Consider the following 283591-nt stretch of genomic DNA (forward strand, 5'->3'; position numbering starts at 1 on the left):
GCTCTAACCACTAGGCTACATGCCGCCCCAAATGGCATTGAAGCTCGTCTGGAGGTTAGTCAACACAGTGTCCAAAGAAGGGCCAGAAGTATACAGAATGGTATCGTTTGCGTAGAGGTGGATCAGAGAATCACCAGCAGCAATAACGACATCATTGACGTATACAGAGAAAAGAGTTGGCCCGATAATTTAACCCTGTGGCAAACCCATAGAGACTGCCAGAGATCCTGACAACAGGCCCTCTGATTTGACACACAGAACTCTGTCTGAGAAGTAGTTGGTGAACCAGGCGAGGCAAGTTAAGAAAATACCAAAAAAGGAAGAGGTAAGAATAACAAATAATTAAAGAGCAGCAGTAAATAACAACAGCGGGGCTATATACAGGGGGTACTGGTACAGAGTCAATGTGCGCGAGCACTGGTACGAGGTAATATGAAGGTAGAGTTATTAAAGTCACTATGCATAGATAGCAGTAGCAGCTGGGGGGCAATGCAAAATAGTCTTATGGCTTGGGGGTAGAAGCTGTTGAGAAGCCCCTTGGACCTAGACTTGGCGCTCCGGTACCACCAGTCTATGACTAGGGTGGCTGGAGTCTTTGACAATTTTTAGGGCCTTCCTCTGACACCACCTGGTTTAGAGGTCCTGGATGGCAGGAAGCTTGGCCCCGGTGATGTACTGGGCCGTACGCACTACCCTCTGTAGTGCCTTGCGGTCGGAGGCCGAGCTGTTGCCATACCAGGTAGTGATGCAACCTGTCAGGATGCTCTCGATGGTGCAGCTGTAAAACCTTTTGAGGATCTGAGAACCCATGCCAGTCTCCTGAGGGGGAATAGGTTTTGTCGAGCCCTCTTCACAACTGTCTTGGTGTGCTAGGACCATGTTAGTTTGTTGGTGATGTGGACGCCAAGGAACTTGAAGCTCTCAACCTGCTCCACTACAGCCCCGTCGATGAGATTGAGTGCGTGCTCGATCCTCCTTTTCCTGTACTCCACAATCATCTTTTTTGTCTTGATCACGTTGAGGGAGAGGTTGTTGTCCTTGCACCACACGGTCAGTTCTCTGACCTCCCTATAGGCTGTCTGATCGTTGTCGGTGATCAGGCCTACCACTGCTGTGTCATCAGCAAACTTAATGATGGTGTTGGAGTCGTGCCTGGCCGTGCAGTCATGAGTGAACAGGGAGTACAGGAGGGGACTGAGCACGCACCCCTGAAGGGCCCCTATGTTGTGGATCATCATGGTGGATGTGTTGTTACCTACCATTTACCACCTGGGGGTGGCCCATCAGGAAGTTCAGGATCCAGTTGCAGAGGGAGGTGTTTAGTCCCAGGGTCCTTAGTTTAGTGATGAGCTTTGAGGGCACTATGGTGTTGAATGCTGAGCTGTAGTCAATGAATAGCATTCTCACATAAGTGTTCCTTTTGTCCAGGTGTGAAAGGGCAGTGTGGAGTGCAATAAAGATTGCATCATCTGTGGATCTGTTGGTGCTGTATGCAAATTGTAGTGGGTCTAGGGTTTCTGGGATAATGGTGTTGATGTGAGCCATGACCTGCCTTTCAAAGCATTTCATGGCTACAGATGTGAGTGCTATTGTCACGTTCCTGACCTATTTCTGTTAGTTTGTTGTATGTGTTAGTTGGTCAGGACGTGAGTTTGGGTGGGCATTCTATGTTGTCTCTTTCTATGTTGGTTTAAGGGTTGCCTGGTATGGCTCTTAATTAGAGGTAGGTGTTTGGCGTTCCTCTAATTGAGAGTCATATTTAGGTAGGTTGTTTCACAGTGTTAGTTGTGGGTGGTTGTCTCCTGTGTCAGTGTTTGTCGCACCATACGGGACTGTTCGGTTTGTTTTGTACATCGTTCTTTTTGTGTAGTCTATTTTCCCTGTTCATGCGTTCTTCGTGTTTTTGTAAGTTCATATTGTTCAGGTCTGTCTATACATTTCGGTTTTGTTATTTTGTAGTTTATTCAAGTATAGGTCGTTTTCTGTCTTTATTGTTTTGTCGTGTCTTTATTAAATTATGTATTCACAACCCGCTGTGCCTTTGTTCAATCACTACTACTCCTTTTCGGTTGAAGAGGAGGAGGACTACCGTTACAGAACCACCCACCAAATAACCAGAACCAAGCAGCGGTGTAATCGGAGGAAGGGACAGCGCAAGAAGGAGGAATGGACTTGGGAGGATGTTTTAGACGGTAAAGGTTGCTACACATGGGAGGAGATCCTGGCTGGAAGGGATCGCCTCCCATGGGAACAGCTGGAGGCACTGAGGAGAGCAGAGGCAACCGGAGAAGGGAACCAGCGTTATGAGGGGACGTGTCTAGCACGGAAGCCCGAAAAGCCAGTGAGTACTACCCAAAAATTTATTGGGGGGGGTAAGAGGTAGTGGGCCAAGGGCAGGTAGGAGACCTGGTCCACTTCCCAGGCTAACCGTGGAGAGCGGGAGTACGGGCAGACACCGTGTTACGCAGTAGAGCGCACGGTGTCTCCTGTACGTGTGCATAGCCCAGTGCGGGTTATTCCACCTCCCCGCACTGGTAGGGCTGGATTGAGCATTGAGCCAAGTGCCATGAAGCCGGCTCTACATATCTGGCCATCAGTACGTCTCCTTGGGCCGGCTTACATGGCACCAGCTTTACGCATGGTGTCCCCGGTTCGCCTACATAGCCCGGTGCGGGTTATTCCACCTCTCCGCACTGGGCGGGCGATGGGGAGCATTCAACCAGGTAAGGTTGGGCAGGCCCGGTGCTCAAGGGAGCCAATATGCTTGCACGGTCCGGTATTTCCGGCACTACCTCCCCGCCCAGTACCACCAGTGCCTACACCACGCACCAGGCTTCCAGTGCGTTTCCAGAGCCCTGTTCCTCCTCATCGCACTCTCTCTATGGTGTGTGTCTTCAGTCCGGTGCCTCCAGTTCGGTACCACGCACTAAGCCACCTGTGCGTCTCCAGAGCCCTGTACACACTGTTCCTTCTCCCCGTACTCCTCCTTATGTGCGTGCACTCAGGCCGGTGCCCCCAGTGCCGGTACCACGCACCAGGCAAATAGTACGCTTTAAGAGTCCAGTGTGCCCTGTCCCTGCTCCCCGCACTAGGCTTGAAGTGCGTGTCTCCAGTCCGGTGCCTCCAGTTCCGGCACCACGCACCAGGCCTACAGTGCGTCTCAGCCGGCCAGAGTCTGCCGTCTGCCCAACGGCGCCTGAACTGTCCGTCTGCCAAGCGCCGCATGAACTGCTCGTCTGTATTGAGCCTTCAAAGCCGCCCGTCTGCCATGAGCCTGCAAAGCCGCCCGTCTGCCATGAGCCTACAGAGCCTTCCGCCAGACTGGAGCCGCTAGAGCCTTCCGCCAGACAGGAGCCGCTTGAGCCTTCCATCAGACAGGAGCAGCCAAAGCCTTCCGCTAGACAGGATCAGTCTGAGCCATCCGTCTCCGCAGCGCCATCTGAGCCATCCGTCTCCTCAGCGCCATCTGAGCCATCCGTCTCCTCAGCGCCGTCTGAGCCATCCGTCTCCCCAGCGCCGTCTGAGCCATCCGTCTCCCCAGCGCCGTCTGAGCCATCCGTCTCCCCAGCGCCGTCTGAGCCATCCGTCTCCCCAGCGCCGTCTGAGCCATCCGTCTGTCCCGAGCCATTAGAGCCGCCCGTCTGTCCCGAGCCGTCAGAGCCGTTAGTCAGTCAGGAGCCGCTAGAGCCATTCGTCAGTCAGGATCTGCCAGAGCCGCCAACCAGACAGGATCTGCCAGAGCCGCCAACCAGACAGGATCTGCCAGAGCCGCAAACCAGACAGGATCTGCCAGAGCCGCCAACCAGACAGGATCTGCCAGAGCCGCCAACCAGACAGGATCTGCCAGAGCCATCAGCCAGCCATGAGCGTCCGGAGCCGTCAGCCAGCCATGAGCGTCCGGATCCGTCAGCCAGCCATGAGCGTCCGGAGCCGTCAGCCAGCCATGAGCGTCCAGAGCCGTCAGCCAGCCATGAGCTGCTTCTCAGCCCAGAGCTGCCAATAATCCTGAACTGCCCCTCAGTCCAGAGCTGTCTCTCTGTCCGGTGCTGCCCTTCAGTCCGGAGTTGCCCCTCTATCCTGAGCTACCTCTCTATTTTGACCTACCTCTCTGTCTTGAGCTATCTCTCTGTCCTGCGCTACCTTATCCTGGTGCTGCCCCTTATCTTGATGGTACCATGTATATTAAGTGGGTGTAATAGGAGGGTGGTCATTCTAAGGGGAAGACGTAAACTGGGATTGACTATGGTGGGGTGGGGAACTCGCCCAGAGCCTGAGCCACCACAGTGGTCAGATGCCCACCCCGACCCTCCCCTATACTTTGTGCTGGTGCGCACGGAGTTTTCACCTTAGGGGGGGGGTTATGTCACGTTCCTGATCTATTTCTGTTAGTTTGTTGTATGTGTTAGTTGGTCAGGACGTGAGTTTGGTTGGGCATTCTATGTTGTCTGTTTCTATGTTGGTTTAAGGGTTGCCTGGTATGGCTCTCAATTAGAGGCAGGTGTTTGGCGTTCCTCTAATTGAGAGTCATATTTAGGTAGGTTGTTTCACAGTGTTCGTTGTGGGTGGTTGTCTCCTGTGTCAGTGTTTGTCGCACCATACGGGACTGTTCGGTTTGTTTTGTACATCGTTCTTTTTGTGTAGTCTATTTTCCCTGTTCGTGCGTTCTTCGTGTTTTTGTAAGTTCGTATTGTTTAGGTCTGTCTATACATTTCGGTTTTGTTATTTTGTAGTTTATTCAAGTATAGGTCGTTTTCTGTCTTCATTGTTTTGTCGTGTCTTTATTAAATTATGTATTCACAACCCGCTGCGCCTTGGTTCAATCACTACTCCTCCTTTTCGGTTGAAGAGGAGGAGGACTACCGTTACAGCTATGGGTCGGTAGTCATTTAGGCAGTGTTCTTGGTCTGCTTGAAACATGTTGGTATTACAGACTCAGACAGGGAGATGTTGAAAATGTCAGTGAAGACACTTGCCAGTTGGTCAGCGCATGCTCGGAGTACACATCCTGGTAATCCGTCTGGGCCTGCGGCCTTGTGAATATTGACCTGTTTAAAGGTCTTACTCACATCGGTTGCGGAGAGCATGATCACACAGTCAACCGGAACAGCTGATGCTCTCATGCATGTTTCAGTGTTACTTGCCTCGAAGCGAGCATAGAAGTTATTTAGCTTGTCTGGTAGGCTCATGTCACTGCGCAGCTCTCGGCTGTGCTTCCCTTTGTAGTCTGTAATAGTTTGCAAGCCCTGCCACATCCGGTGTAGTACGATTCGATCTTAGTCCTGTATTGACGCCTTGCTTGTTTGATGGTTCATTGGAGGGCATAGCGGGATTTCTTATAAGCTTCCGGGTTAGAGTCCCGCTCCTTGAAAGAGGCAGCTCTACCCTTTAGCTCAGTGCGAATGTTGCCTGTAATCCATGGCTTCTGGTTGGGGTATGTACGTACAGTCACTGTGGGGATAACGTCCTCGATGCACTTATTGATAAAGCCAGCGATGTGGTGTACTCCTCAATGCCATTGGAAGAATCCTGCAACATATTCCAGTCTGTGCTAGAAAATAGTCCTGTAGTTTAGCATCTGCTTCATCTGACCACTTTTTTATAGACCCGAGTCACTGGTACTTCCTGCTTTAATTTTTGCTTGTAAGCAGGAGTCAGGAGGATAGAATTATGGTCAGATTTGCCAAATGGAGGGTGAGGGACAGCTTTGTACGCGTCTCTGTGTGTGGAGTAAAGGTGGAATGATGACTTTTCCTAGATTGACCCAAACATTAGAAAAAGTGAAACATCGCCTTTGTTCATATTTCCATGAAAGCTGTACACCACCAGGGTACAAAGATTGTCTTATGGTCATTTTTGACCCGACAGTTATAAAATCATTTACACACCGCAAAAAATACAAAGACATACACACACACAATGAGAAATTGAGATTGTGTGCTCCTGATTGAACTCAGACAAACTAAAACTTTCTTGTGCATGTGCAGCATCTCCCCTCCATGACCCCACACATGACTCAAGTTCACAGACAAAATAAAAACAATTTTAGACAAAATAAACTAAATTTCAGACAACATTGTTGAAAGCATTGTTTATTAATGGGGAATGCAGTCAGAGGCTATAAAGGTTTTGCAGATGACAGTCGCCCCAGTTCTCTCTTTGCTGAAGCCCTGAGTGCACATTTCAGTGCCCAACAGGTCATAGGTCTGATTTTTTCAGATGTCCAGGACAAACAAGAGAACAGTGATTTAGAAGAGGAGTAGGTATCTGAAGAAGAATATGGGGTAGAATAGAACCCAGAGCACAATGCATCATCTTCAGATGAAATCCCCCAAGCTGAAAGAGAGAATTTTTGTCAAAGAACAGCAAAATAGCATGGTCCTTGTCACCATATGACAACCAGGGCAGGATGGCAGCACAAAATGTCATAAGAATGACACCAGGGCCTACAAGACATGCAGTTGCCCATGCCCAGGACATTGCCTCAACATTCTACATGTTCATCACATCAGCCATCGAAAAACATCATCCTGGAGATGACAAACTTAGAGGGTTTCCATAAATATGGAGACAACTGGAAAAGGATGGATGACATTGACCTACGTGTCTACATAGGGCGGCTAATCTTAGCGGGTGTGTATAGGTCCCGAGGCGAGGCTACATGTAGTCTCTGGGATGCAGAGAGTGGAAGGGCGATTTTCCGTGCCACGATTCCACTGAAAGTCTTTCACACTTTTTCAAGAATGCTACGATTTGATAACCGTAAGTCAAGACCTGCAAGACGTTTGAGAGACAAACTGGCAGCCATAAGAGAGGTCTGGGAGAAGTGGGTGGAGCGTCTGCCATACCTCTACAACCCTGGACCTGAAGTAACAGTGGATGAGCAACTGGTTCCATTCAGAGGTACATTTTTATTTTCATATCTGTAATGCAAGTGATTTTCACTGTTAATTGTATTATGTAATGCGTAATGTCATTGATTTATGTGATTGTTTTCTGTGACACTGATACTAATTACTGATAGCAATCTCTTTTGTCAAAAGGTCGCTGTCCTTTCCGGCAGTATATGCCCAGCAAGCCATCAAAGTATGCCATCAAGATATGGGTGGCCTGTGACGCACAATCTAGCTACGCTTGTAAGATGCACGTCTACACAGGGAAGCCGACCAGTGGAGGCCCGGAGAAGAACCAGGGGATGCGGGTTATGCTTGATGTAACAGATGGACTGAGGGAGCACAATGTCACGTGTGACAATTTCTTCACCTCTTATGAACTCGGCCAGCAACTCCTGAAGAGGAAGATCACCATGGCACAGTTAGAAAGAACAAGCCTGAGCTCCCCCCTGCACTCATCGCAACAAGGGGAGAGAGGCCTTCTCATCAAAGTTTGCCTTCACCCCCACCACCACTCTAGTTTCTTACCTCCCAAAGAGGAACAAGAATGTGGTCCTCCTGAGCACACTGCACAAAATGGCTGAGATCGGTGATCGTGAGGAAAGGAAGCCAGCCATCATCCTGGACTACAACCACAACAAAGGAGGTGTGGACAACCTGGACAAGGTGATTGGAACTTACAGCTGCAGGAGGATGACTGCTCGCTGGCCCCTGGTCATCTTTCATAACATCATTGATGTGTCCTCAAACAATGCCTTTGTGATATGGAACAAGATCAACCTTACCTGGATGCCTGATAAGCGGAACAAGAGGAGGGTGTTCCTGGAGCAGCTGGGAAAGGCATTTGTAACCCCACACATTCAAAGCAGAGGGCACCTCCCCCGCACAGCAGCTTCTTCAGCGCTTGTGAAAGCTGTTCAGGAGGCTGAATCTTGTCCTGATCCACCCGAGGCTGCAGCTGTGCCAGGCAAGAGGAGGAGATGCCAATTCTGCCCCCCAAAGAAGGACTGTAAAACAAATGCTATGTGCTGCACATGTGAGAAATACATCTGCAAAGTCCATGCACACACACTTACATACTGTCCTACATGTGCTAATTAGAGTTGATTGATTTATGTTCTTCACGTTTTTGTTTTGTATCTATTATCTTATTTTATTCTTATTTATTGTTGTTGTTTATACACCTTGTGGGTGGGGGCAATGGTTAAGAAAATGGGAGAAGACTAGTATTTTGTAGTTGAATTCCTCATTGTACAGTAGATAAGAATATATCACTATGTTGCCAAAAACGTTCAAGACTATTATTGTTTCCCTTCAATAAAATGCATTCAAACTACTTTCTGCACATTTATGCTACTTTCTTAGGCTATACAAGTGCTATCTCTTGCTAGAAAAAATATGTTAACAGCTATGCAGTACCTTTAACAATAATAATAATAAACCTCTACTTTAGTAAAGAAAACAATTATGACAGGTGTTTTTTAATAAAAACAAGTGGTGTCCACTGATGAAATGCAGTCTTTCTGCATTGTGAGGGAAGACCCAGTTATTCACAAAGTTTGTGATGAATGACTAGTTGTTTCTTCATGCAAAACAGATTTGGGGTTTAAAATTCAATTAAGCTGCTATATTTTAGGGGTTTAGTGAAGGCAGGTCATTTTTTACCATTAGGACAAGGGGAGTATATAGAATGTTAGACTACACAAGGGTTAAGTTTCCCTGTATTAAAGTCCCTGGCCACTAGGAGCGCCGCTTCTGGATGAGCATTTTCCTGTTTGCTTATGGCGGTATACCGCTCATTAAGTGCAGTTTTAGTGCCAGCATCGGTCTGTAGTGGTATGTAGACAGCTACGAAAAATACAGATGAACACTCTCTAGGTAGATAGTGTGGTCTACAGCTTATCATGAGATACTCTACCTCAGGCGAGCAAAACCTTGAGACTTCCTTAGATATCGTGCACCAGCTGTTGTTTGCATATATGTATAGGCACATTTGTGGCCTGCTGGAGGTCATTTTGCAGGGCTCTGGCAGTGCTCCTCCTTGCACAAAGGCGGAGGTAGTGGTCCTGCTTCTGGGTTGTTGCCCTCCTTCGGCCTCCTCCACGTCTCCTGATGTACTGGCCTGTCTCCTGGTAGCGCCTCCATGCTCTGGACACTACGCTGACAGACACAGCAAACCTTCTTGCCACAGCTCGCATTGATGTGCCATCCTGGATGAGCTGCACTACCTGAGCCACTTGTGTGGGTTGTAGACTCCGTCTCATGCTACCACTAGAGTGAGAGCACCGCCAGCATTCAAAAGTGACCAAAACATCAGCCAGCAAGCATAGGAACTGAGAAGTGGTCTGTGGTCACCACCTGCAAAATCACTCCTTTATTGGGGGTGTCTTGCTAATTGCCTATAATTTCCACCTTTTGTCTATTCCATTTGCACAACAGCATGTGAAATTTATTGTCAATCAGTGTTGCTTCCTAAGTGGACAGTTTGATTTCACAGAAGTGTGATTGACTTGGAGTTACATTGTGTTGTTAAAGTGTTCCCTTTATTTTTTTGAGCAGTGTATATATACAGTACCAGTCAAAAGTTTGAATACACTTAGTCATTGAAGGGTTTTTCTCAATTTTTTACTATTTTCTAAATTGTAGATTAATAGTGAAGACATACCAAATCTTCTGGTATTTTACCAAATAGGGCTATCTTCTGTACACCACCCCTACCTTGTCACAACTGATTGAGTCAAACGCATTACAAAGGAAAGAAATTCCACAAATTAACCTTTTAACAAGGCACACCTGTTAATTGAAATACCTTCCAGGTGACTACCTCATGAAGCTGGTTGAGAGAATGCCTAGAGTGTGCAAAGCTGTCATCGAGGCAAAGGGTGGCTACTTTGAAGAATCTAAAATATATTTGTTTAACACTTTTTTGGTTACTACATGATTCCAAATTTGTTATTTCATAGTTGATGTCTCACTATTATTTTTCAATGTAGAAAATAGTAAAAATAAAGAAAAACCCATGAATGAGTAGGTGTGTCCAAACTTTTGACTGGTACTGTATATATATTTAAATATATTGGGGAAATGTGTTTATCAACCTGCCACTTATGAAACAGGGTAAAAATAAATGAGGTGTTTATTTAAAAAATACACATACACAAATTGAACATAGAACATATCTGTAAATATATTTTTAAATATATTTTTTCCTGAGCTGTCAAACACAAGGTGAAATGTTCCCAAACCTCACTTCCAGCCCGGTCTCCAACTGACAGAGCAGAGTTAGAATTTAGAAATTTCTTCAGAAGGAGAAGAGCAATTGTCACTACCAAAAAGCTTTCTCATGGATAATGGAATTTATTTGTTTCATACATTCATAAAATTGAATTCAAATATGTTTTAACTTGTGGGTGACAGAGGATGAAGATCATTTCTTGACTGCAAGCAAGAGTTTATCGAACTTGCTAACACAGATAGCTACCTAGCTAGCTCCTTCTTTTGCTTGCCACCGACATGCAGTGTGACTAAAAATTCAAGTTTAGTAGATCAGTAGAGTTGATGTCATGTATGTATTAGATACAATATTATTGCCATAGCTATTGTTAAATGTCTTTGGCTAGCCAAGCAATGTGTTGCTTGCTAGATAACGGACTTAGTTAGCTTAGCTAACGCCGCCCAAACAAGGAGAGGACTTCGGCGGAAGTCGTGACAGTAGTGTACATCTTGAGGAAACATTGGGGCAGTTGAAGGTACTTCAGGTGACTCAGCTGTATACCTGCAACAGGTATTCAGCATCACAGTTGTCTGATGAAGTACTTAGGATGGAAACAGGACTTCCAGACAAAGACATGTTCAACACTTTGCCAAGTGGAGGGTCGCGATGGTGTCATTTAAGGATCAAGTGTTTATGTCACTTATGAAGTTACGTCACAGCTACACCAACTTGCACCTGGCTCAACTACTCCTTTGTAGTGCAAGCACTGTCAGCAATGTTACAATCACTTTCATTCATGTGATCCACAACCTTTTTTTCATTAGCATCATGAAGACTTTTCCAAGACGGGAGAAACTGCAGGATGGTCATTGACTGTACCGACATAGAAGTTGCTACTCCAAGTCAGATGGATCTATTCTGTGTACCATTCAATGCACTCCTTAAAGCTACTCCTGTGAGTTGCACCTAATGTGGTGAAAGTGATTTTTCCTAGCCACCGTGCTTCTACACCTGCATTGCTTGCTGTTTGGGGTTTTAGGCTGGGTTTCTGTACAGCACTTCGAGATATTAGCTGATGTACGAAGGGCTATATAAAATAAACTTGATTTGATTTGATAACATATTGCAGTAATCTGTATCCAGGATCTGAGTCAGACAAAGCCATTGTCAAGAAGTCAGGATTTTAGAAGATCTTCACACCTGGAGACATGATTTTGGCAAACAAAGGCTTCTTGACCCACAGCTTGATGCTTGCAGGAGTCACTATGAACATTCCTCCATTCCTGAACCATGAAAGGTTCGCAGAGAGTGATATACATGTCACAAAAGACATAGCGAGAAACATGATCCATGTTGAGAGGGTAAATGCTCGACTAAAAGATAGAAAAATCCTGAGATTCATCCCACCTTATCTGAGTTGGTATAGTAATGTGCTGGTGCAGACGTGCTGTGCACTTGTAAACCTCCAAGACCCACTCATCAGAGAAGTAGCTGTTGACTGGGAAACAAGAACAAACAATGAGGCTTGAGGATTGGGTGTTGACGGAACACTTGTCACATTGTCCAAGGTGGGTTTGTGTTATAATAAACAATGTATTTTCTGTCCAGATAAAGATGTTGTCACCGCATTGAAAAAGACCCACCGCTGACCAAATGTCTCTTTGTTTTTCAGTCCAACAGGAGTGTGCCCATCCTGTGCCAGTGTAATCTGGTTGTGGAGACTACAGAACATTGAGCCTGTGGACAAACAGGTCAGTAACTCATCAAATATGATCCTGAATATACAAATCCTTCGACTTCACTGCCTCTTCAATGGTAAGGTCCCTTGCACCATATGGGCTCCTGAGTGGCGCAGCTGTCTAAGGCAATGCATCTCAGTGCTAGAAGCGTCCCTATAGACTCTGGTTCGATTCCAGGCTGTATCACAACGGGCAATGATTAGGAGTGACTTGCCTAGTTAAATAAAGGTTAAATATAAAAATAAATATGGACACTTGACCTCCACCACTGCTGTGGTGCCCACCAGGCCATCCGGTGAGGCACCCAGGATCCCAGACCGCATGACCCAAAGCCCTGACTCCTGCACATCCATCCCTGTAGCCATTTTGAATTCCTTGATGTCCTCCTCTTTGTTATCTGTGCTCCACTTTACAGACAACACTCCATCCAACGACTGTGAACACCTTGAAATGCATTCTTTGTAAGAAATGCATTCTTTGTAATTCTTTGTAAGAAATGTACTATATAAATAAAGTTTGATTTGATTGATGACATTACAGCTGTAGAATATTTGTAGAATATTTAATAAACTGTGCAGTTTTTCCATGAAGTTCAAATTGATAACTTGGGATTTTATCACTTGACATACAATATCAATCATATAGTGGGAAGGATCCTATAAATCAAAACTGTGTGAATGCATGTACCACTCCAAATAAATATATACTGTGCCTTTGAAGATTGGTCTCTGGTCATGAAACTACAATACAGGCTGGATGTTTAAACAAAGTCAACTTTGAATGTCAATAGATTTTTAGGGTGCGTTCGTAAATTCACTCTGGCTGTCTACTCCGATTTCAGAGCACTATCTTCTGAGTGTGCCAGAGAGCAGAATAACTGCTAAATTTACTAACGCTCAACACCAGTTGAATATGGCCGGTGTCAGTAAAATTCGGCAACAAAAACGTAACTAAATTGCCACCAGCAGCACAGTTGCAGTCACCAACTCTCTAAATAACATGAACAGACTAACCAGCTCTGCTAGGGGAGTAAATTGGTAAGTGAGGTGCTCTATCATTTGTGTCTGGAAGTAGCTTGCAAGCTCTGAGGGCACTCCAGATTGAATTTACGAGCACACCCTTAGATTCATTCTCATCAATGACAACATTCTAGAACTGGGTTATCACTCATCGAAGTCTGGTATCTGGAGTAATCTGGTTCATGATTATAAAATTGATTAAGCGGCTCTTTCCTTGTAGAATGTTGACAGCTGTAGAGAACACATTGAATTGCTAAGATGCTCAGACTGAACTTAATAGCTACGTTTACCGACATAGGATAAATGTTATCCCTCATGCTGGCTCTGCACAAACTGATAAATTGCAACTCACTATAGATGCACTTCTACACATGGCAGACGTATAGTGGTCTTCTCCACTTTTAATGCTCTTATGCTCATCCTTGAAAAATGCCATAAGGTCTGAAATAGACACCAAAGTTGACATACTGTACAAACAATTATCGAGGCTAAGTAAAACAAAAAAAGTATGTAGTGTAGTCAGTGGCTAGCTAAGACAGAGAAAGGGGACATAAGTTCATGGATTGGGCACAGAAGGTCTCTGGGCACAAAGGTCTCTAATTGCGATTGTGAACTGTAGCTGACAGTGTCCACTAGAGATGGCGTGCAGGAGCTTCCTGCAGGAATTTGTAGTCTTGCTGAGGTCTTCTCTGTTGTTAATTAGCATTTCAAATGTTTTAGACTAAATTGAGGCGAATATATGGAGAAAACTCACCTTATCTGAGAGAGAATTACATGGCTATCAAAACGTCACGCTAGGGTAAGCCTACACAAAACACAGACCTTGTAGAAGTAGTTCTAAAATTCCAGACGCAAAACTGTATGGGGAAAAAACGATTGGAACCATTACCAGGTTTTACCGCTAGGTTTTATGGGTATTATGACACGTCCACTGTGCCAGACTATAGAGGGTGCAACAGGTCAGCACCTCAGGAGTAAATGTCAGTTGGCTTTTCATAACTGAGCATTCAGCGGTCGAGACAGCAGGTGTGAGAGAGAGAGACAAACAGCAGATCCGGGACAAGGTAGCACGTCCGGTGAACAGGTCAGGATTCCATAGCCGCAGGCAGAACAGAAACTGGATCAGCAGCACAACCAGGTGGACTGGAGACAGGGACAGCCAGGAGTCGTCATGCCAGGTAGTCCTGAGGCATGGTCCTAGTGCTCAAGTCCTCTGGAGGGAGACAGAGAGAGAGGTGGGAGAATTAGAGGGAGCATACGTAAGTTCACACAGGACACCAGATAAGATAGGTGGGACACACTGACCCTTACACGAGATGGGACACACTGACCCTCGTCCCCATGGCACAGACTATTGCAGCATAGATACTGGAGACTGAGACGGTGGGGTTGGGGGAAACTGTGGCCCCGGACAGGGCCAACCAGGCAGAATATAACCCCACCCACCTTCCCAAAGCACAGCCCCCACACCACCAAAGGGTTATCAACAGACCACTAACTTACTACCTCGAGACAAGGCCGAGTATAGCCCACAAAGATCTCCCCCACCACACAAGCCTGAGGGGGCGCAAAATCGGACAGGAAGATCACGTAAGTGACTCAACCCACTCAAGTTGAGTAAAAATCCTGGCACAACCTGATGCACCCCTCCTAGGGACGGCATGGGAGAGTACGAGCAAGCCAGTGACTAAGCCCCCGTAATAGGGTTAGAGGCAGAGAAGGGGAGTGAGGGGAGCCGGTCAGGCAGAGGCAGCAAGAGTGGTTTGTTACTCCAGTTCCTTCCCGTTCACCTTTTGCACCCCTGGGCTAGACTACACTCAATCATAGGACCTACTGAAGGGAAAAGTATTCAGTAAAGACTTAAAGGTTAAGATCAAGTCTGTCTCTCTCACATGGATCGGCAGACCATTTCATAAAAATGGAGCCTCCAGCTGTTTGCGTTGAAATTCTAAGAACAATAAGGAGGCCTGCGTCTTGTGACCGTAGCATACGTGTAGGTATGTACGGCAACACCCAATCGGAGAGACAGCAAGTCCATTTAATGCTTTGTAGATAGCAGTAAAACCTTGACTAGCCTTAACAGGAAGCCAGTGTAGAGAGGCTAGCACTGGATGCTATGATACATTTTTTGGTTCTAGTCAAGATTCTAGCAGACGTATTTAGCACTAACTGTCACGTTCGTCGTATGAATCGGACCAAGGCGCAGCGTAGTATGCGTACATTCTTTAATACATTTAGAATGAACACTGAACAAACTAACCAAAATAACAAAACGACACGTGAAGCTATACAAATGAGTGCTGACAGGCAACTACACATAGACAAGAACCCACGAACACAAAAGGGAAAATGGCTACCTAAATATGATCCCCAATCAGAGACAACGATAAACAGCTGCCTCTGATTGGGAACCATATCAGGCCACCATAGACATACAAATGACCTAGATCTACAAAACCCCTAGAACTATAAAAACCGTAGACAATACAAAAACTAGCATACCCACCCTCGTCACACCCTGACCTAACCAAATTATAAAAAAAACATAGATATCTAAGGTCAGAGCGTGAGAGTACCCCCAAAGGTGCTGACTCCCGACCGCAAACCTGAACCTATAGGGGAGGGTCCGGGTGGGCATCTACCCTCGGTGGCGGCTCCGGTTCTGGACGCAGCCCCCCCCTCCTTACGCTGATCCCTCCGCCTTTGTAGAAACGGACCGTTGATCATCGCCGGAGGCTCTGGACTGCGGATCATCGCCGGAGGCCACGGACTGGGAACCGTCGCTGGAGACCCCAGGCTGGGAACCGTCGCTGGAGACCCCGGGCTGGGGACCGTCGCTGGAGACCCCGGGCAGGGGACCGTCACTGGAGACCCCGGACTGTGGACCGTCTGTGGAGGTTCCGGACTGTGGACCGTCTGTGGAGGTTCCGGACTGTGGACCGTCTGTGGAGGTTCCGGACTGTGGACCGTCTGTGGAGGTTCCGGACTGTGGCCTGTTGTCGGAGGTTCCGGACTGTGGCCAGTCGCCGGAGGTTCCGGACTGTGGCCCGTCGCCGGAGGTTCCGGACTGTGGACCGTCTGTGGAGGTTCCGGACTGTGGACCGTCTGTGGAGGTTCCGGACTGTGGCCCGTTGTCGGAGGTTCTGGACTGTGGCCCGTCGCCGGAGGTTCCGGACTGTGGCCCGTCGCCGGAAGCTCCGGACTGGGAACTGTCACCGGAAGCTCCGGACTGGGATCTGTCACCGGAAGCTCCGGACTGGGAACTGTCCCCGGAAGCTCAGGACTGGGAACTGTCGCCGGAAGCTCTGGACTGGGAACTGTCGCCGGAAGCTCTGGACTGTGAAAGCGCACTGGAAGCCTGATGCGTGGTGCCGGAACTGGTGGTACCGGGCTGAGGACATGCAGCTCAGGGCGAGTGCGGGGAGGAGGCACAGGCTGTACTGGACTGTGGAAGCGCACTGGAGGCCTGATGCGCGGTGCCGGAACTGGTGGTACCGGGCTGAGGACACGCACCTCAGGGCGAGTGCGGGGAAGAGGCACAGGCCGTACTGGACTGTGGAGGCGCACTGGAGGTCTGATGCGTGGTGCCTGCACTGGTGGTACCGGGCTGGGGACACGCACCTCAGGGCGAGTGCGGAGAGCAGGAACAGGACGTACTGGACTGTGGAGGCGCACTGGAGATCTGGAGCGTAGAGCTGGCACAATGCGTCCTGGCTGGATGCTCACTTGAGCCCAGCAAGTGTGGGGCGCTAGCACAGGACGCACTGGACTGTGCAGATGCACCGAAGACACAGTACGCAGAGCCGGCACAGGGTATCCTGGTCCAATGAGGTGTACTGGAGGCCAGGAGCGCTGAGCCGGCACCATCCGTCCTGGCTGGATGCCCATTCTAGCCCGGCAAATGCGAGGAGCTGGAATAGAGCACACAGGGCTATGAATGCGAACTGGAGACACCGTGCGCATGTCTGCGTAACACGGTGTCTGACCAGTCACACGCTCCCAACGGTAAGCACGAGGAGTTGTGGTCCCGTGTGGCTCAGTTGGTTGAGCATGGCGCTTGCAACGCCAGGGTTGTGGGTTCAATTCCCACGGGGGGACCAGGGTTCAATTCCCATGGGGGGACCAGGATGAATATGTATGAACTTTCCAATTTGTACGTCGCTCTGGATAAGAGCGTCTGCTAAATGACTTAAATGTAAATGAGTTGGCTCAGGTCTCCAACCTGACTCAGCCAATCTCCTTGTGTGCCCACCCCCAAATAATTATTGGGGCTGCCTCTCGGGCTTCCGTGCTAACCGAGTCGTGTCGTATCGTCTCTGTTCCTCCTGCACTATCTCCACCTGCTTCCATAGTAGGTGATCCTCTCCTACCAATATCTCCTCCCATGTCCAGGATCCTTTACCTTCCAAAATCTCATCCCATGTCCATGATGTCTGCTCCTCCTGAACACGCTGATTGGTCCTTTTATGGTGGGTTCTTCTGTCACGTTCGTCGTATGAATCGGACCAAGGCGCAGCGTGGTATGCGTACATTCTTTAATATATTAAGAATGAACATTGAACAAACTAACCAAAATAACAAAACGACACGTGAAGCTATACAAATGAGTGCTGACAGGCAACTTCACATAGACAAGAACCCACGAACACAAAAGGGAAAATGACTACCTAAATATGATCCCCAATCAGAGACAACGATAAACAGCTGCCTCTGATTGGGAACCATATCAGGCCACCATAGACATACAAATTACCTAGACCTACAAAACCACTAGAACTACAAAAACAATACAATACAAAAACTAGCATACCCACCCTCGTCACACCCTGACCTAACCAAAATATAAAGAAAACATAGATATCTAAGGTCAGAGCGTGACACTAACTGAAGTCTATTTCGTGCCTTATCCGTGTAGCCAGGAGTAGAGCATTGCAGTAGCAGTGACAAAGCATGGATGAGCTTTTCTGCATCATTTTTTAACAAAAGATTATGATTTTTTCAATGTTATGAAGAGGAAAAAAGCTGCTCTTAAAATATTTTTATACATTTGTATAAAGACAGATCAGGGTCCAGAATAACAACAAAGTGCTTCATAATTTTAATTGAGAAGACTGTACAACCATCAAGATTAATTGTCAGATCCGACAGCAGATCTCTTTGTTTCTTGGGACCTAGAACTAGCATCTCTGTTTTATCAGAGTTTAAAAGTAAACCATTTGCCACCATCCACTTCCTTATGTCTGAAACACAGGCTTCCAGGGTAGGCAATTTTGGGGCTTCACAAGGTTTCATCTAAATGTACAACTGTGTGTCGTCTGCATAGCAGTGAAAGTTTACATTGTGTTTCTGAATGACATCACCAAGAGGTAGCCTATATAGTGAAAACATTAGTGGTCCTAGAACGGAGGAACTTGAAACATACCATTGATTTGTCAGAGGACACACCACCAACAGAGACAAACTGATATCTTTCTGACAGATAAGGTCTTAACCAGGCAAGAACTTGTCCGAGTAGACCAATTAGTGTTTCCAATCTCTCCAAAATAATGTGTTGATTGATGGTGTCGAAAGCGCCACTAAGGTCTAGGAGCACGAGGACAATTGCGTTGGTCAGACGCCATTAAAAAGTAATTTAAAACCTTGACGAGTGTGTTCTCAGTACTATGATGGGGTCCAAAACCAGACTGGAGCGTTTCATATACATTATTTGTCTTCGGAAGCCAGTGAGTTGCTGAGCAACAGCTTTTTCAACAACAAAGAATTTGAGGAAAGGGAGATTCGATTTAGGCCAATAGTTCTTCAAATTTTCCCTGTCAAGTTTTGACTTTTTCAAGAGAGGCTTTATTACTGCCACTTTGAGTGAGTTTGGTACACATCCGCAGGATAGGGAGATATTTATTATGTTCAACATAGGAGGGTCAAGACAGGAAGTAGCTCTTTCAGTAGTTTAGTTGGAATAGGGTCCAGTAGACAGCTGGAAGGTTTAGAGGCCATTACTATTTTAGTGAATGTGTCAAGAGATACAGGATTAAAAAACTTGAGTGTCTCCATTGATCCTATTCATTTGATGAGAATTGACATTCCAACCTGTCTCTTTTGCAGTCAAGTTGCACATGACAAGATATAGGCTATATCATAAGGATGTGGTAGTGGTGATGTTAAACACTTCTCCAATTGTTGTTGAGATCTGATATTCTGCATAGCGTAAGACTAGACATAGGCCAATGTCATATCATCAACCAGTCACATTTGTGAAATCCTTTCGGCCTAAATTCCAGCTGAACTTGGAGAGGACAGTTATAGCCTAACAGTTATAGCTTAACTACACTGAACAAAAATACAAATGCAACATGCAACATGTGGTCCCGTGTGGCTCAGTTGGTAGAGAAAGCGCTTGCAACGCCAGGGTTGTGGGTTCAATTCCCACGGTGGGACCAGGGTTCAATTCCCACGGGGGGACCAGGATGAATATGTATGAACTTTCCAATTTGTAAGTCGCTCTGGATAAGAGCATTTGCTAAATGTAATGCAACAGTTTAAAAGATTTTACTGAATTACAGTTCATATAAGTAGATCAGTCAATTTAAATAAATAAATTAGGCCCTAATCTATGGATTTCACATGACTTGGAATACAGATATACATCTGTTGTTCACAGATGCCTTAAAAAAAAGGTAGGGGTGTGGATCAGAAAACCAGTCAGTATCTGGTGTGACCACAATTTGCCTCATGCAGTGCTGCACATCTTCGCATAGAGTTGATCAAGCTGTTGATTGTGGCCTGTGGAATGTTGTCCTACTCCCCTTCAATGCCTGTGCAAAGTTGCTTGATATTTATTTATTTTCATTTATTTTATTTAACCTTTATTTAACTAGGCAAGTCAGTTAAGAACAAATTCTTACTTACAATGACGGCCTACCCCGGCCAAAACCTGGACAACGCTGGGCCAATTTTACGCCGCCCTACGGGACTCCCAATCACGGCCGGATGTGATGCAGCCTGGATATTGGCGGGAACTGGAAAATGCTGTTATACACGTCGATCCAGAGCATCCCAAACATGCTCAATGGATGACATGTCTGGTAAGTATGCAGGCCATGGAAGAACTGGGACATTTTCAGCTTCCAGGAATTGTGTACAGATCTTTGTGAAATGGGGCTGTGCATTATCATGCTGAAACATAAGGTGATGGCGGCAGATGAATTGCATGATACTGGGCCTTAGGATCTCATCACGGTATCTCTGCACATTCAAATTGCAATCAATGAAATGCAATTGTGTTCGTAGCTTATGACTACCCATACCATAACCCAACTACCACCATGGGGCACTCTGTTCACAACGTTGACATCACCAAACCGCTCGCACACACAACGCCATACACGATGTCTGCCATCTGTCCGGTGCTGAAACCGGGATCCATCTGTGATGAGGACACTTTTTGTCAGGCCAAGACCCTGGTGAGGACGACGAGCATGCAGATGAGCTTCCCTGGGACGGTTTCTGACAGTTTGTGCAGAAATTCTTCGGTTGTGCAAACCCACAGTTTTATTAGCTGTCCGGGTGGCTCGTCTCAGACCATTCCACGGGTGAATAAGCCTTATGTGGATGTCCTGGGCTGGTGTGGTTACACAAGGTTTGCGGTTGTGAGGCCAGTTGGACGTACTGCCAAAGTCTCTAAAACGACCTTGGAGGCGGCGTATGGTAGAGAAATGAACATCAATTCTCTGGCAATAGCTCTGGTGGACATTCCTGCAGTTAGCATACCAACTGCACGCTCCCTCAAAACTTGAGACATCTGTGGCATTGTGATGTGTGACCAAATTGCACATTTTAGAGTGGCCTTTTATTGTCCCCAGCACAAGGTGTACCTGTGTAATGCTCATGCTGTTTAATCAGCTTCTTGATATGCCAAACCTGTCAGGTGGATGGATTATCTTGGCAAAAGAGAAATGCTTACTAGCAGGGATGTAAACACATTTGTGCACAACATTAGAGAGAAATAAGCTTTTTTGTGTAAAGAACATGGGATCTTTATTTTCAACTCATAAAACATAGGACCAACACTTTACATGCTGCGTTCATATTTTTTTTCAGTACACTTACAAAAAGTGTGCTTCTAATGAAGAGCTACAAAGGTAAATAGCCATATTAGACTGAAAGATATAAGGTCATTTCGGCAAATGTGTGATGCTCTCCATGCTCATTAGTTGCTCATTCAACATATTTGCTGCTACTTCACTCAATCCCATATTAAGTCTCCCTTCTTAACTGTTTTACATTCTAGACCAACCAGAAATGTTTCCTTGGCTAAATATTCCAAGATTTTCCCAGATTCCCAGATATTCATAAAACAGCCACAAATGTGTCTTAATTTAAGGTTGGGTATAAGGTTATCCGTGTGGTTAAGATTGGGGATAAGGTTAGGTTTTAAATATTGGCGAAATAAGCGGGGTTTAGCCATAGTTATGACCTTGCCCTAGAGAAAGAGGTAGGTGAAGGGAAATTAGCTTGGTTAATTGGAAATGGTAGATTGTTCATATTTTGTGGTCGCCAGGCTCAGCAAGAGAAGATTCTGAAAATGGAAAAGCTTAATGGGAAGAAGATTAAAATCCCTGGTGCTTATGCTAGATTGGGGGGAGTCATCGCTGGGGTCCAAATATCTACGTAAATAGATGATATTAAAGAAAATTTGAAGGGAGGAAGAGGGATTGAGGCCAAAAGGTTGATCAGTCGAAAATAAGGTCAAAGAAGTGAAAGCGTATCAGTGCTTCTGAGGTTTGAGAAGGTTATGCCTGGGAAAGTACATATAGGAATCCTTAGTTTCAATGTCAGAGAATTTGTCCCATCCTCATTGCAGGGTTTTAAATGCCAAAGCATGGGACATGTAGCTGTTCAATGTAAAGGAAGGAAAATATGTACCAAGTGTGGAGGGGAACATGATTACCGTGAATGTGGGAGCAATGTGGAGGTTAAGTGTTGTAAGTGTGGGGGGGAACACAGTGCATCATTTGGTGGATGCCAGGTGCAGAGGGAGGCTCAGCGATATAGAATTAGTCATGATGTATCTATCTTGAGGCTGTAAGACAGATCGGTGGAACTACAGTGTGGAATGATGGTGCTTCTATGGCTACTCCTGTGGTAAGTGGGCCTAATGTCTGGGATGATGTTTCTAATGGTCCTGGCATGGTTTGGAGACCTGCTCAGAAATCTTGAACTCATGAATGTGTGGTGTCAAAGGACACTTAATAAAGTGGACTTCATAGCTTTTATTGGTAAGGTTATCAATACTACTCGGGTTGTGGAAAGCAGAAATGCCAGGTTGAAGGTTATTGTAGATACGGCAAAAGAGATATTGGGGGTATCAGATGCTACTGTTGAAATGAAAATTTTATTTTAATGATAGTACAGAATTGGGCAGATCATGATTGATCGTACATTCCAGCACAGTATGTGACGGCATGCACTTAAACGATTGTTTGCCGACCGCCATGATATCATAGAAGAAGAAGACGATAGTAATGACTTTGTGGCTGTGGTAACTAGTGACGACTGAACGCAAGACGCCTTTGTTGTTCCTTCGATTAAACAGAAGTCGGGGAAATCATGTCTACTTGGTAGCTAGCGATTTATTGTTGTAAATTAGCTAGAACACTATGGACGATCCAAAGCCGTTTGATACGATGTAACATTAACTTGATCCGTGGAAACATCGACGGTCTTGGTTACTTGACGAAAGCTAGCTAGGAGTTGTGTTGAGATTGGAAGCAGAAGGAAATTCGAAGGGGAAAATCCGTGGAGGACGTGGGATGCATTGCGCAAGTTGGAAGAAAGACTTTCCCGATGTTATGCGACAAATGGGTTTCCCAACTCGTTTAAGTGGGGGGTTATTTTATTAATATCAAGTTATAGGAATCGGTTGGTACTGTTGGTTGAGACATATTTCATAACTGTCAGAAGCGAGCGACGTAAAGTAGCTAGCTACAGTACTGTAGGTATTGATAGTTAGCTAGCTAGACTTTTAAAATGGCGGAAGCCTGGCCCAGACCCCCGGCCCTCATTTTGTTGTTGAGTTTGAGTGCCTGCTGGGAAGTGGATTCCTGCCCTGCTCGGTGCTCTTGTATGAGGGGATCAGACGAAATCCAAATCCTGGATTGCAATAGGAAAAGGTTGTCCTCGGCCCCTCTGGATCCACCTCACGGGATTACTCATCTGTAAGTAGCTAGCCTAGTTCGTTTGTTGACAAGCAACAGTGGGTTTCCCATGTTCTCTGTAGTGGCTCCTTAGCAAGCCACCTGGCCTTGTTAGCTTGCGAGCTAAGTCTATATCAGTTGTTTAACAAAATAGATATTAGCATCTGGATGTGATCATTTTAGTTTTTCTTGTAAAGATGCAAAGACAAATGCTACATCCACTGTAGTGGACTACCTGAAAGGTGTCAATGGAATTCTCCTGTAACTTTATGTAATAAATAATGCTATCTCCTTTTCAGCACTATGAATCACAATGATCTGACAACTGTCCCATACCTTGGAGAAGTTACCTCAAACATCACAACACTCTTATTGTAAGTCAAAACAAATGTATCCTCTAAGTCTTGCAATAACCAATGTGATTCCTAGATGCCATGTAGTATGATAGAGAAGTGTTAAAGAAAGGAATCACTTGTCTTCCCAGCCTTAGTTATAGCTAAGGTTTATTTGGGTCATCACATGTTCACATTGATGGTGTCATCATGTAGATCCATGTTGATAATTATGTACATTACTGATCATTGTGCACAGGGTCCACAACCTGATCTCAGAACTGTGGATGCATCATCTGCAGCTGTACATCTCCTTGGAGACACTTGATCTGTCATCTAACTCTATCTCAGAGATCAAGGCTGGAGCCTTCCCACCAATGCAGCTGAAATACTTGTGGGTCCTGCCTGTAGCATTGTTTTCCAACTATAGTAAACTACTTCTAATGAGGGAAGAGCTGGTCATTTAAGTCATACCCCAGTCTTTGGCCATTACTCAGAAGGGCATTCTACTGTACTTGTTGTCATTGGGTTGTTAATTTTGTGTTTCTGCATCTCCCAGGAATTTAAGCAATAACAAGATCAGTGTCCTTGAACCTGGCTGCTTTGACAACATCTCTAGTTCCCTGCTGGTCCTGAAGCTGAACAGGAACAGAATAACACTGCTGCCATGTAAAGTATTCAGGCTTCCCCAGCTGCAGTTTCTGTACGTTAATTTTCATCTTTAGTCAATCCATTACCGTAGTAATTATGAGCAGTTAAATATGAATTATTTTTTTTCAAAAGTTTGCATTCATGACTGAATTTTTAGATTTCACAGATTCGATGATGCACTATTTTCAAGTAGTTAAAATAAATGGTTCTAAACTGCCTGTCTGACTACCCTAGGGAATTAAAGCGCAACAAGATCAAGATAGTGGACAGTCTGACCTTCAAAGGGATGGACTTACTGAAATCACTGAAGATGCAGCGGAATGGCATAACTAAGCTGATGGATGGTGCTTTCTTTGGGCTCAACAACATGGAGGAGCTGTGAGTTATTTTTCCTTATTGTCTTCTATTAGAACGATCATTACAGTATGTGCTTATATGCATGTAGGACTAAGAGTTGTGATACCCTGTCTTTTTAATACCCCATCCTTTGTTTTCTAATGTATTCAGAGAGCTGGAGCACAACAACTTGACGGAGGTCAACAAAGGCTGGCTGTATGGCCTGCACATGCTGCGTGTGCTGCGGTTCAGCCAGAACGCCATCGGCATCATCCGACCAGACGCCTGGGAGTTCTGCCAAAAGCTGGAGGAACTGTGAGTGTTCTCTACCTAACCCCATCCCCATGGGAGTGAATCTGCAAATTTTATGCATAAGAGCCATTTTGACCCCTTTTTATGAAGCTGAAGGACCAATATCTAGTTGGGACTTGGGGAGAGTGTATTGCAGATTATTTTATGTTTTACATGTATTCATGCTGATTCTTAAGGGGCCAGGATGTTTTAGTAAAGTGTGATTGCACAAGACCATTGTCCAAGCTTGTCTCCTGTGGATGTCCTCCTTAGAGATCTGTCCTTCAACCACCTGACCCGGCTGGAGGAGACAGCGTTCAGTGGACTGGGTCTTCTGGAGAACCTGAATCTGGGAAATAACTCAGTCAGCCACCTGGGAGAGGGAGTCTTCAGCAGCCTGGCCAATCTGCGCTCACTGTAAGGATGTCACACCTCACTCTTAAAAACCTGTGCCATTCATTCACTCATTATGCATTCACATAACACAATAAACACTGACATGTTTTTGGCACCTCTGCATTCTGATGAAGGCTGCAAACAACAGTAGGTTTGTGTATTATTTTTTTTTGTTGTTGATTTGTCCTGGCTTTGGTTTTGTTTATTAGTCTATTAGACTGTTGAATGGTAGACCACTAAACTGTAGTATAGTAACTAGCACCTTCATGTTCTCATCGTCATGTCTTTGCCTGTAGTATAGAACCACTCTTTCCATTGCTTAGTTGGACTGTGTAGTGTTTAATGCAATAATGACAAACATAGACAACTCATAATTGTTTTTAAAGACCTCTGAGACAGGAAGAATAATGTTGAGTACAAAATAAATAGTGAATGCTGCCTCCAGCCAGTAGATTGGCTCAATTAACCAAATACTTTGCAAAATCGCTCTGGGAAGAGAAGGGGCACTAACACAATTGATGTGCTGAGTTCCAAGAAGACATTGAGCTGCAAAGAGAGGGAGGTCAGGGCTCGGGTTCAGCACACCTCCCTGGGCCCTATGTGGCAGGGGGAATTAGAGGGTTAAGGCCCTTTTGAGAGCCACCCAGGCATGAGGAAGGAGAAACAAAAGCGCCCATGACCCGTCCTGTGAACACAAGCCCTCTGCGGGTTTTAGAAGGACCCGTGAACCGTTAAATGCTAAACGCAGCCAATTAATCCCCTCATCAGAACTGCAGGAGCACTGAGCTATGACACTCTGTAAAGTAGGCCGCTTCACATTTGCCAAATTAATCAAATTGGTTTAGACAATTCTCTCATCAAGCAAAGAGGCTCAGAGTGAGCTTTGTGCTTCTGATTCTGGGGAAAGTATTTTTTTCTTACATACTGTATTTCTGTTTGCATTTCAGAGACATGCGGGATAATGAAATCTCTTGGGCCATTGAGGACTCCATTGGTGTGTTTGTTGGAATGAAGAAACTGAACACCTTGTAAGGGCATTCTGCATAATATATATTAATTTTGTTGCTATGGATACTGATATCAGCAGAATATTTGTAGGCATATTTCATCTGAGACTGTTTATCCCCCAGGATTCTCCAGCAGAACAAGATCAAATCTATCACAAAGAAGGCCTTTGAGGGTCTGGAGGAGCTTGAGCACCTGTAAGTACCACTACAGCAAACCCACTCCGAGATGGTTGGTCTCCATTAACAGACGATTCAGCAGCTATCACTTCAAGACCGAGACAGGAGATGGTTCTGATTACCCCAGTGCAGCTGTTTTATTGCGCTAGTATCATAGGAAACCAATGATAATGTCATGACGCTAGCGCAGCACTTCATTCATATTTATTTTTGCCAACAGAGACCTGAGCAAGAATGGGATCATGTCCATCCACCCTGATTCTTTGTCTCACATGAAGCTGAAAGTGTTGTAAGTAGGACCTACTAATGTCTGAGGTGGTGGTCTTGAGTCCTTGTAGCAGAGGCTACAATATTTACAAATTAAAGAACGCTTGAATCATTTCATAATATTGTGGCTGTATGTCCTGTCCTCAGTGTCCTGAACACTAGCAGCCTGCTTTGTGACTGCCAGCTGCATTGGCTGGGCCCGTGGTTGACTGACAACCACTTCCTGCAGTCTGTCTCAGTCATGTGTGCCCACCCTGCCAGCCTGCTGGGCCGCAACGTTGTGTCTGTCAGCCTGGAGGAGCTCGTCTGTGGTTAGTCACCTAGCTACCTAGCCTGCTGTATTTAGTCTGGACCAGATCTCACTAACCAGGTTTCCATCCAACCTTTCTATGTGAGTAAAGTACATGTCAGATAAAACATTTCACAACAGGCCTGATGGAAACAGCAAATTAGTGGGATCTTTTTGTCGGTAAAATTAATCATGCGAGAAATGGTGGTGGAAACGCTTTTATGCGCAAATATTGTTATAATAACCATCATATGGAAGTAAACTTGGAGTTACGTGATGACATTTTGTGTGGTCCTCCCACTATGACTCAGGAAAGCAGGCAGTTTATTAGGCTACAGAATAAACAAGTTATGATTGACTTCACCGGGTGGTGAAAGTGCATGGTGACGAGCTTGATGCTCCTTTCCAGTAAATACTGACGGTTTTATTCTGGTGACGATTCTGGTGATGATGATCGATGCTTGGCTCCCGTTTGACAAATAGAAATGATCACACTCTTTTGTCGTTAATAATCACATGTAGGCTATAACCACACCGTGTCTGCAAGCTTTTGGCTAGAGCGCACGTGCCAAAACCAGTGTGGGCACATTTGCTTTATAAAACCATCAGGAGAGTTTACATTTACATTTTACATTTAAGTCATTTAGCAGACGCTCTTATCCAGAGCGACTTACAAATTGGTGCATTCACCTAATGACATCCAGTGGAACAGCCACTTTACAATAGTGCATCTACATCTTTTAAGGGGGGGGGGGGGGGGCAGAAGGATTGCTTTATCCTATCCTAGGTATTCCTTGAAGAGGTGGGGTTTCAGGTGTCTCCGGAAGGTGGTGATTGACTCCGCTGTCCTGGCGTCGTGAGGGAGTTTGTTCCACCATTGGGGTGCCAGAGCAGCGAACAGTTTTGATTGGGCTGAGCGGGAACTGTACTTCCTCAGTGGTAGGGAGGCGAGCAGGCCAGAGGTGGATGAACGCAGTGCCCTTGTTTGGGTGTAGGGCCTGATCAGAGCCTGAAGGTACTGAGGTGCCGTTCCCCTCACAGCTCCGTAGGCAAGCACCATGGTCTTGTAGCGGATGCGAGCTTCAACTGGAAGCCAGTGGAGAGAGCGGAGGAGTTTAAACGTTATTGTATGTGCACTACGTTATCACGCACAGCCTTTTATCTTCAATTTGAAGAAAACACATTGTCTTTTGGGAGAATGCACGTATAGTCTTTAATCAGGCGAATATTCAAAATTCAACAATCTGTCGCCAATTGGATGGAAACCTAGCTACTGACTGGGACAATTATCACACAACGTGTCTCAGAACCTTTAAGTTTTTTAATTAACTCATCATCCCACAGATGACTTCCCGAAGCCCCGGATCACAGAGCACCCTGAGACTGCCACCGCCCTGCGTGGGACCAATGTGACTCTGAGCTGCCTGGCGTCCAGCAGCAGTGACTCCCCCATGACCACGGCCTGGAGGAAGGACGGGGAGGTGCTGTATGATGCAGAGGTGCAGAACTACGCCCGCTACCAGGAGGGAGAGTTGGTCTACACCACCGTGCTGCACCTGCTCAACGTCAACTTCACAGACGAGGGACGCTACCAGTGTATAGTTTCCAACCATTTTGGTGCCAACTACTCCAACCGGGCCAAGCTCACAGTCAATGGTGAGGCTTTAAAGTTTTCTCCCAAAAAGTTGTTTTTATACGTTTACAAACTGTTATCATGACTTGTTCCTTGGTTGGCATTGAGCTGTTAATCTAAGTTTGAGCTGGCATGGTTGGGCTTCCATATCAAGGCATTACAATCTTCAATCTTTTTTTCTTACTTTCCTCTCTCAGAGCTACCATCCTTCCTGAAGACTCCCATGGATCTGACCATCCGTACAGGCACCATGGCCAGACTGGAATGTGCCGCCGAGGGTCACCCCTCACCCCAGATTGCCTGGCAGAAAGACGGGGGCACAGACTTCCCTGCTGCCCGGGAGAGAAGGATACACGTCATGCCTGACGATGACATCTTCTTCATTGCCAATGTAAAGACGGAGGACATGGGTGTGTACAGCTGCACAGCCCAGAATGTTGCAGGAAGCCTGTCAGCCAACGCTACACTCACTGTGCTAGGTAAACTGCCATCTCATGATCAATTATCTGGTCAATACATACAGTTTTATATCATGTGTTCATAATCTGATTGGTAATTGTTAAATGTAAATCTCTCTCCTCCCAGAAATTCCGTTCTTAGTGCGTCTCATGGAGGACAGGACAGTAGCTCGCGGGGAGACGGCGGTGCTCCAGTGTATCGCAGGGGGCAGCCCTGCGCCCCGTCTCAACTGGACCAAGGACGACGGGCCCCTGGTCCTTACCGAGCGCCACTTCTTTGCTGCTGCCAACCAGTTGCTCATCATTGTGGACACGGGGCCGGCGGACACCGGGAAGTACACATGTATCATGTCCAACACGGTGGGCACGAAGCGCGGCCACATCTACCTCAGCGTGTCGCCATCGCCCAACTGTGACACGGCCGGCGGCTACGACCAGGACGGCTGGACCACGGTGGGCATCGTGGTGATCGTAGTGGTCTGCTGCGTGGTGGGCACCTCGCTGGTCTGGGTCATCGTCATCTACCACATGCGTCGGAAGAGCGAGGACTACAGCATCACCAACACAGATGAGCTGAACCTGCCGGCAGACATCCCCAGCTACCTGTCCTCTCAGCGCACACTGTCAGAGCCTCAAGAGGGATACAGCAACTCTGAAGCAGGGAGCCACCAACAGCTCATGCCACCATTGTCCAACGGCTACGTCCACAAGGGCACTGACGGTAACCTTACTATACTGACTTCCTAGATTCAGTCTCATTTATCTGAGGCCCGTTGACATTACAATGTTTTTACTGTTTTTGCACTCTGTCACTAAAGACAGTTTGCTCAAATTTTGATTGACTGGTAAACTGACTGGCCCCTGACTGGTGAGCAGAAAGATGAGTTCCCCATCATGTTTGTGTGTTGTCCAGGTGTGTGTTATGGTGACACAGGCAGCGAGGTGGACACCGAGGCCAACGGGATGCCACACTGCCGCGTGGGCTCTCTGTTTACGGGACGGAGCAGCTTCCATCCTGGGGAGCCTCGCGAGGGACTGGCTGGGGTGCCTACAGGTGGGTTTAGTCATTAGAACCAACCAACCAACAAAACTTGATCTCCTAAACAACACTTTTACAGCACAGTTTGTTGAAAGGTCTGTCTGTCACAATCAGATTGTGTGGATTTGTTTCAGAGTAAGAGTTTATAGTTGACTGTCCTCAACAGGTGGTGCAGGGCCGCTGGTCATCTGCTCGGACTGCTACGACAACGCTAACATCTACTCTCGAACCCAGGAGTACTGCCCCTATGCCTACCTGGCTGAGGATGACTCCCTTGACAAGAGTCTGTCAGGCATCATGGCCCACTTTCCCAAGGAGTCCTACAGGGAGCAGCACACTCAGCATGAGGACACAGCCCTGGAGAGCCTCATCAACAACCAGGACTCCTCAGTCTTCCTCACCAGCCACGACCTCACCAAGAGGCTGAGCACAGCCCTCAGCCCCCCAGAACAACACTACAGCACCGGTGAGAGACCAGCTACAGACAGGCTATCTGACCTCAGTGGCATGCATGTCAACAATGAGCTCACAGAGATGTGTTTAGACAGTGATTTCACAGATGGGTTATCTAACAGTGACCTCAGACATACTGTGAACTGACAGACATTAATTTTAAGTCAGTTTTCTGGCACAGTCTAATCTATGAGCTCCTATGGATGCAAACCCTTTTTGTTGAGTAATAATGTATGTTTGGTCTCTGCAGATGTTCCCTCCAGGTTGTTTTGGGGCAAAGGAGAGGACCTGTCTACAGTGCCCCAACCAGGTCTGTCTCAGCAGCCAGTGAATGCGCACAAGACTCCCCACGTGTCCTCAGTTGGCGTGGGGGGAGAGGAGAGGAGTGGAAAGGGGGATGCCTCACTTTCCCAGAGCACACAGGACCACATAAGTGCCTCTTATAGGACTAAGCCTCAAGAGCACACCCACTCCCCCACATAAAGCCTCTTCCCTATACACCCGGCCATCCTCTCTCACTTGGTCCTCTGCTCCAGCCACTACCTCCAAAGAGACGTATCACTTTCTGCCAAAAATGCTTTCTTGTATGTTTACATTACTTTCAATCACGCAGAGAAAATTTGTTCCTATGAATTTGAAAAAGGACTGAACAGGTGACTAACCACCTCCCTTTCCTCCCACTCCCTCTTTCTAGAGGAAACTGAATGTATCCATCAAAGAGCCTTTTTGGATGCTTCCTTTTTGATTTTTAAGACATCAGAAGTTTGAAACGTGCTAACACTGTCCTCTGTACAGAAGTAGGGAATGGCAGCAGTGTTGGTGGATCTCCTGAGCGTTGTGCTTTACACTTGCAGTTGCCACATTATTTCTACAGTCACTTGTTGGAGCAGCCTTCATGATTTAAGGTACAAGTCCAGGACCACCTCTGCTCTCTCGTCCAGGACTAGAGGGGCCAGAGACCCCAGTCGTTGCTTGTTCAGCAGTGAGTGGTACGTACCTAACAGGGCCTATAGGTCAAGAAGGACCCTCACTGAATGGATCCCACCTCTAGCCATCTGTATCGACTAACAGTCTGCTATTATACAAACTCAGAGACTGACATCAGACATGGTGTGTCTATATGCAATATTATTTTCCCCTATTCTCATCAATGTATCTTAAGCTCAGATTGTTTTCCCGTGTGTCAAATGGAGGCAGTCGTACCAACAATTTTTTTGTTGTTTTTGTATGAAAGCGCACTGTCAAAACAAAGAAAATATTCGGTATTGCACATTTGACAATCATGGTTTCGGTGGCCTCTTTATGATGGTTCTATCAGAGGGTTTTCAACAGGCATTCTCAGTAACACTCCATCAGGTATGGTTTCTCGTCACCTATATGCACTGATCATATTTTCCTCAAAATATTATTTTACAGGCACTTACCTCTCATGGTGGTATGTTTTATTATGCAGTGTACATGCCAATTTAGAATCCTAGAAGGATAATATGCCTTTACCCCCAATTTCATCAACCTTAGATACTGACCAGATTTTACCTTTGGACTGTGAAGAATGTATTATATGTATGTGTACATATGGTCATTCATCTATTCAATACTATGTCCCCTCAAGACCTAAGCAGAATCATTTTATTCCTAAACTGCAGTAAGTTTTTATTTTATTTGTTGCATGTATATATGTCTGTCAGTATTATTTTTGTAGTTACTCCTGGGTGAATCCAAACTTGATATGGGAGGTTTCCACAACATTGCTGAAAGATTTGGCCATAAATGTTGGTACTAATTTCAACAAGCTTAAACAAAGGCTTTTAATACTAGTTCTCTTTATATCAAGTCTGCAGTGTTTATGTAGAAACAAACCTGTTTCCTTGCCTCAAATAAAATCACTGATTCATTTTGGCAATGGAGCATGGATACTTCAGAATAAAATGTAGATTTGGGTAGGCTATAAAAACACATTGCGTAAACATAAGTGTTTCTTGTCACATGCTCTTTATTTTACATAACGCATTCCTGCTTGAATGAAAAAATTTATTGAGACATTCCATGTGGCATTGCTTGAAGAAGCATCTGGTACAAAACCATTCCAAGCCCATGCCACTGCATTCAATATTAGCTTAAATAGGGGTCACAGATTACGCTCTCTGCTGGATAATTAAGGCAGGTAGTTATTGTAGCTGATCGCTTAACCATCACACATTTATGACTCACTTTTTACCAACACGTTTTCGTGTCTGTTTTGTGTTGCTCTCAGAACATCTTGTTTTTGTCATTCTACCAAAGTTCAGCAGTAATGCTCTGGCAATATTTACAATGCTGCTTGTTTTCTGACTTGTTGAAGTTTTGCATTTTGCCAAGTGTATTTTTGAATCTTGACTTACTTGTACATTCTGTAAAGCATGTATAAAGAACATTTTGTTTCTTGAAATGTAGCTGTAATTAAAATAATAATTCTGATAATTCTGACCAGATGTGGTTTAAAATGTATTTTGTGTAAATAGGCTTTAAAGAAGTTTTGATCACACGGACTGGGACATGTTCCAGGTTGCCTCTGAGAAAAACATTGACATATACATGGACACGGTGACTGAGTTCATCAGAAAGTGTATAGGGAATGTTGTTCCCACTCTGACAATTTTAAAGCCTAACAAAACCAAAAAACGTGGATGGATGGCAGCCGAACCACCGCATTTAACCACGGCAAGGTGACTGGGAATATGATCGAATACAAGCAATTCATTTATGCTCTCCGTAAGGCAATCAAACAGGCAAAACATCAGTATAGAGAAAGTTGTCGCAATTCAGTGGCTCAGACACAAGACGTATGTGGCAGGGACTCCAGACAATCACGGATTATAAAGGGAAAACCAACCACGTCGCGGACACCGTCTTGCTCCCAGACAAGCTAAACCTCACCTTCGCCCACTATGAGGATCACACAGTGCCGCCAACACGGGCTGCTCCCGAGGTCTGTTAGCTTCCGTTCTCCTTTGCCGACTTGAGTAAGACATTAAAGCGTGTTAACCCTCGCAAGTTAGCCACGTCCTCAGAGCTAGCGCAGACCAGCTGGCTGGAGTGTTTATGGACATTTATGGACATATTCAATCTCTCCCTATCCCAGTCTGCTGTCCCCACTTGCTTAAAGATGTCCACCATTGTTCCTGTACCCAAGAAAGCAAAGGTAACTGAACTAAATTACTATTGCCCTGTAGCACCCACTTCTGTCATGAAGTGCTTTGAGGCTAGTTAAGGATAATTTCACCTTACCCAACACCCTAGACCCATTGCAATTTTCATACCGCCCCAGTATATCCACGGATGATGCCATCGCATTGCACACTGCCCTATCCCAACTGGACAAGAGAAATAACTAAGAATGCTGTTCATTGATTACAGCTCAGCCTTCAACACCATAGTACCCTCCAAGCTCATCATTAAGCTCTGTGCAACTAAGTCATGGACTTCCTGACAGGGCGCCCCCAGGTAGTGAAGGTAGGCAACAACACCACTACGCTGATCCTCAACACGTGCCCCAAAAGGGTGTGTGCTCAGCCCCATCCTGTACTCCATGATTACCCATGACTGTGGCCATGCACGCCTCCAACTCAAACATCAAATTTGCAGTCGACAACAGTGGTAGGCCTGATTACCAACAATGACGAGAGCCTACAGGGAGGAGGTGAGGGCCCTGGTGGAGTGGTGCCAGGAAAATAACCTCAACATCAACAAAACTAAGGAGCTTCAGGAGACAGCAGAGGGAGCAAGCCCCCATTTACATCAACGGGGTCGCAGTGGAGAAGGTGTAAAACTTCAAGTTCCACTGCATACACATCACTGACAATCTGAAATGGTCCACCCACACAGACAGTGTGGTGAAGGGGCGACAGCGCCTCGTCAACCTCAGGAGGCTGAAGAAATGTGGCTTGGCCTCTAAGACCCTCAAACTTTTACAGATGAACCATTGAGAGCCTCCTGTCAGGCTGTATCACCGTCTGATATGGCAACCAAGAGCACACTGCCTGACCTTCAGGATGTCGACAGCACCCGGTGTCAAAGGACGGCCAAGAAGATCATCAAGGACCTCAACCACTCGAGCCACGGACTGTTCACCCCCCTATAATGCAGAAGGTGAGGTCAGTACAGGTGCATCAAAGCTGGGACCGAGACACTGAAAAACAGCTTCAATCTCAAGGCAGTCAGACTGCTAAATAGCCATCACTAGCCGGCCTCCACCCAGTTGAAGTCCGAAGTTTACATACACTTAGGTTGGAGTCATTAAAACTTGTTTTTTTTATTTTTTATTATTTTTTACATTTTTTTATTTTATTTTATTTTTTTAAAATAATTTTATCCCCTTTTCTCCCCAATTTTCGTGGTATCCAATCGCTAGTAATTACTATCTTGTCTCATCGCTACAACTCCCGTACGGGCTCGGGAGAGACGAAGGTCGAAAGCTATGCGTCCTCCGAAGCACAACCCAACCAAGCAGCACTGCTTCTTTAACACAGCGCGCCTCCAACCCGGAAGCCAGCCGCACCAATGTGTCGGAGGAAACACCGTGCACCTGGTCCCCCTTGGTTAGCGCGCACTGCGCCCAGCCCGCCACAGGAGTCGCTGGAGCGCAATGAGACAAGGAAATCCCTACCGGCCAAACCCTCCCTAACCCGGACGACGCTGGCCCAATTGTGCGTCGCCCCACGGACCTCCCGGTCGCGGCCGGCTGCGACAGAGCCTGGGGGCGAACCCAGAGACTCTGGTGGCGCAGACCTAGACCACTGCGCCACCCGGGAGGCCTAAAACTTGTTTTTCAACAAGAAATTTGTGGAGTAGTTAACAGACTATAGTTTTGGAAAGTCGGTTAGGACATCTACTTTGTGCATGACACAAGTCATTTTTCCAACAATTTTTTACAGACAGATTATGTCACTTATAATTTACTGTATCACAATTCCAGTGCGTCAGAAGTTTAAATACACTAAGTTGACTGTGCCTTTAAACAGCTTGGAAAATTCCAGGAAGTGATGTCATGGCTTTAGAAGCTTCTGATAGGCTAATTTACATAATTTGAGTCAATTGGCGGTGCACCTGTGGATGTATTTCAAGGCCTACCTTCAAACTCAGTGCCTCTTTGCTTGGCATCATGGGAAAATCAAAAGAAATCAGCCAAGACCTCAGAAAATTGTAGTCTGGTTCATCCTTGGGAGCAATTTCCAAACGCCTGAAGGTACCACGTTCATTTGTACAAACAATAGTACGCAAGTATAAACACCATGGGACCACGTAGCCAACATATTGCTCAGGAAGGAGATGCGTTCTGTCTCCTAGAGATGAATGTACTTCGGTGCGAAAAGTGCAAATCAATCCCAGAAAAACAGCAAAGGACCTTGTGAAGATGCTGGAGGAAACAGGTACAAAAAGTATCTAGTAGTATCACAGTAAAACGAGTCCTATATCGACATAACCTGAAAGGCCGCTTAGCAAGGAAGAAGCCACTGCTCCAAAACCACAATAAAAAAGCCAGACTACGGTTTGCAACTGCACATGGGTACAAAGATCGTACTTTTTGGAGAAATGTCCTCTGGTCTGATGAAACAAAAATAGAACAGTTTGGTCATAATGACCATTGTTATGTTTGGAGGAAAAGGGGGGATTCTTACAAGCCGAAGAAAACCATCCCAACCGTGAAGCACGGGGCTGGCAGCATCATATTGTGGAGGTGCTTTGCTGCAGGAAGTGCACTTCATAAAATAGATGGCATCATGAGGCAGGATAATTATGTGGATATATTGAAGCAACATCTTGCTTCATATTTCTTGCACTTCGCAGAGCTGTTGTGAAGGAAGTTGTCAAGGAAGTCCGTTTGTGTTTATACAGGACTTATCGCCCCCACCTACCGTGCGCATGGTGCTGTGCTACGGACACAGATAGAACAAGGAGACAGATATTTCACTGGATGTATAAATGTGAATCATCCGGTTGGCGGTTCCACTCACTACCAAAATATGGCGAGCGGTGGGAGAAGATCGAATGAGATGTATTTTGGCCGACATTCTGCAAATGTTTTAATCAATTAAACATTTGATCTCAATACAGTTTTCTTTTTCCAAAACTAGAATATGTTATGATCAGAGTGGACTAGTTTGGTAGACTTTGCAAAAGTGTTTAAAAAATGACGCTGTTTAGGAGAGCAAAGGCAAATTGAGTTATTGCACATGCGCAATTCACGGAGTAGTGCGTACTAGAAAGCGCCAATAGGATATCGCTTGGCTCTGCCCACCTCGCCTGTTCTGCCCACTATGACTAATTTGTTCCCATTGGAAACGACAAGCTGCTGTCTATCTTGGTTTAGTTATACAAAATCTTTGGGATGGAGCTCAATTTGGCCTCTGCATGCTTCTAGAGGCTCCGTAATTGCGTCAGACGGAGCCTCCGACCACATTGACAGATCAAGCATAAATTGGCTTTAAGCCTGTTTCATCCTTCCCATTCGAAACAGTTCGCACATAATATGACAATTTTGTGACGTTTTTGTTCGTTGGAGTTCGGCAGAGTTTTTGGGGTTTGGTAGCCTTCGTCTGTGATTAGTCAAAAGAACAAGTTGAGTGGGAACGATGGACGGGATACTTCACTGAAGTGTTAGTTGTCATTCAACAAGAGACGATTAGTTTTCATGCACATGTTTTCACTTGAGAAATAATGCACCAAGCATCGTATTCTAAGACCTTGGCAAAAACGTAAATTAATTAGATTTCCTGATTTCTTAGATTAATTCGGAACCGACGTTCGCTTCGCCTAGCTGAGTTGTGCGGCAAACCAAACCTACGTATGCAGACGCTTTTTAGGGCATATCATGCTGATATAGAACAACGTATGTGGAGAAGGTTATCTGATGTTTGACTAATCCTTGAGTCTTAGTGCTTTGAAGTGTGCAGGGTTGTAGAACAGAACTGGGTGTGAATCTTTTCCTCAACCTCATCAAAGGCATCATCAAGGCAGTGCTGCTCACCACCCTCCATCAGTCAATGAATTATTCAATACAATGTCTAGGGTGGCATCATCTCACTAGCCAAACACACATCTGATCTCACCCTTTTATATTTCATACAGATAAATTATGGTATGCAGATGCAAGCTCTTTGGAACATGCCACACAGCATAGTTATGAATTTACCCTCTGCAATGCAGACTATCTGGGTGAGTCTGGAATGTTGGACTATTCTCATCAAATAATAGGTTAATTCGGGATACATTGTAATCCAGCAATTTGATTTCGGCCTATTTCTGTTGAATTGGACTATCCCTGTCAGTTTGGCAAATATCTGTGTATCACAGAGAAGACGGAATAAGTGCAATAAAGTCTCAGATTAAACAGAATTTACTGTATACAAATTATTTTGAATTGAATGAATTTTAATGCCTTACCTCTCCACTTCTGCTGGGTTGAAGTGATATATAATAGTCAGAGGGTGGCACTGTGGAGACGTGTATTAGACAATTTGTAAAGGATTATAAGCAATTTGGTCTCTCAATTTGAATGCGTTTTAACAGCAACCGTGTAGGCTATATTTGGAATTCTAAAGTTCCCTGTTATCTATCACAGGACTCATCTTCACCCATATCATTCTTCCATGCAATAACTACTGAGAGAAAGCATGCAGAAATGTTTTTATATCTATATTGGTAACACTTGATAATAAGATGTATAAAGAGGCTATGTGTAGTTTATACAAACTGTTATAGCAGGGGTATTCAACCAGGGGGGATTTTTTCACATCTATTTTGTACGAATATCGCTAGCAACAACAGAATAAATATTTGAATTACATAACTACAGTAGAAAAGAGGAGCATATCTTCTTTCGAATGATTATACAAATGACACTCATTGAAGCAAATTATACTCACTGAGGTATCTGACATCTGCTTTGAAAAAGATTAGGCTACCAGTGCGGGAAGTGCCGCTGGCTGCTGGTAAGCTTTCTTGACTTGGACATACATTTTTGAAACACATGGCTGACTTTTGTTTAAAGGTAAAATCCACAAATTATTCCACTGTTGATAGAGATGATGATGTGGCAAGTGACACGTTGCTTCTTGACGGTCCTAAATCTTGACTGCTGACATGAAAAACATTTTGGGACTGTATTAACACTAGACTAATGTAAAAAATACTTAAATATGGATTTGAGTTTATTTCCCCTTTTAACCAGCTAAACAGCTACTCAAAATGTGTTTTGAGTCACCTTTCTAGGCTATGTTAGAGTTTACACGTCATCTTCCAATTAGGTAACACTTTATTTGGGTAAAGCTCTACAGACTATTAGTAACATGTCAACTATCTACTAACCCTTATCCTAACCCTAACTATATACTTAGCAAGCATTTGTTTATCAACAGATAGTATAACTACAGATGGACAATCCAGACTATCCAAATAAAGTGTGACCTCCAATTATAATGTGGGGAGGTGAAAATAACGGAAACCTATTTACCAAATCTATTCATTTTAAAATAGTTTGTCATTATGATTCACCTGGTAAGACAAGGCGTGAAAATAATTCTGCTAAAATATGATGGGGGTCCCTGGGTCACCTGTTTGCCAGGGAGGTAGGCAAAAGTGTAAAGACCCCAGGTTTATAGCCTTTATTTTAATATGTTGGATTATGTTTTATGTTTGTGTGTGGTTATTTTGGGTGCAATATGGCAAACTGTGTATTGACCAAAGGTTATACGCTATTATACAGTTGAGTTATGTAGGCTACTATTATATAAGCCTGCTAAAAGTGACCCACTATACTGTGTATGCAAGACTTTTCAGTGTTCATTCTGCTACAATACACCGAAGGATGGAGCCTGTCGAAAAGGTTGAGTTGAACGACGCGCAGTGACATCTGGGCGTTTCGGGATTCGCGCATCTCGCTTGGTGCTACCACGGTGCCAAGTGTGTTTAAACCTGTGGGGAGGGATGGGGTCGCGATTGTCACTACATCAAAATGCGTAGGATCCGAACTACCACCCGGAACGATACTAAATGACCATTAAGTGAATGATGCGATAGAAAACGGCTCGTGTCGTCATCTGTTAGTCTAGTCACAGGTATAAAGTCACTCTCGTTGACGCACTGTACGGTTTACGATTCTAAATCTCCGAGCAGATTTGTCTCTCACGCAGTATGGTGAGGTGAGTGGATACCTTGTTTTGACAACTTCCAGCCAAAGGTTTAGGAAATAAGAAAAAACAACCTTTGATAGGGTGATGGGGAGACTAACACGCATTTATGCATTCATTTAGACATTGTATTGCTTTCTTGTTTATTGTTTTACGCACATAGAACATTCGGAGTTTTGCAACGGACATACTTTCAGTAGCACAGCCAGCTACTGGGGTGCTCGTACTGATTTTTATTGACAGTGGTGCTACTCCAGGATTACTGTGGTTATTCCTGGACAATATTACATTTATTTACACATTACCGGGAATACCTCATCCATGACGCAGGCTGGCTCCCAAAAGTGAATGATCAATTATAACAGAGAAATGAAACTCCGACCAGAGCCAGGGAATAACTCCAGATTAGAAGTCTTTGTTCGACCATATTTGCTCCTGCTTCAGTGCTTGTGAAACAAAGCAAAACCAAACAGACAATTTCAGATCAGTGACAGACAACATCAAAAGGATACAGTATGTCCAGAACGCTTAAAAAGAAGAAACATTGGTCCAGCAAGGTGCAGGAGTGTGCTGTGTCATGGGGAAGCCTCGGAGAATTCGGCAATGTGGTGGAGGTGCTGGGGGGTGCCGAACACGGAGAGTTCCCTTACTTGGGCCAGATGAAGTTGGATGTGATGGTGTGCCACGTCGGGAGAATGCCCTATTTTGGGGATGTTTTGTTGGAGATCAACGGAACCCCCATCAGTGGACTTACAAACCGCGACACGCATGCAGTCATTCGCCACTTTCGGGAGCCCATTCGTTTGAAGACTGTCAAACCAGGTGCGCCCTCGTTTTCCTCTAACTTTTGTGCCATTTTACATCAAGTATTTGATATGCAAATTTGGCCTCGCTTGACATTAACATACGCTCAATGCCAGAGTAGTCTACCAACTACCAGTTGTAGAGTAGTCTACCAATACCCTCTGTAGATGTCCTGTAGTAAGTACATATATTTTATGGGGGTATTTACCATTTATTCTAACCCTGTTTCTCTCAGAGAATTAATGTGCATACTTATAGTGCAAGGTTATTATACAGCTTATTCTAGCTACCCTGCAATAACACAATGTAGTGCCCTTTGTTGAATGTGTTGTAGTGTATTTGTTGAATGACTACACAAGAATTGTGTGGAGGAGTCAGTGTCCATCACTTGCTGGGGCTCATCACATACCTCATTCGGCTTTGGGCGTTGGTCAAGTCTGACTTAATGTTCTTATGCCCTCAGAGAAATCCCCTTTGCATTGTGTTATTGATAAATGCCAATGCCACTCACATTGCTGGTTGTGATGGGAGTGGCATGGCAAGTAATTTGACAGATGCACATCTGCCATTGATATGACATGACCTCAAACAGTGATGTCTGTCATTTAACCCCCTCCACGGACATGGTCCTTACCTCTGCCTCTTAAAACCTCTCTGGACCACCCATCCCGGATCCGGGATAACTGTCATCAGAAACACTGACTAGCCTAGCGCCACAGGGATATAATATAATTTCATGAAATCACAAGTCCAATACAGCAAATGAAAGATAAACAACTTGTGAATCCAGCCAACATGTTTGATTTTTAAAATGTTTTACAGCGAAAACACAACATATTTATGTTAGCTCACCACCATATCCCAAAAAACACAGCCATTTTTTCCCAGCAAAGATAGCTTTCACAAAACCCACAAATAGAGATAAAATTAATCACTAACCTTTGAACAACTTCACCAGATGACAGTCATATGACATCATGTTATACAATACATTTATGTTTTGTTCGATTATGTGCATATTTATAGCCACAAATCGTGGTTTTACATTGGCGCCATGTTCAGAAATGGCTCCAAAATAGCGAAAGTAATTACAGATAGCCACGTGAAATACAGAAATACTCATCATAAACTTTGATGAAAGATGCATGTTTAACATATAATTAAAGATACACTGGTTCTTAATGCAACCGCTGTGTTAGATTTAAAAAATTACTTTAGTAAAAGGCACAGCATGTAATAATCTGAGACAGCGCTCAGCCATTCTCCCCCATGTTGTAGTCAACAGAAATACGAAATTACATCATAAATATTCCCTTACCTTTGATGATCTTTCATCAGAATGCAGTGCCAAGAATCCTAGTTCCATAATAAATAGTTTTTTTGTTTTATAATGTCCATTACTTCTGTCAAATTAGCAACTTTGGCTAGCATGTGTAGTTCACGTGTCCTTTAGAACTTTACGCTAATGAACGAAAACTTCAAAAAGTGATATTACAAATCGAATAAACTGGTCAAACTCAGTTGAGAATCAATCTTCAGGATGTTTTTCTCATATCCAATAACGTCCCAGACGGAGCATTTCTTCATGTCTATCTAACGCATTGCAGACAAGGACATCACATGCGTAGTGTGCGTGGCCAAGAACTGGCAATATGCCTGACCTGTCACTCCAAAGGCTCTCATTCGGTCCCGCATCAGGCTAGATGCTTCATTCCACGTTCTACTGCCTCTTGACATCTAGTGGAAGGCGTATGAAGTGCATACAGAGCCCTAAATATAAGGCAATTGAATAGGCGATGCCTTTCACAGCGACCCATTTCAGAATTTTCACTTCCTGTTTGGAAGTTTGCCTGCCATATGAGTTCTGTTTTACTCACAGATATAATTCAAACAGTTTTAGAAACTTCAGAGTGTTTTCTATCCAATAGTAATAATAATATGCATATCATATGATCTAGGACAGAGTACGAGGCCGTTTAATTTGTGCACCAATTCATCCAAAAGTGAAAATGTCGCCCCCTAGTCTTAAGAAGTTTTAAGGGCTATATGCTGGTTTCACGAGTTCCTTTCTTATGATCCTATTGGAACCCTGGTTTCTGCAGTCTGTATGCACTCTGAGGAGTAGGGCCTCACGGGTCAGCCAGGCTGGAAGGTTGGCTGTCTGTTTATCTGGTATAGGGGAAGGAGATGACTCTCTTGTTGTTGTGTATTTGAACGGGAATATCTAAACAACAACTGAGACTGTGGAAAGGTTGCAGTAGCATCTGAGTCTTAGGCCTCCAGGCCAGTAGCCCTGAAGATCAGTTATGTTTGGGAGAGTGAGTGTGTGTGAGTGTGTGTATGTCCACTGCACGACTTAAAGCTCCTCGCGCCACACTCTATGCCCCACTAACCAAGGAAGATTAATAAAGGGCATGGGAGGGAGAAGGAATCAGCTCAGCCTTTGGATCTAGGCTCAACTCCCACACTATGTTGTTTTTGTTCTTAAGCTTATAGTGATGGCAATATTCCTCATCACCTTCTACTTCAAATTCATCCATCACCAGCAGCAACAACAACGACCTGAGTTAACTCTTTATCAGTCCGTGAATTGTATCAGTCATACATATGACGGGTCACAGTGAGGCCTTAAACTGTCTTGTGGAGGCTCTTCCTTAGAACTGTACTTGCTGCCATAAAGGTCAAAACTCTCATATTAAACAGCTTTTTGTATGATATGTATATGTAATTATATGCTATAATAGTATGTGTGTGTGTACACTCGCGCCGTGCGCCTGTGTGTTTTGTCTTTGCGCACGTAGATGCACACACATGCGCACACAGTGTTTCCTGCACGGTAAGCTCATGTTTAATTCACATCTCTTGCATTATTGAGGCAGTGAGTGTTACTGCCTCCACGCTGATGGGGGGGGGCGGTGCGGTACAGGGTGGTGTGGTGGCGATGGGCCTGGAGGATCAGCTGTTACCAGGAGAGCAGAGGGGAGAGCAGAGGGAGCTGACAGAGATTGGTGCACTAGATGTTCTACTGCTGCTGTTCCCAGGATCCTCTACTCTCTCTCACCTGGAACCTGGAGCTGGTAGACTTCTTTTATCTGCTGACAGCTGAGAGGAAGAGCTAGGAGGAGGAGTTGGGAGTGTAGTATGAATCACTGTTGTGTGGGAACACCTCTGAGTATGAATTAGGCTGTTTGAGAAGGGTTGAATCCTGCCTACATGTTGGTTAAAGTAGCTACTGTAGTAGGGCGACGCTGTGCTGGAAAACATTGGTAGAGCATGGGTGAAGACAGGCCTTGTTAGGCCTTGTGGTGCTCATATGGAGGAGTGTGACTGAGGAGGCATTGTGAGAGAACAGGAGTCTCCATGGAAGTTGTAGTCATGGAGCTAAAGAAGGCTTCAGCCTGCTTCTACTATTTAATGCATCATCTACACCAATGAGCTGCCATTAGGCATCCCTCACACACATATAACCTACTTTGTTATGTAAAAATGCACAGAGAGCCAAAGGCTAGAACCTATGTTAGGTGGCATGTGTGCCAGTGGAGGCTGCTGAGGGGAGGACGGCTTATAATAATGGCTGAAAAGGAGTGAATGGAATGGCATCAAACACATGGAAACCATGGGTGTTTCTAAATATGCATACTACCGTGCTCCACACTCTCATGCTCCAAGTGCATTCTCTGACGACTTTCTCTTGAGGACGTTCTTGTGAGGACAAGAGTGTGAAGAACGCATAAAACATTACATTTGAGAAGGACTCGCACTCCCCCTACTGTATTATCTCACCCTTCACCTCCCCATTCACTGAACCTTCTTCTAGCCAGGACAATAGAAACAATAGACAAAACAAGAGATACACAAAGCAAACATTTTACTTCATAATTATCAGCTAGATATGTTAATTGTAATAATCTAGCTCTCCAGCTAGTTAAACAGACAAAAATGACCTAAAACTAATGTGATGCAAGGTAGATGTACATTTTTCGTGGCTAGCTAGCCAGTTAGCCCTATTGACATATGGACTTACCCATTCTCTGAACCATCTTCCAGGACAATGGCAATAGAGATATACAGTGGCAAGAAAAAGTATGTGAACCCTTTGGAATTACCTGGATTTCTGCATAAATTGGTCATCAAATTTGATCTGATCTTCAACTAAGTCACAACAATAGACAAACACAGTGTGCTTAAACTAATAACACACAAATTATTGTATTTTTCTTGTCTATATTGAATACATCATTTAAACATTCACAGTGTAGGTTGGAAAAAGTATGTGAACCCCGAGGCTAATGACTTCTCCAAAAGCTAATTGGAGTCAGGAGTCAGCTAATCTGGAGTCCAGTCAATGAGACAAGATTGGAGATGTTGGTTAAAGCTGCCTTGCCCTATAAAAAACACCCACAAAATTTAAGTTTGCTATTCACAAGAGGCATTGCCTGATGTGAACCATGCCTCGAACAAAAGAGATCTCAGAAGACCTAAGATTAAGAATTGTTGACTTGCATAAAGCTGGAAAGGGTTACAAAAGTATCTCTAAAAGCCTTTATGTTCATCAGTCCACGGTAAGACAAATTGTCCATAAATGGAGAAAGTTCAGTACTGTTGCTATTCTCCATAGGAGTGGCCATCCTACAAAGATGACTGCAAGAGCACAGCGCAGAATGCTCAATGAGGTTAAGAAGAATCGTAGTGTCAGATAAAGAATTACCAAAATCTCTGGAATCAAATCAAATGTATTTATAAAGCCCTTCTTACATCAGCTGATGTCACAGTGCTGTACAGAAACCCAGCCAAAACCCCCAAACAGCAAGCAATGCAGGTGTAGAAGCACGGTGGCCAGGAAATACTCACTAGAAAGGCCAGAACCTAGGAAGAAACCTAGAGAGGAACCAGGCTATGAGGGGTGGCCAGTCCTCTTCTGGCTGTGCCAGGTGGAGATTATAACAGAACATGGCCAAGATGTTCAAATGTTCATAGATGACCAGCAGGGTCAAATAATAATAATCACAGTGGTTGTCGAGGGTGCAACAGGTCAGCACCTCAGGAGTAAATGTCAGTTGGCTTTTCATAGCCAATCATTCAGGGTATCTCTACCGCTCCTGCTGTCTAGAGAGTTGAAAACAGCAGGTCTGGGACAGGTAGCACGTCCGGTGAACATGTCAGGTTTCCATGGCCGCAGGCAGAACAGTTGAAACTGGAGCAGCAGCACGGCCAGGTGGACTGGGGACAGCAAGGAGTCATCAGGCCAGGTAGTCCTGATGGAACATGCTAACATCTCTGTTGACGAGTCTACGATACGTAAAACACTAAACAAGAATGGTTCATGGGAGGACACCACGGAAGAAGCCCCTGCTGTACAAAAAAAACATTGTTGAACGTCGCAAAAGTGCATCTGGATGTTTTACAGTGCTACTGGCAAAATATTCTGTGGACAGATGAAACTACAGTTGAGTTGTTTGGAAGGAACACACAACACTATGTGTGGAGAAAAAAAGGCACAGCACACCAACAACAAAACCTCATCCCTACTTTAAAGTATGGTAGAGGGAGCATCATGGTGTGGTGCTGCTTTGCTATCATCGACGGGAAAATGAATTCCCAAGTTTATCAAGTCATTGCAGGATAATGTTAGGCTATCTGTCTGCCAATTGAAGCTCAACAGAAGTTGGGTGATGCAACAGGACAACGACCCAAAACACAGAAGTAAATCAACAACAGAATAGCTTCAACAGAAGAAAATACGCCTTCTGGAGTGGCCCAGTCAGAGTCCTGACCTCAACCCGATTGAGATGCTGTGGCATGACCTCAAGAGAGCAGTTCACACCAGGCATCCCAAGAATATTGCTGAACTGAAACAGTTTTGTAAAGAGGAATGGTCCAAAATTCCTCCTGACCGTTGTGCAGGTCTGATCCGCAACTACAGAAAACGTTTGGTTGAGGTTATTTCTGCCAAAGGAGGGTCAACCAGTTATTAAATCCAAGGGTTCACATACTTTTCCCACCCTGCACTGTGAATGTTTAGACGGTATGTTCAATAAAGACATGAAAATGTAAAATTGTTTGGTGTTATTAGTTTAAGCAGACCGTGTTTGTCTATTGTTGTGACCTAGATGAAGATCAGATTACATTTTATGACCAATTTATGCAGAAATACAGGTAATTCCAAAGGGTTCACATACTTTTTCTTTGCCACTGTACACAAAGCAACCGTTTTAGTTCATAACTATCAGCTAGCTATACGTGAATCGTAATAATGTAGCTATCCATATAGTGACCAAAAACTATGACCTAAAACTAATATTATGCAAGATAGATGTAAATTCTTTGTGGGTATGCTAGCTAACAATTCTTTGTGGCTAGCTAACAGTAGGATCTAGCCAGTTAGCCCAATTAACTAGTTATGGGCCTACGATCTACAGTACGTAGGCAGATTAACATGCCAATATTAACACAGCATGTATTTATTAACGTATCAAGATAAAATATTGTAGTCAGCCAACATATGAGATGTGAATAGGCAACATTTCATTCCGAATTCGGAGTTTATTTTCTCTCACTTCAACTAGAATAATGGCTGCCATTGATTTCAAGAAATGTTGCATCATTTTTTATGTGGTTGAGTCATATTTCTTTGCATACTTTCCATTGAAGCTTGCATCGATGAATGCTTCAAAATATGTACAAATGGAGTACGCATTGAAGAAGTGCCCTCCGTGCTCCGTTTCACATAATTTGACCCTCACATGCTTAAATTTTACCTGCTCGGAGCACGGTAGTATCCATTTTGAAAAACATCTCATGTTTTTGATGTACACTGCTCAAAAAAATTAAGGGAACACTAAAATAACACATCCTAGATCTGAATGAATGAAATATTCTTATTAAATACTTTTTTCTTTACACAGTTGAATGTTCTGACAATAAAATCACACAAAAATTATTATTATCAAATTTATCAACCCATGGAGGTCTGGATTTGGAGTCACACTCAAAATTAAAGTGGAAAACCACACTACAGGCTGATCCAACTTTGATGTAATGTCCTTAAAACAAGTCAAAATGAGGCTCAGTGGTGTGTGTGGCCTCCACGTGCCTGTATGACCTCCCTACAACGCCTGGGCATGCTCCTGATGAGGTGGCGGATGGTCTCCTGAGGGATCTCCTCCCAGACCTGGACTAAAGCATCCGCCAACTCCTGGACAGTCTGTGGTGGAACGTGGCGTTGGTGGATGGAGCGAGACATGATGTCCCAGATGTGCTCAATTGGATTCAGGTCTGGGGAACGGGCGGGCCAGTCCATAGCATCAATGCCTTCCTCTTGCAGGAACTGCTGACACACTCCAGCCACATGAGGTCTAGTATTGTCTTGCATTAGGAGGAACCCAGGGCCAACCGCACCAGCATATGGTCTCACAAGGGGTCTGAGGATCTCATCTCGGTACCTAATGGCAGTCAGGCTACCTCTGGCGAGCACATGGAGGGCTGTGCGGCCCCACAAAGAAATGCCACCCCACACCATGACTGACCCACCGCCAAACCGGTCATGTTGGAGGATGTTGCAGGCAGCAGAACGTTCTCCACGTCGTCTCCAGACTCTGTCACGTCTGTCACATGTGCTCAGTGTGAACCTGCTTTCATCTGTGAAGAGCACAGGGCGCCAGTGGTGTTCTTGGTGTTCTCTGGCAAATGCCAAACGTCCTGCACGGTGTTGGGCTGTAAGCACAACCCCCACCTGTGGACGTCGGGGCCTCATACCACCCTCATGGAGTCTGTTTCTGACCGTTTGAGCAGACACATGCACATTTGTGGCCTGCTGGAAGTCATTTTGCAGGGCTCTGGTAGTGCTCCTCCTGCTCCTCCTTGCACAAAGGCGGAGGTAGCGGTCCTGCTGCTGGGTTGTTGCCCTCCTACGGCCTCCTCCACGTCTCCTGATGTACTGGCCTGTCTCCTTGTAGCGCCTCCATGTTCTGGACACTACGCTGACAGACACAGCAAACCTTCTTGCCACAGCTCGCATTGATGTGCCATCCTGGATGAGCTGCACTACCTGAGCCACTTGTGTGGGTTGTAGACTCCGTCTCATGCTACCACTAGAGTGAAAGCACCGCCAGCATTCAAAAGTGACCAAAACATCAGCCAGGAAGCATAGGAACTGAGAAGTGGTCTGTGGTCACCACCTGCAGAACCACGCCTTTATTGGGGGTGTCTTGCTAATTGCCTATAATTTCCACCTTTTGTCTATTCCATTTGCACAACAGCATGTGAAATTTATTGTCAATCAGTGTTGCTTCCTAAGTGGACAGTTTGATTTCACAGAAGTGTGATTGACTTGGAGTTACATTGTGTTGTTTAAGTGTTCCCTTTATTTTTTTGAGCAGTGTATTTGATACCATTCTACTGATTCCTCTCCAGCCATTACCAGGAGCCCGTTCTCCCCAATTAATGTGCCACCAACCTCCTGTGATGTGTGCTCTTATTCAATAGAGAATCTATGTAATGATGTGCATGCTGTGTCTGTCTACAGTGGGTCCCTCTAATGAGTGTGCTGAAGGCAGTGGAGCTGCCTGGCTCTCTGTCTTTTACACACGTAACCATATTTCACATTACCTGCAGAATACACCAGTATAGAGGAACGTGAGTGTATCCAATCCTTATTTGTATTTTTTTTTACCCCTTTTTCTCCCCAATTTCATGGTATCCAATTGGTAGTTACAGTCTTGTCTCATCGCTGCAACTCCCGTACAGGCTCGGGAGAGACGAATGCCGAGAGCCGTGCGTCCTCCGAAACACAACTCAACCAAGCCGCAATGCTTCTTGACACAATGCCCACTTAACCCGGAAGCCAGCCGCACCGATGTGTCGGAGGAAACACCACACACCTGGCGACCGTGTCATTGTGCACTGTGCCCGGCCCGCCACAGGAGTCGCTAGTGCGCGATGGGACAAGGACATCCCTGCTGTTCAAACCTTCCCCTAACCTGAACGACGCTGGGCCAATTGTGTGCTGTCCCATGGGTCTCCCGGTCGCAGCCGGCTACGACAGAGCCTGGAATCAAAACCCAGAATCTCTAGTGGCACAGCTAGCACTGCGCTGCAGTGCCTTAGACCACTGCGCCACTCAGCAGGCCCAAGTGGATCCAATCCTGCACCCTGTAATGGTATGCAATGGAGATGGTGGGCGTGGGTTAATCGCGCTAATGCACAACTCATATCTGGGAAGTGGCTCTCCAGTCTCGATAGAGTCCTCCTCTTGACAGGCCCTGCTTTGTCATCGGAATGAGATTTGTGTGGGTCGGTCGCTTGCCAGAAAACTGGAGAGGGAACACAAGCTGAGAGGCCCTCTGGTTAGGCAGAAACATCTGGCTCCTGCTCTAGTTGGAGAGAGAGTAGAGAGCTGAGCTAGCCAGTCTCCCAAAATATGTCAGCAGTGGCACAGAGAACTCCAGGCAATATTGACATCGGAGAAGTAGAGCTTAGTAGCCTAGATATGTACATCAGTCAACATGATGTGAAAAGTTCCTGCAGGCCCAGTACAGTTATATGCTTCTTGGCATCAGGATTTTGGAATGCTTTACACATATGATAGGGCTTGTGTTGTGTTCCTAGCAGCAGGTGATGGGCCCAGTATGTCAAACTAATCCTTTACAAATAGCATGTTTGTCACATCCTCGTTCAGTCTACCACCAGCAGGCCACTAATACTAATCACCAGCATCCGTGCAACAGAGGGACACGTGAGCCTGTCAGAAACTAAGAAGTGAGCTGCTGCTGTCGCAATGCTAGAGCATGACAATTAGTTTGTGTTTCACCATGCCCAAAGCATCCCACTCTGCTCAACCTTTCCTCATTAATGATTTTCTCTATGTATCTCTCTCATTCTTTTTCAATCTCTCTTTCTTTTCTTCTCTCCCCCCCCCCACACACACCAACACACACACGTCCCCCTCCTATTTGCTTTCATCTTGGTGTTTCTGAGAGAATAAATTGCACGCCAGCAACCAGTTGTTCAGGAAAATAAGTGGTTGCCGTCTCAACGAGGAGAAGGCAAAGTAATAATAATCGCTGAATGCGTGGGATATGTTCTTCTCCAGGAGCACGACAGCCAGTCTTCTGTAGCCTAATACAATCACCATGGACACCGGAACACACAAAATACTATTCTTTTTTTTCTTTTTTCTTTATTTTTTTACAATGTGTTTTCATGACATCACTTCCTGTTTTTGCTTCTGTTTCTGCTTCTTTTACCGTCTGCCATCAGAGCCGTAGGCAGCTGCTCAGCCCTCACTGTTGGCTCACCTAACCTTACACAGCTAGCCTACATCACAGGCCTTCCCATATCATCTAGCTCTCAGGAGAATAAAATAAAATCATCTAAACTTCTCAGTTAAGAACACACCACAGTCTCACATGCAATGGTGTGTGTGTGTGTGTGTGTGTGTGTGTGTGTGTGTGTGTGTGTGTGTGTGTGTGTGTGTGTGTGTGTGTGTGTGTGTGTGTATGTGGGAGCGGTGAGGAAGGAGAGGGGGATGCACAGAACAACTGGAAAACAAACGAGCGTGAAGTCGATCCCAACCCTACTTCTAGTGCTCAATAATTAATTTAGGCAAGGAAGCTACTCTCCGTACTTTCCCCAGTGTGTGTGTGTGCTGCGTGGTGGTAGTATTACAGTAAATCTGTAATGTCTAAAACACATTGTAGTCCCTAGTGCTCTCATTAGTCCCACCATAATTAAATTGGTGCCGCTCTCACTCTCCAGCATTGCCTTGGAATAGAAAACATAAGGGAAAGGGGGCTTATAGTCTGTGAGGATAGGCTGACAGCTACAGCTTCTACTTTAGGAATGGATGATGGCTGGAGCTTCTGAGTGGGGATTGGCTCATGGTTATAGCTTCTGTGTGAAGATTTGACGGTGACTGATGGCTTGATCTACAGTGTGTGTGAATTTACTGGAGCTGCTCCTATATGGGACTGGTTGTATTCTTAGTCACTGAAATGGAACAAAGAAACATTTCACAATGTTACTTACAGGCACAAAGCATCCTCCATAGAAACAAATTATGCCTATGCCAAGTAAAGACTAGATGTAAGATTGAATTGGTTATTTTTTACCAGACCATAGGTGTGATGATTGGCTGATGAACTCCTGTCCATCAGCAGCCTCTGTCAGGCACTGGGGCATAGCTGGGGCTTTTGGGATATCACAGTCCTCCAGTACCTGGGGAATTACGTGCAACAGTGACAACATAGGTCACAATGTCACTGTTAAATGAGCAATAAGAGACAGAGGAGGGAGGGATAAAGGGAGGGAGAGGGGAAAAGGTCACACAGGAATAGGATATACAGTGCATTCGAAAAGTTTTCAGGCGCCTTCATTTTCCCCCACATTTTGTTACGTTACAGCCTTATTCTAAAATGGATTAAATCGTTGTTCATCAATCCACACACAATGCCCCATATTGACAAAGCAAAAACAGGTTTTTAGACATTTTTGCAAATTTCTATTAAAAAAAAAAACTATTTTGTTAGGTTACAGCCTTCATCTAAAATTGATTACAACAACAACTGAAATATCACATTTACATAAGTATTCAGACCCTTTATTCAGTACTTTGTTGAAGCACCTTTGGCAGTGATTACAGCCTCGAGTCTTCTTGGGTATGATGCTACAAGCTTGGCCACCTGTATTTGGGGAGTTTCTCTAATTCTTCTCTGCAGATCCTCTCAAGCTCTGTCAGGTTGTATGGGGAGCGTTGCTGCACAGCTATTTTCAGGGCTCTCAAGAGATTTTAGATCGGGTTCAAGTCTGAGCTCTGGCTGGGCTACTCAAAGACATTCAGAGACTTGTTCCAAAGCCACTCCTGCGTTGTCTGGGCTGTGTGCTTAGGGTCGTTGTCCTGTTGTAAGGTAAACCTTCGCCCCAGTCTGAGATCCTGAGTGCTCTGGAGCAGTTTTTCATCAAGGATCTCTCTGTACTTTGCTCCGTTTATCTTTCCCTCGATCCTGACTAGTCTCCCAGTCCCTCACGCTGAAAACATTCCCACAGCATGATGCTGCCACCACCATGCTTCACCGTAGGGAGAGTGCCATGTTTCCTCCAGATGTGACGCTTGGCATTCAGGCCAAAGAGTTCAATCTTAGTTTCATCAGACCAGGTCATCTTGTTTCACATGGTCTGAGAATCCTTTAGGTGCATTTTGACAAACTCCAAGTTGGCTGTCTTGCATTTTACTGAGAAGTGTCTTCCGTCTGGCCACTGTACCATAAAGGACTGATTGGTGGAGTGCTGCAGAGATGGTTGTCCTTCTGGAAAGTTCTCCTATCTCCACAGAGGAACTCTAGAGCTCTAGAACTCTTGAACCATCAGGTTCTTGGTCACCTCTCTGACCAAGGAGCTTCTCCCCTGATTGCTCAAACTTCTTCCATTTAAGAATGATGGAGGCCACTGTGTTCTTGGGGACCTTCAATGCTGCAGAAATGTTTTGGTACCCTTCCCCAGATCTGTGCCTCGACACAGTCCTGTCTTGGAGCTCTACGGACAATTTCTTCGACCTCATAGCTTGGTTTTTGCTCTGACATGCACTGTCAACTATGGGACCTTCTATAGACAGGTATGTGCCTTTCCAAATCATTTCCAATCAATTGAATTTACCACAGGTGGACTACAATCAAGTTGTAGAAACATCTCAAGGATGATCAATGGAAAAGGATGCACCTGAGCTCAATTTCGAGTCTTGTAGAAATGGGTCTGAATATTTATGTAAGTAAGGTATTTCTGTGTTTGATTTTTTTAGACATTTGTAAACATTTATAAAAACCTGTTTTGCTTTGTCGTTATGGAGTATTGTGTGTAGATTGATGAGGAACTGTTTTTATTTAATCAATTTTAGAATAAGCCTGTAACGTACAAAATGTGGAAAAAGTCAAGGGGTCTGAATACTTTCCGAATGCACAGTACCAACGGCATAATCTCACAAAATGGTTGGTTCACATAATGATTTTGGGATATTGGGAGAGGTTTTTGCCAGATGTCAGTCATATAGAGTCCCTCTCTTTTTCTCCCTCTTTTTTAGTCAGCATGGATGGTAAGGCCAATAGCTATTGCATTTGCCATTTCTTCTTGTCGCGACCTTGATGTATAACCACATTGCTTTGTCCTGAAGCAGTGCATTCACTTCTAATGGAATAATTTACTGAAATATCACAATCATTCATTGTGTATTTTAGAATAAACAACATAATAAAGTGTGCTCACCAGGGCTGGTCCTCATTAGTTGGGTTGAGAGATGTATTGTGTGTGTCATTCTGGAGTGGTGGTTGATCAGTTGAGAGTCATTATCTGACTGGTTGTTTGCATTATTAGGGACTGGTAATACAGTTACTGACCCAAACGCTCCCGTTCATGATGGACACTATCTTTATGCAACAGTGAGCGCTAGCCGCCTTCGGAAAGACAGTCATTGACTCTCCCCTTCAGCATGGGTCAGCGATGTGAGATGCCACTAATAGCCACTACTGACTAACTACCCCAGACCAGAGTGTCACTTTTCATTCAGCAGCATTTATTATTTTGTCCTCATTGGTGTTTATCCACTGGAAGATGAACTCAGGTTACCTTTAAATCGCTCCCAGGTAATGGGCCTGGACATTTGAATTACCGTGCTCTTTTAAAAGGAACATTAGCCACCAGCTTAGGTTTCTGGCTGAAGCAAAATTGATAGGCGGCATAAACATCAGCCATGTTGAGATTGTGTGTGTGTGCAGTTTGATACAGCTCAGTGTTGTAATGATGATGATGATGACGATATGAGGGGGGCAGGGAGTGTAGATGGCTTTCTCAGGGTTTGTGCCAGGGCCATGTTAAAGTTTGTGTGTCTGTGTCTGTGGGTGTGTGTATACATGCAGGCATCACACACATTGAGCACTAAAACAGTGGATCAGGCCAATGCCGGACACTCAAATAGATAGTCTGTCATAGCATGAATGCCAAAGTCAGTCACAGGGAAGGACACAATGAGCATGGTAACATGCACACAACAATGTGATTGTTGTGGATAGTCAGGTTAATATAATAGTTTGTTTAAAACGTTTAAATGTTCTACCACAGTGACCATGTTATTTTTGTGAAGACTATTTAATTCTGAGTTCGGACATGTAACGTTTGTATGTGAAACTATTTTTAAGATGCATGCTTCCAGTTTTTACAAACTCACTTCACTTGCGCATAAGAGGGAAGCTTGCGCTACCCGGTGCTGGCACATGTGTAGTTCAAATACATCACTGGAATGCTGATTAAGCTGTTTACATGTCCTAATCATTTGAAAGATTGCTCAGAAAAGCAGGTGTTTTAATCGACATATGCTTACTTCGATTATGACTTTACACTGATTAAGATAGGCAGAGTGAGGGCCTCCCGAGCGGATCAGCGGTTTAACCTGTCTAGGCTGAGGGTGCCGCTAGCGGCACTCCCCCCCCCACCCCCACTGAAAAGGCAGAGCCGCGAAATTCAAATGTTTTTTTTTTTTTTATATATTTAACTTTCACACATTAAAGTCCAATACAGCTAATGAAATACACAGATCTTGTGAATCCAGCCAACATGTCCGATTTTTAAAATGTTTTACAGGGAAGACACAATATGTAAAGATGTACATCTATTACCTAAAAACACATTAGCATAATCCACCATCTTTTATTTGTCCACCAACACCAGTAGCTATCACCAATTCGGCTAAACTAAGATATTTATAGCCCCTAACCAAGAAAAAAACTCATCAGATGACAGTCTGATAACATATTTATGGTATGGGATAGGTTTTGTTAGAAAAATGTGCATATTTCAGGTAGATGGCATAGGTTACAATTGCACCCACCGTCACAAATGGACTAGAATAACTACATAGAGCAACGTGTTTACCTACTTACTAATCATCAAACATTTCGTAAAAATACACAGCATACACTAATCGAAAGACACAGATCCTGTAAATACAGACAATATTTCAGATTTTCTAAGTGTCTTACAGCGAAAACACAATAAATCGTTATATTAGCATAGCACAGGTGCAAACATTACCCCAGCATTAATTCTAGCCAAAGTGAGCGATAACGTCAACATCGCCAAAATATATTATTTTTTTCACTAACCTTCTCAGAATTCTTCAGATGACACCCCTGTAACATCACATTACAACATGCATATACAGCTTGTTCGAAAATGTGCATATTTAGCCACCAAAATCATGGTTAGACAATGGGGAAAGTAGCCCAGCTGGTGAGAAAATGTCCGTGCGCCATATTAGACAGTGATCTACTCTTATACATAAATACTCATAAACGTGACTAAAAAATATAGGGTGGACATCGATTGATAGACAATTTAATTCTTAATACAATCGCGGAATTACATTTTTTAAATTATCCTTACTTTTCAATACAGTTTGCGCCAAGCGAAGCTACGTCAAAAAACATGGCGTCCTAAGCCACTAACATTTTTCGACAGAAACACGATTTATCATAATAAAAATGTCCTACTTTGAGCTGTTCTTCCATCAGTATCTTGGGCAAAGGATCCTTTCTTGGGTCTAATCGTCTTTTGGTGGAAAGCTGTCCTCTTGCCATGTGGAAATGCCAACTGCGTTCAGCATGAACTGGAAGCGTGCCCGGCGATTCACAGCGTTTCAGAAATAAATGTCCCAAAATCGCACTAAACGGATTTAACCTGTCTAGGATCAGCGTGGCGCTAGCGGCACCCCCCCCCCCCCCACTGAAAAACCAGTGCCGCGAAATTCAAAAAAAATATTTTTTTAAAATATTTAACTTTCACACATTAAAGTCCAATACAGCTAATGAAAGACACAGATCTTGTGAATCCAGTCAACATTTCCGATTTTTAAAATGTTTTACAGGGAAGACACAATATGTAAAGATGTACATCTATTACCTAAAAACACATTAGCATAATCCACCATCTTTTATTTGTCCACCAACACCAGTAGCCATCACCAATTCGGCTAAACTAAGATATTTATAGCCCCTAACCAACAAAAAAACTCATTAGATGACAGTCTGATAACATATTTATGGTATGGGATAGGTTTTGTTAGAAAAAAGTGCATATTTCAGGTAGATGGCATAGTTTACAATTGCACCCACCATCACAAATGGACTAGAATAATTACAATGAGCAACGTGTTTACCTAACTACTAATCATCAAACATTTCGTAAAAATACACAGCATACACGAATCGAAAGACACAGATCCTGTGAATACAGACAATATTTCAGATTTTCTAAGTGTCTTACAGCGAAAACACAATAAATCGTTATATTAGCTTAGCACATAGCAATTAGCAGCCCAGCATTGATTCTAGCCAAAGTGAGCGATAAAAGTCAACATCGCCAAAAGATATTAATTTTTTCACTAACCTTCTCAGAATTCTTCCGATGACACTCCTGTAACATCACATTACAACATGCATATACAGTTTGATCGAAAATGTTTATATTTAGCCACCAAAATCATGGTTAGACAATGTGAAATGTAGACAAGCTGGTAAAGAAAAAGTCCTTGCGCCACTTAGACAGTGATCTACTCTTATACATAAATACTCATAAACGTGACTAAAAAATATAGGGTGGACAGGGATTGATAGACAATTTAATTCTTAATACAATTGCGTTATTACATTTTTTAATTTATCCTTACTTTTCAATACAGTTTGCGCCAAGCGAAGCTACGTCAAAAAACATGGCGTCCTAAGCCACTAAAATGTTTCGACAGAAACACGATTTATCATAATAAAAATGTCCTACCTTGAGCTGTTCTTCCATCAGTATCTTGGGCAAAGGATCCTTTCTTGGGAGAAATCGTCTTTTGGTGGAAAGCTGTCCTCTTGCCATGTGGAAATGTCAACTGCGTTCGGGATGAACTGAAAAGCGTGCCCAACTTTTCACATCGTTGCAAAAATAAATGTCCCAAAATCGCACTAAACGGATATAAATTGCTATAAAACGCTTTAAATTAACTACTTTATGATGTTTGTAACTCCTATAACGAGTGAAAAGATGACCGGAGAAATATAACAGGCTAAACTAACGCTTGGAACAGGAGAGGGTCGGTGTCTTCCACGCGCGTTACGCAGCAAGAAAAGACTTGCTAGCTAAAGGTTTTTTTCATTTGTAGTGCCTGTGAACGCGCAATCGACCCCATTGGAATCGTCATCACGTAAAGGCATCCAGGGGAAGACGTAAGAAGTGTCCATATAGTCATAGCAACGACAGTGCCCTTTTAACTGACTTCAGAAAAGTGGCCAACATTTCTCAAATCTGACTCCATGTCAGGGAAATTGCTGTAGAATGGGCTCTGTTCCACTTAGAGACAAAATTTCAACTCCTATAGAAACTATAGACTGTTTTCTATCCAATAATAATAATAATATGCATATTGTACGATCAAGGATTTTGTGGGAAGCCGTTTAAAAAATTAGCCAAATTAGCATAAATAGTCTAAACAGCGCCCCCATCCCCAACAGGATAAATTGCTATAAAACGCTTTAAATTAACTACCTTATGATGTTTTTAACTCCTATAACGAGTCTTAACATGACCGGAGAAAGATTACTCCCAACACTAATGCTTGTAACAGGTGCGGGTCGGTGTCCTCCACGCGCGTGACGCACCAAGAAAAGACTTGCTAGCTACAGGGTTTTTTAATTTATAGTGCCTGTGAACGCGCAATCGACCCCATTCAAATCGTCATCACGTAAAGGCATCCAGGGGAAGACGTAAGCAGTGTCCGTATACTCATAGCAATAACAGTGGCCTTTTAACTGACTCCAGATCAGGGGCCAAAATTTCTGAAATCTGACTCCATGTCAGGGAAATTGCTGTAGAATGGGTTCTGTTCCACTTAGAGACAAAATTTAAACTCCTATAGAAACTATAGACTGTTTTCTATCCAATAATAATAATAATATGCATATTGTACGATCAAGAATTTTGTGGGAAGCCGTTTCAAAAATTACACGATTAGCATAATTAGTGACAACAGCGCCCCCAGCCTCAACAGGTTAACTTCTACTTCATCACAATCCCGGATCCGGGAGCACCCCCATCAGTAAAAAAGCTGACTAGCATAGCCTAGCATAGCGTCACAAGTAAATACTAGCATCTAAATATCATTAAATCACAAGTCCAAGACACCAGATGAAAGATACACATCTTGTGAATCCAGCCATCATTTCTCATTTTTAAAACGTTTTACAGGGAAGACACAATATGTAAATCTATTAGCTAACCACGATAGCAAAAGACACAACTTTTTTTCCCACCATTTTTTTCCTGCATAGGTAGCTATCACAATTTCGACCAAATAAAGATATAAATAGCCACTAACCAAGAAACAACTTAATCAGATGACAGTCTGATAACATATTTATTGTATAGCATATGTTTTGTTAGAAAAATGTGCATATTTCAGGTATAAATCATAGTTTACCATTGCAGCCACCATCACAACTCTCACCAAAGCAACTAGAATAACTACAGAGACCATTGTGTATTACCTAAATACTCATCATAAAACATTTCTGAAAAATACACAGCGTACAGCAAATGAAAGACAAAGATCTTGTGAATCCAGACAATATTTCAGATTTTTTAAGTGTTTTACAGCGAAAACACAATATAGCATTATATTAGCTTACTACAATAGCCAACCACACAACAGCATTGATTCAGGCCAACAATAGCGATAACGAATAAACCAGCAAAATATATACATTTTTTCACTAACCTTCTCAAACTTCTTCAGATGACAGTCCTATAACATCATATTACACAATACATATAGAGTTTGTTCGAAAATGTGCATATTTAGCGCCACAAATCGTGGTTATACAATGAGAAAAGTAGCCAAGCTGCCAACAATATGTCGGGAGAAATCTTGGGAGAGGCACCTAATCTAATCAGTAACTAATCCTAAACTTGACTAAAAAATACAGGTTGGACAGCAAATGAAAGATACATTAGTTCTTAATGCAATCGCTGTGTTAGATTTTTAAAATTAACGTTACTACGACATACAGCGTGCGTTAAAGCGAGACCGCACCGAGATTAATGGCGGAATATGAGTTTAACATTTTTCAACAGAACAACGAATTAACATCATAAATAGTTCTTACTATTTGATGAGCTTCCATCAGAATCTTGGGCAAGTTGTCCTTTTTCCAAAAGAATCGTTGCTCGGTTGTAGATTGTCGTCTTCAACGTTCGAATTAGCAGTAAACATTAGCAATGTGGCAAAGACGTGTCCAACTCACTAAAACGCAGCACTAATAAATATCCGAAAATCGCAATATACTGATATAAACTGATATAACTCGGTTTAAAATAACAACATTATGATGTCTTTAACACCTATATCGAATAAAAACAGAGCCGGATATATCTAAGGGCTATAACGGGAGCTTTCTAGAACGACATCCAGAGGTCCTTTTTGCGTCATGGCGAAGAGAAGAAAGGACGGACCCCATGTTGCCAGCCCATTTATAAGCTCTCAGATCTGCCTAGCAACACCATTTCAATTCTCACTATTCACTGACATCCAGGGGAAGGCGTATGCAGTGCATATCAACCAATAGAAGACAGGCAAATTAATAAACGGATCTCAGAACAGCCTGCAGATTTCAGCATTCTCACATCCTCATAGGAAAATTGCTCTAACTCCAGTTCTGTTTTACTCACAAATATAATTCAAACGGTTTTAGAAACTAGAGAGTGTTTTCTATCCAATAGTAATAATAATATGCATATTGTACGAGCAAGAATTGAGTACGAGGCAGTTTAATTTGGGAACGAAATTATTACAAAGTGCCAACAGCACCCCCTATTGAGAAAAGGTTTTAAGGCACTACATCGCAGTCCTTGAGGCGTCACTACAGACCGGGGTTTGATCCCAGGCTGTGTCACAACTGGCTGTGACCGGGAATCCCATAGGGCGGTGCACAATTTGCCCAGCATCGTCCGGGTTAGCGGAGGGTTTGGCCGGGTGGGGGGGGGGTTTCGGGGGGGCTTTACATGGCTCATCGAGCTATAGTGACTCGAGCGCCTGCAGGTTGACTTCGGTCGTCAGTTGAACTGTGTTTCCTCCGACACATTGGTGCAGCTGGCTTCCGGATTAAGCAGGTGGGTGTTGAGTGTGGTTTGGTGGGTCATGTTTCGGAGGGACGCATGACTTGACCTTCTTCTCTCCCAACCCGTTTGGGATTTGCAGTGATGAGACAAGATCGTAATTGAAATTGGGCAAAAGAAGGAGGTAAAAAACTAAACACAAAGCATATATAGCAGAATGAGGTGTTTACATGAATAATGCCATACTTGGCATTCTGCCATAATCAGTTAAATATTGAATTATTAGTGTGTATGTAAACGTACTTAATCATCAAATCAAATGTATTTGATATACCAGCAGCTATATCTCTCTGGTCACCCCCAAAACCAATTCTTCCTTTGGCCGCCTCTCCTTCCAGTTCTCTGCTGCCAATGACTGGAACGAACTACAAAAATCTCTGAAACTGGAAACACTTATCTCCCTCACTAGCTTTAAGCACCAGCTGTCAGAGCAGCTCATAGATTACTGCACCCGTACATAGCCCATCTATAATTTAGCCCAAACAACTACCTCTTTACCTACTGTATTTATTTATTTTGCTCCTTTGCACCCCATTATTTCTATCTCTACTTTGCACCTTCTTCCACTGCAAACCAACCATTCCAGTGTTTCTTTTACTTGCTATATTGTATTTACTTTGCCACCATGGCCTTTTTTTATATTTTTATTTATATATATATTTTATTTGCCTTATCTCACCTCACTTGCTCACATTGTATATAGACTTATTTTTCACTGTATTATTGACTGTATGTTTGTTTTACTCCATGTGTAACTATGTGTTGTTGTATGTGTCGAACTGCTTTGCTTTATCTTGGCCAGGTCGCAATTGTAAATGAGAGCGTGTTCTCAATTTGCCTACCTGGTTAACCTCTACAGAGTACCTAACCCGGATCCGGGAGCACCCCCCCCCCCCCACACACTGATTAGCATCGCTAGCATAGCGTCACAATTAAATAGTAGCATCTAAATATCATTAAATCACAAGTCCAAGACACCCAATGAAAGACACAGATCTTGTGAATAAAACCACCATTTCAGATTTTTTAAATGTTTTACAGGGAAGACAAAATATGTAAATCTATTAGCTAAACACGTTAGCAAAAGACACCATTTTCTTACTCCAACAGTTTCTTACTCCATCAGGTGCTATCACCAATTCGGCTAAACTAAGATATTGATAGCCACAAACCAACAAACAAATTTATAAGATGACAGTCTGATAACATATTTATGGTATAGCATAGTTTTTTTTTTTTAAATGTGCATTTTTCAGGTATAAATCACAGTTCTACATTGCAGCTGCAATCTGATATAGTGCTGATGCAGCTAGAACAATTACAGAGACCAACGTTATATAACTAATTACTTGTCTTAAAACATTTCAGAAAAAATACACAGCGTACAGACATTGAAAGCCCAACATCTGGTGAATCCAAACAATATTTCAGATTTTTTAAATGTTTTATAGCGAAAACAAAATGTATCGCTAATTAGCATAACCAGGCCAGCCAAAACCAGCTGGACGCGCGCGACCAGTTCACATGCACGACAGATATATGAAATAACATCGTAAATTGGGTCTTACTATTGCTGGTCTTTCATCAGAATGTTGATCAAGGTGTCCTTAGTCCTGATGAGTCGTTCAATCCATTCACAATGGCAACCTCCCCTCTTCATTCAGCCTGGGTACTGGTCGACTGGCACGGTCAATTCCCAAAGTTAAAAAACTCAAAGAACGGAACACGGCAAAACTCCCGAAAAAATTCTAATAATCTGATTAAACTATATTGAAAAAACATACATTACGGTGATATGGTCACATGTAGCAAACAAACTTCGACACGGAGATAGTTTTCATCCATAACGTCAGCATAACAAAAGACAATGCCACCTCTGAAAACGCGCATCTCAGAAACCGGAAGTTGTCGGTCACGCTAAAGAAATAAGTCTTATTTCACGTCAGTACAAGATAAACAAAAAATTTCTCCTCTGACGTCTTCCAAACACCCATAGGAAGAAGTAGGAAGTGTCATTCGGGTCATAGGTGGCGTGACCATATATAGGCAGAGCTTTGAAGCGAGCATACACATCTTGCAATCTTTTTCAGGCTCAGGGAAAGTGCTGTGAAATGACCTGTGTTTGACTCAGAGACTCAATTGGAACGGTTTTAGAAACCATATCTTGTTTTCTATCCAATGCTATATGGTTATATGCATATAGTAACAGCAATAATTGAATAAGAGGCAGTTTAGTCTGTAGAGGCAATTATGCTAATGCGAAATAGCACCCCCTGTATTCTCAAGAAGTTAAATAAAGGTGAAATAAAATAAATACATTTATATAGCCCTTCTTACATCAGCTGATATCTCAAAGTGCTGTACAGAAACCCAGCCTAAAACCCCAAACAGCAAGCAATGCAGGTGTAGAAGCACGGTGGCTAAGAAAAACTCCCTAGAAAGGCAGGAACCTAGGAAGAAACCTAGAGAGGAACCAGGCTATCAGGGGAGGCCAATCATCTTCTGGCTGTGCCAGGTGGAGATTATAACAGAACATGGCTAAGATGTTCAAATGTTCATAAATGACCAGCATGGTCAAATAATAATAAGAACAGTAGTTGTCGAGGGTGCAACAAGTCAGCACCTCAGGAGTAAATGTCAGTTGGCTTTTCATAGCTGATCATTAAGAGTATCTCTACCGCTCCTGCTGTCTCTAGAGAGTTGAAAACAGCAGGTCTGGGATAGGTAGCACGTCCGGTGAGCAGGTCAGGGTTCCACAGCCGCAGGCAGAACAGTTGAAACTGGAGCTGCAGCACGGCCAGGTGGACTGGGGACAGCAAGGAGTCATCATGCCAGGTAGTCCTGAGGCATGGTCCTAGGGCTCAGGTCCTCCGAGAGAGAGAGAGAAAGAGAGAATTAGAGAGAGCATACTTAAATTCACACAGGGCATCTGTAAAGACAGGAGAAGTACTCAAGATATAACAGACTGACCCTAGCCCCCGACACATAAACTACTGCAGCATTAATACTGGAGGCTGAGACAGAAGGGGTCAGGAGACACTGTGGCCCCATCCGATGATACCCCCGGACAGGGCCAAACAGGCAGGATATAACTCCACCCACTTTGCCAAAGCACAGCCCCCACACCACTAGAGGGATATCTTCAACCACCAACTTACCATCCTGAGACAAGGCCGAGTATAGCCCACAAAGATCTCCACCACGGCACAACCCAAGGGTGGCGCCAACCCAGACAGGAAGATCACGTCAGTGACTCAACCCCCTCAAGTGACGCACCCCTCCTAGGGACGGCATGGAAGAGCACCAGTAAGCCAGTGACTCAGCCCCTGTAATAGGGTTAGAGGCAGAGAATCCCAGTGGAGAGAGGGGAACCCGGCCAGGCAGAGACAGCAAGCGCGGTTCGTTGCTCCAGAGCCTTTCCGTTCACCTTCACACTCCTGGGCCAGACTACACTCAATCATATGACCTACTGAAGAGATGAGTCTTCAGTAAAGACTTAAAGGTTGAGACCGAGTCTGTGTCTCTCACATGGGTAGGCAGACCATTCCATAAAAATGGAGCTCAATAAGAGAAAGCCCTGCCTCCAGCTGTTTGCTTACAAATTCTAGGGACATTTAGGAGTCCTGCGTCTTGTGACCATAGCGTACGTGTAGGTATGTAGGTATGTACTCAATGAATGAGAGCAGTGAAGTTCTTTTTTACAAAAGGATACTGCTAATAAAATGTAGTACCAAACTGTGCCCTCCATAAAGAATATCAACAGCAGAATTTCAACCTACTCTATACAATACCCAGGTGTTTTAATATTCGCCCACTGTCGCCCACTGTGGCGACCGAAGAACAATTGGCTTTCTGGAAACTTAATGCTGGCCAGCACCACGCTATCAGGCCTCTTTTACTGGCTGCATGTCGACGAATGCAAATTAGATATTACATAGCCGAGATAGCAACAGCGGCAGACCCTCAGACTGACTGAAGAGCCCTTTACAGGACGACATGGGTTCCCAGAACCTTACGACCAGGAGCTCTGGGATTTTCTCTAACCCCCATAATCAACAAGATGCTCTTCTCCTCATGCCTCCCTTCAAAGTACAGCATTGGATACTCCAGCTGAATTCGTTCTTTGTACTTTGGGCTTTTCACAGTGTACTTTCGACTGAGCCACCCTAGGCAGGGCTAAGCAAAATGGCAGTCATGATTGTGTGATGGAGCTGAACAAATCCCAGATCAGAGTAGTCCAGCCACATAGTGTTTTCAGAAAGTATTCATACTCCTTGACTTATTCCACATTTGCCCATTGTTCTTTTCAAAATTCTTCAAGCTCTGCCAAATTAGTTGTTGATCATTGCTAGAGAACCATTTTCAGGTCTTGCCATAGATGTTCAAGTATATTTAAGTTAACATGCACTGTCTTCTTGGTGTCATGACTTTGGCCTGTGGGTAAGGTTTATGACCCCCCCCCATAAATACCTTTCTCCCTTCCCTCTCTCTTGATTCTACAGAGGGACTCTTGAATAGCCTTTGTTAAACAGAGTATCTGGGAACATCAAACAAGTGGAGGGAAAGGAACCATATTTTGGTAATAGAACCAGTTAAAAATATGCGTTGGTACTTAATGAATATGATGTCAATTTGGTTGTCATCTGAAACATTATGACTGATGACAGGATGACCTAAACTGTATCTTGGAAAGTCTACACATTATACTTATCAGATTCACATGGAATTGTTGTGCAATTCAAAAGTTTAAATATAAAATTATTGGTGAAAAGATTCAATGTAATTTTAGCTTCCAAATGAGAGATGTGGGTTTTCATAAGGTTAGGGCTCTGCTCAATCAGTGGCCCGCTCCTGTGAAGAGACATGGCTTATAAACTATGAAACACACCCTTCTCCCTCCACTATATCAGCCCTTGACGAAAATTTAACCTCCTGTTCCGGGTACATTAGGACTACAGTCCGATGTCAGAAGGATTCAGATAATAACTACAGAACGAAGCCAACCTCAGCATGAGCTTTGGTGGCGAATGGTATGAACTTTGAACTCTTATTCGCTACAGAAGTGATACCTCCTAGCCGTTGAGTTAGCAGCGGCCGCTGTAAACGTGGGCTAGGAGAGGACAGACAGAGTATCCCGTCTACCACACAACGACGACACTACAACGTTTCCCGTTCACCACCAGAGACACTCTTCAAAGGACTCTGTTGGGCAACACGGCCTTCCATCTACCACCAACCTATTGAAGCGCAGCTCAGAGTAAATATTTATTGCATTTCCCTTTTCCAAATGGGCGGTAATTTAGAATACATAAGATTCTGTATTTATGATAGAGTAGCTGCGTACGGCCCGATAGAGACATCGCTTCTCCCTTTGTTCTTCAGTCTTCCCGCTCTTTCACTCAAACCCAGCCCCCTTTTCTTTGTGTAACCAACTGTCATATCTGTTCCGTCCGCTAGGGATGTTTTCCTGTATGACATCATTTCAAATTAAGGTATGATTAATTCTGTGTATATGTAATTCTGTGCGATTAGTTAGGTATTTAGTAAATAAATAATTATTGTATTGCTGATTCAACTTGTTAGCCAGGGTTCGTGAAGATAACCAAGAATTTACAACTTTCAGATGAGTCTGAAGTAAGGTGACGATTAATATTGACTGCTATTGATGTAAAATATTACTAGGTCTTTAAGAGTTTATTCGGAAGATAACTGCTCTATAAATATTATTTTGCAGTGCCCCGATTTTCTAGTTAATTACATTTACATGATTAGCTCAATCAGGTAATATTAATTGCAGAGAAAGGATTTTATAGAATAGCATGTCATATCACTTAATCCGGCATAGCCAAAGACACGACATTGGTAAGCAACTCCAGTATAGATTTGGCCTTGTGTTTTAGGTTATTGTCCTGCTAATTTAAAATTCTAAAGGTACTCGCACATCTGAGCTATCTTTTTTTGCAGGTGCATGGTAACAGTTGAATAAAATTAGAAAAAAGAAGAAACTTGCACACTGCTCTTTAATAAGCTTTATTTATCGCCTCAAGGCCATAGTCAGAAGAGCAATGATACTATCAAGAGCAGTGTGCGGGTTTCTTCTTTTTCTCAGGTTATTGTCCTGCTGAAAGGTGAATTCATCTCCCAATGTCTGGTAGAAAGTTAACTGAACCAGGTTTTCCTTTAGGATTTTGCCTGTGTTTAGCTCCATTCCATTTCTTTTTTTATCCTGAACGATTACAAGCATACCCATAACTAGGGCTGTGGCAGGTCACAAAATTGTCAAGCAAAGAACTGCCGCTCTCATAGTAATTGATCCTCAATTAACATAAACACATTTAGTATCTCCTGACTTCCACACTGATGCAGACCTTTGGAACATCTACATTTTAAAAAGTCTAATAAATCCATGTAATATAGCCTACACCTTCACAATAAATCCATTATTTATTTTAGACAGGTCTGAAGAAATATGATATGAAGAAAATTTAATTTATTTCAGAAGAACAGAATAGCATACTCTGAGTTGTGTCACGTTGGTAACAATGATTTGGGAGACAAGTGCAGGAATGCGTAATCGTTTTTTAAATTTCTTACCCAAATTACGGCATGCCATGTAAGGGCACGGGACGAATACCAAACAAACACGTAACAAAAACACAGGGTTGAAACCCAAACAAAAGAGCGAAGAGTACCTTGAATAAATACACACACGAACAATGATTAACCAATGGGACAAGAACCGTAATCAACTGCGCAATCCACAAGGGCACGAAAGCCCAAAACACACAGCACAGGTACTCACACGCACCAACGGACATTGTAACAGTAATCAACAAGACCATGGAAACCAAAGTGCACATATATACAAATACTAATCAGTGGGAATAGGGGACAGGTGTGCGTGATTAAAGTTCCGGAGGGATCCGTGACAAGTTGTCCTTATGTTAGATCCTCATCTGGCGCTGCATAATAGCTGTGGGCTACACTAGTTGATTTAGCAGACAAGATTGGCTTAATATTTTATATTATTTATAGTATGAAGAATACAATTGAACAAAGCTGAATAAAATAGAAAGGACATTGTCTCCAAACGATTTGAGGAAGTACGCACATGCATCTATTCTGTGTTGAGCTGTTAACAAAGAAATAGGTACTCCTATATGCTTAATTTAGAGTTATTTATGTAACTTTAGTTGTTCTACAATTGTTGGGCTATATGTTTTGATTTTGATACAAGGCTGCATAATGCGACTTTAATGATGATTTGAAAAAAGTTGCATGAAAGGCACGAGCTCTGCTTTGTTTTTTTGCGCAGGCTGTACACACTTCATCAGTCTCTCATTTACAATTTGGCAAACACTTGATAATGCCTCGAATTTCCTGGCGGCAACCCCTTTGTGTGGCCGTAAGTCAGGATGTGTAAATACTTTCTGAAGGCACTGTATTACCTTTATTACCAAGGTAGCTAGGTTATTGAGAACACATTCTCTCATAACAAGCATCTACATGCAGATCTGCCTTTAGCCAAACCTCCCTCTCCCCTCTAGCTCTATGATCATGGGATTACCAAGAGCAACTAGAAAGCAATGTCCTGAGAGAACATCTGTGTTTAAGAGGTTACATAATTTGTTGTAATCCCCATAGGCTCCCCATAGAGCCACAGACCCCATGGCAGCCATGGGGGAGAAGGGGAGGTGTGTGTGTTTGTGTGAGTGTTTGTGATATCTTCACTGTGGGATCCACTCTGAGCTGTTGATGACAAAGAGCAGCAGTGGCATACCCATAGAGCTGACAAGCAGAGCTCTCTCTCTCCCTCTCTCACACACACACGCACGCACGCACGCACGCACGGACGCACACACACACACACACACACACACACACACACACACACACACACACACACACACACACACACACACACACACACACACACACACACACACACACACACACACACACACACACACACACACACACACACACACACACACACACACACACACACACACACACACAGACGCTAATCAGTCCCCATATTCTTACACATGGGTCTCCACACGACACTATGTTAAACAGTTCAACTACATGAAATAACACAGCAGTGGAGCCACCTCTCTGGCTGTGATCTGAATATAATCCGGTTCATATAGGGGTACTGACTCAGTGATGGAGGAACTTGTAAAGGGTGAGTAGAGGAGATGAGCATGGTTTTATAGCAGTTTTTATTGTGTAATGCGTAGTGATATGCTATAAGTAACCCATAAATGTATTAACGTTAACACACCAGCCCCCCTCTCTCTGTCATAAAACAGGTCATGCCATGTCGGGTTGTGATATTCTTGAGTGAATGGCTATGAATATTCATAAGTGATGCTGCCCCTGGCCTGGCCTGTGAACACATTTGCTCAGAGTGTTCTGAGCTGTGGCTTAGTAAGGATACAGATGTAGGATCTTCATTTGACCTATATTGTCATAGCAAAATAATCCTGCAGCAACAGGATTTTAACATTTAGTCCATAATGTTGCTTGTTCAGTGGTTAGGCTATTAGTTCGCCGAAAGTAAGCTACATGAAAAGGCAATACTGTAACTATAACCATGTGTTAGTGTGGTTTTTCCTGCGTGCAGGAAAATTCTCAGCAACAAAATCATGAACAAATTAAGATCCTGCATCTGTAGTGGTGATTTAGGCCTGACCTGGTTTGACAGGCCCGGTGGATGTGTGTATGTGTGTATGTGCGTGTGTCTCTCTCTTTCTCTGCCGGGGGTTGTGTACAGTAGTTGTGTGGTGCAGGTGGTGCAGCATTATGGTCTCTCTGCACCGTCTCATTACAGATACTCAGTTTTTGTTTTGACATGGTTGCCTCTTGTCCGTTTGTCAGCCTGGTTGTCCTCTTTTCTCCCTGGCTGAACTGCATGACAACTGCTGCTGCTTGGCTCCCATCATGTGAAGGGGACGCTCTGCAGATGGGTGTCTGTTGAGACAACATCCATATCATAAACCACATGCCCAGCCTCGCCATGGCACGGCTGCATTTGATTTACAGTTTACTTGAGGAGAATGTTCATGTTATGTTGGAAATGAATAGTGCCACTCAAACAATGCCTGTAGTACTGGTTATGAGAGGATTATGGAAATGCATTTACTGTCTGTTTGCAAGGTGACATTTGAACAATCAATAAACCTGAAATAACTGTCAATTATAGTTACACGTCTGCTTACATGATGCAGCCTTCATTATTCCTTTAGTATCAGTCCATTGTGAATAATCTTATTTTTTTTGGGCATGTCTAGACCTGTACCGTCCCACCCATGTGAGTCATGGAGTGAGCTTCTTGCCTTTCTCCTGCATTTTAAATGGAGGTGAGAATCAATCAATGGTGTTGCATTGCATGTCGTGCTGAGCGATTTGTGCTTTTTGAAGTCGGTTCGGTTTCGATTCGATTATTAAAAAGAATCACGGTTTTCATTTTTTTTTTAAATTGACACTAAATGCACTCTGCACTATGTGGGATGAATGCTGTAACAACATAGAATCTTTAAAAAAAAGAAAGTCCCATGATGGTGGTGACTTCCCATTACTGCTAATCACTTATTAACCATAAGTTATTCATATTACTTTAATAAATATTTCAGTTATTGTGTATATTGCATATGTTTTATTTCAAGTCATCATCTCATCTCTATAGAGTTGCTGCCTATACTCCCAGTCTGTATTGGATAGAACTTTGTGGCCCCGCCCACCTGTGGGGAAAACAACCTGTGGTTACCTAGGTTACCCCATTGGCTCACAGCAAATACTTGACCTTTGCTTGTTTTAGTCAATTACAAAACTCCATTTAAAAAAAGTGCAACACGTCTAAAGATGACTTTTCAGCATTGCCTGCTCGCATGCGCTCTTACGTAGTATTGTAGGGCTTCCCTCATGCCCCTTTTCATTATGGTGCTAGCAGCCACATGAGCTAGTGCTAGCTAGCTACCGACTGGAACATTAAGCTAGCCAAGACCAACGCAATCAAACCAAAAAATTACCAACATTTCTGTTAATCGCTCAGCACTTAAACCCCAACATACACTTTGAAACCAGAGTATAGTCATTCTCCCATTCTCCCTGTTGCTCAGGTAAAGAGGAACCATCTCAATCTCCCTGTGGTGGAGACCTTATCCCCATGCTGCTGGAAGGCAGGAGTAAGAGGTGTCTGGAAGGCACACTAGGGTAGTGATGAATTAAGGCACTATGGGCCTTGACAGGACCCTTGCTCTGTGTGACAGCCTCAGTGACAGGGCAGGGATTACATGCAGTCGCTGTCACTGGCCCCCGCCGTTGTACGTCTGTGGCATGCAAAGAATCTGATTCTGCATCATGCTTTTGTGTTGTTGACAAGGGAGAATGGTGTTTGATGAAAACCAATTGGATCTGAAACAGAAATCGTATATAACTACTGAACAAGCCTCGTGGTTATAGTGGTATTCATGTTTGAATACTTTTTCATCTACCTGACATGATTCTATTATTGATGCCTGGCATAGACGGATTCCATTCAGCTATCGCTCTTGATCTACTGTTCCCCAGCAAGTTAACCCATTATAGATATAGCGCCTTATAAACCTTGTTTACGTTTTGCTGATGGTATGTTTGGTCATAACCTGTCCCTCCTAAGTGAGTGATGTCAGGCAGCCTTGACAGCCTTTTCCTCTCTGACTTGGAGGACATATTGCCATTCAGTGCATGTGTCTGATGGAGGTGTTAAAGCTGCAATATGTAACTTTTTGGGCAACCCGACCAAATTCACATTGAAATGCGTGTTATAGATGGGTCATTTACATTGAAATGCATGTTATAGATGGGTCATTCACATTGAAATGCATGTTATAGATGGGTCATTCTCATTCAAAGCAAGTCTAAGAGGCAGTACATCTGTTCTATTTCCTTTAGTTGTGGGTTTGTACACCCGCCTCAAACAACTGAAATGTTATATTTTTGGTTATGGAAAATATATTTCACAGCGGTTTAGGTGGTACATTGATTCTCTACACTATACTTGCTTGTTTTGTCACATAAACTGCAATTAGGTAAACTATTGGGATTTTAGCAACCAGGAAGTTGCAGAAATTATTGTGCATTGTGCATCTTCAACAGAACTATATTCATGAGTTAGAGTGCTTCAAATCTTCCCTGTAGACACAAACTCTAACCTGACACTCTACTGTACACTGCATTTGGAAAGTATTCAGACCCTTTTACTTTTTCCACATTTTGTTATGTTACAGCCTTAATCTAAAATCGATTAAATAAATATCTTTCCTCCTAAATCTACACACAAAAACCCATTAAGACAAAGCTAAAACAGGCTTTTAGAAATACCTTATTTACATAAGTATTCAGACTCTTTGCTATGAGACTCGAAATTGAGCTCAGGTACATCCTTTTTCCATTGATCATCCTTGAGATATTTCTACAACTTGATTGGAGTCCACCTGTGGTAAATTCAATTGATTGGACATGATTTGGAAAGGCCTCTCTATATAAGGTCCCATAGTTGACAGCGCATGTCAGAGCAAAAACCAAGCCATGAGGTCAAAGGAATTGTCTGTAAAATTCTGATACAGGATTGTGTCGAGAATCAGATCTGGGGAAGGACACCAAACATTTCTGCAGCATTGAAGGGCCCCAAGAACACAGTGGTCTCCATCAAGTTTGGAACCACCAAAACTCTTTCTAGAGCTGGCCGCCTTGCCAAACTGAGCAATTGGGGGAGAAGGGCCTTGGTCAGGGAGGTGACCAAGAACCTGATGGTCATTCTGAAGGAGCTCTATAGTTCCTCTGTGCAGATGGGAGAATCTTCCAGAAGGACAACCATCTCTGCAGCACTCCACCAATCAGGCCTTTAAGGTAGAGTGGCCAGACGGAAGCCACTCCTCAGTAAAAGGCACATGACAGCCCGCTTGGAGTTTGCCAAAAGTTACCTAAAGGATTCTCAGAACATGAGAAAAAAGATTCTCTGGTCTGATGAAACCAAGATTGAACTCTTTGGCCTGAATCCCAAGTGTCACATCTGGAGGAAACCTGGCACCATCCCTACGGTGAAGCATGGTGGAGGCAGCATCATGCTGTGGCCATTTTTTTCAGCGGCAGGCACTGGGAGACTAGTCAAGATCGAGGGATGGATGAACAGAGCAAAGTACAGAGAGATCCTTGATGAACAACTGCTCCAGAGCTCTCAGGACCTCAGACTGGGGCGAAGCTTCACCTTCCAACAGGACAATGACCCTAAGCACACAGCCAACACAACGCAGGAGTGTCTTCGGGACAAGTCTCAGAATGTCCTTGAGTGGCCCAGCCAGAGCCCGGACTTGAACCTGATCGAACATCTCTGGAGAGCCATTAAAATAGCTGTGCAGCGACGCTCCCCATCCAACCTGACAGAGCTTGAGAGGATCTGCAGAGAAGAATGGGAGAAACTCCCCAAATACAGGTGTGCCAAGCTTGTTGCGTCAGGGTCTGAATACTTATGTAAATGTGATATTTCAGCTTTTTATTTTTAATACCTTGCAAAAAAGTCTAAAAACCTGTTTTTGCTTTGTCATTATGGGGTATTGTGTGTAGATTGATGAGACAAAAAACTTTTTTTATCAATTTTAGAATAAGGCTGTAACGTAACAACATATGAAAAATGTCAAGGGTTCTGAATACTTTCCGAATGCACTGAATGTGAGTATACAGCACCAGTCACAAGTTTGGACACACCTACTCATTCCAGGGTTTTTCTTTATTTCTACTATTTTCTACATTTTAGAATAATAGTGAAGACATCAAAACTATGAAATTACACATATGGAATCATGTAGTAACCAAAAAAGTGTTAAAGAAATTAGATTCTTCAAAGTAGCCACCATTTGCCTTGATAACAGCTTTGCACACTCTTGTAGAAAGCTCATTGCATTACATTCATAGTCTTGAAATCGCAGTCGGATATCTGTACCCGCTTTCTATATTACCATTTAGATCTCAAAATGTACCTGTGAAAGATCAGAGCGAACACCCTCTTTAATTAGCGGGACAGAGGTGTTGTGTTTTTTTCACAAGACTGAATTGCTGAGTGTCTGAACACCAGACGTGTTTGGAACAGAACAAATGTTTTCAGAACAAATCCTTTACTCAATGTGGCTGTCATCTGAGTTTAAACACCACCTCCCTGTTAGGCAGCCAGGGATGGGCATTCACAGTGCCCCGCTTGAGTTGATGATCCTGTTTCCTAGCTTATGATTAAAGCCATTGGTATTCAGATCCACCCAGCCTGATAGAAAACATTCTGTAGCCTTCTCTGAAATCGTATGCCCTGTCTATACCAAATCCATCCACAACTGCTTTTCCAAATATTCTCCCTGTTGTAAAGTCTTACTCTATGACAACTATGAACATAAAATGTCGCCCAAAAAATTATGTTGGTGCGAGTAGAGAGTTCAATTATTTTCTGTAATGCTTATGTTTTTGTCATATTCCTGTATTGGATTTCACAGTGTGTCATGGATGTCTCTGTCTGAAAAGGCATTGTAGGTGGGATAAAGCTGGATAGATTTTTTCCCCAGCTCTGGGTTTTGCTCTCTTATCACTCTTTTCACTCTGACTGTTATTATAGAGTTTTATTGAGACATGGGAGACCTCCCAGCAGCCTTATTATACCCCACCTGAGTTTAATTTCTATTAGCTCAACATGAAAACCCCCACACCACACAATTGTTATTCATAGTCTCATGGCAGAATGGCAAAATATTGTGTGTGGAGGTGGCCACACATCGACCTTAAGTGACAATGACAGATAGTAGTCTAAACCAAACTCTATCCTCGGCGACATTTTAGATGTGAATGAAGGGTGGGGGTTAGTGGAAATGAAGGGAATAGCGAGCAGATGAGCAGGTCACATGGTGTTAGCAATGCTCTGTGAGCCTCCATGGACCCGTTGCCGCAGGAGACGGAGAGGAGGGGAGAGGAGGTCGGAGGGAGGAGAAAGGGAGGCTAAGAGATAATGTAAACCATATGCCATTGTGGGGTTTTCCTTTGTATAGTGTATGGACTCTTAGGAATGTGAAGGAATGTTCTCTCTTTCCCCCAAACCCCAGTGCTGTTTGTAGATGTGTCTGTGCTCCTTTCCTATCCAGGGGTTTATTCCTGGCCAAACGGTTTCTATTATTGGTCCGCTCCTGGATTCATCTGTCAACCTCTGCTCTGTGATGCGAGGTGGCAGGCCGCAGAGGCAGTGAAGCATTTCCGCTCCAAGTGCCCTTTCTCCCCATTTCCCCTTCTACCTCTCCTTTCCTCCTTTCCCTTTCTCTCACTTTCTTTAGTATATTCTCCTCCCAGTACCACACACACATGTATTCAAATCAAATCAAATGTATTTATATAGCCCTTCTTACATCAGCTGATATATCAAAGTGCTGTACAGAAACCCAGCCTAAAACCCCAAACAGCAAGCAATGCAGGTGTAGAAGCACGGTGGCTAGGAAAAACTCCCTAGAAAGGCCAAAACCTAGGAAGAAACCTAGAGAGGAACCAGGCTATGAGGGGTGGCCAGTCCTCTTCTGGCTGTGCCGGGTGGAGATTATAACAGAACATGGCCAAGATGTTCAAATGTTCATAAATGACCAGCATGGTCAAATAATAATAATCACAGTAGTTGTCGAGGGTGCAACAAGTCAGCACCTCAGGAGTAAATGTCAGTTGGCTTTTCATAGCCAATCATTGAGAGTATCTCTACCGCTCCTGCGGTCTCTATTTTCTCCTCCTGTTCAGGCCCTGGGGGGAACGTACCAAGATATGTGTCTGTGTCTTAACCACAAATCCTTGAGTTAAAAGGTTGATCATTCAAGTGTTGCCTGTAAAAAATAAAACTGTATTTCTTCTTATCACTTCTTTTGTAATATGTGCACAGTGTCATTCGCACTGATGGAATGGAATATTCTATGTGTGCGTGTGTGTGTGCGCGTGCGTACGTGCGTGCGTGTGTGTTGGGGTGGCAGTAGGGCAGGCTAATGACGGAGTCCATAGAGCTGGCGGAGAAAGCAATGGCTAGATAAATAGGCCATTATGTACTGTAGAGCTGGACTGATTCAGAGGGCTGAGGAGAACTGTCTATGCTCGTCCCTTTGTGTTGATTTAGTGGGAAGGAGGCTCTAACTTGTCTGGTTTCTGCTATAAGCCTGTCTTTCCAGATTGTAGGTGTGTCGTGGCACGGGACATGTACATTCCTGTATCCATACCTGTGGGAGAACAGGAGAAATTGGACAGCCATTCTGGTACACATGGACTCCAGGAAAGGGCTAGGTGACAGGTCATGGAGATACAGGAGTATAGATAGATTGTGTAGGTTATGCTACAGTCTCAGGAGAATTGTCATGGTCGTTGTAACACCACAGAATAGACAGATACATCAATACTCAAACATAGTACATGAAGGCCAAATGGCAGGAATGCAGACACACATGCACACACTCAAACCACAAATACCTGTTTTCCAACTAAAGATAGCTCTGTCAGCTGAGTTACTTTTCAGATCAATCTCAGAAAGGTTTTAGAGAGAAATCTGATATGTAACCTCGTGTTAAAGAGCTTATATCCAGCTGCTTCTGACTGCTGAGATCCTACTGTAGATTTCCTGTCACGTAAGATCAGTTCTCTTTGCGCTACCGGCTCACATTTCTACTTTGAAGTTGTCTGCTTTTCGCTGCTCCCTTTTCCCATGCTATTACTTTGCTCCACTCAAAGCTGTGTTCCCATATTCCTCCCTGCATAGATCTGGTGCATGGCTGCCATTGTTGCACAGCTTTATACCGAATTGGTTTGTATGGGTTTTATGATAGTAAAAAGATATGCATATCTTATGTATTTTGGAATCTCTGTGTTGCCTATGCTGTCTGTGCACACACGCACTGCCACTGCTGCAAGAAGCCGTTTGTAGAGAACGCGAGTGATGTTCTCCATTTGCACAGTGAGCTTGACTCGGTTGGAGTGTGTGGAGAACAACGTGATTTGTGTTGCAATCTCAAGAGGGCTTTCTCTGCTGAAGTGCTTGAATGCAGAATTGATCTGTTTACTTCTCTATCGACAACATCAAGGTGCTGGTTCAATTCAGTCGATGTCCATTGGGACATCTGGAAGCCAATTTAACCAAACTGGAAATCACTACCGCTTTACAAATGGATGGTAGTCTAACTGCAGTCAAAATGCTTTTGATATGTACCCTGATGAGAAATTTTCTTTGCAGACCATTAACCATTAACAATGTTATTGATGATAAAAACTAAAAATGTATTCTTATTTGGGCTACCAAACATAGGGAATTCAATATGGTATTTGTCATTCTATAAAGCCAAAGGTGTATTTGTGTACTTGCTTTTATTCTTTTAATATGTGCTACCAATTAGCAGTGTCGGTTTTACCAATTAGCAGTGTCTGATCTATTTCAGACCAGAATAGCTGTTGGACCACTGGGACCTTGGTTATATCTTAGGGGGTTCTGCTGTGTGTGAGTTCTGACTTGCATTGGAAATGTGTTAAATTGATTTGCAGGGGATTATTTCCAGCTCAAAGTGAAATAATTAAGTTGACATTCTCTCCCCAATGCAATTAACAATGAGTGCAGTACAATCTTTGACCTGTTAGCAGTTTGATTTCATGGGCTGTGTTTCTTATTAATTTTCCATGATGCATAGCAGTTTTAATGCAGCGAGGCAGCAGTATCTCACACTCACCAGGATATGTTTAGTTTAGTCCAATCTGCCCATGAGACATATCTGGTTCACTAATAAATAAAAATTTCAGGTGTTGTATGCTCGGAGTGCTTGTGTACAAATTAGCGTACTGTCATACTGTTTGTGAGCCGCTCTGAATTGCATTAGCTTGTCTATTCGTGTGTGTGGGAGAAAATATGTTTGGGCCTATTTCTAGGTGTATGCTTATGATTTGCATGATAGCTACCTACGGTGTACCATAGATCTAGCTGCTCTCTACACATCAGACTAAAGACTGAGCAGGATGCTGCCTGCTTGCCTGCCTGCCTGTGAGATCCAGATGCATCATGCGCTGCTAGGGAGCTGCCTCTGATGTATTTTTAGCTGGTCTAAATAATGAATGTCTGAAAGGCCTGCTAGCTAAGACCTCAGCAGTCAGTGTAACTTACCCCCCTTCCCCTGCTCCACTGGAGTGAATTCACATAGATCTACAGTACTATGGTGATGTTGTCACTGGCTGGTTGTCTGACATAAAATCCCTGCGCCATGCTTAGGGACCAAGCACAGGGAGAGGGGTGAGGGGTGTGGAGAGCTGTTCTTGGCTCAGGGGCCTGGAGTGGAAAGGGGAAAGGGGAGAGTGACCCATATGGAGTCGTTGTTGCTGGGCATAGGGCTCTGCAGGAGTGGCCAGGCAACGTGTGCCACAGATGCCATGAGCAGCAGTACAGGGCTCACAGCGATGGAACCCAGCTGAGCTCCTCCACACTTTAAACCAACCCAACACCACTCAGCCAGTGGGCATGGTAAAGGCTAAGTAAACAGCGGCAGAGGTAGGGGGTGTACTTTCATGGGTGAAAATGATACTTTAAGTAACAATTTTAGGGAGAAGAATGTTGAGCCACCTGGGTCCTTACTGATCTACACTCTTGGAAAAAAAGGTGCTATTTAGAACCTAAAAGGGTTCCAAAAGGGTTATTTGGCTGTCCCCATGGGAGAACCCTTTTTGGTTCCAGGTAGAACCCTTTTGGGTTCCAGGTAGAACCCTTTTGGATTCCATGTAAAACCTTTTCAACAGAATGTTCTACATGGAACCCAAAAGGGTTCTACCTGGAACCAAAAAGGGTTCTCCTATGGGAACAACCGAAGAACCCTTTTGGAACCCATCTTTCTAAGAGTGTAGTATTATAGCCAGTGGAGTACAGGCAGTATGAGCAGGGCTTGGTTTGGAAATATCGCTAATAGTTTTGCTAATCGTGTTTTCTACAGAGAGCTTTGGTAAGGGGCCAGAATGCAGATTTTTTTAAAGCCTCAAAGGCAGTGTGAATGTGACTGCTAAGCCCAGGCTCAGACTCACAGTATGGGTTCCACTCTGCTTTTCTATTTTCCATTGAGAACCATGAATCTTGTAAACCAGTCATTAGAAGCTCATGATTAGTAGCCATGCAGCGGAAGGGATCGTAGATGGCTGGTAACTGAGCGCTGTAGGAGATACAGGAGGTGCAGGTGGGAGGTACTCTACGTCTGGCTCAGCCTGCCTGTAATGTTTGTGTCTAGATGGGGCTTCATTGGCCCGTCCTCTACCTGTCCTGAGGTCTCTGTCCATCCCCAGAGCCTCAGCAGTCATAGCTAAACACCTGTCACATCTGCTCGTGTCACCGGCAGCAGGGGGGCTTTTGATAGGCCACGTCCTATCAAGTTAACATCAGCGTGTCTGGAACAGGAGCACATGTGGGAGAGAACCAACCCTCCGTTCCCTGGTTGACGCAGGGAGGAAGAGGAATCACCAGTCTGGAGAGTTAAGCACAGAAGATAAGAGCTGGACTTAAAGACTAGGCCTGATTAATGCTGGGGGTTTAGAAAGTGTGTTTTGAAAATAAGCACCCTCATGCTTGTTGTGCAGCTTTAAGGGAATAAGGATATTTAAGGGTATAATCTTGTAAGCCCTCAATAGCCTGATACCACCCCAGAATGGCTAGTAAGTTACTGCCAAAACGTCACTGGAGGAGAATTGGAAGTCCTCGTTTCAGTGTATCGCTTTAAGTGGAAACGATTGCTCTGCCAGTGTTTCTTACAAGGGGAAAGCAAAATAGTGTGTTGTTAAATAATCTAACTCTCCAGAGAAGAGCGGCAGAATGTTTGCGTCAAAGTGCTTAAAGCCAAGTATGAAGGGAGGAAACAGTGGGAGAAATGGAAAGGAAAGGGTCTACCACATTATTAATGTCCAAGGATGGGGTGTGTGTAAACCACCGAAGAGCAGAGAAACATTAGTCATTTTCTTGTGTGAGGACTGAGATTGTTCCGTTTCTAGTCTGTTCTGCTGCTCTATGGCTGCAGCCATTCTTTACAGGAGTAATTATACGTGCAGAATTGTAAGCAAGGTCTCATTGATTTGTTTGTAGGGAATGACTACTTGCATAGCGTCCTTGGTAATTGATCTAACCAGCCTCTCTTGTGCTGGTACAATGTGGTTGCCATAGAGCCCTGTGCAACCTACAGTGAATCTAGGGCTGAGCGATATGACGATATACATTTGAAGTTGGAAGTTTACATACACTTAGGTTGGAGTCATTAAAACTCGTTTTTTTCAACCATTCCACAAATGTCTTGTTAACAAACTATAGTTTTGGCAAGTCGTTTAGGACATCTACTAATTTTTCCAACAATTGTTTACAGACAGATTATTTCACAATTCCAGTGGGTCAGAAGTTGACATACACTAAGTTGACTGTACCTTTAAACAGCTTGGAAAATTCCAGAACATGATGTCATGGCTTTAGAAGCTTCTGATAGGCTAATTGACATAATTTGAGTCAATTGGAGGTGTAACTATGGATATATTGCAATGCCTTCTTTCAAACTCAGTGCCTCTTTGCTTGACATCATACCGCTGTCATACCGTTCAGGAAGGAGACACGTTCTGTCTCCTAGAGATGAACGTACTTTGGTGCAAAACGTGCAAATCAATCCCAGAACAGCAAAGGACCGTGTAAAGATTCTGGAGGAAACAGGTACAAAAGTATCTATATCCACAGTAAAACGAGTCCTATATCGACATAACCTGAAAGGCCGAAGAAGAAGCCACTGCTCCAAAACCGCCATAAAAAAAGCCAGACTACGGTTTGCAACTGCACATGGGGACAAATATTGTACTTTTTGGAGAAATGTCCTCTGGTCTGATGAAACAAAAATAGAACTGTTTGGCCATAATGGCCATCGTTATGCTTGGAGGAAAAAGGGGGAGGCTTGCAAGCTGAAGAACACCATCCCAACTGTGAAGCACGGGGGTGGCAGCATCATGTTGCGGGGGTGCTTTGCTGCAGGAGGGTCTGGTGCACTTCACAAAATAGATGGCATCATGAGAAAGGAAAAGTATGTGTATATATTGAAGCAACATCTCAAGACATCCGTCAGCAAGTTAATGCTTGGTCGCAAATGGCTCTTCTAAATGGACAATGACCCCTAGCATGCTTCCAAAGTTGTGGCAAAATGGCTTAAGTACAACAAAGTCAAGGTATTGGAGTGGCCATCACAAAGCGCTGACCTCAATCCTATAGAAAATGTGTGGGCAGAACTGAAAAAGCGTGTGCGAGCAAGGAGGCCAACAAACCTGACATTACACCAGCTCTGTCAGGAGGAATGGACCAAAATTCACCCAGCTTATTGTGGGAAGCTTGTGGAAGGCTACCCGAAACGTTGACCCAAGTTAAACAATTTAAAGGCAATGCTACCAAATACTAATTGAGTGTATGTAAACTTCTGACCCCCTGGGAATGTGACGAAAGAAATAAAAGCTGAAATAAATCATTCTCTCTACTATTATTCTGACATTTCACATTCTTAATATAAAGTTGTGATATTAACTGACCTAAGACAGGGATTTTTTACTGGAATTAAATGTCAGGAATTGTGAAAACTGAGTTTAAATGTATTTGGCTAAGGTGTACGTAAACTTACGACTTCAACTGTATACCGTGTGACGATCAAAAACGTCTATCGTTTCATATTATTCTCTATCGTTTATTTCGTTGTTTCGCAAATCACACTCTTTACGGCAATATTATATTTTTTTGTCAATTGGACAAAGCTTTGCATTCTTGGAAGGAAATTTGCAACACAAACAAACATGGAGGAGAGTGAACGTGACACAGAGCACGGAGACACGGAGATCCTACCTTAAAGGGGGGCTACTTCGGTCACATGGACGTGGTTTGGGTATGAAAAGTCTGACACAGACCAGAATATGCCGTTGGCCGGTCCCGACAACAGGCTCAAACACCACTAACCTCTTTTACCACCTACGCAAGAATCATGTGAAACAGTATGGAGAGAGTCTACGGATGAGACCCAAAAAAGTACAGTCGTGCTATAAACAAACCCCCGACTCAGACGTTGCAAGAGACTTCTGCCCGCTGCACACCATATGGCAAAGAATCACGAAGATGGAAGGAGAACAGCTGCCGTTACAACTTACATCTGCAAAGACATGCCCCCAATTTACATGGTCGAGAAACGGGGGTTTGGTGAGTTGGTGTTAACACTCAACCCAAGGTACCAAATGCAAATTGATATGTGACACGTATTAATGCCAAAATAACATGCAAAACAGTTAAGTATACATGTACATATACATGGTGATATGAGACAAACGCCATTGCAGAGGAGAATCCCAGCTAGCACATAACGTTCTGAGAACTATATGTTTCTTAGAACTTGGTGAGAGTGTGGTTGTCCTATGGTTATTTTGCATTCAACCTTCCCACAACGTTCTGGGAATGGTGCAGGATAGTTGCTTGCCTTTGGAACATTCTCAGCATATTTAAGGAACTTGACAAAATAATGACATTTTTTGGTATTTCATCATTTTAACAGAACATTTCCTAAAAGTTAAAATATGCTTACATTTATTAAACATTTTGGCAATGTTCTAGGAACATTCTCCAACTGGTTTGACATTAGGAATGTTCTCAAAATGTTCCAAGGAACATTGAGAAACAGTTGGAATTTCAGTACTTCAGCATAAACATTTCCTACATGTTTCCTAAAGGTTTTATTTACTTTCCATAAAAACCACAAGAAAACATTAGTAACGTTCAAAGAATGTTCTAAGAATCTTAAGTGTGTTCAGGTGTGTTGGCTGTGCCCAATAATTGGCCACACCTGATCTTAATGAGTGTGTGTTTCCTTTTAAACAAGGTCTGTTTGAATAGACTAAAATGAACAGCTTTGTTTGAGTAAAAAAAAAAACATCACGCTAACTCCATCCTGGTGGCGCAATGGACTAATTCCATGGATAGACAACAGGAGATTATAGGTTTGAATCTCACTGACGCTTGGCCACAATAAAAAAGAGATGTTTTTACATGATTAATGCCTAAGCAAATTAATTTCCATGTGTCCTATCTGTGCTTGAAGTTCAGAACAGTTAACATAAGCTAGCCATGTTATTAAAAGTCTTAAAACATTCAGTGAAAGTTTTAACCTCTACTTCCTCACAAACCCGGGTCCGGGAGCACCCCCACCAGTAAAAAAGCTGACTAGCATAGGCTAGCATAGCGTCACAAGTAAATAGTAGCATCTAAATATCATTAAATCACAAGTCCAAGACACCAAATGAAAGATACACATCTTGTGAATCTAGCCATCATTTCTGATTTTTAAAATGTTTTACAGGGAAGACAAAATATTTAAATCTATTAGCTAACCACGTTAGCAAAAGACACAATTTTTTTACTCCACCATTTTTTTATTCCATCAGTAGCTATCACAAATTCAACCAAATAAAGATATAAATAGCCACTAACCAAGAAACAACTTCATCAGATGACAGTCTGATAACATATTTATTGTATAGCATATGTTTTGTTAGAAAAATGTGCATATTTCAGGTATAAATCATAGTTTACCATTGCAGCCACTATCACAACTCTCACCAAAGCGACTAGAGTAACTACAGAGACCATCGTGTATTAGCTAATTACTCATCATAAAACATTTCTTAAAAATACACAGCGTACAGCAGATGAAAGACAAAGATCTTGTGAATCCAGACAATATTTAAGATTTTCTAAGTGTTTTACAGCGAAAACACAATATAGCGTTATATTAGCTTACCACGATAGCAAACATCACACCAGCATGATTCAAGGCAAAAATAGCGATAACGTATAAACCACCAAAATGTATACATTTTTTCACTAACCTTCTCAGAATTCTTCAGATGACAGTCCTATAACATCATATTACACAATGCATATAGAGTTTGTTCGAAAATGTGCATATTTAGAGGCACAAATCGTGCTTATAAAATGAGAATAGTGTTCAAAACCTCAAGCAATCTGTCCGGCGCCATCTTGGAGAGGCACCTATTCTAATCTAAAACTATTCATAAACTTGACTAAAAAAATACAGGTTGGACAGCAATTGAAAGACAAATTAGTTCTTAATACAATCGCTGGGTTACATTTTTAAAATTAACGTTACTTCAAAATACAGCGTGCGATAAAGCAAGGCTGCACTGCAAGTAATGGCGGCTTATGCATTTGACTTTTTTCAATAGAACAACGAATTATCAGCATAAATAGTTCTTACTTTTTGATGAACTCTCATCAGAATCTTGGGAAAGGTGTCCTTTGTCCAAAAGAATCGTTGCTCGCTTGTAGAATGTCGTCTTCAACGTTGCAATTAGCAGTAAACATTAGCAATGTGGGCCAGAGATACCCAACTTCCTACAACGCTACGAAAATAAATACCAGAAAATCGCAATATACTGACATAAACTGATATAGTTCGGTTCAAAATAACAAGATTATGATGTCTTTAAAGCCTATATCGAATAAAAACACAGCCGGAAATGTCTAAGATCTATAACCGATGCTTCCAGTAGAATGTGCCAAGGTCCTCAGTGCGTCAGAGCGAAGGGGAAAAGAACGATACACGTCTTTGCCAGGTGATTTATAACCTTTGGGATCTACGTAGAGACTCCATTTCAAGTCTCCCTATTCGCTAACAACCAGGGGAAGGCGTATGCAGTGCATCTCAACCAATAGAAGACAGGCAGAGTTATACACAGGTCTGAGAGCAGGTTGGAAAATTTGGCATTCTCACATCCACATAGGGAAATTGCTCTAAGTCCAGTTCTGTTTCATTCACAGATATAATTCAAACGGGTTTTAGAAACTAGAGAGTGTTTTCTATCCAATAGTAATAATAATATGCATATTGTACGAGTAAGAATTGAGTACGAGGCTGTTTAATTTGGGAACGTCAAGATTACATAGTGCTAACAGCCCCCCCTATTGACAAGAAGTTGTTTAAGGAAGTTTTTCAAAAACCTCCAAATAACCAATAATTTCCGTTCACAGAACGTTAATTTAACCTCCAGGAAAACTTTTAAGGAACCATAGTAAAACTTTCTCAGAACCTCCCTGCATCCTAAAAATGTACGTTACCAGAAGAGGCCAAATTTTCGCTTCCGTTCTCAGAGCGTTTAAAAAAACGTATGCCTTGTTCCCAGAACCAATGGGAAACCAAAAACTTTTGATCCCACAACCTCCAAGGAACCAAATGTGCTAGCTGGGGTGGCTTTACGCTGATGTCTAGGAGTTAATTGGCCGCATCGGTGAGGCACCAAAACCAAAGCTGCATTCCCATGTTCCTTCATCTATCTAACATCTGCAGTGCCACACATCCTAGCAGGAATCTGTGTAATCTACTAATTTCTCATGCAGGTCACACTGTAGCACCCAGTCAGCCTGCCTGCCTGCTTGTCTGTCCGGCCCAGCCCCCCACTCCGCTCTCAAGTAGCTAGTGCATGCATGGATAAGAGTAGGATAGCCTCTCGTCTCTCGGAAACAGTAAGTGCTGTCTGTGTGTGCAGGGGAGGAAGTGACATAGCCTACTCTACACTGTGAAGTGTGAGTGAGATACAACCCTGCTGTGATACGTTATCACACAGACACCCAGTAAACCCAGAGCTGTTAACACGGGAGAGGCAGGCATTAAATAGACAGATAGTGATGAGGCACAGAGATAGGGATGGTGCTCAGAGCAAAAGACTGACTGCCCAGTCAGTGGGATGCTCCCTCTCTCCCTCACATACACACACCAAAACATTCTTTCCACCCCCCCCGGCTGCGGTTCTTAATTCCAGCGCCAGGGCATAATTTCTTCTTGGAGGCAGGGGGCTTTGGAACACAGGCAATGCTTGTTACCTGGCCCTGCTGGAGTTTACTGCATAACAACTGTGGAGCAATGGACTGCAGATGTCCTGGGGATTGGATAGATTGATTGATCAATTAGGGGAATAAGTAATCCCCTACTAACTCTACGGTTGTTCACTCTACGATCGATTCTCACCGTGATACCCAATACAATGGACGTCTGGTTATTTGAAGAACTACAGCCCCCTTTGTGGTTCATGTGTCTTTTGAGGCTGCTAGAGCAATAAGAATGGATTACAACTGGAGATATCGATCATGATTCTGTAATTTGGTTACCCAGCTAACAATTGTAGGGAGAGAAAACATTTTTGTAATGTTCCCCTAATGTTTAAGGGTGTGAGGATCAATGCTGGAGACAGGAAGCAAGTACAGGGAGAACATTTAATAAATAACGGACATGAAAACAGGACAGGAAAAGCGTCTGGACAGGGGACAAAATAACGACATCAATGCTGACACAGGGATGGAACAGAAGAAACAGACCGATAAAGGGGAGGCAATTAAATAATGATGGAGTTCAGGTGGGTCCAATGAGGCGCAGGTGCGCGTAATGAAGGGGACAGGTGTGTGGCATGATAGGCAGTCTGGCGCCTTCAAGCGCCAGAGGGAAAGCGGGAGCAGGCATGACAAAGGGTCCAGTTTTCCGTTAGTTAGGGGAACATTCAATCTATATTATCAAAACACTTCTGAGAACCTTTTTAGCATGTTTTGGTGTTAAAGTTAGGAGAACATTCCCTTTATGTCAAACAGAACTTATCTAGAACGTGGTTATAATATTCTCTGAATAAACAGCAATATTCTAGACACGCTTTATGAGACGTTGCAAGAACATTCATGTGTCCAGTTTTCTGAGGATTAGCCACCTAAAGTTGATGTCCATAGAAATCGAATTAGCATAATAAAACAGCGCTGTTTGTCAGACCTTGAAACATCCTAATCGGTCTTCTCACGAAAACGTCTGTAGTGTCTGAACAGTTTGGCCTACAAATTAATATGACCCCTCTATGGAAAGGTGAGAATCTCACGAGCATGTCAGTGTTTTGCTCTAGGACGCCCACAGGCCTCACAAGACTCGTCTGAATGTAGCCCTTTGGAAGTATACAGCGTCAAAGGACTTGTCTGAAGTCAGTACTGCGGATCTGGCAATGTACGAACAGTTTGGGCTAGGGCTGGGCAATATGGCCAAAATCTCATATCCCGATATAGGTTATTTCATATCCCGATAACGATACATATCACGATATAGCACATTTTCTGTAAATTCAATGAATAAATAGTTTATATAAAATGACCACATGTAAAGGCCTATTTCTTATTACATGTTGAATTATACTCAACAGATTAAAGGTACTTAATCATATTTGATTATTTATCCTTTTATTTAGAACCTTTGTGCAAATTTTCAATTAAGCATGTAACAAAATATAAAATATTACTGTATAAAATCTAAAAAGGTAAATAGAAAACACTTCAACTATAGTTTCAAACAAAATAAATATTGGCCTAAAATACATTTTTTTGGGGGGGGGGGCTTGCCTGTTTTGCATGTTATTTTGGCATTAATACATGTCACATATAAATTTGCATTTGGTACCTCAGGTTGAGTGTTAACACCAACTCACCAACCCCCCATTTCTCGACCATGTAAATTGGGGGCATGTCTTTGCAGATGTAAGTGGTAACGGCAGCTGTTCTCCTTCCATCTTCGTGATTCTTTGCCATATGGTGTGCAGCGGGCAGAAGTCTCTTGCAACGTCTGAGTCGGGGGTTTGTTTATAGCACGACTGTACTTTTTGGGTCTCATCCATAGACTCTCTCCATACTGTTTCACATGATTCTTGCGTAGGTGGTAAAAATAGCATTTACACTGATATAGGGTCTAGGCCTACTGTAAATTGCATTATGGCTGAGGATGGGCATGCCAAACATTGCCAGTAAGCAAGATTCAATTAATTATTTATAAGGCCTGAAAAGAGAATTAATAATCATAATCAAATCAACAACTTTGTGACGGAGAAGTCAGTCTCTGGCAGTGTTTGGTGCACTACCACCCGCACGCACGCACGCACGCACGCACGCACACACGCACACACGCACACACACACACACACACACACACACACACACACACACACTTCACCCTCCTTGCTCCGTTATCAACTACGATAGCAATGTGGGTCGACACACAAGTTAACTTCGCTATCTTTGTACATACATTACACACTTTATTCTTACCTCCCGTCAGTAACAGTTTATGTTAATAAACTACAGTTTACAGTTTACAGTTTATAAATAATATACAGACAAGCGTTCATGTTTCATTTTAAGCAATGTTTCTTGTACTTATCAATGTTCTGGATGAGCACGCTGTTTGTTTGTTTCTGTTTCTCTCTCCGTGTCTGTAGCTTCCGGGTATGCTGGGATAAGGACCAGAGCTACGGTAATCGGGCTGGCTTTGTAGTGCCTGTCCCGAGTGGGTCGTTTATGTGAATGGGTGTATTGGAAGACACCATGCCGTAGTGATGGGATTTTGTAAAAGTGTTATATCGTTATATATTATCATGAGAAACGGATTGCAAAGGTGTAATGTATATAATTCATGATATGTTTATCTGAGTGAAAAAAGTAGGCTTGGATGTTGGTAATTGTTTTATTAATTAAAGTGTTTGTATGTTCTGATGGGAGGGGCTTCCCCTACAAAAGGAGCCTCTCTTTCAGTTAGGGGAGGGGGGGGGGGGGAGACCATTTTGATTGAGTTGTTGAGTGGGCAGCATTGTTTTTAGCTGTCCCATAATGTACACTTTTGGTGGCAGTACTGTTGTTTTTCTTCTGGAATCACTATGTTAATTAATACCCTTGCACCGAAGTGCTTTTGCAGCTCTGCCATTGTTTTATTTAATAGAGGTTAGGTTTTTCAGTTTAGCCTTCTGACCTACTCTATGCGAAAAACTTGTTTTAAATAGGTTATGTCACACTTACAGGCACATACATTTCTCTATAATATACCTAAACTTTTCACAGTAGTTGGACAAAGATCCAATATAAATAGAAAGGGAAAAAGTCCACTCACCATTCTACTGCTCCCAAATAGGCCTATGTTTTATGAACATAATCGGAACCATCTTACAGATCAGATCACATTCAAACATCTCCAGAAGTTGTATTACAAGCACGCCACGGATGTTGTCACTATAATACCAGGTAGGTGAATCATTCTAATCAGTTTGGTTGTAATAAAATTAAATGAAAAACAAGCAATCAGGGTTTTTTTTAAAATAACAACAATAAATACATGTAAAATGTAATGATATCATAAAATAACGAGGATAAGAAAGACACGCACTGCTGTTGAACCAGCCTTGGTTATAGACGGCCTAAGGGAGGGCTTGGGTTTTGAACATATGAAACAGAAAACAAGCAATTTTACAAGTTACATATAACAAAGGTTACTTATGTATCCACAGTTATGTGAGCTATATGGATCACTCCAATATATTGGCATCACTCCACGGCGGAGGGATACATCAGAGGTGAGGATTTACAGATTTACTCCCGTATACACCTGTGTCACGGTTGGGGTCCGCCCCTATATATAGACCCCGTGGCCGCAACGCACATTCTCTACATCATTTTTGAGGTGCCTCTAGCGCCGTAGAGGATTGGAGTGATCCTTATAGCTCACATAACCGTGGTTACATACTTAACCTTCATTATGTTTCACTACATTGGATCACTCCAATATATTGGTATACCTGTACCAGATTTAGTCGGTGCTAGAGGAACTTGGCCAGCCAGCGGCGAAGTCCCAGCACAGGACGGAGACGCAGGGGCCATCAATGTGGAAGGGGGTCCCGGCACAGTCCCCAGAAGGGGAGGCGACGCCCAGGACCGCTGAACCAACCGCAGCGGGAGGTGCCACATTTACCCGATAGTACCTAGCAAAGGTGAATGAGGAAGCCCAGCTGGCCGCAACATAGATATCAGCGAGGGGCACTCCTCTCAGTAGAGGCCAGGATGCAGCCACACCTCGTGTTGAATGTGCCACCGCAGATCCCAGCACAGGCGGTATGCTGTCGTTATCGTGTCCACAATCCAGTGAGAGAGCCTTTGCTTTGATAACCCAGACCCCAGGACTCTCTCACCATATTAGACAAAGAGCTGTTCTGTTGTTCTCACTGACCGTGTCCGCTCCACATAGGCAGCCAGTGCCCGCGCAGGGCACAGCATGCCGGAGGGAGGCCCAGAGTCCCCTGCCACTCCCGGGGGGTCGTAAGCAGACAGGATAAAAGGGATGTTCACATGCCTGTCTGACAGAACCTTCGGGAGGAATGAAGGGTTGGGGCAGAGATATACTCCTCCCACCAAGGTCCACCCGATAGCACTCAGAACTTACCGAAAGAGTATGGAACTCACCCACTCTCTTCATGGAAATAATCGCTACCAAGAAAGCAACCTTCATAGAGGGGTGTTTCAGGGAGGCAGACTCCAACAGTTTGAAAGTCGGCTTTGCCAAAGCTGCCAAGACCACATCCAGATCCCAGCTCGCCATTGAGCGGGTCCTAGCTGGACGCAGGCGACAAACCCCCTTCATGAACCTGGATACCAAGGGATGGCACCCCACTGGCCTGTCCATCCACCCCACATGGCAGGCAGATATAGCGGTCAAATACCCTCTCAGTGTAGAGGCTGCCAAGCCCTCATCCAAGCGAGACTGCAGGTATTGGAGGACACACAGCACCCCGCATGACTCGGGCACAACCTCAATACGAGTGCACCAAGAACAGAACAACCGCCAGCGCAACTGGTATGCCGCGGTTGTAGCCAGTGCCCTTGCACTTTGGATGGTGTACATTACACCAGGAGGCGTACGTTCAGCGGATGCCATAGAGTTCCCCCCAGCCTGAGACAGCAGGTCAGGTCTCAGGGGCAGTTGCCAAGGTGTCCCAGACAACAGGGACAGGAGAAGGCTGAACCAGGGTTGTCTGGGCCAGCATGGGGCCACCAGCAGCAGATGATGCTCCGCCACCCTGATCCTGTCCAGCAAAGCCTGGATCAGGGGAAAAGGGGGGAATGCGTAAAGCTCCAGCCCTGGCCAATCGTGAGCCAGAGCATCCAAGCCCAGAGGCCCTGGTGGCTCCGACATGGAGTACCACAGGGGGCATTGTACATTGTCCAGGGAGGCAAACAGGTCCACCTGCACCCTGCCAAACTTGTGGAAAATGTGCTCTAGAGAGCATCTGGCAGATGTATTGGGCCAGCCAGAGATGGCCCGTCCGTTGGCAAGGGCCACATTTCTTTGGAGCAGGAGACACCGCCATCGCTTCCCGGAGTAGCTCCTCTGTGCCCTCCTGCAGCTGGGGCAACAGAGTCTGCAGGTAGGCCTGCAGCAGCATGGCCACGTTGGTAAGGCAGTCAAGAGAGCAGAGGGACCCATATGTGGCTTTGAAGTTCGCATCAAAGACTTTGGGGGGGTAATGGCTACAGTCGCGGGTTCCGCCCTATAATCTCCCGGTCCAAGAGGACCATGGCAGCTATCATGGTGTCCATGTTTGGGTACTCCCTGAGGCCGAGTCACTCTGCGCCCACAACATAACTCCATGGTCCAGTCTCTGCTGTGAGTCGGGAGCCTGGCAGTGGCCCAGCTCTCCTGCAAGGTCTCGTGGAACTCAGCAGAGATGGGGGCAGATGGAGAGTCATCACTGTCCACCAGTTTGATGTCCAGTACAGTGGCTGTCCGAGTGAATAGATTCCTCATAGCCCCGAAGGCCGGCTTCTGATGGCCTGTCAGCCTGGTAGCCCCGCTCACGGTGGGGAACAGTGCCAGCATCTTTCCCCAAGAACAGCCTATCACTGGCCAACAGGGTAGCTAATCACTGTAGCTAGTATTAACATTATAATTAAATCACAATGGATTAGCTAGTTTCCATTAAACAGCTGCCTGTGTTAACTGCCAAGTTAGTGCAGTGTCCTTAGCTAGCTATGTTGTGCTAGCTAGAGAATATGCTAACGTTAGCTAATTAGCTAAACATTTGGCAATGGACTGGCACTGGCAGTATGGGATTATGCAGAGTAAATCAAATTGTTTCTTCATCTTGCTAGGTAGTTATCTAGCTGTGGCCATTTGGATAGTATCAACAAGGGCTTTCTACAAAATAGAAACATTAGCACAGATAGCTTGGAATCTAGATCATAAACAATACGCACGGATATGCATTGCGAAACAAGGCTACTGCCACCTTCTGGTTTGGAGTATTTTATCAAGGCTGGATGTCTGACAACTTCCCGGGTCTCTGCGGTGTGAACACAAAACAAATTGACTGCCGACACTCAGTTCAGAGGCGCTAAGTACTGTCGTCAAGCAAATGTTTGAAAATCCTACCGGTGTGTCTGACCTTTAAAAGAGAGAGGGAAAAACTGGAGAGCCAGGTCTTAAGTTTGAGATCATTTATTTAGTTTTATGTTGTATTATTAACAGACTGCTCAATGCACACTTATGTACTTGACAAAGTACACTCACCGGCCAGTTTATTAGCTACACCACCTCGCTCCGACAGACAGTGAGTCACGTAGCAGTGGCTTGCTATATAAAGCAGGCAGACAGGCTTCAAGGCATTCAGTTATTGTTTGATTGAACTTTAGAATGGGCAAAACGAGTGACCTAAGCGACATTGAGCGTGGTATGATCATCGGTGCTAGACACGCCGGATCCAGTATCTCAGAAACGGCCGCTCTCCTGGCATTTTCATACATGACAGTGTCTAGAGTTTCCAGAAAAGGGTGCAACAAACAAAAAACATTCAGTCACCAGGTTCCAATCCTAGAAGAAGTAGCTCCAGTGGGCAAGTGATCACCAACACTGGATAATTGAGGAGTGGAAAAACATCACCTGGTCCGGCGAATCACGGTTCCTGTTGCGTCATGCTGATAGATTGTTCTCTCTGCTGCCGCATGGCAAGCACTATCAAATGCACCTTGTCTGGAACCAACAGGACCCTGAACAGCGTCTACCCCCAAGCTATACCATTGCTATATAGTTAGTTAAACCGTTAATAGTAAATATCTGCATTGACCCTTTTTGCACTAATCTCTTTTTATTCATCACATACACTGCTGTTACTGTTTATTATCTATCCCATTGCTTAGTCACTTTATCCCTTCCTACTGTATATGTGAATGTCCACCTCAATTACTTTGTACCCCTGCACATAGACTCAGTACTGGTACCACGTGTATATCGCCAAGTTATCGTTATTCATTGTGTATTTATTGCTTGTGTTATTATTTTTCTATTTATTCCTTGTGTTATTATTTTCAATTTTTTTCTACTACGGGAAGGGCCCATAAGTAAGCATTTCACTGTTAGTCTACACCTCTTGTTTATGAAGCATGTGACAAATACAATTTTATTTTATTTGAGTCAGGATTTGGTGTAAGCAGCATGAGTCCATGGACCCATCCTGAATGGTGTCAGCTGTACAGGCTGCTGGTGATGGTAGCCTAGCAGTTAACCTTTCACGAGTATCTACCCCGGGTCCGGGAGCACCCCCCACCCCCCCCCCACACTGAGTAGCATCGCTAGCATAGCGTCACAATTAAATAGTAGCATCTAAATATCATTAAATCACAAGTCCAAGACACCTAATGAAAGATACAGATCCTGTGAATAAAGCCACCATTTCAGATTTTCAAAATGTTTTACGGGGAAGACAAAATATGTAAATCTATTAGCTAACCACGTTAGCAAAAGACACCATTTTTCTTTGTCTACCATTTTCTCTCTCCACCAGTAGCTATCACCAATTCGGCCAAATAAAGATATTGATAGCCACTAACCAAGAAAAAACCTAATCAGATAACAGTCTGATAACATATTTATGGTATAGGATAGGTTTTGTTAGAAAAATGTGCATATTTCAGGTATAAATCATAGTTTACAATTGCACCCACCATCACAACTTGACTAGAATAAATACACAGAGCAACGTGTATTACCTAATTACTAATCATAAAACATTTCGTAAAAATACACAGCATACACTAATTGAAAGACACAGATCCTGTGAATACAGACAATATTTCAGATTTTCTAAGTGTCTTACAGCGAAAACACAATAAATCGTTATATTAGCATACCACATGTGCAAACATTACCAGAGCATTGATTCTAGCCAAAGAGAGCGATAACGTAAATATCGCCAAAATATATTAATGTTTTCACTAACCTTCTCAGAATTCTTCAGATGACACTCCTGTAACATCATATTACAACATACATATAGAGTTTGTTCGAAAATGTGCATATTTAGCCACCAAAATCATGGTTAGACAATGACAAAAGTAGCCCAGCTGGTCAGAAAATGTCGTGCGCCATATTAGACAGTGATCTAGTCTTATACATAAATACTCATAAACTTGACTAAAAAATATAGGGTGGATAGCGATTGAAAGACAATTTAATTCTTAATACAATCGCGGAATTACATTTTTTTTTATTATCCTTACTTTTCAATACAGGTTGCGCCAAGCGAAGCTACACCTAACAAAATGGCGGAACATGCGTTTAACATTTTTCTACAGAACAACGATTTATCATCTTAAATATTTCTTACTATGAGGTGATCTTCCATCAGAATCTTGGGCAATGTATCCTTTCTTGGGTCTAATCTTCTTTTGGTCGAAAGATGTCCTCTTGTCTGTCGAAATGCCCACTAACGTTCGACCGGGACCCCGAAACGTGCCCGGCGCTTCAAAGTGCACAACAAATCAATGCCTCAAAATCGCACTAAACGGATATAAATTGCTATAAAACGGTTCAAATTAACTACCTTATGATGCTGTTAACACCTATAACGAGTAAAAACATGACCGGAGAAATATTACTGTCTAAACTAAAGCTTGGAAGGAGGCGAGTCCGATGTCCTTCGCGCGCCAGGCGCAGGCAGCCAAAGGAAGTTACTTCCGGTATTTGGTGATTTATAGAGGCACTGATTGCGCAATCGACTCCATTCAAAGCGTCATCACGTACTGACATCCAGGGGAAGACGTAAGAAGTGTCTGTTTCTCCATAGCATTTACACGGACCTTTAAACTGACTCCAGATCAGGGGCCAAGATGTCTGAAATCTGACTCCCTATCATGAAAAGTGCTGTAGATTGAGTTCTGTTTCACTCAGATACAAAATTCCAACGGCTATAGAAACTAGAGTGTAACGGTAGTCCTCCTCCTCTTCAACCGAAAAGGAGGAGTAGTGATGGAACCAAGGCGCAGCGGGTTGTGAACACATAATTTATTTAAAGACAAGACGAAAAAAAACACGAACTTCACTATAACTAACAAAACAACAAACGGAGTAGACAGACCTGGACGACGAACTTACATAAACACGAAGAACGCACGAACAGGGAAAATAGACTACACAAAATGACGATGTACAAAATAAACCGAACAGTCCCGTATGGTGCGACAAACACTGACACAGGAGACAACCACCCACAACGAACACTGTGAAACAAACTACCTAAATATGACTCTCAATTAGAGGAACGCCAAACACCTGCCTCTAATTAAGAGCCATACCAGGCAACCCTTAAACCAACATAGAAACAGAAAACATAGAATGCCCACCCAAACTCACGTCCTGACCAACTAACACATACAACAAACTAACAGAAATAGGTCAGGAACGTGACATAGAGAGTGTTTTCTATCCAATAATAATAATAATATGCATATTGTACGAGCAAGAATTGAGTACTAGGCAGTTTAATCTGAAGAGCAAATTATGCTAATGCGAAACAGCACCCCCTATAGTTGCAAGAAGTTAATTGGGCCAGTAACTGAAATGTTGCTGGTTCCAACCCCTGAGCTGACTAGATGAAAAATCTGTCGATGTGCCCTTGAGCAAGGCACTTAACCCTAATTGCTCCTGTAAGTCACTATGGATAAGAGTCTAAATTATTAAAAGGGAGAGATTTTCTAAAAAATGTACCGCTGTACAATCTGCGGAAACTGTGATGCCATCCCTGTGGAATGTTTCGGACTTAGGATCTATGCCCCTAGGAATTCAGGCTGTTCTGGAGGCAAAGGGGGGTTCGACCCAGTACTATAAGGGTGTACCTAATAAACTGTCTGACTTATTCACTGACTATATCAAACATTAGCAACAACTTCCTGATAATGAGTTGCACCCCCCCATTCTTGATACACACAGGAAACTGTTGAGTGTGAAAAACCCAGCAGTGTTGCTGTTCTTGACAAAAAATGGTGGGTACTACCATACCCCGTTCAAAGGAACTTAAATCTTTTGTTTTGCCCATTCGCCCTCTTAATGGCACACACACATACAATCCGTGTTTCAATTGTCAAGGCTTAAAATCCTTCTTTAACCGGTCTCCTCCCCTTCATCTACACTGATTTGAAGTGGATTTAACAAGTGACATTAATAAGGGATTATAGCTTTCACCTGGATTCACCTGGTCAGTCTATGTCATGGATGAACAGCTGTTAATGTTTTGTATACTGGTCATTTTGATTGAATAGACCCCTACTTTTTCCAGTGTGACCTCATTCACATCTGCCTATCTTTGATAGGGTTTGTCAAAGTGGAGTCCTGAAAAATGCCGTCATGCGTATCCACCCTCATGTGTGTATATCTCAAATTATTTGAAGTAGATTCTGTATACAACAACATCTGTACCCTGCCTCTTCTTTCAGGAAAAATAGCATATCGTTGTGTCTGTAACCTTGACCACAGTATAAAGCTTTCCCTTCTAATTAACACATAAACAAGCCCTCTCTTTATTTGAGGACTTTTCTTATTGAGTGTGTAGGCTGTACTCTCTCAAGTAATCACTTGAGAGCAGCAGCCGCAGTCTCTCTTTGGGACAGACAACAGACTAATTGGTCTCATCTCCTCCAGAGTAGATTTGCCAGGAGCTGGCCATAATCTCATTACACACAGGCGAGGAGCGATGGCTGGCTGCAGGGGGACCGAGGGAGTCCCCTAGTCCCTGTTGTAATAGCTGGTAAGAGGGATTCCATTGGCCTGGAAGAGACAAAGTCAAGTAAGGAAATGTCATGCATACTGAGGGTGTTGATCAGCTTTCATTGTCTGCATTGTACTGTATTTGAACCCAACGCAATCTGAGCTAATTGTTTTTGAAGACCAATGTTTTGCAAAATAACTAAAGTCATTGCCCTTCATTCATTCAAGCTGCAAACTTTGCCATTGGACACAACTTTGTTCTGAGTGTGGCAGATATACAATGCAGATTCTGGGAAATTAGTTGAGAGAAGAGAAGGCCACCCAAAGGTTACTCCTAATTTTTGCCTCACATACTGTATATCAGTTTGTAATTTATTCTTAAGGTTAAAAGCCCCCAGAGGTCAATTTATTCCAATATGTTTTTAGAGGAACTTTTCACCAGGGTTTCATTATAGATTTTTTAGTTTGTGGATAAGATGTGTGGAGTGATGACACCGATAGACATGGCCATCTCCTAAGCAACTTTGCAGTATTTTTTTTTTTTTAATGTTATTTCTCATTTTATTAGCCCAGAACGTTCTTTAAATTATTACATACAGCCGGTATTAACTTTTGGCTTTCAGATAGGCGATAACTCACCAGCATTTCGACCAGAAATACGACTTTCCTGAATTAGATCCTTTGTTCGTACCTTCCAAGGCTATTGAATTGATCCTAGAGGCTGTTCCAAGACGCCGCCGGCAGACTCAGGAGGTGTTCACACCATCCACTGCTTCCAAGTATATTACTCGCTAATGTTCAGTCCCCGAACATTAAAGTTGACGAGCTCAGTGTGAGGATCCCCTTCCAGAGAGACATCAGGGACTGTAACATACTCTGTTTTTAGGGCTCCCGAGTGGCGCAGCGGTCTAAGGTGCTGCATAGCCGTGCTAAAGGCGTCCCTACAGACCCTGGTTCGATTCCAGGCTGTATCACAAGCGGCCGTGATTGGGAGTCCCATAGGGGGGTGCACAATTGGCCCAGTGTCGTTCCAGTTTGACCGGGGTAGGCCGTCATTTTAACTGACTTGCCTTGTTAAATTAAATAAAAGTCCAATGCAGTTAAAAATGTTATTTTTCTGTGTTTTATATACTGTATATTTCACACCGTGAGGTTGGAATAATACTGTTAAATTGTGAAAATTAGTATAAGGCCCCTTTAGCGTACGAGCTATTTGAGAAGACTGCATGAAATTTCAACTTGTTTTGATGGGATGGAGTTTTGGCCTTCCATGGTGACATCACCAGGCGGTAAATTTGTTAATTGAACAAAAAGGACAATAACAGATAGTTTTATATTTTCCCCTCCCCACTCAGATCATTCTGCAGATAGTCCGAGCAAAATTTTTGCTTGGGAAATTGCTCTCTGATAAGAAGCTCTTTTTTTCCATTTTAATTGAAAACAGTTACAGTAATGTACTTAATTGTTATCTTGAAATTATTTTATATTGAGATTAAAATGGATGCATTGGACCTTTAATGCCAATATCCTGCAGTTCTACACATTTTGCCATAAGGCAGAGAGAACTTAAAGTGCATCTGTTTAAAAAAAAAAAGCATTTTGGGGGTATTGAGTTGAAACTGTATAATTAGTACTGTACTGTGTACTGTGAATACCTGTGAGCCTCCCAGGCCCATGTTGCCCAGGGTTAAGAACATAAATTGTATATAATATTACGTTGTGTTGTATTGTATTGTATTACACCCTCTAAACTTATTCCACACATCCAATGGCCAACATTTGTTTTATCTGTTGTTGTTAGTAATATATAGACTTAGTGTACAAAACATTTAGAACAGCTTCCTAATGTGAGTTGCCCTTACACAGCTGGAGATGTGTTGGGTCATTGTCCTGTTGAAAAACAAATTTGAGTCCCACTAAGAGCAAACCAGATGGGATGGTGTATCGCTGTAGAATACTGTGGTAGCCATGCTTGTAAGTGTGCCTTGAATTTAAAATAAATCACTGCCAGTGTCACAAGCAAAGCACCCCTACACCGTTACACCTCCTCCATGCTTCACGGTGGGAACCACACATGCAGAGATCATCCATTCACCTACTCTGTATCTCACAAAGACATAGCGGTTGGAAGCAAAAATCTCAAATTCTGACTCATCAGACCAAAGGACAGATTTTCACTGGTCTAACATTTACATTTACATTTAAGTCATTTAGCAGACGCTCTTATCCAGAGCGACTTACAAATTGGTGCATTCACCTAATGACATCCAGTGGAACAGCCACTTTACAATAGTGCATCTAGATCTTTTAAGGGGGGGGGGGGGGGCAGAAGGATTGCTTTATCCTATCCTAGGTATTCCTTGAAGAGGTGGGGTTTCAGGTGTCTCCGGAAGGTGGTGATTGACTCCGCTGTCCTGGCGTCGTGAGGGAGTTTGTTCCACCATTGGGGTGCCAGAGCAGCAAACAGTTTTGACTGGGCTGAGCGGGAACTGTACTTCCTCAGTGGTAGGGAGGCGAGCAGGCCAGAGGTGGATGAACGCAGTGCCCTTGTTTGGGTGTAGGGCCTGATCAGAGCCTGAAGGTACTGAGGTGCCGTTCCCCTCACAGCTCCGTAGGCAAGCACCATGGTCTTGTAGCGGATGCGAGCTTCAACTGGAAGCCAGTGGAGAGAGCGGAGGAGCGGGGTGACGTGAGAGAACTTGGGAAGGTTGAACACCAGACGGGCTGCGGCGTTCTGGATGAGTTGTAGGGGTTTAATGGCACAGGCAGGGAGCCCAGCCAACAGCGAGTTGCAGTAATCCAGACGGGAGATGACAAGTGCCTGGATTAGGACCTGCGCCGCTTCCTGTGTGAGGCAGGGTCGTACTCTGCGGATGTTGTAGAGCATGAACCTACAGGAACGGGCCACCGCCTTGATGTTGGTGGAGAACGACAGGGTGTTGTCCAGGATCACGCCAAGGTTCTTAGCGCTCTGGGAGGAGGACACAATGGAGTTGTCAACCGTGATGGCGAGATCATGGAACGGACAGTCCTTCCCCGGGAGGAAGAGCAGCTCCGTCTTGCCGAGGTTCAGCTTGAGGTGGTGATCCGTCATCCACACTGATATGTCTGCCAGACATGCAGAGATGCGATTCGCCACCTGGTCATCAGAAGGGGGAAAGGAGAAGATTAATTGTGTGTCGTCTGCATAGCAATGATAGGAGAGACCATGTGAGGTTATGACAGAGCCAAGTGACTTGGTGTATAGCGAGAATAGGAGAGGGCCTAGAACAGAGCCCTGGGGGACACCAGTGGTGAGAGCGCGTGGTGAGGAGACAGATTCTCGCCACGCCACCTGGTAGGAGCGACCTGTCAGGTAGGACGCAATCCAGGCGTGGGCCGCGCCGGAGATGCCCAACTCGGAGAGGGTGGAGAGGAGGATCTGATGGTTCACAGTATCGAAGGCAGCCGATAGGTCTAGAAGGATGAGAGCAGAGGAGAGAGAGTTAGCTTTAGCAGTGCGGAGCGCCTCCGTGATACAGAGAAGAGCAGTCTCAGTTGAGTGACTAGTCTTGAAACCTGACTGATTTGGATCAAGAAGGTCATTCTGAGAGAGATAGCAGGAGAGCTGGCCAAGGACGGCACGTTCAAGAGTTTTGGAGAGAAAAGAAAGAAGGGATACTGGTCTGTAGTTGTTGACATCGGAGGGATCGAGTGTAGGTTTTTTCAGAAGGGGTGCAACTCTCGCTCTCTTGAAGACGGAAGGGACGTAGCCAGCGGTCAAGGATGAGTTGATGAGCGAGGTGAGGTAAGGTAGAAGGTCTCCGGAAATGGTCTGGAGAAGAGAGGAGGGGATAGGGTCAAGCGGGCAGGTTGTTGGGCGGCCGGCCGTCACAAGACGCGAGATTTCATCTGGAGAGAGAGGGGAGAAAGAGGTCAAAGCACAGGGTTGGGCAGTGTGAGCAGAACCAGCGGTGTCGTTTGACTTAGCAAACGAGGATCGGATGTCGTCGACCTTCTTTTCAAAATGGTTGACGAAGTCGTCTGCAGAGAGGGAGGAGGGGGGGGGAGGGGGAGGAGGATTCAGGAGGGAGGAGAAGGTGGCAAAGAGCTTCCTAGGGTTAGAGGCAGATGCTTGGAATTTAGAGTGGTAGAAAGTGGCTTTAGCAGCAGAGACAGAAGAGGAAAATGTAGAGAGGAGGGAGTGAAAGGATGCCAGGTCCGCAGGGAGGCGAGTTTTCCTCCATTTCCGCTCGGCTGCCCGGAGCCCTGTTCTGTGAGCTCGCAATGAGTCGTCGAGCCACGGAGCGGGAGGGGAGGACCGAGCCGGCCTGGAGGATAGGGGACATAGAGAGTCAAAGGATGCAGAAAGGGAGGAGAGGAGGGTTGAGGAGGCAGAATCAGGAGATAGGTTGGAGAAGGTTTGGGCAGAGGGAAGAGATGATAGGATGGAAGAGGAGAGAGTAGCGGGGGAGAGAGAGCGGAGGAACGTCCATTGCTTGTGTTTCTTGGCCCAAGCAAGTCTCTTCTTATTATTGGTGTCCTTTAGTAGTGGTTTGTTTACAGCAATTCGACCATGAAGGCCTGATTCACGCAGTCTCCTCTGAACAGTTGATGTTGAGATGTGTCTGTTAGTTGAAGTCTGTGAAGCATTTATTTGGGCTGCAATTTCTGAGGCTGGTAACTCTTATGAACTTATCCTCTGCAGCAGAGGTAACACTGGGTCTTCCATTCCTGTGGCGGTCCTCATGAGAGCCAGTTTCATCATAGAGCTTGATGGTTTTTGCGACTGCACTTGAAGAAACTTTCAATTGACTGACCTTCATGTCTTAAAGTATTGATGGACTTTCATTTCTCTTTGCTTTTTTGAGCTGTTCTTGCCATAATATGGACTTGGTCTTATACCAAATAGGGCTATCTTCTGTATACCACCCCTTGTCACAACACAACTGATTGGCTCAAATGCATTAAGAAGGAAAGAAATTGAGAGAATGCCCAGAGTGTTCAAAGCTGTCATCAAGGCAAAGGGTGGCTAATTTGAAGAATCTCAAAAACACTTTTTTGGTTACTACATGATTCCATGTGTTATTTTATAGTTTTGATGTCTTCACTATTATTCTACAATGTAGAAAATATGAAAAATAACGAGAAACCCTGGAATGAATAGGTGTATCCAAACTTTTGACTGGTACTGTATATATATATACTTTTTAATTTGATTTAATCTGTCCGCGGACCCCCTGCAGTATTGCCAGCGGACACCACATTGAGAACCCCTGTCATAGAAAACAAAAATGAATCATCCTCCCAGCCAGCAGGTCTCACAAAGCAGTGATGAAGCTATTTTGATATCTGTCAACACCACTTCCCCAGTGAGATGCCTTTGGCTCCTGATCTAATCACCTTGATAAAGGCTGGGAGACATCTCTCAAAATGAAGCCGCCTCTCACCCCTGCCTCATCATAACAGGGCATTAACCTAACACCGCTTTTATCATCGCCTAACTCCTTCGCCTAACACCTTATAAGGATAAGTATCATTGGAGTTTGTCCCTCATTTAGGGGGAAGTGAGAGGGAAGGTGCTATGAGACAAGTGCCACCTCGCAGGATCAGTGTGATTATTGTGATGGTGGACCTAAAGCCGTGCGTGTCCTCTACAGTCAGCATGCCAGGCACGCCAACATTGAGGTGCTTCATTAACCTTCAATCCACCTGTCGTTCGTGGGATACTTCAGAGACGTGACCCTCGTCTACCTCATCTGAGATGAAGAAGGGGACAGTGTCAGATCAAAGATAAGATCCCCCTATTCCTTTTATTAACCCATGTCTCATCCTCCTATCCCCCGTTAACAACCTCCACGCCATCCCCATGGAAATCCCCCATTGGGCACAGACGTCAGCTCAACGTCTAGTTTTGATTTAAATTTGGTTGAGTTGTCAACTAATGTGAATTCAAAGTGAAATCAATAAAACATTTCACCATGTCATTGGATTTAGGGTAACTGTCACGCCCTGGCCATAGAGAGGCTTTTATTCTCTATTTTGGTTAGGCCAGGGTGTGACTAGAGAGGGCATTCTAGTTTCTTTATTTCTATGTTTTCTGTTTCGTTGTGTTTGGCCGGTTGTGGTTCTCAATCAGAGGCAGCTGTCTATCGTTGTCTCTGATTGAGAACCATACTTAGGTAGCTCTTTTTTCCACCTGTTTTGTGGGAAGTTTACTTTTGTTTAGGGCACATAGCTTGTAGCTTCACGGTTTGTGTTTGTTGTTTTGTTCGGCGTAATTTTTATCAATAAAGAGAAAATGTACGCTTACCATGCTGCACCTTGGTCCTCTTTTTCCAACGGCTGTGACAGTAACATTTGCGGGAAAATAACTCCCTTACATTTATGACTTTTTGCAAATCCAATCATTTTACCACATTGATATAACGTCATCCCATATCATTTTTTGTTGTTGAATGATGTGGAAACAATGTTGAATCAACAATTTTTTGCCCAGTGGTCAAGGCTGTCTACTTCACTAGCAAAATGCAAATGTGAAACAAAGCCAATGATAGAGGCTCAATGTTTTAGCTCTCTGAGGTAATACTTTTCTGTTTGAGACAGAGGTAGAAACAGAGAGACTTTCCCACTGGGCACACCATGTCATATCAACACGGATAATTGGGTAATATTTGGATGAGACCTTGATCAATGAGGTTACAACCTACAGGTAACTGCCAAAATAATGGAAAACACTTCAGAAAATGAGGAATACAAATTGTATTGAAGGCAGGTGCTTCCACACAGGTGTGGTTCCAGAGATAATTAAGGATTTACCATCCCATCATGCTTAGGGTCATGTATAGAAATGCTGTGCAAGCCATTATTTTGGCTACCATGGCTATGGGCACGAGTGGTTTGATGAAAATGAATGAAAACCATATGCCAGCATGAAAATGATGTAAACCATATGCCATGGCCATCTGTCACCAGATCTCAATCCAGTTGAACACTTATGGGAGATTCTGGAGCGGTGCCTGAGACAGCGTTTTCCACCACCATCAACAAAACACCAAAGGATGGAATATGTCATGATGAATGGTGTCGCATCCCTCCAATAGCATTCCAGACACTTGTAGAATCTATGCCAAGGTGCCTTGAAGCTGTTCTGGCTAATGGTGGCCCAACTCCTATTAAAATACTTTATGTTGGTGTTTCCTTTATTTTGTCAGTTACCTGTATATTCCCCCACTCAAAAAGACATCCAAATGTTAGTTGAATTTCCAATGTGTTATCACTATGCTTTGAACCATCTAAAAGCACAACCACATTCCAATGAAAAAAACAATGTCTGATTTTTGGTTTAGTTGTCACCCAAATGTCTATCACTGTGCTTTAAACTATTTAAAAGCACAGCAAAGTACACATGTCAGATATTTATTTTATGTATAGAACAGATTAATGTGTTACTTATCACTGCTTCATCTAAAAGCAGAACCAAATGACCTGTATTGCAGTTGAGATTACATAAAAAATACATGGTACATGTGATGTACCATTCGAGATTGACGTTCGAGATTCAACGCGGAATATTACAGTAATTTTTCTTCTGATAGTGGATATAACGTTGAAGATCTGACGTTGTTTTGAAGGTACAAACTCCACGTATTTCATTCAAGGTTTGTCTATGTTGAAATTTGGTTACCATGCTGACATACTCTTGTGGTTGAAATTTTACCCTCAAAACAAGTTTGATGGCTTTTTTCAAATCCAATGTATTTTCCATGTAGATTCCATGCCACTATACCTTGACAAATTACATTGAAACAACATTGATTCACCCAGTTGGTGCCCGGTGGGTTATGACTTTGGGCAAATCTCTCTTCCAGCTCTCTGGCAGTTCCATCCGTTTTGTCTTTTTTTCGCCCCGCTTTTCCTTCATTTCTGTGATTACGTTATCTTGTCTCTCTTGATCACAGCAATTATCCTGTTATTGCCAGATTCTGAAATTGAATATTTTATTGGGAGGTGCTATGTTAATCACTGTGGAGGTAGGAGCGGAGGCTGTGATGAATGCAGTCTTAGTGACAATAATGAAACAATGTTGGCCAACATTCATGAATATGAGATGGATCAAATTAACCCAGTGCGGAATTGAATGATGCCAGTGGTAATTGGCATAGAACAGCCTAAGCAGTGTAGGAGAGAAAGGTAAGACAAATCTCCCAGTCTTTTTTCTTTCTCCAGCAGTTAGACAGACGTTAGTACTCTTGTGTTCCATGTCAAGCATTATATAAACATACATAAATGCACATTTTCTCTCCTTTTATATGTATGTTTCCAAGTATTTATTTTATGAATATGAAGTAGCAAAACATCACTTTGAGTGTTATTATGTAGTATCATGTAAGTCATTCGAATGAATGTTTATTGAAGGACCGGTCAGAGACCACATCTACACTCTTTGACTCATATTGAATTTCAAAGGAAGATGAAATATTTGATGGACTTGTGGGATCAAAGGAAGGGAAGCCCTTCATCGGCCCTTTACGCGAGTGTGAAGGCCAAAGTCCTGTCTGCTTCAGTGGTTCCAGAGTCACACACCGGACCAGTTATAGGAGCTTGGGGTTCTCTGTGAGATGGTCTCTCTGAGCATGCATCATACCTTAACTATGCAATTTACCTGCTTGGTTGTGGGGCTGGCTCACTCAGGGCTGTATGAGCGCACCGTCAGGCATTTGTTTTAGCCGCTTATTAGACCAATTTGAAGCCTGCATTAGGGTTTCATTACAGGCCTCCCAGCACAGACACACGCCTTGTAATATAGGACTTAATTAAGTTTATGTTTTTCTTGGCAGACCCAGTGGCCACATGGTTTCTGCTGCTAAATGTTGATTTATGTAGAGTCCTCAAGGACAATCTGCTTCCCCTACCATGGAGCAGAGCAGAAAACGAACCATGATTATGGAGCCAGCCAGCTGTTGGCTAACGTTTCACACCCTAAATATTCTCCAGCTTCTGCTTCTTGTGTTAAAAAAGTATTAAACCCAAATAAACAAACTGTGTTTAGTCCAATGGTTGGCATTTAGCAATGCAATTGTTTGTAATGTATTTTTAGTTCTGTGTTGGACCCAAGGAAGATGGGGATTCTAATATATATCTTGTTCAAGTGTTTTTCCAGCGTTCGACAAACAGTATTCACCAACTTCCAAAGGTCCTGGTTCACAGGTATTTACTGAATTCAGGTGAAGTGACCCACCATAACATTGTTTACACAGTATCTTTGTTTACAACTGCTGCCTGTACACACACACACACACACACACACACACACACACACACACACACACACACACACACACACACACACACACACACACACACACACACACACACACACACACACACACACACACACACACACACACACACACACACACACACACACACACACACACACACACACACCTGATTCTGAACAGTGGAAGCTTCTACAGTACCTGTGAGTCTACCTGGTAGTAGGTTTTTCATAGTATTTCACCATGGGACAAAGAGCACCCCTGTAAATAACACAAAGTGAGCCCTCTGTGAGAGCCTGTGTATGCTTCATAACAACTAAACCCTCAAAGAGTGTTGACGTCCCATGAGACCAGTAGCCTGCAGGCCCTCTGCTTTAGACCACAGCTTGTATTGTTTGGAGTAGTGGGGTTAATATCTGGTCCTTTGCAGAGAGTTATTGTGACTCATGGTGGGTTTGTTGTTCCATGAAGCCCCAGACAAATTACATGTTTGGCAGAGATAAAGCAGTGGTTCAGTTTCTATGGCTGAAGAATATACTCCAGAGGTTCTGGAGAAAACCCCAAATAGGAAACGCCTTTCAGACCAGTCAGTCCACCATAATTAGCTTATTAACCACAGTGTATGCAGCTGTGATATTTACACCCACTGAGGAGGAGAGAAATGAAACTGTACCACAGATATTTTTTGATCCTGTCATGTGGCCTGAGAGGTACTGTAGCTTGGGTGGAGCAACAGGTGTTATTGTTAGGTTAGATGTGACTTAAGGCCTTTAGAAAATGCCAAACTAGGAAGTACACAGCTGCTTGCTTGCTTGCACGGATGTAACATCCACATGCTGCCTGGAGCTTTCATTCCTCACCACCTATGAAATTTCAATAGCTGGAGGTGCACAGACCTTTTGCTCAGATGAAGCGGACAGCCTCAGTCTATACAGACCTTTTGCTCAGATGAAGCGGACAGCCTTGGTCTATGCAGACCTTTTGCTCAGATGAAGTACACAGCCTTTTCAACTGCAGTAACGTCACCTTAACAGCTACATTTGTATGAATTGTAGAGTGCAGTCTACATCAGACAAATAATTATGATCGGGCGTACGACCAGCTGGAGCAATCAATCACTATTCAATAATATCTACACATCATTCAACTATATAATTTCCTGGTATTGATGTGATTGATTTCTCTGCTATCAACAGATAAAGGTGTACTACCCTTTGTAAAATGAGATCCCAGGGTGATTTCTCTGTCCCCCATCCCACTTCCTAATCCCACCCCACTAATGGTTTGTCAGTGGGAGGCCTGCTTTATGTGCATACTCCCAGGATAATGGGATGTCTTTGTGTAGGTCGTTCGTTTGCCCTGTTCCCTGGAAGAGACATGTTATCACTGTTAGGTTTCCTGAGGGTAACCTGCCTCTCATTCATTATAAAAGAAAAATACATTTGTCTGTGTGGGACTCGTCTTTGATGTGCTCGTCCCTAGCTGTCAGCCACAATAAATTAGATTCATCTCAGCCGCTGAGCAAGACAAATAAATTCAATAAGGTTTTGTCACTCACTCTGTGTGTCCTTAGCGACATCTATTCTCTCTCTCGCTCTTTCCTCTCTCTCTCGCTCTCTCTCCTCCCTCTTCTACTTCTTCACTATCACTCTCTGTCTCTCTGCTGCTCCCATGTGATGAAGCATAACAACTGTTTACTTCCCCCCTCCATCCCCCCATGGAGGCTTATAGAAAGCCCCACTGCTTAGCATACCCTGTCTCTGTCAGTTTGGTGAGATAGCTATCTGTAGGAGCCGAGCAGAGTGACAGTGGAGCAGTATGTGAGGAGTGCCAGAGACAGCATGGCTGAAACAACAGCACATCAGTCAACTGGCTGGCATGCCAAGGTTTCACTTTGCAGGGCCTGCCTGGCAGGCTGCTAGTACCGGCAGGATGTTAATGTGCCACATGACACTGGTACGGAAGACGGCCCCTGGCTCAGGGTAACTGCATCAGACTCAGCTCCAAGATGCTCACACTGTGTTCAAACACAAGCTTCCTTGGAATCAATCCAAGGAGCACAGGAACATGTAAACACGTATTAACAAATGCCGCAACATGGAGAGAGAGAGAGTTCTTGGATCTCTGCCTAGCATATCTGATCCTACGTTCATGCCATTGTTTGACCACTGGCAGTGGCGGTACATGTGGCGGTCCACACACCGGAGAGAGGGCCCCATTTGGCGGCCAATCAGAGTAATGGTGTGTATCATTCAGGCCCATCTATAATTAAACACCATTTTAACACTAATTAGATGCGCTGCTGATAACATGGCCAGCCAAGAGTAGAGTACAGCGTGGTGGCTCCCGCTGTTTATACAGCCTAGTGGAGTGGATGAATAAGAAAGTAGTGGCAGGTCTTCTTCTCCCGTCTAGCTGCAGCTAGTAGAACCTAAACAGTGTCTCCGGGGGAACTGGCTCTCCTCTAAGCCCCTCATCAGAGAGAGCTGGGGCTGGGGGCCGGTGCTGTGCCTAATGCAGTACTAACCCTGAGCCCTGAGCAAACCCAGACAGGAAGATCACGTCAGTGACTCAACCCACTCAAGTGACGCACCCGTCCTAGGGACGGCATGAAAGAGCACCAGTAAGCCAGTGACTCAGCCCCTGTAATAGGGTTAGAGGCAGAGAATCCCAGAGGAGAGAGGGGAACCGGCCAAGCAGAGACAGTAAGGGCGGTTCGTTGCTCCAGAGCCTTTCCGTTCACCTTCACACTCCTGGGCCAGACTACACTCAATCATATGACCCACTGAAGAGATGAGTCTTCAGTAAAGACTTAAAGGTTGAGACCGAGTCTGCATCTCTCACATAAGTAGGCAGACCATTCCATAAAAATGGAGCTCTATAGGAGAAAGCCCTGCCTCCAGCTGTTTGCTTAGAAATTCTAGGGACAATTAGGAGGCCTGCGTCTTGTGACCGTAGCGTACGTGTAGGTATGTACGGCAGGACCAAATCGGAAAGATAGGTAGGAGCAAGCCCATGTAATGCTTTGTAGGTTAGCAGTAAAACCTTGAAATCAGCCCTTGCCTTAACAGGAAGGGAGAATTAACAGTGTAGGGAGACTAGCACTGGAGTAATATGATCACATTTTTTGGTTCTAGTCAGGATTCAAGCAGCCGTATTTAGCACTAACTGAAGTTTATTTAGTACTTTATCCGGGTAGCCGGAAAGTAGAGCATTGCAGTAGTCAAACCTAGAAGTAACAAAAGCATGGATACATTTTTCTGCATCATTTTTGGACAGAAAGTTTCTGATTTTTGCAATGTTACGTAGATGGAAAAAAGCTGTCCTTGAAACAGTCTTGATATGTTCGTCAAAAGAGAGATCAGGGTCCAGAGTAACGCAGAGGTCCTTCACAGTTTTATTTGAGACGACTTTACAACCATCAAGATTAATTGTCAGATTCAACAGAAGATCTCTTTGTTTCTTGGGACCTAGAACAAGCATGTGGATGCTTTCCTTATGAAGGAAACCAGAGAATGTAGAAATGGTTTTAACATGATCACTCCTCTCCCTTATCTAGTAAGCCCTGCAACAGATCCACATTACAGCTGCTCAGCCTAGTCACAGATTACGACTAGATAGCCATAAGAATATGTCAGACAGACGACTCCTACGAAGTTATATTCCATTAATCAGTCAGTACCACCATAATTTACAAATAAATTCATAAAAAAATCCTACAATGTGATTTTCTGGAATTTTTTTCTCATTTTGTCTGTAGTTGAAGTGTACCTATGATGAAAATTACAGGCCTCTCTCATCTTTTTAAGTGGGAGAACTTGCACAATTGGTGGCTGACTAAATACTTTTTTGCCCAACTGTAAATGGGAGATGGGCTCCTGCCCTATGAGCCGTTCCAGCTCGCACAAGTCTACTTCCTTTACTAATCAGTCAGTAAGAATATTCAGCAGGGCCATTGAGATGTTGCTGCTGTCTGCATCCTAACTAGACATCCAGCAGCATTGTTTTAAAATAGAGATCAGGGCCTCCCGGGTGGCGCAGTGGTCTAAAACACTGCATCGCAGTGCTATCTGCGCCACCAGAGTCTCTGGGTTTGCGCCCAGGCTCTGTCGCAGCCGGCCGCGACCGGGAGGTCCGTGGGGCGACGCACAATTGGGCTAGCGTCGTCCGGGTTAGGGAGGGTTTGGCCGGTAGGGATATCCTTGTCTCATCGCGCTCCAGCGACTCCTGTGGCGGGACGGGCACAGTGCGCGTTAACCAAGGGGGCCAGGTGCACGGTGTTTCCTCCGACACATTGGTGCGGCTGGCTTCTGGGTTGGAGGCGCGCTGTGTTAAAGAAGCAGTGCGGCTTGGTTGGGTTGTGCTTCGGAGGACGCATGGCTTTCGACCTTCGTCTCTCCCGAGCCCGTACGGGAGTTGTAGCGATGAGACAAGATAGTAATTACTAGCGATTGGATACGACGAAAATTGGGGAGAAAAGGGGATAAAATTTAAAAAAGAAAGAAAAAAAAGAAAAAAAATAGAGATCTATCTGTTGCAATGGAGCAGGGGTCGGAACAGCAGGGTTCTCGCTTTGCCTCTTTCTCTTTCTGTCTTTCGCTCGCTCACTCTCTGTCACTGGGCCGCTCTCGCTCTCACTCACTCTCCCTTGGCCATGCTCACTCGGTCTCTTTCGCTCACACACTATCTGCCTCTCTCTGCATTTCTCTCTCCATGCCTCCCGCTAGATCCTTATCAGTGGTGCGAGAGGCGAACGTCAGTGTTTAAGAGCTTTAACATCCTGCTCTGCTCTGTGCTGCGGACGGACAGGGAGTGGAGGCCTTGAGTTGTGCTTTGAACGATTAGCAGTGAGGGATTGAGCCAGGGTGTTCTCTTCTCTTCAAGAACCCACTCATCAATCCACAACCCCCTTTATGAGCCCCTCTGTCTCTCAGAAGAAGCCTATGATGTAACTGATCAGATCTAATTAAGGCATGAATAGACATTGAATGTAGTTGCAACCAGAGCCATGTCTAAATATGTGTCTATAAACATGTCTAAATATGTGTCTATATACATGTCTAAATACATTGCTCTGGTTGCAACAGATGAGCAGCTCGGATCAGATCTCCAGCGCGGAGCACTTCAAGGTGCTAGATGATGTCATTAAGGATGCTTTGCTGTGGTCATGGTGGCCAAAGGTCAAATTTAGTCAGCTGGACTTATTAAAAGACATTCCCCATCAACCACAGCCAATGCAGTTCTACCAAAGCACAGTACAGCTGCCCACAGGCAGCAGAGGGAGATCGCTACTCCCTTGTAAATGTTAGATACCGTTTTAATTGCCACAATCTGTCATGATGAAATGAGCCAGGTTAAGGGGAAAAACACCTTAAGGCTGTGTGGGGGCTTCCCTGTACCTCAGCCAATAACGGCTCAGTCCCCAGGGAGTGCTCAGACTAAGCCTGAAGGCCCTTTATGATTTGAGAACTCCGAACCTGTGTTAGTGAAGAAAGCTCTTATCTTGTCTGGCTCCTGCTGTCCCTGGAGATTGTTGAGTCATTCCCACACACTCATCCTTGGCGTTTCCATCCAAACCTCTGGCGATTCAATGTGAAGTGACATAGAGGGAAGTTGACGATCAATATGCCTGTGTGGCTCACAGCATGGCTTCATAAGTTCAACGTTTCAGTCTTTCTTCACAAACCTGACCTACTTTAAGTTTAGCTACTCAGAATGTTCTCTGATTAGAGACATCAGGGTTGGGAGAAACTACAGTCTTTGTTCATTTATGTTTCATAAGTAATCAGAAACTGGTAACTGGCACAATTTTGTTTTTGTTTGTTCAGCACTAACCTACAATTTTCACGCTTTTTCTCAAATGACGCAAACTGATTCTGATATGAAATAAAGCTTGTTCTCTGAATGCACCCTTACTTTCACTGCAAGGGATCCAGGTTTTCAGCTAACATCTCAATGAAAGTACTCTGAGGAGCTTAACAAAACTGGAGTCTATCGCAGAGGCTCCTGTGACAATACTGATGTGATTTTATATCTATATTCTGAGCCAAAGGCATTTGAATCCACACGTTCCCGATGTCTAAAGTCTCTCCAGATCGCCAGGATTAGTCTTTGTAGACAACCTGGAGGAGAGAGGCATCGACACATAGAGATGGAAACCATCAAAGCCACCAGGAGTTAGATGTAGATTTTTTATTTATTAGGATCCCCATTAGCGACAGCTAGTCTTACTGGGGTTCGACACATAACAAAAAATAAATTACAGACAAAATACTTGACAATTTACATACATTTCTAAACATTAACATGTAGGTCACATGGGGGAAAGGCGTTGTGCCGTGAGATGTTGCTTTATTTGTTTTTTGAAACCAGGTTTGCTGTTCACTTGCGCTATATAAGATGGAAGGGTGTTCCATGCACTCATGGCTCTGTATAATACTGTACATTTCCTTGAATTTGTTCTGGACATGGGGACTGGTGGCATGTCCGGTGGTTTAAGTGTGTGTCAGTGCTATATAGATCATGCTAAACGAGGTTGGAATGTTGTTATATATAACCAACAAAAGACAATAATTTGTTAATTTGACAAAAATTTGTTGAAATCACACTGGATGTATTATACTTTAGAATTGCATTGGGGGCATACTTGTTTCACTGTACCTGGATTGATGGATTGTGGATCAATGACATGGGGTATCAGTCTACTCAGTGACACCCAGAGAACATTAGCGTCGTAGCTCACATTGACGGAATCTGAAACAACTGTGAATTGAGCCACATTTATTGTCAATCCCTGGCCTTAGTATTCTTTGTTTTCTTTATTATTTTAGTTAGGTCAGGGTGTGACATGGGGAATGTTTGTGTTTTGTTGGTTTTGGGTGATTCTATGGAAAAGGGGGTGTTGGGTGTAGTATATGGGTTTGTGTTGAGTACATGTGTCTAGCGTTGTCTATGTATGTTTAGTTGTCTAGGAGAGTCTATGGTTGCCTGAATGAGTTCCCAATTAGAGACAGCTGATTTCTGTTGTCTCTGATTGGGAGCCATATTTAGGGTAGCCATGGGCTTTCATTTGATGTGAGTAGTTGTCTATGTTAAACGTTTGTAGCCTGTGTGTGCACATCGTTTATTTAGCTTCACGATCGTTTTATTGTTTTGGTTAGTTCTTAAGTGTGTTTGTTTCGTTTTGCCTTCTTCATCAATAAAAGGAGATGGCTTATTTTCCTAATGCTGCGTTTTGGTCCGTCAATCCTCCACACGATCGTGACAATCTATGTGTATTGAACACTATTCCCGAGAAAAAACAATACTGCGTGGATATTTTGGAGTCTGATAACTCTGAGGAGGGCGTTGGGAAAATATATCTTGGGTATTGAGTAGACTGATACCCCATTTCATTGATCCCCAATCCTTAGGTAAAGCTGTACAGTGAAATATGAATGCCAATACACACAATAGGCTGACTGGGGAGGTGATTTCACACAGTCACAGTCCCGCGATAAGAGCTAAAATGCTAATATTTGCGTAAACTCTTCACAGTTGTGTTCTGTGGGTGTCACCGAGTAGACTGATACCCCATTTCATTGCTTCACATTCCAAACTTGTTTAACATTATCTAGTCTAAATATGGCATGATTCCACCAATTGTAACCTTCTGTGTCAAAGAGGTATTTTTATTTTGAAGGCAAACTGCAAATTCCACTATTGTGCCTAATCCTTATTGTGGCTAGCTTCACAACACATAACCCGGTCCGGTCGAGCCTCACTAGCCAGATGAAGCTAGCGGTCTGCTTATAACGTTAGCTTTGGGCAACAGACTTAAGTAGCTGGCTAGCTATTTATTTTCATGAACTGAAGTTCAATTTCAATAGGTGAACAACAAGTGGCTACCTAGCTAATACATACTCACAAGGATTCCAAAATCATTGCTAAGAATAATGAAAATGACTGCAGTTTCATTATTATCATTATCATTGTTTTCAGGCTGGTTGTATTGGTGCTAGCTAGGTAACAAGCTAAAGCTAGCTACCCCAGTAGTTGCGGTTAAACAAATAATGCCTTATTACCAAAGCGGTATTGTAAACACATCGATTGTGGCCGGTGTTTGCTTGTTTGCAGACTTTTTTGTACAGCTTTGACAGTGCTACTGATAGTAGTGGTGGCACTTGGCTTGCACGTGCAAATTCAGAACATTCTATAATAGAACTGGGTTATTTGACCTGTCAAATTAAAAGCTTAGTTAACGCGTCAAATAGTGTTATTTGATGTGCATCTTTTTTGACATGCAAAGAACCAAACGGCATTCCATAGGTAAGTGTGTGTGTCAGAGCTGTGTGTAGGTTGACTATGCAAACAATTTGGAATTTTCAACACATTGTTTCTTATAAAAATAAGTACCAGTCAGTATCTCCTCAACTATTAGACAAGAGAGATTCGCATGCATAGTATTTATATTAGCCCTCTGATTACAATGAAGAGCAAACCGCTCTGTTCTAGGCTAGCGGCATCTTAACTAGTTCTCTCCTTGCTGCACTCAACCACAACACTGGACAATATTCAAGATAAGACAAAACTAGAGCCTGCAGGACTTGTATTTTTGAGTGTGTTGTCAAAAAAGCAGAGCATCTCTTTATTAGGGACAGACCTCTCCCCATCTTTACAGCTATTGCATCTATATGTTTTGACCATGTTAGTTTACAATCTAAGGTAACACCAAGTAATTTAGTCTCCTCAACTTGTTCAACAGCCACACCATTCGTTACCAGATTCATCTGAGGTCTAGAACTTAGGAAATGATTTGTACCAAATACAATGCTCTTAGATTTAGAGATGTTCAGGACCAGTTTATTACTGGTCACTCATTCCAAAACAGTCTTCAATTCTTTGTTAAGGATTTCAGTGACTTCATTAGCTGTGATTGCTGATGAGTATATCATTGAATCCAATGATATAGTTTATTTGTCACGTGCGCCGAATACAACAGGTGTACAGTGAAATGCTTACTTACAGGCTCTAACCAATAGTGCAAAAAAGGTGTTAGGTGAACAATAGGTAAGTAAAGAAAACAGTAAAAAGACAGGCTATATACAGTAGCGAGGCTATAAAGGTAGCGAGGCTATATACAGGCACCGGTTAGTCAGGCTGATTGAGGTAGTATGTACATGTAGATATGGTTAAAGTGACTATGCATATATGATGAACAGAGAGTAGGAATACCGTAAAAGAGGAGTTGGTGGGTGGCGGGACACAATGCACATAGCCCAGTTAGCCAATGTGCGGGAGCACTGGTTGGTCGGCCCAATTGAGGTAGTATGTACATGAATGTATAGTTGAAGTGACTATGCATATATGATAAACAGAGAGTAGCAGCAGCATAAAAATCGCTAAATCATCAGCATACCTGGACACACATTCTTTGTTTATTGCCAGTGGCAGGTCATTGGTAAAAATAGAAAAGAGTAGAGGGTCCAGAGAGCTGCCCTGCGGTATACCACACTTTAACATTAACCTTTTCACATGTACTGTACCAACAAATGGGTGTGATCATTCTACAGTGGTCCCTGCATCGTATGCTTAAACCGGTGTGATTAGAACGCTTATTTAAAACGTCCAGTTTCGATTGAGGCAACAGTCAGCATTAGCCACACTGTTTTTTTACAGAAACATTTTGCACAAACACAGTCCTTACAAAGTGTTATGTCCTGAATGTGACCAGTTTATTTTTGGATGCAATGTTCAGATATTCACAGAAGTAGCGACAGCATACACAGTCATCCAAACCAGAAATGTAGGCTACATTAGTTCTAGCGCTAACTGAGGAAAGATTGATGTAACACAAGCAGTCATATTTAGATAACTCTTGGCTGTCAGAAACCACAATATGAATTAGCTAATAGCAATTACTATTTATAATTAATCACATCACGGGTGAGCTAACCATTGATCAAAATAATTGACTAAATGTCACGTTCGTCGTTCCACATATTATATTTTTAATAAACTGAAAACTCACCAAAACAATAAAGCACAAACGAAATGTGAAGCTATACAAAATATTGCTGTCAGGCAACTACACATAGTCAAGATCCAACAAACACAAAAGGGAAATGGCTACCTATATATGATCCCTAATCAGAGACAACGATAAACAGCTGTCTCTGATTGGGAACCATATCAGGCCAACATAGACATACAAAAACCCTAGATGACCCACCCTAGTCACTATCACGCCCCAACCAACACAGAGAAAAACAGCTTACTATGGTCAGGGTGTGACACTAAAACACTTTCTAGAAATCGAACGTAATTAGATGATGGGTGCGCGCCACCATGTTTGTTTTTTCACGTCAACCAAAGATAATTAGAGGAGACAAGAAGAGTTTGGTCTTTTTGCAGTATGCATGTTCAAGGGGGTGTGTTGTCTACAATCATTCACTTCCCTTCATTCACTTACGGAAGTTTACCCATCTCCTCATTATAACATCTTTGGTCTGGCAGACATTTACGTGACACCCAGAATGCATTGTATAATGTCAACAAACATGGTGCCACACATAGTTGGCAAATAGCTTAGCATTAGCTCATTATAATCAGTAGAACCTTCCAAAAAGTATTTTACACTCATCATAGGTGTCCATTACAATCTATGCAATAATTGGAATGCATTATTTGTCACCAGTACTTGAAAACGTGAATAAAACTGTAAATACATTATGCTCCATACATACAAAACATACGTACATAAATACTGTATGCTACAGTAGAAACAACAACACGATATACAGACAATAAGGCACTTACTTTGATAGGAACGCACACATGTCCAAAGTTATTATTTGTAAGGAAAACCAAAAGGAAGGCAATGCGAGCACCAGCCAGAAAATGTTCCAATTCGTGCAGGACTGCGCAAATGTCTGCATACTTGATCTGCGGAAACATTGGTGAAGTGCTTGGGCTCTCCTTGAAGAGAGAGTAAAGCTCAGTAAAGCCTCAAACATAAATTGTCTGCAACACTGAAATGGGCTACTTCTATGTGAATTAGGCGGAACACACCTCAATTAAAACTGTTGTTAGAAAATACAACTGGTTAGAAAATCATTTGAAATTGACAAGTTGAAACATAGCCTATAGATAATTAGCAGGCAGCACATGTTAACTGTCCTGTTGTGTAACAATCCCATTTTCGAACAGTGAGTGCATTCTGACATCACGTGCATAAAACAACTTCCATTAAAGAAAACCCTCTGAGTTCTTTTAGATAGATAGCTCTGAATCATGATATGGCAGAGGATGGAAAGCCATAACACATAAGTTTTCTCAACAACAGGTTATGGTAAATAATATCAAAGGCTGCACTGAAAACAGTACAGTGCCCAAAATCGTCTTATTATCAATTTCTTTCAACCAATCATCAGTAATTTGTGTCAGTGTAGTGCATGTAAAGTGCCCTTCTCCTTAAGCATGCTGAAAGTCTGTTATTAATTTGTTTACAGAGAAATAGCTTTTTATTTGGTCGAACACATTTTTGTCCAACAGCTTGCTTAGCGTTGGCAGCAAGCGTATAGGTCTGCTGTTAGAACCAGTAAAGGCTGCTTTACCACTCTTGGGTAGCGGAATTACTTTGTCTTCCCTCCAGGCTTGAGGACAAAGACTTTCCTCTAGGCTCAGATTAAAGATATGACAGAGAGGGAATGGCTATGGAGTCAGCTACCATCCTAGTAGCTTTCCATCTAAATTGTCAATGCCAGGAGATTTGTCATTACTGATCGATAAAAATAATTTTTACACCTCTTGCACACTAACTTTACAAAATTAAAACTTCCAATGCTTTATTTCATTATTAGTTTTTTATGCATGAGTGTGATGGCTCACTGCCTAAGTTTGCCCACTTTGCCAATGAAGTAATCATTCAAATAATTGGCAACATCAAATGGTTTTGTGATGAATAAGCCATCTGATTCGATGAAAGAGTTTGTCTTTCTGCCCATAATTTAAAGCACTCCGAAGTTGTTTTCTGTCATTCTTTATATCATTGATCTTGGCATCATAAAACAGTTTCTTATTTTAGGTGAGTTTAGTCTATAATTTCTCAATTTGCAGTAAGTCAGCCTGTCAGATGTGCAGCCAGACTTATTAGCCACTTATTTTCCCCCATATCTTTCAACCATACCTTTTTTAAATTCCTCATCAATCCATGGAGCCTTGACAATTCTAACAGTCAATTTCTTAACAGGTGCATGTTTATAAATAATTGGAAGAAGCAATTTCATAAATTCATCAAGTTCAGCGTCTGGATGCTCCTTATTAATCACATCAGACCAACAAATATTTGTAACATCATTCACATAGGAGTCACAGCAAAATATTTTGTATGATCTCTTATACACTATTTTAGGCATAGCTTCTGGAACTTTGGCTTTCCTGGATATAGCCACTATATTGTGATCACTGCATTCAATGAGTACGGATATAGCTTTAGAACAAAGTTCTACAGAATTAGTAAAAATGTGATCCATACATGTGGATGATCTTGTTCCTGTAGTGTTTGTAAACACCCTGGTAGGTTGATTAATAACCTGAACCAGATTACAAACACTGGTTACAGTGAGAAGCTTCCTCTTGAACGGACAGCTTGATGAAAACTAGTAAATTTTCAGGTCCCCAAGAAAGTTGACCTCACTATTTACATCACATACACTATCAAGCATTTCACACATATTATTTAGATACTGACTATTGGCACTTGGTGGCCTATAGCAACACCCCAAAAGAAAAGGCTTTAGATGTGCCAAGCGAACCTGCAACCACAACACTTCAATAACACTTGACATAAGATCTTTCTAAGCATTACAGAGATATGGCTCTGAATTTATACAGCAACACATCCCCCATAAGCATTCCTGTCTCTTCTATATATGTTAAATCCTTGTATCGCTACTGCTGTATCATCAAATTAATTATCTAAGTGAGTCTCAAAAATGGCTAACATATGAATGTTATCTGATGTTAGCAAGTTATTGATTTCATGAACCTTATTTCTAAGGCTACATACAGTATATTAATAACGGCTATTTTCATCCCTTTCCTGGGTAGTTTATCAGAGATAGGCATAATATGGAAAAGAGCAAACAAAGCAAGAGAAAAAATATACATTCAGCAGTCCATTAATCAGTTAGTGTGTGTAAGTGTGTGTGTGTGCACTGCGGGGTTGAAGCTACGAACCCATAGGCTTGGCTATCTCATCCCTTCCAGGCTTTTGGAAGGGAAGGTGGACAATGAACCTGTCATAGCGGATGTAAGCAATGTCCCCACACGTTCTGGCTGCTTTCATGGCTGGGATAAGTTCTTTCCTCTTCTGGCGCACAGCTTCAGGATAGACCTCGTTGAGGAAGATATACATTCCTCTCAAGATCTTGGCTCTTTCCAGAACAGCTACCTTGTCCTTGAACCTCAGGAACTTGACCACTATCAGCCGGGACCTGCCACCTGGGCCAGTGGTGGGTTTTCCAGCCCTGACTATCAGATTTCTCTGTCATTGTTATCATGAATTCACATACAGAACTGATGTCCTCTCTCAATGACTTACAGATGGCTGTCATCTTGCCGTTCTCCTGTTTCAACTCATCTAGCTGACCCTGGGAGAACTGCAAACTGTTCTTCAGGTCCTGGACCACTCTGGTCAAGTCCCCATTATTTTATTAGTTGACTCCACCAGTATTTGGACAAAATACCTGAAGCTATTTTCTTGTTGTTGTAGCAACTGCTTGTAGAAATATTTTTGTTTGTTTGAAAGATCCTTCACCTGTGATGAAGAGACACCACCGTCCTCAAACAGTACTCCTGTTGGCTTTGGTCTTTGTCATGGTAGCAACATAAGTTACACTGTTACTCCTCACTGTTCCAGACAGGGCAGGTCGCAGGGAAGATTGAAAACAACAACAACAAACAGCAGGGATCTAGACAACCACAAGCCCGGGACAATCCGCAGTCCCAGCCACAATGGCTAACCGTGTCACGGGCTGCGTTCAAGCCCTTAAGAAAACCCTGCTAGCTTGATAGGCAGCTAGCTAGCAGCTAGGCTAGCAGTCAAAGCAATCTGGAATTCAAAGGCATCTGCCAAAAAGCTTTGTGATGCTTGAAATTTAACACGTCCCTTATAGCAATGTTGAATCAGACCATCAGACCATTTGAATGCACTGGTCACACCTAAGACAACAGACTCTGACCGCTATCACAGAGTGGACACAGGGGTGAGAGCTACAGCATCGTCACTGTCACCCGATGCGCTCTACATTGGAGATCTGACCAACACTGCTCATATGTCACAACTACACACCGTGTCTATTTATGCTCAGCCTACGGTCATTGGATAACATTATCATAGTGTTGGAATGAGGAGTATTCAATGGAAATTTCCCCCAAAGCAGATGTTTGCTGACCTTCACCTTGTGTTCCTCCTCCCAGTGCTATACAAAGTAAATACATTAGGGCACCATGTTGAAGTTATGGAATCTGCTTTTTTTGTGAGCCTCTGCAATGCTCATATTTACTTTCCCAATTGTCACTTATTGCCTGTCATTTTACCCCTGTCATTCCCTCAGCATGGGAGACATTTGGGTAAATGACCGTTGCATGAAATGGAAGAACGGGTAATGGAGTCCACCGTTCAGAAATGGAGAGGAGAGCAAAGTAGTGGGGGAGAAGAGAGAGGAGAGAAGAGCATATTTCAGTCTCTTCCACACAGACTTGTGCATGTGCACATGCTCACTCACACACCTTCCCGCTGCTAAGGCCCAGTGCTCAGGTGTATGTGAACAGTCAATGTCCACAACATTCACACCAACGTGGCTCACAACTTGCCTCTGCTCCAATCAACACTTAAAAATAGACCCTTTGATTTAGAGTAATAACCAAGGCATTTCAGACCTGATTTGAGGATTCACTTCTTGAAAATGGCTGCTCTAACACTGGGTTTTGAGGAGATGCTATCCCACTGAAAGCGAACGGGAAAACATTTATCATGACATGTTGCAGCATTTTTTGCAGGTTTTTGAAATTGTACTCAGGAAACATTTGTAAGTTGGTTGGTGTTGAGGAGAGTGGGTAGTACACAGATGAGGAGTGTTTCATGGCTGAGAAGAGTGTGCCTATGGCAGCCCAGTGTGAATGTGTCCCAGGAGAGCTCTCTCACAGCCCTCTCTCGGGTACTACGGGGAAACCATGCCACACTGTAGTTTCAGTCGGGTGTATGGCATAAGTAGGTCATGCATCCAGTGTGTGAAATAACGGATTCACATTCAACTTACATCACATAAAAATGAGTTTGGATTTTATCCTCACATCAGAAAATGTGTTTTTCAATAACTACTAAGAGCACAATGCATTCATGGCTTGGTGAGACAGCTTTTAGAGAGAACAATATGTGTGTGTGCTGGTAAAAGTATTTGGTGTTTTTGGACTGTGTATGATGTGTGTTCAGTTAACCAGAGAGTGGTGCGGATTCATTTAGGGCGTTTGGCTATATGGTGCAGATTCCACCCGGGCATTTGGCTATATGGTAATGAAGCTCTGTTTGACATGTACTATATTCACAGAAAAATAGGAGATAGAGATCAGAGAGATACAGGGTTGTTTGTGTGGAGGTATCAGAGGGAGAGAGTGTGTAGTTAGGGCACTTGGGCAGTAATGAGGAACACAGTATAGTGAAGTCTGCAGTCTCCAAAGTGGCTGCCCTTCACTGTGTGTGTGTGTGTGTGTGTGTGTGTGTGTGTGTGTGTGTGCACACACATGTTTATGTGAACAATGGATATGAGGACTTCACGTCTAATGGATAAAATGGCAGACAACTGTATATAGATTTTTTCCATCTGACCCATCTGACACAAAAATGTCTAGTCCTGTAGTTTGAGCCTAACAGAGACAGACAGCTGTTAAGTACCTGTCACTGATTGAGCTGCACAGTGAGCTTGACTGACATCAAATGATGGGCATAGGGAGATTTAGGTCTGCTGCAATTACGGCCTGGTCTTCTGTTGAGTCCAGGGTAGCATAGGCCTTTATGTTTCTGTATGCTAGACACAATGTGGGTTTTATAAATGTAATATTCTTTTTAGAACAGTTAGAAAACACTCTGGAAAATCTGCCCTTCTCTGTTACTTTTAATGAGAATTTCTGTCAATATTTGTGGCTCAAATCTGTACTGAACTATTTACCGCAGTTCATGGCATTTCCCTCTGACATATGAAAAATGTAACAGAATGTAATTTGCTGGTTAAAGTATTGCTTTTTCCTCCATCATCAGAAAACACCCTGCTGGGAATAAGGTGTGATGTGGAAGAGGTGGAAATCAAATTCCACTCATTCCGCTGGCTATTCCATTAGTTAAAACGTTCAGCATCAAGCATTCTGACCCCCCTCCTACCAGTGGTTGTGGTATGTTCCATTCACAGCATGGTGATATATTTAGACCGAGACTTAAGGCAGTTTCAGAGCTGTGTTGAAGATACATATTGTGCAGTCTGGTGGTGAAACACATCCTTAGCTCCATGGCTCTTTCTAATGAGATGCTTCTTAAGCATGCAGCTGGACCTCTCTCAGCTAATACGCGGTATTGCTTGATCCTCCACCTTGGCACAATTTGACCAAGGTGTCATATGTGAAAAGGGATCTCTTCTCAGAATGTACCATAACATCTATTCAGTGTTCCGAAGAAATACACAAGTGTAATTGAGTATACAGTAAGCCAATGTTCTGGGGGAGAAATCACATCCACGCTGAGAAACAATGCTAGTTTTAAAATGAAATGCTGATTGGCTGGTCTAGTCACACCCTCAACTTACATTATTTAGTTTCCCACGTCCCATAATATAATTCACTCTTTGCTTATTTCACTTCCTGAAAATGTGAGTAATGAAATAAGCAATTTTTTCAGAAATGTATCCATTTGATGAATTTCATGCATTTCATATGTTCTGTGATTAGAAGAGGACAATATGTGGATCATCTTACTCCTATCACTCATCCAGTGATCCCCCGCAGCCAGCAGCATTTCAAATGTCACCCCCTTACAAATCTCCTCATCCTCTCCACATTCTCTTCAAGTCTTTCTGCTGAGCAAGGGCTTACGTTTTCTCCCCCCACCTATCTCGTAAGTTGGAGGAATTGAAGCCTCGATTGATATCGTCTGTATTCAGGGATCAGTGGTCTACCAGCTCTAGAGCAGCTGGGCTGCCTGCCTGATGGTGCAGCATGGAGTCTACAGTTGGTACATTTAACATTTACATTTAAGTCATTTAGCAGACACTCTTATCCAGAGCGACTTACAAATTGGTGCATTCACCTTATGACATCCAGTGGAACAGCCACTTTACAACAGTGCATCTAAATCTTTTAAGGGGGGGGGGGGGTCAGAAGGATTACTTTATCCTATCCTAGGTATTCCTTAAAGAGGTGCGGTTTCAGGTGTCTCCGGAAGGTGGTGATTGACTCCGCTGTCCTGGCGTCGTGAGGGAGTTTGTTCCACCATTGGGGGGCCAGAGCAGCGAACAGTTTTGACTGGGCTGAGCGGGAACTGTACTTCCTCAGTGGTAGGGAGGCGAGCAGGCCAGAGGTGGATGAACGCAGTGCCCTTGTTTGGGTGTAGGGCCTGATCAGAGCCTGGAGGTACTGAGGTGCCGTTCCCCTCACAGCTCCGTAGGCAAGCACCATGGTCTTGTAGCGGATGCGAGCTTCAACTGGAAGCCAGTGGAGAGAGCGGAGGAGCGGGGTGACGTGAGAGAACTTGGGAAGGTTGAACACCAGATGGGCTGCGGCGTTCTGGATGAGTTGTAGGGGTTTAATGGCACAGGTGGTAGACCACTGAAGTCGGAAGTTTACACACACCTTAGCCAAATACATTTATAGTCAGTTTTTCACAACTCCTGACATTTAATTCTAGTAACAATTCGTTGTCTTAGATCAGTTAGGATCACTTCTTTATTTTAAGAATGTGAAATGTCAGAATAATAGTAGAGAGAATGATTTATTTCAGCTTTTATTTATTTCATCACATTCCTAGTGGGTCAGAAGTTTACACACACTCAATTACTATTTGGTAGCATTGCCTTTAAATTGTTTAACCTGGGTCAAACGTTTCGGGTAGCCTTTCACAAGCTTCCCACAATAAGCTGGGTGAATTTTGGCCCATTCCTCCTGACAGAGCTGGTGTAACTGAGTCAGGTTTGTAGGCCTCCTTGCTCGCACACGCTTTTTCAGTTCTGCCCACAAATTTTCTATGGGATTGAGGTCAGGGCTTTGTGACGGCCACTCCAATACCTTGACTTTGTTGTTCTTAAGCCATTTTGGTACAACTTTGGAAGTGTGCTTGGGGTCATTGTCCATTTGGAAGACCCATTTCCGACCAAGCTAATTTCCTGACTGATATCTTGAGATGTTGCTTCAATATGTCCACATCAATATATCCATCTATTTTGTGAAGTGCACCCATCCCTCTTGCAGCAAAGCACCCCCACAACATGATGCTGCCACCCCCATGCTTCACAGTTGGGACGGTGTTCTTTGGCTTGCAAGCCTCCCTCTTTTTACTCCAAACATAGTAATAGTCATTATGGCCAAACTGTTCTATTTTTGTTTCATCAGACCAGAGGACATTTCTCCAAAAAGTATGCTCTTTGTCCCCATGTGCAGTTGCAAACCGTAGTCTGTCTTTTTTATGGCGGTTTTGGAGCAGTGGCTTCTTCCTTGCTGAGTGGCCTTACAGGTTATGTCAATATAGGACTCGTTTTACTGTGGATATAGATACTTTTGTACCTGTTTCCTCCAGCATCTTCACAGGGTCCTTTGCTGCTGTTCTGGGATTGATTTGCACTTTTCGCACTAAAGAACGTTCATCTCTAGGAGACAGAACGCGTCTCCTTCCTGAGTGGTATGACGGCTGTGTTGTCCCATGGTGTTTATACTTGCGTACTATTGTTTGTACAGATGAACGTGGTACCTTCAGGCGTTTGGAAATTACTCCCAAAGATGAACCAGACTTGTGGAGGTGTGCAATTTTCTTTCTGAGTTCTTGGCTGATTTCTTTTGATTTTCTCATGATGTTAAGCAAAGAGGCACTGAATTTGAGGGTAGGCCTTGAAATACATCCACAGGTACACCTCCAATTGACTCAAATTATGTAAATTAGCCAGAAGCTTCAGAAGCTTCTAAAGCCATAATTTGCTGGAATTTTCCAAGCTGTTTAAAGGCACAGTTAACTTGGCGTATTTGACCACATTTTTTTTACGCTACTGCTACTCGCTGTTTATTTTCTATGCTTTACCCCTACCTAATATTACCTCAATTTACCTTGACTAACCTGTACCCCCGCACATTGACTCAGTACCGTTGCCCGCTGTATATAGCCTCATTATTGTTATTTTATTGTTACTTTTTTTTCTTACTTTATTTATTTTATTTTGCAAATGTTTTCTTACTTGCTTTAAAAAAAAAACTCCATTGTTGGTTAAAGGCTTGTAAGTAAGCATTTCATGGTAAGCTCTACACCTGTTGTGTTCGGTGCATGTGACAAATAAAACTTGATTTGATTTGATGAGGGTTGGACTACAGGCAGGACTAGAGGTGGGATGTTGGCAGAGTGATCCAGCTTCTCTCTCTGTCCCAACCATTACTTTAACTCTGCAAACTATCCTCTAATTAGCAACCTATTCATTATAAGTGTAAACCTAATGGATCCAATACTTACTGTACTACACACAGTAGTGTGTTGATGTCGCTGGGCGTAAATGCATGTTTATGTGTGCGTGAGTGTGTACACTGAATGTGTCTGTGTGTGTAGCAACAACGCAAAATTGAACTAACTTACTGTGTGTGTGTGTGCGCACCCATGTGTGCGTATACACACATGCTTTTGGACTGGGCTGCAGCATCCTACTCATTAAACTAGGCAAGCTCCACTACATCCACAGGCGAGGAACAGAACAGTGCTGTTGAGAAGCTCATGAAAAATGTATGGAGCAGCCTTATCTCGAGAGCCTTGCAGGGCGGTTTGTATGCAGCTCCAGCCTTTGATGTGGTCCATTGATCTCCCCTCTCTGACATGTTCTCCCAGGCCCAGGGCTGCACCAGCCCGAGGGGTGATTAGCCTTATTAGTGGAATAGAGGGGAGTAAAAGGCTTTAGAGATGGAAGGGGGTGGTGAGGTGGTGGTGGTTGTGGTTGTGGTGCGATTGTGGGGAAAAGATTGAGTGATTGCTATCGTTTTTTCTGTCTGAACAGGAGAGAGGGTGCACGTGAACAGATGTTTTGCAATGGTTAAGTGCAGTGCATTGCATTGCTGCAGTACAGTCCTCTATGTTTGGGTTAGCTGCATGGTGTTTAGACATGATGGATGTTGTGTTATTTACTGGGATGCTGATTAGGGTGTCATATCAAGTCCAGATGCTCCAGTATATCGCTTGGTGGAGCTCCACTAGCCTCTGTGAAACAACACATCGTCCACATCTGCATGCATTACAGTGGGGGGTAGCAGACAGACCATATAGGTTTTATTGGGGAGGGTAGTGGCTTGCAGGAAGGGCGGGGTGATGGAGCCTGATGTGTGTCTGACAGCAGCTGATGAGTGCTGGCATCCCCTCTCCACAGCTCCCCTCCCTAAAATGCCATGCTTTTTGTCAGATGCTAGAGGGGTGTGTGTGTGTGTGTGTGCCTGTGTGTGTGTGTGTGTGTGTGTGTGTGTGTGTGTGTGTGTGTGTGTGTGTGTGTGTGTGTGTGTGTGTGTGTGTGTGTGTGTGTGTGTGTGTGTGTGTGCGCGCCTGTGTGTGTGTGACTGTGTGTGTGCCTGTGTGTGACTGTGTGTGTGCCTGTGTGTGTGACTGTGTGTGTGCCTGTGTGTGCCTGTGTGTGTGTGTGTGTGTGTGTGTGTGTGTGTGTGTGTGTGTGTGTGTGTGTGTGTGTGTGTGTGTGTGTGTGTGTGTGTGACTGTGTGTGCCTGTGTGTGTGCCTGTGTGTGTGCCTGTGTGTGCCTGTTTGTGTGCCTGTGTGTGTGACTGTGTGTGTGCCTGTGTGCTGCTCTCTTTATTTTTTTCAGATTTAAAATCTTAACTCTCTGATTATTTTCTCTTTCATGAGATACAGTGCATTCGGAAAGTATTCAGACCCCTTGACTTTTTCCAAATTATTTTTACGTTACAACTTTATTCTAAAATTGATTGAATAAAAACATTGCCTCATCGATATACACACAATACCCCATAATGACAAAGCTAAAACAGGGTTTTATAAATATTTGCAAATGTATTCAAAATAAAAAACAGAAATACCTTATTTACATAAGTATTCAGACCCTTTGTTATGAGACTCGAAATCGAGATCAGGTGCTTTCTTTTCCATTGATCATCCTTATGATGGTTCCTGTGGTAAATTCAATTGATTGGACATGATTTGGAAAGGCACACACCTCTCTATATAAGGTCCCATAGTTGACAGCGCATGTCAGAGCAAAAACCAAGCCATGAGGTCAAAGAAATTGTCCGTAGAGCTCCAAGGCACAGATTGTCGGAAGGGTTCCCGAAACATTTCTACAGCATTGAAGGTCACCAAGAACATAGTGGCCTCCATCATTCTTAAATGGAAGCAGTTTGGAACCACCAAGACTCTTCCTAGAGCTAGCTGCCCAGCCAAACTGAGCAATTTGGGGTGAAGGAACTTGGTCAGGGAGGTGACCAAGAACCTAATGGTCACTCTGACAGAGCTCCAGAGTTCCTCTGTGAAGATGGGAGAACCTTCCAGATGGACAACCATCTCTACAGCACTCCACTAATCAGGCCTTTATGGTAGAATGGCCAGACGGAAGCCACTCCTCAGTAAAAGGCACACGACAGCCCGCTTGGAGTTTGCCAAAAGGCAAAGTACTCTCATACCATGAGAAACAAGATTCTCTGGTCTGATGAAACCAAGATTGAACTCTTTGGCCTGATTGCCAAGTGTCACATCTGGAGGACAGCTGGCACCCTCCCTACGGTGAAGAATGGTGGTGGCAGGATCATGCTGTGGGCATGTTTTTCATTGGCAGGGACTGGGAGACTAGTCAGGATCGAGGGAAAGATGAACGGAGCAAAGTACAGAGAGATCCTTGATGAAAACCTGCTCCAGAGCGCACAGGACCTTAGACTGGGCGAACGTTCACCTTCCAACAGGACAACGATCCAAAGCATACAGCCAAGACAATTCAGTTGTGGCTTTAGGACAGGTCTTTGAATTTCCTTGAGTGGCCCAGCCAGGGCCCGGACTTGAACCCAATTGAACATCTCTGGAGAGACCTGAAAATAGCCGTGCAGCAACGCTCCCCATCCAACCTGACAGAGCTTAAGAGGATCTGCAGAGAAGATTGGGAGAAACTTTTAGAATAAGGCTGTAATGTAACAAAAAGTTGGAACAAGTCAATGGGTCTGAATACTTTCCGAATGCACTGTACCTCTTGCCTCTCAGTGGCATCTCCTGTGAAGGGCCTTGGCCATGCCAGAGGCACAGGGGTGTGGAGTTGGGGGTCCTGGGAGGGCATTGCCTGTCTGTGTGGATAAAATAGCCCCATTCTCAAACCTTCACCCCCTCCCAGCTCATTCCAGCTCAGCTGTCCAAACATTTAAAGTGGTGCAATGATGCGTAAACCCCCAGGCAGACAGGCAGGCAACCACAGACATATGACTACCCCATATCTTCCTAACCTAGGATGTATTTCTTATAGGTTACACTAATAACACTAATAATTACACTAATAACCATCTAAATTAAACTGATTAATCAGTGGTGGGTAGTGCTCATTTTAAAGCACAGGTGTGAGGTGGGCTCCCAGAATGCAGCTGTCTGGCAAAGACTCCATGGTCAGAGCTAGAGAGCCATAGAGATGCATGCTGCTGTCAGAGATGATAATAAAAAAAGGCGGTTTGAGCTTGCTGTTTGTCTCAGAGTAGGGATGCTGGACGCTGTGTCATGGAACTGTAAAGAATTACACTAATCCTGAGAAGATACATAAATGGGATGTATCACGTACAGTATTGAGATGCATTCTCTCTCTCGCTCTCTCGCTTTCCCCCCTCACCCTGTCTGTCTATTATATTTTGACCCTGCCTCTCATTGTCTTATTGACCAGACAGATCCTTTAAATGAGCTCAGTAAACAATGCCAGAAGGACATTCTCACTGGGCCTTGTTTTTCTCCAGACTGGAGGGTCAAGAGTGTATCGCAGCTCAATTATCATAGGCCAATTGGTTTGACCGCTGCACCTGTCCCCCGGCCAGAGACATTTCTCTTATCATTTCACTAAATCTTCTATCCCAATACACTTTAATTAGATTTCACTTCTGACATGATGCCAGGCTGAATGTCAACCTCTTTAAACATTGAAAACGAACAGATAAGCATGGAGTACCAATGAAAGCTCTAATGTTTTATTCAAATAGGATTGGTGATAGGGCAGAAGGTTGGGTAAATATTTGCTAATCCATAACATGGTTAATTCCCCGGAGGCTGTTTTTCCCAGGGCACTAGGTCCTTGTTCAGACAGGATGTGACAGCCCTCTCCTCTCGCAGGCCATGACTCCCCCAGGTGGACACACACGCACAAATGTACACACACACACATACCCCCTCACACACACACACACACATAATGTACACACAAACGCTCACACACTCCACCATGTCTCCGTGTGACTGGTATACCCCTCGGCCCCAGACTGGCGTCACATTGGTGCCCACAGGCTTTAACAGCAGACGCGAATGGCACCCCATCTGTCTGCCAGTATCACCAACGCAGAGCTGACACGCGCGTGCCCACTCAACACTCATCTACCACTGACCCTCCGCTTGTTTTTTATTTTTCTCGACACACATGTTGCCAGTTGATTTCTTACTTTTTCTTGTTGCCATAAACTGTTGCTCAATGTGTACACATTTCCTCTTGTTTAAAGAGCACTGTTTTGTCTCAAACCCTGCTGGGGAACATGCGTCGGCGGCCAATTTTCCCTTTTATTTATACTTCTGACAAATACACAGGAGGGGTCTGGGATATTTGTTTTAAGCTTTACTTCCTTTGTGTTGAATAATTGCCACCACTTTCCTTCTTATGTTTATATCTGGGACCAGTGGAAGTTTTCTTACAGTGAAATCAATGGTAAGGCAGCCATTGAAAGACTGACCTTGTTTATTTGGCCTCTTTTCAAATGAATAGAGGAGACATTTTTATGGAGTTGAGTCGAGTGTAGACGATGGGTTATTCCAAGGAAAGTCGTTTTCGCAGCCAGCCAGTTACAGTATAGTGAAGGGCTAGTGTACTATAATGCCAACAGCTACTCCTCTTAGCAGAGCATTGTCAGACTAAATACTGGAAGATGGGTTGCAGAGGAACATAATTCCGCAAGTTAAAAAGCTTGCAAGCCCGGCAGAGTTTCAGCCAGTACTGCACAAGGAATGGATTGTGTCACTGTAGTTATTTTTTGTTTGTGCTTAATTGTGTTTTGACACTCTACAGACATGTGGTGTCATGTGTCCATAACTTGGAGAAATTGGTCTCATCATCGGTATCATGCATGCTCAGTAGCATTTTGCTAGGCTTTAGTTAGTTTATTCAATATTTACTGTAAATAGTTCTTTTTGACTTTTTGCACATTTTGTTACATTACAGCCTTATTCCAAGACAGAATACATAGATTTTTTTCCTCATCAATCAATACACAATACCCCATAATGACCAAGTACAAACAGTTTTCAGACCCTTTACTCAGTACTTTGTTGAAGCACCTTTGGCAGCGATTACAGCCTTGAGTCTTCTGGGTATGACGCTACAAGCTTGGCACACCTGCATTTGTGGAGTTTCTTCCATTCTTCTCTGCTTCTCAAGCTCTGTCAGGTTGGATGGACACACTGCACAGCTATTTTCAGATCTCTTCAGAGATGTTCGATCGGGTTCAAGTCTAGGCTCTGGCTGGGCCACTGAAGGACATTCAGAGACTTGTCCCAAAGCCACTCCTGCGTTGTCTTGGCTGTGTGCTTAGGGTAATTGTCCTGTTGTAAGGTAAATATTCGCCCCTGTCTGAGGTCCTGAGTGTTCTGGAGCAGGTTTTCATCAAGGATCTGAACTTTGCTCCGTTCATCCATCCCTCGATCCTGACTAGTCTCCCAGTCCCTGCCACTGAAAAACATTGCAACAGCATGATGTTGCCACCACCATGCTTCACCGTAGGGATGGTGCCAGGTTTCCTCCAGACGTGACGCTTGGCATTCAGTCCAAAGAGTTCAATCTTGGTTTCATCAGAACAGAGAGTCTTGTTTCTCATGGTCTGACAGACCTTTAGGTGACTTTTGGCAAACTCCAAGCAGGCTAACATGTGCCTTTTATTGAGGAGTGTCTTCCGTCTGATTGGTGGAACAGATTCTTTTTTTGGGTGGGGGGGGGGGGGGGGTAGATCAGCTTTAATATTGTAGATTCCATCAATGTAATTGTCTGCATCACTTCCAATTCCCCATATATTTTTTGCAAATATATACATACTACACATACAGTTGAAGTCAGAAGTTTACATACACTTAGGTTGGAGTCATTAAAACTTGTTTTTCAACCACTGCACAAATTTCTTGTTAAAAAACTATAGTTTTGACAAGTCGGTTAGGACATCTACTATGTGCATGACACAAGTAATTTTTCCAACAATTGTTTACAGACAGATTATTTCAGTTATAATTCACTGTATCACAATTCCAGTGGGTCAGAAGTTTAAATACACTAAGTTGACTATGCCTTTAAACAGCTTGGAAAGTTCCAGAAAATTATGTCATGGTTTTAGAAGCTTCTGATAGACATTGTTTGAGTCAATCGGAGGTGTACCTGTGAATGTATTTCAAGGCCTACCTTCAAACTCAGTGCCTCTTTGCTTGACATCATGGCAAAATCAGAAGAAATCAGCCAAGACCTCAGAAAAAAATTGTAGACCTCCAATCAACAGCAACAGCAAAGGACCTTGTGAAGATGCTGGAGGAAACAGGTACAGAAGTATCTATATTCACAGTAAAACGAGTCCTATATCGACATAACCTGAAAGGCCGCTCAGGAAGAAGCCACTGCTCTAAAACCACCATAAAAAGCCAGACTACGGTTTGCAACTGCACATGGGGACAAAGATCGTACTTTTTGGAGAAAAAGTCTGGTCTGATGAAACATAAATAGAACTGTGGAGCACGGGGATGGCAGCATCATGTTGTGGGGGTGCTTTGCTGCAGGAGGGACTGGTGCACTTCACAAAATAGATGGCATCATGAGGGGGGAAAACTATGTGGATATATTGAAGCAACATCTCAAGACATCAGTCAGGAAGTTAAAGCTTGGTCGCAAATGAGTCTTCCAAATGGACCATGACCCCAAGAAAACGTCCAAAGTTGTGGCAAAATGGCTTAAGGACAACAAAGTCAAGGTATTGGAGTGGCCATCACAAAGCCCTGACCTCAATCCCATAGAAAATTTGTGGGCAGAACTGAAAAAGCGTGTGCGAGCAAGGAGGCCTACAAACCTGACTCAGTTACACCAGCTCTGTCAGGAGGAATGGGCCAAAATTCACCCAGCTTATTGTGGGAAGCTTGTGGAAGGCTACCCGAAACGTTTGACCCAGGTTAAACAATTTAAAGGCAATGCTACCAAATAGTAATTGAGTGTATGTAAACTTCTGACCCACTGGGAATGTGATGAAATAAATAATTCTCTATTATTATTCTGACATTTCACATTCTTAAAATAAAGTGGTGATCCTAACTGACCTAAGACAGGGAATTGTTACTAGGATTAAATGTCAGGAATTGTGAAAAACTGAGTTTAAATGTATTTGGCTAAGGTGTATGTAAACTTCAGACTTCAACTGTACATACACATATATATACACATACACACATATAAATACATATACATACATATATACATATCTTTAAGAAAAATATAAATCTCCTTTATTACCCTCCAACCCTACCACCCCTCCCCCAATAGGCGCAAACCAGTGAACAACAACGCTTAGGCCTGTATTTCCAGCTTTTACAGACTATATATACTACTGGTCAAAAGTTTTAGAACACCTACTCATTCAAGGGTTTTTCTTTATTTTTACAATTTTCTACATTGTAGAATAATAGTGAAGACATCAAAACTATGAAATAACACATGGAATAATGTAGTAATCAAAAAAGTGTTAAACAAATGAAAATATATTTTATATTTGAGATTCTTCAAATAGCCACCCTTTGCCTTTATGACAGCTTTGCACACTCTTGACATTCTCTCAACCAGCTTCATGAGGTAGTAACCTGGAATGCATTTAAATTAACAAGCAATGGACATTAGACCGGTGGAAATGTGTCCTTTGGTCTGGAGTCCAAATTGGAGATTTTTGGCTCCAACCGCCGTGTCTTTGTGATACGTGAACGATGATGAACGATGATGGATGATCTCCGCATGGGTTTTTCTCACCGTAAAGCATTGCGGAGGAGGTGTTATGATTTGGGGGTGCTTTGCTGGTGACACTGTCTGTGATTTATTTAGAATTCAAGGCACACTTAACCAGCATGGCTAACACAGCAATCTTCAGCAATACGCCATCCCGTCTGGTATGCGCTTTGTGGGACTATCATTTATTTTTCAACAGGACAATGACCCAACACATCACCAGGCTGTGTAATGGCTATTTGACGTAGAAGGAGAGGGATGGATTGCTGCGTCAGATGACCTGGCCTCCACAATCCCCCGACCTAAACCAAATTGGTTTGGGATGATTCGTACCACAGACTGAAGGAAAAGCAGCCAACAAGTGCTCAACATATGTGGGAACTTTTTCAAGACTGTTGGAAAAGCATTCCAGGTGAAGCTGGTTGAGAGAATGTCAAGAGTGTGCAATGTTGTCATCAAGGCAAAGGGTGGTGTAGTAACGGAGCTTTATGTCGGGAAGCAGGTGCAGGTGAAACGTTTAATAAAACAGCATAACCAGTAACGAGACAATTCCATTTTGGCGACGTCGTACGCTGGAGGGGAGGAGCAGGAGAAGATGTTACAGGTGGTTATTTGAAGAATCTCAAATATATAGTATATTTTGATTTGTTTAACGCTTTTCTGCTTACTACATGATTCCATATGTGTTTTTCATAGTTTTGATGTCTTCACTATTATTCTATAATGTATAAAATTGTAAAAATAAAGAAAAAACAGTATTGTACAGTTTATGGATACAGTCTATTTTACAATAGTTCTATTTTGTTAGTTTTTACTCCTGTCCTTCCTCTACCCTCAACCTCTCCCATCTATTTCTGATGTCCATCTGGTTTGATTTCTATTAGCCATATCTTTTAAACTGTGCTCTTTCACAAAATGTCTTAACCTATATATGTTTTACAGGCACAGTATGTTTTAACTTAGTTATCTTGATGTTATTAGTCCCAACCTTCAGCTCCATTTAACCCCTCCCATCTATCTCTTAACACCATCCATAGTGGATTTCTATTTGCCATATATTTATTTTACCTTTATTTAACTATTTAACTAGTCCGTTAAGAACAAATTCTTATTTTCATTGACGGCCTTGGAACAGTGGATCAACTGCTTTGTTCAAGGGCAGAACGGCAGATTCTTACCTTGTCAGCTTGGGGATTTGATCTTGCAATCTTTCGGTTACTAGTCTAACTCACTAACCACTAGGCTACCTGCCTGTTTCAGCTGTGCTGTGATGTTTAAAAAAAGTTCTGAACCTTTCTATTCTCATTGTTTCTACAGATTGTAAATTGAAAACTCAATTTTTTGCTAAAAGTATTATTGATTGATTGACTATGACTTTTCAGATCGCCCAATAATGCCATCTGCAGGGTTAGCCCCGGGTAAATATTGTAATTATTCAGCCATTCCTGGACCTGTGACCAAAAACATGCTACATATGGACAGTACCAAAATAAATGATCTAATGATTCTGCCTCTTCGCAACAAAATCTTGCAGAGCTGGGAAGGAAGTATCCCCCACATAAATAGCATTCTATTGGTTGCAAGAATTTTGTATAATCATTTAAATTGAAAAATTCTATGTTTTGAATCCGGCGTTGTTTTGCATATCAGTTCACAAACCATGTTCCATGGAATCGGTACTTCAAAAATCTCTTTCTGACTATTTTGCAATCTACATGGCACGGCGGTCAATTTTTGGGTCCTTAAATGAAACTGGTATACTTTATTATTTTTACTTAAAAATAAATTGTACTTTTATTGAACTAGGCAAGTCAGTTAAGAACAAATTCCTATTTACAATGACAATCTACCGGGAGGCAAAAGGCCTCCTGCCGGGATGGGGGATTAATAATAAAAATTAAAATAAAAATATAGCGAAAAACACATCACGACAAGAGAGACACCACAACACTACATAATGAGAGACCTAAGACAACAACATAGCATGGCAGCAACACATGAAAACACAGCATGGCAGCAACACAACATGGCAGCGGCATAACATGGTAGCAGCACAAAACATGGCACAAAAATTATTGGGCACAAACAACAGCACAAAGGGCAAGAAGGTAGAGACAACAAAGCAGCCACAACTGTCAGTAAGAGTGTCCATGATTGAGTCTTTGAATGAGGAGATGTAGATAAAACGGTCCAACTTGAGTGTTTTTTGCAGCTCATTCAAATAGTTAGCTGCAGCGAACTGAAAAGAGGAGCGATCCAGGGATGTGTGTGCTTTGGGGACCTTTAACAGAATGTGACTGGCAGACCGGGTGTTGTATGTGGAGGATGAGGGCTGCAGTAGGTATCTCAGATAGGGGGGAATGAGATCTAAGAGGGTTTTATAAATAAGCATCAACCAGTGGATCTTGCGACGGGTATACAGAGATGACCAGTAGTATAGAGTGCAGTGATGTGTCCTATAAGGACCATTGGTCCTATAAGGAGCACTCACTTTCTATGGCTTGTTTTAAAAATAGCGATATTTGGGAGATGATTTCCTTTTCAAATAACTGAAAGTGAGAGATTGTAATCTGAATAAAGGGAAAAAGGCCTTTCTTGAACATAGGGTGAGACATTCTTACTAATTTGGTAGAGAACCAGTTCGGATTTAAGTATAACTTTTGTATGACTGAAGCCTTTATTGAGAGGTCTAATGCTTTCATATTTAATCATTTCTGCCCTCCAAATTAATATTCATTATATAAATAGGCCCATTTAATTATGTCTGGCTTGCCGTTCCAAATAAAATGGAATACTTTTTTTTCATATAATTTTAAAAACGTTTCGCTAGGTGTAGGCAGGACCATAAGCAAATAGGGATACTGTACTATGACTAAAGAGTTAATCAGGGTGATTTTTCCACAAATAGAAAGGTATTTACCTTTCCATGGTAGCAAGATCTTATCTATTTTTGCTAACTTTCTATAACAATGTATTGGAATGACATCATTGATTTATTTCACGATATGAATACTGAGTATATCCACATGACCATCAGACCAATATTGGTAAACTACATGGTAATGTAAAGGTTGTATTTTTAGTGATCCAATATGTAATATAGTGCACTTATCATAATTTGGTTGTAATCCAGCGAAGTTAGAAAAGGTATCTAGATCCTCTATGAGGCTGTGGAGGGATTATAATTGTGGATTTAAAAGAAAACATGAATCTTCAGCGAACAATGACACCTTTGTTTTTAAGCCCTGGATTTCTAATCCCTTGATATTATTGTTGGATCTGATTTTAATAGCCAACATTTCGATGGCCATAATAAATAGAAATGCCGATAGTGGACAACCCTGTTTTAGTCCTCTTGACAGTTTAAACTTTCTGAGAAGTAGCCAGTATTTACTATTTTACACCTAGGGTTAGTATACATGATTTTAACCCATTTTATAAGAGATTCTCCTAAATATAAATGTTCCAGGCATTTATATATAAACTCCAGTCGTACTTTATCAAAAGCCTTTTCAAAGTCAGCTATGAATACCAGGCCTGGTTTCCCAGATTTTTCATAGTGTTCTATTGTTTCCAGTACTTGCCCTATATTACCTCCAATGTATCGTCCATGTAAAAAACCTGTTTGATTAGAATGAATAATGTACATAAAATGTACCTGTTTTTCACTTTGTCATTACGGTAGATTGATGAGGATTAAAAAAATATATATTTTAGAATAAGGCTGTAATGGCACAGCATATAACACATCTAGGCTTGGAACATCCACCTCCTACATACTGTAGACCCCTCAGGCCCTGCATTCACAGCAACACTGCTTACCGTCTCTCTGGCACCCCGCCAGACTAAATGAATTGCTGATGGAGCTGTTCTACTGGCCGCATATTGATTGGGAGATGTAATGCTCTCCCACCAATTCCATATACCTGTCCAATGCCCTTGGACGTGTCTATGTTTAGTAGTCCTCTAACCTACAGTGATGTCAGTGATGTCTACACAGAAGTGTGAATTCGACTGTGGGAAAGGGAGCCACTGTTGGCTACACTGGGAGGTGAAAAATAAGTTTGTGTGACAGACGGCTCATTTCCTTGATGGGGGGTGGGACAGAGATGCATGCTGCCCGCTGAGATGAGAGTAGGGCTGATTACTGTAGCCTCTGCATGCTATATGGTGAAGAAACTGCTTTGGCCCTGTGCATTTACAGATAGTGGTCATGAGGAAGGCAAGGATGCAGAGGAAGAAAAACAATGCTGACTGACGAGTAGCTGTCCAATGATGTTGCTTTTTAAGCAGTTTGAGGGAGGGAGGGAGGGGTGGGTGGGTGGGTGGAGGGAGAGGTGGATGGAGGGAGGTCGGGTGCGACATGGGAAGCCAATGTTTTGGGCGACATTGCCGTTGAGCTCTCCTGATCCCTGCTCCCATGGCGGGCGGCGGTCCTGGGATCCCATCCATTATGCATGGCTGAGCTTTATTGCATTATGTTTTTAGGCTAACACACTTAGCAGGCGTGTAGCATGCAGTACACACCCCAGCCCACTCCACAAAGCCAGTGAATAATTCAGGGGAAGGCAGGAAAGGCATTAGGCTGGGGATGGAGGCCTTTAATGAAAGACTCCAGCACCCAGCCTAGCCAGCCCAACACACCCCTATTGGCAGTGTCACACCCCTATTGGCAGTGTCACACCCCTATTGGCAGTGTCACACCCCTATTGGCAGTGTCACACTTCTGCCTACCTGCCTCTCTGCTCAGCTTTAAATTTGAAGTTGTGTTATGGGCCAGAGACAGGCCTTCTGGAGCTGAGCTGCAAGCAACAGCCATTTTTGACTGGAATTTAGGAATGCTATGTATACTGCACATAGTCATCACACTTTCTAGTTCTCTATGTAGAAAAACTACTGCGATCTCATACTTTTGGGTGAGCAATGGGTAAAATAACATGTTAATTGTGTAGATAAGCCTCTTAGAAAACCAAACCTCATGTCTCTATCATAAACCGTTAAAAATGTATTGGAGTTTTAACCCTTGTAGGATGGCCCAAATTAAGGTGACTAATATTGATTCTGAGACGTGTAGTATTTTCAGATGTTAGTATACGCTTTTTATATTAATTCAAATTTCCTATTCTTTTTCAAAGATTTCTCACAAAAACAGGCGTATGTCTGTGAAATGTCAACGGAGCACGGAGTGTATACCAAGCTTTTTATTTTCACAGCCTTTTACATTTCATTCAGCTCGTGTGATGCTAATTTCTCTTTTTGCGACCCGTGGAAACAACTTGGAAGACGACGACAAAATGTAAAATCCTCAAAAGTTGTTACGAGAAGCCTGCACCTTAGTTTGAGTTTATTTGTATTTTTCAGGGACAGTGCACATGAATCAATGTTTCAGTAAAAGTGCCGTTTTAGCCAGCCGGCTAATTTTCATCCACAGTCCCTGGGAAGGTTATTAAAAACAATTACAATAATAATAATATAAACAAACAATAAGCAGTGAGCACATGCAGAGCAACATAGAAGACCGCTTGTCTGTCGAAACGTTGGATATTTCTAAGGGCACAAGGCGAGACCCAGATGCAGACACGGGAGGCAGATGGTTCGAGTCTCTGATATTTATTAGTATCCAAGGGGCAGGCAAGAGAATGGTCGTGGACAGGCAAAAAGATCATAACAAGGTCAGAGTCCAGGAGGTACAGAGTGGCAGGCAGGCTCGAGGTCAGGGCAGGCAGTATGGTCAGGCAGGCGAGTTCAGTGTCAGGGTCAAAACTGGGAGGACTAGAAAAAGAGAGATAAGGAAAAGCAGGCATGCCGGGAAAAACACACTGGTTGACTTGACAAGACAAACTGGCAACACAGGGATAAATACACTGGAGGGGGTGGAGACAATCACAAGGACAGGTGAAACAGATCAGGGCGTGACAATATTAGGTTATTCAATTATTGCATCTGAGCTCCTAGAGTGTGCGGCTCTCTTTTTCTTTTCAACGTAGAACAAGCAACACGTAGCACGCAGACAGAGCAATAGCACAGAAAGCAACAAAACTAAATCCAGAAAAGCAACCTCTATGTCAACAGAACCGGTGCTTATTATCGGATGTATTAGGTTACAAAATCCGCCATTTTGGATATTATGTTAATGGAGTGTTGGAGACCCCACTGAACAATTTGGAACATGAATAGTCATATTTGTCTTGGTAAAATATATCATCACCAAAGTGTGTTTTCACCCACTATGGGCAACACCAAGTCTCTAATCCAGATACACAGTATGCTTTATCCTGTATTTGATTAATTTTGTGTGACTCATTTATTCAAGCCTGCAAGTCACCAATGTGAATGTTATCTACACTTAAAGCTGTAAGTTTTGTAAACATTACACAGTGATTTTAACTCCTCTTGTCTCTTCTCCTATCAGATAGTTAGTGCCATGACAGAACAGCCCTCCTTTTCCTTATACTCTCCTCTGACCACTTCCCCACCCAGCACACATACCATCTCTACCGCTCTTCCACTGCATTCCCTTTCTATCTCCCTCTCTGCATCCATCCCTCTTCTCTTTTTACAGCCAGGCTCCCTTGGGTGCTAATCCTGTGTGAAATGTTTCAGGAAAAGAGGATTATGTTGTGGAGCTGCATGGTTTTGGGGAAAGTTCACTCACACTTGATTAAATTAATCATTGTCCTCCAAAACCCCTCCTGGTCAGTCCTTTGGATATTTGTTCAGATAAATACCAGTTCCTAACAGGCTAATACAGCTTTAATTGATTCTGCTTATTGAAGGGATTGTATTGTATGTATGCTCCCCGTGCACACCAGGGGAATACCAAGCTACTTAGAGTGACAGTGTTGTCTATAGTGACAACTGATTTGTAGTTGTAATAAAAAAAACCTGTTGCATGTGTTTGAGGTTCTGGGACACTGACTGACTGCTGTGTTCCATACTCTCATCAGTATTGATCTATAGATGTGTCGAACTGTCTGTCACAGGCTGCTTAGCACGGTGAGGTGTCAGGTAGGGGAGGAGGATGGACGGACTGGGTGTGCTGTAGTGAATGCATTGTGTGGCGAGTGTGGGGTTTATGGGGCTTGAAGAGTGGCCCGTGAAGAGCGGACATGCCAGCTTTGCAGATTGGATACTTAACCTTGAGATGATAAAGATAAACATTGTCCCTCCTCCTCCTCATCCTCCTGCTCTTTCCCTTTCTCTGTCTCTCTCTCTCCCTCCTCCTCTCTCTCTCTCTCTCTCTCTCTCTCTCCCTCCTCTCTCTCTCTCTCTCTCTCTCTCTCTCTCTCTCTCTCTCTCTCTCTCTCACCCTCTCTCTCTCTCCCTCCTCCTCTCTTGCTCTCTCTCTCTCTCCCTCCTCTCTCTCTCTCTCTCTCTCTCTCTCTCTCTCTCTCTCTCTCTCCCTCCTCTCTCTCTCTCTCTCTCCCTCCTCTCTCTCTCTTCTCTCCATCCTCCTCTCCCGTCTCTCTCTCTGTGTCATGGCGGAGTATATGGCTGCAGAGACTGTATTAAATAGTTAATATAATTACAGCTGGTGGTTCTTCTGGGGGCCAAGCATAGCCTGACAACTCACAATAAATGATTCTGCTGCTCTGTCGTTCGCTACATACTTTAGTCTGAGACTACCATCATTGAAGTCGTTTGTGGTTATGAGGGGCACGAGGGGCAAAGTCATCAGCGATTTGATAATCTCTTACCAACCAGAGTATCAACGCCAATGACGAATTATCAAACCGCCGCTTTACCCAAGTGTGTTCTGGCTCTGGCCTAACCCATTCAGTGAAGGGTCTGGGAAGTACTTAAATCCAGACTCATTTGGTGTAGCATTTGGCCGGAGAAAGGAGTCTGGGTAGCCAGGCAAGGCCAAGCAGCCAGCAGGGTGGCGCAGTGGTCTAGGGCACTGCATCGCAGTGCTAGCTGCGCCACCAGAGTCTCTGGGTTCACGCCCAGGCTGGGCTGGGTTCGCGCCCAGGTTCTGTCGCAGCCGGCCGCAACCGGGAGGTCCGTGGGGCGACGCACAATTGGCATAGCGTCGTCCGGGTTAGGGAGGGTTTGGCCGGTAGGGATATCCTTGTCTCAGTATGTAAAATGTAATAAAATGTATGCACTCTACTGTAAGTCACTCTGGATAAGAGCGTCTGATAAATGACTAAAATGTAAAAAATGTACTATGGCGGACCAATTACTCCTTAGCAACAATTGGTACACACCATGAGTATTAGGATTATGGCTGCCAACACTCCTAGTGTCATCCACGGTGTATGGTATTATAAGGTTGTATGCCCTTGTAGTGAGGGAGTGAGGAGAGAGAGACATGTCCTCTGCATCATGCAGAAGACAGAGGAGCCTAAGAGAGATATGTGTGCAGAGTCGCTGCAGTGCAGGTTTAGCATTTTGACAAATGGCCGACTCTCCATCTCATCTCTCACGTCTCCATGGATTCATCACGTTACATCATGAACTTCTTGCTCAGCAGACATTCTGACTGAGATGCCTTTCAAGTCAGACTGCTCTAAGAATACCAGAGCAGAGGTCTATTACATAATGTGTCTACAGAAAGAGGTTGTGTCATCTCCCCTCAATGGCCCGCACCTGAATATGTCTCCATGCATCTATGCATCCATCATGCATCATGCATCATTGATTTCCCCTCTGAATAGAACATGCATTGGGGCCACAGAGAATTAGCAGGCTCTATGAATTTGGCCATGTGAAAAGGGGAGACAGAGTGTTTATTTGTATCTGTGTGTGTGTGTGTGTATATGCATGTGTGAGAGAGAAAGAGTGTATGCATGCGTGTTGTGCATTTGTGTGCATGTGTGTGTGCGTATCTGTGTGTGCCATAGCCCATGTGGAAAGATTTTTAGGCGGGAGGGACTTTTCCATCCCCTGTCTCCCTGGTTACATCTCTCTTTCTCTGTCTCTTTTCCCATTATCATACAACACATCCACTCTTTACTCAGCACCTTTACAGATGTCATGGCAAACACCTGGCCTTCTATTTGAGCCCATAGAGAAAAGATATTTGAGCTCATAGGAAAAGATATTTGAGCCCATAGAGAAAGATATTTGAGCCCATAGAGAAAAGATATTTGAGCCCATAGGAAGATATATTTGAGCCCATAGGAAAAGATATTTGAGCACATAGGAAAAGATATTTGAGCCCATAGGAAAAGATATTTGAGCCCATAGGAAAATATATTTGAGCCCATAGGAAAATATATTTGAGCCCATAGGAAAAGATATTTGAGCCCATAGGAAAAGATATTTGAGTCCATAGGAAAAGATATTTGAGCCCATAGGAAAAGATATTTGAGCCCTTAGAGAAAGATATTTGAGCCCATAGGAAAATACATTTGAGCCCATAGAGACTTCAGAGCATGTGATTGATTTTCTTCAGCTACTCATTGCAAACATGACATATCTCTATTATCACGTGTTGAGTATCAGTTGAGTGCCTCTGAGTCTAACCGAGTGCGGACATGATTACCGCCTTACATTGTACTGTGCCTCAAGGTTAAGGGGCTGCCTGGAGAATCTGCAGGTCTACGGTACATCTCTGAGCTAGGCGGTGTTGGTGAGAAGTGGCTTAGCGGAGCATTTCTCTCATAAAGGGATATCCCAATGTACCATGTCATGTACCACTGCCTTTTTCTGTCTGCCTGCCTGCCAAGCCACACAACCTGTAGGGCAGCCATTTTGTACTCATATCACTGCAATCACCACATCCCAACACTAGGGGATTGAGCACTGCACTAATTTGCTGTGCTGTAGTTACTGAATTAAGTACAGCTACGATACAGTTCTATTATGACTCTATTTACATGTCAAGGTGCTTGGCTAGGCCTGACTGTGTTTTTTAAAATTTTATTTCACCTTTATTTAACCAGGTAGGCTAGTTGAGAACAAGTTCTCATTTGCAACTGCGACCTGGCCAAGATAAAGCATAGCAGTGTGAACAGACAACAACACAGAGTTACACATGGAGTAAACAATAAACAAGTCAATAACATGGTAGAAAAAAAAGAGAATCTATATACAATGTGTGCAAAAGGCATGAGGAGGTAGGCAATAAATCGAATAATTACAATTTAGCAGATTAACACTGGAGTGATAAATCATCAGATGATCATGTGCAAGTAGAGATACTGGTGTGCAAAAGAGCAGAAAAGTAAATAAATAAAAGCAGTATGGGGGGTGAGGTAGGTGTGACTGCCTGTGGTTCACAGAGCTCGTTATCCTGCTCCTGCCGAGCTAAGATGTCTGCAGCAGTGGTGGCTGACCCAGCCAATTAGAGATGAGCACACTCTGTTTCTGGTCCAAGTGTTTCCCTATGGGCTTAGCTAACCAGCTTAGTTACTCACAATAAGGCCTTATGATGGGGATGAGCAGGTAAGAGCCAGGCTGCCACACACATCCCTGGGCTAATCTTCTGCTGTCTTCTTAACCTGGCACACAATGCCAGTCTTGGAGGGAATGAGCTGGCAACTGGAGGGTTGCTGGCACCAATATCTCAGGTGCAACCTACCACCGATGTTCTCTTGAGCAAGGAACGTAACCCCCTACACTGCTCATTGGGCGCTGCACTGTGGCTACCCTCTGCTCCAGCCTCTCCAACCTAATGTGTGTGTGTGTGTGTGTGTGTGTGTGTGTGTGTGTGTGTGTGTGTGTGTGTGTGTGTGTGTGTGTGTGTGTGTGCGTGCGTGCGTGCGTGCGTGCGTGCGTGCGTGCGTGCGTGCGTGCGTGCGTGCGTGTGTGTATTGGGGGGTTGGATAAAAGCAGAAGACAACTTTCCATCTCATGCGGACTAATAAAGTATATGTTATTTAATCTTTCTGCTTCCCTACAGTAACCCCCCACACACAATGCTGAATCCTTCCCCAGCACAGCAGGGTAGGTCGGCTCATATGCCTAATGAATTTTGAAGGATACATTAAAGTCTTGTAAAGTCCTAAACTACTTGATTCACCTAGATTATAATTGTAAAACGTATTTTTGATTAATCTCAGGTAATAGGATTTAGAGAGGGATTAAGATGAGAAGAGAATTAGGAGTGTACACAGCCAGAGAGGAGACATTTTAGGAATGGCCTCATCTGAGGCTTTGGATGACTCAGATTTAATTTCTCACCTCAGTGTTACATCCAAACAAACAAGCAAAGTCTGAAGGAGCTGCACCAAGCAAAACAACATTATGTTGTGAGGAGACTGTGTGTGTGTGGAGGGGGGGGGGGGGGGGTTGAGCTCTCCACACAATCCCTCACTCTCCTGAAGATGTCCGCTGTACACATGCCCTCGGGACGCTTTTTGCTCACTCAGCAATTAAATGCATTGGGGAACGATGGACTGCCATTTTAGTATCTTCGCCAACGATTGCCTTCTCCTGCAACAAGACATAGAAGAGAGAGGAGCAGTGGCCTGTGGTCAAAGAGAGTAGCAGAATACATTTTTGGTTGCTGTACAGATTATTTTCTCTTGTTTGTCTCATCTAAATGATGAGAAGCACGCAGCCATATTCATTTAGAAATGAGCTTTTTCAGTCCAAACATAAAGATAGATCAGTAGACCTGGAAGGGACGTGTTTAGGAACTATAAACACACTGACGCTCACAATGGAAAAGCGTGAGTGAGTGACGCACATACTCCTTCACTCCTTGTGAAATCTCCAAAGGCTGCCTGCCACAAAACAATGACTGGAGCCGATATGGTCATCACAACAACGGCTAACCCTATTTCAGGCTTATCTTGCGCACTGCAGCTACAACGATAATTGGAGTTTCCTCTGTCAGTCAGTCAGTCAGTCAGCCAGTCTGTCAGTCAGTCAGTTAGTCAGTCAGTCAGTCAGTCAGTCAGTCATGCCTAAGAGAGGCTCCAGGATCTGTCTACTCTGATTGCTGTCTTTAGTTCCCCCTTCACAATGGCGCTTGGCTAACGAGCAGGTTGTAGTAAGGCTCATATCTTAGGCCATTGAATATGATGACGGTGATATAATCCCACATTTCCCTCATCATTAACTAGCAGATGACAGCGCTAGAGCTGCGGAATGAATCCAGCTAGCCAGCAGGAGATGGTACTGATTGATTGACTCAACCACATTATTCTTATTATTATCCTAGACTGTTTTGGTCAATCTGTGCCAAGGCTAATGAGATAAGAGATTTATTTGAAATGATTGCAAATAAAGACCTTTTAGTGTTTTGATTAAGGCTGACTGCGGAATGAACAGCGCTGTAAATGCTCTCTAATTCCATCATTTTCTCTTCATGCAGCTGCCTGCTAGGTTGCTAACATCCTGATGTGAATGTTAGGTCATGTTCTCTCTGTTGTGATATGTTTATGTGTTGTGGTTGGAAGCTGAAAGGGGCATGCTTGGAGGGGGAGCGACTCTGTCACTCCGTCTGAAGACGTGTCTCCTGAGGTCAGGGAAAGTGCCAGGGTTTGTGCATCACTGTGGTTCTCTCTCCCCATGTTCCTCACAGCATCTACGCTGGTATGCTTTCCTTTGTTTCTTTTCTCTTTTTTTCCCTTTTCGGTTACTGAGTACATGACCGTGCTCTTGCGCCACACAAACATGACTTCACTTTTACGGAGACATGAGTTGACAACAGGCCTGGGATTAGGAGCCCCTCCCCGAACCATACTGAACAACACAGTCTACTTGAGTCACACTTGTTTTTGGATAGAACTATAAAACAGATCTGTCTCTCGCCAGCAGAGTACTGCAGTAATATGTGTGTGTGTGCGTGCCTGTTTGTCTGTGTGTGAGGAGAGATGGGCCAGTTTTGTTATCGGTATGTTACACTGTAGTGGGTTGGGTGGATAAATGTGCTCCATTCATGTGTGAGTGTAATCATACTGATTCCTTTTGTTGATCTGAGCCAGATGCTAAGCAAGGCTCCTCACTGGGATGGGGTCGGTGTGTGTTTTACTCTCCAGCTGTATCTAACTCCACTGACCCACGAATGACATAACCGAAGGATGGACCGCCTACAGCAGAGAGACACAGAGATGGAGAATGAACAGAGGCAGAATGAGTGAGAGAAAGAAGGAGAGCAAACTAGAACAGATGTTGGAGTTGGAGGGATATAAGTGAGAGAGATAACTGAGAGATAAGGATAGAGAGAGAGAGAGAGAGCGACACCATGAGTCAGCAACCTGAGGGTAACCCTCTCCTCCCTCTTGCCCCTTCACAGATACTGGGATCCTCTGTTCTTTTCTCTCCTCATGTTATCATGGTTGTGGAGCCGCTAAGCCTGTCACTCTTCTGCTGACTGCTGCTAATCATGAACCTGAGAGGAGCAAGGTCGTCCCTCCTCTGCAACTCTCCTGGGCTCTGTGGCACAGCAGGGAGGAGGGATGGGCGTAGCTTATGGTTGGTTAACTTTAATATGGATGCAGCTGTGACCGTGTGAGCCCACTGGCCCTTGACAGCTTTTAAATCAGCAGGCTCTGCAGATGCTGCTATAGGTTGAGGCTCTGGCCTATCCTAGGGCCTCACACTCTATTAGATAATATTGCTGCTGCTGTAGCCTACACCCTGTGCTGTTGATATAAGTGCAGATAATTAATTTACAGGACTGGGGATGTGTGAAGTCCATAGCCTGTCCTACTCCTACACAGGCTCAATTCAGACACCATTTACTATCTGAGTTGCTGCTTGACCCGCATCACACCTACAGTACCACTGTCTGAGAGAGAGAGACACCAGGAGCCCAAGGTGCCCTGAGCCAATTTCTCCAGAAAAAAAAGCATCCAGAGCTGCGAGGTTAGAAGCAGTGGATGGATGACACCTTGGGGGCAGCCTGACACCTCAGTGGAGTGATGGTGGGTGCAGAGGTCATTCAGGTGAATGTGTCCCAGCAGGCCTGGGGAGAAAGAGGCCCCAGGCATTTGACTGAGCACAGGGGATCTGAAGCACTGACACCAACAGCCCGCCATTAATTACATGATGGAGTGCTGTGTTTGTGATTGGACCTCACCGTGGCATGGAGCTAGCATCTGCCTCACAGGGATGAGTACCTGTTTCACAACACACACTGCTAGGTTAGTAAATGCCTTGATTCCAGAAAAGTCCTCAGACATATGGAGGAAAGGAATGTGTGCGTGTATCCTCTGCATTACACATAGGGTTGCAAAATTCCGATTGCTTTCCCAAAATTCCCAAGTTTTTCAGAAATCCTGGTTAGAAAGTTCCCTGTATTGGGAGGGAATAAGCAGGAAATCTGGAATTCTTCATTCAGGATTTCTGGAACACTTGGGAATTTTGGGAAAGTTAACGGAATTTTGCAACCCTAATTACACACATTTGGGACTTTGCCACATTTTAATCTATTGAACAGTAAAAGATTTTCACGGATTCCTCCGGAACATTCATCACTCACACTTGTCCCCTGTTCCCACTGATTAGTACTTGTATAAGTGTGTCCTTTGGTTTCCGTTGTCTGTTGATTATTGTTACCAAGTCCATTGGTGCGTGTGAGTACCTGTGCTGTGTGTTTTGGCTTTTGTGCCATTGTGGATTGCGCAGATGATTACGGGTCTAGTCCCGTGCGATAATCATTGTGAGCGTGTGTTATTTATTTGAGGTACTCCTCACTCTTTTGTTTGGGTTTCAACCCTGTGTTTTGTATGGTGTTTGTTTGGTCTTCGTTCCCGTGCCCTTACATGGCATGCCGTAATTTGGGATTAATTAAAAAACTATTACGCATTCCTGTCAGGACCCGATGCGAGAAACAGTCACTAATAATCGTCAGAACCCAGAAGATGAGGCAGACACAGCAGTACTAGAGATGGTGGTTTAATAAAATAACAAAATCTTCAGGCAAAGAAACTAAATCCACAATGTCCAAAAATAAAGCCAAGAGGCACAAAATGGAAATCCTCCAAAATACAAAAGAAACTCCACAAAGTGGTAAAAAACAGCAGGGAAAAACAAACCTCAAAAGACTACTCAAATAATACACAAGAACTAAACCAGAGAACCTCTGGAAAATCCAACAAGAGAAATATCTGTATAAAACAAGGCTTGGGCTGGGGCTGGGTGCTAACTTACAAACACTGAGCCAGGAACTGAGGAACACACAGGGTTTAAATACTAACAAGGGAATGACCTACAGGTGCAAACAATAATTAGAGCAAGAAAAACAAAAGGTACAAAAAAGGTGCAATGGGGACATCTAGTGACCAAAACCCGAACAGTCTTGGCCAAAACCTGACAGAATCCCCCTCCTAGGAACGGCTCCTGACGTTCCTACCAGCCTTCTCAGGGTGGAGGGTCCTGAACTGACGAATGAGGTCAGGGTCCAGTATGTCCTTGGCAGGAACCCAGGAGCGCTCCTCGGGACCGTAGCCTTCCCAGTCCACCAGATACTGCCAGGACCGCTGCACCCGGCGGGAATCCAGTATCCGGTGGACGGTATAAGCCGACTGGCCACCGATGACACGGGGCGGAGGGGGAGGTCTGCCTGCCGGGATAAGGGGAGAAAAAACAAGAGGTTTTAATAAAGAAATGTGAAATGTTGGATTGATCTTAAGGGATCTGGGTAAGTGCAGGCGAAAAGTAACGGGATTGACTCTCCTGTTAATCTTAAAGGGACTGATGAACCTCTGGGACAGCTTGCGAGACTCCACCCGTAGTGGTAAGTTCTTAGTTGAGAGCCATACTCTCTGGCCGGGGTACAGGGTAGGACCGGGACGGCGACGTCTGTTGGCTTGCCGTTGGTACTGCTGAGAGGAACGCAGAAGATTAAGACGTGCCTTCTTCCACGTAAGCCGACAGCGTCTGATGAACCTCGAGGCTGAAGGCACTCTGACTTCTGCCTCCTGGTCCGGGAACAATAGAGGCGCATAGCCAAACTGACACTCATGCGGGGATATACCAGTGGAGGAGGAGCACAAGGTGTTGTGCGCGTACTCGGCCCAAACAATGAAGGATGACCATGTGGACGGGTTGTTGGAAACCATGCATCTGAGGGTGGTTTCCAGCTCCTGATTCATCCTCTCAGTTTGGCCATTGGACTCCGGATGGTACCCTGAAGATAAACTGGCCGTGGCCCCTATGAGTTGGCAGAAGGCCTTCCAAAACCTTGAGGCGAACTGGGGACCTCTGTCGGAAACCATATCTTGCGGAATCCCAAAGACTCGGAACACATGGTTAATCACCAACTCAGCTATTTCCTTGGCAGAAGGTAATTTGGTCAAGGGAACAAACCTGGCCGCCTTAGAAAACCTGTCGATGATGACTAGGATCGTAGTATTACCATGGGACGGAGGAAGGCCAGTAATAAAGTCCAACGAGATATGGGACCAGGGTCGGTGGGGAATAGATAGAGGGTAAAGGAGTCCTTGAGGGCGGAGGTGAGAAGATTTGCCCTGGCAGCACACGGAACAGGCCTTGACGAAAGTGGCAACGTCTTCTTTTATGGTGGGCCACCAGAACTTACGCTGGATGAACTCCAAGGTGCGACCTACGCCCGGGTGACAGGTGAGGCGAGAGGAGTGCCCCCACAGAAGGACTTGGGACCTTGCTGCCTTGGGAACAAACAACCGATTAGCAGGACCTCCTCCAGGGCCCGGTTCGATGGCTTGAGCTTGTTTCACGGAATCCTCCACTTGCCACGAGACCGGAGCCACGATCTTAGCGGCCGGAAGGACAGTCATGTCAGTATCTTCTCGAATGGCAAGAGAGTAGATTCGTGACAAGGCGTCCGGTTTGAGATTCTTTGACCCGGGTCTATAGGTGAGGATAAACTGAAATCGGCTGAAGAAAAGAGACCATCGAGCTTGTCTGGAGTTCAACCGCTTCGCCTGCTGGATATACTCAAGATTTTTGTGGTCCGTAAGCACTTGAAACGGTTGAGAAGCCCCCTCGAGCCAGTGTCTCCATTCCTTCAATGCCATCTTAACAGCTAGGAGTTCACGATCCCCCACATCATAATTCCTCTCGGCCGGGGTAAGCCGGTGAGAGAAGAAGGCGCAAGGATGAAGCCTCTTGTCTTCACCCCTCTGAGACAGGACAGCTCCAACACCAACCTCTGATGCGTCTACCTCCACCACAAAAGGTTCATCCGCCGTTGGTAGTGTCAGGATGGGAACAGAGAGAATGCGCTGCTTGAGTCCTTGGAAGGCCGTCTCAGCTTCTCTTCCCCACAGAAACCTTGTGTTGCCACCCTTGGTTACAGCTGAGAGAGGGGCTGCCACCGAGCTGAAGTTCTTGATGAACTTGCGGTAAAAGTTGGTGAAGCCCAGGAAGCGCTGAACTTCCTTAACGGACTTGGGGGTGGGCCAATCCGCTACCGCCCCTACCTTCTTGGGGTCCATCTGGACTCGACCGGGTTCCACTATAAATCCCAGGAATTGTACTCGAGAGGAATGGAATTCACACTTTTCCGGCTTAACGTACAAATGGCTGTCTAGGAGGCGTTTGAGCACTTGTCTGACATGCTTAGTGTGTTCTTGAAGGGAGCTCGAAAAGATGAGGATGTCATCCAAGTAAACAAACACGAAGATGTTAAGCATATCCCTAAGCACATCGTTTGAGCGCTTGGAACACAGCCGGGGCGTTGGTCAGGCCGAAGGGCATCACCGAGTATTCGTAGTGACCAGTAGGCGTGTTGAAAGCGGTCTTCCACTCGTCCCCGGGTTTGATCCGCACAAGATGGTATGCGTTCCGCAGGTCAAGCTTAGTGAAGACAACTGCTTCCTGGAGCAGCTCAAAGGCTGTGGCCATAAGGGGTAGCGGGTAGCGGTTACGGACGGTTATTGCATTGAGTCCCCGGTAGTCAATGCAAGGTCGTAATCCACCGTCTTTCTTGGCCACAAAGAAAAACCCTGCTCACGCCGGCGAGGTAGATGGACGCATGAGGCCTGCTGCCAGAGCGTCCTTGATGTAGGTATCCATAGCAGCTCGTTCAGTAGGAGAAAGGGAAAAGATCCGACCCCTGGGAGGGCAGGTCCCCGGAAACAGGTCGATGGTGCAATCGTAAGGTCTATGGGGTGGTAGTTTGGTGGCCCTCTGTTTGCTAAATACCAGTTTGAGGTCATGGTAACACTCGGGAACTCGGGACAGGTCGATGGATTCTAGAGACTCGGAAGGGGAACTCTGGGAACTCGGGAAGATACAAGTGGCTTGGCACGTAGGACCCCACTGCTTGATAGTGCCCACAGACCAGTCGATGTGAGGGTTATGGCTGTGAAGCCAGGGATAACCAAGGACGAGAGGGAACTCGGAACAGGAGATCAGATGAAAGTTCATCACTTCCTGGTGTTGGGAAACTGAAAGTCGCAAGGGGGAAGTGGCACGAGTGACAAGTCCAGATCCCAAAGGGCTTCTATCCAACGTAGTAACCCTTATGGGGTCACTTAGAGGTTCAGAAGGAACGCCATTCTCCTTCGCCCAGACCCCATCCATGAAGTTACCTGCGGCTCCAGAGTCTACCAAAGCTTGAAGAGAAAACTCGTGGTCGTCCCAGGAAAGGGTAACTGGAATGAGCAGGCGGGAGTTGGATGGATGGGAGGAGGTTATGTTTCCCGTTACAGTCCTCCCAGGCCTGCACGGGAGAGTGCGTTTCCCTGGAGCCCGGGACATGTGGAGCGGAAATGGCCCGGTTTGCCGCAATATAGACAGCATCGCTCCCTCATCCGGCGGTCTCTCTCAGCCTGGGAGATGCGTCCAACCTGCATGGGTTCTGGTGGAGCCAGCGAGGATAAAGGTGGAGACTCGGAGCTGGAACCGATAGGAGCTAGGGTGAGCGGTCTACGGTTGAGTTCTCTCTCTCTCAGACGCTGGTCTATGCGTGAAGCCAACTTGATAAGGGACTCGAGGTTGTCCGGTGGTTCCCGAGTGGCCAGTTCATCTTGGATGGTGTCAGAAAGACCCTTCAAAAAACACACTGTGAGCGCCTCGTCGTTCCAGCCACTTGCTGCTGCCACAGTGCGGAACTGGATGGCATAGTCCGTCACGCTGGGCCGACCTTGGCGGAGAGTCAGGAGCTGTTTGGCTGAGTCAGGGCCGTTGGTAGGACCTTGAAACACTCGCTTGAATTCTTCAGCAAAGGTAGAGTAGCTGGCACAGCAGGGACTTTGGGCATCCCACACAGCAGTAGCCCAGGCTAGGGCTTTTTCCGACAGCAGGGTGATGATATATGCTATCTTGGACCGGTCGGTGGGAAACAACGATGGTTGCAGCTCAAAGGAGAGAGAGCATTGGGTGAAAAACCCCTTACAAACACTCGGATCCCCTGAGAACCGTTGAGGAGGCGGCAGACAAGGTTCAGCCAGGGGGTTAACTGCCAGGGGCACTTGAATCGGATGAACTGGAGCAGAAGCGGTTGCCGGGGAAAGTCGATCCGAAATCTGCTTTATGGAAGTCAGCATCTCTGACAGAAGTTGAGAATGTCTAGCCATTAAGGCCTCTTGCTGAACCAGAGCAGCTTCGTGGCGTTGGACAGTCCCCTCGTGGTGGGACAGCATGGAAAAAAAATCCTGGGTACTGGCTGCCTCTGGGTTCATTATAATGGCTCAGTGTTTCTGTCAGGACCCGATGCGAGAAACAGTCACTAATAATCGTCAGAACCCAGAAGATGAGGCAGACACAGCAGTACTAGAGATGGTGGTTTAATAAAATAACAAAATCTTCAGGCAAAGAAACTAAATCCACAATGTCCAAAAATAAAGCCAAGAGGCACAAAATGGAAATCCTCCAAAATACAAAAGAAACTCCACAAAGTGGTAAAAAACAGCAGGGAAAAACAAACCTCAAAAGACTACTCAAATAATACACAAGAACTAAACCAGAAAACCTCTGGAAAATCCAACAAGAGAAATATCTGTATAAAACAAGGCTTGGGCTGGGTGCTAACTTACAAACACTGAGCCAGGAACTGAGGAACACACAGGGTTTAAATACTAACAAGGGAATGACCTACAGGTGAAAACAATAATTAGAGCAAGAAAAACAAAAGGTACAAAAAAGGTGCAATGGGGACATCTAGTGACCAAAACCCGAACAGTCTTGGCCAAAACCTGACAATTCCTGCGCCTGTCTCCCGATCCTTCCTGCCAATTTGACAAAGATGCACACATCTAGGAGAAGGCTTTCGGCCAAATGGAGAAGATTCCTTGCTCACATGACATACTGCATGTAATGGTATATGGCGGTCAGAGACTAAACCTCCGGACACCCTGCCTTGTCAGGGGAATCTTCATTATGTGGCATTTAGATTACAGAATAAATTACCTATATGGAAAATTCCACATGTGTTCGAGAGATGTGGAACCATAAGCTACATACTGTAGGTGTGTCTTGAAAACAGACCAATTAGGGGATTGATATCTGTTACTCTTTTACCCAGAGGCAGATTCCTGAGCCCTTCTCTCAGATGCTTTTGAGTGTGTGCGTGTGTGTGTGTGTTTGCGTGTGTGTTTGTGTGCACGCTTGTGTGTGTGCTTGCATGCGTTTGTGGACACCCGTGTGTGCCTCAACATTGAGGTGTTAGTTAAAGTGTGGAGACTCTGAGTCAACCACCCTCAGTGCTCCTCCTCTCCACTGGTATCTGCACTGAGATGCTACAGGCTCTACAGAGCTGTATTACTGATGCTAAAAATAAGCAGAAAATAAATGTTAAAGAATTCCTGGTGTTAACCTTCCATTTGTGAGTCACTCATTCAACTCCAACCAATATGAGGATGAAAACCTTGTGTAATAAACAGGGATACAAATTGAGAGACGGACTTAAAAGCTGATCATCAAAGGAACCTATCTTTTTAGGAATCATACCCCAATTGATATACCTCAAAATGATTCTGATTCCTTCAGTTACTTCCAATAGTGTGTATGGTAATGGTAACATTCACTGTAGGTAGATGTTAATGGGGATAATGGAAGATACAGATATAGTTGACTGAGAAAGTAGTGGGAAGATGAAACACCACATAGTGAGGAGGACATGTATAGGTACTGTGGCAGTACAGAGAGATGCAGAGAAGGAGGGAGTAGAGAAAAGTACAGAGAAAGAGAGATAGAGAGAGCTGAAAGACCAGGGAATGTGAGGTGAAGTTCAATTATTTTCATTTGTCCTGGCTGGCTGCACTCAATCCAAATACACCAGCATACAGGGCTGACGGGTACTATGGAGGCCATTGAGTGCCCATCTCCGAGTGTACAATGACTCTGTTATCCGTGAAGAGGAGGAATGAGGTTCATCTCTGATGTGACAACCTCACTAACACCATCTGACAGGACCGAGCAGGCCACAAAGACTGCATTGTATAGCCACGGGGTTGGTGTGTGCGTTTTTGTTTGCTTGTGTGTGGCGTGCGTGCATGCCTGCATTTGTGTGTGCATCCGTGCGTGCATGGATTTGTGTGTGTGTGTCCGTGCGTGCGTGCATTTGTGTGTGTGTGTGTATGCGTGCGTGCGTGCGTGCGTGCGTGCGTGTGCATGCAAACAGCAGGAGCCTCTCAATAAAATTACAAAGTAACACATTAATTACATAGTAAGTTGAATCATTCTCAGTCATATTCTAAGTACCGTAAATTATTTGACATTTTGCTGAAGGGAGATTATGCATTGCAAGTCTAGATTGTGGCCTGGTATCAACTTTACCCTTTGAAGTATTTGATGTTATCATTGCCTTGGTCTTCAGAGAGATGTGACATATAGTGTATGGGATTTATTTTAGACTGTTTATATGGCCTGTTTCTTTGGCATTTCTCTGAGGGAAGACTTGCATGGACTACAACCAAATTCTGGGACAGTTTGGGCTGGGGCTGGCAGATTGTGCCTCTGTTCCCCTGTGTCTGTCTGTGTGTCTGTGAGCCTGGACCAGCTGTGATTTGTCCCTCTTTAGAGCTGAAGAGTGGACACGCACAACTTTTATCCTGAAAAGCTGCCCCCATAGGGATAGTAATTCCTAAAACATGCCACATGGCATGCAAAAGAAGGGTTGATTTATGGTAACACCAATCTTTAGGGGCAAAATATAGGTCAAACTGAGTATGATGAGGATATTCCTAACAAGTAATGACTCGTTTTTATGTTATTTTTTGTCACTGGATTTAGATGGTGTTTGTCATGACTTGTTCTGTTATAACAGTTAGTTAGGTAGCCAAACATTACATGACCCATTCCACTACAAGCGTTTTTCTAAGAACACAAAAAAATATTTACCAACAATTTGTAATTTTGGGATATGTTCATTTTGACCATTGTTTGATGAACAAGGAGATAAGGTTGTAGATTATGCAGAAGGTGTCCCATAGCTCATCTTTATTCTATTACTCTACCTATACTACATCTCCATTGCTATCACCAGCTATGTCTACTGTAGAGGGCTGTTTCTTTCTGAAAGGAGGTATTAGTATTCATAGCCATGCATACAGAGTTGTGTTGAGTGGAGTTTGTCTGCCCGGCAGAGAGGAGAGAGAGGGAACATGATGATTACTGAAGCTCAGTGCCAGTCGAGCCATTTCAAAGCCACTTCTCCCCCCACTGCCAGCCTGGAGACGAGGCTCACATCCAAGACACTGAAGATCTGGTCTCTTTTCTCTCTCTCTCCTCTCTTTTTTATCTCTCTACTCGTCATCTTCTCCGACACCCAGCAAACTTTCCTCTGCTTTTACAGGAAGACTCTCAAGTTCCTGTCTCCTTTCAAACGCTGTATGAACTTCCTCTGTTTTTAAAAAGACATTAGGGGGTTGGTTAGAAGAAGCGCTATCTCCTGAGTTTTTGCGTTGAGACCTACAACTTCCTTTGGAAAATGTGTTGTGTTGGCCTATGCTTGGTTGTCATTGAACTTGTGAGTGTCTAACAATTGTATGCATATTATATGAAACCTTGTTGTCAGTTGTATTGTGTAGATGAGGTGCATTCACTGGAGTGACTGATGGAATGGAAAAGCAGCATATTGTTTGTCCTCTAAACTCTTGTTTGTTCTCTAAACTCTTGAAACTGAACCTCTTGTACATTTGTCCTGTAATAACACTTTGTGTCTCTGTCTGCTCAGGGAAGGTTCTGAACACGGACCTGCGCCACTACCTCAGCCTGCAGTTCCAGAAGGGCTCGTTGGACCACAAGCTGCAGCAGGTCATCCGGGACAACCTCTACCTGCGCACCATCCCCTGTAAGTCTCCTCAACCTCTGCTCTGAAATGGCAACCTATGCGGGCCCTGGTGAAATGTAGTGCACAATAGATGACAGACGCACCCCTCAGTGTCTCTCTCACACACTTGAAAATCACCATGACAACACAAGCAAAGACATCCTCAAGAACCCAGATATTCCTCCTAAAAGCTAGTCTGTGATTAAGGTCTTTTATGCGAAAGCTTTTACTTTGAGTGGTTGAAGATATAAGTCAATCTGCAAATGAGATGAACTCTGAATGACCTTTAGAGGCGTCAGTTAAGAGTAGACGTTGAGGTGCTATCCTCTTCTCAATGGTCATAATAGCTGTGTTCTTAGAGCAGGAAAGGATGTTAGGTTCTATTAGAAGAGACGATGAACATGCATGGAGAACAGAGACCTTATCTCCAAATTACTACATTACTATGTAATTACCACACATATTAAGTGACAAAATGAAGAGCATAATATTTACCATGACATTTTTGCAAAGGAGAGTCTCTAATAAGAACAGTAACATGTTTGAGTCCCACACACAGTCCCACTGTTCCTCAGGCTATGAAAGACAGTTCTGCATGGCACTGTCACAAACGCAGGCAGAAGTGTGAAATATTTCCAGGAAGTAAGCAGCTTACCTCTCATGTATATTTACGTTTTTGGAGAGGAGGAATATTTCTCCCACTATCACTCCCTTCTCTCAACCAAATCAAATCGAATCAAATTGTATTTGTCACATGCGCTGAATACAACAGATATAGTATAGCAGTTGCCATACCAGGCGGTGATGCAACCGGTCAGGATGCTCTCGATGATGCAGCTGTATACATTTTTGAGGATCTGGGGACTAATGCCAAGTCTTTTCAGTCTCCTGCGAGGGAAAAGGCGTTGTCGTGCCCTCTTCACAACTTTCTTGGTGTGTTTGGACCATGATAGTTTGTTGGTGACGTGGACACCAAGGAACATGAAACTCTCGACCCGCTCCACTACAGACATATCAATGTGAATGGGGGCCTGTTCGGCCCTCCTTTTCCTGTAGTCCACGATCAGCTCTTTTGTCTTACTCACGTTGAGGGAGAGGTTGTTGTCCTGGCACCACACTGCCAGGTCTCTGACCTCCTCCCTATAGGCTGTCTCGTCATTGTTGGTGAACTTAATGATGGTGTTGGAGTCGTGCTTGGCCACGCAGTCGTGGGTGAACAGGGAGTACAGGAGGGGACTAAGCATGCGCCCCTGAGGGGCCCCCGTATTGAGGATCAGCGTAGCAAATGTGTTGTTGCCTACCCTTACCACCTAGGGGCGGCCCGTCACGAAGTCAATGATCCAGTTGCAGAGGAAGGTGTTTAGTCCCAGGGTCCTTAGCTTAGTGATGAGCTTTGTGTGCACAATGGTGTTGAACGCTGAGCTGTAGTCAATGAACAGCATTCTCACATAGAACCAATATGACATTAGTTTTCTATAGTTTGTCTCTGACAATTCCTCAGGTTCTTATGTTAGAAATAGTGTTCCAGTATTCACTCTTGAGTGTGTTAGAGTTTCGGTGGGAAAACTGTCTGTGAAACAAAGGCACATTCCTATGAGGCAGAAGAGGGAGAGAGAGAGTCTTCTACATTTACGACAGTTTCTGTCTCCGGTTTCTGTCTCCAGTCTATGCTCCTAGTTTGTCTTTCTTAACCTTACTTTACCGGGCAGAGTGAATCGTGTTTCTCTGACTAAATTCTGAGATCTTTGGAAGAGACACGCCATGGTCTTGAATTACACAATCTTCCTGAGTTAGTCAGTCCTGTATTCTAGCAGTGCTGTGCTGCAATTAGGTTCACTGTGTCTCTCTGTTGATATGGTATACTCCAGAGGCTAGTCTGGCTCTGCCAGATCTCACAGGGGACGGACACATATCCGTAGATCTCATATCAAGGTTCTACGGGACACTGGTTGCTAGCAGAATTAAATGACTATTTCAGGGATATACTATTTCCTCTTCACACTTTTACAGTACCCCTTGTTTTATATTCCTCCCAAACCTACATCTTTCCTGCAGTCCATCCTCTATCAGCTAAAGTGGCCTCACTGCATGACTGTGACTCCATAATTCCCTCTCTGAATTATTGTCTTAAAGAGTGACTCAGTAAGAAAGACTGAATGACATCATTCAATCTACCTTACTCTCTCCATCTTTACCCCCTCTCATTCTCTCTGTTTTTAGCATTCTTGCATTCCATTTATCTCTTTCATTCACTCCCTCTCTATCATTCTCTCTCTCTTTTTCCTCTCTCTCTTTCTCTCTCCATATCCCTCCCACATACAGTGCATTCGGAAAGTATTCAGACCCTCTCCCCTTTTCCACATTTTATTACATTATAGCCTTATTTTAAAATGGATTAAATTAATGTTTTTCCTCATCGATCTAAACCCAATACACCAGGTTTTTAGAAATGTTAGCAAATTTATTCAAAGTAAAAAATGTAAATACCTTGTTTACATAAATATTCAGACCCTTTGCTATGCGGCTGGAAATTGAGCTCAGGTGCATCCTGTTTCCATTGATCATCCTTGAGACGTTCCTACAACTTGAGTCCACCTGTGGTAAATCCAATTGATTGGAAATGATTTGGAAAGGCACACACCTGTATATATTAGGTCCCACAGTAGACAGTGCATGTCATAGCAAAAACCAAGGCATGAGGTTGAAGGAATTGTCAGTAGATCACAGAGACAGGTTTGTGTTGAGGCACAGATCTGGGGAAGGGAACCAAGAAGGCTTCTGCAGCATTGAAGGTCCCCAAGAACACAGTGGCCTCCATCATTCTTAAATGGAAGAAGTTTGACTTAGAACCCGATGGTCATTCTAACAGAGCTCCAGAGGTCCTCTGTGGAGATCGGAGAACCTTCCAGGAAGACAACCATCTCTGCAGCACTCCACCAATCAGGCCTTTATGGCAGAGTGGCCAGAAAGAAGCCACTCCTCAGTAAAAGGCACATGACAGCCTGCTTGGAGTTTTCCAAATGGCACCTAATGGACTCTCAGACCATGAGAAACAAGTTTCTCTGGTTTGATGAAACCAAGATTGAACTCTTTGGCCTGAATGCCAAGCGTCTCGTCTGGAGGAAACTTGGCATTTTCCTTACAGTGAAGCATGGTGGTGGCAGCATCATGCTGTGGGGCTGCTTTTCAGCGGGAGGGACTGGGATACTAGTCAGGATTGAGGGAAAGATGAATGGAGCAAAGTACAGAGAGATCCTTGATGAAAATCTGCTCCAGAACGCTCAGGACCTCAGACTGAGGCGAAGGTTCACCTTCCAACAGGAGAAAGACCCTAGCACACAGCCAAGACAATGCAGGGGTGGTTTCGGAACAAGTCTCTGAATGTCCTTGAGTGGCCTAGCCAGAGCCCGGACTTGAAAACGATCGAACATCTCTGAAGAGATCTGAAAATAGCTGTGCAGCGACACTCCCTATCCAACCTGACAGAGCTTGAGAGGATCTGCAGAGAAGAATGGGAGAAACTCCCCAAATACAGGTGTGCCAAGCCTGTAGCATCATACCCCAGAGGATTCGAGGCTGTCTTCGCTGCCAAAGGCCCTTCAGCAAAGTACTCAGTGAAGGGTCTGAATACTTATGTAAATGTGATATTTCAGTTATTTCTTAATAAATGTGCAATTTAGAATTTCCAATTCTAAAATCTTGTTTTTGCTTTGTCATTATGGGTTATTGGGTGTAGATTGATGAGAAAAAAAACAGCTGAATCCATTTTAGAATAAGGCTGTAACATAACAAAATGTGGGGAAAAGTCAAGGGGTCTGAATACTTTCCGAATGCACTGTAAATACTGTATCATGTGTTAGCAATGCATTACTCTGGATCAAAAGTATTCTGTTTATAGCTAATATCACTGAATCAATTTTAAATCAATACACTGAAAATGATCAAAGTCAGAGATAAAAAATGTGGATTTGTCTGTCCTTTGCTTGTGTGTATCACACAGTTCCTGTAAGGCCATGCTGTCCTTGTGCTTTTGAGAGCTTTCTAGCACTTTGGGTTGATAATGCTCCATTACAAAAGCCTAACATCACCCACTCCCCTTGGCGTGACCAGGGCACCGCAGCATTATGGTCTGTGAGTGGGCCATGAAAGATGGGACAATCAAGAGGGAGTGAGGGAGAGAGAGTGCTCGCAGGTCCTTACTGTGTGCCTTGATAATCCCTGAGTCTCCTTCATTGGGTCTCAGACTGCCTCCATGTCCTCTAGATGGTAACACAGGCGCAGCACAGGCTGCTGAATCTGGCTCTCCTGATTGAACTCTTGGTAACATAAAACCATTGAGTTTAGTTTTTGCGTGAATATAGTTCAGTGCCACACTAAAGTAGGCTTGACATTGTATTCTGAGGTCTTTGTAAGAGACATACCATGGCCTTGAATTACATGGTCTTCCTGAATTCTGACTTTAACGTAATACAGTTCTTTAATTAAAAAAATTGACAATCCTACACACTTATACATTTTTTAGCTATAACCCATTTTCTAGCATTAAAGAAAGCTAATGCTTGCAGTCAGGCAGTACTGAGACATCAGAAGTTCAGTGTCTCATCTTCAAAGTAAGTGCTATGGCCACAAAAAGACTGATGCTCCTCGTTTTTGCAATGCTTTCTTCCCTCTGTATTATTTGACAGCGAATCCCAGTGGAATTTTGAAGTGCCAACATGAAACAATGCAAAAAAATGCCATGTTATTTTTCTATCCCTCTTTTTCTGAGTGAAACCGCCTCTGATGTCCCTGCTGTGGCGTGTGTCTTTGTCTGTGGCTGTGGCATCCATGCAAGCCAGGTCTTTAAAAAGTAGGACCGCAGTATTTGAAAGGGAGAGATTATGAAAGACTTGTTGGGGCACCAATTTGGGTCCAAGGTAGACAAATGTTCATGCATTCTCATTGTCGCTCTCACACATACATACAAACACACACACAGAGGCATGCACACACAGACACATGTGCACAAACACACATGCACACACACACAGGCACACACAAACAAACACAAACACACACACACACACATTGCCAAGAGTTCCACTGCTGAGGGAAAAGTGATTGCTTCCGATGAACGTGACCATGTGAATGACTATGCATAATGGCAGGAAATGACTGTTCTCTGTGATAAAGCATTTATACATCTTCCTATTTATCTTGTCTGCTAAATGAACTGCATTTCATTTTCATCAGGGACATTTATTATCTGGGGAATTTGTTTGAAAATTCTGCTCCCACAGCTCATTTGAAAGTAACCGTAAATTAACTATTGACTGTGAGGATACTTTTTTTCAGTGTGCTAAAATACTTTCTGCTTTCAAGTAGATACTTAGCACCCTCAAAGCAAAGCATAGGTCGTTCTCATTGTCTTTCCCTCAACAGGTTGACAATGGAATAATTACAGTAGTGGTAATATTGATGTGACTTCTGGATGATGCTGCAGGCAAGATAGAGGCTTGGCAGGTAGCGGTGCCCTCAGTAATTGGGCCATGGGGGACATTTTCTGGGACCAAAGCTGTCATGGAGAGACAGAAACAGACATCCTGTTAATGAGAGAATGCTGTGAACTCCCTGATGCTCATATCACACAAGCACCATGTCCTTTTCTTTTGGTTACCTCATCTGTGATACCAGTGGCCCTCACTCCATGTTTCCTAAATCAAATCAAATGTTCTACCATTTGTATCAGTGTTCATGGGCTCATTCTGTCTTAGGTTGTCGTTGCATTCTCATATGCTCATAGGTGTGTGTTTGTTTGTGTGATTGACAGGCACCACACGGCTGCCAAGAGAAGGGGAGGTGCCGGGGGTGGACTACAACTTCATCAGCGTGGGAGACTTCCGTATCCTGGAGGAGAGTGGCCTTCTGCTGGAGAGTGGAACCTATGATGGTGAGCGCTCACTTAGGAGGCGTTCAATAATGAATTGATTAATAAGCTTAGTAGTCAATTGCATTGACCAAGGCTAAATTGATTGGTCAGAGAAACATGATTAAGAGGCTTGTTAGAACTGAAACCTTTGATCACAAGGATACTCAAGAGCCCGTGTGCTGCTCTATCCATTAAGAGCTATTTTAATCTGTAGAGCAGCAATGTGCTGGCCCACCTGATCACCTCTCAGTAGATCTTTCGAACTGCTGAACCCACTACTGCAGAGGAGGAGCTATTTACTCGTGATGATGGCCCTCTCTAACTATTTTATTTATTTAACTAGGCAAGTCAGTTAAGAACAAATTCTTATTTACAATGACAGCCTAGGACCAGTGGATTAACTGCCTTTTTTCAGTGGGCAGAATGACAGATTTTTACCTTGTCAGCTCGGGGATTCAATCTAGCAACCTTTCAGTTACTGGCCCAACGCTCTAACCACTAGGCTGCCTGCCACCCCTATGAGGGGAGGCTGTGTTCATGGCATGCTTCCAAAAACTACTGGCAGCTACTGGATATCTTTAAGTGGGTTTCCATCATTGGGGTATCCTCTCAGACAGAAGAGGAGTCCTCTTCTTTACGAGGGAAAATCTGCTTCATTTTTGCCTCAGCGGTGACACACTGAACTTGCCTCGTGTGTGAACTCCTGTACTGTAAGTAACCATAGCAAATGTTGTTATAGCCGGGGATGATAGTTCATATTGTCACTGAGAGGAGAATACAAATATGTTTTATTTGTAGGGTTGTTGACACAAGGAAGGCTGTTTCTGGGTTTTCCTGATACTCTATGTAGTCTATTACAGTTGAACGAGTTCTTATCAGTTGTTTTATGGCACATTAAGTACTTACCCAGTATTATGGGGTTGAATAGTCTCAGAGTATTTATGTCGAGAAGGGATTGGAGCCGGGGATATTTTTCACATTGTTTGATGATTATGGCAATAACATGATAATCTCCTCTCTTTAAGCTCAGTCTTTCATACACCAAATCCCAGCTGTCTACTGTGGAATCAGAATGGAATAGACTCAGTCTTTCATACACCAAATCCCAGCTGTCTACTGTGGAATCAGAATGGAATAGACTCAGTCTTTCATACACCAAATCCCAGCTGTCTACTGTGGAATCAGAATGGAATAGACTCAGTCTTTCATACACCAAATCCCAGCTGTCTACTGTGGAATTAGAATGGAATAGACTCAGTCTTTCATACACCAAATCCCAGCTGTCTACTGTGGAATCAGAATGGAATAGACTCAGTCTTTCATACACCAAATCCCAGCTGTCTACTGTGGAATCAGAATGGAATAGACTCAGTCTTTCATACACCAAATCCCAGCTGTCTACTGTGGAATCAGAATGGAATAGACTCCGTCTTTGAATGTTAGAGGCTCACCTCTGGTCTAGTGGTTGGCCCACATCACTTATCCTTCTCTGCAGTGTCTCTCCTATTGCCTCCCGTTTAGATTCCCTGTGATGGAGAGTTTAAAGATGAAGTCAAATCCTCATCTGGAGTAAGAGTCTTACCAAGCAGCAGCACCGTTTCTATGAAAGGGTTTGGCACTGGCGGGTCCTGGCTGTTGACACTCTTCTGAGCCCTCTGATGTGATGCTCCCTGAGGTTCCCCTTCCTGTCAGTCAACTCACAGCTGACAGACGCAGGTCAACACTGACACCTCCTCACACACACTTTGAGCAAATCGCAGCCCTGTTGGCATGGGGGAAATACAGAATTGAGATCACATACGGTAAGAAAGGAGCTGCAGGTTTCAGGAGCTGCCAAGTCAAGGGACAGCCACCCGCGACTGAGCTTCCCTTCATCTCTCAGCTGCAGCCAGACCTGTGGGTTTTTCTGCACCTTTACAGGCAGCCAGATAACACACGACACAGAATGGCGTTTAGCTGGGCTGTAGTAAAGCACACATTCTGAATGATTTGATTAGTCTAGAGAGAGAGAAGAGGGCCAGGGATAGATTTACAGGACTACAGCCAAGCGCCCAGAGTCAGCTTTTCAACGGCAAGCTCTCAAATCTGTACACTAGCAGTGTTTGGCTGGGTGCATATATGTGTATTGACTTTCCAAGGCTCTAGGCTGCACTTCGCTGTCCATTGAAGAGGCTGATAATGGTAGGTCCTCGACAGAAACATGTTTGGCTGCTGGGCATTTCCATCTAAAAGACCCATGAGCACCAACATGTGAAGTTCATAGGAGCATATCAAATTAGGTGTCAAATGTACATTGTTGTCATTAAACAGACACTTTTATCCAGAGCAACTTTCAATAAGTAGTAAGTGCATACATTTTTGTACTGGTCCCCAGTGGGAATTGAACCCACAACCCTGGCATTGCAAGCACTATGCTCCACCAACTGAGCCACACAGGAAAGCTAAGAGTCTATGTTTTAAGGCATAGATTCATAATTTTTTTTAAATGTTCCATCTTAAAAATTAGGCATAAGTAAAGACTTTGATTTCTGGATAAACAGAATCAAAAGGTGCCTTAGAAAACATCTACCATAAAAAGTCTTAAAAGGTATCAGAAATACGTTCAAACGCAATAATGTTGATGGCAAGACAACTGGCAATGAATATCAACACTTATATTTAGTTTTAGAGAAATTGTTTACCTACTCTAAGTTTAAGAAATATTGCCTTGTGCGTTGTAATTCCGTTAACAAAGACCCACATATCCTCATGAGGAGGGAGGATGATGAAATCTTACAGAAGTAACAGACCTACCAATTGGTTATAGTGATTTTACTGATATCAATTTTGTTTAGGAAGTATTAAGTGATTCAAACTCGCAATTATGTTACCAAATTGATAACGGAATTACTGCAAATGAATTGGCTACAATGGGAAATTATGGTAGCCACAAACCACAGTTGGGTCGCCTGCTACTGTCCTGCCTCCCACTGTCATACTGTTATGTTCAGCTGGTTACTGTTTTCTTTCTCTTTCTGTTATCTGGTGGTCAAACCAAGAGTGTTAAAACAGTCTGCGTCTGGACAACCTCTCCCTCTCTCTCACTCTGCCTCTCGTTCTCACTCTCCAGTTAATGTCACCTCTCCCAGATTTTACTGGCACCCACCCATGACCACCCCTCTCTTTCTATTTACTTTGACCAGCATCATCCCCCACTGAGCATCGACCGACACCGGACATCCATGGACGTTAAAAAGTAGTTGAAATTTGGTCAGTCCACCCTGGCCTTAGTGTTGGACTGGACCAAATCTGAACCTATCACAGACATATGTTTCACAAGTTTGGATAGCACCTTACTGTACAGTGAGTAGAGCACATTAGAGTACAGTACAATACCCTACTGTAGTGACCTGTACTCTACTGTACTTAACTCCACTGCACTGAACTGTATACTAACCTACTCTACGCTACTGTGCTATAGTGTACTGCCCTGTACCGCTTTGGTTACTGTAGCTCAATAACCAAAATAAATGTTTTCTAACTCAAGGTGCCTTGTCATAGCTGACACCCCATTCTTTCTGCAGACATCTTTCAATCTTAATTGTGAACTCACCTAATGGCACAGAGCTGTGGTCTACCTGCACTATGAGTAAACTCAGTACAGCTGTGGAAGTCATTTGATAGTGGAATGGGATTTTTTATATTTATATGTGCTTGAACTGTATCCTATTTTGCCATAAAGAGTATACTGAGTGAGTGTGTGAAAAATGAACAAGACCCAGTTCTGCTGGAATAGCCTGCTGTATTCGAGCCCTCTAGTTTATTTTATGTCCTAATTTTTAGTGCCCATACATTTGACTAGCCCAACTGACTTTTAGAGTATGTTGTAACCATATTACTCTTCAATGTGATCCTTAGCTAATCTTAATGGTGTTTCGAATAGCCCATTAGCCATTAGCTGCTATAGCTTGCATCCCTGCTCTCTGGCTGATTTGTACTGCTGTGCCAGACATCACTATTATCCTCTCTCTCTTCCCTTACTTCCTGTCATCCCTGGCTCTGTTAACCCCCCACCTCCACACAGACCACACAGGCCCACCCAGTGTAGCGCCAGACCTACCCTGCCCAGTGAGCTGAGGCCTCTCCCCTCTCCCAGGCGGTGCTGCCGGGATGCAGTTCGTGCCAGGGTGACCCACAGGGTCCCAGGTTTCATGACACAGCCATCTGTGCCAGGCTTGAGAGGGAGTCTGTCTGGGCTCAGCCCTCACTCCGGCTCTGCTCTTCTGTGTGGTTCAGGTCTGGTCAGGCGGCATAGCACAAGGACAGCTGCCCAGAAATTAACAACGCACATAGTTTGGCGCTGCTGACATCACTGTTACTAGGAAATGGGAAAGTCTGTCTAATTCAAATTATTCTCAAATGTATTTTGGGCAGGGAATTCCACTATGTTCATGATTCTGATTTCTATGAGAACATATGGGCCTAGAGCAGCGGGACGATTATTTCTTGAGTGGATGGTCAGGGGGCCGGAGCATAATTGCAAGTAATTTGTAGATTGCAAATTGACCGCAAGAAGCCGAAACAGATATAATACTAAACATAATCATTTTATATTTGCTTACTTTTGTTTACGATCGCATACACTGAGTGCACAAAATATTAAGAACATCTTCTTAATATTGAGTTGCTCCACCCCCTTTTGCCCTCAGAAGAGCCTCAATTCATCGGGGCATGGACTCTACAAGGTGTCGAAAGCATTCCACAGGGATGCTGGCCCATGTTGACTTCAATGCCTCCCACCGTTGTGTCAAGTTGGCTGTATGTCCTTTGGGTACACATGTGAAACTGTTGAGCGTGAAAAACTCAGCAGTGTTGCAGTTCTTGACACAAACCGGTGCGCCTGGCACCTACTACCATACCCCATTCATAGGCACTTAAATTGTTCGTCTTGCCCATTCACCATCTGAATGGCACACGTACACAATCCATGTCTCAATTGTCTTCTTTAAGCTGTGTCCTCCCCTTCATCTACACTGATTGAAGTGTATTTAAGAAGTGACATCAATAAGGGATCATAGCTTTCACCTGGATTCACCTGGTCAGTCTATGTGATGGAAAGAGGAGGTGTTCCTAATGTTTTGTACACTCTGTGTATATCTCTCTATTATGCTTGTGAATACTTTGGAACAAATCTCCAAAATTAAAATCACTTGGAGCTGATTTGTTGGTGTTTTTACAGTCTTTTATGTCCAACAATAAAAATGTAAAAATAAAAACATATTATAATTGTTTAACTCAGAAAACTTGGCTGGCCGCCAGTTGGGAAACCCTGGCCTAGAGAATTTAGTGGGTTGAGTACATGAAATCAGTGGACTGATGCCCAGCATCTACTGTGGCTGTTTCAGACTCCTGTGCTTTGCCTTGGTGCATTTAGCAAGGAGTACATCAGTGTAAAATACTGTATACATTTAAGTCTGTCCATGTCTATTAGTGTATATTTGTATTTATTTTATTTTAAGAACAGATTTCTACCCCAGGCAAACCCTCCCCTAACCCGGACGACGCTGGGCCAATTGTGCACCGCCCTATGGGACACCCGATCATGGCCTGTTGTGATACAGCCCAGAATTGAACCAGGGTCTGTAGTGATGCCTAGCACTGAGATGCAGTGCCTTAGACCACTGCGCCACTCAGAAGATGAAGCTCATCAACATGACATTTGCAATGTTTATGTCAAACAAGCCACCCCCTCTCCTTGTCAGCTTATAAAACAGTTTAATATGACAAATAATAGCAGAAATCTCCTCTGACTTGTCACTTTCACACACCCTCACTTGTCTGACACACATTTACCAGGGGCCCAGAGATATGTTTGTAATTAATACGTATGCTATAGCGTCTGGCTGATGAATGTCAGGGTGGCAGGAGACAGATGACGATTAGCTAGGTGGCCCCCAATCTCTCCCTGCTATCGCTGTGTCACCAGGGTTAATGAAGCCATCTCTGACAAACTGCTGTGAGGGAGATGAGCACAGCAGCATTAATACCATACAATTTAGGATTACTATCGTAACCCCGGTTCCCTGATAATAGGAGTGAGATGTGTCACATTGGGATTCACTCAGAATCACTAATCAGGGGAAGAACCAATCACACATGTCTGTCGAGACAGACAGGTTCAGTGGCCAATGAGCCCCTCCCACTATTGCCTGTTTTTATTTGTTTTTTATTCGAGAATGTGGAACAATGTGTCTGTCTGATACTTTTCATTAACTCATGCATAGCTGTTCTTTATATGGACTAAAATAAATGTGTTCATATAGACAGACTATTATGTATAGGCTATAGCATACTGAATTTTTATCAGTTATGAAAGAAGGAAGGGGCTCCCGAGTGGCGCAGCAGTCTAAGGCACTGAATTTCAGTGCTAGAGAGATGACACTACAGACCCTGGTTCAATTCCAGGCTGCATCACAACCTGTCGTGATTGGGAGCCCCATAGGGCGGTACACAATTGGCCCAGCCTCGCCAGGATAGGCTGTCATTGTAAATAAGAATTTGTTCTTAACTGACTAAGTTAAAAAAGGTCAAGTGGAAAAAGGCCAAAATGTGGATGTTTCAATTAAGAAAGACTATCACATGACTATGGAAATGTGATTTTAGAGACACAAAGTAACAATAGGTTATGATTAAAGGGTTAGGCTGTAGTGGGCTCTCATCATCATCATGTCTTGATAATATGAATGAGAATGTAGTCAGTAAATCAGCATTTGTCCATTGTTCCCATTTTCAATAAAAATAATTATAATTAAATCAAGTCACAATTATCAGCTTTGGTATTAACATTAGTGAGCAGGCTTTCTGAGTGAGGAGAGACACATGGTTAGGCCTTCCAACGGAAAAAGTCTGGAAAACTTAAATTATTTTGAAATTCGGAACATGGAAAACCAATGTTTATATAAAATGTCTGCCTTTTGCCCTACATTTTATTAAGTTTAATACTTTAATTTAATATAGGACAACATCACAAAATCTATTTATTCTATGTTGTTTCATTTAGTCTCATTATGATACTGTACATTTTGGCTATTTCAAAATAACAGAATACCATATTTCTTGTTGACTGTATAGGCTATTATGCTAAAGATCTAGCTGAGATTCAACTTTTAGGCAAGGGCATCTTTTAAAACTATTTTGATACTCACCTCATGTCTTGATAATATGAATGAGAATGTAGTCAGTAAATCAGCATTTGTCCATCTCTCCCATTGTTCCCATTTTCAATAAAATAAATATGCATGAGTGATTCAAAAGACTATAACATTGGAATGTTGTAAAGCGCTGTCCTACCCTGGCTGGTGAGGACACTCAGGTGAAGCCATTGAATAAAACGAATTACAAGGAAATAAAGTTTTTTAGCTTTTGAACCAGTTTTTTAATGCCACAGTATAGGCCTTCATTTTTAGCCTGTATAGTTTCAACTATACTTTCCATAAAGTATGAGACATCAAAATGTTTTAGAAAAACCTTGTGTGCTGTGTGTATCATAACAGCTGTTCACTTTACTGTTATTCTGAAAATTATTTTCTCAATCAGCTGATGATTGTTGAAACAGGGTTCAAGTTCAATGTCTAATTTCACAGATAAATGCTTATAATATTGACAGGCAATCGACACTGCCATTAATACAAGGAATGATTTCATGTCACACGATTTTGGACTACTAAAATGTTATTAGAATGTATACAAAATACTGTTCTAGTTTTAGGAGGTCATACTTAAATGTAAAATAATAATAGGCAAACAAACTAAGGAATACTATTTTAGTATTCTATTATCTTAAGATTATCACCAAGACAGGCAGACAGTCCAGACAGACAAACAGTACATTGCAAAAGAAGAGTATACGATATTTTAAGAGATTGAAGACAATTAATGCAAATGTATGCTGCTAATGAACAATAACTAGGCCCAATTCATTACCATTGAAACTATCCTCTTTGAACTGCCAGATCTGAATAAATGGATTGGATGGATGGCTTCGATAGTCCAGCAATCGTATTGCAAGTCATGCATATGCTAATAATACAAATATTCTGCTTAAAACGATCTTTCACTGGTACCCTTAGAATTCATTATTCTTAGAGGAGGTCAGAAGAAGCTGCATTGGAACCCAAATGGATCCTCTCTGTGCATGGAAAACATATCCCGGTGCATGAAGGCTACACCGACGGGAAAGACAGTCTGCAAATAAGTCCTTCTGGAAGTGGACTGGATATGATGTTTCCAATGCAGAGGTCACATAACCCTCACTGATAGGGTAATCACAAATTTATCAGGAGAACACAACCATATCCCGGACAATGCTCAGATTTGGATCCGAAAGGTGATGATGAATGGCCTGAAGGTGAAAAGCCTGGAGACCCAGGATGAAACCGACGAAGTTGTGGACCGTGGTAACACGGCTTGCCTGCGTCTATTTGAGAAGAAAATCCATTCTTTCAAACGATTTTGTTTTTAGAAACTAGATATAGGCCTTGTACGATCTTTGTCCCCATGTGCAGTTGCAAACCGTAGTCTGTCTTTTTTATGGTGGTTTTGGAGCAGTGGCTTCTTCCTTGCTGAGCAGCCTTTCAGGTTATGTCGATATAGGACTCGTTTTACTGTGGATATTGATACTTTTGTACCTGTTTCCTCCAGCATCTTCACAAGGTCCTTTGCTGTTGTTCTGGGATTGATTTGCACTTTTCGCGCCAATGTACGTTAATCTCTAAGAGACAGAATGCGTCTCCTTCCTGAGCGGTATGACGGCTGCGTGGTCCCATGGTGTTTATACTTGAGTACTATTGTTTGTACAGATGAACGTGGTACCTTTAGGCGTTTGGAAATTACTCCCAAGGATGAACCAGACTTCCTTGCCTGATTTCTTTTCATTTTCCCCATGATGTCAACCAAAGAGGCACTGAGTTTGAAGGTAGGCCTTGAAATACATCCACAGGTACACCTCCAATTGACTCAAATTATGTCAATTAGCCTATCAGAAGCTTCTAAAGCCATGACATCATTTTCTGGAATTTTCCAAGCTGTTTCAAAGCACAGTCAAGTTTGTGTATGTAAACTTCTGACCCACTGGAATTGTGATACAGTGAATTATAAGTGAAATAATGTGTCTGTAAACAATTGTTGGAAAATTGACTTTTATCATGCACAAAGTAGATGTCCTAACCGACTTGCCAAAACTATAATATTGTTTGTTAACAATAAATTTGTGGAGTGGTTGAAAAACAAGTTTTAATGACTCCAACCTAAGTGTATGTAAACTTCCGACTTCAACTGTATGTTTTTATATAGATTACCAGTCAAACGTTTGGACACACCTACTCATTCAAGTGTATTTCTTTATTTGTACTATTTTCTACATTGTAGAATAATAGTGAAAACATCAAAACAATGAAATAACATATAGAATCATGTAGTAGCCAAAAAAGTGTTAAACAAATCAAAATATATTTCATATTTGAGATTCTTCAAAGTAGCCACCCGTTGCCTTGATGACAGCTTTGCACACTCTTGGCATTCTCTGAGCACTTGTTGGCTGCTTTTCCTTCACTCTGTGGTCTAACAAATCCCAAACCATCTCAATTGGGTTAAGGTCGGGTGATTGTAGAGGCCAGGTCATCTGGCGCAGCACTCCATCTTTCTGCTTCTTGGTCAAGTAGCCCTTACACAGCCTGGAGGTGTGTTTTGGTTCATTGTCCTGTTGAAAATCAAATGTTAGTCCCACTTTGCACAAACAAGATGGGATGGCATATCGCTGCAGAATGCTGTGCTAGCCATGCTTGTTAAGTGTGCCTTGAATTCTAAATAAATCACTGACAGTGTCACCAGAAAAGCATCCCCACACCATCACACCTCCTCCTCCATGCTTCACGGTGGAAACCACACATGTGGAGATCATCCGTTCACCTACTCTGCGTCTCACAAAGACACAGCGGTTGGAAGCAAAAATCTCAAATTTGGACTCACCAGACCAAAGGACAGATTTCCACCGGTCTAACGTTCATTGCTTGTGTTTCTTGGCCCAAGCAAGTCTCTCTTCTTATTGGTGTCCTTTAGTAGTGGTTTCTTTGCAGCAATTCGACCATAAAGGCCTGATTCACGCAGTCTCCTCTGAACAGTTGATGTTGAGATGTGTCTGCTACTTGAAGTCTGTGAAGCGTTTATTTGGGCTGCAATCTGAGGTGCAGTTAACTCTAATGAACTTATCAGCAGCAGATGTAACTCTGGGTCTTCCTTTCCTTTGGTGGTCCTCATGAAAGCCAGTTTCATTATAGAGCTTGATGGTTTTTGCAACTGCACTTGAAGAAACTTTCAAAGTTCTTGAACTTTTCCGCATTGATTGACCTTTATGTCTTAAAGTAATGATGCACTTTGATTTCTCTTTACTTATTTGAGCTGTTCTTGCCATAATATGGACTTGGTATTTTACCAAGTAGGGCTATCTTCTGTATACCACCCCTACCTTGTCACAACACAACTGATTGGCTCAAACTCATTAAGAAGGAAATAAATTCCACAAATTAACTTTTAACAAGGCACATCTGTTAATTGAAATGCATTCCAGGTGACTACCTCATGAAGCTGGTTGAGAGAATGCCAAAAGTGTGCAAAGCTGTCATAGAGACAAAGTGTGGATACTTTTTGGTTACTACATGATTCCATGTGTGTTATTTCATAGTTTTGATGTCTTCACTATTATTCTACTATGTAGAAAAGAGTAAAAATAAAGACAAACCCTTGAATGAGTATGTGTGTCCAAACTTTTAACTGGTACTATATATATATATATATGTATATATTTGTTTTATTTTATTATTCTTTTTTTTAAATCTTTATCTTTAACTCTACATTGTTGGAAAAGGACCCGTAAGTAAGTTTAGTCTACACCTGTTGTTTACGAAGCATGTGACAAATACATGTTATCTGATAAGATTGCTTGATTATCATCCCTAATGTTTTCGTGAACTTTCCAATACTTTTCTGATGGATTTCAATCACTCCAAAGCATACTTCCTTCAGACTGAAATTTTTCATTACCTGATTTTCCTTATAATGTGCTCTACCTTTTAATGGGAATAAGATAATGGCAGTAATGACAAGATAATGACAGTAAGGTCAGATCCTAAAGATGAATCTAAATATTTTACACATTTGTTTCCGATACCGCCAAGTGTCCTAAAATAGAGAACAAGAGATTCAAATAGCTTGATGGTCCATGTTAATAAAATCTTAAATGTATATATCTGTTTCATATCATGTATGAATAAATTTGACTTTGTGACTCCCCACCCCCGTTCTCCGATGGGTATTGCGGCTCGTCCAGTGATTTTTCGTCCAGTGTCTCCCTCAAAAATATTAGTGACTACCACGGCCTTATAAAGAGAAAAAAGCTGTCTTTTGAGCATGTCTTCTATAACAGACCTATTTGTAATGTTTAAATTTTAATAGGTGGAGATCAAAGGTTTGTAAGATGAGAACAAGCACAGTTCAAATGAAAAGAAGATCAAGTTTATAGAGAGTAATACATTTGCTAAAAATCCATATTTCCCAGTGGCATCTTTCCCCGGTTCTTTAATTAAGCTGCTTATGAATTATGAATAGACTCTATCTAATCATACAGTAAATGTTTGACCTTAAAATAAAAAATTGCCAAAACACAATTCCATAACGCTCCCATGAACAGATTCAGATCTGGGAACTGCTTACAAATAAACATAAACATTTTGGGCATCTCGAATCAGTATCGAATCAGTATGTACATAATTCATTATCGTAATGAAGGTTGAATAATTATGTTTTCTGTGCATAAATGTAGTTAGCCAGAGTGTTCAACCGCTAGTCAGAGATTGATCACCCCATGAGCTAAATTAGCCAATGATTTAACAAAGTTAAGCTCCTATACGATACTGTTATCTTCACTGACTATTTATAGGCAGTATCACAAGGTTTTTATTCATCAGGAGAAAAACACTTTTCAGAGATCGTTAATTGCTTTTCAATGATCAGTGTAATTGGTTGCTTGCAAATCCCTAGTGGAGAAATATAATGTTCCATGATTCATGACATGACTGTAGTGCTGTGGTTCCTCGGGGGGGCATGGCACACAGCCAGGACGAAAGGTTCTCCCGTTAAACAGATCACACTGTGCACGGCACGCTCATGTACAATGGAGGAGTCTATAGTGGTCACATGTAGTTTACCATATGTCAATCAGTAAGGCTCGTCTGAATGGCTAGCTCGCGTTAACTTCATACAGTATGCATAATATAATTCACATCGTTTCCTATTCTACAGGCATAGTGGGAATGTATGTGATAGTGTTTACAAACATCATTAGCATATCGTTGTGTCTCTCCTTCTCTTTTCTATTAGCCACGTGCGGAATGTCATTCACCTACTTACCTTATAGCCTATGAGCACAGCCCAATAATACACATTTCTCACGCTTGCTGTTTAACCTATTATCACATTTCTCTCCCTCAACTAATGGACTTTAAAACTTACCCATGTTCTCTTACATGCTGTGTTACAGCAAAATGTACTGACATCCCTTCACCTCCCCACCACCACCAGCTAAGCCCCGTCATTGGGCTTAGCTACCTGCCATCAAAGCATCTGGCTCCGAGGATCTTACTTCGGAGATTCGGAGATGAGGCCATTCCCTAAACAATTTTAATAAACTTTCATATTGCATTTTGCCGCTGTTGTTCATTCAGTTAAGCCTTAAACACGATTGAAATGTAGGGCCGTGATTACAAGATTGTGGTCCCATTACTTTAACAGTTTTTGTTCAGATGGCCTCAATGCACAATAACTGCCAATGTCTTACCAGGGTTGCATAGTAGCTACAGGGATGGTTGAGAAAAGGGAACTTGTCAGACACTCATCTCTCTATCTGACCCCCTCTCTCTCCATCCCTCCCTCCCTCTCTCTCTCTCTCTCTCTCTCTCTCTCCCCTCCCTCCCCCTCTATCTCCAGGTAACTACTATGGGACCCCCAAGCCCCCAGCAGAGCCCACCCTGGTGCAGCCTGACCTGGTGGATCAGGTGCTGTTTGATGAGGACTATGACAACGAGGTCCAGCGTAAACGCACCACCTCCGTCAGCAAAATGGACAGGAAGGACAGTGTGGTCCCTGAGGAGGAGGACGATGATGAGAGGCCACCTCTGGCCAATGGCCTCCCAGGTCAGTACATCTCACACTCAAACCCCCTCTCCTTCCCTTTCTCTCTTTGCTCAGGATAGTCCCCTTTTGTACGTCTCTTAGTCCTAATTCAAATATCTTTCTACTTTTAGATGTACATTATTATGACTATAGACTATATCATATTTCTACTCTATAACATAATTCTGCTCTATACTGTACATATTGACCTATGATCTAGGAGCTGTGCTCACCTTCCCCATTATTCCCAGTTTGTGCTATCTGTCTGTCTGTGTTATCCAACCATGCTCTGTCTATATAACCAGACACTTCCCACACCAAGGCCATGCCTAAAAAGCACATCCAGTATCAGTAACACCTTCTACTGTAGTGCAGGTCACCTTGGAAGGCAGCAGTCTTCTTACCCTAAGACAAGAGACTCCATGTGTGTGATCAATCAGGACTCCTCTCTCAAAGGATCTGGGCTGTCTTTGATGTGCCCAAGGATAGCCTGATTCCAACAGAAATGGGTTACAAGTCTTTTTATGTAAAATACATCACATTTCTGCTGTAATGCAGTCATGTTGGGGTTGTTCTGAACTTTTCATTCCAAACCAACCATATATGGAAACAATTATGAACAGGTCAGAAGGTTTATGGAAAAAGTGAGTGCAATGCCCAAAACTCCTGACTGAACTTCCCTGGTCTCTGTGTTGAAGACAAACCCTGATCCCTGCTTGACTTCCTGAATGTGTCTAGTGCAGTCAGTGTGGTGTGGGCTCTCAGGCTCTCACCCCTCTGTGAACTGTCTCTGATGACCTCAGCTCTCCTCAAGGCGCTGCCCCAAGGCTGGCTATGGTGCATGGTGTTTACATGAGGCCAGTCAGAACATCCGCAGATCCTGTGTGTGTGTGTGTGTGCGCGTTTGTGTGTCTGCGCATGTACATGCGTGGTTGAAGTCAGATTAGCATAACCGGTTGAGGTCAGACTCATATGCCAGTTCCTCCCCATCCTTCAAGCTAACAAGTAAATAAACAATCTGTTGGAAATACCAGCAAGTCCCATGGATGTAGTAGTGTGTTAACTATTTACTCAAATACAGAAGCACATGCACAAACTTGCCATGCTCATGGGCTGCCTGTATTAGCTCTGTGGTATACACTAGAAGAAGCTGTTTGGTGTTGAGCCTCATTGTATCATATGCTTGTGCAGAGGTTAGCATTATACAAAAACAGTCCCTCAGTTAGAAGACCCTTGGGTATAGGTTTCATTTGGCAGCTTTTTGTACCCTGGAGAGCCTTTGTTGTGTCTATGTTTATGTTGATTGTGATGCTTTTATTGCAGTTCTCATTAAATTAATAAATAAAAAGTATAGAAATAACTATAAAGACAGTATTATTGTACCAAATAGCCTCAAGCTAAAATGGCCTTTTTACTGTGAATCCTCAGTTACTACAGTATATCATTGAAACCCAGGGGGTGTACACACATATGCATAAACACACTTACACGTACATGCAAATGCAAAACAGTGCCTTGGTGAACAGAACACACAATCTCTTGCATGCAAATCCTTTACCGACATCAAACCCTCCTTCCTCCCACTGCAGCTGGGAGAACAGGATGAGGCTTGAGGTGTCCATGCAGGACTAACCTTCTGCTGTTTCTCTCGCGCTCTCTCTCTTTCAGAGCATAAAGAGGGGGCATCATGGAGGAAGGCGGTGCCCAGCTACACCCAGTCCAGCAGTGCAATGGACTTCCGTACGTGGAGCTCTCTGCCCCGCGACGACAGCCTGGAACCACTGCCTCTCAACTGGGAGATGGCCTACACTGAGACGGGCATGGTCTACTTCATAGAGTGAGTACTGCAACAACACCCGTATATCCACTCAGGGACAGGACAAAGAGACATCCTTGAGTCGACTGAGTCCTGGTTGTTTAAACTCTGCTACACTGTAGATATAGAGAGTTCAAGGCTCCTCCCAAAAAATGCTGAGTTTCTGCTTAATAGAGTTTCATGCTAAATAATTAAATAAATGTCAGAAATGTAGATAATGTTTTTTTAATGACATGAGACACTTACTTCTGCTCTGGACTGAATGTTGAATGTTACGTTACAGGTTATGCAATAAATGCCTATATCTGATCAGCATCATGCAAAGTATCATACAATTGTTGGTTAGATTAATGAAGCACATAGCACACGTGTTACATAAGCCATGTCGAACAGACTGTGGATTTAAGTTAATTAGTTAAACAAGCCAAGGCCTGGACTGGTGTGGGTCTCTTTAAAATCCACTCATATTGACTCAATGTTTACTCCAAAACTGACAGCCCTAGCCTACATTATTGTTGCAAAAGTGTTTCTAGTCTAAGCTCATTTACTTGGTGGTTTCTCATCAAGAAAACTTCAGCAGTTTTCCTGAACAATCAATAGTGTGTTTTAGGAATGATTCAGTAAATATAGCTCTCCCAGAGGCCCTTGAGTTGTTTGAAAACAGGCTTCCAGCTGATCTTGTCTGAAGTTGCCACATGTCATAATGAATACTGTGTTTCAGTTTTTCCCTAATTTGAATACAAAGCAGGATGAATTAATTGGTCAAGCAGTTATTTGTAACTTGTGTAGCTTTCAAAGAAAGCATACCATGTTGGTGGGTACATGACTGTCTGCCTTTCCACTGATGCAAATACCAGTGTTAGTAGCTGGCTCAGGTTTTTGAATGTGTCTCTTACTGCCCTTCAGTCACAACAGCAAGACCACCACCTGGCTGGACCCCCGCCTGGCCAAGAAAGCCAAGCCCCCAGAGAAGTGTGAGGATGGAGGTAAGGCTTCAGGACCTTAGTGGACCATACAGTACATACGTACATAAAGCTCTTACAGCTACCACTACTACTACTACTACTACTGTACTGCTACTACTACTACTGCTACTTCTACTACTGTACTAGTACACACATGCAGTTTTACGCATGGTTATGCCCCCCAGCCCCTGCCTTACAGCATACTGTGCATTATTTCACACATACGGACAGCTCATCAAATATAAATGACTGCATTTCTATACAGACAAGCCTGTACAGAATAAAAACATGCATCTTGTTTGCAACAAGGCACTAAACTAATCATCTACTAGAAAGTCTATGGCAAGACCTGAAATGGTTGTCTAGCAATGATCAACAACCAGTTTGACAGAGCTTGAAGAATTTTGTTGCACAATCCAGGTGTGGAAAGCTTTTAGAGACTTACCCAGAAAGACTATGCTTGCAAAGGTGCTTCTAAAAAGTAATGAATCAGAGGTGTGAATACTTACAGATGAAGTCGGAAGTTTACATACACTTGGGTTGGAGTCATTAAAACTTGTTTTTCAACAACTCCATACATTTCTTGTTAACAAACTATAGTTTTGGCAAGTCGATTAGGACATCTACTTTGTGTATGACACAAGTCATTTTTCCAACAATTGTTAACAGTCAGATTATTTCACTTATAATTCACTGTATCACAATTCCAGTGGGTCCGAAGTTTACATACACTAAGTTGACTGTGCCTTTAAACAGCTTGGAAAATTCCAGAAAATGATGTCATGGCTTTAGAAGCTTCTGGAGCTTCTGGCTAATTGACATAATTTGAGTCAATTGGAGGGGTATCTGTGGATGTATTTCAAGGCCTACCTTCAAACTCAGTGTCTCTTTGCTTGACATCATGGGAAAATCAAAAGAAATCAGCCAAGACCTCAGAAAATAATTGTAGACCTCCACAAGTCTGGTTCATCCTTGGGAGTAATTTCCAAACGCCTGAAGGTACCACGTTCATCTGTACAAACAATAGTAAGCAAGTATAAACACCATGGGACCACGCAGCTATCTTACCGCTCAGGAAGGAGATGTGTTCTGTCTCCTAGAGATTAACATACTTTGATGCGAAAAGTGCAAATCAATCCCAGAACAACAGCAAAGGACCTTGTGAAGATGCTGGAGGAAACAGGCACAAAAGTATCTATATCCACAGTAAAACGAGTCCTATATTGACATAACCTGAAAGGCCGCTCAGCAAGGAAGAAGCCACTGCTCCAAAACTGCCTTTAAAAAGACAGACTACGGTTTGCAACTGCACATGGGGACAAATCAAATCACATTTATTTATATAGCCCTTCTTACATCAGCTCATATCTCAAAGTGCTGTACAGAAACCCAGCCTAAAACCCCAAACAGCAAGTAATGCAGGTGTAGAAGCACGGTGGCTAGGAAAAACTCCCTAGAAAAGCCAAAACCTAGGAAGAAACCTAGAGAGGAACCAGGCTATGAGGGGTGGCCAGTCCTCTTCTGGTTGTGCCGGGTGGAGATTATAACAGAACATGGCCAAGATGTTCAAATGTTCATAAATAACCAGCATGGTCAAATAATAATAATCACAGTAGTTGTCGAGGGTGCAGCAAGTCAGCACCTCAGGAGTAAATGTCAGTTGGCTTTTCATAGCCGATCATTAAGAGTATCTCTACCGCTCCTGCGGTCTCTAGAGAGTTGAAAACAGCAGGTCTGGGACAGGTAGCATGTCCGGTGAACAGGTCAGGGTTCCATAGCCGCAGGCAGAACAGTTGAAACTGGAGCAGCAGCACGGCCAGGTGGACTGGGGACAGCAAGGAGTCATCATGCCAGGTAGTCCTGAGGCATGGTCCTAGGGCTCAGGTCCTCCAAGAGAGAGAAAGAAAGAGAGAAAGAGAGAATTAGAGAGAGCATACTTAAATTCACACAGGACACCGGATAAGACAGGAGAAGTACTCCAGATATAACAAACTGACCCTAGCCCCCCGACACATAAACTACTGCAGCATAAATACTGGAGGCTGAGACAGGAGGGGTCAGGAGACACTGTGGTCCCAGCCGATGATACCCCCGGACAGGGCCAAACAGGAAGGATATAACCCCACCCACTTTGCCAAGGCACAGCCCCCACACCACTAGAGGGATACCTTCAACCACCAACTTACCATCCTGAGACAAGGTCGAGTATAGCCCACAAAGATCTCTGCCACGGCACAACCCAAGGGGGGGCGCCAACCCAGACAGGAAGATCACGTGAGTAACTCAACCCACTCAAGTGACGCACCCCTCATAGGGGCGGCAAAGATCGTACTTTTTGGAGAAATGTCCTCTGGTCTGATGAAACAAAAATAGAACCGTTTGGCCATAATGACCATCGTTATGTTTGGAGGAAAAAGGGGGAGGCTTGCAAGACGAAGAACACCATCCCAACCGTGAAGCACGGGGGTGGTAGCATCATGTTGTGCGGGTGCTTTGCTGCAGGAGGGACTGGTGTGCGAGCAAGGAGGCCTACTAACCTGACTCAGTTACACCAGCTCTGTCTGGAGGAATGGGCTAAAATTCACCCAACTTATTGTGGGAAGCTTGTGGAAGGCTACCTGAAACGTTTGACCCAAGTTAAACAATTTAAAGGCAATGCTACCAAATACTAATTGAGTGTATGTAAACTTCTGACCCACTGGGAATGTGATGAAGGAAATAAAAGCTGAAATAAATCATTCTCTCTGCTATTATTCTGACATTTCACATTCTTAAAATAAAGTGGTGATCCTAACTGACCTAAAACAGGGAATTTTTACTTGGATTAAATGTCAGGAATAGTGAAAATCGGAGTTTGAATGTATTTGGCTAAGGTGTATGTAAACTGTATTTAAATTTGACATTTCTGTATTTCATTTTCAATACATTTGCAAAGAATTCTAAAAACATGTTTTCACTTTGTCATTATGGGGTATTGTGTGTAGATGGGTGTGAAAAAAATATATTCAGGCTGTAACACAAAAACATGTGGAATAGGTCAAGGGGTATGAATACTTTCTGAAAGAACTGTATGTCTATTTCTTCAACATGGAACGAAGCTTGTTTGCGTCACTTGAATGCCAGGAGTACCAGGAGTGCCAACTTGTTTGCCCATCCATTCCCAGGGTGTGTGGCTGTGATGTGGGCTAAGTGTAGGGAGAGAGTGGGGGGTACGAGGGAGACACAGGACCCTGGTCGGTTGTTTCTAATGGATTTTTAAAGGCAGGCAGAATGCTAGTTGGTGTACTGCCTCTGAAAAGCAACTCCAAAGCTCTCTCTTGCGTGAAGAGTGTTTTTTTGTGGGCTTCATGTGCTCACCAGAGCTTGATGTACAGTACAGCAGCCATTCTAGCCAGTCTGCCTGCGAAAACTGCAAAATGTCAGTGGGGGCTTTTTTCATGCCCATTTTCTCATGCTTAACTTCCCTGGTGGGAAGAAAACAAAGCAAACTTGTTATTCGTCTTATACCTGGAAACTCCAGTATCGCCCAACTGTAATGTGTACATAAGCATTGTATCTCGTGTCTGCTGGTCTCTTCTCATCACTATGCCCTGTTATCCTGCAGTACTGTACATTTGCATGTTTTGTGTGATAGTAGTTGAACACAATGCATCTCTTCCTGTATCCACAGAGCTTCCGTATGGCTGGGAGGAAATAGAGGACCCACAGTATGGAACATATTATGTAGAGTAAGTCTGTTCACTCTGCCACCACATGAATATCTGATATATCCCCCAGCAATACCATATATCATAAACTAACTATAGGTACAGTATACATTCTATATAGATAGCAGGGATACCATGTGTTACTAGACATGTGGTGTACTGCTCGGGAACCATCAATTTGAGAACAATACTATTCCATGATCAAGACTCTTGTATTGGTTTTCCAGTGGGTGGTAAACAGAAGCTCTGTTGGTAACATCACATTCACCCAGGTGAAAACACAGCAATGATTGTGAGTGTGAGTGTCTGTGTACAGAAGGTGTTCTGGCTGCCCCAGCAAGACATCTCTGAAACCCAGCCATTATAGCAGCAGTAGGTATAGGAGGAGGGTTGTGCGAGTTATCAAGGAGGGAAGGAGAAGGAAAGGTGGCTGTTGTGATGACAAGGAAATTAAACGCTTGCTTTGTTTTATTACTGGTATTACATAAGGGTCCCTCCTAGGCAGAGGCTGTGTGTGAGAGAGAGGAACCCATACTGTTTGTTTCAAAGGCAAATGGACGGGGCCGTTTTGCCGCCGGTGTTCCAGTTCAAAATGAACTCTGTGTAAAACAATGGCTTTGTTATGCCAGAGGGACAGACTGTTTACATTGTTAAAGATAAGAAAAAGTAGTCAGGAGTTCATCTCTAGTTTTATTCAACTAACATGGTATCACTGGTCACTTTAATAATGGAACACTAGTCACTTTATAATGTTTACATACTGTTTAACTCATGTCATATGTATAAACTGTATTCCACTCCGACATTGCTCATCCTAATAGTTCTATATTTCTTAATTCCATTCTTTAACTTCTAGATGTGTGTATTGTTGTGAATTGTTAGATACTACTGCACTGTTGGAGCTAGGAACACAAGCATTTCCCTACACCCGCAATAACATCGGCTAAATATGTGTATGTGACCAATACAATGTGATTTGATTGATTTGAACAGTCCAAACATTAGGCATAGACGTGAAGAGGACACTAACGCCCTTGCATCTGTATAAACTTGCTATCAACAGCTCACAGAAGAAACACTGGGAAAGCTATGTAAAAATACCTATTGTTAATGGATTGAGAATTAATGTATAGTGCCTTCTATCACCCCAGTGCATTCTAAGACATGCTATAACCATTCATAACAGTGCTTTCATTATGAATCACACACAGGTGGTCTGCAGAATTACACACAGATGGTTCAAGGGATCTTGTCTGTGTCAGTAAATTGGTGTCTAACTATTTTAATCACATAATAGATTGTTTCTGTTTCAGTCACATCAACCAGAGAACCCAGTTTGAGAACCCAGTCCTTGAGGCTAAGAGGAAGCTGAGCCAGGAGACTACTGCCTCTATCCAGCAGGGGGCACCACCTCCCCCAGGTAAACATTAGTCACCTCACTTTGTCTTCACCTCACTCCTTCAGCTCTGGACATCTTTCTTAAGGCTGTTATATATCTAAACTCAACAATGAGCTTCCATGATTGCATGTTGACTTCCTACATCTCAGTCATTCTGTGTTGTGTTGAATAGGTTTGCAGTGGTGGAAAATGTAGCAGCCATGACCTCGCTCATGGTTGTAGGAGAGTTATCGTGTCAAGTGTTATCATGCATGAATAGCCGTTCAAAAGTAGCCATGTATGATCTACTCTGTCCAAGGGATGGCAAGTTCTCTATACTCATGCCAGAGTTGGCATGTAAGACAAGCCACTCTTCTGCCATAATAAACCATATGAATTAAATATGCTTTCATTACAATGGATGTATAATACATGACAGCGCAGGGAGTACAGCTTGACATTCATGTTCTGCTGCTGAGGAGTTCACAAATGGGTTGGTTGGGAAGGGGAGCGGCTGTGACAGCTGTTGGAACAGCACATCTTAATAAGTGCCAAGCATAACAAGACATCTCTCAACTAGTTAACTTGCTATTTCTAGCCAGGTGGGGAGGGACTGAGACAGCCATCTTCCCTGTGATTGCACCATGGTGTGGGTTGTCAGAAGGTTACTATGAGGTAACCAAAACAATGGCAGTTGCACCTCAGGCTACCGAGAGTTTTCCAAGCTCAGAGATTCCCAGAGCAAGTAATGCAACATAGAGGCCCGTCTGCAGTGTTTACCAAGGATCTGAGTGGAGACCATCAGACCTCAACTTGGATTGACCTTTTAGAAATTCCTAAAGGTCCCTTACCAACAGTCATCTTCAACAACATGTGGGACTACAGATTCCCACAGTGCAATACTACACCTTCTGGACCTACTGACCTTGGTCTATTACTGTATTTTTGGGATTAGAGTTTGCAAGAAAGGCATTTCACTGTACTTTTGCACGTGACAATAAAACTTGAAACTGAAGCTATGTATCAGACCAGACCCTGTCTGTTTAGGTGATATGGTTACTAGTAGGTCTGGCACAATTACCATACTGTATAACCATGTAACCGACAGTTATGGATGAAAACCGCCATGAAAATAAAATAACCGTCATAACTGTGTGTGTGTGTGTGTGTGTGTGTGTGTGTGTGTGTGTGTGTGTGTGTGTGTGTGTGTGTGTGTGTGTGTGTGTGTGTGTGTGTGTGTGTGTGTGTGTGTGTGTGTGTGTGTGTGTGGAACGAACCGCTGACTGAAAACGGGACGGCCGGGCATATGTGCAGTTGAGTCCGTTTTGGCTGTAACACAGGACTCCTAATAACATGATGAAACCTTTTTGCTCCTTGCTGAAACAAGCAAACTAGTCTTCTGTTGCCTAGGCAGCAACAGCACACATAGAATTTCAGCACATGCAGTCAGGAGCGGAAGAGATGAGAAAATTTCCCCCAAAAATATGCTATTTGAACAGTTATTACGGTAACGCTGTCATTTGGCTGGCCAATTACGGTCATACAAAATCCCATGATCGGCACTGCCCTAGTTGCTGGTTTATTTGAACCGAAGGCCTATGAGATGCTCTTTAAGCAGTGTTTTGACAAGGCTCCCCACTCCAGCCTGCCTAGAGAGCCCTAGTAATCCCTCTGCATTTCAACTAGACTGACACTGACAGCCTTATATAGCTATTATTCATCTCCACCCTTTTAACCTCTACCAGCAGCTTCATTTTAATCACATGAACAAGACTGTCTATGGTCATGTTGACTGTTGTCTGTGGTGAATTGTACCAAACATTATACACATCATGGCTGTTGAGAATGATTTGGGTTCCTCTGTTCTGGCCTTCAAATGCTGTCAGCATTTCATCACATAGAGATCTCTGGAGTCTAATACACACACATGCACGCATGCACACACACACAAACACGCACACGCACACATGTTAAATGACAGATTGGTTATCACTGTCACAGTTTGAAAAGCATTCATCATGTGATTATGAATGTGATTATGTAAATAAGATTCTCTTGATCCATTGAACAGGACAGCTAGAGTCCATCCACATTGTATTAAACCCCCCTCAGCTCTGAGCAGCACTATGGGCCATACAGTACCATACAGTCACCACAGGGCTGTTTTGCTCTATCATATAGGACTGGAATGTATCGAAATGCCACCTGAGGCAGTGAAGCGGGGAGAAAAGATGGTATGCTTCTGCTATAAAGTGCTGATAGGACAGTAAAGCCAGCGAGGTAAAAGCTCAGCTGGCCCATTTAATGCTGTATGACCCTGACAGCCTGTTATTTACTGGACTGTGTGTCCACGGTCGTACAAGGGGATATTTATGCTGCCAATGACCTAATGTTGTTCCTTACTAAAGTTATACAAGGCTCCCCTGACAAACCTCTTTTTCTGACTCACTGGCTCTTTTGGGAGAACATGAAAAAGGGCCTCATGCCTAACTGAACAATTTCTGAGGTGTTATGTCACTGTTTGAATCAACAGCATGTTAATGAATTCCACAATTCACATCAAATTACTAAGCTACTAAAGGTGTCATTAAATATTTTGTCTGTTAATGTTTTAGTTATCATACAGGGCAGTGTTTTAGACTGTCGTGTCTTTGCTATCATTAAATTGAAGACTTATAGTTTTTATAAAAGATTCCTGTAATTAGGGATTACGCTATCACTTGAGTAATAACGTAACTAATTAACTATGAATTCGAACGCACCAGGGAAAGTTATTAGATTACAAAGTTATAATTTCCCAATATAACCTTTCAGATATTTTCATATCTGATCAATAGTCTTCTAATTAATGATTTATTTACTCTACCTGTAACGGTAGTCCTCCTCCTCTTCAACCGAAGAGGAGGAATAGTGATTGAACCAAGGCGCAGCGGGTTGTGATGACATATTTATTTACAGAAAAAACGAAAACACAAACTTGACTATAAACTAACAAAACAACAAAACGGAGTAGACAAACCTGGACATGCGAACTTACATAAAACGCAGAACTCACGAACAGGAAAATGACTACACAAAAGACCGAACTTACAAACAAACCGAACAGTCCCGTATGGTGCGACAAACACTGACAAAGGAGACAACCACCCACAACGAACACTGTGAAACAACCTACCTAAATATGACTCTCAATTAGAGGAACGCCAAACACCTGCCTCTAATTGAGAGCCATACCAGGCAACCCTTAAACCAACATAGAAACAGACAACATAGAATGCCCACCCAAACTGACGTCCTGACCAACTAACACATACAACAAACTAACAGAAATAGGTCAGGAACGTGACACTACCTCGTCAGTCTCATTCCAAACGTCGTAAATCGTTGATTATCTGCACGAACCCAGTCTTCACTATGAGTCATCCATACATCAATTGTCTTAAATCATTTATTTATTACTAACTAATTAATTCACAGAAATGCATAAACAAACAAAAAAACTTAAAATAGTTACATGAAATGATGGGAGCAATATGCCCTAGTGGGCTGAACCGGCATGGCGGCTTGTTAGACAAAAGGGATGGATGGGGGGTCGATTCAGAAGTCACTACAGAGTATACTCTTTATAACAATTGACATGCTAATCCTTACACATGAACGCTCACTCATTCGGGAACAATTGCAATCAATATATATATATTTACGCTCATTGTTTGTGTCGTCTTGATCGTCGGAGAGAAGTTTGTTTTGTTGGAGCTCCTTCTGTCGTAGCTATTGTGGATTGTTCAGAGTGACATTCGTTATAGAATGCTTGTTTCGGCGGTTGTCTTTCTTCGCGTTCAATGATACCGAATTCCTAGCTGCAGACTAGTAGTCAATATCAAAGACTTATTCTCATTCGTCTTAAGAGTTTAACCACGTGGTATGGTTAAAGATTCACCAATGGTACTTTAACCTTTCACGGGTACCTACCCTGGGTCCGGGTGCACCCCCCCCCCCCCCCCCCACACTGAGTAGCATCGCTAGCATAGCGTCACAATTAAATAGTAGCATCTAAATATCATTAAATCACAAGTCCAAGACACCTAATGAAAGATACAGATCTTGTGAATAAAGGCACCATTTCAGATTTTTAAAATGTTTTACAGGGAAGACAAAATATGTAAATCTATTAGCTAACCACGTTAGCAAAACACACCATTTTTCTTTGTCCACCATTTTCTCTCCACCAGTAGCTATTCACCAATTCGGCTAAACTAAGATATTGATAGCCACTAACCAAGAAAAAACCTCATCAGATGACAGTCTGATAACATATTTATGGTATAGGATAGGTTTTGTTAGAAAAATGTGCATATTTCAGGTATAAATCATAGTGTACAATTGCACCCAACATCACAACTGACTAGAATAAATACACAGAGCAACGCGTATTACCTAATTACTAATCATAAAACATTTCGTAAAAATACACAGCATACACTAATTGAAAGACACAGATCCTGTGAATACAGACAATATTTCAGATTTTCTAAGTGTCTTACAGTGAAAACACAATAAATCGTTATATTAGCATACCACATGTGCAAACATTACCAGAGCATTGATTCTAGCCAAAGAGAGCGATAACGTAAATATCGCTAAAATATATTAATTTTTTCACTAACCTTCTCAGAATTCTTCCGATGACACTCCTGTAACATCATATTACACAATCCATATAGAGTTTGATCGAAAATGTGCATATTTAGCGGCACAAATCGTGCTTACACAATGGAAATACTGTCCAACTACTCAAGCAATCTGCCCGGCTCCATCTTTAAAATACAACTATTTTTATCGAAAACTATTCATAAACTTGACTAAAAAAATACAGGTTGGACATGAAATGAAAGATGCATTAGTTATTAATGCATAGTTAGATTTAGATTTTTAAAATTAACGTTACTAGACATACAGTGTGCGTTACAGCCAGACTAGTGCCGCAATAACGGCGTCACTATTCACCATTATTGAGTTTACATTTTTCCACATAAAAATGGAATAACATCATAAATAGCTCTTACTTTTCGACGAGCTTCCATCAGAATCTTGGCATGGTGGTCCTTTGTCCAAAAGAATCGTTGCTTGGTTGTAAAACGTTGCATTCAACTTCTGATATAGCAGCTAACAATAGCTAACAATAGCTATTTTGCCCCAACGTGTCCAAATCCTCAAGACACAATACTGAGGAAATTCCGAAAAATAGCAATATACTCGCATAATCTGATATAACTCGGTTTAAAATAGCTTCGTTATGATGTTTCTAACACCTATATCAAATTAAATTACAGACGGATACATCTAACGTTGGTAAATGAGCGTTTGAAAATGGCATCCTGAGGTCCCTCACTGCGTAATGCTCAGCTTCAAAAGGAAGGCGTACCTCACTCCTTGGCCTTTTATAACCTCTGAGAGCTACCTAGGAATCCCATTCCACTTCTCATTGGTTACTGACATCCAGGGGAAGGCGGGTGCAGTTCATGTCGTTCCATAGGATACACACAGACCTTTAAACTGATCTGAGACCAGAGCTTCGCTCTCAGACCTTCGCAGTACCTGTCATGGATTTCGCTGTAGAAAGAGTTCTGGGTCACCCACAGACAAAATTCCAACGGCTATAGAAACTAGAGAGTGTTTTCTATCCAATAATTATAATAATATGCATATTGTACGAGCAAGAATTGAGTAGGAAGCCGTTTAATGTGTAGTGCAAATTATGCTAATGCGAAACAGCACCCCCTATAGTTGCAAGAAGTTAACCTTCGTTCTCCTCCTAATGGAGGAAAGCATGGTCTAAATGGTAATTTCTTAAAGTTGGCTTTTATTCAGATAGCAGAGAGGGGTGGTTCCATGGTCTCTGACCCAACTGGCTCAGGGGCGGTCCTTGGATTTAGTTCAAATACATATTACACAATTATACAAACAGTATCATACTCACTCATTCATTTTATACAACACACAGATGTAAACCTCATATCTGAGGTTATTATATAAACAGCGGTATGGTAATGTGGTCCCACAGTCTCACATGAGTTTCCCACGTGGTGACAAATGGACCGGTTCATAGCTGGACTGTCCACCGGTCTTTCATACTTTTGCAGGAATATGAAATATGTTCGTACCCCAAGTTCTGTGAGGTGGAAGAGAATTCCTTTGTCCTGAAAGTTTACCCTCTCTCTTAATACTGTTTGTGGTGGGGGGGATTCTCAGGAATTTACGACATCTCACTGTGATCACCGCATGGGTTGTGGTGGAAAGGGAGAGGCAGGGAGAGGGGGATGGGGTTTGAAGTACCCAAGCAGGCAACATCATGACAAGTCAAAGGAACTATTGTTTAGGGCAGCTTGCTGTGTTGACCTGGCAGGGAAGTTCTTGTTGCAGTGTGGTTAATTGCTGACAAAAATGCATTTCAGGATGTTCGAAGAGCTTTTAGCTATACTGTAGTGAATAATATTGTACCTTACTTGAGAGAGTTGCTATTTTTGTTAACGTTTGAAACGTTGTCTTGAGGTTGTTACTTTGTTACTATGTTGTTGTTTGTCACACCTTATTTAGCTATGCAACTTGCTCTAACTCTCCCACTCGTACACATTCACGTTTCAGGTGAGCAGGTTGCATCAGGCTTCACCCCGGACCCATCCCAGCTGCAGGGAGAGATGTTCCACACTGCTCTGAGGAAGAGCTCCCAGGGCTTTGGCTTCACCATCATCGGGGGCGACCGCCATGATGAGTTCCTGCAGGTGAAGAATGTCCTCAACGACGGCCCTGCCGCCATCGATAAAAAGATTGCCTCCGGTGAGTAATACACTGCTGTGCTGAGCTGTGGAGAGCCACACACTTTCACCAGCTCAAAAGAAAGCTAGTGAACCTAATGAAAGGCATGTTGGTCCCTATAGAGGGACTGCACTTACCCTAACACTTCCCTAAGAGATGCAATAGAAAGAAAGAGCAAGAATTCTGTCAGTTTCATTTTCAAGGGGATCATTCTGGAGCAGGACAGGTTATGGTGGATTCTGTGTGTAGCCCTGTATCTCTGTTGCACACTCTGATCTTCCTTTAGCTTTGAGGCTATCTGGGGCTCTGCATCCTCAGCAGCTTTGCTTGTGTGAGCTGAGAGACCAACATGCCTTTCCTGTTTGACGACGGTTGCTGTTCTCTGAGCTGGACGTCAGGGTGAGATGTAAAGGAAACATACCCATCTCTCTCCTAATGATCTGCCTGGAAGCACTGCAAGTTGGGTTCTGTTAGAACAATGGAGAGAGGGCGCAGAGGAGGGAGGGAAGGAGGGAGGTGGCAGGAAGAAGTGAGGTAAGAAGGACATGAGATGAAAGGGATGGGGGAGAGATGGGAGGACGAAGGAACGTGGAGAAGAGGGGTGGCACCTGTTTGACAGTCAAGTCGAATAGAGGACTTTCTGATAATGATGATCCATCTGAAAAATAATTTAGTCCGTTACAAATAAGAGAGTCACCTAGCTAACAAGCAACTGTATTGCCATAACAACCATTACATCTCCCATGGGTAAGTCTGTATATGTTTACTGTTTACTAAGGCTAGTTTTCTCTCTCTCCTCTCCTTCTCCCTCTCTGGTCTTCCCCCGCCAGGCGATGTGATCGTGGAGATCAACGGGACATGTGTGCTGGGGAAGACCCACCCTGAAGTGGTGCAGATGTTCCAGTCCATCCCAGTGAGTCAGTACGTTGACATGGTGTTGTGCCGCGGCTACCCGCTGCCCCCAGACGTGGAGCCAGACAGTGAGGACACACATCCCCTACCTTCTCAGCCCCTGCAAGGGGGCGAGGTAGTGACGGCCGTGCCCCTCATCAATGGCCAGCCCCTGCTGGTGAAGGATGACGTGCTGCACGGCTCCTCCCAGGAGCTTCACTACGTCACCACCGACGCCAGCGGACGGCCCGTGGTGGCTGCCCTGCCCAACGGGAGGCGTTCTGAGCAGGGGGGAACAGGCCTGTTGCAGCCCGAACTTGTGAGTGTGCACCTGGTGAAGGGCCCAGGCGGGTTTGGGTTTGCCATCGCAGACTGCCCCCTGGGCCAGAAGGTGAAGATGATCCTGGACGCCCAGTGGTGCCGCGGCCTGCTGAAGGGAGACGTGATCAAGGAGATCAACCGTCAGAACGTCCAGACACTAAGCCACGCCCAGGTGGTGGACATCCTCAAAGACCTGCAGGTGGGGAGTGAGGTCAACGTGCTGGTGCTCAGAGGAGGTGAGTCTTGTTAACGCTGCCTTGTGTTACATAACACTAACACTGTGACTGTACTGCTGCGACATTACTTTTGCAATGGCATTAGTGTGATAGTGATATCACTGTCAATGTGACCTCAACAGTATCCCTGGGGAGAGAGGTCAATGTGCTGATACTGACAGGAGGTGAGAGAGTGGGGCAACTACCACTCACTCACACGCACGCACACACACACACACACACACACAAACTGTGTCTGCTGTAGGTGAACACGAGGGATTGTTGCTTCTTTGGCTTATACGATCTCATAGTAATGACAATTGTAGAGACCCCCTATGCAAACCAACCCACCCTTCACATGTACACTACATGACCAACAGCTCCTACAACCATGATTCTCGTTGAACATCTCATTTCAAAATCATGGGCATTAATATGGAGCTGGTCCCCCTTTGCTGCTATAACAGCCTTCACTCTTCTGGGAAGGCTTTCAACTAGATGTTGGAACATTGCTGCGGAGACTTGCTTCCATTCAGCCACTAGAGCATTATTGCGGTTGGGCACTGATTTTGTAGGATTAGGCCTGGCTCGCAGTCTGCGTTCCAATTCATCCCAAAGGTGTTCGATGGGGTTGAGGTCAGGGCTCTGTGTAGGCCAGTCAAGTTCTTCCACACCAATTTCGACAAACCATTTCTGTAAGGACCTCGCTTTGTGCACAGTGGGCATTGTCATGCTGAAACAGAAAATGGCCAACCCCAAATCGTCTAAAATGTCATTGTATACTGTAGCATTAAGATTTCCCTTCACTGGAACTAAGGGGTCTAGCCCAAACCATGAAAAACAGCCCCAGACCATTATTCCTCCTCCACCAAACGTTACAGTTGGCACTATGCATTGGGGCAGGTAGAGTTCTCATGGAATCCGCCGAACGCAGATTCTTCTGTTGGACAGCCAGATGGTAAAGCGTGATTCATCACTCCAGAGAACAAGTTTCCACTGCTCCAGATCCAATGACGGCGAGCTTTACACAACTCCAGCCGACGCTTGGCATTGCGCATGGGGATCTCAGGCTTGAGTGCTGCTGCTCGGCCATGAAAACCCATTTCATATACAAAAGTCCACATACTTTTATATATACTGTATAATGTACCTTTCAAATATCCCTCTAAACACCTCTCTGTATGCACAGATCTCTACCACATCTCCCTGTACAGGATATGCTGTATCTCTTCAGGCTGTTTCGCAGTTCTGCTGAGACTCTCTCTCCGTCAGGCGTTCATACTGCAGTCTGTTGCAGGCCTAGGAAGAGAAGTTACATAAGCAAGGGGCTCTGCTCTGCCTGCTCTGCTCCTGGGGAGTGAGGGAGGGGAAAGCACCCTTCAAACGTCTCCCACATCCATCTCCCGGCATCCTGGGAAAATCGTACACAAGTCGATGAACGGATTGTCTTTGATCATCATCAGAGGCGCAGAGGATTTCTGCATGCTTCTATATCCGTGGCCCTTAAAGAGCCAGAGCTAATCGCTGTATGGCACTGGGAGTGGGAGGCCCCAGGGGTCTCCTCCTCACGGTCCTCCTCCCTTCCTCTCTCTTCCTCTCTACACTTACACTCCCACCCTCCACCCCCTCAACCCTATCCCTCCCACCCCACACACAAAGAGCATGACCCTGCAGTTGGAGCAGCCTCCACCTTATTCAGGCAGTCCAGCGGAGGAGCTAATGTCAGATTTAACCCTCATTAGAGATAGGCCCTTGGGTGAGAGGCAAAGGCCTGAGAGAGAGAAAGAGAGAGAGAGGGAGAGGGAGAGAGAGACAAAAAACATACTGCATTCATCTTATCATCTTATTTAATGTACGCCATGTCCTTGATTCTCGCAATAGAGCTGGATCTCCCGGTTACACCAGGGTCCATTAACCCTTTTACGCTTAGCAGACGAACAGTCATCCTCTGTAGGCTTCCAGAGAAGTGCATGCTGGTGAATCCATTTAATGCTGGAGCCACATTAAGTGTGGGTACAATCTGAGCGCGAGAGATGAAACGTGTGGGTGTACTGTACAGTTGACAGTAGAAAGCATTATTGGTCATTGCATTTCATGCATGACTTTCTCTCTCTCTCTCTTTCTCTTTCTCTCTCTCTCTCTCTCTCTTTCTCTCTCTCTCTCTCTCTCTCTCTCTCTCTCTCTCTCGCTAACTCTCTATGCTATACTAGTCCTCCTTCATTTAGGTCCCCTCTCTCTCACATGAACATATCTCCAATTTATCTTTAATAACACAGTAATGACATGCTCCTTGATGGAGTATGCAACAGCACTGTTTTATATCTCCTGAGTCTAGACTATTTAAACACAGTTATTCCTTCACCATTCTCGTTCTCTGTTAGGGAGGCAGTGCCATCTACTGGCTGATGTCTCATTGGTGCAAGGTTTTCTAAACATTCTCATGACTCATGCTGGTGTTTCTCACAGGTCATACATCTCCTGTGAAGAGCCTGAAACCTGTGAGTAAAAGCAGACAATGTTCTATAATACTCTGTGTTTTACTATTTTATACCTTGGCACTTATCCCTCATTTTCATATTAAAGCCTTTTGTCCTTTAGCTAACCAGCAAGCCCCGTTGCATCACATTAAATGATAACTACCGGTATAAATTTGAATATTGATTATGTTTCACGCGGCCTCCTTTTGTTTGCTTTCAAAACGGTCTTAATTACTTCCATTCAGCATTCATTTTCTCAGCCTTTTGTCTGGGGATTTCAATGGTAATGAAGCATAGAAGCCTCTTTAGATAAGATTGTATATTCGTATGACAGCTTTAGATGAAGCTGGCCTTTTCCACAGAATAAGCCTGTCAGTGCCATAGGGAAATCTTCTTACTCCTGTGGATGTTAAATTACATTCAAATCCCATTGGCCATTGGTTTACCATCAAGCTAGCGGGGGTAATGTGAAGGTAATGTGTGAGCCAGCAGTGGAATGACCTTTCACTCTTTTAATATTCAGTCACCATTACATCCTGTGCTATGTGTCTGGGTAATGAAGTATATATAGACTGTGTGGTCTTTAATGTGATCTAACTGTGCTGTGGCTGTGTCTGTGGCTCTGTGACCCCGTCAGAGGCAGGAGATGACAGCTAGCACAGAGACTCTGGACTGTGTCACAGACTCTGTCTCCCAGGCCCTCCCATACCATTCCAGCACCTCAACCCTGCGCAACGACTCACCCAAACGGGACGCCACAGAGATGTACCTCAAGTCCAAGGCCCTGCTGGAGAGCAAGCGTGAGTGCACATCCACCGACAGAGTCTGGTTGTAGAGGAGGTCTAGTAACCTTATGCTCAGTTATATTCCATCCATAGCTTTGTAGTAGTAAATGGATGCCAGTGTTTCATTTGTATGTTCATGACCGTCTATTAATGGTCACCCTACATTTGTGGATCCAGTATCAATGTGAGCTATAAGATAAGCCTGTGAGTTCACCCTGCTGACTGGATGATTGAATGGTGTTCACCTCTCTGATACCCTATCTAATCCCTGTAAACTGTCCACAGAGCCTCACACCAAGGACTTGGATGTGTTCATCAAGAGGGACCAGGAGACTGGCTTTGGCTTCCGTGTTCTGGGAGGAGAAGGTCCAGAGCAGCCAGTGAGTACCGAAGTATGAACTTCCTCCCTGTTAGATTATCTTTGTACTTTTTTAACACTATAGACCATGTTTCTTGAGTGTTTCTGACTCAGAGTATGACTCTCTCTTTGACAGGTGTATATTGGTGCCATCGTGCCCCTTGGTGCAGCTGAGAAGGATGGGCGTCTGAGGGCTGGTGATGAACTCATAGGCATAGATGGAATCATGGTCAAGGGCCGTTCCCACAAGCAGGTTCTGGACCTGATGACCAACGCTGCCCGCAACGGTCAGGTCATGTTGACTGTGCGTAGGAAAGTCATCTACAGAGGTGAGCACTCACTGACTGCCTGTAACCTCTACGCCTTGGTCACTAAAACACACACACACGTTTGATACTACTCTTCAGTCTATATTCTCCCTGTGTTTTTCAGATATGACTGAGGAGGAGGCAGGGCTCCACATGGCTCCAGTGTTGGTGAACGGCTCCCCCAGACTCCCTCGAATCCAGATGCCCAGCGTGCTGGACCACGAGTCCTTCGACATCACCCTCCACCGCAAGGACAGTGAGGGCTTCGGCTTCGTCATCCTCACCTCTAAGAGCAAGCCCCCACTAGGAGGTGAGAAGGGATTCGATGCCTAGCACCCCACTGCTCATCCCAGACACAACCAAACACACACCAGTCTCCTACAGTTCAAGCTAGACCAAGCCATTACAAATAATATAGCATCATATCACCCAAAGTATGGGAACAGAGTTTAAAGGAAAAGAGTATTACTCCTTTACTAATGAGTAATTGAGTCCCTCACAGACCTATTGTATATTTCTGACTGAATACATTGGGTGGGATGGGTGTGTTATCATCAGACATCTCTCTCTTTGCAGTGATTCCTCATAAGATCGGACGCATCATCGAAGGCAGCCCTACTGACCGCTGTGGCCTGCTGAACGTGGGCGACCGCATCTCAGCGGTCAACGGGCGGTCCATCGTGGGGCTGTCTCACAATGACATTGTTCAGCTAATCAAGGATGCTGGCAATGCTGTCACCCTCACCGTGGTCCCTGAGGATGGTAAGCGTCACCAGTAGTATCACCCATGAGATGGGACTATGTTGGTCTCCCTGGTATTCCCAGTAATATACCTACTACTGTTTAGGATGGTTGGTTTGTGTTTGTGTCCTCATACGGGTGTGACTTGTATTTGTGCATTCTAGAATACAAGGGTCCTCCCTCTGGAGCCAGCTCAGCCAAGCAGAGCCCTGCCCTTCAGCACAGAGCTATGGGTCAGAGGTCAGCCATGCAGGAAGAGCGGTAAGGCCCTGATCTTACTCATTAGTACACCAAAACATTGAATAAAACCCTGCTTCAGCATTTAGCAGAACAACCCAGAGACTTAAGTCTGAATGATTGATTAAAATTGCTTTGTTCTCTGTGCCCCCCAGCAGAGACACTGCTGTGCATTATTGAAGATATACATATAGTAGTGTGACTGAATGCTGTTGTCTGTTCTAGTTATAACCTAGATCTGGAGGAGAAAAGGGAGGGAGTCACCTGGGCCGACTACAAAACTCTGCCTCTGAGCGAACAGGGAACAATGTGTGTTACAGGCCCCAAACAGGCAAGGCTCATTTCGTTATTTCTGTCATTGTTTGTGTACAGTGTTTAGGGATTTTACATGAATTAAATTGACACGACTCAGAAAAAACATCATTATAACTTACAGCTTAAGTTGTGTGTGTGTGTGTGTATAATGTGTGTGTGTCTGTGTGTGTGTCTATGTGTGTGTGTGGTTATGTGTATGTGTGTTTGTACGCATGCGCCATGCAGGGCTGCATCACGGTGGAGCTGGACCGGGGGTCCCGGGGTTTTGGCTTCAGTCTGAGGGGAGGGACTGAGTACAACATGGGCCTGTACATCCTGAGACTGGCTGAGGAGGGGCCTGCTTTGCTGGACAGGAGAATCCACGTAAGTCTGACCCCCGGTGCCATAGGAAATATCCACACACGTTACTGTTTGTGTTATTCAATATCATTATGTCTTACAACAGACTAATTACATGTGTAATAACATGTCTTGAATAATAACATGGCTTGTTGCCTTTGGGGATTTGATCATCTAAATGTGTTTTGTTTGTGTATGTTTATCGAAATGTAATGTTTGTGTATGTATGTAGGGCGGCAGGTAGCCTAGCGGTTAAGAGTGTTGGGTCAGTCAGTATTCGAAAGGTCGCTGGTTGGAATCCCCGAGCCGGCTAGGTGAAAAATTTATCGATATGCTCGATAACCCGAATGCTCCTGGATAAGAGCATCTGCTAAATGACTACAATGTAAATGTATGTGCAGGTGGGAGATCAGATAGTGGAGATCAATGGAGAGCCGACCCAGGGCATCACCCATACCCGCGCCATCGAGCTGATCCAGGCTGGGGGCAGCAAAGTGCAGCTCCTGTTAAGGCCAGGGCAGGGTCTGGTACAAGACAACAGTAAGTACACAGAAGTCTAGAACTACAAGATAAGATATAACTTTTTGTGGTATGAGATGTAGAATGTTTGAACATGTTTGTTGATGCATGTTATAACATGTTGGTAGCATTTAACAAGGGTGTGCTAATTAACATGAGATGATGCAGCAATGCTTTGTACACACATTACTTAAGGATTTAGCTATCCCTGTTAACTACTTTGTTAATTCATGTTAATTCATGTAACCTCTTAGCTGTTAAGTCCCCCATATGGGGGACATACTTTGAGTGGTACTGGACTGGTTCCGACTGATATTTTGGTGTACAAAGTGCTCTGTGAACAAACAAAGTAGGGTCCCATGCCTTTTAGTGCCTTTTAGTGCCAGAAAGCCCCATCTGTCTGCTCTGCTCTTCCACTCTCTCAACGGAGCTGACTTGAAATGTCAGGTTTCACACCCCCCATTTGCATAGGGACTGACGTGTCACATTTTCTGGCATATCCAGACAAATAATCGATTTACACTTCCTCTGAGCAAGTGAGCCCAGTCTGGGGGCATATGAATGGTGACAGTCTAGCGGATCCAGCAATTGTGGTTTCATCTCACTGTGATATGCAGATCTCTCAACATGGAAAAAATACTAAAACATTTCATAGAATTAAAACAATACCACTTTCTCTTTGTCACAGACAGACTAAACACTTCATGCTTAAAGTTGAAGTTGTAACGAGTCTGCACACATTTTAATGGTGTCTCTGTGACACTCAGTGGACGTGTAGGAGAAACGTATCTTTCGACAATATTGTGCTGACACTAAGTATGATCATATTTATTTTACAGTTAAAAGAAATGTGAAATCTTATAGTAAGTTGTTTATAATTCGATTTGTACTATATTTAGAAAGCATTTCAGTCATTTCAGGCCCTTTTGCCCCATTTTTGTTGAATAGGAAAAAATGTAAGGATTTTTCAGATTTTCATAATATTTGTACTATGTATTTGAGCTTATGTCCTTAAATGTGAGTACATCTCAGCAATTTATAACTATTTTTTACAGAAAGGTGAGTTCTAGACTTTTCTAAAACTATGCAACATGACCAGTTATAATTTATGGCCATCTCATGAAAAATAATTAAGTTTGGGTATGTATATTTAGGCGGAAATCTAAATTAGCCCTATCATAAAGGCCCAGTGCAATGAAAAATGTGATTTTTCTGCATTTTATACATATTTCCACACTATGAGGTTGGAATAATACTGTGAAATTGATAAGTGTAAGGGCTGAAATTTCAGCCTGTTTTGGTGGGATGGAGTTTTAGCCTGCCTTGTGACATTACCCATGTGGTAAATTAGTTAATAGACCAATAATAATAGTTTTCAGTCCCCCCCCCCCCCCCACTCAGACCACTCCCAGACAATCCTAGCAAAATGATTTATTGAGAAATGGCCAAGAAGCTATTTTTGTTCTTTTTTGACCATTTTAATTTAAAAAAATCACGGTAAGGTACTTCATTGTTATCCAGAAATTATTTCATATTGACATAATAATTATTTATTTTTTAAACGCTGCATTGGCCCTTTAAAGGAGAAGTTTGCTTTTTTACAAAGACATTTTTATTTCTCAAGTTTAAAGTTTTATTAGTCGTATGTACGGGATACGCATGGCATACATCATCCAAATAAATTCTTACTTGCAACAATAAGAAATAGTAGGTCTTTAGATGTTGTACACATGAAATTGTGTCATTCCGAACTTTTTCCTGAACTTTATATTCCATTTTGTCCGACTCGAGCTGTTTCCCCTGTCCAGCTGTTCCATTCTCCGTGTAGCCTGCTGCGAGAATGGACAGAGAAGTACGCTCGAGTTGCCACCAAATGGAATAGAACGATCCAGATAAAGTTCGGAATGACACAAATTCATGTTCTAAAGACCTGCATCACTCCACTGAGAGCTTTTCAATTTCTGAAAGGACATATTTAAGTGTTTTTTAGCCTTGTACTGTACAACCAGGATGAGGAAGTGAATCACTGGTTTGGGTAACTTTCTAAAAATCTAGTGAAATCACATTAAAAAAATTGGACCCTCCTATAGCATTCCATTCACTTATTAAAAAAAAGCGAGATTTGGTTGTAAAAAAGCAAAATGCTCGTTTAATGTGAAATGTTATCCAAATTGAGTGCCTGTATTGGGGATGCTTATTTCATGAATTGAGTCCTCTGCTGTCTACTGTATAACTGCTTACTCTTGGCACTTCCTCTCTTCCCCCTGCTGCAGGTGATAACGTTCCCTCTACTATGTGCTACTACTCAAACGAGCACCACCACTAACCACTTCATTGCTTTTACTGGCCTGTTCTCTTTTACCTTGGTAATTCCATTCTCATTTCCTTCTTGCTTCCTCCTTTCATCTGTCTAGACTAGAAAATCCAAATTCTGCTCTTGTACGTTACTTGTTACAATCATGATGATCTGTGAGCCTCTATATATATATATTACATCTGTGTAATAACATATTTTACTTCTAGGTAAGTTGGATCCAACCGTCACTTCACCCACACGTTTTCCTAGAGAGGCGCTTGTCTCCGAAACGTCACTCCTCTCTTCTCCGTTCTCCACCTGCAGCTCCGTCTCAGGTTCCTACCCTTTCATCAGTGAGACCCCCGACTGGAACTTCCTGTCTCCCCTAACACCCCACCCCCAGACCAGCAGGGGCACTGGCTCAGTGAAGTGGAATGGGGAGCGGGCAGACAGGCAGGCAGACAGGCAGGCAGACAGGCTCTCTCCCATCACGCCTGAGCAGATCAACCTCTATAAGGTCAAACCAGGTCATACCAGGTCTAAAGACTCCAAGGAGTCCAGCAGCCCAAAGAAAACAGGTGAAACATTCAAAGAGCGCTCACACAGCCCCAAAAAGGCTGAGAGGAAGACCCGGGAAGCAGTGACAAGCAAGGACAGGAAGGCTTACCCTCAGAAAGGAAGTCGGTCACCCAGCCCCAGAAAGTTCCCTCGAGAAGGACACGAAGTCTTGAGCCAGCCACACATAAAGAAACAGCAGGTACAGCAGAGCACATCAAAGGACCTTTCCAGCAAGGAGTCCTTTGAGAAGATCAAAAACTGCAAAAGGGAGGATTCAAAGAGCAGGAAAAGCATACAGGAGAGAGAGGGGGGAGGGGGAACTACCAAGGCTGCCCATGAGCAGGCCAGTATTCCAAAGAGGGTTGGGACAGAGTCAGGACATCACAGGCCAACTCCTCTAGAGACAGGGGCAAGGAGAGATATTCTGAGAGACGGGGAAAAGGAAAAACGCAAAGAGGAGAAAAGGAAAAAAGACACAGGGGCTTCCTCAAAAGAGGAAAAGACTTTAACAGATTCTGGAGCCTATACAACAGAGGAAAGCAGTAGAAAATACTCTGTGTTATCCCCAACAGAGGAGAGGATCAGAAAAGACACAGGGTCCTCCTCAAATGACTTTAAGGAGGATGCTCAGAGCCAAAAGGGTCATATTAGCCCTGGACCCTGGAAAGTGCCCAGCTCAGCCAGAATCCTCTCCCAGGCTGAGGTGCTGCGTGACCTCACTTGCTGATACATTATGGATAACACTGTGCTGACGCATAATCACACAGACTTGAGCTGTACTACAACATGCTGTATATTGTTGGTCAGTTTTTTTCTCAGATGAGGGATGGACGAGGAATCACAACATTATTGGCCATGTGTCATGTCCAGCTGTATCCCTTAAGAGGTATTTTTTTAACCTCTATTGGCCTTTGACATTGTGAATGGCATGTGTCGCCAACGCTGTCAGCTCACTTCCTCTCTTCCTGCCTTGTGTGCTGCTTCAGACATCTCTGATCTGGGCTGTATGCATGTTTGGTATGTTCAGGGCCCTGCCAGTCAGTGACACTTCAAAAATGTGATCATGTGCCAATTCTGGGACGTCTTGTTGAATGAATAATAACCATGCCTCACCCATCACAATGCAATTAGTATCCCATATGCATCCAAGGTGAAAGGTCTCCAATCCACTCAAAGGGTGGCTGTCAGTAAGAGTTGTATTTTCATGTTGGATATCTACAGCAAGGGCCTTGGGACTGGTCATTTGACATTGCACTCTTTTTCCAGGGGATTTGCTCAACTGCATGCAGTCCATATGTTTGTTTTATTGCACGCCTTTTCCACTCCACTGAGGAGGAGCCTTTCTCCTGATGTGCAAATACCGTTCTGACCTGAACACCATGTAGAGATTTCAGACTTTATTAGCTTTACCAAGGATTCTAGACTGTTCTAAGACATGATTCCTGAATACAAAATATATCATTACAAAAGACCAGAAACTTGTGGTTTGAGATATTGTTCATCATGTGTATGATATTGTTTACCATGTTTATGATAATCTATGTGTAACTTATTGAAATTATATATATATACATACTGTATGTAGCCATACTGAGGCATTCCATGTTTTGATATAGAGTACATAGGTTCATCCTGAATCATCTTGCACCATCCTTTCTAATGCATTTTACTGATAGCAGCTGCCATGGGTCTTCATCGTTCATGAAATATATACAGTACAGTAGCTACTACATGCAGATTGCCATATGTGTCTGAAGTTGCCATTGCTCCAAATGTGTTATATTGTTGAAATACTGTATATGTGAACATCGTAATTTTTTACGGAAACTAACATTGAGGTGTTTACCAATATGAATTCCATTGCACTACACCTTTACTTGTAGGATTACAATATGACCAATTTTGTTTATTTTCGGAGAATCTTGATTCCTTTGAAAATAACCATTTAGGATGCCTAACATTGTTGCCATTTTAATACAGTGCCAATAGCACCGATTTTGATAAATAACTTAAGTTCTACTGTTGATGGCCAATATCATAATTTCAAATAGTTTTTCTGCAATTCATTTTGGCGTGTGATTGTGTTAAACATCAGAGTTGGCTAGGTATGGCTGCATTCAGACAGAAATGTAATATCTGTCAAAAACTGATTGAGTATATTGTTTTTGTATGGGGTTCAAACATTGTCGGACAACGGAGTGGACATAAGTTGTCAAAAGTTGTCCGTCCAGGCGCTACAGCGGTTTTGGATCAAGACATGTTTATAACTGAGCTCAGGGAATGCACTAAAGTAGCAAATGATGACGTGTGATAAAGTTAAGATTTCACAGAGCCAGAATTGACCGGATATCAACAGTGCTCTGAATTTGGTCCAGTGTGTGATGATAGAGTGGAGTTTTCTATACAGTAAGCACAGACTCTGAAGGTCTAGGCCGCTGATAGGACATACTGTGTAAATTATGAGCCAACCAGTGGCGTTTTCTGTGCAATAGATTGTTGGTTGAATGAATGACCACGCTCAACCTCCACTGTTTCTTGAAGCTGCTAGTAGCAAGTACATGTTACAAACCAGAAATAGTTCATTAATGACTCGTTGTACTGACGTATTCTGCACCGTTGTATGCCCCCTCATATTCATTTATACCCAGTCTCATGTCTTGTCTCTGTATCATATTGTGGCCTTGCATTGCTTTAATAGAAAAAGGAATCCTTGTTGTCTTTCTACATTATGTGGGTACGGTAGTTGTAAATGTTTATATATTGTACAGCACCTTTATAAATATTCGCTGAGTGCTCTTTCGGGAAGAAAATAGAGATATATAAATTGCTCCATTATTTTTTTATGTAAGAAAAATAAGATTCTAAGTAGTTTAAAAGAAAATGACCTTGACATGGTGTTCTGTTTATGCACTGAAAAAAATAAAGTTTTACTGAAAACATGTATTGTAATGGACTGGTCCAGCCATAGTACATATTCCAGTTCTCTTTGGCTCTAGAATTGTGACTTTTTAATGTAATTTATCACCCCTGACTAAAACTGTACATCCTACAATTCAGCATACTGCTCCATCATATTTCAAAGGAGGTTTCACAGGCTGCTGTTACCATGGTGGCAGAGCTCCAGTTGTCATGGCAGCCGACAGCCTTGATGCTGGGACTGGAGAAGAGCTAGGCTGCTTACCTGCCTTGTGCTGCTGAGAGAGAGCTCAAAGGAAGCTCACGCAAGGACTGTGTCCAGTTCATCACCAAAGTTCAGTCTGAAAGGGCTAGCTGCATGCTTCAGGAGTCTGATTTTCATGACTATCCGGCCTCACAGAGATTCATACATTAAAGGAGAATGGAGAATCAGGATTATTTGTCTCTCTAAAATATAATATATAATCATATCACATTAAAGATAGAATTCTTAAGTGCTACATACATTTTTGCAACATAAATTAATGATTTATGCCAATTGATTCTTGAAGAATATAACTTATAAAAGCCTTGTGAGCTTAGTTCAACTGTCGAACCCCATCAAAGGGGTATACTACAAAGCAGGATCTATGAGTTAGTCAGATAACTCCAATACAAAAACAGAAAAAACGATTGATTTTATGGTTCATTAAGAAAGCTAAACTTAGTTATGTGTTTTTGAGTAAATTAGACCGTGCCCATTTCAAGCTTATCTTTCTAAAAAATAAAAGGTTTTATCCGAATATTTAGGCAAGTTAGCTGGCTAACTCCTTGATCCTGCTTTGTAGTATACCGCTCAGAACCCAAAATATTAGCTGTTTTACTCCAATGTTTGTAAACATTGTAAATGTAAACAAACACTGTATAGCCTCAAAACATGGTTAAAACTATAATGTTGATATATAATATTAAATTCATAACTCTGAATTTTAGAGTGATTACATTTCTCCGGGCCCTCCCTCAGCTTTTTACCAAAACCCCATTTAATATGACAACTTTGTTATTGTTTCAATTAACCAACATCCACACAGTGGTTCTTTTGGCGGTGTAAAGCGGACATTGCCATTGGCTGCACGTAGTCGCATTAAGAAAAATTCCATGCAGCCATGTTCACAAGTTTGAACACTCGAATGTGATGTAATCTACATCTTGATTAGGCCGCTAAACATTTTTGAGTCATTATTTCTATACAGCCTACACGTTCTCGTTATGAAGTGGGACGGATGTGGCTTTGTGACAATGATCAAGAGGAGCTCCTCACCGATTTGACAGCTCCAATGCAGTTACAGCTTATGACGGCTCAATCGGAAATGATCTTGGAATTTATACAACAGAATCTGTAACGCTTCAGATTTATAGATTGAATAGAGCCCTAGGCTTAAGGATTCTAGCTTTAAAGTGGCAATCCACAGTTTAAACAATAACAAGACTCATCGTCGGAGCAGAAGGAAGATGGCGGATGGCGATATGACGCGAGGCAGAAAGAAGGGCGCGAGGTTCAAACCCAAACCAACATCTGCGAGATACAAGCTGAGTACTTTCTCATTTGAGTCAAGTACAGGAGAAATTATTACATGTTACACTCCTGAAAACCCTGAGAAGTCAACGGATAGTCAGCCCTCAGAATTGAACCTGACAGAAGTGAAGAGGAAGAACCTGCGCTTCCGAGCCTCACCCCAATGATCAGGAAAATGCCCAAGATGATTGACCCAGTGGGAGTACGTTTTGTGGAGAAAGTGTATCCATGCCTTTTGGCCAACCCGTTTGTGGTATCAGGCTGGGTGAGTAAGGAGTTGGGTTCTGTCAATTTAGTCAAAGTATCCAGAAGTGAACTTGTGTTAATCTTTTATGTGTCTGCTGACCAGAGGGTGAAGGCACTACACGTTTCGCGACTCGGGACAAGAGCTATGTCCTTCTTTGCTCTCCGGAACTGAGAGCCGCTGAAAGGAGTGATAACCCGGGTGGCATTGAGTGTTGAGGTGGATCAACTGAAGTTGATGTAACCCTGTGTCTCTGATGCATGCCGTTTGGTGCAAAGCAGACCCGGTGGCAAGCGCGAGACTGAGTAGACCCTGTCTGTCTGTTTTGATGCAAAGTGTTTGCCGGAAAAAGTCATGCTAGGGTACATAAGTTATCCCGTGAGAGCTTTTGTTCTGAACCCACTACAGTGTTTCAGGTGCCAAGTTTATGGTCATGTTGCAGCAGTATGTAGGAGGGAGATTCCGAGGTGTGAGAAATGTGCAGGAGCATGGGACAAAAGAGTGTGTAGTTTCAGTGGAAAATCTTGCTGGAGGTCAGAAAAATCCTGTGCGAGTGAGACAGGTTGGAGTTTTCAGGGTAAGAACAGTGCAGAAAGGGTCATGCTGAGGCAGTGAGGAAAGTAAAGGATGGTGGGCAAAGGGTGAGGGAGCCTGAGAGGATCCCTGTGAATAGTAGGACAGTACAGAGTGACTTGAGTAAGGTTGGCTTCTTGGCATTTATTGCTATGGTCATTCATTTTACTGCACAGATGGAAAGGAAATCCCAAAAGATTGAATTGGTAGTAGCAGCAGAGAAGTTTTGGGTGTCAAGAGATTTTAGTGCAGAAGAACTACAGGGGGTTTTGAGAGAAGGGGTTCCAGCTTCCCAGGGCGATGGCCTGGTGTATGATCAGCTAGAGCCAAAGTAGATGGGAAAGGGTGGTGGGGTGTGCTGGGGGATATTGATATACATACAGTTGAAGTCGAAAGTTTACATACACTTAGGTTGGAGTCATTAAAACTCGTTTTTCAACCACTCCACAAATGTATTGTTAACAAACTATAGTTTTGGAAAGTCGGTTAGGACATTACTGTGTGCATGACAAGTAATTTTTTCAACAATTGTTTACAGACAGATTATTTCACTTAATTTACTGTATCACAATTCCAGTGGGTCAGAAGTTTACATACACTAAGTTGACTGTGCCTTTAAACAGCTTGGAAAGTTCCAGAAATTATGTCATGGCTTTAGAAGCTTCTGATAGGCTAATTGACATCATTTGAGTCAATTGGAGGTGTACCTGTGGATGTATTTCAACGCCTACCTTAAAAACTCAGTGCCTCTTTGCTTGACATCATGGGAAAATCAAAAGAAATCAGCCAAGACCTCAGAAGAAATATTGTAGACCTCCACAAGTCTGGTTCATCCTTGGGAGCAATTTCCAAACGCCTGAAGGTACCACGTTCATCTGTACAAACAATAGTACGCAAGTATAAACACCATGGGACCACGCAGCCATCATACCGCTCTGGAAGAGACGCATTCTGTCTCCTAGAGATTAACGTACTTTGGTGCGAACAGTGCAAATCAATCCCAGAACAACAGCAAAGGACCTTGTGAAGATGCTGGAGGAAACAGGTACAAAAGTATCTATATCCACAGTAAAACAAGTCCTATATGGACATAATCTGAAAGGCCGCTCAGCAAGGAAGAAGCCACTGCTCCAAAACCACCATAAAAAAGACAGACTACGGTTTGCAAGCCGAAGAACGCCTTCCCAACCGTGAAGCACGGGGGTGGGAGCATCATGTTGTGGGGGTGCTTTGCTGCAGGAGGGACTGGTGCACTTCACAAAATAGATGGCATCATGAGGTAGGAAAATGATGTGGATATATTGAAGCAAAATCTCAAGACATCAGCCAGGAAGTTAAAGCTTGGTCGCGAATGGGTCTTCCAAATGGACAACGACCCCAAGCATACTTCCAAAGTTGTGGTAAAATAGCTTAAGGACAACAAAGTCAAGGTATTGGAGTGGCCATCACAAAGCCCTGACCTCAATCCAAAATAAAATTTGTGGGTAGAACTGAAAAAGCATGTGCGAGCAAGGAGGCCTACAAACCTGACTCAGTTACACCAGCTCTGTCAGGAGGAATGGGCCAAAATTCACCCAACGTATTAGGGGAAGCTTGTGGAAGGCCACCCAAAACGTTTGACCCAAGTTAAACAATCTAAAGGCAATGCTATCAAATACTAATTGAGTGTATATAAACTTCTGACCTACTGGGAATGTGATGAAAGAAATAAAACCTTCAATAAATAATTATCTTCTATTATTATGATATTTCACATTCTTAAAATGAAGTGGTGATCCTAACTGACCTAAGACAGGGAATTTTTATTAAACGTCAGGAATTGTGAAAAACTGAGTTTAAATGTATTTGGCTAAGGTGTATGTAAACTTCTGACTTCGACTGTAATTATTCATATATACATACACACAAACCCTTTTTCAGGACCCTGTCTCGAAGATAATTCATTAAAAAAACAAATAACTTCACAGATCTTCATTCAGTAAAAGGTTTAAACACTGTTTCCCATGCTTGTTCAATGAATATAAACAATTAATGACATGGCCAGCGAAGAGCCCAGATCTCAATCTCATTGAGCACCTCTGGGACCTGATGGATCGGAGGGTGAGTGCTAGAGCTATTCCCCCCAGAAATGTCTGGGAACTTGCAGGTGCCTTGGTGGAAGAGTGGGGTAACATCTCACAGCAAGAACTGGCAAATCTGGTGCAGTCCATGAGAAGAAGATGCACTGCAGTTCTTAATGCAGCTGGTGGCCACACCAGATACTGACTATTACTTTGGATTTTGACTCCCCCCCCCCCCCCCCTCCCCCTTTGTTCAGGGACACATTATTCCATGCTGTTAGTCACATGTCTGTGGAACTTGTTAAGTTTATGTCTCAGTTGTTGAATCTTGTTATGTTCATACAAATATTTACACGTTAAGTTTGCTGAAAATAAACGCAATTGACAGTGAGGACGTTTCTTTTTATGCTGAGTTAATATACACACAGTGCATTCGCAAAGTATTCAGACCCCTTCCCTTTTTTTCCCATTTTGTTACGTTACTGCTGTATTCTAAAATTGATTAAATCGTTTTTCCCCCTCATCTACACACTATTGTAATGCACACTCAGGGAGAACAAGGTGTAGATTCACGCGAAGAGCGCGACAAATGTTTATTAAGCCTTCACAAAAGGCAAGAATTGTGTTCACAGGCAGGCAATGGTCAAACACAGGTAGGCAGTCAAAAACAAAGAATACCTCACAACCATACAAACAGAAAGAACTGAACTAAATAGAGAGCTGATGAGACCAGGTGGGAAACGAACACAGGTGAAATCAATGAACAAAAATTTAAGACAGGGCTACGTTCCAGAACACAAAGAAACAGGGCTACGTTCAAGAACAAAGAAAACGAACACAGGGTTGACTAAGAAAAGAAAAGCAGAGCCTTACAACTATACCACATAATGACAAAGAAAAACAGGTTTAAATATTTTTTATAATTTATCAAATAAAAAACTGAAATATCACATTTACAAAAGTATTCAGACCCTTTACTCAGTACTTTGTTGAAGCACCTTTGGCAGCGATTACAGCTTCGAGTCTTCTTGGATATGACACTACAAGCTTGGAACACCTGTATTTGAGGAGTTTCTCCCATTCTTCTCTGCAGATTCTCTCAAACTCTGTCATGTTGGATGGGGAGAGTCGCTGCACAGCTATTTTCAGGTCTCTCCAGAGATGTTCGATTGGGATCAAGTCCGGGCTCTGGCTGGGCCGCTGAAGGACATTCAGAGATTTGTCCCGAAGCCACTGCTCTGTTGTGTTGGCTGTGTGCTTAGGGATGTTGACCTGGTAGAAGGTGAACCTTCACCCCAGTCTGAGGTCCTGAGTGCTCTGGAGCAGGTTTTCGTCAAGGATGTCTTTGTACGTTGCTCCGTTCATGTTGTTACTCCTATGAACAGAGAAAGTGAAATAGTCCTTGATAATAAAAAAGATCCAAGCCGCTAATAATAACAATGCCTATAGATAAACTTTCCCACTCATTCATTACTGCTGCAGTGCTTGTTGTAGCACTTTAGGGCCAGTTACTTTACTTTTCGTACGTATGTCTCTGTACGTTGCTCCGTTCATCTTTCCCTCGATCCTGGCTAGTCTGCCAGTCCCTGCCGCTGAAAAACATCACCACAGCATGATGCTGCCACCACCCTGCTTCACCGTAGGGATGGCGCCAGGTTTCCTCCAGACGTGATTTTTTTTGCATTCAGGCCAAAGAGTTTAATCTTGGTTTCATCAGACCAGAGAACCTTGTTCCTTCAGGCAAACTCTAAGCAGGCTGTCATGTGCCTTTTACTGAGGAGTGGCTTCCGTCTGGCCACTCTACAATTAAGGCCTGATTGGTGGAGTGCTGCATAGATGGTTGTCCTCCTGGAAGGTTCTCCCATCTCCACAGAGGAACTCTGGAGATCTGTCAGAAGGACAAACGTGTTCTTGGTCACCTCCCTGACCAAAGCCTTCTCCCCCGATTGCTCAGTTTGGCCGGGCGGCCAGCTGTAGGAAGAGTGTTGGTGGTTCAAAACTTCTTCCATTTAAGAATGATGGAGGCCACTCTGTTCTTGGGGACCTTCAGTGCTGCAGACATTTTTTAGTACCCTTCCTCAGATCTGTGCCTCTTCACAATCCTGTCTCGGCATTCCTTCGACCTCATGGCTTGGTTTTTTCTCTGACATACACTATCAACTGTGGGACCTTTTATAGCCTTTCCAAATCATGTCCAATCAATTAAATTTACCACAGCTGGACTCCAAGTTGTAGAAACGTCTCAAGGCTGATCAATGGAAACAGGATGCACCTGAGCTCAATTTTGAGTCTCATAGCAACGTCTGAATACTAATGTACATTTCTGTTTTTAATTTTTAATAAATGTGCGAAATTCATAAAAACCTTTTTCGCTTTGTGGGGTATTGTGTGTAGATTGATGAGGATTTTTTTTTTTATCCCTTTTAGAATAAGGCTGTAAAGTAACAAAATGTGGAAAAAGTGAAGGGGTCTGAATACTTTCCGAATACATTGTATATAAAACACAGGAAATATGTTTTTTATTGCACTGGGCCTTTAATGTGTTTCATAACTACTTCTATACTATCTCAATATTTAGACAGTTGGGTTTTTAATTAAGATCCTATTCCCCCGGGAATTAGAAAAATAAGGCTTTGCCCAAGTGCACAGTTTCACAACTGATGAACTCATAGGCAGATGATCTCAATAATTAATATCTAAATTAATTAGTTCAACTTCAGTCTTGTGTTGAGAAAGAGATGAGTTTGCACATTGCTGACACGGGGAGTGACTTCAATGCAAAGTAGTTTGGTTATCAGTTCTCTAGCAGAGGGAACTTAATGTCACAGTGGAAGCATAACACAGATTGACGACATCCTCGCTAACTCATTGACCTATTCATATTTACTGGATATGACAGCATTTGAAAGCAATTCAATCATTCACTTTTTAAGATGCTGGTGGATTGAACAATGTACAATATTATTATGTGTGTTGTACATGACAGAAATTGCTTTCTAATAATATGCACAGGGTATAAGGGCACAAGGCGAGATCAGGGCGTGACACAGGGTGTGTGTTAAGATAAGAGCAGTATGTCAGAGCTCTATAGGGCACAGAATGTCAAGGACTGTTAAAAAAGGACATTAACACAACAATGAATCCTTATAAGCAGATGGGACAATCAGGGTCATGAAAAGGTGAAAAAGGGGCTCTCAGCTAGGTTAAAGTATATGGGGAGGAAAGAGACTTTATGATACAATGGAGAGACTGGTACGATGAATAAGTTATTTCCAATAACAGGTTTGCATGTTATGTGGAAAAATATTTTGTATGCTGAAACATTATCTTGACTGTTAACTGATGAAAATTGGTAACAGTTCCAAATCATACTTCAAGTTTGTCATGTGGCAGCAAGCCTTTGGGGAAGGTTAATCATTGCCCAGATTATTTAGCTATCGAGCCAACACAAATACCTCATGTGACAAATACCTTATTTGGTATACAGCATGTAGTTCTTTATTCCATTTTTGAGCCAGGTTTCTCGGGCAACTATAAATGTGAAGAGGACAGCTGTCACCAATCTACTGAGGTTTTAATGAGTTTGGAGTGAATGCCCTTGAAGTTACCCAAGAGTCTTTGTGCTAGTGAGGGCCAACCCCACTAAGCTGGGCTTGCCCTCGTGTTACTGTAAACCATGGAATGACAATGGAACCCACATCCTCAGAGTGAACCCCCCCCCCCCCCCCCCCCCCCCCCAAAAAAGGAACTCAGTCCAGCATTCAACTTACTCTCCAAAGTTGTGATGGTAGAATGCACAAGGTGGGTAGTACAATTGGGTAGTACATAATCAGTTTTCCTCTTTCCATCTCAGTCATTGCATAGAGCTGTTTAAAACTTGTCAGAAATTACCAGATCAACTAGCCCATGTCACCTAATGTTTTTTAACTATGTTTTTTATCCCATAGATTTTGTAGTAATGTTTGAGTCATGCCTTCCTCCATCAAAATGTATAGAATTGCAAGAAAATTTGCTTTAAAATGGCAACATTTTCCCTGCACCACATGACTAAATGTGTAAAATTGCAGGAAATAAGCATTAAACTTCCAAAATGTTCTGTCCGCCAACAAGAGAGGTGTGAACAGTTTGTGCGCCCATAGAAATAGACCTAGCACAAGTTGTTTATTTTATCTTAACTAGGCAACTCAGTTAAGAACAAATTCTTAATTTCAATGATAGTCTAGGAACAGTGGCTAAACTGCTTTGTTCAGGGGCAGAATGCCAGATTTTTACCATGTCAGCTCAGGGATTTGATCTTGCAACCTTTCAATTACAAGTCCAATGCTCTAACCACTATGCTACCTGCCGCCCCAAGACATGGCACGAGTGCAGGGGAGTGTGAGATGTTCCCCAATGCTGGAAGGGGTCCTGAGTGAAAAAGTTTGATCCTGATCTAGTTAAAGAAGGATCCATATTGTTCAACTTCCTGGTAATGAAATGAATTACACAGTTTTTTGTTAGCCAACCACTTCTTTCAGTTTTCTCATTTTAGAGTGGAGAATGGACAGTGCCAGCCCAATGAGATTTTAAGTGGATGGAAAGGAAATTAAACAAAATTATAGAAGCTACACAATTCCCGCTCTTTTTTATTTTAGAGTGCTATGGAGACACCCATGAGTGTCTCTAATAAATCTGTTTCTGTTTTTAAACACACCCTGTCAGGCAGTGGTGGATTTAGGTATAGGCGACATGGGCAGCCGACCAGGGCTGCATCTTACCAGGGACACCAAAGAATTTGGAATGGTGACATTTGCGTGATCGGTTTTCTATCGCTCATTTGCACGTCACGTCAATGATATCATGTCACCGTGTGGGACTGTGGGTCAATTAACCTTGACGGAGTGGGCACCCTGATTCTAGTTTTGTCATGCCTGCAATTGCTCTTCCCTCCTGGCGCTTGAGGGCGCCAGGCTCCCCAGCATTACGCACTCCTGCCACCATTATTACACACACCTGCCTTCCCCCGTCACGCACATCAGCGATTATTGGACTCACCTGCATTGATTGTCATATGTGTCCTGACGCTGTTCCTGTCTTGGTTCATGTCTGTTCCGATTAAATGTTTGACTCCCCGTACCTGCTTCTCTATTCCAGCGTCGGTCCTTACAGAATGCTGAAGCCACCAAACAAAGTATCGGGGAGTGCTGGCTTTCCGGTTGGTGGTGACGTCGGGTCCAGGGACCGCCACCGATGGTACCGGGTGTGCTTAAGCCAGCTCGTCGGGCTGTCACGCCTTAGCTGGCTCAAGAGGTTTATTGGTTGGCTCGGAAGGAGCACATCCCACGTCATGCCTCATCCGGATTGTCAGGTTTTTACACCCAGTCAGGTCTCGTCAGGCTGCTACGCCTCCGCAGGATCATCGGGCTCCCACACCTTAGCGGGATCGACAGGCCTTCATGCCTCAGCCGGTTCGTCGGGATTTCACGCCAGTCGGCTTATCCAGCACCCTCGGCCGGCCCGTCAGGCTGGCCCAGGTGGGACGCCGGGTGGCGCTCCTAGAGGGGGGTACTGTCATGCCTGCTTCCGCTCTTCCACCCTGGCGCTCGAGGGTGCCAGGCTCCCCAGCAATACGCACTCCTGCCGCCATCATTATGCACAACTGCCTTCCACTGTCACGCGCATCAGCGATTATTGGACTCACCTGGACTCAATCACCCCCGTCATTACCTCCCCTATATCTGTCTTTTTCCACGCTCTGTTCCCCGCTTCAGCATTGATTGTCATATGTCCTTCTATACCCGTGTGCTGACGCTGTTCCTGTCTTGTTTCATGTCAAATCAAATCAAATCGGTCACATACACATGGTTAGCAGATGTTAATGCGAGTGTAGCGAAATGCTTGTGCTTCTAGTTCCGACTATGTAGTAAAATCTAACAAATTCACAACAACTACCTTATACACACACAAATCTGAAGGGATGAATAAGAATATGTACATATAAATATATGGATGAGCGATGGCGTGTGGCATAGGCAAGATTTAGTAGATGGTGTAGAATACAGTATATACAAATGAGATGAGTAATGTAGGATATGTAAACATTATTAAAGTGCCATTATTTAAAGTGACACCACTATGTAAACATTATTAAAGTGACACCTTTATTAAGTCTGTTTATTTAAGTGAACAGAGATTTGAGTCTGTATGTTGGCAGCAGCCTCTCTATGTTAGTCATGGCTGTTTAACAGTCTGATGGCCTTGAGATAGAAGCTGTTTTTCAGTCTCTCGGTCCAACCTTTGATGCACCTGTACTGATCTCGCCTTCTGGATGATAGCAGGGTGAACAGGCAGTGGCTCGGGTGGTTGTTGTCCTTGATGTTCTTTTTGGCCTTCCTGTGACATCAGGTGCTGTAGGTGTCCTGGAGGACAGGTAGTTTGCCCCAGTGATGCGTTGTGCAGACCACACTACCCTCTGTAGGCAAGTCAGTTAAGAACAAATTCTTATTTACAATGATGGCCTAAGAACAGTGTGTTAACTGCCTTGTTCAGGGGCAGAAAAACATATTTTTACCTTGTCAGCTCAGGGATTCGATCTATCAACCTTTCGGTTACTGGCCCAATGCTCTAACCACAAGGCTACCTGCCACGGTTGAGAGCAGTTGAGGGCAGTGCAATTGCTGTACCAGGCGATGATACAGCACGACAGGATGCTCTCAATTGTTCGTGAGTGTTTTAGATGACAAGCCAAATTTCTTCAGCCTCCTGAGGTTGAAGAGGCTCTGTTGCACCTTCTTCACCACGCTGTCTGTGTGGGTGGACCATTTCAGTTTGTCCGTGATGTGTACGCTGAGGAACTTAAAACTTTACACCTTCTCCACTACTGTCCCGTTGATGTGGATGGGGCGGGTGCTCCCTCTGCTGTTTCCTGAAGTCCACGATCATCTCCTTTGTTTGGTTGACGTTGAGTGAGAGGTTATTTTCCTGACACCACACTCCGAGGGCCCTCACTTCCTCCCTGCAGGCTGTCTTGTTGTTGTTGGTAATCAGGCCTACCACTGTAGTGTTGTCTGCAAACTTGATGATTGAGTTGGAAGCGTGCATGGCCATGCAGTCATGTGTGAAAAGGGAGTACAGGAGAAGGCTGAGAACGCACCCTTGTGAGGCCCCAGTGTTGAGGATCAGCGGAGTGGAGATGTTGTTTCCTACCTTCACCACCTGGGGGGCGGCCCGTCAGAAAGTCCAGGACCCAGTTGCACAGGGCGGGGTCGAGTCCCAGGGTCTCGAGCTTAATGATGAGTTTGGAGGGTACTATGGTGTTAAATGCTGAGCTGTAGTCAATGAACAGCATTCTTACATAGGTATTCCTCTTGTCCAGATGGGATAGGGAAGTGTGCAGTGTGATGGCGATTGCATCGTCTGTGGACCTATTGGGGCGGTAAGCAAATTGGAGTGGGTCTAGGGCAGGGGTCGGGAACCTTTTTGACTAAGAGAGCCATGAAAGCAAATAATTTGGAAATTTATTTCAGTGAGAGCCATATAATATATTTTAAAAGTGAATTCAACTAAATGTCAGTATAATAAGCCTCTGAATTTGTCGAAGTGCCGATTTACATTCGACCGTTTCATCGATGTAATTTTGTCATTGCAAATTAGACACACCGCAGAACCTGCTCTCTCCACAAAGGCGAATTCTTCGGTCCATTCGTCCTGAAATGTACGATACTCGTCATCTTTTTTTCTTTTCACCATCTTCTTCGTCGAAGGGTTAGCTTTGAGCTAATGACCGAGCAGACTGATTCAAAAGGAGTCGTTTACCTGTTTTACCTAGCAACGGCCAACGTAGGCCAGTATCATTTAATTAAAATAATGGACAATTGCTCCTGCAGCCCTGAACAGGACATGAGCAGTGAAAAATCGATGGATGGATTAAAACAAGTGAGAATAGGCCTCCCGGGTGGCGCAGTGGTCGGGAGGCCTATTCTCACTTGTTTTAATCCATCCATCGATTTTTCACTGCTCATGTCCTGTTCAGGGTCTGGGTTCGCGCCCAGGCTCTGTCGCAGCCGGCCGCGACCGGGAGGTCCGTGGGGCGATGCACAATTGGCTTAGCGTCGTCCGGGTTAGGGAGGGTTTGGCCGGTAGGGATATCCTTGTCTCATCGCCCTCCAGCGACTCCTGTGGCGGGCCGGGCGCAGTGCGCGCTAACCGAGGGGGGCGGGTGCACGGTGTTTCCTCCGACACATTGGTGCGGCTGGCTTCCGGGTTGGAGGCGCGCTGTGTTAAAAAAAATAAAAAATAAATAAAAAAGAAGCAGTGCGGCTTGGTTGGGTTGTGCTTCGGAGGACGCATGGCTTTCGACCTTCGTCTCTCCTGAGCCCGTACGGGAGTTGTAGCGATGAGACAAGATAGTAATTACTAGCGATTGGATACCACGAAAATTGGGAAGAAAAGGGGATAAAATTTTATTTTTTTTAAACAAATCTCACTTTTTTTTTTTTTTTTTTTTTTTTTTTTTAATCTGTGAGCCAGATGCAATCATCAAAAGAGCCACACCTGGCTCGGGAGCCATAGGTTCCCGACCCCTGGTCTAGGGTATCAGGTAGGGTGGAGGTGATATGGTCCTTGACTAGTCTCTCAAAGCACTTCATGATGACAGAAGTGAGTGCAATTGGGTGATAGTCATTTTATTCAGTTACCTTAGCTTACCTTACCTTAGCTTAGCTTACCTTAACAGGAACAATGGTGGCCATCTTGAAGCATGTGAGGACAACAGACTGGGATAGGGATTGGTTGAATATGTCCGTAAACACACAAGCCAGCTGGTCTGCGCTAGAGGTCGACCGATTATAAACAGTAATGTTAATGAATTACCGTCATGTGTTTTGAAGGACTCTGTTGCTGTATATGACAAAACTGAAATGCTGAATTGTTTCAATTAGTACTTTCTATCATCTGGTAGGCTGTTTGATTCAGTCTCCTCTGTCGCTGTACATTCCTGTGTGGATGAACCAGTGAGAGCTGGTCAAACTTTGAGCTTTTTGCCATTCTCAGTGCAGGTGGTACATAAAGCCCTGAAATCCTTATATCAGAGAAAGCCTGCAGGTCCTGATCTTTTGGATCCCTGCTTTTTAAATCTGGCAGCTGATTTCATGAACCACTTACATATCTGTTCAATCTAACCCTGGAATGTAATGAAATTCCAAAAATCTGGAAATCAGCATTTGTCCTACCACTTTTAAAAGGGGGAGATCCAACTCTTTTAAATAATTATAGGCCAATCTCAAAGCTGTCACGCCTGGTGAAAATACTTGAAACCCTTGTGAGTGAACAGCTAAAAGAGTTTTTATTTACTAACTCTATTTTATCAATGTACCAATCGGGCTTCAGGAAGAAGCATAGCACAATTACAGCAGCCATGAAGGTTTTAAATTATATCACTGAAGCCCTTGACAAAAAACAGCACTGTGTCTCACTTTTTATTGATCTCTCTAAGGCTTTTGATACAGTTGATCATGCTATACTAAGGCAGAGATTGTCGAGTGTAGGTCTTTCAGAGCATGCAGTTGCATTGTTTGCCAACTATCTGTCTGATAGTACTCAGTGCACTCAATTTGATGGGTTTATGTCTGTTAAATTGTATGCCTTTAATGGTGTGCCCCAAGGCTCTGTACTTGGTCCTCTCTCATTCACTATTTATATAAATGATTTAGACAAAAATGTCCAAAATGCGCAACTTCATTTTTATGCTGATGATACTGTTATTTACTGTTGTGGCTCGTCTCTTACAAAAGCTTTCCAGAACTTGCAAACTGCTTTTTATACTGTTCAACAAACCTTGTGTCAATTGAAGCTTATCCTCAATACTGACAAAACTAAACTAATGGGGTTTTCTAAAGCAAGAAATAGACCTCTGAACCTTTCACCTATTACTACCTGTCAGGGCAAGAAGATTGAGGTTGAAACCTCATATAAATATCTTGGAATTTTAATTGATGGCAGCCTCTCTTTTAAATAGCATATTCAACAACTTACAAAAAAATTGAAGCTGAAATTTGGATTTTATTTTAGGAAGGAATTTTATTTCAGGAATAAGGCCTGTTTTTCTTTTGAAGCCAGAAGGAGGCTAGTATCAGCTACATTTATGCCTTTACTAAACTATGGGGATATTTTATATATGAATGTTTCCGCTCAGTGTTTGAGATCAATTGACACCCTTTACCATGGCACTTTGAGATTTATTTTAAACTGCAAAACCCTTACGCACCACTGCACTTTGTATAGCAGGGTTGGCTGGCCTTCTCTAGTCACTCATAGGCTCAGCCACTGGTACACTTTTATTTACAAAGCCATTTTGGGTTGACCACCTTTTTATTTGGGCATTTTTATTGTTCAGAAACGTGGTTGGTACTCTCTTCGTTCGCTGGACTTTATCCTGCTAACTGTTCCAAATGTCCGAACTGAATTTGGTAAAATAGCTTTTATGTACCCTGCGCCATCGTCTTGGAACGCCTTACAAAATACTTTTAGACTGGAAGAACTTGTCCCGATTGGTATTTTTAAATCACTGATGAATGATCTTGAGACTGATTCCCTGACCTGTCAATGTTTTTAATTAGCTGTTTTGATTCTGTTATACTCTTGTGAATTCTATGGTTTTTACTAGATTACTTGTAGTTTTTCATGTTGTTTGTCTGTAATTTTTGTAATGACTTGGTGCTGCCTATCTTGGCCAGGACGCTCTTGATTTTAAATCTCAATGAGCCCTTCCTGTTTAAATAAAGGTAAAATAAAAATAAATAAAATAAAAATAATGATTTTTCAACGCCGATACCGATACCGATTAATGGAGGACCAAAATAAGCCGATACCGATTAATCGAACAATATTTTTTTTTAAATATATGTTTTGTAATAATGAGAACATGAGAACATATGAAAGCTGGTGGTTCCTTTTCACATGAGTCTTCAATATTCCCAGGGAAGAAGTTTTAGGTTGTAGTTATTATAGGAATTATAGGACTATTTCTTTCTATGCCATTTGTATTTCATATACCTTTGACTATTTGATGTTCTTATAGGCATTTTAGTATTGCCAGTGTAACAGTATAGGTTCCGTCCCTCTCCTCGCCCCTACCTGGGATCGAACCAGGAACACATCGACAACAGCCACCCTCGAAGCATCGTTACCCATCGCTCCACAAAAGCCGCAGCCCTTGCAGAGCAAGGGGAACAACTACTTCAAGGTCTCAGAGCGAGTGACATCACCGATTGAAACGCTATTAGCGCGCACCCCACTAACTAGCTAGCCATTTCATATCGGTTACACCAGCCTAATCTCGGGAGTTGATAGGCTTGAAGTCATAAACAGCTCAATGCTTGAAGCACAACGAAGAGCTGCTGGCAAACGCATGAAAGTGCTGTTTGAATGAATGCTTATGAGCCTGCTGCTGCCTACCACCGCTCAGTCAGACTGCTCTATCAATTACCAAATCATAGACATAATTATAACATAATAACACACAGAAATGAATATGGTCAAATCCGGAAACTATAATTTCGAAAACAAAACGCTTATTCTTTCAGTGAAATACGGAACCGTTCCGTATTTTATCTAACGGGTGGCATCCATAAGTCTAAATGTTCCTATTACATTGCACAACCTTCAATGTTATGTCATAATTACATAAAATTCTGGCAAATTAGTTTGCAACGAGCCAGGTGGCCCAAACTGTTGCATATACCCTGACTCTGCGTGCAATGAACGCAAGAGAAGTGACACAATTTCCCTAGTTTAATATTGTCTGCTAACCTGGATTTATTTTAACTAAATATGCAGGTTTTTAAAAAATATACTGCTGTGTATTGTTTTAAGAAAGGCATTGATGTTTATGGTGAGGTACATTTGTGCAACGATTCGCCCCCATTTGGCGAAGTTTCCTGTCTTTGTTAGGAAGAAATAGTCTTCACACAGAACGCAAGAGAAGTGACACAATTTCCCTAGTTAAAAGAAATTCATGTTAGCAGGCAATATTAACTAAATATGCAGGTTTAAAAATATATACTTGTGTATTGGTGCAACGACAGTGCTTTTTTCGCGAATGCGCTTGTTAAATCACTCGTTTGGCGAAGCAGGCTGTGATTCAATGATAAAGTAACAGGCACCACATCGATTATATGCAACCAAGGACAAGCTAGATAGAGTAGTAATTAACCAACCATTAACCATGTGTAGTTAACTAGTGATTATGTTAAGATTTATGATTTTTTATAAGATACGTTTAATGCTAGCTAGCACCTTACCTTGGCCCCTTGCTGCACTCGCATAACAGGTAGTCAGCCTGCCACGCAGTCTCCTCGTGGAGTGCAATGTAATCGGCCATGATCAGTGTCCAAAAATGCCGATTACCGATTGTTATGAAAACTTGAAAGCGGCCCTAATTAATCGGCCATTCTGATTAATCGGTCGACCTCTAGTCTGGGGATGCCATCTGGGCCGGCAGCCTTGCGAGGGTTAGCACGTTTAAATGTTTTACTCACTTTGGCCAAGGAAAAGGAGAGCCCACAGGCTTTGGTAACGGGTCATGTCGGTGGCACTGTATTGTCCTCAAAATGAGCAAAGAAGTTGTTTAATTTGTCTGGGAGCAAGAGATCGGTGTCCGCAACGGGGCTGGTTTTCTTTTTGTAATCCCTGATTGACTGTAGACACTGCCACATACGTTTGAGCCGTTGAATTGCGACTCTACTTTGTCTCTATACTGATGCTTTGCTTGTTTGATTGCCTTGCGGAGGGAATAGCTGCACTGTTTGTGTTCAGTCGTGTTTCCGGTCGCCTTGCCATGATTAAATGTGGTGGTTTGCACTTTCAGATTCGCCCAAATGCTGCCATCAATCCACGGTTTCTGGTTAGGGAAGGTTTTAATGGTCACAGAGTGAACGACATCTCCGATGCACTTGCTAACTAACTCGCTCACCGAGTTAGCGTATACGTCAATGTTATTGTCTGAGGCTATCTGGAACATATCCCAGTCCACGTGATCGAAGCAATCTTGAAGCGTGGAATCCGATTGGTCAGACTAGTGTTGTATTGACCTGAGCACGGGCATTTCCTGTTTGAGTTTCTGTCTATAGGCTGGGAGCAACAAAATGGAGTCATGGTCAGATTTGACGAAGGCAGGGTGGGGGAGGGCTTTGTTTGCGTCGCGGAAGTTCGAGTAGCAATGATCCAGAAAGCTACCAGCTCTTGTCGCACATTCAATATGCTGATAGAATTTAGGAAGTATGGTTCTTAGGTTTGTTTTGTTAAAATCCCCAGCTGCAATAAATGCAGCCTCAGGATGTATGGTTTCCAGTTTACATAGATTCCAGTGAAGTTATTTCAGGGCCTACGACGGATCTGCTTGGGGGGGGGGGGGGGGTATACACGGCTGTGACTATAATCGAAGAGAATTCCCTGGAAGATAATGTGGTCAGCATTTGATTGTAAGGAATTCTAGGTCGGGTGAACAAAAAGACTTGAGTTCCTGTATGTTGTTGTGATTACACCATGAGTCGTTAATCATAAGGCATACACCCCCGCCCTTCTTCTTACCAGACAGATGTTTGTTTCTGTCGGCGCGATGCGTGAAGAAACCGGGTGGCTGTACTGACTGTGACAACATATCCCGAGTGAGCCATGTTTCCGTGAAACAGAGAATCTCTGATGTCTCTCTGGAAGTCTTACTCGTGCCCTAATTTCGTCCACCTTGTTATCTAGAGATTGTACATTGGCGAGTAATATGCTCGGAAGCGGTGGATGGTGTGCTCGCCTTCTGAGTCTGACCAGTAGGCCGCTCCGTCTGCCTCTCCTGCGGCGACCTCGTTGTTTTGCGTCGGCCTCTGGGATAAGATTGCATGTCCAGGGTGGAGGTCCGAACAAAGGATCTGCTTCGGGAAATACGTATTCCTGGTCATAATGATGGTAAGTTGACATCGCTTTTATATGCAATAGTTCTTCCAGGCTGTATGTTATAACACTTGAGATTTTCTGGGATAACAATTTAAAAAATAATACATAGAAAAACAAATAACTGCATAGTTTTCTAAGGACCTGAAGCGAGGCGACCATCTCTGTCGGCGCCATCTTGTTATGCGTCTGTTCCGATTAAATGTTTGACTCCCCGTACCTGTTTCTCGATTCCAGCGTCAGTCCTTACAAGTTTGTGATCTAGGCAGGCTACTACTTGGGAAGGTCAGCCACTCAGAAGTATGAGATGGGGAGGGGTGTGGGGCAGGTTGACCTCAGGTCTCCCCACTGGAAGCCCGAGGTAGGGGGAGCGTGGGAATCTATCAAATAGAGCACCTTTAACTTTGTACGGTACTAATGCAATTAGTTAAACCAGTCACACTACGAAATCCTACCAAATAAACCACAATTCTTCATAATACCGTAAATATATAGTTTCACTGACATATTGTTGCATTTTTTTCTGGTTTGTGCGAAATCGTTAAGAACAGTATAAAACCAGTTTGCACACCACCAAGGTGAATTGGTTTAGTCTTGACCCTTGGTTGACAGTGTTGGGGGATGGGTAATGTATTGATGCTCGAGTGCCAAATCAACACAAATTTGTTTCTATTTGTCTTTGTTACTTCTTTTTGATATTTATGAGTCTTATTTTTGTATATATTTTTATATTTATATAGTTTTAAATGTTATGATTATTTATTTGTGTTGTTCCGAATGTCTGAATAAAAATTACAGTTAGTGCAGAATGGTGCTTTTTTTGTATGGGGGGGGGCTGAAGAGTGGGTTCGCCCAGGGAGCCATACCAGCTAGAACCACCACTGCTGTCAGGGATATTTCTTCTATAGACAATCTACTTACCATGGCAACGGTGCTGTTTTGGAGACATCTCCACCAGTTTAGGGGAGGATACGCCCTAGATTTCTCCAACTGTGGAAAAAAAGCTCAGCTATTCCTATGCAGGAAATGGAAAATACAATATCATTCTCGTTTGATAGATTTCTTCCAATGAATTCCTGTCACTCAGAATAGAAGTCTGTATACTTGTTCCCATGCCCTTATTTTGAATTATACAAGAACCATACCAATGTAGCCTTACGTTCATGCATGAGCAAATGATAAGGAGGACTGTGCGCTCGGATGCTGAAGAGGAAGCAGGAGTCCGTGCTCGAGTCCCTTGAGTTGATGTCCTCTGGATAACCACCGTATAAGATCATTGTCCAGCCAACACATGAACGAACTACCATCAATAAATTATTTTTTTATGTTTTTAAAGCGTTTGAGGTTCTTCATATAATGAAGAGCTCTATATAAAATACATTTATTATTATCAATGACCATTGTAATATGTGAAATATATAACATAGAGCATATGGGGATTTTAACAAAGCCTGCCCAAATCCCTGACCTCTCTCCTGTGCAGTTTCAAGCACATGAAGCACAATAAGTCACGTTGACAGATCAAGTGTACAATTTATCTTCAGTTGAGCCAACCGAAACTCAATCTTGTCCACAGGTCACAAGGCAGGGGAGGATGGAAACTATTCAGTGATGTGGTCAGTTAACTCATAGCTTTCTCCACTTCAGTCAAAATTACATGAACTCCATTTCCCCTTCTATGTATTCCCATCTAGGCCTGCTTCAGAAACATATAATCATTATTTATTCATGATTAATTATAATACTATACTATTAGGCTATCACTTGTAAGTTATTATTGTGGAGTAGCTCTGGGTTACACTGCGCGTGGTGTTACGGGCGTCACAAGTTAACACAGCCAAAAAGTCAGCCACCATATCTTCTTAAAGTGTGATTTATAACATTACCCTAACCATAACCAATATGCTAACCTTATTCCTAATCCTTCCCTTAACTGAAGACCAAAAAGCACATTTTTGTTTTAATGATTTTTTGAACGATATGGTTGTGTATTGACTTTGTGGCTGTGGTAACTACTGGATACCCCGGTTTAGGTGAAGTGCTACAGTGTTGCTATGGTTGCTGGAAAGTGAAAATATCTTCAAGCGACAGTTGAAGTCGTCCATGGACTGGTTGGTACTGATTAGACAGCCAGCTAGATAGTGCCAACAAGATCAGAGAGAATTTGTTAGATCGAGAGACCGACTTGTCTTCACACAAAATCAACTTTTAAAAAGGACAGCCAGTATAATGTTTTATTCAAATTCATGGACTAAGTGCTTGATATGCCTTATCTTTATAACAGGTGGAAATGGTGAGTACGTTTCTAGCCATGGTAACGTTAACATGGTAACGTTTCTGTACAGTAACAGTTTGCTAGCTAACGTTTATAAAAGTTTCAGCTCAATGTTTTGGTTACAAATAAACACTTTGCTAATTTGAGCTGGCCAACGTAACTCTCATTGTGTGTGGAGTTGACATATTCTACTATATCATATCCTCACAGCCGAGTGTCCCAAACCTCAAGTAGAGGGAAATGTTGTTCTAACGAATGATGCGCTATTAATGAACGATTTTCCGGAGGGGAAGGAAGCCACTTTTGAGTGTGCCAACGGCTACTTGAAAGAGCAAGGATCTGAAAGAATCACCTGCACGAGTGGAAAGTGGAGCACGCTCAAATTAACCTGCAAAAGTATGCGGCAAAATAGTAGCACTTTTCTCAGTTATTCTGTCAAGTGCGATTTTTATTGCGTATTTACTGTTTGATTTATTTACTGTTGTTTGATTGTTTGTTGCTGGCGTTAACTTGGCTCGATGATTATTCATGTCAGAGAAGGACTGTGGTGCCCCCAGGAAGATACCACATTTGACATATGAGTTTGAGGAAGGCACGCTTTTTGGTGCAGCAGCAAGAGCAATCTGTGATAAAGGGTGAGTATGCTTCATTATGTATCTAATGTATCAGAGTATGTTAGCATTATTTTGCCAAAAGATTCAATGCCAGACAACCACCCCACCACCTCCAATAATGTATATATAAACTAGATGGCTGCTAAGGGGTGCTGTGTTGAAGCCACCGTGCCTCCATCTTGGCACTCCCCCACCGCTGTAAGACATATTTTGGAAGCTATAGAAATTAATTTATTAAATTATTAATTTATTAATTTATTGAAACATTTTAGTAAGTTAAGGCAATTTTGATAACCAAATGTGATAAAGAAGCATGTTCCTACCCTTAAAACTGAGGATAAACTGTTTTAAAATCACAATTGGCCTCATGGTGAAATCCTTCCTCTCCAGTGACTAAGTTAGGAAGGGTGCCTGTATTTTTGTTGTGACTGTGTGTATTGATACACAATTCTAAGTTTTACTAATCTACCAATAGAAGCCCTTCTTTGTGGTCTTTGTTGTTGAATCTGTGCTTGAAATTCACTGCTCGACTGAGGGACCTTACAGACAATTGTATGTGTGGGTTAGTCATTTAAAAACCATGTTAAACACTGTTATTATGTGACTTGTTAAGCACATTTTTAGTCCTGAACTTATTTAGGATTGCCATAACAAAAGGGTTGCATGCTTATTGTCTCAAGACATTTCAACTTTAATTTCATTTACAAACTGTCACGATCGTCTTGTGGAGAGAGAGAGGACCAAGGCGCAGCGCGTGAAAAATACATCTTCTTTTAATGAAGGAAAAAACACGCAACGAACACAATTACAAAACGAAACAAAAACAACAAGCGATCGTGAAGCTAAAGACGTAAGTGCAAACACAAGCTACAAACGTACAACATAGACAACTACCCACAAAAACCTACTGCCTATGTGTCACGATCGTGTGGAGGATTGATGGACCAAAACGCAGCTTTAGGAAAATATGCCATCTTCTTTTATTTTTAAAAGATGACGAAAATAAACACGACACACTTTAACAAACTATACAAAACAACAAACGACCGTGAAGCTAAATAACGTTGTGCACATACACACACAGGCTACAAACGTTCTACATAGACAATTACTCACAACCAATGAGAGCCTATGGCTACCCTAAATAAGGCTCCCAATCAGAGACAACCGAAATCAGCTGTCTCTAATTGGGAACTCATTCAGGTAACCATAGACTCTCCTAGACAACTAAACATTCATAGACAACACTAGACACATGTACTCCACACAAACCCATATACTATACCCAACAACCCCTTTACCATAAAAACACCCAAAACCAACAAAACACAAACATTCCCCATGTCACACCCTGACCTAACTAAAATAATAAAGAAAACAAAGAATACTAAGGCCAGGGCGTGACATAACCCCCCCCTTAAGGTGCGAACTCCGGGCGCACCATTACACAGTCTAGGGGAGGGTCTGGGTGGGCTTCCATCCACGGTGGCGGCTCCGGCTCTGGTTGTGGTCCCCACGTCACCACAGTCCCTAACCACCTCCTAGGCTTCCTCCAAATGACCCCCCTCCACATTAACCCCATTGCATTAAGGGGCAGTTCCGGACTAAGGGCCAGTACCAGGGTAAGGGCCAGTACCAGGGTAAGGGCCAGTACCAGGGTCAGGGCCAGTACCAGGGTCAGGGGCAGTACCAGGGTCAGGGGCAGTACCAGGGTCAGGGGCAGTACCAGGGTCAGGGGCAGTACCAGGGTCAGGGGCAGTACCAGGGTAAGGGGCAGCACCCGGGTAAGGGGCAGCTCCGGACTGAGGAATGGCAGCTCCGGACTGAGGAATGGCAGCTCCGGACTGAGGAATGGCAGCTCCGGACTGAGGAATGGCAGCTCCGGACTGAGGAATGGCAGCTCCGGACTGAGGGACGGCCCATGGCTGGCTGACAGATCTGGCTGCTCATGGCTGGCTAACGGATCTGGCTGCTCATGGCTGGCTGACGGATCTGGCTGCTCATGGCTGGCTGACGGATCTGGCTGCTCATGGCTGGCTGACGGATCTGGCTGCTCATGGCTGGCTGACGGATCTGGCTGCTCATGGCTGGCTGACGGATCTGGCTGCTCATGGCTGGCTGACGGATCTGGCTGCTCATGGCTGGCTGACGGATCTGGCTGCTCATGGCTGGCTGACGGATCTGGCTGCTCATGGCTGGCTGACGGATCTGGCTGCTCATGGCTGGCTGACGGATCTGGCTGCTCATGGCTGGCTGACGGATCTGGCTGCTCATGGCTGGCTGACGGATCTGGCTGCTCATGGCTGGCTGACGGATCTGGCTGCTCATGGCTGGCTGACGGATCTGGCTGCTCATGGCTGGCTGACGGATCTGGCTGCTCATGGCTGGCTGACGGATCTGGCTGCTCATGGCTGGCTGACGGATCTGGCTGCTCATGGCTGGCTGACGGATCTGGCTGCTCATGGCTGGCTGACGGATCTGGCTGCTCATGGCTGGCTGACTGATCTGGCTGCTCATGGCTGGCTGACTGATCTGGCTGCTCCTGTCTGGTTGGCGGCTCTGGCAGATCCTGTCTGGTTGGCGGCTCTGGCAGATCCTGTCTGGTTGGCGGCTCTGGCAGATCCTGTCTGGTTGGCGGCTCTGGCAGATCCTGTCTGGTTGGCGGCTCTGGCAGATCCTGTCTGGTTGGCGGCTCTGGCAGATCCTGTCTGGTTGGCGGCTCTGGCGGATCCTGTCTGACGGACGGCTCTAGCGGCTCCTGTCTGGCTGGCGGCTCTAGCGGCTCCTGTCTGGCTGGCGGCTCAGTGGGCTCATGGCAGACGGGCGGCTTTGCAGGCTCATGGCAGACGGGCGGCTTTGCAGGCTCATGGCAGACGGATGGCTCAGATGGCGCTGGGGAGACGGATGGCTCAGATGGCGCTGGGGAGACGGATGGCTCAGATGGCGCTGGGGAGACGGATGGCTCAGATGGCGCTTGGCAGACGGGCAGTTCAGTCATCGCTGTGCAGACGGCAGACTCCTGCCGGCTGAGGCGCACTGTAGGCCTGGTGCGTGGTGCCGGGACTGGTGGCACCGGGCTGGGGACACGCATCTCAGGGCTAGTGCGGGGAGCAGCAACAGGACGCACAGGACTCTGGGGACACACAGGAGGCTTGGTGCGTGGTTTAGACACTGGTGGTAAAGGGCTGGAGACACGCACCATATAGCTAGTGCGTGGAGGAGGCACTGGTGGTACTGGGTTGGGGCGGGGAGGTGGCGCCGGAAATACCGGACCGTGCAGGCGTACTGGCTCCCTTGAACGCCGAGCCTGCCCAACCTTACCTGGTTGTATGCTCCCCGTCGCCTGACCAGTGCGGGGAGGTGGAATAACCCGCACCGGCCTATGTAGGCGAACCGGGGACACCATGCGTAAGGCTGGTGCCATGTACGCCGGCCCGAGGAGACGCACTGGTGACCAGATGCGTTGGGCCGGCTTCATGACATACGGCTCAACGCTCAGTCTAGCCCGGCCGATACGTGGAGCTGAAATGTACCGAACCGGGCTATGCACGCGTACAGGAGACACCGTGCGCTCTACTGCGTAACACGGTGTCTGCCCGTACTTTCGCTCTCCACGGTAAGTACAGGGAGTAGGCGCAGGTTTCCTACCTGACTTCGCCACACTCCCTTTAAGGCCCCCCCCAAGAAATTTTTGGGTTGTACTCACGGGTTTCCAGCCTTGTCTCCGTGCTGCCTCCTCATATCGCCTCCTCTCGGCTTTAGCTGCCTCCAGCTCTTCACGAGGAAGGCGATATTCTCCCGGTTGAGCCCACGGCCCCTTACCATCCAGTATCTCCTCCCATGTCCATGAATCCTGTGTAGGTAGGTCCTGTTGCCGCTTTCCATGCCGCTTGGTCCTATAATGGTGAGTAATTCTGTCACGATCGTGTGGAGGATTGATGGACCAAAACGCAGCTTTAGGAAAATATGCCATCTTCTTTTATTTTTAAAAGATGACGAAAATAAACACGACACACTTTAACAAACTATACAAAACAACAAACGACCGTGAAGCTAAATAACGTTGTGCACATACACACACAGGCTACAAACGTTCTACATAGACAATTACTCACAACCAATGAGAGCCTATGGCTACCCTAAATAAGGCTCCCAATCAGAGACAACCGAAATCAGCTGTCTCTAATTGGGAACTCATTCAGGTAACCATAGACTCTCCTAGACAACTAAACATTCATAGACAACACTAGACACATGTACTCCACACAAACCCATATACTATACCCAACAACCCCTTTACCATAAAAACACCCAAAACCAACAAAACACAAACATTCCCCATGTCACACCCTGACCTAACTAAAATAATAAAGAAAACAAAGAATACTAAGGCCAGGGCGTGACACTATGGCTGCCTTAAATATGGCTCCCAATCAGAGACAATGAATGACAGCTGTCTCTGATTGAGAACCAATCTAGGCAGCCATAGACATAACTAGACAACTATACTCTACTCTGCCCCATACACATACAACACCCCTAGACACTACAAAACACATACATTCCCCATGTCACACCCTGACCTAACTAAAAAACATAAAGAAAACAAAGAATACTAAGGCCAGGGCGTGACACAAACATTTCTAAAAACATAATTCCAACTTGACATTATGGGGTATTGTGTGACACAGATCAGTGACACAAAATCAAAATATAATAAATTAAATTCAGGCAGTAGCACAACAAAAATTGGAAAAGGTCAAGGGGTGTGAATAGTTTCTGAAGGCACTGTACTGTAGAATTGCATTCATTCCTATGGAGAACTGCTCCTAATGGGGAGTGCAAATATGGCCGACCGTAGGCTTCAAAACCTCTCAATAGCCAATAGATGGCATAAGCAATCCAGGGTTTATATACATCATTGACCACCTCTCACATGCTCTCTCCCCCTCTTCTAGTTATCAACTTATGGGCTCAAGTTACAGGCAGTGTTATGCCATAGGTTGGAGTGGAAGACCAAGATGTAAAGGTAAATCTTCCATATTTGCCTTTGACACACTTGGACATCTATGCATGACTCCCTGTCAAAGCATAACTCCCTGTCAAAGCATGACTCCTTGTCAAAATAAAGGTTAAATAAAATGAAAATAAGGCATTGAACTTGTTTGAATAAAGACCACAAATATAATGCACCCATGTATGTGTCTTCCTCAGTGGTAACTTGTGATAAACCTCCTGAGATAATGAATGGCACGATCACAGAGAAGCCTGGCGAAGAGTTACCAGAGTATGGTGGTGTCATACAGTACTCCTGTAATGAAGGTTACACCCTCATTGGAAACAAATCAATTGAGTGCAATGAAGATGGTGAATACAACTCATTACCTCCTGAATGTAAAGGTATGCATTCCATTTATGTTTGATCAATTATCTGCCAACTGTTATGGGTTATATGCTTTACAGAGGATACATTATAAACAGTTGAAGTTAATCAATTTGTTGTAGATCCACCTTCACCCTACATCTAGACACTGCAGGCATGCGTCAGACTATGATAAGGAACATTGTCATTGATCTTCCTTCTGTAAATCCCTGTCAGTGTCATATGTAACAGTGGTGTACACATGAAGGTGCAATACTGAATAATCATTGTACATTTCTATTTCATAGATGTCAATGACATTCCTTTGAAACCAACAGCAACTATTTCAATAACAACAACAACAACTGTTCCACCCACAATACGAGGTAGAGGAAATCCAAGTAAATCTATCCCAGTGTAATCAAGGGCTTGATTATTAGTTTAATTTGAAATGTGCAGTTTCAGGGAATAACAGTGGTGTACACTTATTAAAAATGAAAGCACTGCCTGAAGATGCAATACTGAATAATCATTGTACATTTCTATTTCATAGATGTCAATGACATTCCTTTGAAACCAACAGCAACTATTTCAATAACAACAACAACAACAACAACTGTTCCACCCACAATACGAGGTAGAGGAAATCCAAGTAAATCTATCCCAGTGTAATCAAGGGCTTGATTATTAGTTTAATTTGAAATTTGCAGTTTCAGGGAGGAATAATGGCGTTGGGGAACATGACACCAATGCAGCTACTGGTGAGTTAAGTTGATTCAAGTGATTATTATTAGATTATTATTTTGTAGTATATTTTTCTAGCTCATATTTGAACAAATAATACTGAATCTATCTTTTAGGGAATGCAGCAGTTGTGATAAGTGTGATCAGCACTGTCATAGGTAAGAATTCCATCATTTGAAACAATCACAAGTGAGAGGGGGGATATTTGTTTCTAATACACTTTTTGATGAAGTAGCTGTTGAGTTAAAAGATATGTTCTAACTAAACTGGATACTTTGTTTTATACTGTACTGGGGAAACATTCCCTTCTGTAGCCCATCAGGAATTTCCTCCACATTACTTGATTTGTTACACTAGTAAGCCTAGTTAAACTGCCTACTTTCAAATGTTACCATGTTTATCAGATTTGTGTTACACTTTCTCTTCACCATTTGAAGATCATAGAGTGGACTCATGATTGATACCTTATCTTTTGCAGTTGCACTTATCATTGTGCTGTTCAAACTGTATCATTGTTATAAGAGGAAAGGGTGAGAACCTACATTTAAAAATGTATCTTTCTAGAAAATAGTCCATGATTAAGCACGATTTCACCTACAACTAAATCACAGATTATATTTTCCTCTTACTAACTATACTGTATGTGCATTAACCACAGCTTCTGGCAACTGACTTACACCGTCATTAAATCAACAAATTATTTGGATAATCAAGCTATACGGTTGGCCAATTAATTGACCTAAACAATTTATGTTAACAAAACTTTAATTATATAACCCATCAACTAACATTCAGTCTGGGCATGGCACACTTATACTGTATTTATGTATTCCCTACAGTATCTGTGATTTGCATGATCAAACTTTTTGCTGGGAACTTCTCCAACTTGCTCCTGTACATGCGATGGTTACTTTTCCATGTTTTTGCCAATCCGCTAAAGCTTTAAAAATGTTTCCTGCTGTGTGTTGAAAAATCAAGGAAGTAAGGAAATCCTTTGCAAACGCACTCTCGGACAGATATATTGGCTTAGAAAAAGATAATAGAGTATGTTGTTCTAAAGGGAGGTGGGCTAGTAGGCTAGGCCTACCATACACAGTGCTGAGCTGACCAGCTTTCTAACTGCCTACCACACTGGAACACACAAACTACACAACTAAACACTGCTAAAATACTGTGATTGGCATGCAGAATATATTTCTTTACTGCACTATTATATGTAAACATGGTAATCCTGACAAACTGTCATTGTTTGAAAATGATAAATAGCTCGTACCAGATGGGAGAAGACCCAAGTCGAACAGAGGAATCATTACAATTTAAAAATAACTAAGTTGAATGCCTACCCAAGGTACCTAAAGTTCATACATATCATTATATTAAAGCCATTATTAAAAAATATGTTCACCATCTTTTAACCAAAGTCTCACTCATACGACTATACGGTTTGTGTTTGTCTTTGAGCTTGAGTAATCTAAATAGTGACACTATTGTTAAAACTGCTCCGCTAAGTCAATGCTTCGTCTAAAATGTCTAATTTCTTTCCAGGGCTAGGACTGCACCTATCTGCTAGTCTGCATCTGTAGCCTTGAAAAGAAGTGCCAGCGGATTGTTCCTCTGACCATTCCCTGGTTGGACAAAGCCATTTCATTTACAGTGCCCTTATGTATGTGGCATTACTGAATGAAAGTTATAATTACACTTTTTATTAAGTTGTTTTTGAAAGTCAGTTCAGCGGAAATGTTTTAACCCAATGTTCGAAAACCGGTATATATTTTTTTCTATTGATATACAAAACTGAAATATACGTAATTGTCTTTTCAACTACCATATTTGACTACAGGTTGCTAGCTTTCTCTGTTGTGTGGGCAGAAAACCCTGTAATAAAATGAGTGCACTAAACAAAATGTATGATTGAGGAAATCCCCAGGCTGATAATCACTGACAATTTCTAAATGTGTGCTTACTGATCGTGGCTCACAGGAAAATAACAGTAAGAGACAGTTTCCTGGACCCAGGTTAAGGCTACAGCACTGTATTCCTTTTCAAGTAGGCTTAATCTGGGTCCAGGAAACCAGCTCTTCATGTTCATTTCCTGCAGCCCCAAATGTCACAAAATAATGTCAATCTTATTAGAGGTTTTGTACTTTGATTTTATAGTGTGTATTGTGTGATTTAAGAGATCAATTTTTTTTATGATAACTGCCTTTTCTCCTTCTTTGAGACACATTTGTGTAAATATGAAAGTATGTACATTGTCTAATAATCATGGTTGGGTAGGTTCATTTGTAAATGTAATCTGCTACAGTTACTATACTATATCCCAGAAATGTTCCATATGCACAAAAAGCTTATTTCTCTCAAATGTTGTGCATAAATTAGTTTACATCTAGGGTTGACAACTTTTTCACTACCAAATAAGGGACAAAAGGTTGCGTTCCAGTGCACAGTGCCACGCCGGTATGGGTATGGTGTCGTGTGAATGAATATACAGTGTATATTCATATTCTTATTAAATTGTAAAGGCAAACATTTCTATATTCCATTTAGCCTATAGCTTTACTAAAATGGTATCATTATGTAAACTTATGTGAATAAACCTCAAAATAAATGATCAAAGAAATCACAATTTGATTACAGCAACAACAACAAAACTTTTCAAATGCAAGAGGAAAACGAGGGGCATGAGTCACTCACCAAGTCTACATATTTTTTTCTGCTCTTGACTGATTCAAGCAGTCCTTTCTCCTCTTGCATAGCCAGAGAGAAGTCATTACATGACAAGTCACAGTTCCCAGATATTTGAAGTTCCTTTTTGATCAGCTCTGTGCTACATCGGTTTCTTGAGTCTGACCATTTAATGGTCATCAGACAAAAAATCCTCTCTACAATCCTGAACATGTTGATCAAGTTGGCTTTCCCTAGGTTTTTGGAAAACTGCCACCTACTTCGCACTGGTGGATTTTGTGGTATCCTGTCTGGCTTTCTGTATTCCTCCCGGCTAGCACAAAACTCTTCATAGAGTTGGTCCATACTGACTGTCTCTGTCATTTTGAGGGCAACCACCACCTGCTCCAGGTCAGTGAAGGAGAGCTCCTCATAGAGGCCTATCAGCTTCACCATTACATGTTCTGGTGAGAAATCAAACCGCTTGTCAATGTATGTAATGACAGTGTTATAGAACTTCAAAGTCCTGTTGCTGCTTGGACATTTGTGCTGACAACTGTCCATCAGCTGCTTGGTCTACTCAGAAAAAACTGTCCTGTTTCAGCTGAAGCATCTTGAATTTGGAACTTTTGGACTTCCTCGTAAACATATCAAATCAAATCAAATTTTATTTGTCACATACACATGGTTAGCAGATGTTAATGCGAGTGTAGCGAAATGCTTGTGCTTCTAGTTCCGACAATGCAGTAATAACCAACAAGTAATCTAACAATTCCACAACTACTACCTTATACACACAAGTGTAAAGGGATAAAGAATATGTACATAAAGATATATGAATGAGTGATGGTACAGAACGGCAAGATGCAGTAGATGGTATAGTGTACAGTCTATACATATGAGATGAGTAATGTAGGGTATGTAAACATAAAGTGGCATAGTTTAAAGTGGCTAGTGATACATGTATTACATAAAGATGGCAAGATGCAGTAGATGATATAGAGTACAGTATATACATATACATATGAGATGAGTAATGTAGTATATGTAAACATTATATTAAGTGGCATTGTTTAAAGTGGCTAGTGATACAGTTTTACATAATTTCCATCAACTCCCATTATTAAAGTGGCTGGAGTTGAGTCAGTATGTTGGCAGCGGCCACTAAATGTTAGTGGTGGCTGTTTAACAGTCTGATGGCCTTGAGATAGAAGCTGTTTTTCAGTCTCTCGGTCCCCGCTTTGATGCACCTGTACTGACCTTGCCTTCTGGATGATAGCGGGGTGAACAGGCAGTGGCTCGGGTGGTTGTTGTCCTTGATGATCTTTATGGCCTTCCTGTGACATCGGGTGGTGTAGGTGTCCTGGAGGGCAGGTAGTTTGCCCCCGGTGATGCGTTGTGCAGACCTCACTACCCTCTGGAGAGCCTTACGGTTGTGGGCGGAGCAGTTGCCGTACCAGGCGGTGATACAGCCCGACAGGATGCTCTCAATTGTGCATCTGTAGAAGTTTCTGAGTGCTTTTAGTGACAAGCCGAATTTCTTCAGCCTCCTGAGGTTGAAGAGGCGCTGCTGCGCCTTCTTCACAACGCTGTCTATGTGGGTGGACCAATTCAGTTTGTCCGTGATGTGTACACCGAGGAACTTAAAACTTTCCACCTTCTCCACTACTGTCCCGTCGATGTGGATAGGGGGGTGCTCCCTCTGCTGTTTCCTGAAGTCCACAATCATCTCCTTTGTTTTGTTGACGTTGAGTGTGAGGTTATTTTCCTGACACCACACTCCGAGGGCCCTCACCTCCTCCCTGTGGGCCGTCTCGTCGTTGTTGGTAATCAAGCCTACCACTGTAGTGTCGTCCGCAAACTTGATGATTGAGTTGGAGGCGTGCATGGCCACGCAGTCGTGGGTGAACAGGGAGTACAGGAGAGGGCTCAGAACGCACCCTTGTGGGGCACCAATGTTGAGGATCAGCGGGGTGGAGATGTTGTTACCTACCCTCACCACCTGGGGGCGGCCCGTCAGGTAGTCCAGTACCCAGTTGCACAGGGCGGGGTCGAGACCCAGGGTGACGAGTTTGGAGGGTACTATGGTGTTAAATGCTGAGCTGTAGTCGATGAACAGCATTCTCACATAGGTATTCCTCTTGTCCAGATGGGTTAGGGCAGTGTGCAGTGTGGTTGAGATTGCGTCGTCTGTGGACCTATTGGGTCGGTAAGCAAATTGGAGTGGATCTAGGGTGTCAGGTAGGGTGGAGGTGATATGGTCCCTGACTAGTCTCTCAAAGCACTTCATGATGACGGAAGTGAGTGCTACGGGGCGGTAGTCGTTTAGCTCAGTTACCTTAGCTTTCTTGGGAACAGGAACAATGGTGGCCCTCTTGAAGCATGTGGGAACAGCAGACTGGGATAAGGATTGATTGAATATGTCCTTAAACACACCAGCCAGCTGGTCTGCGCATGCTCTGAGGACGCGGCTGGGAATGCCGTCTGGGCCTGCAGCCTTGCGAGGGTTAACACGTTTAAATGTTTTACTCACCTCGGCTGCAGTGAAGGAGAGCCCGCAGGTTTTGGTAGCGGGCCGTGTCAGTGGCACTGTATTGTCCTCAAAGCAAGCAAAAAAGTTATTTAGTCTGTCTGGGAGCAAGACATCCTGGTCCACGACGGGGCTGGTTTTCTTTTTGTAATCCGTGATTGACTGTAGACCCTGCCACATACCTCTTGTGTCTGAGCTGTTGAATTGCGACTCTACTTTGTCTCTATACTGGCACTTAGCTTGTTTGATTGCCTTGCGGAGGGAATAGCTACACTGTTTGTATTCGGTCATGTTTCCGGTCACCTTGCCCTGGTTAAAAGCAGTGGTTCGCGCTTTCAGTTTCACGCGAATGCTGCCATCAATCCACGGTTTCTGGTTTGGGAATGTTTTAATCGTTGCTGTGGGTACGACATCGTCAATGCACTTTCTAATGAACTCGCTCACCGAATCAGCGTATTCGTCAATGTTGTTGTTGGACACAATGCGGAACATATCCCAATCCACGTGATCGAAGCAGTCTTGAAGCGTGGAATCAGATTGGTCAGACCAGCGTTGAACAGACCTGAGCGCGGGAGCTTGCTGTTTTAGTTTCTGTTTGTAGGCTGGAAGCAACAAAATGGAGTCGTGGTCAGCTTTTCCGAAAGGAGGGCGGGGGAGGGCCTTATATGCGTCGTGGAAGTTAATTTAACAATGATCCAAGGTTTTACCAGCCCTGGTAAAATCGATATGCTGATAGAATTTAGGGAGTTTTGTTTTCAGATTAGCCTTGTTAAAATCCCCAGCTACGATGAATGCAGCCTCAGGGTGTGTGGTTTCCAATTTACGGCTGTGATTATAATCCAAGAGAATTCCCTTGGTAGATAATGCGGTCGACATTTGATTGTGAGGAATTCTAGATCAGGTGAACAAAATGACTTGAGTTCCTGTATGTTGTTATGATCACACCACGTCTCGTTAATCATAAGGCATACACCCCCGCACCTCTTCTTACCAGAAAGATGTTTGTTTCTGTCGGCGCGATGCGTGAAGAAACCAGCTGGCTGCACCGACATCGTTAGCGTCTCTTGAGTTAGCCATGTTTCCGTGAAGCAGAGAACGTTGCAGTTTCTGATATCTCTCTGGAAAGCTACCCTTGCTTGGATTTCATCAACCTTATTGTCAAGAGACTGGACATTGGCGAGTAGTATGCTAGGGAGTGGAGCGCAATGTGCCCGTCTCCGAAGCCTGACCAGGAGACCGCTTCGTTTGCCCCTTTTACGGCGTCGTTGTTTAGGGTCGCCGGCTGGGATCAGATCCATTGTATTGGGTGGAAGGCAAAACACAGGATCTGCTTCGGGAGAGTCATATTCCTGGTTGTAACGATGGTGAGTTGACGTTGCTCTTATATTCAGTAGTTCCTCCCGACTGTATGTAATGAAACCTAAGATTACCTGGGGTACCAATGTAAGGAATAACACATAAAAAAACAAAATACTGCATATTTTCCTAGAAACGCGAAGCGAGGCGGCCATCTCGGTCAGCGCTATACTGCTTGTTCAGATTGCAAACATGTAGAGTCCTGCATCTGTGATGTTTCCTCCAGCTTTTTTTTACGAGTTGGTCAAAAACACACCCACTTTGTGTAAAAAGCACAGATAAATCTCAGCATCTTCCGTTTTTTTCTTCATACTCAAAAATACAATTCAGTGCCACAGGACAGGTATCCCTAAGGGACCTGAAGTATGATGTAAGAGCTGGAAAGCTTTGCTGGAGACGATCGACAAGGATGAAGAGCCATCGTGTGCAAACATGTCGCAGAACTTCACGCCACTCAGTGTCAACAAAGGCAAAAAAAAAATGCACGCAGTTCCTCTCTTCGGGAAGCGGATACTGATAAGTGGCTGTAAAACATGGTCTCAATATCCACTGACTGCAGGCGTGCTTGCAGGCGTTATGAGCTATGTGAGCTGGGCAATTGGCTTTCAGAATTAAATTGTTGGCTCTGCTCAATAACTGGTAAATGGAGAGGTGTTTTCCAATTATGTCAGTTTCCGCAGTAGACGTCACGAAGAATGTACCGATATTGCTAGCACCTTTAGCTAGCGTGGCCTTGTGCATTTCTGTGGATGCATGCCGAGTTAGGTCATTCTCCCCTTCATGGCCAATTGAGAATTCCCGACACATAAAGTACAGAAAGCTTTCGTCGAGTCACCACTGACGGGCTTAACCCACGTATTTTTTGCCTCACATTGTTTGTTGTAGCTGCACAGTCTTTTTTGCATGTTTATCCATATTTTCTTGATATGCTAAACCGACCGAACAATAACAGAAATTACTTTGCAGGAATTGGCGCGTTTACACTATACTGTGATTGGATGAATATACGGGACAAGGGAGGTCCCGTATGGGACAAACCAATTTAGCCCAATATAAGGGACATCCCGGCTAATACGGGACAGTTGGCAACCCTATTTACATCCCTGTTAGTGAGCATTTCTCCTTAGCCAGATAATCCATCCACGTGACAGGTGTGGCATATCAAGAAGTTGATTAAACAGCATGATCATTACACAGGTGCACCTTGTGCTGGGATAATAAAAGGCCACTAAAATGTGCAGTTTTGTCACTCAACACAATGCCACAGATGTCTCAAATTTTGAGGGAGCTTGCAATTGGCATGCTGACTGCAGGAATGTCCAACAGAGCTGTTTCCAGATAATTTAATGTTAATTTCTCTACCATAAGTCTCTTCCAACATCGTTTTAGAGAATTTGGCAGTACATCCAACTAGCCTCACAACCGCAGACCACGTGTAACCACGCCAGCCCAGGACCTCCACATACGGCTCCTTCACCTGCGGGATTATCTGATGAGGGGGAGTGGGGAAGCTGGGGAGTATTTCTGTCTGTAATAAAGCCCTTTTGTGGGGGAAGAAATCATTCTGATTGGCTGGGCTTGGCTCCCTAGTGGGTGGACCTGGTTTCTAAGTGGGTGGACCTATGCCCTCCCAGGACCACCCATGGCTGCGCCCCTGGCAAGTCATGTGAAATCAATAGATTAGGGCCTAATGAATTGATTTAAATAGACTGATTTCCTTCTATGAAATGTAACTCAGTAAAGTCTTTGAAATTGTTGTATGTTTTTGTTCAGTATAGTTACCTGTCCTAAATTCTAATCAGTAACTTAACTTTTGAATTATCCAAACTCAGTAACATAATCTGATTACTTTCCCTTTAAGAGGCGCAGGTTAGCATGAATCTTGTTCTGGAAGCAGCTCTGCATAGTCGTCACTATCTGGCACAGCCACAAAGTCATACAATCTGTTGATTTTAAACCTAACTAACCTTAATCACACTAACCTTAAATTAAAGCACATTTTTGTTTTCATAACATAGCCAATTTCGACTTTGCAGCTGGCCTATCTAGCAGAATTCGCTCAGTTCTGCCTCAAGGACAAGACTCATCCCAATAAACATCAACCTGCTCAATAGGCATTAGAAGAAGATAAAATTAATATTACCAGTTGAACGACATGCATTGCAGCTGGCCATAAATAGCTGGCAATAAATGGATGTTGCATTTTACTTTATGGGTTGGTTACGTAGGCTTCTACTACAGATAATAATATGATTAGGCTATATCTTTACATAAAACAAAAAACAGTGTCAGATTTCCAGTTAATGTTATACCCCTTGATCTTCAAGAATAGGACTTGGAAGTATGGAAATATAGATTAGCCAAACTGTTTTAAATGAGCATAACCCAAAATGTAAGGACTTATTAGCCTACTCTGTTGTTTATGATTATGTTGTCATGGAGGGCTGATTGGGCTCATTGCTTCGAGTTGAAAAATAAATGCTGCCTTCGGAATGGCATGCTTTGAGCACAACCGAAAAGTGCTATTTGAAAAATGTATGCCATATTCTGCATTTGCTGTAGGCCTATTTGTTTTACATTTTTGTTGATGACACTTTGATATCTTGATCATTTGCAGCTGTTTTAAGTCTATCAAAAGTGTACGAGTTTTAGCATGTGTCCGTTTGGCCTAGACATTTTAATTAGCATGAATTAGATTGAGCAATAAAAGTCCTACTCGTGGCCTATTCCTGCTCTTTTCCCCGATCCATCAAACGCGTTTGGTATCATAGTGCTCTTTGACTTGTTGTCAGACTCACTTGGGCAGAACAAACTTAAACATGTACCTTTTTTCAATGGTGATTTGAATGTCATTGAGAAGGTGTCAAATGACCTGCTGAAAGGTGAATTTGTCTCCCGTTGTCTGTTGGAAAGCAGACTGAACCAGTTTTACGTTGGTGCCTTATTGCAAACAGGATGCATGTTTCCTTCTTTTCACTCTGCCATTTAGGCATGTATTGTGGAGTAACTACAATCAAATCAAAATCAAGTTTATTTTATATAGCCCTTCTTACATCAGCTAATATCTCGAAGTGCTGTACAGAAACCCAGCCTAAAACCCCAAACAGCAAGCAATGCAGGTGTAGAAGCACGGTGGCTAGGAAAAACTCCCTAGAAAGGCCAAAACCTAGGAAGAAACCTAGAGAGGAACCAGGCTATGAGGGGTGGCCAGTCCTCTTCTGGCTGTGCCGGGTGGAGATTATAACAGAACATGGCCAAGATGTTCAAAATGTTCATAAGTGACAAGCATGGTCAAATAATAATCAGGAATAAATGTAATTTGGCTTTTCATAGCCGATCATTAAGAGTTGAAAACAGCAGGTCTGGGACAGGTAGGAGTTCCATAACCGCAGGCAGAACAGTTGAAACTGGAATAGCAGCAAGGCCAGGTGGACTGGGGACAGCAAGGAGTCATCATGCCCGGTAGTCCTGACGTATGGTCCTAGGGCTCAGGTCCTCCGAGAGAGAGAAAGAAAGAGAGAAGGAGAGAATTAGAGAGCCAAGATTTTCAAAATGTTCATAAATGACAAGCATGGTCAAATAATAATCAGGAATAAATGTCAGTTGGCTTTTCATAGCCGATATTCAACAATGTTGTTGATCCATCCTAAATTTTCTCCTATTACAGCCATTAAACTCTTTAACTCTTTTAAAGTCACCATTGGCCTTATGGTGAAATCCCAGAGCGGCAATTGAGTAAGGAAGGATGCCTATATCTTTGTAGTTACTGGGTGTATTGATACACCAAAGTGTAATTAATAACTTCACCATACTCATAGGGATATTCAATCATAGCCACGGGAAGTAGGGGTGCTGAAGGTCCTTGATAAATAAATACAAATATATATAATATTAAATTCCTCCCAACAAAATGTGTGAACTAGTCCTTTATTGCTCCTGTTTTAGCAGAGAAACAAGGGCAGTGAATACTTTCTTAGAGCACTGTTGGTCACGGTCATTGCCAAATGTCGAAACTCAATAGATACATTCACAACTATGCTTACTGGGAATAACAAGGCCATTATCTCAACGTGCTAAAAAAGCTCTTTGACCTGTGCTTACACTGTACCGTTGTGCGTCCATCCACGGTCTCAGAGTCTTGAACTGTTGCTTTTAGGATTAGAGCTCCCAGGATGAGCCTGCCGGTGTCCCTTTCTGTAGCTCAAAATGTGGATTCTTCCCCCTCACCTTGATGTAGACTGGTCATACAGTATGTGCAGGCTTTCTTGACAGCATTTATAGGGCTAGACACAAGAGGAGATCTAAGGGTACAGATAAACCTGCAACACAACAATAAGGCAACAAGTGACAGTGATAACTATGGCCATGGGTCTTTACTGATATATCTGTGGTGGCCTATTTTTTCATGAAGAAAGATTTCATAATATAAAATTAAAATGTTTTGTCACATGCGCCGAATACAACAGGTGTAGACCTTACCATGAAATGCTTACTTACAAGCCCTTAACCAACAATGCAGGTTTTTTTAGATTACGTAAGTAAATATTTGCTAAAGAAAACAAATAATAATAATAATAACAAAATAACAATATTTAGGGCCTTCCTCTGACACCGCCTGGTTTAGAGGTCCTGGATGGCAGAAAGCTTGGCCCCAGTGATGTACTAGGCCGTAAGCACTACCAATGTTCCTTCAAAAAAAAAATCGGCACTGAGCAAATTTCACATTTGCTGAGCGCAAACTTGAACATTGTGTTAATTCTGTGCAACTTCAATGTAGGCCTACATTCCATGAGACTTTTGAAGAACAAAGAACATGCGGTGCTTGACAATAACCTGTTTATGCACTTGTCCTTCAAAAAAGGAGATGACTGAAAATGTTGCATTGTTAGATTTTTTATTTGACCTTTATTTAACCAGGTAAGCCAGTTGAGAACAAGTTCTCATTTACAACTGCAACCTGGCCAAGATAAAGCAAAGTAGTGCGACAAAAACAACAACACAGAGTTACACATAAACAAACGTACAGTCAATAACAATAGAAACATCTATGTACAGTGTGCAAATGTAGATGAGTAGGGAGGTAAGGCAATAAATAGGCCATAGAGCCGAAATAATTACCATTTAGCATTAACACTGTAGTGATAGATGTGCAGATGATGATGTGCAAGTAGAGATACTAGGGTGCAAAAGCGCAAGAAGATAAATAACATAATGGGGATGAGTTAGTTGGGTGTGCTATTTACAGATTGGCTGTGTACAGGTACAGTGATCGGTAAGCTGCTCTGACAGCTGATGCTTAAAGTTAGGAGGGGGAGATATAAGATTCCAGCTTCAGTGATTTTTGCAATTCATTCCAGTCATTGGTAGCAGAGAACTGGAAGGAAAGGCGGCCAAAGGAAGTGTTGGCTTTGAGGATGACCAGTGAAATATACCTGCTGGAGCGCGTGCTACGTTTGGGTGTTGCTATGGTGACCAGTGAGCTGAGATAAGGCGGGGCTTTACCAAGCAAAGACTTATAGATGACCTGGAGCCAGTGGGTTTGGTGATGAATCTGTAGCGAGGGCCAGCCAACGAGAGCATACAGTTCACAGTAGTGGGTAGTAAATGTGGCTTTGGTGACAGAACGGATGGCACTGTGATAGACTACATCCATTTTGCTGAGTAGAGTGTTGGAGGCTATTTTGTAAATGACATTGCCGAAGTCAAGGATCGGTAGGATAGTCAGTTTTACGAGGGTATGTTTGGCAGCATGAGTGAAGTAGGCTTTGTTGGGAAATAGGAAGCCGATTCTAGATTTCATTTTGGATTGGAGATGCTTAATGTGAGTCTGGAAGGAGAGTTTACAGTCTAACCAGACACCTAGGTATTTGTAGTTGTCCACATATTCTAAGTCAGAACCGTTCAGAGTAGTGATGCTAGTCGGGCAGGAGGGTACGGGCAGCAATCGGTTGAAGAGCATGCACTTAGTTTTACTAGCATTTAAAAGCAGTTGGAGGCCACGGAAGGAGTGTTGTATGGCATTGAAGCTCGTTTGGAGGTTTGTTAACACAGTGTCCAAAAAAAAGGCCAGATGTATACAGAATGGTGTCGTCTGCGTAGAGGTAGATCAAAGAATCACCAGCAGCAAGAGTGACATCGTTGATGTATACAGAGAAAAGAGTCGGCCCGAGAATTGAACCCTGTGGCACCCCCATAGAGACTGCCAGAGGTCTGGACAACTGGTCCTCCGATTTGACACTCTGAACTCGGTCTTAGAAGTAGTTGGTGAACCAGGCGTGGCAGTCATTTGAGAAACCAGGGCTATGGAGTCTGCCGATAAGAATGCGGTGATTGACAGTCAAAAGCCTTGGCCAGGTCGATGAAGACGGCTGCAGTGTACTGTCTTATCAATGGCGGTTATGATATCGTTTAGGACCTTGAGCATGGCTGAGGTGCATCCATGACCAGCTCAGAAACCAGATTGCATAGTGGAGAATGTACGGTGGGATTCGAAATGGTCGGTGATCTGTTTGTTAACTTGGCTTTCGAAGATTTTAGAAAAGCAGGGCAGGATGGATATAGATGTATAACAGTTTGGGTCTAGAGTGTCACCCCCTTTGAGGAGGGGGATGACCGCGGAAGCTTTCCAATCTTTGGGGATCTCAGACGATACGAAAGAGAGTTTGAACAGTCTAGCAATAGGGGTTGCAACAATTTCAGCGGATAATTTTAGAAAGAGAAGGTCCAGATTGTCTAGCCCAGCTGATTTGTAGGGATCCAGATTTTGCAACTCTTTCAGGATATCATTTGGGTGAAGGAGAAGAGGGGGGGGGGGCAAGTTGCTGCAGGGGGTGCAGAGCTGTTGGCCGGGGTAGGGGTAGCCAGGTGGAAAGCATGGCCACCCGTAGAAAAATGCTTATTGAAATGATTGATTATCGTAGATTTATCGGTGGTGACAGTGTTTCCTAGCCACAGCGCAGTGGGCAGCTGGGAGGAGGTGCTCTTATTCTTCATGGACTTTACAGTGTCCCAAAACTTTTTGGAATTAGTGCTACAGGATGCAAATTTCTGTTTGAAAAAGCTAGCCTTAGCTTTCCTAACTAACTGTGTATATTGATTCCTGACTTCCCTGAGAAGTTGAATATCGCGGGGGCTATTCGATGCTAATGCAGAACGCCACAGGATGTTTTTGTGCTGATCAAGGGCAGTCAAGTCTGGGGTGAACCAGGGGCTATATCTGTTCTTAGTTCCACATTTTTGGAATGGGCCATGCTTATTTAAGATGGTGAGGAAAGCACTTTTAAAAGAGCAACCAGGCATCCTCTACTGACAGGATGAGGTCAATATCCTTCCAGGATACCCGGGCCAGGTCGATTAGAAAGGCCTGCTCGCTGAAGTGTTTAGGGAGCGTTTGATAGTGATGAGTGGTGGTCGGTTTACCGCGGACCCATTACGGACACAGGTAATGAGGCAGTGATCGCTGAGATCCTGGTTGAAGACAGCAGAGGTAAATTTAGAGGGCAAGTTGGTCAGGATGATATCTAAAAGGGTGCCCATGGTTATGGATTTAGGGTTGTACCTGGTATGTTCCTTGTAGGAAAATGTTGTAGTTGGGGATGGAAATTTCTGGATTTTTGATGGCCTTCCTAAGCCAAGATTCAGACATGGCTAGGACATCTGGGTTGGCGGAGTGTGCTAAAGCACTGAATAAAACAAACTTAGGGAGGAGGCTTCTAATGTTAACATGCATGAAACCAAGGCTTTTACGGTTTCAGAAGTCAATCAAATTGCAATCAAATTTATTTTTAAAGCCCTTCTTACATCAGCTGATGTCACAAAGTGCTGTACAGAAACCCAACCTTTTTATATTTTCTGGGTCAAGGTTTGGCTTTTTCAAGAGAGACTATATTACTGGCACTTTTAGTGAGTTTGGTACACATCCGGTGGATAGAGAGCCGGTTGTTATGTTCAACATGAGGAGGGCCAAGCACAGGAAGCAGCTCTTTCAGTAGTTTAGTTGGAATAGGGTCCAGTATGCAGCTTGAAGGTTTAGAGGCCATGACTAAGAAATGAGAGTGCCTGGGAATGGGAGTGGTGCTGGGGGCTGCAGGGCCTGGGTTATCCTCTAAATCACCAGAGGAACAGAGGAGGAGTAGGATAAGGGTACGGCTAAAGGCTATAAGAACTGGTCGTCTAGTGCGTTCGGAACAGAAAGTAAAAGGAGAAGATTTCTGGGTGTGGAAGAATATATTCAAGGCATAATGTACAGACAAGGGAATCGTAGAATGTGAGTACAGTGGAGGTAAACCTAGGCATTGAGTGATGATGAGAGGTTTTGTCTCTAGAGGCACCAGTTAAGCCAGGTGAGGTCACCGCATGTGTGGGGGGTGGAACAAAAGGGCTATCGAAGGCATATTGGGCAGGCCTGGGGGCTCTACAGTGAAATAAGACAATCACTAACCAAAACAGCAATAGACAAGGCATATTGACATTAGGGAGAGGCATGTGTAGCCGAGTGATCATAGGGTCCAATGAGTAGCAATAGATGAGTCAGGGAGCCAATTCAGTAGTTGCTACTACGCTAGGCGAGCTGGAGACACGGTGATTCAGATAGCTAGCGGGCCGGGGCTAGCAGATGGGCCTCCGGTGACTTCGCAACGGAAGAGCCTGTTGAAACCACCTCAGACGATTACATTGGCAGACCAGTCGTGAAGGATTGGCGGGGCTCCGTGTCGCCAGTAAGGGTTCCAGGTCAATTGGCAAAAGAGGTATTGTAGACCAAGAATTGGCTGGTGGACCTCTTCGGCTAGCCAGGAGATGGGCTTAGCTCGAGGCCAGCTCAAGACGGGTGCTTGCTTCGGGACAGAGATGTTAGCCAGGAGTAGCCACTCGGATTGCGGCTAGCTAGCTGCGATGATCCGGTGTAAAGGTTCAGAGCTTGCGGTAGAAATCCGGAGATGTGCTCTGGGTTGATATCACGCTGTGCAGACTGGCAGGTATTGACCGAGCTGAGGCTTGCATGTGTCCGAGTTAATGGTGAAGACCGCTAGCAGTGGCTAACTGACTACTAGCTAGTTAGCTGGCTAGCTTCTGATGAGGGTTCCGGTTCTAAAGTATAAAAATAGCAGATCCGTACCACATTCGGTGAGGCGGGTTGCAGGAGAGTATATTCAGTCCGTAGATGGAAAGTGAGATTAAAATATATACAAACAATATACGAAAAAAACTATATTTACAAGGGAAAAGACGGGACAGGACAAAACACACATTCGACTGCTACGCGATCTTGGATTGGCGTATGCAGATGCAAGAAACCACTTTACAAAATACAATTCATTATTATTCCCATACCATTATTACAGAGAATCAGACAAATTATGCTACCCTCTGCCTATTGTCTACTAATAAAATACAACACTGCCCCTTTAAGACATAAAACAAAGCTCTTTACCTGACTAGCTTTTCAAAGATGGCTAGAAAGGCACACATTTTGTGCTTTTGTAGGAGGCAAAAACTCATCCATTGTTGACTAGAAATTAGCTTTAACTGGGCTAATAACTCACTAACTAGCAAAGAACATGAACAAATGTGCACAGGTGGCTACATTCAGCTCTCGTTTTGATCTGGCGGCAGCTCATGCTGTAAATACAGTCCAGTTCAACGTAAATGACACAGATCCATATATTGCAATGACTATTTGCATATAGGTCTACTGCAGCTCTGACTGGTTATAGCGCACCGTTCTGTGTAGAGTACGGGCCTGAGTCATGATTGTCAGTGCAATAGAATCCTACTCCAATGCGCTCTGCCTAGAAGAAAATCTCTTGCACAGCTGTCTTTTATAATGTCTTGTATAGTTCGTTTTGTTTCGGTATGTTACATTGATAGTGGCTAATATTGAGTTGATTCGAGAATAATTCCCAGAGCAGAGCGAAATGTTAATGGTGTTAACTAAAAGGGGAAAACTTTAGAAAGTTCAGTGAAGTTCAATCTCTTGCTTCTCTGAGGGGCTGATATTTCTTCTGCGAGACAGTGCGCAGCTCCCCTCGGGAAAATTGCGCACTACCCTCTGTAGCGCCTTGCAGTTGGATGCCGAGCAGTTGCCATACCAAACAGTGATGCAACCAGTCGGGATGCTCTCGATGGTGCAGCTGTAGAACTTTGAGGATCGGAGGACCCATGCCAAATCACTGTAGATGTGTCCATTTTTTGAAAGCGGAAGGCGTCCATAAGTATTTGCATAGTGCGACTGTCCTCTCTAGGAATGCTGAAGTCATACAGGGAGCCCTGCATTTTGCCACCTAGAAAGCAGCAGGAGAAAAACCAGTCCAAATCACCCCGAAAAACGAATTAAAACAGGCGAGGAAAAAGAACGACTTTGAGATTGTTGGGAAAGAGGTATGTGGGTGCTCCATATAACTCAACCGTGGCCGGAAATGAAGGGTTATTGAATGCGCTTGTACTTTTTGCTCTTGCCATGGCAAGCAATTTGTCCACAAATATGAACAACTCCTTGGCGGCTTGGCTAGTTACAGGCACCCCAATATAAATGGAGTCAAGAGTGTAGAGATTTGTCTCCCACTCTGTAGTCCAGTCATCTAGAACACAAGGCTTACCGTTGGGAACCTACAAGTGTTGATAGTGCTTTCTCTTCCATTCATATTAAATTATGAAAAGTGCTTAATTGGTGGTTGTGCGTAGCTTTTTTTATACATTTCTTCCAAAGAATAATTGCATATGGAAAATGTCCAGCCTCACTGCAATTAAACTTTTTTATATCTGGCTCCTGTAAGAATATAGTTAACTAGCTCTGTAGTAGGCTATACCCACATGGTATCTGTAAGCTGTAGGCTAGAGCACTCATGCCAATACCAGAGTGGGCACATTCGCTATACCTACAGTGGCTTGGGAAAGTATTCATCCCCCTTGGCATTTTTCCTGTTTTGTTGCCTTACAACCTGGAATTAAAATTGATTTTTGGGGGGTTTGTATCATTTGATTTACACAACATGCCTGCCACTTTGAAGATGCAACATATTTTGTATTGTGAAACAAACAAGAAATAATGCATAAAAACTGAAAACTTGAGCATGCGTAACTATTCAACCCCCCAAAGTCAATACTTTGTTGAGCCACCTTTTGCAGCAATTACAGCTGCAAGTCTCTTGGGGTATGTTTCTATAAGCTTGGCACATCTGCCCACTGGGATTTTTACCCATTCTTCAAGGCAAAACTGCTCCAGCTCCTTCAAGTTGGATGGGTTCCGCTGGTGTACAGCAATCTTTAAGTCATACCACAGATTCTCAATTGGATTGAGGTCTGGACTTTGACTAGGCCATTCCAAGACATTTAAATGTTTCCCCTTAAACCCCTCAAGTGTTGCTTGAGCAGTATGCTTAGGGTCATTGTCCTGCTGGAAGGTGAACCTCCATCCCCGTCTCAAATCTCTGGAAGACTGAAACAGGTTTCCCTCAAGTATTTCCCTGTGCCATCCATCATTCCTTCAATTCTGACCAGTTTCCCAGTCCCTGCCGATTAAAAACATCCCCACAGCATGATGCTGCCACCACCATGCTTCACTGTGGGGATGGTTTTCTCGGGGTGATGAGAGGTGTTGGGTTTGCGCCAGACATAGCGTTTTCCTTGATGGCCAAAAAGCTACATTTTAGTCTCAGCTGACCAGAGTACCTTCTTCCATAAGTTTGGGGGAGTCTCTCACATGCCTTTTGGTGAACCTAAAATGTGTTTGCTTATTTTTTTTCTTTAAGCAATGGCTTTTTTTATGGCCACTCTTCCGTAAAGCCCAGCTCTGTGGAGTGTGCGGCTTAAAGTGGTCCTATGGACAGAGACTCCAATCTCCGCTGTGGTGCTTTGCAGCTCCTTCAGGGTTATCTTTGGTCTCTTTGTAGTCTCTCTGATTAATGCCCTCCTTGCTGGTCCATGAGTTTTGGTGGGTGGCCGTCTCTTGGCAGGTTTTTGTGGTGCCATATTCTTTCAATTTTTTAATAATGGAGTTAATGGCGCTCCGTGGGATGTTCAAAGTTTGGGATATAACCCAACCCTGATCTGTACTTCTCCACAACTTTGTCCCTGACCTGTTTGGAGAGATCCTTGGTCTTTAGTGCCGCTTGCTTGGTGGTGCCCCTTGCTTAGTGGTGCTGCAGACTCTGGGGCCTTTCAGAACTGTTACGCGGAGTGGAACAGGGGAACCCAAGAGCAGACAATTTAGACGAGGAGGCTGGGATGAAGTAACCAAGGTATTTATTGAAACACGGGGGAGATGGAGTGCAGGTCAGGGGAAGCTCGGGCAGGTTGCTGGAAACCAGGTTCGGAGGCTGAGGCTGGAGCGAGAGGGGTTGAGACAGGGTAAGCAGGTCCGGAGGGGAATCCAAGGGAGTAGTAGAGTGGGGAATCCAGGACAGAGTAGCAGGATGACGAGACGTGGGACTGGAGACAGAGACCAGAGTCAGAGCAGACAGAACTGTAGCGGAGAGGAAAACAGTGTCAGGCAAGGAAAACAGGCACAACAGGATATGAATACTAACAAATGGCTAGAAACGTAGACTGACTGAGCAGAGATTACGATCTGGCAGCATGGAAGGGCTGAGTATTTGTAGAGGTCTTTATTATGGAACAGGTTGCAGCTGGTGGGGATCTGCTCTGACTCCAGCACACCTGTCTCCGCCCACACACACACAGAGAGGCAGAGAGAGAGACAGAGAGAGAGAGTACTAGGGTGTGGCGGCAGGTCAAGGAGACACAGGATGAGCAGTAGAAGGCGTTGCAGGAGCAGATGTGACACAGAACAGGTGTATATATACTGAGATCATGAGACAGATCATGTGACACTTAGATTGCACACAGGTGAACTTTATTTAACTAATTATGTGACTTCTAAAAGGTAATTGGTTGCACCAGATCTTATTCTAGGGGCTTCATAGCAAAGAGAGTGAACACATATGCATGCACCACTTTTCCGTTTTTTATTTATTTTGGGGATTTCACTTCACCAATTTTGACTATTTTGTGTATGTCCATTACATGAATCAATTTAAATTACAAGTTGTAATGCAACAAAATGGGAAAAATGCCAAGGGGGATGAAAACTTTTGCAAGGCACTGTACGCAACATTTTTTGTGACAAAACCATCAGTAGGCCTAGAGTTGAAAATGCAATGGAAACCCTTTTAACTTTTTATTCGGTACATGAGAATTTAACCACAAAAGTTATTTTTATGTGCACTACATATTTACACACAGGCTTTTATCTGCAACAAGTAATTTGTTGGAAACAACTCTGATGGGAAAATGTGCATATTGTTTTTATGCAGATTTTAGAATATTTGCATGAAAATCTGTCGCCAATTGGATGAAAACCTAGCTATAGACACCATAAAGACTCAGGCAACTGCACTAGTCCAGTGTTACTTTGATTATGCCTGCACATCATGGTTTACCAGCAGCCCCAAACACCTAAAGAATAAGCTACAGACTATAACACGCTTGTAAGATTTAAACTCCCCCTTATAAACTCAGCAAAAAAAGAAACGTCCCCTTTTCAGGACCTTGTCTTTAAAAGATAATTCGTAAAAATCCAAATAACTTCACAGATCTTCATTGTAAAGGGTTTAAACACTGTTTCCAATGCTTGTTCAATGAACCATAAACAATTAATGAACATGCACCTGTGGAACGGTCGTTAAAACACTAACAGTTTACAGACGGTAGGCAATTAAGGTCACAGTTATGAAAACGTAGGACACTAAAGAGGCCTTTCCACTGACTCTGAAAAGCACCAAAATAAAGATGCCCAGGGTCCCTGCTCATCTGTGTGAACGTGCCTTGGGCATGTTGCAAGGAGGCATGAGGACTGCAGATGTGGCCAGGGCAATGAATTGCAATGTCCGTACTGTGAGACATCTAAGACAGCGCTACAGAAAGATAGGACGGACAGCTGATCATCCTCGCAGTGGCAGACCATGTGTAAAAACACCTGCACAGGATCGGTACATCCGAACATCACACCTGCAGGACAGGTACAGGATGGCAACAACAACTGCCCGAGTTACACCAGGAACGCACAATCCCTCCATCAGTCCTCAGACTGACCGCAATGAGGCGGCAGGTAGCCTAGTGGTTAGAGCGTTGGACTAGTAACCGAAAGGTTGCAAGATCGAATCCCCGAGCTGACAAGGTAAAAATCTGTCGTTCTGCCCCTGAGCAAGGCAGTTAACCCACTGTTCCTAGGCCGTCATTGAAAATAAGAATTTGTTCTTAACTGACTTGCCTAGTTAAATAAGCGTTATTTTTTTTTAAATAATAATAAAATGGGCTGAGAGAGCCTGGACTGAGTGCTTGTAGGCCTGTTGTAAGGCAGGTCCTCACTAGACATCACCTGCAACAATGTCGCCTATGAGCACACACCCACCGTCACTGGACCAGACAGGACTGGCAAAAAGTGCTCTTCACTGACGAGTCGTGGTTTTATCTCACCAGGGGTTATGGTCGGATTCGCGTTTATCGTCGAATGAGTGTAACACGAGGCCTGTACACTGGAGCAGGATTGATTTGGAGGTGGAGGGTCCGTCATGGTCTGGGGCGGTGTGTCACAGCATCATCGGACTGAGCTTGTTGTCATTGCAGGAAATGTGTGTGTTACAGGGAAGACATCCTCCTCCCTTATGTGTTACTCTTCCTACAGGCTCATCCTGACATGACCCTCCAGCATGACAATGCCACCAGCTATACTGTTCGTTCTTTGCGTGATTTCCTGCAAGACAGGAATGTTAGTGTTCTGCCATGGCCAGCGAAGAGCCCGGATCTCAATCCTATTGAGCACGTCTGGGACCTGTTGGATCGGAGGGCTAGAGCTCAGAAATTTCCGGGAACTTGCAGGTGCCTTGGTGGAAGAGTTGGGTAACATCTCACAGCAAGAACTGGCAAATCTGGTGCAGTCCATGAGGAGAAGATGCACTGCAGTACTTAATGCAGCTGGTGGCCAGACCAGATACTGACTGTTACTTTTGATTTGGACCCCCCCTTTGTTCAGGGACACATTATTCTATTTCTGTTAGTCACATGTCTGTGGAACTTGTTCAGTTTATGTCTCAGTTGTTGAATCTTGTTATGTTCATACAAATATTTACACATGTTAAGTTTGCTGAAAATAAATACAGTTGACAGTGAGAGGATGTTTCCTTATCCTTTTTGCTGAGCTAAACTTATCTGGAGGTGGAGCATTTCTTGGTCTTTATCTATGTAATTGTATATGTATTTTTTGAAAAAAATAGGGATCACGTAGGAAATAAGTCACTGACTTTATTGTGCAATCCTGCAATCCACTTAAACTTTGTAAAATCAATCAATTGATAAATCCAAACTGCGCAGCGCTCATTTGATGAATGAAAAGAGACATCGGTTATTAAAATAAAAAACGTTTAATGACATTTAGAGATTGTCAAGTCAAGCCTTCGATACTGGGTAGGCCTTCAAGGTAGGGTATGTATTTTCTCTCTGTCGAGATAGACTATGTCACTTTATTGTGGTGCTGAAAACGCGAAATGATAGGTAGGTATGCTTTGTTTATTGGTTATCTGGTGCATTGGCACAGAAACCTGTTGGTGGTATACAGTACCATTCAAAAGTTTTACTACACCTACTCATTCAAGGGTTTTTCTTTATTTTTTCTATTTTCTACATTGTAGAATAATACAGTCGTGGCCAAAAGTTGAGAATGATTAATATATATTCATATTAAATATTAATTTCCACAAAGTTTGCTGCGTCAGTGTCTTTAGATATTTTTGTCAGATGTTACTATGGAATACTGAAGTATAATTACAAGCATTTCATAAGTGTCAAAGGCTTTTATTGACAATTACATGAAGTTGGAAAGAGTCAATATCTGCAGTGTTGACCCTTCTTTTTCAAGACCTCTGCAATCCGCCCTGGCATGCTGTCAATTAACTTCTGGGACATATCCTGACTGATGACAGCCCATTCTTGCATAATCAATGCTTGGAGTTTGTCAGAATTTGTGGGTTTTTGTTTGTCCACCCGCCTCTTGAGTATTGACCACAATTTCTCATTGGGATTAAGGTCTGGGGAGTTTCCTGGCCATGGACCCAAAATATCGATGTTTTGTTCCCCGAGCCACCTAGTTATCACTTTTGCCTAATAGCAAGGTGCTCCATTATGTTGGAAAAGGCATTGTTCGTCACCAAAATGTTCCTGGATGGTTGGGAGAAGTTGCTCTCGGAGGATGTGTTGTTACCATTCTTTATTCATGGCTGTGTTCTTAGGCAAAATTGTGAGTGAGCCCACTCCCTTGGCTGAGAAGCAACCCCACACATGAATGGTCTCAGGATGCTTTACTGTTGGCATGACACAGGACTGATGGTAGCGATCACCTTGTCTTCACCGGACAAGCGCCCCAAACAATCGGAAAGGGGATTCATCAGAGAAAATGACTTTTGCCCAGTCCTCAGCAGTCCAATCCCTGTACCATTTGCAGAATATCAGTCTGTCCCTGATGTTTTTCCTGAAGAGAAGTGGCTTCTTTGCTGCCCTTCTTGACACCAGGCCATCCTCCAAAAGTCTTCACCTCACTGTGCGTACAGATGCACTCACACCTGCCTGCTGCCATTCCTGAGCAAGCTCTGTACTGGTGGTGCCCCGATCCTGCAGCTGGATCAACTTTAGGAGACGGTCCTGGCGCTTGCTGGACTTTCTTGGGCGCCCTGAGGCCTTCTTCACAACAATTGAACCGCTCTCCTTGAAGTTCTTGATGATCTGATAAATGGTTGATTTAGGTGCAATCTTACTGGCAGCAATATCATTGCCTGTGAAGCCCTTTTTGTGCAAAGCAATGATGACAGCACGTGTTTCCTTGCAGGTAACCATGATTGACAGAGGAAGAACAAGGATTCCAAGCACCAACCTCATTTTGAAGTTTCCAGTCTGTTATTCAAACTCAATCAGCATGACAGAGTGATCTCCAGCCTTGTCCTCGTCAACACTCACACCTGTGTTAACAAGAGAGTCACTGACATGATGTCAGCTGGTCCCTTTGTGGCAGGGCTGAAATGTAGTGGAAATGTTTTGGGGGATTTTCAGTTCATTTGCATGGCAGAGAGGGATTTTACAATTAATTGCAATTCATCTGATCACTCTTCATAACATTCTGGAGTATATGCAAATTGCCATCATACAAACTGAGGCAGCAAACTTTGTGAAAATTAATATTTGTGTAATTCTCAACTTTTGGCCACGACTGTAGTGAAGACATCAAAACTATGAAATAACACATCTGGAATAATGTAGTAACCAAAAAAGTGCTAAACAAAATATATTTTATTCTTCAAATAGCCACCCTTTGCCTTGATGACAGCTTTGCATTCTCTCAACCAGCTTCATGAGGTAGTCACCTGGAATGCATTTAAATTAATAGGTGTGCCTTCTTAAAAGTTAATGCATTTGAGCCAACCAGTTGTGTTGTGACAAGGTAGCGGGGGTATACAGAAAATACCAAATAGGGCTAAAAGACTCCAAGCATTTATTTGGGCTGCAATTTCTGAGGCTGGTAACTCTAATGAACTTATCCTCCGCAGCAAAGGTAACTCTGGGTCTTCCATTCCTGTGGCGGTCCTCATGAGAGCCAATTTCATCATAGCGCTTGATGATTTTTGCGACTGCACTTGAAGAAACTTTCAAAGTTCTTGAAATTTTCCGGATTGACTGAACTTCAATGTCTTATAGTAATGATGGACTGTTGTTTCTCAAAAAATGGACTTGGTGTTTTACCAAATAGGGCTATCTTCTGTATACCACCCCTACCATGTCACAACACAACTGATTGGCTCAAACACATTAAGAAGGAAAGAAATTCCACAAACTAACTTTTAACAAGGCACACCTGTTAATTGAAATGCATTCCAGGTGACTTCCTCATGAAGCTGGTTGAGAGAATGCCAAGAGTGTGCAAAGCTGTCATCGAGGCAAAGGGTGGCTACTTTTTGATTACTACATGATTCCATGTGTTATTTCATAGTTTGATGTCTTCACTATTTTTCTACAATGTAGAAAATAGTAAAAATAAAGAAAAACCCTTGAATGAGTAGGTTTAAACTTTTGACTGGTACTGTATATTTTATATAATTATAGATATGGCATCAAAATGTTGAAAATCTGACTACCCCCTAGTTTATCATTGTCTGCATCCGGCTTTGATCGTAGTGTAATGAAACAGGCAGGGAGAGTGAACTCGTCCGTGATGGTTGGCAACCTTCTGGCCTGTAGCCCCCCAGTAAATTTAGAACTGTCCCTAGAAAAACACTACCAGTCAAACAAACTGGATTTGAATTTGATGGCCATTATCCATGATTGATTGTTGTTCATTTGAGCACTGTGTCTTTCTTAGTTGTCTCGTTACATTTTCCTAATAACATTATTTTTAAGATTGCTTGTGCTCAAACAAACTTAAGGCCAGGCACTGCACCCTATCAGAATAAACGTTTATCAGTTGAATGTGGAAACAAATATAATAATTTTTTTGTAATATAATTTCAGAAATATTGTATACAATATGCAAATTAGGTGATCTCATTAAATATGTGCATATTACACAAATAAATGTTTCTATACACTGGATGCAGTCAGTTTAAATACTTTGATTTCATTTTGTTAAGACACTCCAGGACCGGGCTTACACATTGTGGGTGCATACTTTTTTCATCTTTCTAACTGTAAAATACTAAAGAAAAGGTACATCAAATACATTTTTTGCCCTATTTTTCAGAAGAAAATGTAATGTAGAATAAAATTGACAACATATTAACAATTCCCTATGTATAAGTATAGAGAATAATTCTAAGGATGACTATGCAAATGCATTTGATGAATGCAGATGCTTCTGAGGCTTAGAAAAATGTGTTGGCATGTGGGAAAAGTCTGACTTTCGGGAAATAACAGTTAAAGACAGGGACAGTGAATTTAGACAACCAAACGTCAAACACATGTTTAGACCCAATCACCATCTCTTCGAAGTAAGTTAATACATAACATTCTCTATGAAATGGGATTGTAAATTGTGTGATTCATTGTAGTGAGCTTTGAAATTACAGATGTCCATTTAAAAGTGGTTATAATTCATGACATTTTGGTGATGGTAGCAAGATAAACTAATGAAAATGAACATCTATCAACATTTTAACTTAAAAAAACAAACATATTTAAAATAATAATATTAATGGACCAACATACTAAAAAATCTCAAAATAGATAAGAACATGCAAAAAGGTCATTTTAGCCTCTGGCCTTAATCAGTATTTTTAAGGACACCAACTGCTGTGTGAAAAATAACCACAGAACTGCTGGCGCTGTAGTATGTTGGAGTGGATAAGAGACTGCTTTGTCATCTGGTTGGATGGAGGGAGGACAACATGCGATGTGACAGTTGACCCCAACTGCTTCCAAACAGTAGGCTACTGCATAGCAGTTGAAAGAGGGTTAATAAAACAAACAATAATAAATACTTTTGGATTAAACAAATTAACCAAATTATATTCCTGACATTTTACATTAATCTTTGTGTGTCCATGACTCTCAGTTCCATTGCCTTACACATGTCTTTTGTTAAGCAATATGATCATATCGGCGATAAATAATTTTTGTTAAATTGATACTCACCTTTATAGGGGTAGGGCTAGTGTTCCCACACGGCCATGTATCCATGTTACAGCTCGTGTTTATGGAAGACCGAGGCTGCGTTTCAAACTCATAAAAGACACACACTCCTCCAGTTAGCCTCGCCTTATGCACTTGAGGAAATCCCCGCGGCCATCCTGGTCGTTGGTCCAAATGATTAAACAATCAAGGAAAGTTGGCAACGTAAGCCCCTCAGCCCTCATTTTTGATCGAGTTTGCGAGTGTACAATTATGTTCACTCCGGGGCCTGAAAAGCCCCATAATTCAATTTGCGATGAGTGTACATCCGCTAAGAAAAGTCAGCCACAATGTAAAACTATCATTACTATGTAGAAGTCAACATGCAAGTGTAAGTAGAAACGAATGTAAATAAGTTAAAAAATATGCTACTGATGCACATGCCGGCTCAAACACATCATAAAAGTAATGATGTTTTTGTTTGGTTGGCTTTTGGAAACGTTAGCTTGCGCATATAACTTTCCCTGACATCACACTTATACATTGTAATTTTCGATTTACCTGATATACTAGGATGGCTAACATTCGATGTCTGCGGAGGCGTTGTCTTCTAGACAAAATATGAAATGCAATCATAATTGACTGTAGCACATATAAGGCACACATAACAGTTCCATGATGCCTGAAAACACATCCTTTGTATGAACGAGTGACACATTTCCGGGCAATAGTGGTCCATTTAAAATCAATAAATTCTTCCCTTGTCCCTTGCCCTGCAAGTGTCAACTCATCAGACGTCATGTTACGTCATCAGAAGTGTCCACTTAATTTGAGGGCTGAGGGGAGTGGGTGTGTCTGTTTGGAAAGCAGCCAGAGGGACCACCTTTGCTAATTAGCTACCTAGCATGACCCGAACACCGGTGCGTAACGGAAAGCCTTGAGAAAGATGATGTCACTGAAAAATACAGTCTGCTGCAACGGTGTTAAAGCCGGGTAAAACCATGTACAGTAAGTGTATAATTTGCACTTGTGAAATTATTTTCATGTGATATGAAATACTAGAACCGTATCGCAATTGAGGATCGATTCACGCGTAGATGGAGTATTTGGCTGCTTTGGCTGCCAGAGCCAGTCTACCTATGAAAATAACATATAAGGAAGGTCTTTGGACCTTAAACAGTTACGGTACATCTTGGGCTAGACTTTCCCATAGCCCGTCATCGACTACAGTTTGGCCATGATAGAACTAACAAGTTTATTAATTGCCTGTCTTTTCACAGTGAAAGGCTGCCACCTTGTGGTATTTCGTAGTAGCATGAGTTGGTAGTGATACATCTGCAAAATGCACTACATGTTTGCAAAGTGTTCAAACCGATTCATGATTGATCTGGCAATGTGGTTCGGAGGCTCCATACAGAGGGTTTGACTCAATTGCGGAGCCTCCACAGGCTTGCAGAGGCCAAATCAAGCTCCATACCGCATCATTGTGTACGAGCTCATTTCTGCTTGAGCCGAAAATGTAGTCGGAGGCGCCGTATGGATGGTGTGACGCAATCGCGGAGCCTCAAATTGATCTTTGTACGGCATCGCTTTTCGCCTCTCAAATTTTGTAAGAGCCCATTTTTGTTTGATCTGCACATGCTGTCAGAGGTGCCATTTGGATGGTGTGACGCCATTGCATTGCCCCATATCATTCATTTTCAAAGACACAAGTAGGTATATCAGAATTAAAATATGTGGTTACATTGGGAAGAAGTGGAATAATAAAATACGTTTGGGGAATAACAGTAGTGTTCTTGCTGACAAGAAAATAAATGACCCTATATTTTAGCCCAGTGTTAAGAATTAGAATTGTCCCACTGATCAGACTAAATAAAGTACATAGATAATACAATCTCCTGAGGACAAGATTACATAAATCTGCCCCTACACCTAACCAAATTCTACTTCTATTTTTTCCCACTCTAGAAGCAAACGTACGCTTTTGAGTTTACAATCTGTTTGACAAAATGATTTTCATATTTACAAATCAGGCAGAGCCCCACCTGTTTAGCTAATATATATATCTTTTTTTGTGTGTCTATTTTGCATGTTATTTGGGCAATAGTACCTGTCACATCAGTTTGCAAACAATATCATTAAAAAAATAATAATTGAGTTAATAAAGCCACACAAACATGGTCTCTTTTTTGCTTTCTTGAGTAAGGTAGCTCCAAAATGCAGATCTGGCCTCTTAGTAGTGTAACCGGTGTGAAATGGCTAGCTAGTCAGCGTGATACGTGCTAATAGCGTTTCAATCGGTGACGTCACTCACTCTGAGACCTTGAAGTAGTTGTTTCCCTTGCTCTGCAAGGGCCGTGGCTTTTGTGGAGCTATAAGTAACGATACTTCGTAGTGTGTCAGTTGTTGATGTGTACAGTGAGTCCCTGGTTCAAGCCCAGGTAGGGGCGAGGAGAGGGACGGAAGCAAAACTGTTACATTTCTGAATTCAAAAGTGCTGAACTAAGTCCGTTTTAGTTCGCTCATTAATGTCTTAATCGAAATTACGGATTGCCTCTTATCCGCTCATTGTTCCCTTATGCCAGTTTGTACGTCTCAATTGTTAGTAGAAACCACATTTTTTAAAGCAATTCAGCTAAAATTAGGCTGAATGAACTGTTTCGCTGACAGACAAGGCTTCGCTGATAGCCAGGTGTAGTAGTGGTAAATATTCACTCCATGATGCTGAAAATAAATCTCTGCTGTTGGGACAGCTTTATGTAGGCCCTAATAGGTTGTGGGCACCGTTATAGTGCAATTAATGTGTTGTTGTGTAGTGGCTTTGCTGGCATGCATCAAAATAATGTTTTTGAGTTAGCCCCGCCAAATTGAGTTCTGTACAGCATCACCGTGAGCCTCTCAAATTTGTAACAATGTGGAGGGCTCAGTATAGCTCCGCATTGACATGATTGGTTGATGGTAGTTGAGGGCGGGAGGTCCTGTATAAACACAAACTCACTTCCTTGACAACTTCCTTCAACAGCTCTGCGCTCTTCCGTGACGCGCAAGAAGTATGAATGCCCTGACTTCTGCAGAGGCCATATTACCCTAAATGCTGAACGGCCAATGCAGACATTGTATTGATTGACCGACCGCAGTGCCTTTACTCGCAAATCTTGTAACAATGCGGTATCTGCAGTATCTGGTTGATGGTAGGTGGATGCGGTATGTCCTGTATAAACACTCACTCTTCCTTGACTACTTCCTTCACAACAGCTTTGCTCTGCGAAGCGCGTATGAATGCCCTGACTTCTGCAGAGGCCTCCGCTCAGTAAATGCTGTACGGCCAATGCAGATGTCGGAATGACCATAATTCGCATTTTAGTCTATGTGGGGTCGCCAGAAACCCTAACATACAGTTTTTAGGGTTACAGTATTTTCAACCTAACTTCCATTTCAGTGGTGGAAAAAGTACTCGGTTGTCATTTAAGTAAAGATACCTTAATAGAACATGACTCAAGTAAAAGTGAAAGTCATCCAGTAAAATACTACTTGAGTAAAAGTCAAATAGTATCTGCTTTAAATGTACTTAAGTACCCATCAGAGGTGGAATAAGTACTCAGTTGTCATACTTGAGAAAAAGTAAAAGCTAATCAAATTCCTTATATTAAGCAAACCAGATGGCAGGATTTTCTTTTTTTAAATTCTTATTTATGGGCAGCCAGGGGGCACACTGCAACACTCAGCCATAATTTACAAAAGCAGTATTTGTGTTTAGTGAGTCTAACTTATCAGAGGCAGTAGGGATGACAACGCGTTGATTGGACCATAATGCTGTCCTGCCTGAGCATTCGAAATGTAAAGAATACATTTGTGTGTCGGGGGGGGGAAATGTATGGGAGTATAAAGTACATACTTTAATTACAAATGTAATGGAGTAAAAGTCAAAGTTGGCAAAAATATATAAATTGTAAAGTACAGATACCCCCCAAAACTACTTAAACATGCAAAGATAAGTAGTACTTCAAAGTTTTACATCACTGTTCAATTTCCCATCAAAAACATCCCCACAGCATGATGCTGCCACCACCATGCTTCACCGTAGAGATGGTGCCAGGCATTCAGGCCAAAGAGTTCAATCTTGGTTTCATCACACAAGAAAATCTTGTTTCTCAAGGTCAGTCTTTAGATGCCTTTTGGCAAACTCCAAGTGGGCTGTCATGTGGCTTCTGTCTGGCCACTCTACCATAAAGGCCTGCTTGGTGGAGTGCTAAAGAGATGGTTGTCCTTCTGGAAGGTTCTCCCATCTCCACAGAGGATCTCTGGAGCTCTGTCAGAGTGACCATCGGGTTCTTGGTCACCTCCCTGATCCAAGGCCCTTCTCCCCCGATTGCTCAGTTTGGCTGGGCGACCAGCTCTAGTCTTGGTGGTTCCAAACTTCTTCCATTTAAGGCCACTGTGTTCTTGGCAACCTGCTGCAGAAATGTTTCTGTACCCTTCCCCAGATCTTTGCCCCGACACAATCCTGTGTGTGTGCCTTTCCAAACCATGTCCAATCAATTGAATTTACCACAGGTGGACTCCAAGTTGTAGAAATAGCTCAAGGATAATCAATAGAAACAGGATACACTTGAGCTCAATTTTGATTCTCATAGCAAAGCGTCTGAATACTCTATGTAAATCATTTCAGTTTTTATTTTTACTACATTTCTAAAAACCTGTTTTCGCTTTGTCATTATGGGATATTGTGTGTAGATTGCAGATTAAAAAAATATATATACATATTTTTTTTAGATTAAGGCTGTAATGTAACAAAATACGTAAAAAGTCAAGGGGTCTGAACACTTTCCGAAGGTACTGTATAGAAACCCTGCTATGATGCTATGTATTGGCCATTGAGAGGCACTGAAGCCACCGGTTGGCCATATTGGCACTCCCAAGTAGGAGCAGTCCTCCATAGGAATGAATGGAATTCTACAGTATTTCAATTAAATTATTTCCAACAACATGTGAAAAGAGTCATGGGGAGTGAATACTTTCTTAAGGCACTGTATTTGAATGAAATGTCAAAGAAATTACATGTATTTTATATTTTGTTGTAGTTGGGACTGTAATGTTAGTAATCTCCCAAAATGTTACTTTTTAATGTTTTTATATTTTATTTGTATATTTAGCTCACATAATATAATGTAAAAGTATGCATTAAGGTCTGCAATAGAATCAATTCATGAATGCATTTCTATAGCTTACAAAATATTTGTTTACAATGGTGAGGGAGTGCTACGGTGGCTTCAACACAGTGCCCCTTATCAGTCATCGTGTGAATTAATGCATACTGGCCATATTGTTGCTACGGTGTATCGAGGGACAAACAGTGATATTGCCGTTTTTCTTTATTTTTTCAAGCAATGGTCTTTTAAGGGACTATGTGAGGCACATACGTTCACTTCACGTAGGAGAAGGGCGCAACTGCAGCCCGCAATTCGGGGGATTCCTGCATGTGGGCATTCCTGCATCTGCAGGAACCCCACTTTATACTTCTATTGGTCCATTTTTAAGCTATGACTCCATACAGAAATGGTTTGTTGAGATCTGTGTTGAAGAACTTGACTGGCCTGCACAGAGCCCTGACCTCAACCCCATTGAACACCTGGGATGAATTGGAATGCCGACTGTGATTCAGGCCTAATCACCCAACATCATTGCCCGACCTTACTAATGCTCTTGTGGCTGAATAGAAGCAAGTCCCCACATCAATGTTCTAACATCTGGTGGACAACCTTCCCAGAAGAGTGGAGACTGTTATAGCATCAAAGAGGGGACCAACTCCATATTAATGCCCATGATTTTGGAATGAGATGTTTGACGAGCAGGTGTCCACATACTCTTGGTCATGTAGTGTATTTCAGCGCAGTAAAAGTGATAATTAACTACAGTGGCCATGATCAAGTGTACGGCTACTTGTCCGGTCTGTGTTTCCTTTATGCCTGCTACTCGAGACAAAAGAATGTATGATCAAGAGGGGATACAGAGAGAACACTTTCTTTGTGAGATATCTACCTGAAAACATAATCTAAGTGATTGATAGTTGGAATTCAGCAGTCATAAAAGTATGACTTATTTACTTTGAAGAACTACTAAAAAAGTGATTTTGTAGGAAGGTATAGGCAGCAGTGCTAAAGAGAGGAGATGTAGACTTGGAATGAAGTAATAAAGTCATCAAATAATACAAATCTAATAAACACAGCTGAAATCTTTTATGAAAAACGGCAATCAACAGTTGAAACAAAACAAAGCTCCTCCCCGCCTGTTTTTTTTGTAAGAAGCCTAGGGATGGGACAGGGGAAATATAACCTCTCTCAAATGCATAGACAAGCTATGGATGCAAGACTGACCATCCATGATATCAAAATGTATAGTTTTTAACCATGCTTTTAGCCTATATAGTGTTTGTTTACGTATACTTTGTTTACAAGGTTGGAGTAAAACAAGCTTATATTTTGGGTTCTGATGGGGTACGACAGTTGAACTAAGCTCATTATATTCTTCAAGAATCAATGGGTACATTATAATTAATTTATAAGTCCCACAATGGATGTAGCAACTGCTGATTGCTCCTTTAAAATAATGTGAATAACTGATGGTTAATAATTGATAAGCAGTCATGGGCAGTCACGACCATCATTGGACTTGTATTGTTTTTTTCTGTGTTTTTACATCATTCAACCCACATAATGCATAGTGCATTTAATGTAAAAAAATATATATAATCGAAAATGAAAATCATGATTATTTTTCAATAGTCAAACCGAAACCGAACAGACCTCAAAAAGCACTAATTGCTCAGCCATATAATTGGTGCTTGACTTATGTCTATAAATATGGGTGTGGTATACATCTGGTGAAATGACCTGACAAATATCCTTGCAGGATCTAAAGGTTGTTTGTTTATTAATAAAGGTACATGGTGGAGCTTTCGGCCCTGCACCCAGGATGTGCGTTTGATCACATTTGACTACCTATAACAAGCTAGCTCAGGTTACTTGAGATTTGAGCAAAAAGGATGTGACTTGATCAAAGAGAACTTGTTTGGAGGAACCAAGGGTGTTTTTCATCTTCTGTTCAGATGATATTCCCCCTACATTGTAACTGATTTCAAATGGTGCTAGAAATAGAAGAGACTCTAAACACCAAAAGAAAACAGTCAGCCTTGGCAAGAGGGGTCATGATGTAAGGTGTGATCCTGGGATTGCTGTCAGTCCCTGGGGAGGTGTGTTGTGCTGGCGCTGCGATTTCAAGAATAACATATTCCAGTGTGACATTTACATAATTGGACACGGAATATAATGTTTTTATTGTCATGCGATCCCGTCAACAAATAATGTTAACCCCCACCAGTACCACCTAGCCAAATGTGTGTGAAACGATGAGACTGCCGTAGGCTACTGTAGGCATTCATCCATCCTGCTTTAAATGGTGTCCTCCTTACACCAAGAACACTGATTTCAAATGGTGCTAGATATGTTATTGATACTCTAAAACACCGTCTGAAACCAGTTTCCAGGGGAAGTTATGGTCAGGGCTGTGTATGAATCTCCATTGGCCTCCCAAGGCATCCAGCCCTGTAGAAGTTTCAGAATAAAAATGATCAATCAAATGTTGATTAAACAGTAGGTGCTGTCTGTGCCTTGCTTTCAGTACTTATTGAACAGTATCCGCCACAGTAGCATAGGTTTCAAATGCAAGTTCAATACATCACAGCATGATGCCAATCATAAAGGCTAATAAGTGCATATGTGGATAGTGCATAGACAAATGTTTCAGTTACTGCACATCTACCACTCCAATGCTAATTTGTCATTATTTTGCCACTATGGCCTATTTATTGCCTTACCTCCCTAATCTTACTACATTTGCGCACACTGTATATACATTTTTCTATTGTGTTATTGACTGTACGTTTGTTTATCCCATGTGTAGCTCTGTTGTTTGTCGCACTGCTTTGCTTTATCTTGGCCAGGTCACAGTTGTAAATGAGGACTTGTTCTCAATTGACCTACCTGGTTAAATAAAGCTGAAATAAATACATTTTTAAAAACTCAACCATCATCAGGGTCATCAACGTATCACTTTTGGCATATTTGACATATTCTAGCTTTTCTAGTCTCTCCTTTTTGGATATGTCAATTATTACTAGTACTGTCATGTATGAACAGGTTTTGATTTAAGACCTTTTTATTCCTTTGCAGGGTGGGTACCAAAGCTAAAGTACACATGTACCATCATCATGGATACCTTACAAGGAGGAAAATGCCCAGTGTCACCAATTGCATGTTCTGGTGTAAGAAACCCTACGGGAAAATCAGCTGAATACACATACAGTTGAAGTCGGAAGTTTACATACATCTTAGCCAAATACATTTAAACTCCGTTTTTCACAATTCCTGACATTTAATCCTAGTAAAAATTCCCTGTCTTAGGTCAGTTAGGATCACCACTTTATTTTAAGAATGTGAAATGTCAGAATAATAGTAGAGAGATTGATTGATTTTAGCTTTTATTTCTTTAATCACATTCCCAGTGGGTCAGAAGTTTACATACACTCAATTAGTATTTGGTAGCATTGCCTCAAAATTGTTTAACTTGGGTCAAATGTTTCGGGTAGTCTTCCACAAGCTTCCCACAATAAGTTGGGTGAATTTTGGCCCATTCCTCCTGACAGAGCTGGTGTAACTGAGTCAGGTTTGTAGGCCGCCTTGCTTGCACACGCATTTTCAGTTCTGCCCACAAATGTTCTATAATAATATAATAATAATAATATAGATTATCTATATGATTGAGGGCAAGGCTTTGTGATGGCCACTCCAATACCTTGACTTTGTTGTCCTTAAGCCATTTTGCCACAACTTTGGAAGTATGCTTGGGGTCATTGTCCATTTGGAAGACCCATTTGCGATCAAGCTTTAACTTCCTGACTGATGTCTTCAGATGTTGCTTCAAAAATCCACATAATTCTCCTCCCTTATGATGCCATCTATTTTGTGAAGTGCACCAGTCCCTCCTGCAGCAAAGCACCCCCACAACATGATGCTGCCACCCCCGTGCTTCACAGTTGAGATGGTGTTCTTCGGCTTGCAAGCCTCACCTTTTTCCTCCAAACATAACGATGGTCATTATGGCCAAACAGTTCTATTTTTGTTTCATCAGACCAGAGGACATTTCTCCAAAAACTACAATCTTTGTCCCCATGTGCAGTTGCAAATCGAAGTCTGCCTTTTTTATGGTGGTTTTGGAGCAGTGACTTCTTCCTTGCTGAGCGGTCTTTCAGGTTATGTCAATTTATAGGACTCGTTTTACTGTGGATATAGATACTTTTGTACCCGTTTCCTCCAGCATCTTCACAAGGTTTCACTTTTCGCACCGAAGTACGTTCATCTCTAGGAGACGGAATGCGTCTCCTTCCTGAGCGATATAACGGCTGCGTGGTTCCATGGTGTTTATACTTGCGTACTATTGTTTGTACAGATGAACATGGTACCTTCAGGCGTTTGGAAATTGCTCCCAATGATGAACCAGACTTGTGAAGGTCTACAAAAAAAAAATCTGAGGTCTTTGCTGATCTCTTTTGATTTTCCCATGATGTCAAGCAAAGAGACACTGAGTTTGAAGGTAGGCCTTGAAATACATCCACAGGTACACCTCCAGTTGACTCAAATGATGTCAATTAGCCTATCAGAAGCTTCAAAAGCCATGACATCATTTTCTGGAATTTTCCAAGCTGTTTAAAGGCACAGTCAACTTAGTGTATGTAAACTTCTGACCCACTGGAATTGTGATATAGTGAATTATAAGTGAAATAATCTGTCTGTAAACAATTGTTGTAAAATGTACTTGTCATGTCATGCTCAAAGTAGATGTCCTAACTGACTTGCCAAAACTATAGTTTGTCAACAAGAAATTTGTGAAGTGGTTGAAAAATGACTTTTAATGACTCCAGCCTAAGTGTATGTAAACTTCTGACTTCAACTGTATAATGATATTCTACTAACTGTAAATTAATTAATGTAGACATAGATATGATGACTCAAGACTATGTAGCCAATCAAACTGTAAAGGCTTTGTGCAGTTAACTAAATCTCAGAAGTTCATGGCTTGGAATCATGCGTAGAGAGAACTTAGTCTGTTGGGAAGGCTGAATTTGATTTCCGCTTTATTGCATGAGAGACCATTTGATTACCTTGTACAGATGCCTGTTGTCACGTAGAGAACAGCAGGCCCATCTCTCCCCTTAATAACATTCTGGAATGCACCCATCCCTTCTGGCCATCATGGGGTGTCAGCACTGCAAGAGACAACATAAGAGATGTCATCTTCACTGTTTGAGTGAGTATGTTTCAAGGAATGTGTTCCTATGTTGGTTAATAGATTCATGCAGAGTTGGATAGAGAAAGAGTATGCAGAAAGAGTAAGCAGAACTAGGGACACTATCTGGGTTACAATATCTGTCTTCCTCAATCAACATTGGATAGGCTACATAATAAAAGATTTCACGACTCTCCCATGCAACAACAAATACGATGATTGTCACTGATTGGGTTTAGAACTTCCAATGAGGAGTTCTCACTAGACATGGGGTGTCAAACTAATGTTGCCCCGTGGGGTGCATTCGGTCTTCAACGAGGTCTGGAGGGACGCATTGAAAATGTGTTATATTTCCTCGCTGTCAAAATTTGAAAAACAAGTCCATAATTTTTTTGAATTTTCGATGCTCCCTGATTGTCTAGCTTTCATTTTGGTGAATATTAGGGACCGAGACACAGTCAAAAAACTTCTACAGTTTTGTATTGGTTTTAGGCATTTTGAAGTATATTAAGTTTTGTTTTTTACTTTGGGGGGGGTTTACTCAAACCACCCGTGGGCCGGATTGGACCCGGGGGCCATATGTTTGACACACCTGCCCTAGACTAATAGGGGACAAATGCATCCACCTAGCCTGTGTTACAGTTTCTGCATGATAAAGTATTCCATCCCATTACTACTGCTGCCAATGTTGAGTCACCAAGCGAGCAAGGTTAACGACTCTGATCTGGAGCCATGATATACAGGGCTCTATGATGCCGCTTTAAAAGGGAAGCTCTTCCAGGAAGCATAGCCTGGATCCCTCCCCTGACTGACTGACAGAGCTTGGAGAGAGACAGCGAAAGCAGGGAGGAGACGAAAGAAGAAAAAGGCTCATAACCAGCTGGACGCTCTGCTGGCACACTGAGGAGGAGAGGGATCAATCCGTCAAGGCCTCCAAGAGCCACACTGCAACTTACTTCCTGGCAGGAAAAGTACGCCGCTCACCCTTGCTCTCACTGCAGGAAAAGTGGGTAGGAAGGGAGGGTGCAGCTGGTTGGCACCATGAATGAACCCAGGCCAGGGTAAAAAAGTGATGTCTAGCTTCCCATGGCTCTCCTTGGTCTCCTGCGGATTTCCTGAAAATCAACACATGCCTTGTATCCTCCCCTGGGCCTCCCTCTGTCCATTCGACAAGCATGCAGTCTTTTGGCCCATTAATGGTTTCACTGCAGGTGTCAAGAGTATTACAGAGGAGAAATGATCTGGAATAAGAATAAAAACAGGAATATCTCTCACTGCAGGCATATTAATTCCAAAGTAGAACATCTGGCTGCCACATAATCAGCATCCTGCAGGCTTCCATACTCTTCCCTGAAAGAAGACAGCATCTCAAATGACAATGCAGTAGAGCACAAATTATGAATACAAACATTTAAAAAATGGAGGGCAAGGTAAACAGGCTTTAAAGTTTTTCCTAATTGAAAATAAAATTACCCTGGCTGTTGCCCTACCGACGTAAAAAACTGATAGAAGAGGATATTTTGGAATTAGTTATGTCTCCCTCACAATTTCCCATATGTCACCCGTCTTGCCATATTCTCTACTACAATGACTGTTACGTTAGCAGATTGGTTGTGTTCTTTTTTCACAATGTTTAGTTTGACAGTCAGCCTCACTCACAACCAGAAGCTCTTAAGACTAGTGTGTAAGCTCACGGTCTCTCCAATGAATTTATTCAGCGGTTCCAGGAATTCCCCCTGTATACCTAAACACATTGAATGCAGCTTCTTGAACTACTCAGGCTGGCAGCCTCACCACTATACCGTCATCTAGTTTTAGGGCCACCGCGACCTCCTCTTTCTTCCTTCTCCCTGTTTTTTTTTCGATCTTCTCTTTCCTCCCTGCTTCAACATCGTCAAACGTGAATTGGGTCTCTTTCCCTCTCTTTTTTTATTTTGTTTTGTTTTCCCACTCTCTATCTCTCTGTACTGTTCGCAGTGGCTCTGTTTTCTGCTTCAGAGCTGAGTTCGATTTTGCTTACCAAGTCACCGGACTGTCTACTGCTTTTAAAGGTGCATCGTTCCCTTTTAAACCAAAACAGGTGTAACCGATGTGAAATGGCTAGCTAGTTAGCGGTGGTGCGCGCTAATAGCCTTCCAATCGGTGACGTCACTCGCTTTGAGACCTTGAAGTAGTGGTTCCCCTTGCTCTGCAAGGGCCGCGGCTTTTGTGGAGCGATGGGTAACGATGCTTCGTGGGTGACTGTTGTTGTGTGCAGAGGGTCCCTGGTTCGCGCCCGGGTCGGGGCGAGGGGACGGACTAAAGTTATACTGTTACACAGGGAGGCCGTTGTGTGGCCTTTTTTTTTTAGGCTGTCAAGTGTGTCAGTTGATATTGCAACGCCTTAATGATACATACATTTTTTTTGTAGAGCCATGTATACTTTAAGGCATACTGACATAACATGCAGGAGGAGTGGAGGGGGTGTAGGTGACAAAAAAGCATTGATAGATTAGAGGTCCTAATTTAGCTGGCATGCAATGAGATAATGGAGGTACAATAACATTCAAAACTGTTAAAGTTAATCGTATGAAAAATTATAATATATCCCCATGTTTTGTATGTTATATATTGTATAATTGTAAGAGGAAGGGGCACATTGATGTATATGGTAGATAGCAGAAACAGCCACTCTGCGATGGAGATGGTGGAGCAAAGCTTTTTGGACTACCTCACTGAGGTGCAGTGAGGCAGAGGAAAAACATAAGGTTTGAGGCATGAAGTGTTGAGGGTATATTGCATTCCTCATCGCTCTGAGAACCTCCCCAGGGACTCTGAAAGAAAAAGCAACAAATTGAGTCAGAGATGAGCTACATTAGTGGACAACCTGATCAGGCTGCTGATAAGCGTGACATTGTGTTTGGCTGGCAGGAGGGTGGGGTTAGCGGCGGGGCTATTGACGGAAGAGTTGGCTTACATCCTGTTCCACCTCTTGCTCTGCCTGTAGTGAAATATAAGCAGCACGTCACATGATCTGAGAGTAGAAGACAAATGCTCTGCAGGTTTTTCTGTTTCGTACAAATACTTTGGTCAGTAGTCCATGAGTTCACTAGGCTTCTTCTGCTATATATGCAGATAATTACTCTAATGGAGTTTTGCATCTCAGTGACGTATTGGAGATAAATGGTATTATTAACAGGGACGATAACAAAGCGACGCAAAAAAATTTTAAAAATGCGCAAGAGGTTTTCCCTTCAGCAGCACTTTAAGTGCAGAGCTGATAATGATGCCTGTGAACGAACACCGCTTCTTCCCACTTGTCTATTTATACATCATCATCCAGCAGGCAGTGGGGTTTAATTTTAGCACTGTCATCTCTCAGCAGTATTCCACCTTCCAAACTCTCATCTCTATGTAGGAGGGATAAGGCTCTGTTGTAAAGACAGGTGCCAGGGTCTCTTTTTTTCTCTAAATGTAATTTACATGTGATTCAGTTCCTGCAGTAAACAACAACATTTAGTTTGGATGTTTTCCTGCCATTGCTACGGATTGACAGATGCAGAGTATTTGGCAGACAGAGATAGCGCCTGCTTTTGCTAAATTAATTTAAATTGCACATTTTAAGTTTTTGTTTCATAGTCCTCCGACAAAAACATTGTGAAATACTGCAGCTATTTTAAATTAAGAAAAGTTGTTCTTAAACACGTGTGTCTGCTTCTGTTTGTTTGGCTGGAACAGCAGAAAAACTGCTATTAATGTCACAGATTTTCCTTGTCTCTGAAAGTGGGCCAGATCATTAAATGGTCAGTAGAGGGTGGGTATGGTAAACGTTTGAATTGTTTGTTATGAAACGGCTGTTTTTATATCAAAATATATAGAAACATAAAATAATCAAGTCAGTCTACAGCATCTTGCAAGCTTTTAATGCACAGTTGCTGAATGTGTCTTTCTATTCAGAATATAACATGGGAAGTTATTTTAATGCACCTTTCTTTTTGACAAACTAGCATACTGACGGACTCTTTATAGTGACTGGGCAGATCTACTTGGTGGGGGCGATCAGTGATGGTCCTGTACTGTGAATCACTTTCACCTGTGGAGTTTTATGACCTGCCCCCCAGGGTAAAGCAATGGGATGGACCTAGACATCGATAATTAGGGTCATTAGCCTGGGCAGGGAAGCTTCCCACTGGAAACAGATGTCAGTTCATCATCTAGTTCAAATTTACATTTGGTTGAGTTGTCAGCTAACATGAATTCAACATGAAATTAACAAAAAATGTCACTAGGTCATTGGATTTAGGTTAAAAGTTGAGAGAAAAAAATACTAAATTCCATTTACGTTTATGACTTTTTTCCAAATCCAATCAGTTTTCCATGTTGATTCAACATCGTCATATAAAATATTGGGGTTGAAATGACATGGAAACAACATTGATTCAACCAGTTTTTGCCCAGTGGGTTGTGGTTTGACTGTCAACAATAAGTGGCATCACAAACAGGTGTGTCGAGCACCTATTGTGAAAAAGGCTTTCTCTGGCAGGTGTACATTTAATTATGTTCCCAATAGAAACGAGGCAAGCCTGCTAACTGACTTAACGTATTTGTACATCCCGTCAGGCCAATACAGAATAGGAGAAATCCAGGGGGTTAGCTTCTCTTATTTTTCACATTTATAAAACTGGGCTCATTTAGGCCCCTTCAGTTGATTATTCTGTCTGTAAATTATTGTAATATGGTGCAAAAATATCTACTTAATATGAAGCCTATATACTAGAGCTGGAGATGATAATGCAATGCCACGAATGGAGAAAAGTCAAGTCATGTGAATATGCCCAACAGCGCCCCTACACTCCTGGGAAGTAGCCTACATGGTGTTTTGGTTTGTTTACATCTAGGTATATCAAGTGCGCACTGTCATGCAATCACAACACCAAATATGTCAGTATGGCCTTCATTCACATAAGTCATAAGATTCATATTAATATATTATGTAAGTAGCACGCATAGTCCTTTATAAACGCGAACTTACTCATTATAAACATGACTATAGTCTACAGTAACTTAATTTAATCAGTAACAGCTTGTTTGTATACAAGTACTTTTATTTTATTTTTCTGTCTTGTTTTTATTATTGGGCTTTGTTGTGTTTGATGATGTTTTATACGGCCATGAGGAAATAAGTAGTGATCATGCCAATATAAAGTGCAAGTGCGTAACATCCTCCTCGCTCCTATTTACTCACATCCATCTCTTGCGCAGCATCCTATTCCAAATCCCCGCTATCTCGTCGCCAACAGTTTTAGCCTGCCTAACATTCCTCTATCAAAAACAAATAGCCTATATTAAGTAATCGGCTTCATGCTATGTTTCTGAGGGGTTTCCAGTATCTGGGGTAGGCTACAATTCCCACCGAATTCCAATGCGTTTGTCACAATAGCACTCGCTCTGACGCAGACAAATGTAACTATTTACCTGTCGATCATAATTGAGAATAGTAATTGTATTTGATTAGTTTACTACCTCCACTATATATATCGTTTACTAAATTGTAATTTTCATATTTATTTGAAGGCGAAGAGCATTTTAAGAGGACCATATCCACAATCACTATATTAGGCTATATCAGACTTGTTTATATATGTTTGTGATAACACATTGTATTAGATAAATGTGTCGTTACTACATCGTTTGCATTAGGCTACTGAAATTGGCAACACGTCTCTGTAATTCCTAGAACAAAACTGATTTAGCCTGATTTAGCCTGAGCTTACCTCAACGTATGTCTTCTTTCCTCCCTTGGCGACCCTTTCGGCTAGATCATGTTTTCAATAACTGGATAGCACCTGTTTCCATGAAGCACCCCTCACATTATTACAGTATCCCCATCGATTTTTCCATAGCGCAACACGCGAAACCCGCCCCTGACACTCCCCCTTTTGCTGGTTGGCCAGGCCTTGGTGAATTATTTTGACTACGTCGGAATCACATGTGGTTGACGCATGTTTACAAACATTGGATGAGATCACATGGTGATGGGACCCAGTTTACCGTAAACCATTCGACATTAAGCATCAATTAGTGCTCGTCAGCTTGTAGTCCTAAAAACCGAAATGAGATACCTCTGGTTCGTTCGGACATTCCTATGGGGAAAGTTGATGGGGTTTTGGGATAAACACCGAAAATAAAGTCTAAAGGTAACAAAGGCTTAGGAGATCTTATACGTTTTGTTCTGAGATATCAATCAACATTACCTGTATGAATTATGAAGCCTTTATGTGCTTGTTTTGATTAAACAAATGCTTCAAAAAGTTAGCTGATTTAAGATGATCTCATAGAACTAAAAACCTATAAGATCTCCTAAGCCTGTGTTTACCATATACCGTATTTTCGGTGTTCATCAAAAAACCTTCAGAAACCCCATTAATTGGCCAACTAGACATGCAGGACTTAGTGCCTACAAAAATACAGCATTACTATTGCGTTTTATAGAGCTCGCCAGACTGTAGTCCTAAAAAACGGAAATTAAACCTCTGGTTCGTTCCGCCATTGCTATGGCATTGTGAATGCAGAAAATAAGGTCAGAGGTTAACACGGGTTTAAGAGATCTTATACATTTTGTTCTATATAATAATAATAAGTCAGTTAAAACATGACCTGAATGAATTATGAAGCCATTATGTGCTTATTTTGATGACATAAATGCTTCAAAATTCACAAAAAGTGATGTTAGCCGATTAATAATATCTCAGAGAACAAAACGTATAGATCTCTCTAAGCCTGTGTTTACAACAGACCTTATTTTCGTGATTTATCCAAAAACCCTACAAAATCCCATTAATTTCCGTTAGTGCCTACAAAGAGACGGCATTACTATTGCTCTCTATACTAGTAGTTCTAAAGTATTATATAATCCCCTCGGCCTCAAAATAAACATATTCACATGGCTATACTATTGCCTTTAACATATATAATAGCCCTATGGGATTTTATAAGCTTATAGTAGGAGGGTATAAGGTACAAAAGCATTTTTCAGATATTAAAATGTATTACATAAGTATTACACAATGTCTAATGTTCTTGGAGAAAGTGGTACTTGATGTTCTGTTCCCTCCTGTTTTGGTATGCGGGCAGCGGGAGGAAAATTCGATTTAGCTCGCCCGGGTTCCGCCCAATGAGAGGAGCTACCACGGGGTTAAAAGTGATTGCATTCGTTTTGAAACCGAGCTGCCTTCCGGGAATGAGCCGGATGCCCCTTTGAATGCGGGCAGCGAAGTCGGCGGGGGGGAAAAGTGTATGTCAAGCATATGGAGTAATGAGTTTGGATTCAGTATTTTCACGTGCAAAAGTGTAAAAATGCATAAGCTGCCTTCCCAAGGAAAACTACTTTGAAAATGTTAGTATTAATTTGATGGAAAATACACGTTTTATATTTCTCAAAGATTCATCATGCTGTTTTGTTGTCATTAAGGCCCGGTGATTCTCGATTTGAGCCGGACGCTCCCCCCTCACCGCTTTTGCCTCGTAATGTGCCGTTCTTAGCCTAGTTCACCCCGGTTCAGTCTAATCCAACTCCCTTAGTGTCCCTGAACTGTTATTGTAATTCCTTCTTCAATACAGCAGAGGGCAAAATGATACAGAGTCGACATTGGCTTACACAAGTTGCCATTACTTTGCTGCGTAGTTTGAATTGAACAGCCAAACGAAGTAACAGGCTCCTTATCATATCTCATTTTCTGATCGAAGGGTTTTGTCTGGCTTCGTGTCTTCTTTGCATCTCTATGCCTGTGCATTTTTACAACAAATGAAAATCAAAACACATTCATAATTTCAGCAGTGATTAAAATAATCATTGCTGACTTTTTGGTGATATGATTACTGGCATGTCATGGCCTTCAGTTAACTTTTTTCCATGACACAGATTTGTGGAATGAGAAAGTACTTGTCTGAGACTATAATATGTGCAATATATCAGTGGTTGTAGGAGGAGGCGTGTTGATGTAATAGGATTGAAAGTGTATGTCAAAGGAATGTGTTACATTTCTAGCAGAGTCTATATCATATTTTACATGCTGTTGACTGTAATGACTGAGAGCATGGGGTGTCCTGAGAGAGGGGGTCACCCTAATGCAGAGTTTCCCGAACTCAGTCCTCGGGACCCCAAGGGGTGCATGTTTTTGTTTTTGCCCCAACACTACACAGCTCATTCAAATGATCAAAGCTTGATTAGATGATTATTTGAATCAGCTGTGTAGTGCTAGGGCAAAAACCAAAACGTGCACCCCCGTTTGAGAAACCCTGCCCTAATGGAAGGGGAGAGGGTGGTCCTTCCACTCTGAGTCAGAGTGAGGTAAGAAGGGAGGGGCTACAGGGTTTTCCTCTTGTGTGTTTTGAGAATTGGGGGTGGCTAGAAAACGGTTTTTCCCATTGCTCCTTACCTTATAGTATTTTATGCATGAGTCTGAGAAATGGATTCAAAAATTGTCTCTTAACCAGTACCCCTAAAATGAACTTCATGGTCAGCAGAAATGGGTGTATTGGGATAAACCTGATTGGTTGTAGGAGTCTGCTTTGTCTGCTCCTCTCTCCATGTCTGCACATGTGGCCCAGGAGATTGAACAGTCATGGTTCTACACCATTGATATCAATTAAGCAGATCAGTGCCGCCATTTCTACTTCCCATTATTTGCTGTTTCTAGCTAAACAGTTACACTACTGGCTTTATAATCAGAGATTCTTTTCAACTCCTTATTTTGATTGGTTAAAGTTAGTACAAGAGATATAACTAATGATGGAGACATTTTGATTTATAGCTTGCCATATAGAGATCCATAAATACATTTTGGTAAATCATGTAATATTCTGATAATGCATATCTGTACTGCACCTACAGTTGAAGTCGGAAGTTTATGTACACCTTAGCCAAATACATATAAACTCAGTTTTTCACAATTCCTGACATTTAATCCTTGTAAAAATTCCCTGTCTTAGGTCAGTTAGGAGCACCACTTTATTTTAAGAATGTGAAATGTCAGAATAATAGTAGAGAATTATTTTATTTCAGCTTTTATTTCTTTCATCACAATCCCAGTGGGTCAGAAGTTTACATACACTCAATTAGTATTTGGTAGCTTTGCCTTTTAAATTGTTTAACTTGGGTAAAACATTTTGGGTAACCTTCCACAAGCTTGCCACAATAAGTTGGGTGAATTTTGGCCCATTCCTCCTGACAGAGCTGGTGTAACTGAGTCAGGTTTGTAGGCCGCCTTGCTTGCACACGCATTTTCAGTTCTGCCCACAAATTTGCTATAGGATTGAGATCAGGGCTTAATGATGGCCACTCCAATACCTTGACTTTGTTGTCCTTAAGCCATTTTGCCACAACTTTGGAAGTATGCTTGGGGTCATTGTCCATTTGGAAGACCTATTTGCGACCAAGCTTTAACTTCCTGACTGATGTCTTGAGATGTTGCTTCAATATATACACATAATTTTCCTGCCTCATGATGCCATCTATTTTGTGAAGTGCAGCAGTCCCTCCTGCAGCAAAGCACCCCCACAACATGATGCTGCCACCCCGTGCTTCACGGTTGGGATGGTGTTCTTTGGCTTGCAAGCCTCCCCTTTTTGTCCTCCAAACATAACGATGGTCCATTATTGTTTCATCAGACCAGAGGACATTTCCCCAAAAAGTACTATCTTTGTCCTCATGTGCAGTTGCAAACCGTAGTCTTGCTTTTTTATGGTGGTTTTGGAGCAGTGGCTTCTTTGTTGCTGAGCGGCCTTTCAGGTTATGTCGATATAGGACTCATTTTACTGTGGATATAGAGACTTTTGTACCAGTTTCCTCCAACATCTTCACAAGGTCCTTTGCTGTTGTTCTGAGATTGATTTGCACTTTTCGCACCAAAGTACGTTCATCTTTAGGAGACAGAATGCGTCTCCTTCCTGAGTGGTATGACAGCTGCGTGGTCCCATGGTGTTTACCATGGGTACCGTGGTACCTTCAGGCATTTGGAAATTGCTCCCAAGGATGAACCAGACTTGTGGAGGTCTACAATTTTTTTCTGAGGTCTTGGCTGATTTTATTTTGATTTTCCCATGATGTCAAGCAAAGAGGCACTGAGTTTGAAGGTAGACTTGAAATACATCCACAGGTACACCTCCAATTTACTCAAATGATGTCAATTAGCCTATCAGAAGCTTCTAAAGCCATGACATCATTTTCTGGAATTTTCCAAGCTGTTTAAAGCCACAGTCAACTTAGTGTATGTAAACTTCTGACCCACTGGAATTGTGATACAGTGAAATAATCTGTCTGTAAACAATTGTTGGAAGAATTACTTGTGTCATGCACAAAGTAGATGTCCTAATCGACTTGCCAAAACTATAGTTTGTTAACAAGAGATTTTTGGAGTGGTTGACAAACGAGTTTTAATGACTCCAACCTAAGTGTATGTAAACTTCCGACTTCTACTGTACGTAATTGTGGGGTACAACAAAATACATTTTTATATCTGTAAGAGCTACCCAATAAGCCTACACTAATTGTTGCATCTGAAATAGAAAATTATCCATGATATGAATTTGAAGTAATCAGTTTGAGCTGTAAAAAACAATGGGATGGGATTAGACCCACAGCAGACCGCTCCCTAATGAAACATAGTTTGATAAATTAGATTTAGTTAGACCACTCTGATTTTCCTTTGAGATTAATTGACTTCCTAGATAGTGGTACATTAGCAAACTCGGACTAATCACTTTACGGAAAAGTTCAAACAACATAGAATGGCGAAGCTTTTGTTTAAGCAGTATAGATTTATGCAATACCACATGGTATGTATGACATGAGGGATATTCCAGGTGTTGTTTTTCTTTATATGGAGAGTTTGACTTTGTTGTATGATTTTAACTATATTTACAGTCAGGTTCAAAATTATTGGCACCCTTGATAAAGATGAGCAAAAAATACATGATAAAATAAATCACACATAACTACTGAGCTTTGTTGTTTGCAACAAAATAAAGGAAATTATATTATTTATCCTAATGCAGTTTCTCAAATGTTTTTTGTTTAAAGAAGTAATACATTTTTCTTAAAATTATTGGCATCCCTGTCTTCAATACCTTACAATACCTCACCTTGCAAGGATAACAGCACTGAGCCTTTTTCTCAAATGTTTAATGAGATTGGAGAACACATTGGGTAGGGATCTTAGACCATTCCTCCATACAGAGTATTTCCAGATCCTTAATATCCTTTGTCTACTCTTATGGACTGTCCTCTTCAATTCAAACCACAGGTTTTCAATGGGTTTCAAGTCTGGAGACTGAGATGACCATTGAACATTTTAGATTTTGTGATCAATTTATAATTCCTTTTGTGTATTTTTATTTTTTTATTTTTTTGTTACTTTTACCACCTTTTCGTGGTATCCAATTGGCCGTTAAAATCTTGTCTCATCGCTGCAACTCCCGTATGGACTCGGTAGAGGCTGTCACGTTCTGACTATAGTTCTTTTGTGTTTTCTTGTTTTAGTGTTGGTCAGGACGTGAGCTGAGTGGGCATTCTATGTTGTGTGTCTAGTTTTCCTGTTTCTGTGTTTGGCCTGATATGGTTCCCAATCAGAGGCAGGTGTTGGTCGTTTGTCTCTGATTGGGAGCCATATTTAGGTAGCCTGTTTTGTGTTGGGTTTGGTGGGTGGGTGGGTGGGTGGGTGGTTGTCTTCTGTCTTTGTGTCTATGCACCAAATAGGACTGTTTCGGTTAGATTCACTTTTGTTATTTTGTATTGTGTCTTGTTCAGTTGATTATTATTAAAACATGGACACTTACTACGCTGCGTCTTGGTCCGATCCCTGCTACACCTCCTCTTCAGACGAAGAGGAGGAAATCTGCTGTTACAGAGGCAAAGGTCGAGAGCCGTGTGTCCTCCGAAACACAACCCAACCAAGACGCACTGCTTCTTGACACAATGCTCACTTAAACCGGAAGCCAGCCGCACCAAAGTGTCGCAGGAAACACCGTACACCTGGCAACCGTGTCAGCGTGCACGGCCCACCACAGGAGTTCCTCGTGCGCGATGGGACAAGGGCAACCCTGTCGGCCAAATCCTCCCCTAACCCGGATGACACTGGGCAAATTGTGCACCGTCCCATGGGTCTCCCGGTCACGGCTGGCTGTGACATAGTCTGGACTCAAACCCAGAATCTCTAGTGGCACAGCTAACACTGTGATGCAGTGCATTAGACCACTGCGCCACTCGGGAGGCCCCTTTGTGTATTTTGATATGTGGTTGTCTTGCTGGAAGATCCACTTGCGGCCAAGTTTCAGTCTCCTGGCAGAGGCTACCAGGTTTTTGGCTGAAATGTCCAGGTACTTGATCAAGTTCATGATGCCGTTGACCTTGACAAGTTCCCCAGGACCAGTGGAAGCAAAATATCCCAATAACATCAAAGATCCACCACCATATTTTACAGTTTCTGAATATGCTTCAGTTTATTTGAAACCCACCACTGGTGTTTGTGGCTAAAGAGCTCTATTTTCATGTCATCTGATCATGGCACCGTCTGGAGTTTGCTGAACAGCTTTGGCACTTGGATTGGAACTAGTGCTATGGTCAGATGACATTTAATAAAATAGAGCTCTTTGGCCAAACACACCAGTGATGGGTTTCACGTCGAAATAAGAATGCATAAGGGCAGAATACTTCCTATGACTTCTGTACAGTACACATTGTGCAGGGGTTGCTCTGCATACATTCCCTGGTGATTTAAACATTAACACCCATAGTTGTTCCCTGGGCCATAGGGATCTACTTAAAGCCTGATGTAAGAACTTTTATAGTACAGATGTAGGATTTTAATTTAAACCAGTTTGCTACAGCAGGAAAAGAATCCTGCAGCAACAGGAAATGTGAATTATGTGGATTATAATTAATGGACATTTTTGTAGGGGATGATACATTTTTCGTAAGGGAAATCATGTCTGAAATTTCAAAGTGGAAATTACAAACTTCAGAAGCCTTTTAAACCTCAAATATACTACAAGTTTGAAAGTTCTCCTGCAACAGGGTGATCAAATTTAAAATCCTACACCTGTACGAGGGCAGGCCCACTAACTCCCATGCTATCCCTGTACCACAGATGGTGGTCAGTTCCCCATAGAATAGGGTAGATCTATTTCTGTATGGACTCAACAATTAACACACGCAACAATTAACACATGTCATCTCTGACCATAAACAAACATTTGTGGCTGTCAATAGATCATGATATCTAGAATGGTATTGCTAGAAATATACATGATTAGCATACACTGTCAGATAATTCAATGTCCAAAATAATGTAATCTGTGGGTAAGTTCATCAGGCAATGCTAGTTAATACTGTAAACTCTATGTAGTTGAGAAAAAAATGTATAGCCGTTGATACCTTTTTGATTACACATTAAACATTTGGTTAAAAAAATGTTTTTTTTTAAATGGGCCCAAAACAGCTGTAAGTATCATAAGAACCTCATTGGAATAATGCCTTCACTGTTCCTCATATGGGGTCTATAAAGAGATGGAAGTGTGTGTGTGTGTGTGCCTTGCTTTGTGACATGGTCAGGCTTGTCACGCCCTGGCCTTAGTATTCTTTGTTTTCTTTATTATTTTAGTTAGGTCAGGGTGTGACATGGGTAATTTATGTGGGTTTTGTAGTATCTAGGGTGGTTGTAGGTTTAGGGGGTTTATTTAGAGTAGTTGGGTTTATGTTTAGTGTAGTTGTCTAGCTGTGTCAATGGTTGAGTGTAGGTATCTAGGAAAGTCTATGGTTGCCTGAATTGGGTCTCAATTAGAGACAGATGGTTATTGTTGTCTCTGATTGGGAGCCATATTTAAGGCAACCATAGGCTTTAGCTGTTTGTGGGGAATTGTCTATGTTGAACGTAAGTAGCTTGTGCGTGCACTTTCGTTTGTAGCTTCACGGTTGTTTGTTGTTTTTGTATAGTGTGTAGAAGTGTTTCGTGTTCATCTTCAAAATAAAGAGAAGATGTATTTTGCACACGCTGCGCCTTGGTCCACATTTTCTAAAGAAGACGAGCGTGACAGAATTCCCTACCAACCATGGATCAAGCAGCGTGAGCGGAACCAACAACAGCGGCAAAGTAACCAGGGCTCATGGACATGGGAGGAAATATTGGATGGAAAGGGACCCTGGGCTCAACCAGGAGAATATCGCCGCCCTAAAGCTGAGCTGGAGGCAGCGAAAGAAGAGAGGCGGCGATATGAGGAGGCAGCACGGAAACAAGGCTGGAAGCCCGTAAGTCAAACCCAAAAATTTCTTGGGGGGGGGGCTCTCGAGTAGTTTAGTTGGGTCAGTCGGGAGACGTGAGCCAATTCCTCCTGTTTACCGTAAGGAGCCGGTGAGGGCGGATTTGGAGGAGAGTGACGCAGAGACAGTAAAGGAGTTAATGGAGAAATTGGAGGAGAGAGTTATGAGGGATGTATTGGTTTGGTGCATGAGGCACGGCATCCGTCCAAATGAACGTGTTGGTGACTTAATGTCACCGGGAACAGCTCTCCATACTCGTCCTGAGGAGCGTGCTAGCTGTCTGGTTAAGACAGTGCCTACAGCACGCACAAAGCCTCCTGTGCGTCTCCAGAGTCCTGTACGTCCTGTTACTGCTCCTCGCACTAGCCCTGTGGTGTGTGTTCCCAGCCCAGTACCACCAGTGCTGACACCACGCACCAGGCTTCCAGTGCGTCTCCAGAGCCCTGTTCCTCCTTCACGCACTCTCCCTGTGGTGCGTGTCTCCAGCCCAGTGCCTCCAGTCCCGGCACCACGCACCAAGCCTCCTGTGCGTCTCCAGAGCCCTGTACGCACTGATCCTTCTCCCCGCACTCGTCCTGAGGTGCGTGCCCTCAGCCCGGTACCACCAGTTCTGGTACCATGCACCAGTCCTATAGTGCGCCTTGAGAACTCAGTGTGCCCTGTTGTTGTTCCCCGCACTAGCCTGAAGATGCGTGTCCTTAGCCCGGTACCTCCAATTCCGGCACCACGCACCAGGCCTACAGTGCGTCTCAGCCGGCCAGAGTCTGCCGTCTGCCCAACGGCGCCTGAACTGTCCGTCTGCCAAGCGCCGCATGAACTGCCCGTCTGCCATGAGCCTACAGAGCCTTCCGCCAGACAGGAGCAGCCAAAGCCTTCCGCCAGACAGGATCAGTCTGAGCCATCCGTCTCCCCAGCGCCGTCTGAGCCATCCGTCTCCCCAGCGCCGTCTGAGCCATCCGTCTCCCCAGCGCCGTCTGAGCCATCCGTCTCCCCAGCGCCGTCTGAGCCATCCGTCTGCCCAGCGCCGTCTGAGCCATCCGTCTGTCCCGAGCCATTAGAGCCGCCCGTCTGTCCCGAGCCGTTAGTCAGTCAGGAGCCGCTAGAGCCATTCGTCAGTCAGGATCTGCCAGAGCCGCCAACCAGACAGGATCTGCCAGAGCCGCCAACCAGACAGGATCTGCCAGAGCCGCCAACCAGACAGGATCTGCCAGAGCCGCCAACCAGACAGGATCTGCCAGAGCCGCCAACCAGACAGGATCTGCCAGAGCCGCCAACCAGACAGGATCTGCCAGAGGCGTCAGTGAGCTATGAGCGTCCAGAGCCGTCAGCCAGCCATGAGCGTCCAGAGCCGTCAGCCAGTCATGAGCTGTCCCTCAGTCCAGAGCTGTCTCTCTGTCCGGAGCTGCCATTCAGTCCGGAGTTGCCCCTCTATCCTGAGCTATCTCTCTATCCTGACCTACCTCTCTGTCCTGAGCTATCCCTCTGTCCTGAGCTACCTCTCTGTCCTGAGCTACCTCATCCCGGAGCTGTCCTTTCTCTTGGTGTTTCCCCTTAACCTAAGTGGGTGTATAATGAGGGTGGTCATTCTGAGGGAGAGACGTAAGCTGGGATTGACTATGGTGGGGTGGGGACCTCGCCCAGAGCCTGAGCCACCACCGTGGTCAGATGCCCACCCTGACCCTCCCCTAGACTTTGTGCTGGTGCGCCCGGAGTTCGCACCTTAAGGGGGGGGGGGGTTATGTCACGCCCTGGCCTTAGTATTCTTTGTTTTCTTTATTATTTTAGTTAGGTCAGGGTGTGACATGGGTAATTTATGTGGGTTTTGTAGTGTCTAGGGTGGTTGTAGGTTTAGGGGGTTTATTTAGAGTAGTTGGGTTTATGTTTAGTGTAGTTGTCTAGCTGTGTCTATGGTTGAGTGTAGGTGTTTAGGAAAGTCTATGGTTGCCTGAATTGGGTCTCAATTAGAGACAGCTGGATATTGTTGTCTCTGATTGGGAGCCATATTTAAGGTAGCCATAGGCTTTAGTTTGTTGTGGGTAA

At 43.3% G+C, this 283591-nt stretch overlaps 3 protein-coding genes and 2 long non-coding RNA genes across 13 annotated transcripts; 3 read left to right on the forward strand and 2 right to left on the reverse strand.

The window, feature by feature from the left end:
- The first annotated feature begins 21971 nt into the window (after positions 1 to 21971).
- Positions 21972 to 32850, forward strand: LOC129815139 (leucine-rich repeats and immunoglobulin-like domains protein 2). Of its 2 annotated transcripts, XM_055868562.1 has the most exons (17): positions 21972 to 23076; positions 23355 to 23429; positions 23647 to 23781; positions 23947 to 24090; positions 24273 to 24416; positions 24546 to 24689; positions 24939 to 25082; positions 26009 to 26089; positions 26192 to 26263; positions 26466 to 26534; positions 26660 to 26823; positions 28146 to 28457; positions 28632 to 28913; positions 29020 to 29613; positions 29806 to 29946; positions 30098 to 30397; positions 30635 to 32850. In XM_055868562.1, the coding sequence occupies exons 1-17, from the start codon at positions 22889 to 22891 to the stop codon at positions 30865 to 30867; spliced, it is 3222 nt and encodes a 1073-aa protein (XP_055724537.1). In that variant the 5' UTR covers positions 21972 to 22888; the 3' UTR covers positions 30868 to 32850. The 2 variants fall into 2 exon arrangements, with proteins under 2 accessions (XP_055724537.1, XP_055724538.1); XM_055868563.1 differs by lacking the exons at positions 21972 to 23076; positions 23355 to 23429; positions 23647 to 23781 and having other exon boundaries at positions 23967 to 24056.
- Positions 32851 to 39226: 6376 nt separating this feature from the next.
- LOC129815141 (membrane-associated guanylate kinase, WW and PDZ domain-containing protein 3-like) lies at positions 39227 to 203402 on the forward strand. 3 transcript variants are annotated; one of them, XM_055868566.1, is made up of 22 exons: positions 39227 to 40373; positions 156215 to 156331; positions 162120 to 162239; positions 175236 to 175442; positions 177090 to 177258; positions 178144 to 178223; positions 181873 to 181930; positions 183223 to 183329; positions 189933 to 190124; positions 190934 to 191551; positions 193997 to 194028; positions 194645 to 194807; positions 195078 to 195184; positions 195287 to 195479; positions 195583 to 195768; positions 196035 to 196220; positions 196364 to 196460; positions 196662 to 196767; positions 196977 to 197114; positions 197492 to 197630; positions 199883 to 199975; positions 200133 to 200222. In XM_055868566.1, the coding sequence occupies exons 1-21, from the start codon at positions 40067 to 40069 to the stop codon at positions 199933 to 199935; spliced, it is 3375 nt and encodes a 1124-aa protein (XP_055724541.1). In that variant the 5' UTR covers positions 39227 to 40066; the 3' UTR covers positions 199936 to 199975; positions 200133 to 200222. The 3 variants fall into 3 exon arrangements, with proteins under 3 accessions (XP_055724541.1, XP_055724539.1, XP_055724540.1); XM_055868564.1 differs by lacking the exon at positions 199883 to 199975 and having other exon boundaries at positions 200133 to 203402; XM_055868565.1 differs by lacking the exon at positions 199883 to 199975 and having other exon boundaries at positions 195078 to 195172; positions 200133 to 203402.
- Positions 203403 to 223777: 20375 nt separating this feature from the next.
- Positions 223778 to 233334, forward strand: LOC129815142 (complement decay-accelerating factor-like). Of its 5 annotated transcripts, XM_055868570.1 has the most exons (12): positions 223781 to 224024; positions 224217 to 224402; positions 224542 to 224641; positions 229579 to 229649; positions 229835 to 230020; positions 230291 to 230368; positions 230536 to 230619; positions 230693 to 230743; positions 230843 to 230884; positions 231205 to 231256; positions 231993 to 232074; positions 232272 to 233334. In XM_055868570.1, exons 1-11 carry the CDS (start codon positions 223961 to 223963, stop codon positions 232054 to 232056), a joined length of 978 nt encoding a protein of 325 aa, XP_055724545.1. In that variant the 5' UTR covers positions 223781 to 223960; the 3' UTR covers positions 232057 to 232074; positions 232272 to 233334. The 5 variants fall into 5 exon arrangements, with proteins under 5 accessions (XP_055724546.1, XP_055724545.1, XP_055724544.1 ...); XM_055868571.1 differs by having other exon boundaries at positions 223778 to 224024; positions 230699 to 230743; positions 231993 to 233334; XM_055868569.1 differs by having other exon boundaries at positions 231993 to 233334.
- A 6955-nt stretch (positions 233335 to 240289) lies between these two features.
- Positions 240290 to 257702, reverse strand: LOC129815143 (uncharacterized). 2 transcript variants are annotated; one of them, XR_008753396.1, is made up of 3 exons: positions 257479 to 257702; positions 256942 to 257096; positions 240290 to 241559 (listed from the first exon to the last, which is right to left on the reverse strand). It is a non-coding gene; the product is annotated as an uncharacterized LOC129815143 (long non-coding RNA). The 2 variants fall into 2 exon arrangements; XR_008753395.1 differs by having other exon boundaries at positions 240290 to 241595.
- On the reverse strand, positions 249500 to 252968 carry LOC129815144 (uncharacterized). Its single transcript, XR_008753397.1, has 2 exons — positions 249825 to 252968; positions 249500 to 249736 (listed from the first exon to the last, which is right to left on the reverse strand). It is a non-coding gene; the product is annotated as an uncharacterized LOC129815144 (long non-coding RNA).
- Positions 257703 to 283591: the final 25889 nt, after the last annotated feature.

The sequence above is a fragment of the Salvelinus fontinalis genome, chromosome 18 (assembly GCF_029448725.1).
Source record: "Salvelinus fontinalis isolate EN_2023a chromosome 18, ASM2944872v1, whole genome shotgun sequence".
Lineage (NCBI taxonomy): Eukaryota > Metazoa > Chordata > Actinopteri > Salmoniformes > Salmonidae > Salvelinus > Salvelinus fontinalis.

Bases quoted from the DNA above. Each gene is read 5' to 3' on its own strand.
- LOC129815139 (XM_055868562.1), top strand. From the start codon at position 22,889: ATGGCGGAAGCCTGGCCCAGACCCCCGGCCCTCATTTTGTTGTTGAGT. The intron at 24,417-24,545 runs GTGAGTTATTTT...TAATGTATTCAG, and splicing joins CTCAACAACATGGAGGAGCT to AGAGCTGGAGCACAACAACT. The intron at 25,083-26,008 runs GTAAGGATGTCA...TTTGCATTTCAG, and splicing joins CTGGCCAATCTGCGCTCACT to AGACATGCGGGATAATGAAA.
- LOC129815141 (XM_055868564.1), top strand. From the start codon at position 40,067: ATGTCCAGAACGCTTAAAAAGAAGAAACATTGGTCCAGCAAGGTGCAG. The intron at 195,769-196,034 runs GTGAGAAGGGAT...CTCTCTTTGCAG, and splicing joins GAGCAAGCCCCCACTAGGAG to TGATTCCTCATAAGATCGGA. The intron at 197,631-200,132 runs GTAAGTACACAG...TTTTACTTCTAG, and splicing joins GGGTCTGGTACAAGACAACA to GTAAGTTGGATCCAACCGTC.
- LOC129815142 (XM_055868569.1), top strand. From the start codon at position 223,961: ATGTTTTATTCAAATTCATGGACTAAGTGCTTGATATGCCTTATCTTT. The intron at 224,403-224,541 runs GTATGCGGCAAA...TATTCATGTCAG, and splicing joins GCTCAAATTAACCTGCAAAA to AGAAGGACTGTGGTGCCCCC. The intron at 230,620-230,692 runs GTAGAGGAAATC...TGAAATTTGCAG, and splicing joins TGTTCCACCCACAATACGAG to TTTCAGGGAGGAATAATGGC.